This window comes from Simochromis diagramma, unplaced genomic scaffold (genome assembly GCF_900408965.1).
Source record: "Simochromis diagramma unplaced genomic scaffold, fSimDia1.1 OVJJ01000216.1, whole genome shotgun sequence".
Lineage (NCBI taxonomy): Eukaryota > Metazoa > Chordata > Actinopteri > Cichliformes > Cichlidae > Simochromis > Simochromis diagramma.
In genome coordinates, this window is record NW_024386883.1 from 15,741,300 (window position 1) to 15,955,289 (window position 213,990).

The 213,990-nt window shown below is 40.5% G+C and overlaps 6 protein-coding genes and 1 long non-coding RNA gene across 7 annotated transcripts in view; 3 read left to right on the forward strand and 4 right to left on the reverse strand.

Moving 5' to 3' along the window:
- Positions 1–16,037: 16,037 nt before the first annotated feature.
- On the reverse strand, positions 16,038–44,523 carry emsy (EMSY transcriptional repressor, BRCA2 interacting). The gene is given in 21 exon segments (XM_040032486.1): positions 16,038–17,747; positions 19,249–19,653; positions 21,042–21,620; positions 23,971–24,119; positions 24,352–24,507; positions 26,825–26,992; positions 27,131–27,341; positions 32,623–32,796; positions 34,741–34,877; positions 34,949–34,988; positions 34,990–35,123; positions 35,385–35,531; positions 35,806–36,024; positions 37,394–37,637; positions 37,712–37,971; positions 40,882–41,037; positions 41,128–41,303; positions 41,624–41,698; positions 41,795–41,894; positions 41,995–42,103; positions 44,278–44,523. Coding segments are annotated over 20 exon segments (3,819 nt in total). The 5' UTR covers positions 42,101–42,103; positions 44,278–44,523; the 3' UTR covers positions 16,038–17,564.
- A 1,571-nt stretch (positions 44,524–46,094) lies between these two features.
- LOC120733951 (rho guanine nucleotide exchange factor 12-like) lies at positions 46,095–93,453 on the forward strand. Its single transcript, XM_040032485.1, has 36 exons — positions 46,095–46,806; positions 59,833–59,924; positions 63,255–63,353; positions 63,506–63,555; positions 65,217–65,274; positions 65,722–65,936; positions 68,625–68,741; positions 69,357–69,482; positions 71,674–71,772; positions 71,848–71,958; positions 73,047–73,145; positions 73,286–73,328; positions 75,606–75,711; positions 75,839–75,976; positions 76,121–76,153; positions 77,140–77,254; positions 78,083–78,134; positions 78,281–78,490; positions 78,726–78,873; positions 79,559–79,710; positions 79,812–79,958; positions 81,140–81,225; positions 81,894–82,019; positions 83,165–83,279; positions 83,409–83,509; positions 83,619–83,696; positions 83,780–83,855; positions 84,014–84,181; positions 84,836–84,923; positions 85,013–85,093; positions 85,213–85,301; positions 85,910–86,215; positions 86,415–86,633; positions 86,722–86,918; positions 88,845–88,917; positions 89,012–93,453. The coding sequence occupies exons 1-36, from the start codon at positions 46,775–46,777 to the stop codon at positions 89,023–89,025; spliced, it is 4,059 nt and encodes a 1,352-aa protein (XP_039888419.1). The 5' UTR covers positions 46,095–46,774; the 3' UTR covers positions 89,026–93,453.
- A 1,804-nt stretch (positions 93,454–95,257) lies between these two features.
- tlcd5b (TLC domain containing 5b) lies at positions 95,258–98,968 on the reverse strand. Its single transcript, XM_040032632.1, has 3 exons — positions 98,579–98,968; positions 97,841–98,032; positions 95,258–96,344 (listed from the first exon to the last, which is right to left on the reverse strand). The coding sequence occupies exons 1-3, from the start codon at positions 98,637–98,639 to the stop codon at positions 95,797–95,799; spliced, it is 801 nt and encodes a 266-aa protein (XP_039888566.1). The 5' UTR covers positions 98,640–98,968; the 3' UTR covers positions 95,258–95,796.
- Positions 98,969–101,047: 2,079 nt separating this feature from the next.
- rcc1l (RCC1 like) lies at positions 101,048–114,811 on the forward strand. The gene is given in 13 exon segments (XM_040032487.1): positions 101,048–101,256; positions 101,935–102,220; positions 102,419–102,548; positions 104,073–104,116; positions 104,118–104,202; positions 105,626–105,692; positions 106,303–106,354; positions 106,681–106,765; positions 107,464–107,645; positions 109,680–109,767; positions 111,415–111,588; positions 112,883–112,968; positions 113,446–114,811. Coding segments are annotated over 12 exon segments (1,356 nt in total). The 5' UTR covers positions 101,048–101,256; position 101,935; the 3' UTR covers positions 113,524–114,811.
- Positions 114,812–115,229: 418 nt separating this feature from the next.
- On the forward strand, positions 115,230–122,449 carry LOC120733956. Its single transcript, XR_005695923.1, has 2 exons — positions 115,230–118,032; positions 121,396–122,449. It is a non-coding gene; the product is annotated as an uncharacterized LOC120733956 (long non-coding RNA).
- castor2 (cytosolic arginine sensor for mTORC1 subunit 2) lies at positions 122,434–145,008 on the reverse strand. Its single transcript, XM_040032488.1, has 10 exons — positions 144,929–145,008; positions 144,636–144,776; positions 135,121–135,191; positions 133,353–133,546; positions 130,316–130,448; positions 128,829–128,952; positions 126,977–127,087; positions 125,950–126,032; positions 124,808–124,902; positions 122,434–124,284 (listed from the first exon to the last, which is right to left on the reverse strand). Exons 2-10 carry the CDS (start codon positions 144,746–144,748, stop codon positions 124,222–124,224), a joined length of 987 nt encoding a protein of 328 aa, XP_039888422.1. The 5' UTR covers positions 144,749–144,776; positions 144,929–145,008; the 3' UTR covers positions 122,434–124,221.
- Positions 145,009–164,228: 19,220 nt separating this feature from the next.
- LOC120733957 (double C2-like domain-containing protein beta) overlaps positions 164,229–213,990 on the reverse strand; it is a 210,213-nt gene continuing 160,451 nt past the window's right edge. The window contains exons 4-9 of the mRNA XM_040032489.1: positions 211,085–211,194; positions 204,966–205,092; positions 185,804–185,958; positions 176,187–176,268; positions 173,401–173,497; positions 164,229–171,967 (exon numbers count right to left, since the gene is read on the reverse strand). Coding sequence (XP_039888423.1) covers positions 171,834–171,967; positions 173,401–173,497; positions 176,187–176,268; positions 185,804–185,958; positions 204,966–205,092; positions 211,085–211,194 — 705 coding nt within the window. The 3' untranslated portion in view covers positions 164,229–171,833. The remainder of the gene's footprint in view (positions 171,968–173,400; positions 173,498–176,186; positions 176,269–185,803; positions 185,959–204,965; positions 205,093–211,084; positions 211,195–213,990) is intronic.

Sequence of the window (213,990 nt, forward strand, 5' to 3'; positions counted from 1 at the left end):
ACAGCAGACAAGTTAACTTCACATGGGTAGCAGTCACGTGGTTAGTGGTCATGTTTCTGCAAAACCTTCATAAGGCTCTTGGAGATCAGAAGTCCCCCTCTGGCAGCCGTTAAAAAATACATATATATATCTAGCTTTAAGGCACTTTCCAGAGGCTCCATCCATCTTTTATACTGTCTGTGTTGACACCATGTAAACTTGTGACATGAGCTAAAAGAGCTCTGATTAGCAGAAACCATGAGCTTAGCGAGCTAATTCTGACTTTGTGGATATGAAACAGGATGATTACCCACCACAGAGACTAAGTAGTATATACTGCTCTCTATATATGATGAATTAATGTTTAATGTTAATGTTAGCAAAAGGCAGCCACCTTGAGCCAGAACATGAAATGAACAACTTATCAGGTTTTATATTTGATACATTGGTTAAATAAGTGTGAATTGTTGTCGATTACATAACAGATGTTGCTGCATGTATTTTGGTTTCAATTTGGAGTGGTGCATTCGGGTAGCTTATGTGGAGTGGGAAATTTCTAACCTTATCAAAGCAAAGGGGTGAATTCCAGTATGTGTTGTAATTAGCAGTGATATTTCTCTGTAGCATAAAAGGAACATGATTATTAATGATTAGGTCATTAAATCTTCCTCTTTGCTGTCACCATGTGTATAAATAAATCTGTCCTTCATGTTGAAGCATTGTAATATGGTTTTTTTTACCAGAGACTGTTGACCTTAAATGCATCTGGTGAAAGAGTCTTGGAATTTTTATGACCTGGTTAAAATGTTTTTGATTTGTCTCTAAATTTTAGATGAGATAATCGATTTTGCCTGTGGAGAATGTAGATAGTTTGTTAGCTTAGTTTAGCACAACGACTGGAAGCAGCTTGTCTCTGGTAACTTGAATGCTTGTTAATGCTTCTCTCAGAACACTTTATTAGCTACCTTGTGCAGTTTAATATATTCCAATACCTATAAAGTCTATTTAATACCATGCTTCTATATCAAAAATACGATAATATGGAAAAGCACTTCAATTTTAGTTGAGTCAGCGACCTAAGGATATCATCTTTCTATCAATCTACAGTCCTCCATGCTACCAACTGAGCTATTGTTCAGTTCTTTTTTTTGTTTTGTTTTTTTTTTTTGTTTTGTTTTGTTGTTGTTGTTTGTTTGTTTTTTGTTTTGCAATACTGAAAAGCCAACCAAAAATGTTCAGAAAGTACTTCAACGTGATTTTTACTCCTACAAAGACCCTCCTTTGAACCATAGATCCTACACCTAAAGTGCTCCACACCATCAAAGAGAAAGACTAAGTTTCTATCTCCAGGACTTAAAAATGAAAAGAATGGAAGTCTTACAGCTTTTCCACTGTGACAGGTTTCAAATAGCCAGGGTTCATCAAGTAAGCACCCACCTACAGTCCCCCCACCCGACCATGCTTATGTGTTGAAAACAAAATGAAATACTTAACTATTTTGGATGCAGAAACTGATGTTTAACAGCAAGTCTGCAATGAAAATAATCTGAATATTAAATCAAAACTTAAAAAAAATATAATGCTAGGTTCCTGCCACTCCCTGTGAGCCAAAGTTGAACCTGCAACCTAAGGATACCTGTGTAGCCCGACTACAGGCCTCCATTCTACCAACTGAACTGTCAAAGAGTTCATGTGGTGTTGAATTGTTCACCTCTTGAATGCAGAAGTTTGTTTTGCAAGCCTGAAAGGCAAACCACAAACTTTCTGTCTGAGTGAATGATGACAGTAAAAATTAATCATTTTTTCTACACATCAATCATTCCAGTCAGACAGCGACATCACCCTCCTTTAACACGAGTCCTCCACCCAGTCGAGCAGAAGTGTTGAAGACTATATGAAATGCTAAATTGGTTGAGTCTTGGATGCAGTCACTCATTTCCTTGTGATGGAGATATAGACCTAATTTCACCTTAGTTGTTCAGCTTTTGAATGTTGAGCATGATGCTTTAGCATCCTGATGCTTGTTTTGTAGGAATGCTGGCTCCAAATATTAAATCAAAACGAGTTTGTATACAAAGGTTATATCACTCTACCACTGCTTGGTGATTATAGAAAGGTGTGTGTCGCACTGGCTGCACATGTTATTTTCATGGCGATTTAGTTGAATTTGCAGGACAACCGTCATCCTCCTGTTAGCCATCTTTGTTACTCATTTAGTTCTATCTAAAGTGCTCCACTCTGTAATACAGTCGTGATATCATTCCAAGGCCACCTCCTTTCTTTATGTATCCTGTCTATCTGAAAGCTTACTGACTGCAACAGTCTTTTCTGCCTTCGCACCTTTCCAGTTTGTATAGACACAAAACGTGAACACAGACTGTTGTTTCTACCTACAGTGTTCCACTTTATCACCTACAGCAGCTCAGTAATAGCAATCTTTCTAGTATTCTGATAGATTTTTGTTCTACAGAAAACTCCAAAGAGTCTCTGCATTTTTTCATGTTGTGCAGACACACAAGATTTTAACCTAAAAATACCAGTTTCTCCCACCTGCAGTCCTCCCACTAAAGGGTGTGTGTGGAGTTGGACTGTTCACTCCTTGGATGCATAAATTTATTTTGCAAGACTGCAAAGCCAGCCTCAAACCTTCAGTCAGAGTAAATACTGATGACAGTTCACCTCTAGATTTTCTGTTCGTTCCAGTCAGATTGAGACATCGCCCTCCTTTAACCATCATGTCATACAGTTACACACAAAAGGCACCCCTTCAAGCCAGTATCGACCCAATGACCTAAGGATACTTGTTTCTCTCACCTAGTCCTCTGAAGGGTGCATAAGGTGTAGAATTACTCAAGATTTGGATGCAGAAACTCATGCTTAACCACAAGTATGTAAGACTGAACATCTGGCTCTGAATATTAAATAGAGAAAAACCACAAACTTTCTGTCATAGTGACGACAATTCCTCATGGTTTTTCTAGCCATTAATCATTCCAGTCAGTCAGAGGCATCGCCCTCCCGTAACGTCATCTCTCTTTGTACAAGCACATTTGTCCTTCGAGCCAGAGTTGAACCAGCAACCTAAGGATGCCTATTACAGGCCTCCACTCTACCAACTGAGCTATCAAAGGACACACATGCCTCAACTGTTCAAGTTTCAGATGCAGGAACTTTACCAAAGATTTGATTTGTTGAACCAAAGATTTACAGGACTCAATAATTACCTCTTAATGTTAATCAAAATAAAACAATGTGTGCTGCCAGTGGACTGCTGTACTGTGGCTAGAGGATTGCAGTTATCTGTATTTTTACTACAAGTCAGTTTATCTGCTCTGCCAAGAATCCCGACAGAAATCAACTGAATTGTTCAACTTAAGGTTGCAGAAACTGATGCCACAATTTGCTTTGTTGGACTGATCAACCGCCTTCAAATATTAATCAAACTATTAAATAATATATGTATATGTGCAGCCATTGTGCTATATCATATATTAGTGTACCTGAAGGTTTTTTTTTTAAATCTGCGTCTCAAAGGTAACTGTCATTGTGGAGTTACAGTTGTTCTTTCACATCTCTATACATCATATCATCTTTATGATAAGGCAGCTTCATCGTTCTAGTTAGTACAGATCTGCAGATCGTCGTTGTTCTTGAAAATCTGATCAAGATATTGTCCTTCTCTAACTTCTTATGTGCACACAAAAGCCTCTTCTTTCAACAGCAATCTAAAGATTCCTGTGTTAGCCACCCACAGTCGTACACTCTACCAGATCCACTATCAAAGGGCTCGTGAGTGGTGAAATTGTTCAACTTAAAAACAAATGGTTGTCCACAAAACATTTTGCAGGACAGCACCAAATATGAAATCCAAATGAAAAGAAATCTGTCTGCTATATAATAGCCTAGTGCATTAATGCTTGATGATTATGGACTTCTGGTCTGAAAAGAATATCTGCAGCTAAACTCAAAGAAATAAAGTCACTTCCTCTGCTTTCACATCTCTAAAAATCATAGACACCTACAAAAGCTACCAACCTTCAAATGGCTCCAGCAACCTATGGACAGGGGCGTAATTTCCAGGGGGGTTATATATATAACCCCCCCCAGTAAAATTATGAATTATCTTACATAAATAGGCTGTTGATTTTCTTTATTTCAGTTATTACCAGCAAAATAGTTGCATGTTTAATCATCTGGGAATTTACCCAGATTTATTTTTTTATTTAGACAGAGATCTTGACCCCCCCCCAATGTTCAGCACAAAGTTACGCTGATGCCTATGGAGCCCTTTGACCTGAGGTCCTCCATGCTAGCCAGTAAACTACTGAAGATAACATACGCTGCACATACACAGTTAGATTCACTCACATCTGATTTCACAAAGCTGGCACTCAGCTCAACATTTCAGAAACTGGACTTTTCTATTCTTTATACTGAATCTGTGCTAATCCCTGCATCCTAAAAGGCTAACTACAGGAAAACTCTCCAGAGTCCCAAAGATAACTGTCATTTCAGACTTAAAGTTATCCTCTCTGCCTTTATATTGTTCCAAACAGAAAAATATCCCCCCAAAACACATCCTTTCAGCTGGAGTTAAACCAGAAACCCGAGGGCTAAGCCTAACTTTATTATTTTGCCTTTAGTTTCCAGTTAAATTTACAGAGCCAAGGCCTTTAACTCGATAGTGCTGCTCTTTTCCCAGCCTCACTACCTCAGCTTTCTTCCTCAGTTTACTTTTGGGATTAAGTCTCTGGAACTGCGAAAATGCTGTTCAGCACGAGCAGCTTTATCTCAACTGTCCAAAGAAAGCTTTTACCCTCAGTGACTCAGACACTCCACCCCTTATTCCCACCAGGAGAGAGAAACGCAGTTACTCAACCTAATTTACTGTCCAGGGTGGTACAGGAAGTTGTCAACAGGGCCATCTTGTTTTATGTCAAAGGGGAAAAAGCCTCTTTATCTCTGTCAACGCAGAAATCACAGCTAGACGTTGGCTTTTGTGTTAATAATGAGGCATCGTGTTGGCACAGGCTTTGGTTATCCTTCTATTTAGTCTGTCAACTTTCTGGTGTTTGTGTTTGACTTAAACACTGTCCTGATTTACACCGTGAAGCTATTTAAAGTCTTTCAAGTGCTAAAGTAGAATATCCAGTCTAAGTTGAGTGTCTCGTGCTAAGCCATTGTTTTTATACTTTCATTAGGAGGTTGGGGAAGGCTGGGAGATGCAAAAGGACGAAGACATAAATATTTATATCCAAATAATAATTTGAAACATAAAGGTTATTTAAGCAGAAAATATATATTAAAGATCCAGTTTTGTGAATAAATCCACTGTGGCCCTCTTTGTTGTATTTGTGAGTAAGAGGTTGCTTATTTGCTGTGAGGAGTTTGGATTTACAGGAAACTCCAACTGTAATCTACATCTGTTTTATCTGGAATCTGGAACTGTCTAGACTGTGTTTACGTGGGGAAAATTACATCAGCTCATTGACTTAATAAACAAGTGCAGCCCTTCTGTTGTGTACCTGAATACTTGAACTGAATGGCTCCACAAGCTGAGGCAGTCCTTTTTCCTACTGATTCCAAGAAACAGGCACTTTTTTACATTTCTGGCACTTCATGATCAGGGGAACCCCATCAACACTCAGCCAATGCAAACAGCAAATTCGATGGTGATCTGCCTTTTACATTACAAGATGTTTTGTGAGAAAAGTTGTGATTTTGGCCCGAAAACTGAAAGAGGATCCAAAATGGAAAGTTAACATCCTCGAGGGATTTGAAAGTTCATGACACTATTCCCTGTAGATTTTAATATTTTTGTATGTTTTACGTAGAAATTGCGTCTCAATGGTTGTAAATATCCATGTTCAAAAGGTTAAAACAGCATTTTCCATGCATTTGATGTGTTCCCAAGAAAAAGGAGACCATGATTCGTGTCAGTAGCAACATATGGATAGGTTGATGATTGTTCTTGTTAAAAGCAAAGAACTTTTAAATGGTTTATAAGTCAAATCACACCAGGACAAATTATTGTGCCCTTTTTCACATCAGAAAACACTTCAATCAAGAAGCAATTGAAGTGCAGATATTAAAAGCTTTAATTAGAGGGGTTTAACAAACTTTTTGCATCAACTGTTTAAGAATTACCCCCATTTTTATAGACAGAGCCCCATTTTCACAGGCTCAAATCAAGTGACCAAAGGATTACAGAAGACAACTAATAAAAGGGAATATAGAATTATTTCTATGGTCAAAAAATGGTTAAGAAAAACACTTTTCAAGAAAATCTTGAGGAGATAAGTGTGTAATTATCAGGGTCTACAATCAAGAGACACCTTTATGAATGGAAACAAAGATGGTTTAGAGCAAGGTGCAAACCACTGGTTACAGGCAGATTAGATTTCACCAGAAAACATCTAAAGGAGCCTGCACAGTTACACAAAAAATATTCTTTGGACATAGGAAACCAAGATGAAGTTGTCTGAGAGTAAATATGTAGAAGGAGTCCAAATCATACCACATCATCTGTCCGAGACGTTTCTTCTAAGCCTTTTTAAAAATTGCAGCCCAGAGAGTAAACGACAAAGTCATAAAGAAAATGAGCTGGTAAAAAGTGATATTATTCAACCAACCGCAGCTCTGCCAAATCTGATGCGAGTGAAATGAGTGGACAAAGTTCATCAAGTACAGTCATCTCAATAATCTCTGAATATGCCACAGGGGAAAAACTTTCTATTTAAAACGAAACCAGCCTGGTCTCTCTGGAGCGAGATTATGGTGGAAAGGGTTAACGCTAGTACCTAAACAAACTATATGTCACAGTTCTTGTTATATTTATTGGTTTTGTACTCTTGTGTTTTCAGTTCTCCTTTCTCTGTCCTAATGTTTGCCAGTTTAAGCTGCTACTTTGAAGGATAGTTTTTTATGTGGCTCTTTGTATTTTTTACATCCTGGCTTTGTTTTTTCTTCCCTTTTCAACCTGGGTTTTGTTTCCCAATCATTGGCTGTGTCACTGTGTTGCTGTACTCTTTTCTTTTCTTTTGTCCTCTGTTCCTTTGGTTTTTCCCTCAGTTAGCTCTAGTGATAATATCCTACCTGCAGCACTTTTTTACTTTTTTCCCATTGATATTGCTTTTTTTTTTTTACCCTCAGCCTTTTCGCCTCTGCATAGTCCTGCATTTGTGCAAGTTTAAGAACCGTGGGTAAATCATAAAACCACTTCTGGGGCTTCGGATATCAAACTCCAACTCTACCAACTGTATGTAAAAGGCCTTGGAAACAGGTCAAAAGAAACACACTTTCCAGCTCCACAAACGAGACCCGATTACAGAAAGACTTTGTCTCACAGTTTATTTGTAATCAGTGAGCAATAGCAAGACTACTGAAGAGGCTACGAATGAAGTCAAAGTTGAAGTAATGGCTTAGAACGAGTGTACTTGCAGGGCTCCACATAAGTGAGCCACTGGGAAATCAAATGAGACTACCACACTGCAGCTCTGTTTATTTTTCCAGCACCGTATTGCCTCTCCTGGGCAAAGTAAAAAAAAAAAAAAAAAATAGACAACACTGGGAGCTTCTCTTCCTCGGGGAGATCATACACCCACCGGAGGGAAACTGTTTTCCTCCCAGCTTTGCCCCTTCACAACGGAAAGACAAAACAACGCGCTGGTGGGCTCCTGCCAACTCTTGCAGCTGTACCATCCTCCCAAAAGGCATAATTTCCTTCCAAAGGCCTTTCCTCTTCCTGTTTTGTGGAATTCCACCATGTTGTTTTCTATTTTTTTTTTTTTTTTACCTCTTGTTTATTAGATGAGCAGCGATGCAATCACAGGAGGCCTACGGAAAATATTTTTGGTTCCTAAATTGGAAGCAGACCTCAGTCACTTTTCCTCTCCTCTGTGACCGGGCATTGAGTCATAATTGACCCTGTGTTTATCATAGCGTATCACGCTGAGATCAGAACAACTCTGTTGCAAGGGGGCGGCTTCATCAAAGCAAGGGCAGCTCGCTTAGTCACTGATGAACAATCGCAAAGAAAGTGGAAAGAGAAAACAAGACTTGTTTGACCATCTGCTACAGATAAACAAAAAAGATCTTTGTGTTGCCTTCAAAGGAAATATGGAGGTTGGCCTGTAAATAATCTATACATTACTGTGAGATCACAGTTTCCAACTTTGCGTAGTTTGATAAACTCTGTGAAATGACCTGAATTTTCTGTTGGCTTAGACATAAAAATGTCATAGGAAATACATGAATTTACAGCATTAATTGAAAGTTTCATATCATTTATCAGGCTTTCTTGAACATTTTGCACATTTCCCATCAACCGCTCTACAAGACGTGTTTAAATTTACCCCAACTTTCCAAGGGAGGGTTCAGATGTCAGGTTGTCCCAGCTCTCAAATGCATTAGAAATTTTATGTCTCAGTAACACAGTCGCAACGACCTGACAACCACTTTTTGTTTTGGTATTCCTTGATTGGTTGTAGGAGATTGCTGATAATCATTGTGAAGTTAGTCTTTAAGCTCCAGCCTAGCAGGCCTAAAAGCCGGTCAGTGACTCCAGGTAATCATTAGTTACTAGAGAAAAATGTCTACTCCCTGATTGGCTAGTGAGTGGTTGCTCGCTATTGCCAGATGAAATTGGTTGCTAAGAGGGGCTGCCCCAAAAAAACTCCTTGTGGTCGCTTTGGTTGCTGGCAGATTTCTGTGGAAGATACCAACTTGTCTGCAAACACTTGGCAACTACTTCCTGAACAGTTGTGAAAATGTGAAGATTGTGCCGCGAACTGGGAATGGAGACCGTTTGCTTACAAAGCCAAAAGTTGCACCTTTTCAAAACATGTTGGTTTCCGTGGTAAGGCACAACTTCTGTTCTCTGTTTCCAGTTAGTGTCACACTTTTTCAAGTTTCACTGCTGCTTAGGGGTTAGTTAGCAAGCGTTTGCAAAATCGTCATAATCTTTCATGCGAACTCCAGATGACTGCGGCAATCTAGCTGCGACCGAAGCAATCATAACCACAATTTCTGTTGCAGCACCCTCTTTCTGACTTTCAGGAATCATACATATTTTTTCCCAGCGACCGGAGGCGTTACATTCGTCATGCTAACATTCATTTTTAACACATGGAAGTGTTAAAAACAGCAGTTTATTTAGTTCCTGAAAATGTTCACAGCCAGGTACAAAAAAGGTTTTGGGTAGTTTTTCCATTATAAAGACTGAACAATGGGTGATTTTAAAAGATAATTCATCTGTTTGGACATAGATAAGGTTTAAAGTTGGCGTTTTATTATAGTATTCTGTTACTCGGCACCAGTTAGCAGATGTGTGGCCTGCAGCTTGCAACCCAAACTTGCTAGTGTTAGCGGATGACTTTCCAGCAAAGGCCGACTTAAGCATCTATTCTATGTGGAAACATCCTCAGCATTCATCTGCCTGTGGCTCGGATTTTGTAGTCGTACCACCAGTTTTCAACTCAGAAATCAGGGTAGGTTCTCAACTTTTTGCTGGGTTAGCTCTCTGTCTTATTAAAATATGCTTACATCGCACCATGACTGGTCCAAACTAGCACTGAGGTGGCTGTGTTCCTATTTTTCTTTCTTATTGGTTCATCCTCAAGAGACTAACTCAGGAAATACTGTTTCAATCTGAAGTGTCTGCCAGTAATGATGATTCACTCCCATTTCCATCTGTTTCACATCATAAAAACATCCCTGGGAGTATCTTTTTTTTTTAAAAGGTGAATGCCTATGTTGCCCCTTTGCAGAGATTAGCTGTGCCTTGCTCCATGAGGTCGAGCCTCATCGACTGGTAAACTGAAAGAAGACAGCAACCTATTATTCATCCACAGTAATCGCACCCCTTGCTCCCTCGCACTGCTCACTGTCCTGATTTATCATCCCCAGCCATGGGAAAGGTCAAAGTTGACTGTCTACGTCCTGTAGCTACATGAATTGATGAGATGCTTAAATATGTCCTACATTACTTGTGCTGTGGTGTTGTAACGTTGAGAAGGGCAGGAGACAAAATGGGAGCAGGAAGCACACCCCAGGACAATGGTATCATGCATCCTGCATCTGCTGTTTGAGCACATTAACTTACTTTGAGGTCCCTCCAAGAAGATTGTTTTTGAGAGTTCAGGTGGACTCAGTTTGGGGTTTGGCTGTTTGTTTTACAAGCAGGACAAAAATTTGGGCTCTAGGCTGTGAGAGAAACAGGGAGTCGGGCCAGATTTCACATTTATTGTCCACATGCTGGCCTAAAGCTGGCTGGCACTACAATAGGATTGTTTTTTTTCCCCTTAGAACATAACCTGGATCTGTTACTAATGGTCATTATGAGTGTGGTGTTTGCCCAAAAACAGCTGCATCCAAAGTTGCCAAAAAAAGCTGAGTTATAGCACCAAAAGCAGAGGCAAAAAACAGGGAAACATCATTAATTCACGAGTGGCAACATTAAATATGATTTTCTAATATGAGGTGTAAATAACTGTGTAAAACCTTTCTATGTCGGCCCCGAGGAACGTAATCTGCAGCCATGGTGAATAAATGGCAAGAAGTGCAGTCAAATAAACTCAAGCCTGAGGAATGCTGCTTGGGCCCCAGTGATAAATCACAGGCATTTTCAAGGAAACTCCTACCCAACCCTTTACGCCCATAATCTTTCCTACTGAGGTCTCCAACAATGAAAACAACAACTATTGTTGAGAACAATGCAATCAGACCACCAAGCACACTGCTGCCTTTTGTGGTCTTAGTCATTTGCTCTGGGTCAGTGCTTGTAATAAGTTCAGCCGTAGGGATTGTTTAGTTTCGCAGATGTTTCATCATACTTCAGGTTTCTTCAGCACTTTAAGATTAATGGGATTAATAGGAAAAATGTGTTTGTAACAATTTGCTCATTATGTGGAACAATATCCAGGCCTTTCATGATATAATCAAGGCAAGTATACAAATGGAGGAACTGCAGGTTTCAACATTACTGATGGCTTTGTGACAGCTCACTTCTGTCTCCTAAAATGTATGTATGCGTGGTGAAAATACTGTGCACATGACATTTGTTGGACACTACAGAGGCGATGGACAGGCTGCCAGATAAGGTCAGGCAGTAGTCTCCAAGGACTGTGATGTTTACAGATGACGCTGGGATCTATGGTGAGAGAGTGCAGGGTGTATCAGGGCATCTGGGATGATTTGTGACAGAAGGATAGCAGTAAAAGTGAAAAGGAATGTTTAAAAGTTGGTGGTGAGACCTGTTATGGGTTGTGGTTTGTAGACTGTGGCGCTGGAAAAAAGCATCTGGAGGTGGCAGAGCTGAAGATGCTCTTAATACCTTGGGGATGAGCAGGATGGAGAAGATTAAAAATGAGTACAACAGGGGGACAGCTCAGGCTGAGCAGTTTGGAGAAAAGGTTAGAGATGCAAGACCGAGATGGTTTAGACATATGTAGAAGAGGAAGAGAGGATATGCTGGACAATGAGCAAAGAATGGCAGGCAGGAGGAAAAGAGGAAGATCACTAAAGGAGGTTCATGGATGTAGTAAAGGGGGACATGCAGAGGGTGGTTGTGGCAGAGGAGGATGCTAGGGACGGAGTGAGATGGAGGCAGATGATCTACTGTGGCTGAAAGAGCAACTGAAAGAAGAAGAAGGAAGAAAGACTCTGGAGGAGGATGCTGGGGTGGATGGTGGGTGTACAAAGTTTGACTGACTCTTGGTTCCGAGTCCCATTTGTGGTTAGAATTAGACAGCAAAAACATTACACATAAAAAATGGTTGTTCGAACACCACGTTAAGATGTCACGTTCACATCAATAAACTGTAATTACTCAATTTTGTAAGAATATTTTTCAAAAATTCTCATTTTGAATTTCATGTCGAGGATAACGGTTTATGTAGGCCTCGATTGTTGTTGTTCTCATTTCATAATGCAGGATTTTTTTTTTTTTAAGTGGCAGACAAGTCTGCACTGCAGGCTATCTGAGCAATCAGGCTCACAGATCTGCTGCTTGAAATAACCAATATTTAGATGACAAACTTCATAAATATCATCTAGGAAAACTTTGAGATCTTCCAGGTAATCAGCTCGAGGGACATATGGAGGATATGGACATCCAAGTTCAAAAAAGATGAATAAAAATGGATGTATTGAGGGATAGTTTATGAAAAAAAGGGCTGCTGTCATAAATAATAAGATACAAATCAATAAATTAGGATAACTAGTTTACCTATCAAACCTTTAGTCTAAGGAGCTTGGAAAGAAAAGCTTCAAACTTAAAGAAGAAGTGGCTCAGTGCTGTCTTTCTGAAATAAAAAGACCTTCCATGATTCACCTTCACAGATATCCGTACTTGGCCACGTGCACTAATCCTCCAACGTATGGTAGAGATGATGGCTTTTGAGCTGTGCACTCATATCAAGCTGGATGAGCTGCATGTATAATATTTATATTTATTTATTATTATTTTGAGGCAGCACAGTGATCAGCACTTTCGCCTCACAGTACATGAATGAAATGAGGCATTTCCCTCTGGGTATTCCAGCTTCCTCGAAGGTCCAAAGGCCTCAGGTGAACTGATGATGACATGATAAATAGACTGACTGTGTTAGCCCATCTCTGAAATAGATGCACTTTGCCTCTGTTATCATCAGTTCATCTTAAACAAACTCACACCCAAAGAAGGCGAGGACCTCACAGGACTGTCTGTTTTTGGGTTCTGGGGCACACAGACAGTCCACGCTGTGATTTCCACTACAAAGCCATGTCTGTTTTCAGTGTAATGTTGCCTCAGGGCCTGAAGATCACAACCTTTTCATACTGTTTTTCTGACCTTTTTCCTTGTGTACAGAGACTTCCCCGAATCTTTTAATAATATTATGTTCTGTTATCTGTGAAATCCCCGAATCCTTTCTAATTTTTCTAAAAAATAACATTGTTCATAATTTGTTAAACTACCTTCCCACTCAGGCTTTCACAGTATGATGAACCTCTCACGTCTCTAATCTTCGGAAAGACTAGTCCTCTCTCCCACTCATGCTACTGGTCTGATGCCAGTTAACCCAATCTGATGGGAGTTCCTGTGATGAGTGTAGCCAATGTAGCAACTTAAAAAAAAACGTGTTGCTGACATTAAGTTAACTCTTCCCAGTATTTCAGCATTTCAAGTCTTATTTATGAAACAATGCTCTAAAAACCAAGAAGCTTAAAACAACTTTATGCTCATGCTTCCTAAACACAGAGGCTGTTCCCTGAAGCGGTTTCTCAGTCAGGTGAGAAAGCAGAGCAGCGTAAACCGTGTTTTCCTGTGGGACTCTGGCACCGCTCGCCCAGCAGGGGGGCAGGATGGAGGGACGCTAAGTCAGCACGCTCCTAAACAGAGCCACATGTCTGCAGGTTGAGGCCAGCCAATCAGACTCTGCTGGGTGGACCTGAGCCCTTGAGAACCCACTGGATCATTTACAGCATGAGGAGGGAGAAAGCACCAGTGCATGGCTGGGCTCTACAAGGGAGTGTGCGGTTAGGCTTTTACAAGCCACAAACTTAAATAAACAGGAAACCTGGCTCACATGGACATCACGATGCAGTAAATAGGTTTTTATACTTGCCTGCAGGAGCAACTATAAATCCTGGAAACATTTTGGAGGCTGCCATAGCTGTTTACAGGCCAAAAGTGAGAGGATGCTTGATGGTTACGTACAGCCAAACAGGGCTCGTGTCACTCTATAAAAAACGGTTTGCAAATGTGTTGCAGTTCAAGAGGTGGAGAATGTGTAATGAAAAAAAGGACTCTTGTCAAACTGTCACTGTGTGCAAGAAATAAGATGCGAATGTTCCCAATTTTAAAGTCTGGCATTCACATTGGGAAGGACACAGCTGCCCCGTATAAAATGTGTACTGCTCAGTTTCCTGAAGCACCTGTAGAGGAAAAACTGGTTTTCGCTAAGCAACGGTCTGCAGCAGTCGCTCAGCACATTCAGGTTACAGGTCAAAGGTGAGAAAGAAAAGTATGTGGAGGATATTTCTCTTTGCTTTTCCAAGCAAAGCAGTTCAACATGACAGAAAGTGCTTGTGTAATTCTTTCGTTTTGTTTTGCCAGGCGGGGAAATCCCCAAATTACCGTTTCAATAAAGCCTTGTCACAAAAGCCGTCTGGTTCTGAAGAAGTGGTGAACTAATGTGTTTTTATTGCCCACCAATTCTTAGTCATTGCATGTGGAGGTCATCCAGCTGTCCTGATAACCTTCATTATACTTCCCTCAAAAGAGATCGGGTGGAGGCGGAGGGGTGGGCGTATTAGACTCCTCCAGCTTTAACTGAAGAAGTCTATTACAAAGTAGAATATTTAGACAGAAAACTGCATATAAAGGCACGTGCTTTGAAATTGTGAATAAAAAGCAGTAGAAATCCTGATCTGTTGGAGCAGGGGTGTCCAACTCCAGGCCTCGAGGGCCGGTGTCCTGCAGGTTTTAGATGTCCTTGATCCAACACAGCTGATTTAAATGGCTAGATTACCTCCTCGACATGTCTTGATGTTCTCCAGAGGCCTGGTAATGATCTAATCATGTGATTCAGGTGTGTTGACCCAGGGTGAGACCTAAAACCTGCAGGAAACTGGCCCTCGAGGCCTGGAGTTCGACACACCTGTGTTAGAGCATTAGACTGAGTGGTGCGGTTTTTCTATCCAGGTTTGGTTTTACTGCTGCAGTAGTGCGTTTGGGATCATTGTCAGGCTGAAAATGGAGCTGTTGCCAATCAGATACTTTTCACATAGATTTGCAGGGAAAATCAAAATCTTATGGTAATTTTCAGCAGCCCCAAACCATGACAGAGGCTCCACTGTGTCTCACAGACAGGTATTGTTGTAATAGGGTGCAGGTACCTCTCTTCTGAATCTCCTCTGTACATACTGACAATTTCAAATTTGGATTCATCGCTCCACAAGACCTGTTTGCAAATTAATATAATTTGACATACCTCAACCTTTTCTCCCCATTTCCCTTCTTTAAGAATGGCTTTTTAAGGACACGCTGCACATCATGCTTTTTGCCCTTTGGGAAACACCTTGTTGTTGCAAAAATACTTTAAAAATGTAAAACCCTGCCTGAAAAAAAATAAAAATGGGAAATTGTGTTTTTTTTAAGTTCCTTGTGTGCCCTCATGTGCTTAAATGACTCATAGATCAGTGATTAGTGGCGTAACAAACAAAAAACCTTCCTCTGAAAAAGGTCACGAACAAGGCCTGGACTAAAAATGAGTGAAAAGCAGCCAGTGTCCAAAAAAACCCCCAAACATTCAGGAAGTTTGGCTTGGACCCAAAATCTAAAGAAATAAGGTCTGTGAAGACTTTTGCACAGTACTGTATGGTAAAAAAAAATTAACAGTGTGTGAGTAGGTATGTAAAAAGCTCCCTTTTTAAGTTCTTTTTCAGCTTTTTACCTGCTCAGCTCTCTAAAGATTAACTTTATTGCTCTTAAATGTGTGAAATAAGAGAACAGATCTGTTCACCCCATCCTTGCAAGTTTGGGAAATTGTCTTCATTAAATACCAGTAAAAACAGGCTTTTCTAAAACACACGGAGGCCTCCAGCCAGACACAGACGTGCGTTTGCAGCCTAATCGCATCCTGATCGCTTTGGGTCGTCTTCTGTTTTGCTGTCAATCACCTATCTATGCCTCACAAGCAGCGACGTGAAGATTATAGGCGTTTAATGTAAAACGAAAGAAAGACAAACAAACAAACAAACAAAAGCAGCAAAAGCTCCCTCTGAACAGGAATTTTACAAGAAACAGGGCAGCTTTTCTCTCAAAGCTTCACATATTCCAGTGTAGTAAGAAAAGAAACCTGAATGTGCACGGTGCCGATGTGCTGGTGTTTTTGTGGCGTGAGGTCAAGTTCATCATCATCATGTTTTTCCAAAAGCCTGAAGGGAAAATGAAAATGGACAAACCTCATCAGACAAACATTATTCAAAGCAGAGGAATTTCTCCCTGTCAAGGATGGACGGGGTTTTTTGTTTGAAACTCTTTGTTTTCAAACAATTGGACCGAGACAAACACAACCGGCTGTACTCAGCTGATTTATTGTGCAGATTAATTTTTTTTTTTTCATCTAGTCAGACAGTTTGAAAAGGTAGAAAAGAAATGCGTACTTATTGAAATTCTCACTGCAACTTTTTGGACTCTGGAATACATCTTACAAAAAAAGTACATCGCTCAATTTGCTTCTTTTCCTTTTTTTTTTTTTTTTTTTTTTTTTTTAAGCACTCCAAAATTACACTGAGCAGCAACTCTTACGTTGGACGTTATTGGTCCTCCAGGACTCTTTTTGTGGTTCTGCGTCATGTTCCTCACAGAAGAAAAAAATAATATATATATATCAATCTGCTCCAGCTCCGTTCCCTCCTCTGAAAACCCTGTAAAGTGTTGGAGAGTTACAAAATGAGTCGAGAAAAAATACAATCCGTCTGACGCCAAAAGCTGTCCATTTACGAGTCGCCGCTCAGGAACGGCGTGAGCTGATTTTTCCAGGACGACGTCCCTCGGAGAAGCCCCGGTCTAAATTAAGTTCCAAGAATTATTTCTGAAAGCTTCCAAACTTCTGGGGTTGTTTGGGTCTGCAGACCTGATCGAGTTCCCTCTTTTGTGGGAATTATCAAAGCCCCTTTCAGACATCCTTTCCAATCATCCGATTTCATATCCAAAACAAAAAAAAAGCACCCGGGGCACTTTTCTATAAAACACCACGTGAGATTATGACTGCATATTGTTAGTGGTATGACAGATTTTTAGATTTTATATCGCCAACTATGCTCCTAACTTTAAATAAAACGAAGATGTTGTGATTTGTTTTCATGGGAGGCTCCGTCCTCTGAGCCTGTGTGTGACACTCTGTCTTTGGAGAATGGGCACAGGTTCATTGAGTCTGCAACATTATCAGCAAAGCTTTTGGGAATTTCTGCAGAAGGAAAATCACCTTTGATAGAATTTCTTGGGGGTGAAAACACGTCAAACCGGTTCTTGATGAGACATCAAACTAGTGGTAAAGTTGTAATAGGTGCAAAAGAGGCCGTGAGGAACATAACAATAAAGGTTTCATTTAAAAAGATGGCTGGAGGCAGTGATGTCATGCATAATGTCTAAAAAGGGCTTTTAAGTCTGGTGTTTAAGGCATTTTCAATATCTTTTCCGCTGCTACTCATCTCTATGACCCCCTCAGAAGTTGCAGGTCCTTTGGGTTGACTTTAAATGCAGTGTACTTGCTCAGCTGTATGTTTATGAAATGATATTTAAATGTCTTAGAAAGTAGAAAGTCCACCATACTGTAACATCGTATGCTGGGAGAAACTGCTTTCCAGCTCTCTGACGCCGGACTAGAACTAATCCTTTCACCTCGCTCCCACATCTGGTGATAAAAACCACATGTGCCGTTAGCTGCGGGGACGAAAAGAGCCTAACAAACTAATACTTTACACAAAATGAAACACTAACTAAAGTCCACTGTGTCCGAGGCCTCGAACAAATCGCCAGTCTGCTTTTCCCAAAGTGAAAATGTGCGCTGCACCCGTCAGGGTCTCTTAGCATGGAGTGACTACGGCTGGTCGGGGGGGCTGGCGGCGGCGGCCTCGTCGTTGCTGCTGTCCACCTCCTGCTCCATGGGGCTGTCCTCCTCCAGCTGCTGGCTGGTGTAGTTGGTGATCTCCAGGAAGCCGCTGGGCTCCACTACCACGTTAGACTGGCTGGAGTCTGGCAGGATGGAATACTGAGGAATCACCTGCATGTATGAGAAAGATCGGGCTCAGAGTAAGTGAAAATAGTCCCTCTCAGACTTTTTTTTTCCACTCTAGACTCTGTGTGACATCACAGAGAGGGGATATCCCTAATATGGTCCTCTCAGTCTGCAGTGGAGTATACGATAAATGAGTCACAGAATAAACAATAGAGCTAGAAATAAGTAACCAAATGTAAGTTATGTCAATACTGAGCATACAGGTTTGCATATACAGTGTTCGTTTTCCCTTTTCCTGTTCTGGGGGAATCACTCTATTTTCCGACATTTGAGACTGTGAGTGCCTTCTTCTGGGCTTTATCATCAGGTAGTGATGCTTTAAGATGGTATTTTCCATCCTTGTTGACATTTTTTTTCAGCTTTGACTTAAAGAAACAAAACAGGACTTTGTTCACCTTTGTTTCTGAGAATTAGACGAGAAGATCGATACAAGTCAGAGAAACTGTTTAGGCTTCAAAGACAAAAACCTTTTCTGTTTTACAGTTTCATACAAAGGATACTTAACATAGTAATAGTAAAGCTGGGGAACAGTGAATTACATATTCTTCAGTGGCCAGGTCAGTTACCTGATCGCAGCCTAACAGAGCTGAAGACAGCTGCAGTAAACACCTGGCAGAGCATTTCAAGATATAAAAAACAATCCTTGGAAGTTTTTCCATTTTTTGAGCCTCTGAAAATCAGGGACTGTGTCTTAAAATTGCAGTTAACGCAAAATCTTTTAAATTAAAGCTGAAAGTCTGCACTTCCGCTGCATATTTGTTTGTACACAACTCAGTTGATTTTAAAATTACAGGCAAAAGCACAAAACTGTCAGTCCAAATACTTATGGACCTAACTTCTTCACTCTTTCCCCCTTGGATGTCTCGGAAACCCTCGTTTCAGCCCTGCTTTTAGAACAAATTGACCGACTGAGCATGAGAGGTTAGTGAGGGTGTTCCACGTCTTCACCGACGTATACCGAGGTGTCAAAACCCGTCTTTGAGGGTACGGAGAGGTCGTCAAATGTTGCCCTTGTGGGGGAAAGTGTTAAGAAAAATGTTTGCTTAGCGTGAGATAAAAACACAGGACCAGCTGCTCCATTAGACGAGCATTTGCAAATAAAATCTGTTGGCATGAAAACCTGATTTAAAAAAGGCGTTTGGCATGGGTGTGTTTGTTTGTGACTGTGCCGAGTTCATTTAAAAAAATAATAAATAAAGCCCTGTCTTTGTTGAATCTCTTTAATAGTTGCACATGCTGCCTAATGAAGGATCAGAGGTTTATGGTTGTGGTGAAAAACGTTTCAGTTTTGGCTGAAAATCAGCTGCTTAGTTAACCGAGGACTTTTTAAAGTTTATAAGTATCTGATTATCATTATCCACCGTCCATTAAAAAAACACTTGTGTGCTTTCACTTTGATAACGTGGCCATATCATGTGCTCTTTGTGCAAAAACGTTTATCTGCTGTCTGATTTATCTTCTCAGTAACGTACAATACAAAACGTACCTCGATGACTTCCAGGTCTTCCTTGCTCCTCTGCGCCGCGAGGCCCTGCAGGCAGCTGAACTGCTGCGGCTTCGAGTGGGAGTGATGCATGGCGGCCCCGGAGCTGCTGATGAACTGGCCCGAGTCCAGCGTGCCGGACACGGCCTGGACCTCCAAAGCTTTCCCCAGAGGGCCGCAATCGCTGGAGGAATCCACCACCATGGGCTCCGTGCTTGGATCGATCTCCGCCTCCATCATGGAGATCTTTAGGATGTCCGACACTGAGGGCTTGTCTCCAGAAGGCCCGGAGCTGGACTCTGGGATCAGTTTGGCAGAAGCCTCCCCGCTGCTGAAGACGGGCGACGAGTGGTGGGAACTGCCAAAGGTAATCTTGGTGACGGTGGCACTCTGCGTGATGATTGGCTGCTGCAGTGACAAATTAGAAGAAGTACTTGTTATTACTGAATTACTACAGCTGACCTCTGGCAGGAGGAGAGACAGTAACCAAAGCAGGTCCTGATAAGAAGATCATAATGAACTGAAATGATAATCAAAGGCACGTATGCAGGCTCTGTACGTGCTGCAGCTCAGCCAAAGACAAGATAAGTGTTCATATTTAAAAGTCAGATAGTAGGAAAGCTTGCTGTATGGCTCACAAGCTCCAAATATACAGACACCGAGCTCTTGCTTCAGTCCAACTGTGACAAATGAGCTGATTTGTTATTTGTTCTGGCCACCAATCGGCCTTTGGTTGCAGTGACAGATAACAGAGAGAAGCAGCAGCTGCAGCCAGCATTAGCACAGACATAAATTAATTTCCCCTTGTTTATCAGTGTGTCACATGAGGGGAAAAAAACAAAAAAAAAACAAGAGGTTCATTCCATTTGGCTCAAACGTAGGGAAATCCCAGCACCGAAACATGCACTGCTTATTATTAGATGCTGAGAATTACTTGGGAATGCTGTGGATTCCCTTTTGTAGACTTAGGGAAGCTTTTAAGAACAATAATCCAAGTTGGAATTTTGAACATGTCTAGAGGAACGGTGTCAAACTCGTTTTAATTCACGGGCCAAAACCATGAGCCAAAAGTTAAATACACCCTTTACCACATTTAACTTCATAATGTGTCATTTTAATAACTACTTAGAAATGAACAGGAAGTTTACACATGATATAAAAAGCACATTCCCTTTCTTTACTAGATTCACACCTCCACATTAACATCTACAAAACCACACGTTGGGTTTTCATTAATAATGAAAGTATGTCACATTGTTTAGTGATGTTCAGCATTTAAATTACCTCAGTTTGAACTTTGAATTCACTTCCATTCTTGTATTGGATTACAACGACACCATGCAATTAAAATAGAGAAAGCGGGCTTTGAGGGCTTCATTCTGGGCCCTGACCCACATTTGCCATCGGTGCTCTACAGTGATGTTATTGAAATACTGCTCACCGTTTTTAATAGATGTACAGCAGTTATTTAATGCACTGAGCAGCAAAATGCAGCTGATCTCTTTTGATAAACATAAGGTGTCACTCAAATTGATATCGCCCCCTGGGAGAGTGGGAGATAAAAAGGGGAGGCTGGGTGTAGGCCTCTCCCTTTTATCTCCTAGTCATGGGACTGGATGTATGCGTTTGTGGTCGTGGATCGGGACAGAAGTGAAAATCCACTCACGTGTCACCCTCGACAGGTTTTATCAGGTGACTTAACAGGAAGTCATCATGACAAAATAAAAGAGAGAAGCTGTGGGCATCAGCTGCCTCTGGAAATTTACTCCTGGTGAGCAGGTGTAAAATCCACTCACCTGGCTGGAGGCGGTTTTGTCGGTGCTGACGGGGTGGTGTGCCTGCAGCGGAGGAGGGTGGGACATTGAGGTGTGCAGGGGCCGGTGGTGGGATGTGGGGGCCTGCTGGAGCTTCGGGAGCTGTGGCGTCAACATGGGCTTGGTTGGCGTGCTCGGAGTGGTGGCCTTGGCCCCGGCTGGGGTCGGTGCGCTCACAGGTCTGTCTTTAGGGCTCTGGGTTAATGTTTGGGGTTTGGGCTGACTCTGCTCTCGTAGCTTGGGGATTTTCTTAGTCAGAAGAGGAGTAGAAGGGAAGGTGGTGGAGGAAGAGGAAGGCTGGCTGATCTGAGGTTTGCTCTGCAGCTGCGGCGGCGGCGGCGTCTGCTGGGTGGACGTGGAGGTGGAAGGGTGCCGGCTCTGCTCGGCCTCGGCCTGGCTCAAAGGCGGCGGCTGAGCGCTTGCAGAGTGGGCGGGTTGCTTGGTGGGTTCTGAAGCTGGTTGGGTGGAGCGGTAGAACAAGCCTGTCTGGGGGTCCAAAGTGTCTCCTTCCAACTCTCCCGCCTCTAATACAGCCTCAGGTTTACCATGACTGTCAGAGTGCTGGAAAAAAGACACATACATGACGCTGTTAACGGTCAGCAGGACAAAAATACGACACAGAATTTTATGGAGAAAAGACTGTACAGAAAGATGGACGTAGCCATTGCTCATCCAATTGATTTGCGCTTTATTGTTTTTTCCATCTTGACTTTTTGAAACATGATGCACCATTGAAGTGTGGCTCTGACTGAGAAACGAGGAGCACTGTGCACTGATACATAGCGACCTGTCAATCAAAAGGTAGACCCGCCCTAAAGCGTTCCCTGCTGTATCATTCCTCTGGAGGCTAACGAGAACCTAACCCATTTACTAAATTCATTCATGTTGCATTCAAAAAGGCTTGAAAGTAGCAACTGAGCCCATAAACTAATCCGGAAAATGTTTTCCGAGGTCTTGGATGAAGTAGGGCTGTTATTTTCCACGCACAGCAGGACAGATGTGATTTTTTTTAAGATAAGAGCAATATTGGAATATGTCAATTAACTAACTGAGCATTTTATGGCTTACAGTGTTTTCTGAAAACCGTAAGTAATGACCAAAAGACGATACTAATATTAATGAGTGTTTTTAAGTTGATTTTAAAGATTAGGCACAAGAATATTGATAAATCATTCATTTGTAGAGGTGGGAATCACCATATATCCCACGATACGATATTATCACGATACTTAACGCACGATACGATATTATTGCAATTTTTAAAAATATTTTGCGATATTCAGATTCTGTACATAAAGGTAAACTTTATCAATATTCATTTTATCTAATATCAAAGTCTCACACTCAGTCTTTCTCTCATTTCAGTCAGTTTTATGGTTGACAAACTGAACGGTTTGTATTACAGTCTAGTCCAACTTAACTGAATGCAACCATCTGGTACAATTATAGCTATTCTGAACTATGCAATTTATGAAAACTATGCAGCCCCTTCAGCAACTGAAGAATTTGACAGTAAATTAAAACAAAATATAATTTTACATTAAATAAAAAAGTTTTAAACTTAATTTAAATGAAACATGTCTTAAATTAAAATAAGTAAACTGTCATGTTTATTGCTGCCAAAAAAAAAAAGTTAAACACATTTGGACAGTGAAGGAATGTCAGGATTCTTGCTCAGAAAAAAAGCTGATCAAAATGCTCTGAAGTCAGAGTTCCAGTCCACAAAAACTTTTTTTGTAACAAAATATCGATTTCTGCTGTCCCTGTATCGATACATTATTAGCAAACAAAATATCACGATACTACACAGTATCGATTTCCTCCCCCACCCCTATTAATTTGTGCGTGGAATGTTCATACACATTATGCATAGATGGGCCAATGTCCTGTGGAGAGACAAGACTGATGTGGAGATGTTTGGCCATAATCCATAGCAACGTGTTTGCGGAAAAACAGACGCTGCACATCAGCACAAACACTGCATACCAACTGTCAGCACGGCAGAGGATGGCTTATTGATTTGGGTTTGTTTCACAGCCACAGGACCTGGGCACCTTGCAGCCACTGAGTAAGGTATGCATGAAGCCATCTGTTTGACACTTCAAGCTTGGATCATGTAACAGGACCGTGATTCCAAGCACAGCAGGAAATCTACAAGACAAAGTCCAGACCTCAATCTGATGGTAAAGCTGTGGCAGAACCTTAAGAGAGCTGTGCACAACTGAATGACCAGTGAACCGAAGCAACTATGTAAAGAAGAGTGGGCCAAATTTCTCCACAACGATGTGAGACAAAGTAACGCACTGATAGAAGTCGTACAGAAAACAGCAACTCATGTTATTGCTGCTAAAGGTGGACCTACAAGCTCCTGAATCACGTGGATTAATTGGATTTTCACAGGAAGTCCATAAAGGGGATGTTTATTTAATTTAAAAGGTTCTCTGTGCAACATTAAAAAACCCATCAAACTCAACTGTTTGTTTTTATACTTTTTCAAAAGCTGAAGACGCTGCACTTTGTGGCAACTTGCTCTCGGTTTCTGTCCTCTGACACCAAACAATTGTTAAAAAAAACAAACAAACAAACATGGAAACCAAGACAATAACTGCAATATAAATAAGAAAAAAAACTGCACTGCCATGCTTTCACAAAGAACAAGAGAAAAATTCCCAGGAAGCATTTTGTCTCCGGTGGTAATCCACCAAACCAGATGAAAGGTTTGCATTGAAACTACTACTTTCACGCAGAGAAACTGTTCCCGTGAAAGCAGTTTACACCAGTTTTCTGTGGATCGGAGAGGAGCTCAGATATATTTGTAGAACACATGACACAAGGTTTGACCCGTTTCTCTGCAACACATTTATACATTGATATTTATTTTGTACCCTTAAGACCAAAGTCCAACCCTCACCACGTGTGACGCTGGAGCCGCAGAGGAGACAGCAGCAGGTTTGGTTACCACAGCAACTGTGCTTGTTTTATATGGCTTCCCCAGCTGCTGACTGGAGGACATAACCACCTCTTCATCCTGCGAGGGCACTCCCACTCTGGTGGCTTTTCCTGCAGTGAAATTAGTCATTCTGTCAGATGATGAGGTATTAAAAGTGGTAGTGGGTTTCACACACACACTTCAGCTTCCGTCACTAAATGACCTAAAAAGGAGAACCATGTTTCACAAGCTGCCCACTGCGAGGTTTTAGTTTGAACTGTATTTCATTCCACTGAAATCATGACTGGCACCAAAAACAGGAACTGCAAAGTGCTGAATATGAAGCATGATGGAGAGGACTACCTCCTGCGACGTATTCAGCGGTGGGTTCAGCCTCTGAGGTAGAGGGTTTGGGGGATTCAGGGCTGGGCTTCTTCTCCTGGGCCAACTGGATGGGCACAGCCATCTGGCTAAGGTCGATGGTGTGCTGCCTGGGTTTGGATTCTCCCTTTTCCTTCACTGTCAAGACGAACAACAGTGAAATTCAGCATCATTTACCAATTCAGTCATGTTTACAGCTCATATTCACTGTTAACTTCATCTGATTATTTCCAACTTGTGCTCGACTTTAGGCCCGAGCGAGGGCTAGCAGACAGAAACTGTTCCTATAAATGTGCATTTAAAGTTTCAGGCTTTTTTGGCACCATGCCTGTATACGCCGGGGTTAGAGCGCCAACTTTCTCTCTGAGCAATCACCTCAGTTTTAAATCCAGCTGATTTTTGTTTTTGACACTTGAACGGAAAGTTCTGTTTGCCTGCATAATCCAGATTTCAGTGGTGCAGACCAGCTGCTTGACTTATTTGGCTCGAGCGTCTCAGTAAATAGCATAGTTTAGTAACACTAAAGCAGATAAAGCAAGTGTTAGCTTGACTAACTGTAGGCTATATTTAGACTTGCTGAGAGAGCTGCTAAGCACCACAAAATACAGCCTACACTCAAACTGACACTTTTAAATTGGCTAAAACACATTTTGACGCATAACTTCATAACAGCAGTGTGTTTAACATCTGTGTCTGCGGCATGTAGTGATTCTCCCCTTCACTCTTAACCTGGAAGAAGTGAGCAGCGAGTGGGCGAAAGTTCCAGCGCACTGGTTACCTGTTTGCAAAGTCACAGGTGGAGAAACTTATAACTGCTAATAAAGCTGGGAGGCAGTCTTGTTTCCGTAGAAATGCAAAAAAACAAAAGAAAAACCCCTAAAAAAACCCAATGATAACATTGTAAATAGCACGTTCATGATACGATACACCTTTGAGGTCTGGTGTACCATTTGCCACGAGAAGCTCTTTGTTATCACAGATATAATTTGTGTTTTGATTGTTGAATCCAAGCTAACACGGAGGCGTGGACAGGAAACTACAGAAAGTCGCTGAACCGCAAACAGGCAGCTTGTAAAACAGGTTAAGTTGACTGTGTGGAAACCCTTTTTATAGAAACGTAATCAAAGCACAATAGTTTCTTTACTCGGTGGTGTGCAACTCTTTTTGCTGACTAGCTAAAAACCGTGGAGGCTCCATGAACGTGCATTTCACTTAAGCGTTTCAAAAGTAAGTAAAAGTTTACTGCCACATCGGTTTTGGAACAGCTGGAACAAATTAAAACCGTTTCTTATAATGAGGAAGATCTGCTTTCCTGGCAGAATCGGGGGAAAACGACCAACAAAATAATTACGATAAAAATCTGTGTTTTTTTTGGTGAATCACGTCTCAGGTTTTTTTTGTAACAGGGAAGTTATATTAGATCTCCAAAAAAAAAAAAAAAAAGGGGGGCAAATTGGGGGATTATACCCCTGAGCTGCTGGGCTTTTAATTTGAAACATATGTGCAGGAAGTGTTGAGTTACACTGTCTCCTCTTAAAAAAAAAATCCAAACAAACTGCAAAGTAAAACCAGAATTGGGATAAATGAATATGTGAGACCAATATTAACGATAAATTGAGCACCAGAGCGACGAGTACGGCAGTTTTTGGACCGCTGTGCTGCAGAAATATACTCTATAAACTCAAATATGATGCTATGACCTAAAACAGATGCCTTTAACCCTCCGAGGTCTAAAAAACACCCCACCCCCCCAAAAAAAACAAGACATCATCCAAACACAGGGTTAGGTTAGATTAAGGTTACTTCTTTGCCGATAATTTGGACCTCATTTCGTTAATGTGATCTCATTTTAAAAACATAAAAAAAGCTCGTTGTCTCCAGTTCATGACAGCTTTATAAAAATTTATGTATTTTGAGTATTAACGCTCTAAAGAGTTTTACAGACAACACTGGGTATTACCTTCATTATGGATCAGGTTTTGCGCACTAAACAGCAATTACCTCTTTGGGAATTTTCACTCACAGCCAGATAAATGCTATCGGCTGCTCCGCGGTGCCGCTAATGTGAGTATTTAAATATTTTAAAAAAATTCCCACCTTCAAATATTCCATGGGAAACCTTTACCTTTGCATTTGCTTACATCAGTCCTGTTCCACAGGTCTACCATCCAATGAGCTCAGTATCTAAGCAAAGCCTTGAGCACGAAATGCATAATTACTGTTGGCCAGCAGCTCTTCGTGCTTCGGCAGTTTCAGGAATGTGTTGAAAATTAGTTTGACACTTGAGGCGAACACCTCCTGTGTTTGTATTTCTGATGAAGCTGAAGCATTCGAGCTGTTTTTTTCGAGCTCCTCTGAACTCTGCTGAATCAGCATGTGCACTGGTGGTAAACCCCCACCTCTCCTCTCCTCTTCCTGTGACACCTGCAGCTTTTTCTGTGACGTGATGGCTCACCTGATGTCTGCTGAAGTTCAAGAAGAGCTTTTATGGTGGAAGTGGCCGACTGGGATTCCCCGCCAGATACCTCCTGGTAGATGATGGTGGGGCTGGACTCCACAGCTACTTCCTGCTCAGTCCAATCCTGCTCTCTGGAGGACACCACGTGCACTACAGGCTGCGCTTCTGAGGAGCGGACAGTTTTTGTTTTTTTAAACCAGCGGTTACACATCACATTTCAGTCAACAATCCTGAGGCAAACACCACAGAAGCAGTAGTTTATCTCCTATCTCTGCGTCATGGGAAAAGTAAAGGGAGGGATACCTTGAGCGCTGCCCTGGGAAGCCTCGCTGACTAAGCTGCTGGCCTCCGCGAGGCTGCCGGCATCATCCTTTGTGGCCCCGTCCTGGCCTGGGGTCTGACCCTGACTCAGTTCGGCGGAGCGGGTCACCTGCTGCAGCGTCTCAGTGACCAGCTGCCGGGTCTGCTCGCTCACCACCGCTGTCTGGAAGACCGGCTTCGGTTTGATGAGAACCTGCAGGAAACCAGAGGAGCATACAGTGTCCTGAAAGCTGTTGACTGGTGTGTGCTCCTCATTATACTTGAAAAGGAACTATAGTCCTAATGAGTGAAAACACAAGCCTGAAAGCAAGCGTTTGCCTCTGTAACCTCCTGTTGTGGCAGGCCAGATGTTTCAATATCCGTTCAGACTTCCACTACTTTCCATCTTTCTTTCCATCTCTCTCTCTTCCTCCACGCAGTCGGTCACAACGAGTCTTTCAATGTTAACATTTTACAATCTTTTCACTCACTTTTTTATATCAATAACACATCAAAGGTCAAACCAGAATGTCGACACACATTTTTATTGATCTGCACTAAACAGCCTCTTTATCACCTGGCTTGTTATCACTTCTTCTTTTTACTTTATTGTAACACAAGAGCACTTTTGATGCCATTTTTGCATCGTGACACCTGTGATTTCTTGGCTGCTGTTGTGTGGGATGTGTTCTGCTTTGCACTAAGCCTTACTGGGATGTAACTGCCTCCATCGCCCTAATCCAACGCTTTTACGCAGTTTTTCTGTTTTTTAATAATAATAATAATAATAATAATAGATTGCATTTATACAGCGCTTTTTGAGACCCTCAAAGCGCTTTACAATTCCATGATTCATTCACACACTGGTGAAGGCAGCTACAGTTGTAGCCACAGCTGCCCTGGGGCAGACTGACAGAAGCGGGGCTGCCATATGGCCAACACCAGTAGGCGGTAGGTGAAGTGTCTTGCCCACGGACACAACGACCGAGACTGTCCGAGCCGGGGCTCGAACCGGCAACCTTCCGATTACAAGACGAACTACCAACTCTTGAGCCACGATCGCCCTTTTTTATTTTGTTTTTTTTAAGTAAGACAACATTCGATCAGGGATGTTTTGCTTCCACGAGCGTCTCTAGCTTGCTTGCCACCATCCTCGCACACCATCAGTGAGCTTCACCTGACTGAACCCGTCAGGGCTCCTTTTCTTTATATGTTACACTGTAATAACTCCCACTGTCTGGCATCTGTTTGAACAGAGTCACCTTCGGCTGAACTTTTATAAATGATTTATTATGATATAGAATTTGCTTCTGTGGGAAATGGAAAATTAGGTTAAGTACACAGTGACTCTGGTTCCTCAGTAGCATTCAGGAACCATAGGCCCATGTTGCAAATCTGCTGCGTCACAAGATCTGACGTGTTAGGCGTTGTTCCTACGACGTCATTATTAATGCTTTTCATGGGTTCTTATTACAAAAGGCTCCCGTTATGTCATAGCTTTGCATGTTCCAGGAAGAATACTACTTCCCCTTAATATGGCCTCAAAATAATGCACAACTAATGTGATAACGTAGGCAAAGCAGTTGTGTCATGTAGTAGACCGCAGACGAGACAGCCTTGAGTTATTTTGGAAAAGGTAGATTTCTGAAAACTAAAACTAGACTAATTGAAATAAAATAAGTCAAAGCTGACTTTTCGGTGCTTTTTGACGGGACATAAATTGCAATCTCCCAGGTGAAAGGAACCCACAAATCCACCACAACCTGTTAAACTGATTCTAATCTTTGCATCGTGGTGTTTACGTTTTTCCCTTAAAGCTGGCCTTGGAACCACATCATCATACGTGAGCACCAGATGCAGCACACACGCACAACATCTAGCAGGGATAGCCCTCCTGGAAGGATCCTGTCATTTATATTCTCTCATTAAAAGGGAGACTCCTTTGCAGTTTTATTACAAAACTAAACACAGAGGACAGGATTACCTTGAACCGGTGCAGAGAAACGGAGACGGATTGGCATGAGAATAAAACTGGCCACCTTTAACTTAGTTTACTGTGTGCACAAATGGAGAAACACAACTGTGTGGGTGCAACTCTCACTGCTTATGTGCAGACACACTGTTGCTGCTGCCAGGAAGTGCTTCCTTCCCTCTTAATGGTAACAAGAGATGGCTACACCAGCGAGTGCACCATTGGTCAAGCCATCCTCATCTTTACAGTTCTTCTAAGGCTTCTCGGTTGTTGTTTCAAGTGTAACCCTGGTTAAGGATAATAATAATAATAATAATAACATGTATAAAGATATAGCAGATTCTTTTTTAATTTTTTTATACTTCAGATTTATTTGTGTTGTGTAGTCCAATGGCGAGTAAAATGTTCCAAAATATGTGCACCATCTAAAGAGTCTGTTCTGAATGACAATGAAGTGGCTATTTTATGTAGTGGGCTAATAACAGCCTCCACAGCCAGCTTAATGTTTGGGGGATTCCCCTCAAGAAAAGAGAAATTCTAAAAACTTTTTTTGCAAATAAACAATAACATAAAATATCTGATGGCGAGGCCTGATAAAAAAATTTTAACAAAAAACCCAGAGAGCGTGCAGCTCTTAAATGTCCCGTAAGGCTAATTTGTCGTTAGTGACACAATAAAGTTCACTTTATAAATAAAGCACAGCTTTGCCTCGAGTCAGACGGCTTATCGGAGGCAGCAAGTTGCTTCTTATCAAACATTTTACAGCGGAGTTAGTCGGAAGACGTTATTTAGACTACGAGTTTCTTACTCATGAACGCCGACATTAGCTGAGTCATTTTTCCGTCTGCTTCAGCGGCTGCTGAGTAACTAGGTCATAAACGTCGAAACTGACTGCTTGAGAAAAACAGTTTAAATATTACAGAAACTGGAAACAAACTTTGGTAAACAGGTGTCATGTTCGTCACTGGAAAAGAGAAAAGAGACGCTGGTATTTAAGCCAGTTAAGAAAATGTGGCAATTAGTGGTTTCACTCCAACTGCACAGCAGATTAGCACTGTGGGTGTTTAACTCGGTAACTACAGTACTCATTACTCACTGACCACAGTTTCCCCTCGATGACTAAAAACGAACCTTGAATTCTGAATTTAGACCTTTTTTTTGAGAAGTCTGATATTGAAACAATGACAAAGTATTTGTGAATCAATCTGAAAAAGACAAAGAAAAAAAAAAAATCTGCAGAACTTGTGATTTATGTTTTTGTTATTAGAGAGATATTTTTAACACTGTGTGGCTGACAGCTCGTGTTTTCATTAACCCTTCACTCTAACTTTGTGTGTTTGCAGCACAAAACGACCTGGAAACCAGCGTAGTGGGACTTACCCTCTCAGAATATTTCTGACAATTTTATCTTGAATTCAAATTCCCCCAAAAGGTCTTGAAATATCAGGCGGAGGCTGCAGGCTTTAGTCTGAACAACCTTTTTGTGGGTGTTTCTTCTTAAATTACTATATATGCTTTCGCTAGTCATTTAACATCTGTCAGAAATCTAAGAATTTCTCCAGAAGTTTTCAAAAATAGACAAAATAAAACCCCCCTAGGAACTGAAAGAGGTCAACGACAGTGGCTGATTTCAAAGCCGTGGACTTTGAACTGTAGCTTCTGCTAAAAGAGGGCACAAAAAACAAATTAGAGCTCAGGAGATACTAATAGCATACAAAATACAAAAAGTCCACTGGCCACAATACCTGTGTCACCTCACTCTGCAGTTCCCCTCTGGTGAGCTTTAGCCTCTTTCAGCTCACTGTTTTGGCTTTTACAACCTCCAGTTTGAATTCAGGCTCAGCTAAAGTCACGTTACACACAGATTCAACAGGTTGCTCCCTCGGAGATAATGGTCCATATTGGCATGACAGCATCACACAGTTGCTGCACATCCTGCTGCACCAGATCCCAAAGGTTGATCTGGTGACTGTGGAGGCCATTTGAGGACAGTGAACTCATTGTCATGTTCAAGAAACGAGATGATCTGAGCTTTGTGACATCCTGCTGGACGCAACAACGCTCAGGCTGTGGTGTTCAAAATGTTCAGCAGAAAGTCTGACCCCCCCACAGCATTACACCAGCATCAAGAGCAGCTCTGAGCCTTTGATAGAAAGTGGGACTGATCCATGCTTTAATGTTATTTGTGTACTGCCCAATAAATTCTGACCCTACAATCCAAATTGCAGCAGAAATTGAGACCAGGCAATGTTTTTCCAATTGTGTACTGTCCAATTTTGCTGAGTCTGTGCGAACTGTAACCTGAATTTTCTGTTTTCAGATGTCAGGTGATCTTCTGCTGCTGTAGCCCACCTGCTCTTCTGCATACCTTGTTTGTAACAACTGATTATTTGAGTAACTGTTGCCTTCCTATCAGCCTGAAGCAGTCTGGCCATTCTCCACAGACCTCTGACATCAACAAGGCACGGCCACTGACAAGATATGTTCTCTTTTTCCAAGAGAATCCAAGTAGATCAGCAGTTTTTGACTGCTCAGATGAGCCCATCTGGCACTGACAATGTCACTTAAATCACTTGTCTTCCTCAGTCTGATGCTCGATTTAAACCACATCCCTACATGCACTGAGTTGCTGCCGTCTGACTGGATGATTAGAGATGTCCATTAAAAAGCAGTAGAACAGTGTACCTATTAAAGTGGCCCGTAAGTATGTTCTTGGGGGAAAAAGTAATGAAACATCGAAAAGTTTTTAATTACTGTGGGGGGAATAAATAAATAAATAAAAAAAAAAAAAATCAGTGGACACAATTTGTGGGTCACATCTTTCAACTGACGCATCTGCCTCCCTGTTTCTCTGTGTGTGCTTGATGTCCAGACACGTATCCCTTTTGATAACACGATCAACTTAAGGGCGATAACATGTCAGTGTTGTGGTTACAGCTCGTTGCTGTGCTCAGACAATTGGCTAATGCAGGTATAATACAGCAGGCCAGAAACATGATCATGTCACAATGCAGTCTGCAGCTGTTTGACCAACAGCAGCAGATCAAATAACTACCACAGCATTCAGCTCTGTGTGATAAGGGGAAGTTGAGGGAGGAACAGGAAAGGTAAGTGTTAAAGCTCCTGCTATACATCTGCCTATAGAACAAGGGGATTTTTTCCCCTTCTGCTTAAGTAGCTGTACATTGATTTTAAATAACCACATCTCACTTCTCTGGAAACATCCAGCGCAGGTGACTGACCTACTGAGCTCCATGAAAAGCACTCTTCTCCTTCTTGAGCAGATCTGTTCCCATTTTCAGAGGAAGAAACCCATACCCATTACTCTTAAGATAAACATGGCTCTTCCTGCACTTATATCACATGACCCTTGCGGTTACTCGTCAGTCAAAAGGTCACATGATTATCCACCCGATGTTTGTCATGTGATAACCTCAGCGGGCTGCCGTCAACCAGTTTGTAATGATGATATTTACATTTTATTAAACAAATATGGTGAAAAAAAAAAAACAACACGTCTCACCTGCGTCTTGCCCTGCTGGCCGTAAACGATCTTGGTCGGGATGATTTTGGTGGCGGTGGCCTGGGACCCGGAGCTCATGCCTTTGGGCTGGGTGACGATCATTTTAGTGATGGGTCTGGAGGCGGTGATGATTGCAGGTTTGGTCCCCTGAACTGCCTGAAGGCCCTTTTCCCCCTGCAGCATACACGCAGCACGCTCATTAGGATTCTTTTTAGCCAAAAAAACGAATAAAACTGAATAAAAGAAAAAGAAGCACGAATTGCAAGAAACCTAATTTAAAACATAAATTTGTGGGAACCCATACTCACTGACCAAATCCGGTGGGAACTATAGACTTCCAACCTCCCCCCCCCCCCGTTTCCACTAATTTCACCACTGAGTCAATCCCCATAGACTCCCACATTACAATTCCCAACTTTAAAGATCAAACTGTTCACAGTCACGCACAAAAACATGTTTTTTGGTCTCTATAGATAGGGTCCCCCTTCACAATAACTGTACAGGGGTTGAAATTTCTTTTAGAACTCATGCACTTGGATAAGGTTTAACGTTAGCAGCGCAGCCATAGGCAGCTGTTCAAACACTGAACCTCCCGACTGTTCGTTGCCTGTTGATGTTTTTTTTTTTTGCAGTTTTCTGACAAATAACATGACCTGCTGTGAGCACAGCCCATACAAAAAGTTTGTACTTCTGACTTGGTGACTGAAATTCAAATTTTTCCCATGACAGATTTGTCCATCCAAGGATTGCAGCCATTCAACCATTGCTAGCGTTAGTTAACGTTACACATGGGTAACTTGAAAAGACCAACAAGGCAGCAGCCAAAAGGCCAGGAACCACTGTCTTTCATATGTGTCGCGGATAATTACAACAAAATAAAATGACACGACCAAGGCAAAAACTGTGGTATTTTGTAAATATAATAATAAACGCAAATTCACTGTGTAATTGTGTAACAGCGTCCTCCTGAAATGCCCCAATAACATTGAGAGTAACATCCTCCTCTCTGCCCCTTAATGGTCTCTGGTCGCTATGGTAACACGTAAATATTTCTTTCAAAATAAGACGCACAACTACAACACGGGAAAAGACCCAGAGAAACCGAGTTAATGATAAAAACCCTGAAAACCAAAAACTTCACACCCGAGCCTCAACTCTCGCGGCTGGTACCAAACAGCTCATGGTCCGGTACCGGCCCGTGGCCCAGGGTTGGGGACCGCTGATATAAAACATCTGAAATAATCACAATGGTCATTACATTTTCAGAAATATTGACCTCTAACCTTCACCTTGAGGTTGAGGTCACAGAAATTCAAACTCATCAGCCATTTTTAGATGACACACCTATGGTACTGTTTTGAAAATCCTACTTTGCCTTGTTCTCGAGTTATCCAGTACAATGACCAAAGTGGCTAAAGATGTCTAATAGAGGTTTAGTTTCTGAAGATCACCATTAGCTGCAGAAACGCAGCAGCTATTCTTCCTGTGGTCGCAGATCTTTGCATTTTGACAATGCATCATAAGACACACACTTAAACCATATAACTGACACGTCTACTCACATTCTTCATAAACTATTTAGGTAGAGCAAAAGCAAGCTAGCTTTGCTACAATATCTGAATCTGAAGCAGGACGCAGTGACTTAAAGTAAAGAACTGGGCTTGTAAATCTGAGTGGTGAAAGTGAAAGAAGCAGTGAACTGGTGGGCCCGGGGATCACACTGTGGTCAGCTGTCAGGTGTCAGGTGTAAATATGCGAACATGATGAGGGATTTCCTGAAAATTCCCCTGAATTAATAAAGTTAAATGTGTCAAAGACGTTATAAATAATGAGGTAAAAACACAGCAGGCTTAATATTTTGAAAGCAAACAAACTAATTACAGCCGGGAAGTCCGCATGATTTCCCCAATAACCAGTTCTGCACTACACCTCATATGTTGGTTACACAAGCATTTTATATTATTGATATTAAATATTACATAATGTTGAATTAAGCTCTAGACAGACAGACTAATCTTTCTCTCTTGTATAAAAAAAAAAAAAAAAAAAAAAAAAAAGGTTAACTGCTCCTATGAGTTTAGCGCACGTGTGAGAATGCTATCACGCTGATCAACTGACCCCAGCATTTAACAGCGTGGTGACCACATTCTTGCCGGGCAGTCCCTGGATGGTCGCTCCTTTGCCCGTGGTTTTCTGCACCACGATGACGTTGGGCTTGGAGGTCATGGGGATGGTGGTGATCTTAGTCGTCGTGCCTGCAGCGGACGAGAACTGATGAGAAACTTGCACTGAACGTAGAAGCGCTCTAGACCTCCCTCTGACTCACCGGACACGATGTTGCTGCTGATGATCTTTCCTCCCAGAGTAGGCCAGAGACTTGGGCACCACGGTGATGATGCTGCCGCTGGTGGTCTTGACGTAAGTGGTCCCGCCACTGGAGGCTGATATTCTGGCCCCGATGTTGGGACTAACAGTGGGTCTCGTGTAGGTGGTCTGGGTAGCTACACGAAGGAATACAGAATTACTGTTGTCCACCTTAAAGATATCGACAGGAGCGTCTCCATCGAGGATTAAATTAAGCTGCCACATTACCGGTGAGATAATTAACTCCGTTTAAATAGTCTATGATTAAATCTGAATGACAAAGAGTCACAGGTGTCATTACAGTTTTACTCTGGTCACAAAGACGACCTTTAAGTTACACGCGATCTCTCCTTTCCTGGATCAGATGTGGAGTTTTTGATCCCCTCGCCCCCACTCACCTGTGGGCTGAGTGACCAGCTTTGTGGTCATGATGGCTCCGTTGCTACTGACAACCATGATGGGAGAAGAGCTGCTGCTGGACAAAGCCGCCGAAGGCTTGGGCAGGATTTTGCTGGGCTGCACCTGCTGAGTGATGATCTTCACCCCTGCACACAAACCACACATTAACAAACAGTGCGGTCGTATCACGATATTCACTTTCTAAACAGATTCACTGTCGTGCTTCGTTTCTTTTCAAACAGCTGTGCGTCATATGAAAGAAAATGGTTAACCACCAGCAAAAAGCAAAAAAAAAAAAAAAGATATGAGCTTACTTTGTGAAATAGATATAAAACAGGTATTGCAAACAGCACGTGGTTAAAATGAAATAAAATGACAGAACTGAAACACAAACAAACAATAAAGGCTCGTCATGGTTACCGGACTCTTGTTTGATCTGAATGGTGGGCTTGGCTCCCGGTGAGGAGGTGGTGGTCTGGGTCTGACCGACGTTGGACGCTCCTAAAGGCGAGCTCTGCTGCAGCTGTTTGGGTGACTGTTGTTTGGGGAACTGGGCCAGGATCTGAGTGGGTGAGGCCACTAGTGTCTTAGGTGAAGGAAGTCTGGCTGTAGAGACCTTCACTCCAGCTGAAACTCCACCTGCAACCGACAACTTTGACGGTAAGATACAAAACCTAACAGGTGACGTCCCAGAGAAGGTTCCTCCCCCTCATGTCTAATGTTATGTTTGCAAAACTAGAAGATTGAACATTTAAGAGAGATTATCTGGTTAAAATCATATTAAAACCCACGAGCTTAAATCTTTTTACACTAATGACTCAAAATCCTTTTAATCAGCAAAGTATCATTAACATTATTTTGATGTGTTTTCACAAAAAACTATTTTAAAAAGGTTAACTTAATACTACTTTGTCATGTCTATCCACTAATACTAATACTGCCTTTTTCCCTCTCTTGAGCAACTAAGCTGTTGATAACATGACAGTTTTGAGTCTTCATGGCATGCTGACATTAAGCAATTAAGGCCAGATACACCATGAAAGGTGGAAGACACTCGAAGAATTCAATTGGATAATTTGCCAAAAGCAAGGATGGTGGTAAAAATAACTTTTGGTGCAAGGTGGAAACTTTTTAAGGATTTTTTAAATCAGATTTTGTAGATCTATATGTGCAGTTTGAAAGTCCTGGTGACCGCTTTTAAATAATGTTTCTGAATGGCAAGACTTGCTTCTAGAGGATGATGGATCGTATCAGTTTATATAACCCAGGCTTAGCCAGCTCCAGGCCTCGAGGGCCAGTGTCCTGCAGGTTTTAGATATTACCCTGGGTCAGCACACCCAAACCCAATGATTAGTTCATTGCCAGGCCTCTGGAGAACTTCAAGAGATGTTGAGGAGGTAATTTAACCATTTAAATCAGCTGCGATGGATCAAGGACACATGTAAAACCTGCAGGACACCGGCCGGCACTGGTTTGGACACCACTGATATAACCGATCCAGTGATTTCAGCTCGTACTGGAAAGATAAGGTACGTCCCTAACAAGTAATAGTAGTACTCTACTGCTAGAGTAGTAAATGAACAGAAATGAAATCAGCAGCTATATTAATAACTACATAAACTGAGTCATCAAGAAGTCGGAGTTTTACTGCTTTACCCTAATATTTGACATATTTATTCACTCAAATGTATTTTTATAAATTTAATTAGCTGAAATGTTAAGTTGTTATTCTCTGCTGCCCCCAAGTGGACAAAACAGTTAATAATACAGCTTTAAATTCATGTATCATGCAATCCAACCTACAAAGCACTGGAGTTTAAAGGCACAGAGCCATGGAACAGTACAACCAAACTGAATAATTATCATTGAGAATAATCTTTTTTGATTCACTAACTAACTAATTTATTTTGAGCCCTGCTGTTCTCTTGGCACCTTTGGGAGCACACATGTTTTTGTTTTGTCTGAAGATGGACCTGGCAGAAAAACTGAGCACAGAGGAGGAACCTACACGGTGTGACCGTCGACATGACCGCTGATGGTGTGGAGGAGACCACTGTGGTCACAGCGATGGTGTTGGGGTTCGTGGAAGTGCTGGAGCTGGCTGGAAAAACCACCGTCTGCTTTTGTGTGGGTGTGGTCAGCACAGAGGTGGACCCCAGCTTTGACACAGCGGTGGCGTTGTTGTGGGCGTGGGACTTGGACAGGATGTTGGGCACGAAATTGGAACTCGGGGAAGTCGTCACAATGATCACCTGTTGAAACACGAGACGTTTAAACTCAGAAGCAGCGTCTAGAGAGACGAGCCGAGGTAGGGTTCGACTGTCACCTTCTGCGTGGTGGTGCTGGTCGTCTGGATGGTGGGCTTGGTGAAGGTGATCTTGACGGGGGACAGGTGAGGCGGTAAGGAGTTGGCGATGCTCTGCATGATGCTGCTCATCTTGGGGCTGCCGCTCACGGGCACCGTGATGTTCTTGGATACCGGCGGGGACACCTTGGTAACTTCTTTCAGCATCACCGGAGACGAGCTGGACGAGTTCGTGCGCCTTCGCTTGCGAGGCTTCTCGTCCTCATCGGAACAACTAACACCTGAAAGGCGAAATCAGCGGGAAAAATTAAGGATGACTGAGACTGTATCACTGAGTAGGGATACACTTGAGGATTTTGCTTTTTAATTGCTGAGAATCAAGAAGTACTGACTGCGATCAAGACAAGATGACTGAGATTAAATAATAAATCAGTCAGCAGAATGGTATTCAGTCTATTTCACTGACTGTACTTGGCTTGTGACAGAAATGTAACATTAAACCCTAAAATAAAAGAAAGTTTATGGGGTAAAAATTATGAATTAACAACTACCAGTAAAAATCCTAATCTGCAAATTTCGACACAGTTCTATAACTTAACTCATTCATAAATCAAAACCTCTTAATTACATCTTTAGTTCTAATGATGTACAGATGCTCCGTCTTCCGGTGCCTCATTCCCGCGCTACATTCTCCTGTCACACATTGTTTCTACCAGCTGTTTAATCGGCAGCAGATGCTGGTGGGATTGTCAAACCTGAGCCAACATGTCCTAACAGACGCCATGTTTAGGAAACTAAGATCTCACATTCCCAGCCAGTTTAGTCTGGAGTGTGGGGAGAGTATGTGAATCACTGGTGCTAAGAGAGACAGCAGTTTAAAATCACCTTGTAACAAACAGACAAGCATCGCAGTGCCCCCTTTAGGCTGAGCAGTAGATTTTTCTTTTTTTAAATATACAAACCACAGTCTCTCCCTCCTCATCTTCAATTCCAAACTCTATTATAAAAACATAACATGAAAGCTAAAGAAGAGTACATCCCACTCCGAGGTTAAAGAACGCATCAATAAAATTACATTTACTTCAAAGTTATTTAGACATTTTACTCAAAGACTTCGGCACTCATTTAAATGAGAAACTGTTTCTGGAGGGCTGGAAATTTCTTTCAAGTCTGAACATGTTCACATGCAAAAGAAGTGATTTCAAGTGCAGCACCTCTCTGCCATCAGTTACAAGAAATAAAGCACTAAAGAACAGTGTTGGTCAAGTTACTTGAAAAAAGTAATCAGTAACTAATTACTGATTACTTCCCCAAAAAAGTAATCCCATTACTTTACTGATTGCTTATTTTCAAAAGTAATTAATTACTTAGTTACTTTTTAAAAACACGATTTACAACCTGAAGAGGTGATAAAGCGATAGATCTTTCAGCCCAATTCTACTTTTTCTACATAATCCATCATACAAAATTTAATCAAATGGAAAAGTCTCTTTTTTTAACTTGTTTTATCAGTTTTAATCTTTTAACTTTATGCATCAAGCAAAAATTTAATTATATGCAACATTCTCTGACTGGAAGAAATTAGTTTAACATTTAAACCTATTTTCTACACATTCCAGCACATAAAATAAAATATTTTTTGTGTTTACACTCACTCTTTCAAATAGATGCAAGTAAAACACAGCAGAAAATAAATACGGTCCTGTTGCTCTATTTTCACCTGTAAAGCAGGACTCCGGTAGGCGGAGGTTTACCCTGGTGCAGGTGTGCCGCGGTCAGTTGAAGAATCCGCGAGTTTCTCTGTGAATTTCCCATCACGTCGTAGCTACTCGGTGCTTGCTTGGAAGTTTAGGGGTTTTTTCGCTGTAAAAAGAAGTTTTCTTCCCACGCACAATGGACGCTAATGTTTTTGTCACTTTTTATGGAATCAAACTCAAAGTAAGGTCAGTACTTCCACGCTTTAAACGCTGCACGCTCATACTCTCTCCCACAATCGATATATGATCCATTGTTGATCTGCACACAGCTGTTGTCACTAACGGCGCACTCGCTTACGTCATTGTCGTGAGACATTCTCGCAAAAAAAAAATCACGGTTTTAGTAACGCAGTAACGCAGCGTTCCTACGGGAAAGTAACGGTAATCTAATTACCGTTTTTGCAATAGTAATCCCTTACTTTACTCGTTACTTGAAAAAAGTAATCAGATTACAGTAACGCGTTACTTGTAACTTCATCTTTACATAGCACTAGCTTACAACAACAGTTGTCGCATGGGGGTTTTATAGTGTAAGGTAAAGACTGTACAAAGGTAAAGAGACAACACCAGTGAGCCAGCACTTGGCGACAGTGGGGAGGAAGAACTTTCTTTTTAAAAAGTGACTTTTGGTAGAAAGAGACTCGGGGAAGTTACGGGGAAACTGAGGAGAAGAAAAAGAGGCCAGATCAGCAAATGGTGAGAAAAAAAAAATGTTCAGTGCATCATGGGAAATCCCCCAGCAGCCTGAGCCTACAGCAGCATAACTAAGGTTAACTAAGATTAAGCTCAATCTTAAAAGTAGAGAGACTGTCTGCCTCGTGAATCCAAACTGGGATCTGCTTCCATGAGGTCTGCTCTCAAATATGTCAAACTAATCTTTTAAGGGACTACGTTTGTGAGTGTGAGGTTTGAAAGTTAATACAGAGTTAAAATTAAGCACAAAATCAGCAAAAAATCTTCAGACTCGTGTTACGGTTCAGTCTTCCCAACATCTCACACCCATCATTTGCCTCTTCCACTGAGCTCTTATAAACCGTCTAACAGAGAAGAAAAATACAAACTGACACCCAGCAAGTCAGCATATGAAGACAAACACAGACAAACCAGAAGGTTTGGTGACAACTGTGACAGAGAAACTGAGGGATCGCTGGGATCCTGCTGATATGTTAGAAAGGCTTTCTCTAACTGACTATCTGCGCTGGTTTAAATAACACATATGTAAATAAAGGATGACAGTTTTGGTAACTTGTGTTATTTAATGACATGTTAATTAGCCATGCAGTTAGCCTCCTCCCTGAAAAGTATTTTTAATTTCATTTATATAGCAGCAAATCACAACAGTCGGCTCAAGTTATGTTGCTATTTATTATTTCCCTTTCATGTTGCTTCCGTCCAAAGCAAGAGAAAAGTTGATACGATGTTGCTGACACTCACTTTTCACATACACAGTGCTGCCGCTTGGCAGCACCACCACGTTGGATGAAGGGCTGGGTGGCCGTGGAGATTTCACTGTTGCTCCTATAGGGCCGCTGGTCGCCGTGGTGCTGGTGGAGGTGCAGGTGGTGCTCGTGTAGGAGTAGCACACCACGACTACAGGGAGGAAATGAAACACATCATTCAATGCCCAAAGTGTTTGAAAACAGCCAGAGTCCGATGCAAAGTGAATGTTTCTGGCTTTACCCTCTTTGTTCCCTGTTTCAGCTGGCAGCAGGAGGGAGGCGTTCTGATTGGCCGTGGCGCTGGCCACAGCGTTAGCTGTGACTGTAAAGGCCGTCTGGGGAACCAGCCTCGGCATCAAAGGAACAAGCCTCCGCCCTTCAATGGACCACTCAGAGGAGCTGTTTGGACCCGACATGCTGAAAAAGAACGGAAATCTGATTAGAGGACGGCACGAGAGGAAACGTTATAAGTCCTCAAAGTTACTCAGGCTCAGAGTCAGGGTACAACAAAGGCCTGTTTAAAACCTAAAGCTTTTATTTCCACATGCTTTCACTCCACACCTTACAGTTTGACAAGCACTGGAGCAGAGATTGGTTAAATAAATAGCCAAATAGCTCATTGTTGCTAAAGTGAATGAGGAAAAGACTAATGAAAACTTTGAGGAAAACCTGAATACGTCCCTTTTGCTCTCCTCCACAGACATTACAGAGCTGGACTTAAACAGTCTCATACTTACTGATAAGCGATGGTGGTGAGGCGCTCATCGTTGACAGCCCTGCGGACCTCTGCGCGATGACGCTCTGTAGAGATGCTGTGAGGGCAAGGGTAAAAAGGAAAGGCTGGTTTTAAATAAACCTAACTCTGCAAGCAAAAATGAAAGAAACAATTTAAAAACAACAAATATTACCCGAGGATTTTAGTGAGCTCGCCCAGCAGATCCTTCTTGTCCTTTGTCAGGTCTCCTTGGGCTCTCAGAGCGCTGATGACCCCAGCGTACGCCTCCAGCTCTGCGACACACAAACATCAGTCTGTAAATGTTGCAGGTCTTTTGCACATGAAAGAGATTCAGTCAGAGCCACTGATAACATTGCACTGCTTTGAGCTCACCCAGTTTCCGCAGAATTCTTTTGCACTCATCCCTGCCCAGGTCAAGGATGGTGGGCCACACCACCGGCATGGTACCAGCTAGCACTGGTTTCTCCAGCTGAATCATTGGCTAAGAAGACAGTGAGCAAGAAGGCAAGTTAGGACTCGATTTCCCATAAACCACAGTGCTTCATGGTTAAGCTCACCAGGCCCCGTGCACTCTTTTTTTCAAGAGCTTCAGCAAACTGTCATTCCATGGAGGTAAATTGGACTCATCACGATATAACAAGCAGACTTTTTCCTGAATATAAAACATGTCAGCACAAAGAGTTTTACGACCAGGACTAGCCAAAATAAAACCGTTAAAACTATTTTTATACAGAATTTAATTTACTCAAGCGCAAATATATTTATGTTTATCGAATGGCCAAAAATAACAGGGAAACGCTAAGACTTCTAATAATTAAGGTAACACAGATTCTGTTTTATATGAACCATATAAAAATAGGCCAAATCCTGATGAGGTCTCTGACGTAAACAAAGGGGACAGTCATTAAATGTGGAAATGAACCGCTTCTCCTTTGTTTCCCTTACATGTAGCGACATCTAAAAATCAATATGGGACAGATACCACAAATTTGAACAAAATAAATAACAATATTATAACAGTGACAACACAATGATTTGGAAATGGTCTCATATCTACATGGCACCTTTCTCTAGTCTTTCTCACTACTCCAAGCCACTGTAGCCGTACATCAATACAGTGCTTTATTCTTCAGTATTAAGCACTTTATCTACCTCACCAACTGCTCTAATATGCAAGTCTTTGGACAGTAGGATGAAGGTGCTGGACTATTAAAAAACACCAAATGTCAACACATGAAAAGGTGTGATAGTCCACCTTAGGTAACAGAAGAGAGTTAAGGGAAGCAAGTTCAACCTAGCCAGGCTTTCTTTGTGATAGCTGACTTGAAAAAGCGTCAAATCCAGATCAGAGATAACAACGAAGAGAAAATATAACACTTCTGGACCATTTTAAACTGAAACGCTGAACATAAGCTGCTCTTAATTAAGTTGTTCAGCACATTACCATGGTGATCCAAGTAAGAAAAGACCCACCTTTGTAAGAATGAAAGCCATTAACCCCTTAATCTCTCTTCATACTACACTGCTCTCCATTGTATTGTGTTCATTTGACCTGCTACCTCTGCTCTTTGCTTAAATTTAATATAGGACTTTCAATATCCGGTCACAGGAGTATGTATGAGTATGGAACTACATTTCTTTATTTCATTACATTTTAAGTTAAAGGTTATATTTTTTTAAATTGTTTCATGTATGTGCCTTTTATTATGTGTATGCCCACTTAAACTGGATATATATTACTATATATAAATATATATTAGATACATGGCCACCAATTAGACAACCTATTCATATTAATAACAAATGCTATAATCTTAACAAATGGATTGCTTTGCAAATAAAGTAGAAGAAAAACCATTATCTTGTAATTTGCATTTCTAAAACAAATACCTGCACAAGTCTGAACATGCAAAACAGTCTGCAGTTAAGCGGTCTGCAACCAGCGATTGCACTTGACTCATTTAAAGCATGCATTGCCACATCAACACAGCTGTCAGTGGAAACAGGGATGTTCAGCTATTAGACAGACGTAGTTTAGTATCACATCTTTGGTTGGTTCATTTTACTCTAGAGCAAAAAAGCTGAATGAAGAGGCTCCAAAAAGTGTGCTTTCTGTCGGGGACTGTGTACGCCTCTCCCGGCTAGATTGCCCCAGACCAGCCCGCACAGATGTCAGTAAGAGCTGAACAGTTAACAGTCGGTGTTCCGCCCATCACCGGGCCTCTCAACCAATAAACACTGCCAACAAAATACATAAAAATTCTTCTTTGGTTTAATCTAACTCAACCCTATTGCAGACTTTACATGCCGAAGAGCACTGAAGGTGCTAACACTTAGAAAAGGAAAGCGGTTTTCTCTCTGGGTCAGGCATTATGCTGTAAACAATGAAAAATGTTGCTGCTACATTTTCTGGGTCAATTTCTGTTAGTACGTCGCAAAACAACGGTGCATACCGCCTTCATCAAACTGCCCCGCGATGCTTCCAGTGCGGTGCAAATATGTCCAATAACCTCAAGATACATACTAGTATGCCCCAAGAATGAAGTACCAGTAGATGAGCATCATATTTAGTCATCTTGATGACAAAAACCTTTGCAGTGGATGCTGTTAGCTTAGCTTAGCAACCTAGCTGTTTCTATGAGCCAAACGTCTCACCGTCCGGTAGCAGTGCCACTTCAAGGCCTTCGGAAAGCCGCCATCCCAATAAACATGGCCGACCGCAAGACATTTAGATAGTTTACCACATCGTGAAGGAGATCTCTAGTGAAAGTGCCAAAGAAAACGGGAGCTAAGGTGCTAAAACAGCTGATCTGCCTAAATATGTGACAATGTTTATGTTGTCTGTTAAGTATCTGTGGTTGGCCTGTGGACGGATGCCCTTCTTCTTCGTGTAACAATCCTTGTTGCCTGCTTCTTCTGTACCAGTGCACTGGTGCCCCCTACAGGCGTTTGATTGTAAGTCCGCCAAAGACAGTTGATCAGCCAGTTTACAATGAACCACACTGTCAAATAAAGATCTATAGCCTCCGGGTTGACTTAAAAAACAAAACGAAAGCATAATATATAGTGCAATATCGTCAACTAAGACAAAAAAAAAAAAAAAAATCAAAGCAGGGTCAGGGCCAAAACCATTGTAAAAGACTGATATCACCTTGGCACCACATGTTCAAACCTGCACATTCAGATTAACAGTAACACATATAGTAATATATTAATATTCTATTTATATGAAGTACGCTCATGTCAGAAAACTTTACTGCAGAATAGCTCCAGACCTGCAGACATCAACTGACCCCTGCACTTTATGGTCCAGTTGCCTCTTTTGTATTGTGTGCATGTGCTACTTTGTGATTTGCCTAATGTTTATTTCTTTTTTTGTAAATTAAGTAACAGTCTTAAGGGATGCTTGTGTAACATTTATTTAATCATACATGAATGTATGCATGTAGTTTCAACCTTGTTGCACCACACAGGAGTGGCTCAGTGACTCATCCCAATCTCAAACTGCTTTATTTCTAATGACAACAAAGATTTCTATTCTATACTATATTTTTACATGTCACTTGTTGTCACGTGTTGCTTTGTCAATTAATAGCGAAATATTGTAATATAATAATACTTTATGCACGGATCAGTAATTGTTCTGGAAACTAAATAAATCTGAATTGAAGTGGCAGCAAAAACTCGAGAACAAATAAAAATAGAAACCATTTAGATAATGCAAAACTATTAACTCTGGTATTAAGGATAACAGAATTTGATCCATTTACATTTGTCCAACCCATTTTACATTGTGGGTCACACAGCCCAGTTTTGTCTTAAGTAGTGTGGACCAGTGGCCCTTCTCTGTCAGTGTAAAGAAGTTTATACATATTTATATAAATATAGTTTATAGATTTAAATATGCAGAACGTTTTGAGTGTATGGATTATTAAAGCCGGGAGGTTCATAAAATAAAATGATTCATCAGCTAACAGATTAAAGCAGCTTAAGTATCAGACAGACCTGTTAGTTATTTAAAGGGATAATATTAAATGAGAAAACTCTCAGTGCGCTATATTCCAGTATATGCTGAGGAAATTAAGAAAAGAGGAAATTAAGTCTGCACCCCCAGAGCGCCTTCTTAATGTGCTCCAAGCCACGCTGAAATAAAACCGACATCCATGTATGGCATAAAATAGAAGTTAAACAAAGCAGCAGTTTAAATAGATGAAAACACGTAAAGACTTTTCTACATAATATCTGCAAAACCCGATCCTTTACTGCACAGATTGTGCTTGGGTAAAGTGTATCTGTGTGTAATCAGATTAACTTAAGAGTGTGTTGCACAGAAAGTGATTCACTGTTAGATAAGGTAAAAACAAACAAACAAACAAACCCCACCATATTCGTTATAAAGCGTATAGTTTAGAGAACTCCGATGGGCTCCTAAACGCATCGTGATGGAAGGTGTGTTTTTCCTCCTCTTTTCACTTCTTTTTTGGGGAGGGGGCACAAAGCATTTCCTCTTTCCCAAATGCATCACATAGCAGAGCAACGACCGCGACTCTTCGCACAAATTAGCGATAAGATCGGCAGCGGGATGCCCCAGAAAGCACGAACCGTCCACATCCGCGCAGTGAACAACACCGGGACGTCGCGCAAATAAGAGGGGGGAAAAAAAGTTCATTTTGGATCCAGCAGCCAAAGTTTGACGTAATTCTCCCCCGGACACCAGGAATAGTCTGGAGTGTCATCATGGAAGTATTTCCTAAGGAAAAACAAGAGATTCTCTCTCTCTCTCTCTGAACTTGAAGGTAATCTGAGAATGTGAAAGCTGGGGAGAAAAACCAGTTTTTTTCCAGATGTCCATCTCCTGATGCAGGCAGCGGCTGCTTTCTGAAAGAAGCGAATTTCATTTCATCACTTCTGCTGGCGTTTAAACAGCTGGATCGTCCCATAGATACATAAAAACACACATCCTGTGTCTCCGAGGAGCTTTACTTTTGATTTTTAAACCTTCATGCTGGGTGTAAAGACTCGGCAGCGTTTCGGGGACGTGCATGGACGCGTAGGAGACGAAATGAAGAAGCAGTTTTAGTACAGAAGAGTCGGGAGTTATGATGGTAATGTTGTTTGGGTGAAGCCGTCGGAAACTCACAAGGGAAGCCCAATGAGTGGCACACAGTCAACACTCGCTGACAAGTAAGTTCGCCACTCTCTCTCACACTCTCATTCTCTGCGTGTCTCTATTTGTTGCTTAATTTTGGCTTACGTGCTGACGAATGGGTTTTCGGGTCAGTTTTGTGAATGGAAAGACACCTTAGTGCATCACACCAGATTCCATTAAAAAACACCTGATTTTAAAATATATTCCCGGCTGGAAAACATAAACAACATATAATCGGATTGGATTATTTGTATTTTAGTTTCGTATTTTTTTTGTTAATTCGGCGATTTAATGATTCAATTCATCTATGTATTTTAATGCTTAGACTTTTTTATTTTAATGCTTATTTTAAATGTAAAATAAAAGCTGGATTTTAATACACTTAAAGTTGTTTCATCTACTACTTGGACTGCCGAACAAAGCACACGGCTTTGATAAACCCTTAAGCAACTTTAATAATCTCACAGCAACGTTATCCAGGTAATAACGACAGGGAAAATCAAAATTTACAGTTTTCTCAGTGGAGTTCATGAACATGTCCATTGTAAAACTAATTGGCCACAGAACTGGGCAGGGTTTTCCCCTGTTTGACTCCAGAATATGACTGTCAGAGTTGAACCAGAAGAGGGATATTTCGTGGTGCTGCTATGTTTTCAATTAGTTGTCTCTAATATATTGCTTAATTTGAGAGTTTCCTGAGTATTTTTGTTGTATACTCTTGAAAGGCATCCATTAGTACTTCTTCAGTGAGTCAGCATGTTTTCTAGGATACACACAGGAATCACCACCAGTCACTGGACCTTGGACATCTCCAAATCCTTGACTAAAGTCACATGACTTCAATACAGGCAGGGAGTTTCACTGACAGGCTGTAGCAAAGGGAAGCAGGTATAATGTATTAACCCCCACCCTTATTAATCACTGATAACAACCTCAAATAAAGAATCAATCATTATTTTATGTTTTCATGTTGTTCGGTGTCTTCCTTCTCTGAGGTAGAAACATTACAGGCTGACTTTGACTCACATTCAATCCCATATAAGCTATTTCTGTATTTGTTTTTCTTACACTTTGCAGTCAGGAGTTTTCTTTGAGGGAACTATTGAATAAAAGCACACATGACTGCCTTGGAGAGTCAAACAAAGTCATTTGATTTCTCGACCTTCAGCCTGCAGGAAGGACCCAGTCAGTCGACTGCTTTAGTGGTTTTTAAGACAACGAGTCTCTTCTGTGTTCATATCTGCTTAATGATCATACAATCTTAATGATTCTTAATAGGCCTTAGAAGAGAAAGCCTGCCAAAATATGACTCATAAATCATACAGACTGAGTCATGTAACTCAGTCTGTATTTGAAACTAGGACTCTCCTGTGTAACTATGTTAACACACCACAGCCCTGTCAGCTGTAGGTGTCCAAATATTACAACAATTTTAAAGGATTTTTGAAAAATGAGGAGATTAACATTGACACAGGTGTTCTTTTTTTTAATTAAACTAAGGCGCTGGTTAGCCTAGTTTAGCACAGTAGCTAAAAGTATCAGGAAATTGCTTATTCTGGTCTCGCTCCGGCACAAAGGTACCAAATGTGCTAATGTCACTGTTAAAATAATGTAGAGAAATGGTTTGTAATGCATTTTTAGTTGTGTGTAAATTTATTTAGAGAGATGCAAGATGTTTATTTGTTGGAGATCTTGATGAATGAGCGATATTTGGAGGTCTCTGTAGGCCAGGGGTGGGGGAACTCCAGGCCTCAAGGGTCTTGCAGGTTTTAGACGTGTCCTTGATCCAACACAGCTGATTTTAATGGCTAATTTACCTCCTCAACATGTCCTGAAGTTCTCCAGAGGCCTGGAGTTTCCCCACCCCTGCTGGAGGCCTTTTTGATTTGGAGGAACCCTGGCTAGCTTGTTGACATCACCGAATCGTTGGTGAGCGGTCGCTGGAGTTTGCAGGCTGTCGTCAGGTGAAATCAGTCAGGAAGAGGGTGTTGAACCAAAAACCTTCAAGTGATTGGTTTGGTTAGTGGCTCACTGGTCCAGCTGCCTCTAGTTTGTATCAAAGGCTTTCTCCAGATATTTGCTATTTACTCTCAGGGCTGTAGTGAAACTTCAGAAAGTGCCACACAAACTGGATGACGTTGATGGTTGCCACGGGAACACGGATGAGCCCAGAGGCCTGCATGACTGGGGCCCTACACACAGCTATAGAAGAAGTGATTATCAATCTTCTTAGTTCACTCTGGATGAAGCTACTTAAGAACATGTCGAGAAATGTTGTCTAAAACCACCACAATGATGTTTATCCATTAAAAAAAAACAATAAAGTCCAAGATTGCTGGAACTATAACCACAAAAAGCAGTTTGGTTTTAATAAATTCTGATCTTCGCTGAGATCCTTTAGATATAAGCCGCTTAGTTCATGATGAATATGAGGTCATTGTTTATTACATTTTTAAACTAGTTAGCAGCTTATAATAATAATAATAATAATAATAATAATAATAATAATAATAAACTTTATTTATAAAGCACACTAAAAAACCAAGGGTATACCAAAATGCTTGACAAAATAAGATAGGAAAAAAAATTTGGGAGAGGGAAAAGAGAGAGAGAGAAAGGACCCGGCACGTATTAAATATAAAACCATGAGATTCATAATACATAAAAGTTGCAGAGATAATGATGATGTGCTGCAGAGATTTGCAAATGATGCAGTTGCTATTATTTGCATCAGCTTTATGATGATAGCAGTTTCAACTAACATGTGTGTGTGTTTGTTTGTTTGTTTGTTTGTTTGTTTGTTTGTTTGTTTGTTTGTTTGTTTTTCTTGGATAACGTTTTGGCACACATTGAGCACCATATAGGCCAATAATGATAAATCTAAATATGAGCCAGTGTTGCTTTATTAAATTGGTTGACCAAAATACTGATTGGGTCTAATATGGAAATATCCATGCACCATATTTTAAATAACTGTTATGTGAAGGGAAAAAAAAACTCATCAACTTTAACAACAATAAAATAATAGTAATTATAAATTTTGATTAAGGACACGTGGAAAAAGTGCAGACCTCGATCAAGAATGAAAATTCCCTCCACAGGGAATAAATTATAAAAAGCAATAAATTCTCTGGATCCAGAAGAATATCTCATTTGTTGAAAACATAAAAATGATGTTTCCTTGTTTTCTTATTCAAATTTAATATGTTACAACTTTTATTTCTCCTCGGCTGTCATGTTTGATAGTGATCTCAGGACTCACTAGACCATCGAATTGGGAGTAGTGATGGGTGGTGTCTATGAAAGGTGGGGGACGTGATCAATTCAAACTTGTGGTCAACACTTACAGGGATTTCCTCATTTAAGGGAAAGGGTTACCCATGCTTGTCTTTGATGGACACATGCTCATCTGCTCAGTACTCCACTCATCACAGACCTGTTGTTGCTCAGGCTCGTGTGGCTGAATGTCACATGACCCTCTAAGAATTTAGACCTGGACGCCACCATCTCGAGTAACTAGTTAGCATGTTGTTCATTATAACCAGACAAATCGCTCTACCACTGACTAGCTGTCCTCCACCACCACCACCACCCAGTGCAGTGACTAGTAACAGCATTCCTGGTTTGAACCTGCGGGGCAGCTTCAGTGTGGAGTTCACATGTTCTCCCTGTGCCTGCATGGATTCTCTCCTCCCACAGCCCTGTTAGGCTAATTTGTGTATCTAAATTGGGCAAAGCTGTGAATGTTTGCCTGTCTCTACGAGACCTGCCCAGATTGCATCACTCTTCCCGCCTCATGACAACTGAGATAGACTTGGATAAGCGGTAAAGAAAATTGAGGGGTAGCCTAACAAACAAAGAAACCCAACCAATTACATAACCTTCTTGGCAGAGGTAATGGATGAAAAATATTGTATTGATTAACGAATAAGCCCTGACAGTATCATTTCCTCTGGACAGCTTCATCTAATGATCTCACGTTCACTCTCTGCCTCATCTTTATGGAAGAGCTACAACTGGAAACATGACACTGATCATGTCTTTGTCTAGATTAATTATTTACCAGCCTCTAACTGTAGAAATGGTAGTGTGCTGTGTATTTGAGGTCTTTGTTATCTGTGTTTTCATGAAACTCTTGCAGATTAGACGGCTTTGAATGGGACTGCTGCCGTCAGATGTTTGCTCGATGTCGTGCGATGACAAAGTGTCCGTCTGTCCCTCGCATACTCACCTCTTTGTTGATCTAATTTGTTTTACTATCTTAACAATACATGCACATTACTACATTACTGAAATGGCTCGTCATTGCCTGGTAACAAATGTGCCAACTCCAGCAGTGGTTGGGTCACGGCCTGGGGGCTGTCCAAGTGTTTCTCAGCGAGAAGAATTCAGCCCCCCCCTTTGCAAGGTTTCTGGTAACATTTGCGATATTTTACGGTCTTGATGGGACACGTTCTCCCATCTGCCTCGCCTTGCAGAAGAAACCAAAACCATCCTCTTTCCTGAGGTTAATGAGTCTTGCTGGGCTTCAGGCGCAGGCACAGCTTCCTGCAGGTTGGACAGAAGCGGTAAGCTTTTAGACCTACAAAGGAATTGTTTATTACAGCTGGGATGGATCGGAAATATGGCTAAAAATAAGTCGGCAAAGGAAATAAACTCAGACAAACAGGTTAGACAGATTAATTAAAAAAAGAAAAGAAAAGAAAAACAGTGAAATAATGTCTTTTGTAAACAGTGTTCACAGTTTGTAGATGTGCTTCCTTGTTCAAATTTGATCCATCCTGCTTGTCATACGTGTGCATGTGCAATGAGGCGTCATCACTTTTAGTTTTATCTCCACATGGTTTAAACAGTTTGGATAATCTGGTGGTTTGTTTATCAGACTGCTGCTGGATATACTGAGGTCAGTCGGTTTTGTGGAGAATGATATTGATAGAATTTAGAGGACTGTTTGACATGTTTTTTTACTTTAACAAAAAACTGAATGTTGAGGAGAAAAATGCTGCAGGTAGGAACAGTGTTCTTCATGGCGTAAGCATGCACGATTGTCTCCATTTACCTGGATAATAAGGTCGATCTCATACCACTACCTGGGCTCTGACGCTAGTGAACGTTAGTTGCTGGTACAAACCTGATGAAAAGGACATCAAAAGCTAAGAACATGCAAAGGCATGTAAATCTGTCCCACTGACTTCCTGTAGAGCAATGGTTTCCACTGGTTTATCTTGGGATTCAGTCATTAGTCAAATATACACCTGCACATAGGTTTATGAGTTCTTGGTTAGCAGTTTATAAAAATCCTTTAGGAAAAAAAACTTCTATTAAAGATAATCCCCGTCTGTTGGCGCACGGCGATTGTGGGATTATGAGGGCGAGACGCATTAAAAGCCCCTGTTGACAGCGATGAGGTTAATAAGGGAGAAACGTATTAGTTTCACGATAGGGACAAGTCACAACTAACCACCGGTGTGGATGACACACCGCCTAATGAAGAGCATACAAAAAACCTTAGACAGCATTGTGAAAGCTACTCGTCTCATGGCTTCAGTTGTCAACAGCTCTCAGCCCAGGAACGTCATCTGCTGCGAGAAGTTGGTGTCGAGATCTAACATCTCGTCTCACACAAATGTGCTCTGCTAAATAAATAAATAAATAAATAAATAAAGCACTGTGTCTGAGTCTGCTCGCTGAACTGCACAAAAGTGCTTGGTAGGTATGTGCTGGTGGAGTTCCTGACACTCAGATAATTGTCACAGAATTTCCTTAAGGATTAATAAAGTATTCTGATTCTGATTCTGATGATGAGCTTGAGCTGTAAAATTTGCCTCCAAAGAAGTGATGACATTTCAGATGACATACAGTCTATTTTCCACAGATATGATTACAGATACTCCTCAAAACTTTTAAGTGCATCAAAGATAATGCACTTAAAAGTTGGAAAAAGGCTGCAGAGGCGAGATCAGGGAAGCAGTAGGATGCAGGAAGGAGGAGGTCAGACTGCATATTGTCTTTGTTGGAAGCTCATTTCAGTGCAGTTTCTAAATGCTCCCCGCCCCGTACTGTAAACCTGTCAGAGATTTTTTTTGCTTTTTGCTTTTTTGTGAGTTTAAGTGATGCTGGTGTGGAGAATGAGTTATAAACCCAAAAGCTTTGTTGCTCTGAACAGCTGTGTTGCTCTTTGTCAAACCGTTTTGCTGATCTATGGGTCCCCCCCCCCTCGCCTCACTGCCCTTTACCACCAGAGCCCAGACAGGAAGTGGTGACATCATTGCTAAACAATGTCCATCAGGCCCTTCCTGACTAAAACTCTGCTGGCGACACATCAGTGCAGGCTGACTACCAGCCGGACAGAGATCACTACATTTACAGTGCAAGAGCTTGCTAATAGAAACTGGAAAACCGCTGGGTTTCCCTGACTGTAAGTTGACCTGAGATAGGATACTATATTAATGCAAGTTAAACAAACATAATATCCACAGGGAAGGTAAAAAGAGGCTATTTTAAAAAATATATTTATAGGATCTTGTTGGATAAATAAGCCAACATTAAAAGGGTTTGAAAGGAACTTTATTAGTTACACCATGAGGTTATCAGGTTGAACCCCTTCATGCCTTCAGAACAGCTTAATTCTTCATGGCATAGATTCAGCAAGGTGATGGAAACATTCCTCCGAGATTGTGATCCATATGATATCCACATGATAGCATCACACGGTTGCTGCACATCCGTGATGCTAATCTCCTGCTCCACCAGATCCCAACGATGCCGTTTGAGTCCCGTGAACTCATTGTCATGTTTAAGAGAGCAGTTTGAGATTATTTGTGCTATCCTGCTGGAAAAAGTCATCAGAAGAAACTCACTGGAGATGGCAAAATTATCCTAGTCTTCTATTGTCCAATTTTTGGTAGCCCTGGTGAATTATAGCCCTGTTTTTTTTGTTTTTTTTGTTTTTTTTTACTTGGCTGACAGGAGCAGTACCCAGTGTGGTCTTCTGCTGCTGCAGCTCATCTACTTTAAGATTGTGCATTCAGTGACGCATACTTTGGTTTTAATGAGCTGCCTTCCTAACAGGCAGAGTGGTCTGGCCATTACCCTCTGACCTCTGACATCATCAAGGCATTTTCACCAGGGGACGTGCTGCTCACTGGTCATTTTCTCTTTTTTAGACCATTAGAGATGGCATTGTGGGAACCATCCCAGTAGATGAGCAGTTTCTGAAATACTCGGACAGTGCAGCAGTTAACTTCATGTCGTTCTTAATGCATGCAAGCATCAAAATTGGCACGCATACCGCGTCCGAACAGGAATAAACACACATTTTAGCACGTGTAGCCATGTAAATACATTTATTTGACCTTTTATAGTAAATGTGGCTGAAACACACAGCTTATTTCTCACTGCTGAGTTCATTATGAAGTTAGTCCACATGATCAGTTTCTTAATATACCCTGGGATTATGCAATAATTTGTCTTGTCACCTGAGGACAAACAGCTAAAAATTATATGTGCCTTTACCTTTACACGTATAATTAATGTGTTAATGTGTTTTATTTTATCCAGCTAGGGTCTGGAAGAAGGAACAAAAAGTCACCTTTCTGAAGCTCTGTTTGAAATTCAGCAGGTCATCCTGACCAAGTCCACACGCCCAGATACACTGAGTCGCTGCCACGTGATTGGCTGATTAAATATTTGCTTTGCTGAGCAATTCAACAGGTGTACCTAATCAGTAATCAGTGAGTGTACTCTCCCTGTTTTTTTTTTTTTTAATGCAATCATGATTTGTGAGGCCAAAATGTACCTTTTGTGGTACCTGAAAATAATAAATTAAGTCTTTATTATTTAAATTATACATACACTACAGATTTAGTCCTTATAGCTGAATCTCATTGTGAAGTCTAACCTTGTAAAAGCAGTTAGTGCTGGGTGAGTCAGTTTAATATTAAAACATTCATTTGAGGATGACTGGATAATGTTTAACAGCCCTTGTCGAGCGTTTTGATTGGATCACTGCTGGAAGTTCACAAGCTTCTATTGAATTTGGATGTTTGTGGAGGGAGCCAATAATGTCACATGGAAATGCAGAGTGATTTATTAATGGAGCAGGCATGATAATATTCATTTTGGAAAGAGTTGTTGTTGTTTTACTTATGGAGAATTGATCTTACTAATGATCTTTGTCTGTGCATTTGTCCTTTTCCCCCCCAAGGCAGCATTCATGTGAAGGTGGTCCTTTCTGTTTAGTCCAGGATCCTTGAAATAGAGGGATTGGGGGGAATCAAATGAAGGATGGAGAAAAATAAAATTATAAAGGCCATAACATATCAGGGATTCCACCCTGAGTTAGTGACACTGATGTGATAGAAATAGGGCCATCTATGAGCTTTGCAGAGGGTGCATAGGTCCTTCAATGTGTTAGACACTTTATTTTATTTTGTCATCATCTCTCCTGTTGCTAAATATCAACTTTTTCACTGAGAAGTAGTGGGTTTGGAGCTAGTTTTGGTCTTTTTATAGGCTTTGTTGAAATAAATAAAATATTAATAAGTATTGCTAACTTTATCCTTCAACAAAAAACAGTGACAGCCCAAACCAACTTAAATATCTCACTTTATATGAGACAGAGAAGCTCAGAGGGATATCAGCTGTGCCATCAGCAGATGTGGGCTGGCACTGATGAGCTGACGTGACAATGCTTGACTTTGTATTCTGCATGAATGCTACGCTCAATATTTTGGGGGTTGGGGGCTCTATGCACATTTCAGATTCCACAGACCTCAGTTAGCATGTTAAATGTTTGAGTTCATGACAGTACGGTTAGAAAAAGACTGAACTAGTATGATTTGTTTGGAGGTGTTTCCAGGAGAAAGCCTCTTCTCTCTAAAAAAGAACATACCAACATAACAGGTTTAGGTTTGCAAAGATCCATCTCAAGCACAGGACTTGTGGAACGATATCCTTTGGAAGATAAGACCAAAGTGAAGATGTTTGTGCTGATAAGCTGTGCTTGATGTTGGCCAGACATGGCCCTCTTCGTTATGCATTATGTCTCAACACCTCACACCAGCTGTGAACCACGGTGGTGGAGGAGGCATGATTTGGGTACCTTGCAGTTACTGGGCTGAGTATGAACTCCTCTGAATGCCAAAGTTTTGTAGAGTGAAGTGTGAGCACTGTTTGCTGAAATTGAGTCGTGCAACAGCGTGTAAACATGTTTACAACAGAATGACTGAAAAAGAAAAGAATCAATTTGTTGCAGTGGCGCAAAGTCCAGACTTCAGCCTGACTGAAATGCTTTACTGAGCTGTGGATAAATAAATGCCCCAAAACGTCAAGAGATATCAAGAAGAGTCACGATGAAGTCCTATAAAAAACAATTACATCAAGTTATTGCTGCTGAAGGTGTTTCTAGAAGCTACTGAATCCTGGGAGGCATAAAGTCCTGTGCAAACTTTCTTCTCCAAAGCCTCAGAGCTGGTGCAGCTTTGATACTTGCACATCTCTGTATTCCAGCAAACAAACTACAGTACCAGAAATTTCCAGTCAGTCCCACAATAAGACCGCGGCTTTGGTTATTCACCTTTAAAATCAACTTTTTAACCTATTCCTGCATTCTTTTTTATATTCTTTTAGGACATTTAATTTGGGTTACAGAGAGCAAAATGAAAGCATAAATGATTTTGCATTTTAGTGTAGCCTGCTGCTTTCATAATAAACAGTGAGCGCTACTATATTTGGAGTTTTAGCTTCGTACTCATTGGCGTTCCAGTTTTCCAGCTCTCTGGAGCTAAGTCCTTTGCTGCTGTTATCATCCCACAGAGGAATTGTCTGGTATTTTTGGCATCTGAGGCCCGAGTAGATTGTTACATGTTTTGTTTTTTGGGTTTTTTTTTTTTTTTTTTTTGTCCTCTTTTGATAACTTTGCAGTAAGCAAGCAAAGAAAGTCTGAGCTGTGACCATGTATTCCAGCCCAATGAGACTAAAACAGTTGATTTTAATGATCCCTTTTTTTCTAAGGTTCCAGGAAACGTTTCACATGGACATGAACTCTTTTCCTCCTTGTAGGACAACAAAAGGAGGTACATCGATTGTTAGGACTGAAACATGTCCCATCACTTGGTTTCAAAGACTGTCCAGCATTGTCAGATTCATCGAAGAGGTCGTCTAGTGTGATTTAGATTACATGGATCATTTTTTCAGGACAAACGGTCCTATCAGGATATACATGCTGCACTGTAAAAATATTACATCTCTGAACGGGAAAGGGAAAAAAGTAATCCCCGAGCATTTAGTTTAGCTGATATTTAATGACTTGGATATCACGTTGATGGCTTAGGCGTCACAGTTTAAAGTGGGTGTGTGATTTTTGTGCTGAACATTCGGTAGAGGTGCAGTTAAAGGCATTTTAAAACTGGTTTAATAACATCTGTGGCTACGAAAAAGACACCATTAACTCTTTAAAGTTTTTAATAGGCCCACATAAAACACGTCGAGGTTCCCCATCTGTCTCTTAACAGCTTTTTTTCACTGAATTTAGGAATGTTTTTTCTGGTGACAATTTCTGCAAATGGCCCTGGCATTCAGAGTTTAATTAACTCTCCAGAGGGAAGCCATATTATTGCTGGCAACTCGGGGAGCTGTCATGGCACTTAGCGGCTTTCCTGCTGGATTCTGAGTAGAGCCCGGCTGATTTCTACTTCTGACATTGTTGACTAACTGGGGTTTAAGTAGGCGAGTAGCAGCAGGGTGCTGCTAATCAAAGCCACTTTATTATCAGTGATCATCAGCAAGTATGAGCAGATAAGTTTACCTGTCTGGACCATAGTAGTTGAGGGGTGATTATTTGAAGGACCTGAGCACCTTGCAGTCACTGAGCCAACCTTAAACTCCTCTGTTTACCAGAATATTCTACAGTCAAATAAACTGGCTGATGCAGCACTATAGTGATCCCAAGCACATCCTAAAATCTACAGCAGAACGTGTTGCAATGACAGGGTCAAAGTCCCGATTGAGATGTTGTGAGATGTGAGGAGATGTTAAGAGAGCTGTGCATAAGTGAATTCCCTCAAACCTCAGTGAACTGATGCAACGTTACAAAGAAGAGTCAGCTGAAATTCCCCTAGATCCATGTGAAAGGTCGATAAACTCAAACAGAAACTGATTAATTTAAGTTATTGCTGCTAAAGGTGGTGTGTGCTTTCTTTTTCACTCGACTGTATGTCAGCGACTTGCAGTTTTGAGTTTTTATGCACACTCATAAACCTTTTATTTTATTGTCAGAGTGTCATAACTCTGCGTGTTGTTGTGGAAGAACAGTGAAGCGTGTTTTCAGGCGTCACAAATGTTTTCGGCCCAAACTGCACGAATGTGTCGTACACATCACGAGCTGAGAGCTGAATTCCTCCCTCTTCTCATACACTTACTTACTGCCACCCCATGAGCAGGACTTAGTCTGCCCTTTTCTCACCATGTCCTATCAGCTGCTAATCTCTTCCAACCACGGCAAGGAGGAGGTTCAGATCTCAAGGTTAAAACCATAATAGTCTGCTGTTCAGCATAACCCACAGTTATCTCTTTTTGTCTGTAATTGTGAGGATCCACTGCATGTTTAGTCTGGTTCGTTTTCCAGGAGCCCGGCATACCGGAAAATATTCCTACGTCTTTGTCATGTGGTATCCCAGCATTTAATTACTTTCTTTCCTTTTCTTTGCCATAAGGAGAGTTTACACTGGATTGTTCACTTTGGGAGGTTTAGTTGAAATTTCCTAAGCCCAGTCTTCTGTCTTTCCTCAAAGACACCTCCTTCCTCCTCCTCCTTCCCGCCTCCCTCCTCTGCTTCTTTCTCAGCCCTCTCCCACATTCAGGAAACTCAGGCCAAGCCAAAAACCCTGGTCCCTGTTTCCGGGAATGTGTCCCACAAAGCCACAGTATAGTAAGTTGGCTCTGACGTGGGAGCCATTGTTAAGAGCCCAGGGCCCCCATTGTCCGAGGGAGGAACAGCAGCACAAACAAAACCCCCTCTTCTGGAACGAGTAGGGAGGGACGAGCTGAGGGAGCCTCAGCTATTAATAAATGAACTGCCACCTTCACGTCCAGCTCCAGTGGGGGATATGCTTATAAAATCCAAGAAAGTGGGAGTACATGGAGCTTAGTGAGTTGTTTTATTGGCAAATTATTCTAAATTAGACATCAGCAAGCCTGTAGTTCCACTTAGGGATGGACTAAGTGGAACTACAGACTCATCGACAGTTTTATCAAGTCAGAATTTTTAACCTACTTTAGAGACAGATCCCTGATAATCGGTACCAAGGTACCTCAAAAAGTCAACTCAGTAACGTATTAGTATAATTATCCCCTCAGGATAATCAGATAATTGCTTTAAAAATGCAAATAACTGGAGGTAAAATAAATAAATAAATAAAAAAAAATAAAATAAAAATAAAAATAAAAAAAAGCAGGTAGCTAAAATGCAAATGAGCGCCTTCATGTTGTTGAAATGTAAAGTTAAAGTAATTATAACTACAGACAATAGTAAAAAATGTGATTCAGGCTTTAAACATGTTTATTTCTGCTCTGGTTGGGCTTTTTAACATTGGAGTCTATGGGGCATTGACTCACTTTTGAGCCAGCCTCATGTGGCCACTAGAGGAATTACAGATTTTGGCACGCTACTAGGATGAAGGGAAATAACTCAAGATGGTTTTATTTTACCAAGATAATGAAACGCTGCACGTTTATTAAAACAGATACCTGTTAGAAGGATCTTTACAAGGTGGACAGAAACATTTAAACATCAATCAAAACATCTGCCCGGCTCTGCTGCTCCCACACTGCTTCCTGTGAAATAATTTAATGCATATTTTGAATATGCAGATACCCATAAAAGCTAAATGAATGGATGCCATGATGAGCAGCCAAACATTTTGTATATATTTATGTATTTCATATAAGAATGAAAAGAGCAACATCAGGATTTATTTTGGAAGGAAATTCGGAAAACAACTTCAGCTTTACTAACTGCAGCTAAACTTTGACTTTTAAGGTTTGATGTTTTGTCTCTTTAGGACTCCGAGCATTCTCAACAGGGAGCCCACAGACTGGAAGCCGAAGAATGAGAAACCCTCTCCTTCCCTCAAACATGAGTTCGACCCTACAGGTAACAGACACAGATTTCTTTATTTTCTTGGATTTGTTGATCACTTTTGTTTTCTCATTTGCTTCATTCAATTTCTGCAGAATTTTCACTTTGTGAATTCAATGTGAAGGTTTATCTGTAAATATCCGTCATAAAGGCTCGATGAATGACGACGGATCGATTCTTAGCTCGTAACGCAACTTTCTAATCTCAGCTTGTACCGATGTGCGGGTGCAGAAATGAATTGTTTTGCGTCACTTGAACGTTCTGTGGTGTTAACTTCAAATTAAGTTTAAATATCTTTCTGCTTTCAATAATTGGACAGACAAAAAAAATCAGTCTTTGCTCAGGGAAATAGCACAATAGTACGTAGACAAAGAGTTCCAGCTTCATCAGTGATGCAGCTTTCTTTTCTACACTTGTACTATTGAAGTGTTATTTTTCTAAGCCTGAACTTTTGCATCCAATTTGCTTAAAACTTTAAAACAGATATTGTCCACTAGAGTATTTATCACAGAGGCTGGCGGGGGGAGCGAATAGAGATGGTGTGGGTGTAGGCTGCGCTCAGAAAGAAGTTGTGAAGGTGGTTGCCTGGGTTGCCGGGTTGACATTAATCCTTTCTGCCCTTTTGTTCACCCTGGAGTCTTGAGGCTCCTCATGGAGTCCAAAAGACAACCAATTATCCACTCAACTCTCTCTGATGGTTCTTTGAAGTGGGAGTAACCAGACAGGCAGATTGCACTAAACTTCCTCAGTGGCTGCAGGAAGAACATCAAGTTTTCCTGATCTAGCAGATGTTCTTTGCAGATTTCATGTTGCTGGTGAGGTTGATTTGTAGGATTTTATTATAGACGCAGCTCGGTTTGCAAAATGAGTCCCTGACCTCAGAGGACTGCAAAGATTGGTCAGATTAAAATGAGTACTACTAGCTGTGCTCCTGGCGTGAGCTGATGGGCATTTCTGTGCCATTTATGCGACATTTAGTTCAATGTCTAATCAGGGCGCCGCTTTCTTACCACTTAAAAAAACAAAACGTGGGTAAGACCAATGGATGAGATTAAATCAGAGTAATATAAATTCTACTCTTTGTAGCAGTTGTCATTTAAATATATTTTTGATGCATATTTGGGACGATACAAGTTAGGTTTTATATAACTTATATCTTTTTTTTTTTCAAACATAACACAGATCTCATTGTGAAATTACATCAGTGTCTTTATATATTTAATTCATTCCCACTGGATAATAAAATCATGGTTGGTCTAGCACTGTACCATTTTACCTGATCATTTTTATAAATATAGTGTATATAGTTAACAAAGAAGTCTGTGCATCTTTCATGTTAACAGGAATGAGGAACGAGGGGGATCATAGAGGATAACCACACTGCAAGTGCAGCATTTTAGTTACAGGCATTAGGTTGTTGCATTCAACCTTTAGATCAGGGCTGTCAAACAGTAGAAGTCCATCATAAACTCCAATCCGTTCACCTGAATGGCTTTGAAAAATGTGAAGGAGGATCAATTTCGGACTGTTAAATGTATTTTTATAAGTTTTACAGCTTTTCCTGCTGATAGAGACCGCTCTTGTGGCCATTCATACTACACCAAAGTAAATAAGTACTGGCTCTACAGTATAAAAAAGAAACTATTTCCTTTTAAGGTTACAGTACAGTCTGGGCAATGAAACCAAAACATTTTCTGTAATTTTATACATTTTGTTCTTGGAGTTTAATTCCAGAGAGTCGTGCTCACAGATTTGTTTATTTACTACAACAACATTTCTTTATCATAGAGAAACACTGTACTGGTAGTGTTGAAATCGCACTTCCTCTTCTTATATTAGGAAGTGTCAGTGATTAAATGTGTAGTTAAACTCCTTTTTAGTGACAGAACGTACAGTTTCACTTCTTCTGCCCACTTAAGATCGAAATGGAGGTACGTGTGACCAACGTCTCTGCTTTAGATAGGCAGTGAGTTTAACCCTTTCATGCATGAATTATGCCAACCACGATCAGGGTTTTTTTTTTTCTTAATTATTTTTATTCATCTTTAGGCATGAAAAAAGACTTTTGAACTTCATTTTTTAAACATGTACTTTTCAAAGGGTTTTTACATGTGAATGCACTTACTTACATATGAATTTGACAAATGAATAAATAATATACACTGTGTGTTGTGTTTATGTGCAAGTATACCATCAACGCTGACACAAATACAATAAAACAGCCTTTGAATAGCTGTCCACTGTAGTGACCACTATGCGTGAAAAGGTTAAAAAGATTATTATTGTTTATTATTTCTATCTGTGTGATTCCTCCTGTCAGGTTTAAGCACTGTGCTGGTGTGCCTTTGGCCCAGAATCGTGTGCTACTGTAGTTTTAAGCTTTAGAATTGGGTTTGAGGCCTATTTGCCTATACATATCTACACAGATATTGTTCTCTGCAAAAAGCAAACAAAAAAATTCATCCTAAGTGCTGAGGTTTGGTATATGTTTATATAAAGTTGAGTGACATCTGCAGAATAAAGATAACTTCTGAGGTAAGTGAAGGAAGATTTGATAGAGGACCTAAAACTGACCCTTGTGGAACACCATACTTTTTTTAAAGTATAGTTGTCATACAACTTCAGATCTAAATGTGTTCCAGGTTATTATTTTAGATTATGTCTTCATGCAGAGCAGAGAACAATCAATACCATCACTATCACAGCTTTAAAACAAAGATGTGGTCATGTATTTAAAATCTGTGTTAAAAAATCAGCTTTTTCCAGACACAACAACAAATTCCCTCCAACAAGTTTTACTTTAGTAATATAAAGTTATAAGTACAGATGTTTTCTCTAATAATAAAACCAGGCTGTGATGTTAAAACAACAAATAGGCAACCAATGACTAAGCCAGTGTCAACCTTTAGTTCTGCTGCTCTGTGGTATCTATTTTGATTTTCTCGACTATTTTAAACATTATTCCAGTGAACTCTTTCCAAGAGATGAGAGGAAAAATGAAGATCTTTTAGCAGTGAGTCTCAGCAAAGACAGCAGGAGACTGTAAACTATTTTCATTTCAGTCTTGTAATTTGTCACTTCCTGTGTGAATGCTTTTTTTTTTTTTCTCCCCCGCAGTACCGGATCGAGGTTTATAGTGCAAAAGAATGAGATTAAACTTCATATATTACTGCTCTCAGTAATTTTGTAATGTTGATATCAACCACATCCAACAACAACAGCAGTGTGACGCTTTCATCTTTGTAACGCAAACAAAATGCCACAAAACAAAGTCGTCCACAGTTTCTTTTTGTTTTTTTACCGCTTTGGGTACCGTGTGTGTGTGTGTGTGTGTGTGTGAGACAGGTCTGGTCCAGCGCTGTGTGATAATCCAGAGAGATGAAAATGGCTTTGGGCTGACAGTAAGTGGAGACAACCCTGTGTTTGTGCAGCTGGTCAAAGATGGTAAGACTCTCTCTCTTTCTTACTTCTTATACACACACACACACACACACACACACACACACACACACACACACACACACACACACACACACACACACACACACACACACACACACACTACATCTGACTCTCTCCTGTCTTTTGCATTATAGATGGAGCTGCAATGCGAGCTGGTGTGCAGACAGGAGATAGGATCATTAAGGTTAGCTTCCTCATTTATTTTCTTCTTGCCTCTGGGATCAGCAAATGAACCTTAATGAGTCTAAAATACAAGAGCACATTAGCACCAATTGTTCCTTTGTTTTAAAACTTTTTTTTTTTATTTAGTTCCCCAAAATAAAGATTCAAATCCAGTTCTTATTTCTTAGGAAATCTGTATTTATTGTACACAATGGGATGGGTATCAGGCATGTTTTCAGAGTGGTACTTCTGCTCCAATGTAGTATCTGTACAGTAAACCTCACAGATAATGACAAAGGGATTAGCATTGTGTAGTAAGTTGAATGCAGGATGTTTTTGTCCTACTGTTTCTCGACTTTGGCACAAACATTTTCAATGTTTTCTCAAGGAGACATTGATAGTGTGCAATTTAAAACGCACCGCAAGTAGTTTAGTTAGGACTAAAAAAGGAGATGGATAGTTCCGTAAGCGGTGATGTGCATTTATTGGAATGATGGAGGCAGTAAGAGCAGCCGCAAGATGACCCAAAAGGAAAGAAAAATCAGGAACAGCATCAGAAGGGAAGCTGCGATGGAGGTGGGTTGCACAAAGGCTTGCAGATGTGCAGCAATTGTTGGACAGGCTGCTGCCTTGTTCACTGAGGGTTGCCACAGTTTCTAGCTCCACATGCTTGATTTGGCGGATTTTTACACCAGATGCCCTTCATGATGCAACCCCAAAGGGATTTTTGTGTTCTCCAGGGGTTATTAGGAAAGATAAAGTAGCTTAAATGGCGCTCCCTACATGATTTGCTAATTTGATGCGTATAAGGGTGTCAGTTGAGCCATTAGGTGAGGTGGGCTGGCATTTAGATCAGCTGAGCTGCTGTGTTTGTGGCTGAATTTCACTTTGTACCTTCCTGAACTGATGTTGTGCTCGATTTTCAAATAATAGACAAATGAGAGCTACACAGAACAGTTTCATGCTTCATCACTCTTTCGCCTCTGCACAGCTGGGCAGTCACAATGAGACGTGGTAATGACTGGACTGATGACTTTAGAAAGTTAAAAAGAATCTATAGATTATTTGCACTGTAATAAAATATCAGAAAACCAACATGCAGTTCACAGTGTGACCTGTTCATGTTGTAAGTCCTGTTTTATCTCTATCCATTTTCTTCCATCCCAGCTGTTTGTGTTTTTACTTTTCTTAGAAATATTATAAAAACAGGGTCTCACAACAGCTCACATGCTTTCTCCATACTTTCCCATCTGATTTTTACTGGTCTATCAAAATAAAGGCTATAAAATGCCTGAAAAAGTACTATAAAAGCAACAGAATTAATAATAAAGTGATCAGCTAACCAAATGTTTTTCAGCCACTTCAGCTTTGTGTCACAAAGCTTCTTCCCTGTTATGAATGCATGCATACATTTCTTGTGGCTCTTTTTAAACATGTTCAGAAATAACAAATGAGCCACTAAAAGCACAGTGAAGTCAGTGAGATGGACTGATGTCCACGGATACTTTTGATGTTGTCATGGGGTTTGTTTAGAATAACAGAAAAACAGAATGATGCCACATAGAAACAGTGACTACCACGAATGAAATAAACAAAACAGTATAATTGTGGGTTTTAGGCTTTAAGGAACATATGTTGGTCAGTTGTAGAAATTCTTTGCTAATGCTTTTTGTCTTTGGACAGGTCAACGGGACCTTAGTTACACATTCAAACCACCTAGAGGTTGTAAAGTTGATAAGATGTGAGTATGCTCTAATTATTTACATCCTTAGTTTGCTGTATCACATCTGTTGTGTTGTTTGTGATTTACAAGGCTCATTAAGAAGATATTATTAAGTCAACATAAACATTAGTTGAGTTGTTTTAATCCTAAACTACATTTGAGCAAAAAGATCTTAAGTGACTTATCAGAAAAGATGAGACGTGTCAGCTAACATTGTATTATTATATATAGACTCGAAGCCAAAACACTGCCTTTATAAGTTATTGCAGCATAAGTGCTACAGTTAGCAGTTCAAACAGCACATTATCTCATGACATAACATATAAGCATACTTGCTCTGCAGATTGCTTATTGTTCCTCTAACGGTCTGACACATTGGGTTGTCTAAGCTGGTTCTGATGGCTTTTATATTCTCCCCTCCCTTCACCCTCCCTTCATTCCTTTCCCATGACTCCTCTCTGGCAGCGGGCTCCTATGTAGCCCTGACAGTGCTGGGGAGGCCTCCAGGGCTTCCTCAGATCCCCCTGGAAGAGGAGAAGGAAGGGAACAAGGAAGGAGGAGACACTCTCTCAGCACCCCACTCACCTGCACTGTCAGGTGGGGAGCAAGGCAGCTTCTTGACCAGCAGCACACCCTGTAGCCCTCAGGACAACACCACATCCTCCTCTCTGTCTGATGGGGTAAGAAAGAGGAGAATCCTGTTGTAAGCTGTGTAAGCAGCGTCACATTTAAAGTGTGGATGAATGCAAAAGCGAGGATTTCTGCAAGTATGTCTAAGAGGGTGTATAAACTTCCATTAGCACAATAAGTGAACAACACTGTATATATTTTTGAGACATAAACACACACAGCAAAAAAACTCAGCTGCTATTTTACTAATGAAATCACCGTTAACCTGTTATTGCAGGTCTCGTTGAAGGCGGGCGGGACTTTAGTAAACTGTATCAGATGATGGAAAAACCACAGTACCGCTAGAGGAAAATTAGCTTTGTTCTGCAATAAAGTATCACCCAATATGGTCACTGTAAACATTTTATGGGCCTTGACAAGTGAACGTAATGTTCCAGCCGCTAGATCGATCCATCAGGCTTTAAAGTTGTTTTTAAGTGCACTTACTTACATTCTGAATGAGTAACTTGGCACAAATGATCCTCCAGAGGTTGTTCAGTTTAAATTATTACCAGAACAAAAATATGTAATGAAATAACACACGTACTCAAAAAGATAATAAGAGTAATGTAATTTGTTATTATTTAAAGTAATTATAATACACGGTGAATTAAAAAAATAAAAAAAAATTTGAATGAAGGAGCTTTATACTCAGATTAATGCCTCCTTCTGCTACAGCGGTGAAGTGAAACCTCAGTCCTCTGACACAATGTTATTTTTAACTGTGACAGGGTTCATGATAAGCTTATCTGGCTGGTACAACCCATGCAGCTCATTATTTTTAATTAGCCTCATCGTTCCGGTCCATTTCAACCAACTTTTTACTGAAACTGCTGCAGGATGTCAGCAGTGTGTCCACCGTGTAACATCGAACGAGTCAAACTTTTTCTGCAATGTGCATACGATTTAGGGATTGTTGAAGCTCTGGACTTTCGGCTTTCAATTTGGAAGTTATTTACTCCAATGCTCAAACTTCAACAGGATTATGTGCCCAATTATTATGTTTAAGTCACATTTTCCCCTGTCAGATTTTGTGTCTAGTTCAATTTAAATATAAGTAATCTCATTTTAGTCATACTTCTGGTTAATAAAACCAAATGAAATGGTTCAATTTTCCTTATAAAAGACCAGTGTGTAACCAACCATTGCACTTAAGATTTCCAAGCATCAACTTCCCATCATCCTACTGTCAGAAGGTTGTGGTCGTAAAATCCATCCACATCTAAAAAACTCTGGAAAAATTATAAAATAATTTTGCAACCATGATATTCCGTGACTAGTTGGAGGTCCAGGGTCACTAGATGATCTTTAGTCTGTATGATCTTAATCATTTGTAACTGATAACAGTCTGAATGAATTCATGCATACAGTTACATATGTATGTGGACAATGACATGTTTCCTGCAGTTTTGCCCTTGTATACCACCAAAGTGACTTTTCAATCAAATGATCAAAATGTGATTGAAGTGCAAATTTCCAGCTTTAACCCATGGACATGAATGCTGTGTGTCCTCCTCAGTGCTACTCTGGTAGGTCTTTATTGCAGCCACCTTCAGTTTCTGCTTGTTTGTGGGTCTCTGTGCCTTCAGTTTTCTGCATGGTCTGTTGGGTTGAGGGCATGTGACTAACTTGGCCTTTGAAGAATATCCCTTTCTTTGCTTGAGAAACTCTTGGATTGCATTAGCAGTTTGCGTTGGCTCATTATCCATTTAAAATGTGAAGTTCTGTCCAATCAGTTTTGTAGCATTTGGCTGAATTTGAGCAGAGAGTACAGCCACATACACAGCAGAATTCATCCTGCTGCTTCTGTCAGAAGTCACATCATCAAGAAACACTAGCAGTCTGGTTTCAATGGCAGCCATACGAGCCCATGCCATAACGCCTCCTCCGCCGTGTTTCACTGTTAATGTGATATACTTTAGATCTCTTTCTCCATGCTCTTCTCTTCCCATCGTTCTGGGTTATCTTGCTTTCATTTGTCCCAATATTTTTTCCCCAGATCTGTGCAGGCTATTTGAAATGTTCCCTGAAAAAGTCTAATCTGGCCTTCCTGTTCTTGAGTATAAACAGCGGATTGCACTTTGTTATAAGCCCTGCGTGTTTACACTCATGAAGCCATCTCTTGATTGTAGACTTTAACAATGATATGTCTGCCTCCTCCTCGAGAGTGTTCTGGACTTGGTTAGATGTGAGGGGATTTTTTTTTTTTTTTCTGTTGCTGCTGCCAGTACATTCCTTCTTTTTAAGAATGTACCAGAATGCTGATCTGGCAGGTTTTCTGTCTCTTTGATAGGTTTATTTTGGGTTTTCAGCCTCCTTTGCTTGCATCGGCATCTTCCACCAAGCAGCTGTAAAATGCAAGTTCAGCTTAATTTGTCACTGAATAAAAGAACATGAAACTGCTTGTCAATCAGTTGTCCAATTGCTTCTGAGCCTCTGAAAATGGGGGACTGTGTATAAAAATGGCTGTAATTTCTAAACAGTTAATGCAATACATTTGTCAAAACCCCTCGAATTTATCAGTGAATGTTTGTACTTTAATCATGTCTTGATTGTTTGATTTTTTTTTATTTTTTTTTTTTAAATCTCCTGAGGTGGTGTGGAGAGGCAAAATTAAACAAAACAAAAAACAAAAGGTGGTGTCATGATCCAATAAAGGAATATATATACATGTATGTATATGTTTGTGTGAATTTCAGGAAGCAGCCACGGCTTCCTGGAATGGTGAGAATGAGGATGGAGACGGTGGGTCTCCTCCGAAGGAACAGACCTCACCCACACCGTGTGACAATGGCCCCCTGATCAATAACAACTCAGTGAGTACACCGACACATCAGAGCATTTAATATGGTGCCATTTGGTAATGACGATGTAGGCTGGTCATGTATGAGTCGATAAACAGATGTCAGAGGTGTTCTCGGTTCGGCTTTTGAACAGTTTTTTCAGTTTTATTCTGTCATTACTTTAAATGTTAAAGCTGATAAAATATGATAAAAGTTAGTTGATAAACTTGACTGAACATTAAGATTTTATATATTATAAGAGCCCTCTTTTCTCGGCTGTAAAGTTAAATCAACACTTCAGGTATTTTCTGACCATTTATAGATTTAAAAAAATAATAATTTAAAGTCACACTTTTCATTTTTACCTCTGAGTTTTTGAGCTGCTGCTGCTGAGCAAGGATTTTTGTTAATAATCTATTGTAGCAGTAACCACCATCTAATGTTAAACACATCACAAAGCCTTGCTGCTTACACAGACTGCTTTGTAATAACAGTCTTTTTATCACAGCTTCTAAAAATAGGAATTAAGTAGTGCTTTCCACTCTCAGGAATTTCCCAGTATTCAGCACCAGACTAAACAATCAATTTGGTTTAAGTGTTTTGTGTGTCATGTGTGTGTTAATGTGCATGCATCTGTGTCTGCATTAGGTTCACAGCCGCCCCCTCTTTGACACTGTGGGCTACAGAGGGACTCCCTGTCAGAGCCCAGACATTAGTCGGCAGGATGGCCTCAACATCTGCACATCGCCAGAGGCTGAGGATGCCGCTGACACAGTAAGATGCACACGCAAATTTGATTTGGTGTAAATTTGACATTAAACATGTTTAATTTCACATGAATAAAACTAGACAAGCAATGACAATAGGGTCAACCAACCTGTGGGTTCAGCACTTTTAGTAATGGCTGAATAACTATTAGTGATATTGGCAGACACAGAGTTAAACCTTTCTTTGTTGGTTTAATCCCTTACTTAAAACTATCTCTTAGTATCACATTATTGTCACAAACCCAGAGAATGTACATAAAAAATAGACCCCACCCACTCATTTTGGAATCCCCATTTTGAAATGTGAGCGTTAGCTTTTAAGCCCCTCCCATAAATTAGCCAGAAGAGCCAGAAGTTATTATTTCTCCATCATCACAATATTCTATCAGTGTTATTAGCAATGCCTTGCATGTTTGGTTAGCGAACTGCATGAGTAGAAAGTGTAGGAGTATAATGCAGAGACTCGCATCTCCTTTTTTCTCAGCTGCCATGTTGGAACCTTGGCAGGTGTATGGTCATTTACAACCACAAATGGCCATATTTACGATAAGTCTGGAGTGCTTGTAAGCTTGGTTAGCAAGTTGCACAGACAAAGGGTACACTCATAGTAACTGAAGCACAAACTTCTTGGATGCTTTGCATCACAGAGAAAGCCCAAATATAATATAGTGGTTAGCACTGTTGCCGCACAGCAAGAAGGTCCTGAGTTCAATTCAATTCCCGGGTCTTTCTGTGTGGAGTTTCCATGTTCTCCCCGTGTTTGCGTGGGTTCCCTCCGGGTACTCCGGCTTCCTCCCACCATCCAAAGACATGCAGTTAGTGGGGATGGGTTAATTGGTTAATCCAAATTGCCCATAGGTGTGAATGCAGGAGTGAATGGATGTCTGTCCCTGTGTGTTAGCCCTGCGACAGACTGGCGACCTGTCCAGGGTGTACCCCACCTCTCGCCCTATGACAGCTAGGATAGGCTCCAGCGCCCCCCGCGACCCTGAAAAGGATAAGCGGAAGCGAATGGATGGATGGATCTAACATATTATATTATATTATATGTTAGATGATTCCAATAATGTGTTAAAAAAGGCACCAAGAGCACAAACATGGCTGTGAGTTTCAGTTCATTGCTAGCAGGTGCTAGCAGAAAGCTAGCTAAAGTAGCTTTCTGCTAAAGTAGCTTTCTGCTACCAGCATCTTTGTTAGCATACCTTTCAATCAAAGCAGCCATGCCCAAACTTGAAGCAAAATCTAAACCACTGATTTAAAGGAGTCACCCAGCATATGGTTGATACACAAGGGACAGCTCTTCATTGTGACCAAATTGCTTTTCCACCCATCTATAGTCATGTTTTTAATGCTATTAAGTTTGCCCTATTAACACTTGACTGACTTGCTTTAGGAGGCAACCACAAATGCAGGTTATTTCTACATGAGCTTTATTTCAGCCTCAGGGGTTGTTGCTTCCAGAGACCCAGTGAAATGACTCTACTGAAGTGGATTTACCCTAGGAAGCGCTACTTTGATCTCTGTCTCCACCAGCTGAAGTTCTAGATGTGCATGCTCTTTGTCAGTTCAACTGAGAGGGTTGCTAATGTGCTTGCTCTTTGGGCTCGAAACTGCAAAAGTGCCATGCAATTTGGGTAACTTAATGGAGGACGTTTGCAGTACTTAAAAAAAAATAATTATCCTTGAACACATTTTATTTTCAATTTTACAACGTAAAGTTGGTTCAGAGAGAAATGGGGGAAGGGAAAAACAGAAAGAAGGTTAAATAGAATTTTAGGGTGAGCTAAGGGCAAAACAGTGAATCAAAGAATATTAGGAAAAAATTGAATCACTAATTGCTTAAAAACAAGTCTCAACCCTAACTCCTTATCAGCAGGAAAAAAATAAAAAAACAATAGATAACTAAATGCTCTGGTAAATGGATTCCTGGCAAGAGGTCAAGAGCAACAGTAAGGACATAGAACAGGAGGGAGGAAAAGCCAGTCATTTGGTTTTGGAAGCATGCCTGAAATAAAAACCAGTCAGTTGAGAAAAGAGAGACAAAGGTTACCCCTATAAGTTGTCCAAGGGGAAAGTGTTAAAAATATTTCTTGGGTTAAACTTAAGGTTAGGGTTCCTACATATGAAGAAGAAATTATTCCTTTGTCATGTGAACCTCTTTGTTTGACCCTGCATTTTACCTCAATTATATCACACAGCACCCCAATACCCAGTGCAGTGCGGGTAGCCCTCCTTACCTCGTAAACCCTCAGATTATTGGAGCAGAAGACGACTACTTTGAATCCTCACAAGAACAGGTATCTGGCAAAATGTCTCTGATTTTTGGGTCACATGATCATCATCCGATCTAATAAATGGATACTTTTCCTCAGATCAATGGCGAGTGTACCTGTTTCCAGAGTATTGAGTCGCTGAAGTCTCGGCCGGCACACCTCGCAGTTTTCCTCCACCATGTGGTCTCACAGTTTGACCCTGCTCCTCTGGTATAGCCACAAACACAGTACAAATCAGTGTGTGGTAATGCCTTTGCTGCCAATATCGTCTGAATCCATTGGTATCATCGTTTGATACCAATATGAGGCCACTGCAGGCTGAAAATTAAAAGCATACATAAGTATATAGCAAGCATATGCGTATGCTGTTTCCTAAAGTAGTAGCAAGGAATTTTAATTGTATTTAAACTTCATTTTACCAAACTTTCCGTGGACTTGTTCTTAGTCATTTTCTATTTTCACACTGCGTTCATGATTCACAACCACATACTCTATATATATAAACTATATATAAAATGGGCCTAGCATCTGTGACAAAACATTGGTGATCACAACCCCAGCCGCTCCTACTGAAGATGTAAATCTTAAAAACAACTGTAACCATGGACTGTTGGTATGATAAATACACATTCAGTCCTATCGTGAGTCTTTACAGAAGCAGGAAAGTGAACTGACTAAAAATAAACTACAAAGAGCCTTTTTCATCATAACAAAGGAACATGTCAGACAGTCCAACAGTGTGGCTCATTAATGTGTTTTTCAAAGTTTATCGACAACAATGGAGCTGGCTATTTAGCAGTATAAAGAGGCAACACTTGGTAGAAGAATGCTTTTGTTGTTTTATGCCTTAAAAGCATAAAACATGTGAATGCAGCTTACACAGACATTATAGAAAAGTAATAAACCTTGCAGAAATGTGTTAACTATTAAGCTGTGAAACTATTGGCAAGAAGGAAAATCTTGCAGACTGATGTAATATAAGATGAACCATTTCTTTGATTATACGAGTTCAATGTGAGCATAATTTAGTGTGTAAAGCAGTCTCAGTATCATGTATGAATATAAAACTCAGGGACCTAAAAAAGGGTTGCCAAGTTCTACTTTGTCATAAATGAAAGTGGGCCAAGGATTGAGCCCTGTGGAACACCGCTGTTGACCTAAAGAGACAGTTTTCTCACGATGTTGTATTTTGTTCATGGTTTGAATAAGTAATGCAATTCATGAAATAAGAAGCTATGCAAACATGGACTAATAGAACCTAATAGAAAGGACTAACTGTATTTTCCCCCTATGGTTAGCTGTGTTACCTCTACGCTGATATGTACAAGCAAACCAACTCCAAAGAAAGTCGACGCTTCTTTATTGAATTACACACGCTATTCATGGATCGAACTGCAGTAAGTTGGTCTATTAGATTCTTTCTCAGTCAGTGTCTGTTCTTTGTGACAATTTTCCTGTTTTTGTTTTTAAAAAATAAAATAAAATAGTGTTCCTGTGTTGATGGGATTCTTAACTCTCCTTCTGTTGTCTTATCTAGAATCTTAAAGTGCCGGTGCCAGAGACCGTTTCGGCTGAGCTAGGTAAGGCATTAGAGGAATCCTCTAAAACAGAGGCTCCCAAAGTGTGGGGCCCCATTGCAGGGGGGGGAGCGTGGTATGAAAAGAAAAAAAAAAAAAAGAAGGCTTGGACACTGCTAGCATAATTGACAGGTTTTTGACGAGGCTCTCACACAAACGCAAAGCAGGAGCTGAAGCATCGCCAATTATGTTTCCAAACCAACTTCATTCTAAGCCAAAGACTAGAAAATATGGTGAAGCATGTCTTCCCTTTGGCTTCACCTGCACAAGTGCCGAGGTAGGTGTCTGTAACAGAATTAGTTTCCATTGCGTCGGGAGCATGCGCTGGACAAACACGGACAAACAGTATCCCACATTCTTGATTTTTAGTTCACAAACACTTCTTGTAATGACTAACTACTCCTGACATTTTGGAGATGTTAGCCCTTTATACAGTAAAGTTACAGTGGGATCCAAATAATATCAGGCTGATCCTGCCACGATTTGTTTCCCCAGTTCAAACCACGCGCAAACAGTATCCCACAGTTGTTTATGTTTTTTTTGCACAGAGAGGCATTTTTTTGAGAAATGTATTGATAGCAATGTTGAATATTATTACACAGGAAACTAACTACACATAAAATAATCACACCGTGACGCCTCTGCCTTTCTAAATGGAGGGACAGTAACTGCGTGTGTATGTAAGCGTGGAAAACCTGAAGATAGTCAGATTAACAGTATTTTGTCTCTATCTGCCATTCTGCAATTCATCTCACGTAAACAATAACGTGGCGCACAGCGTGACGTGAAAAAAGACGCATACCTTTGACGTTGCGTTATAAACTCTGTATTCCTCGTCCACACGGAAACGCAAAAAATGGCGTTTTTAAAAAAAAAAAATCTCAGTTTTCGGTGATTCGAAACGTCGTTTACGTGTGGACGAAAGGTCCGAACGCATAGAAACAGCTGCGTTTTCAAAAATACCCGTTTAAGTGTGGAGACAGCGTAAAAGAGTTTGGAGATTATTTTATTACTACCTGTAATTTATTGCAGTTTACTTGTATTTGCTTATTTGTTTACTAATTGATTGAGGTGTGAAATAAACCTCAATGGAGTTTGGTAACAAAATATGGGTGTGTGTGGCTGGAGGATGTGTTTGTGCGGGCGGAGGGTGTTTAGGTGGTGGTGGGGGCGAACATTTTTCTTGTAAAACAAAGATTTTACTTCACACATACTGTGCATGTCGCTTTGAAAAGTTAAAATCTGAACTCTGCTTTTTTTTGTGTCGGAGTTTGGAGGTAGAAGATGTAGTCAGAAGACAACAAGCTTAATGAATTACACTGTCCACCTCTGCTGCTTGGGGCCTAATAAGCAAACTGATGCTTGAAGCAGTTTAACAAAGAGTTTATTATACACAAAAACTAAGACCACAAAATTATTATTATTATTTTCAGGAAAGTGTTTGTGTGTGAGTGAGAGAGATTAAGAAACTCCAATTTCATGCAAATTCATGAAACCTTGAGAAATGAAAAAGGTAAACTGAGCATGAGCATGATTGACTGGTAAATATGGATAAATATCATGCAATTTATTACTGTTATTTCTTATGTACTGTGTAAGATATTCGTTGTATCTGGGTGTTAGTCGCAGGGGTAGCAGTCTAAGCAGAGACGTCCAGACTGGCTTTTCCCCATCCACTTCCTCCAGCTTTGTCAGAGTGGTACAGAGGTGTTCCCATGACAGCTGAGACATGTAATCTTTCCAGCGTGTCTTGGGCCAGATAACCTTACCTAGGAGGCATCCAGGATGCAGATGCCCAACCCACCTGAAATAGCTCATTTATTCACTGTCCCCACAGTTTGTGGCTGTAGGTGAGGGTAGGAATGTAGATCGACCGCTCAGCTCACTCTTCACAACAAGAAACTGGTACAACATCCTCATCACTACTGACATCGCACCAATCTGTGTCTCAATCTCACACTCCCACTCGTAAATGAAATATGTTTGAAAGCTTCAGAGAAAATAAATCAATTCTAATAACTTGGGGTATTTGACAGTATTGGCTACCGTTCTGATATCATCGATTGCAGTGGCTGAAAACAGGCTCTACGACAGCAGAAACAAAGAACATGTGTATCACATACGCGACTAGTCATATTAGGGTTTAAACCTGATTCCTTTAATAAATTATAAATGTTTTTTTTTTTTCCATTTAATTTGTGAATTGGATGCTTTGGGTTTGAATATTTTCTCTCTGTGTGTGTGTGTGTGTGTGTGTGTGTGTGTGTGTGTGTGTGACAGAGAAGCGAAGGCTGGACTTGATCCCAGACAGCCTGTGTAAACAGTACATTCAGACGTTACAGGACGCGCTGTTACCAGACCTGCACAAGAACCTGGAAGACTTCAGGTAGCTGTCACTCAGCTGTTAAATTTATTCTTATAATAAATGTTTAACCTGAATATTTTCCTGGCAGATATCTGATACATGTCTGTGTAAAGTAATATTTCTCTATGTACATGCGCTCGGTGTGCAGACAGAAGCGCAGCATGGGTCTGACGCTGGCCGAAGACGAGCTCTGTAAGTTGGACTCTGAGCCAGGAAGAGACCAGCAGGCCTTGGAGAAAGAATGCTCCTGTGCTGAACACATCCTCTTCAAGATAGAGGATATCCTGTAAGTCTCTGAGCCACAAAGACACCTAGATGTGTATTTTTAACCCCTATGCTCCTTTCTGATTGTATTTTTTTTTAAAAAACAAACAAAAAAAACCACCCACACAGACGTGCATCATGTGATTGTGTGTGTGTGATTTTGCAGGTTGACATCACAGAGCTCAGAAGAGGAGAAGTGGTAAGAGGAGGGAGTTTTATATTTTATTTCATCAGGCAGCTGACAAATCATTCACACAGGATACTCAGTGTGAATGATTTTGGGGAAGTTTTATAGTTTCTGTTCTGTTATGATATTTATAAATCATTGTCCCATCTGTGACTAAATGTTAAGACAGAATATCTCAAACAAAGTCTGTGTGAGCACAGTTTTATATCTTTGAACAAATAAATAAGTCTGTCACATGTAAGATAAAATTAATCATAGAGGTGCTTTACTCACAAATATTTTGACACCAGGGCAAATTTCATTGCTCGAAAATGAAAGTTGTACTGATGCCTCTGATGCCACGTCTCCATCGGCTCAACATCATTCATTAACTTCCCCTGAATGATCTTGTTGGACGTTCTTAAAAAATAAAGGGTGGGTGGGGAAAATAAATCTTGCACATGGGAAAGAATAAGACAGTCATAAAGCTCTGATACACCATGCAAGAGACCCAAATGCGGAATCTCTTGCCCCCAGTGGTGACATCTTGTACTGCACCCATCACACCACAGCTTTACATTGCAACACACTATAAAACCGTTGTTTGTTGTTTTATGTAGGCCCCCCCCTTCCCCCAACACTGATGACTGGTAAATGGTTTTCCAGTCATCAGTGTTGGGAGAAAAAGACGTGTGTTTTTACTGCTCAGCTGTAAAAGACTGACGAGATACTGTCGTCCGCCCTGCAGACATGCAAACAGGTGGCGTAGACACATAAGCTTGTGAACGAGGCAACGTAGGAGTTTAAAATTGATACTATAGATCCACTGGTCCACCGGTATTTCTTTTGTTTATTGCAATAATATGATGGATATTTCTTTCTTTGTAAGAGATGGTCTGTCTGAAAGAACGTCCGTCTGTTATTAATACTGTGATCATTAAGAGCTGCTGCATAGATGAGAAAATCAGCAGCACGTGTTCTGTGTTACACTGCTACACATTGTGTGTCTCTTATTGCAGGCAAACAATGCAGTATGTGATTCTCACCTACATGAAGCACCTCGGAGTGAAAGTGAAGGAGCATCGAGGCCTCGAACACAAACGTATTCGCATCACTTTCCTCCCCAGGATTAAGGTGCGCGCACACACACACACATACACACACACACACACACACATACACACACACACACAGTAACCTATACAGAATAATGCAATCATTATACAATTCCACTAATGAGTAAGTAGTTAAGTGCATGGTTCAATGGATGGATGGATCTATGGGAAGTCACTGACTTATCAATTATCATCGATGTTCTTTATTAGCCTTAAAAACCTTTTTTGAGATTTACTTTGTTGTCTTTAAAAAAATAGTTCCTAGATAAACATGTTTTGTTTTGTTTTTTCATGAGAAAAATATGAAGTCTGAGAAGTGGGTGAGAGGAAGGTGAAAATAATAAACAATATAATAAACAATAATAATAAACTTTGTCTGGCTGGTCACTTTTGGATTCAGCGTTTTAGATTCAATTAAAAGTTAAAAAACACTCGAACGTCCTCTGAAGTAGATCGTTTTTTGAGTTTACTGTAGTGCAGTTTATTGATCTTCCACAACTAAGAGCAGAGTCAAATAAACAAAGGCAACGTCAGGGTGTGAGACCTTAAGCACATGCAGCACAGAGACAAAGAGAAAGCTAGGAGCCACTTACTCCTCCTGTCTGTGCTAATTAGCCTTTCCAGTGCGTTTAGCATGGAAACACCTCTCATCTGGGTTACTCCCAGTATGTTCAGCTTGCTTCCCTGTGTATTCTGGCCACTGAATGTATGAGAACCTCCCTTCAAGGCTGTGCTGGGACAGGCAACAGTAGTTTTTCCACACAGGTGACATGTGACTGACATTTAAGTGAACTTCAGAACTGAGAATCATTTACTCCAATGTGTAACTTATAACTATTTCCATCAGTTTCCCAACATCCGCCCCCCTCGGCGTCCGAGCAGAGTGGACCCCACCCCAGGTGAGAAGAAGAAATATATATTTTAACCATGAGGTATTTGGTGGCTTATTGCATAAAGAGTTGCATCTGTGTATAATTGAGGGTGTACATACAATAACGTTATCGATTTAGTGTGTGATACTTCATGCTCATGGGTTTCTGCACAGTCGTGAAAGCTGTGGACCAGATCAAGCAGCGTCCGCCAAAGCTTCCTCAGTCGCCTCTTGGCATCTCTGAACCATCAGACCAGTCCACCACAAGTCCTGGACGGATCCGCGATGGATCAGATACCCAATTATTGCCTGCCACCACCCTCCCTACACACAGCTCCCCCACCACTCAGGTCTCAGAGGCAGGCGGACATGAGTCAGAATCCAGTAAGATATTCCAGTTTTTGTTCGTTAGTAAATTTTGATAATTTTCTTTTATTTAATTGCCTCAATCTTCCATTACATGTGGGATGAACACAGAGTCACTCAGACACTATCTCTAGTTTCAGTAACATCTACTAAATATCCCTGCAGAATACTGTTGAATTTGTTCAAATTAAAGCTCCATTCGAGTCTTAATTGTCTCATGTATTTTACTCCTCTTCTCTCTTTTATTCTACAGATGTCTCTCCGTTCTGCATGCAGCCCAGACCAGGCGACAGTGTGCAGTCTGCTGACAACCACGACGGCGTCTCCGGTCCAACCGGCACTCAGTTTGACTTCAGCCCCTCCACGGTGGAGCAGCGGGATGAAGATCAGGAGGCCTTCAGGTAGTTGAAGTTGGGGATTCAGCTTTAAGTCTGTTTTTAAAAACATTTTTGGGCTGTGTGCCACTGTAAAGGAAATTTCTGGATTTAAAGGAAGTAACAGCATACTAATGTACAATTTGAAAGCAAAGAAAGAAAACCAAATTCAATTCAATTTTATTTATACAGCGCCAAATCACAACATCAGTCGCCTCAAGATGCTTTATATTGTAAGGTAGACCCTACAATTATACATACAGAGAAAAATCCAACAATCATATGACCCCATATGAGCAAGCACTTTGGCGACAGTGGGAAGGAAAAACTCCCTTTTAACAGGAAGAAACCTCCGACAGAACCAGGCTCAGGGAGGGCGACCCTCTGCCGCAACCAAATAAAAGTTGTATCCATTTTCAAAGAGTTTTTTGCATATATTGGATATAAATAACCAAAGAGTTGTTATTATTTTTTAAAAATTTAACCTATGAATCAACATATTGGGGTCTTGTTCGTTTTCACTTTATGGTCATGGTTGTCACGGGACAAACCATCTATCAGAAAGGTGGGTTGGGAATTTTGTCAAAATATCCTAATGATACTGATACTTTTTAAATAGTTTGTGTTAAATAAAAATTTAAATGCAGTAACTGTTTCCCTTTCCAATGCCACATTTATCTTTATGATAGCCAGTCTCTCTCTGTCTCTTTAGGATGGAGGTACCGGGTGACATCCAGAGTGAAGATGACCAAGGCGGAGAGGCTGAGTGTGAAGAAGATCCTCTGATCTGGCAGGGACTGGTCCCTCGAGGCGTCCTGATGAGCTTAACGCAACAAGAGATCAACCGGCAGGAAGTCATCAATGGTAAATCGCCAATATTACACATTTTTCCAAAATGATTTAAAAAAAAATGAAATCTGTGCTAATTTTATCCACATGCATGCGTTTGTCCGTTCGCTCTTTAGAGCTGTTCTACACTGAGCGTGCACACTTGAGGATGCTGAAGGTGCTGGACTGTGTTTTCTGCCAGAGGCTGAACAGGGACGGCATCCTTCCACCAGAAGACATAAAACACATCTTTATCAACCTGGAGGAAATCCTTCATCTTCATGGTAACAATCAATTAGCTGCACGGTAACACATTTCACACATGACTGAGTAGGGGCGTGGCTGTAATTGTGTTAATGAGACACATACTGTTTCCTTCATCCACGGCAGATTTTCATATATTTTAATTGATTGATTTTTGGATTTTGGTCATTTCATGGTCCAATGAAAAATCATTACAGGGAAGTGACTGGAAGTGACTGGATGTTACAATAAAGTAAAAGTTTATAATGTTATAAAAACACTTACAGCACACACTTTGTCCTTGTCACGCTGCCAATGGGCCAGATCATGTAAAAAAAAAACTCGGAAATTTCACAGTGACACACACAAATATAAAGCTGGCGTCATAGTAAATGACTGTCCATGGTCCCTTGTAGGTTAAACAGGTGTGCTGACATAGTCATGACACATCATTAGTGTTCACAGCAAAGCATTTTCCCTTTTAAGCCCTTAACATGAACTGATTCAGGAAAACAGTCACAGGGAGAGGAGATGGTCCAGAGTGGGAGCTATAACAAGAGGGCGTGGTTTTAAATTTCAATCCCAATCCCAAAAAATAAAAACTGAATGGAACAATTACAGATTTTGTTTCTTCATTTTGAGACGTTTGACTACTTTATGAAAAATATTAGCTCGTTTTTATTTGATGGTAGCAATAAGTCTCAAAAAAGTCAGGACAGGGCCGTGTTTACTGCCGCGTCGCATCCCCTCTTCTTTTAACAGCTGAGGAGACCTGCTGCTGGACTTTTTGTTTGGCCTTTGGTGAGTTTGCACTGAGGAACTGAAACTTCTTTTCACTACTTACTTACTTTTCGAGCCGTTTGTTGCCCCTGTCCCTGGTTTGTGTTGCTGCCATCAAATTCAAAATGAGCTTTTTTTAAAAATTATTTTTTATAAAATACTAAAAAGTCTCAGTTTTAAGATTTTATATGTTCTCTGTGTTCTAGTGTGAATAAAAGATGAGTTTATGAGATTTGCAAATCGCTGCATTGTGTTTTTATTTACTTTTTATGCAGCGTTCCAACTTTTTTTGGAAATGGGGTAAAAACTTTAATTTTGTAAATGTTATGTTGCTAATCAATTAATGATTGAGAAATATGTGAGTCATCACCAAACTGAGCTAGCTGGTGAGTATTTTTGGATGTTTAAAAAAATAAAATAAAATCTTCTCGCTGTGCTCCAGTTTCTATAACAGAACAAATGACTGCAATCAGGAAGAGGAACGAGACGTCTGTGATCGGTCAGATCGGAGATGATCTCCTGGGATGGGTAAGGCTGGCTTCAAGGCTTCTGCCCAGACTAGATAAATGGTAAAGAGGTCTTCACAATCCCCACATTACATTATCTTAAAGACTTTTGAGGTCCATGTGTCTTTTCCCACAGCATCGCCATCAGGTCAAAATCAAAATTTGGGCAACAATTTGGGTTTAGTAAATAAATACCAGCAAACCTAAAACATTCCTATCAGCCTCAGCCTTTGTGTTTAGTCTTGATAGTGAAATATTATCCTGCTAACATGATAAAGGTACGTGTTCCAGTACCAGTGGTTGAGGCAGAAGAACGCTGCTAGTTTAGTGTCTACCTCATCACTCCCCTCTAATATGTTATGTGTAGATATCTAGAAATGGTCAGTTAATGTCCGAGCGGACTTACGGGTGGATGCTGTGATGGTGGAGGTGTCATAAGGTAGAGGAAATGAGTGCAAGTTCTTTGCCTGAATTATCTGGCAGGCTTTGCTTCTTTATTTATATCTAAAAGCATCAATGTGTAAGTAGATAACTTCTGCTGGCATGGCTGCAGGTTCTCTGTGTTGTTGTTTTTTTTTAAATATTTTTCAGAGTTGTTTCAGTAGAAATCATCAAGTACATCATGCACTCTTAGCACGTAAGCTGGTAATATTTAAGCATTTTATGCTTTCTCTGTGCACTCGCATCCAGTTCAGTGGGGAGGAAGAGCAAAAGTTAAAGAGAGCAGTGGCAACCTTCTGCAGTAACCAGCCGTCTGCACTGGAGCTCATCAAGACGAGGCAGAAGAAGGACCAGAAATTCAACCTGTTCATGCAGGTGGGTGCAAGACTCCCACTGCAGTCTACCACCAGGAGGAAAGTGACTTTGGATGAGACAGATATTGGCAGGCAGAAGAACATTCGATTAAGTTTTAGTTAGTGTGCCAGTTCACAACAATTGTAAGCTGGAGACCTTGCATCATTATAGAAAAATATCCAATGAGCCGACATTCTCCAATGAGCTCGCTTTATAGCAGGAAGAGACCCGAACAAGGCTAGGGGAGTGCTGGTACTCCCCCTCACGACTGGCTGTGGGTGTAGGGACAGTGTAGGAGCTAAGGCTCTAGATCAGTCACACGAGGCTTCTAGAGAGGGGAAGAACAAGAACTTGCCTAATTTGACCCAAATTGTATCGGTCTATTCAAAAATCTAAGGAGTTTGGAAAGAAAAGCAACTGGATTTTTAAAGTTTCTTGAAGACATTTCTCTCATCCAAGAAGTTTCTTCAGTTCTAAGACCAAACGGTGGAGAGTCCACTACTGATCATGTGCCCCAGCTCAAGGTGTGAAAAAGGGTGTGGGACAGCAAAATTAAAGATGTCCAGTGGTTTTCTTTCTGAACTCCTTAGGTAACTTTGCCCTGGATGACTGAGAACCTACACAGAGACACAGGATGAGTAAGTATCCATCTCCGTATGGAGAATGGATAAGAACGGTGGCACAGTTGGCTCCATATGAGTGACTTACATTCAGTTTATTGGAGATGCTTCATGAGTACATGCTTACTTAGGACCCTTGTACCAGGTGGCTTTTTGCAGCTTAAAGAACTTTTAAGTTACCCAGTAAATGTAACATAAGGATAGAAGTGACAATACACACTTCATAATTAGAGGAATGTTGGTGCAATGCCCCCCCCCCCTTTTTCTTTTCTTTTTTTATCTAAATTTTAGGACTTTGATTGAATCTGTTGTATTATTATTCGTTAAAGATTTCATCTATCTTTTGTCTGAACCATGTTTTCTTTTGTTTCTATTTTGTATAACAAATGTCTGCATTTTGGGGCTTAAAGTAGAACATTGCAGTATCCCATAAGCTCGAATATTTCAGATTTTGTTTTATTGTCTCATATAATATCTGTTACAGAGGTTTTTTGTTGTTGACCTTCCTCATTCCTTGCTCTTCTCTTCCTTGTTGTCATTCTTCAGGAAGCTCAGAGCAACCGTTTGTGTCGCAGGCTGCAGCTCAAAGACATCATCCCTGTAGAAATGCAGAGAGTGACCAAATACCCGCTCCTGCTGGATAACATTGCCAAGTACACAGGTATAAATAAGATTTTATACATTTTAGTACAGATTCTGGAAACCGATTACCTTTTTCATTGAGGGGGACCAATTAATTTTAGTTTAATCATCAAGAACTGTTGGCTATGTTGGTTTTTTGTTCTTGTAGAGGACATTGAGGAAAGGAAAAAGGTGAAGAGAGCTGGAGACTGTTGTAAAAAGATCCTCAACCATGTCAACCAAGCTGTGAAAGAGGCTGAAAACAAACAGGTACACACATTAGAATCATTTATTTAATCATTTTATTTAAAGAAATGTGCAGATTCATACAGGCTGAGATTTGGAAGGGTATTTTATGAGTTGTGTTGTGTCTTAACAGCGGCTCGAGGAGTATCAGAGAAGGTTAGACTTCTCGTCTCTGAAACAGAGTGAAAACCCTGTGATCCTGGAGCTGAAGGTAACAAACTTGTTTTAATCTCTGTTTACCTTGATATTTACTCTGGATTGTTTATGAAGTTCTGCCATGTGTTGTGTTTGCAGAATCTGGACCTCACTAAGAGGAAGATGGTTCATGAGGGTCCTCTCTCCTGGAAAGTCAATAAGGAAAAGACAATTGGTGTGTACACATCAGTATATGACAATAAGATTAAAAAGACTATAATATCAGACATTTTTGTAGATTAAATACTTCTTCAGGTTTATTTTTGCATCCAAAATGAGACAGAACTTGTCAGATACACATACAGTTTTATACCACTAGTGTTTTCCTTTCAGAGCTGTACACACTCCTCCTGGAGGACATCATGGTCTTGCTGCAGAAACAGGATGAGCGCCTGGTCCTAAAGTTTCATGGCAAAAACATGGCCAGTGTCGTCGACACCAAGCACACCTTCAGCCCCATCATCAAACTCAACACGGTCTTGGTTCGACCTGTCGCAACTGGTAAGAACCGCAGACAAGTGGAAATGCTTTCAGGTTCGACCACACTGAGCATCTCCATAGTGCAGTGGTTTACTCCTAACAAGCAACGCATCCCTGGTTGAAGGAGTCACAGATCCCATTAGGGGTTGTATCAGGAAGGGTGTCAGGAGACAGGAAAGCTTTGGGAGAAAAAAGACCAGGGGAAGACGTGCAGTAAATCCCTCAGTGTGGATTCAAACAATACAATAGGTCGCCTGGTCTCCCCTGTGAGCTAAACCATCATTTAGCTCAACATTTAGCTTAGCTTAGATTAGCATTTAGCTAAACCAGTATTTAGCTCACTGAAATAAGTTTAGAACCTTTTTTTTTACCCCCATAAACACACAGAGGTAGTGTTATGTTCTCAGTTGTTTGTCGAAGATGCAGAAGATTTTGGTTGGCATGCCAAATTTCCTCAGCCATTGTAGGAATGACAGTTTTACTGTGAGATCCTAACTGAGGACTTAGCATGCTAACCTTAGCTTTTGACTTAACTTCACAAGTTTCTTTGTTTTTTTTTTCATGTCAGTGACATTAGTTTCTGTATATTTTTCTATGTACACACTCTATTTTGAATGTAAATGTAGCTTTTGTGTCATGTGGACCAATCCTTGTTTGAAATTTTCTCTTCGTCAGACAACAAGTCTTTCTTTGTTCTGTCCATGTCCGAAAACGGGGCTCAGATCTACGAGCTGACGGCTCAGACGGTGTTCGATCAGAGAACGTGAGTGTCGCACCAAAACAATGCTCATGCACCTTCATCTGGTCACTTTTAGTCTGTTTCATCCAGCTGTGTCACCTCTGTTGCTCCAGGTGGCAACATCTAATCACACAGTGTGCCGAAGCCATGAAGGCCAAACCCCACAGGAGGGACACGCCTCCACCTCAGTCTGAGTGAGTCTGCTAATGCTGCAGACATTGTCACTGGTATTGTTGTTTGAGTGTGCGTGTTGTTGTTGTTTTTTTGTTGTTTTTTTTAAAAATTCACTGTTTACAATGTAAATGTGTTTCAGTGCGGAGCAGGATGCTATTAATATCATCAACAACGGGATGCCTAAACTGAGCAAAGATGAGACGCCGAGTGAAAGTATCCATTCTGCAGGTATCTATATGTGTTTGTCAGTACCAAAAGTACTGATGGATAGATTAATTTATGGCTTTTTCAAATGATATATTAAATCAGAGATGTCAAAATAATTTTACATCATGGGTCACATGCAGCCCACTTTGATCTTAAGTGGGCCGAACCAACGTAACTCCACTGATGTTTAACTACACACACAAGTTCAATTTCAACAAAACAGCTCAGTCTTTGTATGTAATAAAAAAGTGCTGCTGTAGTAAATTAATGAAATCTGTCAGCACAAATAAATAAATGTGCAAAATTATAGAAAAAAGCTCCGGTAGCTCATTGTTCATAAATCTTTCCCCCCCTGTGGACCCATTGTAAAAAAAATAACACTTTCTATGGTAGATGATGAACTAAACGGGGAATTTGGTGTGTTTTAATTGTTAGTGTTCATCTTATATTTAATTGCTTTGGTGTAATATGGTGGAGGTAGTAGGAAAAGCTTTAAAACCTATGAAAATATAGTTAAAATCTCCAAATCTATGCCCTCCAGCCGATTTGGAGTCTTTGCAAGTCTGATTCTGTTGTCGTTCATGGTTTTCTCTCTAACGCTTCATCACATTTTTTAATTTAAATCCCAGATATGAGCATCTCCGATAAAGTGACCGCCTCTACTTCAGACATTCAAGATCCACCGGAGAGTCTCAACCCCTTCGATGGATTGAGATCAGAAGATGAAGAAGAGGAGCTGCCGATGACAGACAGGCAGGAGGAAGAGGAGCAGAATGGAGAGGTGGATGAAGTGGAGCTAGAGGCCTTCCTGGACGGGCAGCTGGCGGAGAGACTGCTGCAGGAAGGATCGCGGCTTGGCATTGCCCTTGAAAATGAAGAAGAGCACAATGCTTTTGTCATGCCTTGCTCCAAAGCTGAAGACGCTCTAAGGACACGTAAGTCCTGATTACCTGTCAGTAGCAGTGTGGATAGTTTTGACCCTGAGATGTTTGTTTTATCATTAAGCTCAGTTTAATTCAAATAAATTCGGTTTTATTCATATAGCCTGGATACATCCAGGAGAACCAATGTTTAATGGTAAAGAGAATATGCTGACATTCGCATGAGGAAAATGACCGCTGATGTCTGTTTCAGTGGCAATGCTGAAGCAGGCAGTCTTCACACACATGTTAAGCAGAGAAGCAGAGGAGGAAACGGAGGAGAGCAAGCCGAGTGGAGCCCGTGGGAGTCAGTCGAGTCCTTCTTTGCCTGAGAGCCCAGAGGGGCCCTCTGCTACCTGTGATGAGAGCCAGACGTCTGAAAGTTTACAGAAAGAACACCTGCAGCCTCCACCTGAGGCTGCTGAACGTAATGGTACTGCTGTACTCTAGTATTAAGAATTAATGACCAAAATATACTTGCATAACTATCTCACCATCTCCTGATCTGCATCTCCACCCAGGTGGCTTTGTGGTCCTGGATTTCCCCGGCTCTGAGGAAAGCAGCACTGATGATGATGTCGGAGTTGGAAGTGATGTTGGGATCGACATGAGGAAACTGCTGTCTTCCTCCTCGCAGATGGGAGGCGGAGGCCCCAACCTCAGTCGGCAGCTCATGACCCACCTGCGCCTCCTACAGGCCGATCTGCAGTATCTTAAGGTACCTTAGTATCTGAGGTCTGCTTTCTATATTCGCAAAACCTAAACATGGTGGGATGTCTCGCCTCTAGTGAGTCATTTTTGTGATGTTAAATTTACTGGAGTGTTGCCCTAACACACCTGATCTCTATTTTCTCTACCAGCTGTTTGTAGCCAGTGGATGATTTTCATATATCTGCACTAAAAAGCACAAAATTACCATCTGATAGCAATGCTGGGGTGTTTTTAATGTCTCTTTTTACTTGAGCAGCAATATTAGGGCCAAATGTTTAATGCAGTAAGTAATATATTACTCATTAGATGTTCAGCAGCTGCCTAACAAGCAGACACAAAAGTTATAAGGTTAAACAAACTACTGATCCAAGCCCAGATGCAGGTTTGTTTTTTAAAGATTTTAAATTTGGTACATAACCGTGGAAAAACCTGCTTACTCTTAAACTAAACCAGACTTTATTCTTTCATAAATTCAAGCCTGAAAAAATGATCTGGAGGATGGTTTGCATTTGGATGTGCTCTTCTAAGCAAATGAAGTCATGTTCTCTGTTTGTATTAAGATTATGCAAAAATGTATTTGCCTCCTCACATCTTTAGTTATATTTTCTTTTGTTTTTCTACCCTCTAACATAGTGTACTTTTTTTGTATTTATATTTTTCTTCCAGACATTTTTGTAGTTTTTTTTAAAGTGGTCCTTCCTTCAGTCCTTAGGCACTTTGTTATCTCGTATTAACTCAGACTGTGTGTGTTAGCTAGTAACACAGTCTGACAGTAATAAAATAGCATTTTTAGCATCAATAAGGTCATTCCCACACAGCCATCAGTCAAACTTGACATTTTAGCATGGTGGGGAGTGTCAGGCCTAAAAATAACAACAAAAAACTATCTACAGTAAATGAAGAGTATCTGAAATTCAAATCATTAACTGGCATCTGAGTCTTTTCTACATAACACAAGAAAAACATCTGGATTTTTCCCCAGGTAATGTAATTTAAATGTATTTTTAATTTGTAATTAACATATGTATCTTCTCCTAAATTCTTAAAAACTTGGACACGAAATGTAACTGAATGAACAATATAATCATCATATTATTATAAGTGTCTCAGATAACCTTTGGTATGAACTGGACCATACCACTGGTCTGTTAATAAGAGATGAGGACCAAGGAATATAGTTACAGAAAAATATATATACAGAAAAACCTAAATAAGTTGCACAATATTAATGAATTGATTTAATTTTTAGCAATACATTTAAAAATGCAGAATATAGCAAATATCATCCAAATTAAATCTCATATGTGCAAATTAATATTACATAATTTTTTATTGCCAGGTGATTCAATAAACTGATGATTTTAAATAAAAATGTAGTTTTCTGGTAATTATTGAATGGTTAGTGCTTTAAAGGCTTACTCTAACACCAGTGTGTGTTTACAGCTGCTTTAATATTTACAGGTAAAATGTCTCATTGCAATCACCATCTCTGCATTAACCTCCTAGGACCTGGCGTCCACATATGTGGACATCACATTTTGGGACGTCTAGACCAAAATACTTAATTTTTCTCTACAAGGGCCTGATATCCACATACGAGGACATTATACTGCCACTGTTCTATCAAAATTTGATACAAATGTCCTCATATGTGGATCTAATTTTTCTCAAAAACAAAAATTAGGTAAAAAAAAAAAAAATCTGGTAATTCTTTGTTTTTACATTCTTTAGGTCCCAATCAACCCAAATAGCAAAGAAAAATAACAAATGCATGCCATGAAAGAGTTTGGGTCTTAGGAGGTTAAGAGAACTTTTTTTTTTTCTAAATTCCTGTTTTGACTCCTGCATTTAAGCCCATTTTGTCAGTTTGACTGTATCTGTGTCTGATCTGTGGGCCACAGTCAGTTGTGCTGTAACGATGATCTGCTTCCAGGACATAGAGATGAAGTACAACGAACTGCAACAAACGCACGGCGATGCAGCCACAGACTCGGATGACAACAACGGTGTGTTTGAATTCTCTCGGTCATCTCACTTTCATCAGCTTTGCGCTCAATTTAATGTTTTGTATTTCAAACTCTCTTTCTGGTATTTTTTCAGATGGGATTCAGTGACGAAAGGCTTCCTGCTCTCTCGGCTGTCAGAGCCAAGTTTCATGTTGCTGCGTGCTCACCTTCCTCCACCTTTTACCACTGAAGGATTAATGTCTGATCTCCTACTTCAAAGGACGGTGTCATCGTCGCAGTCTGAATTACTCCACTATAAACTCTTTCACAAAGCAGGAGCAGAAGAGACATATCACTGCGTTTTTCATGGACACTTTTTAGTATAATAATAATCACTGACTGCATAAATTATCTGACACACTGGATATAATGAATGGAAAAAGGCTAAGCGACCATCTGACGACACAGACGTTCAGCAGACAAGAAGTGAGACATTATGACTGTGACCAGTACTGAAGGAAGATTTTCCTCTTCAAAAAACTCAGTGTAAAAACCTGCAATAGAAAATAACCTCTACATTATAGATAGAGTCAATATACAAGTGCCCAATAAAATGCCAAAATGGAAGGTTAAAACACTCCCACCATAAAATTTACCCAGAAGGGATTTAATGCTGTTTTTAGCCAAGCTTTGCATTAAACGTTAAGCAGGTGATTGTCTGCTTTGGATCAGATATCTAGCAAAAACTCTGAATCTCACAAATCTACACCCTGAATCACTTTTTCAATTACAAGCACAAATATAATAAGGAGGTTTAATGCTGTGATTTCTATACAAAGACTCATAGACTTACTTGCTCAGCAGTAAAAACCAGATACTTTGAAGATGAATTTCACTTGAAACAGCCTCTTTCGTGGAAACTACAGGCAGCTGTGGCAGTCTGCTATTGGCCAAAGCAATCACACCGGTCACATTGTTCCCTAGTGACGAGTGGTTGTCTGGATATTTTCTATTTTAATTTTAAATTCTAAGATATTAAAAAATCAGTGGGCTTTACAGTTGGCGATAGGTGTGTTTTCCTCCCTGCTTTTCAGTCTTAGCTAAGCTAAGCTAGCACACTTGACAGGTCTGGACTTTACGCTCAGTATATCACGCTTGTATTTGCTGCATTAACATAATTTCAGGAAAACCAAGACGATTCTCATTATTCTGATTTTGGAGCATCAGAAAAGCTAAATATGAATTTGTTGTAAATTTCCTTTTATCGTGTTAGATACTATATGTGTAGGTTGTTAACAAGTGACACCAGATGCAAACAAAACAGTGTGACTTCCTTTTAGCTCAGTTGATAAAATAAGTGCTAATATTGAACTTTATGTGGGTTTAACTTTGACTTTGCAGCTGCGATGCTCTCGGATTTAGAAGTTTTAATTTCTCACTGACTGTGGGATACATTCTATAGTTACGATTTGATTCATTAACATGAACGTCTCATCTTAAGTAAGAAAAAAGGTGAAAATCCCCGTTTCTTATGATGGCAGGTTGATTTAGCTTTTTGTCTCAAGAAAACTAAAGGGTAATTTCTTGAGATAATAAGATGGTTTATCTCACAAGCATTTTGTTTTCCTGTTATTATGTGAAGATTATAGGAATACCCAATAGCCCTTGCCTATCTTGACCACTTATGAAGTTAAAAATGGGCAGAATTACTAAAGTGGCATGTGCTGCTTCAGCTGGGCTAATCGTAATAATAAGAGGACAACAGGGACCTTTTAAATTATTTTTTTAACGGGCTGGCACAGAGTGACCAACAACATGGCTTGGTGAGTCCAGCTGGAATCTAAAAATTCAATTAAAATTAATACAGTGAGAAGAAGTGGCATAGAAAGCAGTAGGTACACTTTTCAAGCATATTCACAGTCCTGTGCCCTAATACAGTATTACTAACATTATAGTAGAATTATATGCATGTGTGCAAGAGTTAAAAATATTTTTTGTATTACAGCCGTTTTCACAGAAAAACAAGCATCCAGACTTTAGTGTAAAATAAATCCTACAAAAGAAGTTGGCAATTAGACAAGAAATAAAAGTTTCTGCATAATAGTATGACTCCTTGTGTAGTATGACCTTTGAGTCTAATAAATGATTCTGTGTTGCTGGATCATAATTCATTATATTTATATACAGTGGTGTGAAAAAGTGTTTCCCTTCTTCCTGATTTCTGAGTGTTTTGCATATTTCTGACAGTTAAATGTTTCAGATCATCAAAGAAAGTTTTATATTAGACAAAGATAACCTGAGTAAATACAAAATGCTGTTTTTTAAAAGATGGTTTCATTGATTAAGGGAGAAAGATTTTCCAAACCTACCTGGTCGTGTGTGAAAAAGTGGCTAAGTTCAGTTTCACCAAACAGTCAGGCCTTATTACTGACAGACCTGTTGAATCACTTAAATAAAAACCTGTCTGACAAAGTGACGCAGGCTAAAAGATCCCAAAAAGCAACATATCATGCTACAATCTAAAGAAACTGCTAAGTAGCAAAGTCACTGACATCTATCAGTCTGGAGAGGGATAAGAAAGCCATTTCTAAGGCTTTGGGACTCCAGTGAAACACAGTGGGAACCATTATACCACAAAACAGTGGTGAACAACATTAAAGAACCGCAGGCTTCACATATCTAAGTTAATGTCAGAGGTCATGATTCAACAATAAGAAAGAAACTGGGCAAAAATGGCATCCATTCAAAGTCCTGACCCGAATCCAATTGAGATGCTGGGGAATGACCTTAAGTGGATTCATGCTGGAAAGGCTTCTCAATAAGTGGGTGAAAAACAAGAATTCTGCAAAGATTAGTGGACTAAAATTCCTCTACAGCTCTGTAAAAGACTCATTGCCAGTTACTGCAAACGCTTGATTGCAGTTGTTGCTGCTAAGGGTGGCCCAACCAGTTATTAGGTTTAGGGTATTCACTTTTGATTTGGTTTTCTCTCTTAATAATAAACAACTTTGTTTAGAAACTGAATTTTGTGTTTAGTTGTTATCTTTGTCTTATATTTCGATTTGTTCGATGATCTGAAATATTTAAGTGTGGCAAACATACAAAAAAAAACAAACAAACAAACAGGAAATCGGGAAGTGTGTATGTTTAATTTTGCAACTGGTATAATTTAATTATTTACTGCTGTGTAACAGTATAGGAATTGAATTGAACCACTCCTATCCATGCTCTCATCCAGTAACGCTGAACATTGTAAGGTTTCCAGTGTGACTGAATTGTGCGATGACACCAGGAAGTAACAATAACTTCTTTGAAGTGGGGAAGGGCAGTGACACCCCGTACCAATCTGGATACGCCCATGTAGGAAGTTGAACAGAAAGCTGCAAAGCTAGGCTCATTTTCTCGCAATAACTAAATATATAACTTGTTCATCTCACTAGAAAACAAGTTTAATTGCCTCAAGATAAATTACTAGATAATTTGATTTGTTCTCACAAAATGAAAAAATTGCATTAAAAAACCTTTTTAATTATGTGCATGTCCAATATCATCTTCTGTATTCCTTTAATTACTATACGCTTGCCAGTTACCATTGTCTCTGTATGATTTTTCATAGCAATGCAGTGCTGTATAGCAGCTGACTTAAACAGTCACAGATTTTAAACAACCGGAAGCACTTAAATGTAGCAAAAAACAAACAAAACAAAAAAATAATGTCTCCAGTCTGCAGTCCATCAGTTTTATCCTTCTATCAAATAAACAGTAAATCAAAAAAACAAACAAAAATCATTCAAAAATAAAATGCAGATGGACAAAAAACTCTTCAGATGGTTGGTTGATGCTTGGTTGACTAGCCGAAGTGTACGTAGTAAACCAGTTTTGTCCAACCTGTGTTTTTAACTATAAAAATACATTCACGCAGACATCTGCGCTTCACTTTTAAGGTTGGGCTGAAAATAGATTCACCGGCCACAAGACGGCGCCGTGGCTCCGGTTTGTGGATAAATATGTTCAGGCAAAAACGATGACTGCTTTGGACTGCGTTCAGGGTAAAGGCGTATATTGTACAATGACTGCATGTCAGTAATTTTGTTCGTGTTTTTACTCGCACCTTTTTGTTTTACACCATGCTATCATGTAATGCTTTAACACAAACTGCTCAAAAAGAGGAGAATTAATCCATTTTATAAATGTTATTGTAAATGTTATATTTTTTGTTACATTGTTATTAACTCTGTTAACATGTTTATGACACAAGAAGCTCATTGTTTGTGAAAATTAAGGAAAAGATGAATGGAAATTTTTGTTTAATTTTATTTGATCTTGATGGGGAAGTGAGATAACAGACTGTGCTTAAAAAATAGAGCTAAACTTTGCCCTGAAAAGTGAAGCGAATACTTAAGTGCCTTAAACTTGTTTTTGTTCAAATGGCCAGCAGGGGGCAGTACATCTGGTTACAAAGAGAAGTCCTGTTGTACAGAAGTCTATGTGAAAATGACCCCACTGCTGATTGAGTAAACAGTTTTCATGTGCATCAATGGAACATGATGTTTAGTTTGTATTCCCTGTTAGGATAATAAATCAGGGTTTAGGACGCACCAGTCTTGTGATTGACAGGTTGCTATGGTATCGGGATACCATTTGACTGGTTTCTCAATCAGATCCACTCTATAGAGGATACAAGAGGAGTATAACATGAGTTTGTAAGGACCCATTATGAAACCTCTGATTTTAAATTATGGGTCTAATCATCGGGTGTTTTTAGAGCTAGAAGGAAGGAATAGTAACCTGTCAGTTAATGCTAGGTGACTTAACGTGGGACAGAAATAAAAAAAATAAAATAAAATAAAATACAAAAAACACACACACAACAGACATTAAATAAAACCCAATGGAGATGGAAAAAAAAGACAAAATGCGCACAAAAAACAAAAAGGAAAACACTAACATGATGGAACAGCAGTGGAAACGACAAGCTAACAGAACAGAAAACATATAATAGCAAACATGTATCTACAGTGTTGAATGAAACTAGATTAAAACACACATTATATTGCATGTTTTTCTTCCCAAAAAACAATGTCCCAAGGAACAAAGCTCAAACAAAAAGATGTTTCAAACTCATTCAGACTAAATTAAAGGGAAAAAATGTGAATGTGCCGCCTTATGATATCAAACCTGGTTTCAGTGCAGTTGTCCCCTTAGAAGAGATTCTGAGAGATCCAAAGGGAAGAGCGTCAAAGAACTGTTTGATGATTATAAAACTGAGCTGTGAATTATATATGCTCTTTGCAGCCATCAGATCTCAACCTAACTGAACACCTTAAATCACTTATTAAAACTTTATTAAAACACTTTATCATTCTTTATACAGGTGCAGTCCCTGAAAAGTCCTTGGGATGTGTGAAAGATGTCAGAATTACCAATTAAATTAGTATTTTATTATTAAATAATTCAAAAAATGAAAAATAAAAACACAACACAACTTAGATTTTGGTCACTAAGCAGTAATTCATGATCCAGTGCTCTCCTTTAGCTGAACTCTACATCCAGGAACATTTCCAAAGCACGCATGGTAGTTAAAAAACAAACTGTTTGACACATTTTGTAAAAATGGAAAATAGCTGAGATGTCCTACAAAGCACTCGTATATTCACGCAGCGGGATAATTTGCTACTTTTCCCCAAAAAGCAAGTAACAATAACTCCATTATGAAACGGTGTAAAAATCTCTGAGCAAACAATCAGAAACAGACTTGGTGAGGGTGGACCGAGGGCCCAACATGCTTGAGTGGGCCCTGTGCTCACTCACTGGCACTGTGGACCCCGACTGGCATTTGCCGTAGAATACCAGAATTGGCAGGTCCATCACTGGCGCTCTGTGCATATAAACATTACACTGCCTGTAACATCAGTCTGCACAGCCAGTTTGTTGGTAGGTCAGTGAAGGTCTGTGGTGGTATAGCCGTGCATCCATCCATGGATATATCTCCAAACAACAATGCCCTGCCTCATGTGGCCATGGTTTGCAGGCAGTTCCTGAAGGATAAAGGAATTGATATCACTGAAAAGCCCCCTACGCTCGCCTGACATAAATCCAACTGGGAGATCTCCCAGCACACCATCCGTCGTCTCATTAGGAGCATGGCCCGAAGCTGTCGACATGCATACAAGCAAAAAGGACTAGCCTACTGTATAGGCAATCGTGGCTCAAGAGTTGGGAGTTTGCCTTGTAATCGGAAGGTTGCCGGTTCGAGCCCCGGCTTGGACAGTCTCGGTCGTTGTGTCCTTGGGCAAGACACTTCACCCGTTGCTTACTGGTGGTGGTCAGAGGGCCCGGTGGCGCCAGTGTCCGGCAGCCTCGCTTCTGTCAATGCGCCCCAGGGTGGCTGTGGCTACAATGTAGCTGCCATCACCAGTGTGTGAATGGGTGGATGACTGGATGTGTAAAGCGCGTTGGGGTCCTTAGGGACTAGTAAAGCGCTACACAAATACAGGCCAGGCCATAATTTCTTCACTTTGATTTCAGGAGTGTCTTTGAATTCAGTCCTTTATAGGTTGATACTTTTTGATTTCCACCAAGCAGATCACAGATCACTGGTGCATCTCAGGGCCAACACAGAGACAGACAACAGCTTCACTATGAATGTTTTGTTCCATCGCAATAAATTTGCTGGTACTTTTTGGATAAGCGTGCAAAAACATGAGACATTTAGGCTACTAAAGCTCACTGTTGCTAACTTAAACTTTTTGCTATGAAGCAACCCATGGCATTTTAAAACAAGGTTAGAGCGCGCTCATGATAAGCAATAACTTTTCTCTTTTATTTGGGGACTCATACTATACAGCATATTAAAAATATTTAGTAATCTTTTATTATTCTCATGCTGTACATAGCACCTTTAGAGCTCTTGAAGCCCTTAGACAGAACGTTAGCTTTTCATTCACTCTTGTCTGAATGTCCACCCACCTTTTGTCTGTCCATGTCTTTGAGTTTGTGGTTCTCTATCCACCTTTTATACTTAGCCTTGCTTTTCTTGTAGCCAAATCTGGCTATGTCAACCATGAACACCCATGCCAGCCCGTACATAACCACTCCACCGAACTTCATTATCATTGAAGTCCTAGGAGAGGTGAGCTCGCAGTAGAACATCACCGTGCCGACTCCCACGCGAACAGTGGCAAACAGTAAAATAAAAAGCAGGTCCACCGCGTCGCCCAGCAGGCTGTCGTACAGGCCCACCTGGCGGAGGAACCAGCGGGTCTGCAGCAGGGGATTGGTGAGCTCGCTGCCAAAGATGACCCCGCAGGTTTCACAGCCTGACACTCCCATCAGCAAAGCCAGCAGGATGCCTGCGATACTGGCAGCATGATGTGCAAGCATGACGGGGCCCTCTGTGTGGTAGCATACACACCAACCCATGTCGAAGAAGAAGTAGCCGAGGCACACAGCCAGGGCGAAGCTCTGGAGCTCTGTGTTTTCTGTACCTGGGTGATGGATAAGAAGAAGGTCATCTGTATTTAATATTTTCTTTATTGGTCAGAGAAAAAACCTCAACTAGCTAAATACCAATATGTTAACAAACACTTGGAGCTGCACACATCCAAGAGACAAAAAGTAGCATTAGCATTCATTAAAATCACGAATGTGTCCACCTAAAAGAAAAAAATGTTCAATATTCACTGAAATGTAATTTTTTTAGCTTTGTTTTCATTTCCACCAACTCTCAAGAAACACATGTGATTGTTTAGCTGCTAAATGATCCACTATGTTCACAAGACAGTTGCTAACTTTGTCTACTTGCTTGCAAAACCAACACAATTAACCAAAAAGACCCCTCCAGAAATGCTGCATCTTTATTTCCTTAATTTATTGCTTGTTTCCTTGCATGCTCAGCTCCACCTAGGAAGGTGAAGTGGTTGGAACTTCTGTCTTAGCCTCCTTATGAGAGAGTAAATGCTGTATGATAAATCTCCAAAAAGTTGATTCTGTTCTGTTTTGGAGATTTACTTTCCTGGATGATTGAGAAGACGATGTATGATGAAGATATTTGCATGCAATGCTGTGTGATGCATGCACATGAAAAAATTCTTAATGCAAATTTAGTGCTTGGAGAAATAACGTGAAGGTGTTTAAAGCATACCGTGCACCTCTGTATGCTGCACATTTAAAGGCAAACTGTAAAAAGCTGGTTTATAATGAAGTCGCCTATAAAACTGAGAGTCCTTATATTTAAAGCTGTATCAAGAGATCTCAGGTTTGGAGGCTTAATACTTATGAGAATGAAATCATAGTTTGACTTGTGCTCATTTGGATAAGTCAGGCCACCACAGAGAATCATCTCCCTCCATGTTACCCAATCCCTAGCTTCTGTTGCACCAACCCTCACTAATACATCCATGAATCTTCTCTGTGCTTTTCCTCTTAACCTCCTGCCTGGTACCTCCATCTTTAGCATCCTTTGCCCTATATAGACCACATGTACCATCCTGGTACAGCTATTTTTATGTACTTTTATTTAAATGTATTATACTGACCTAAATTCAATCATAATCATTTGTACATTTTTTTTTTAAATCACTGTCTTTAATTCACAAACTAATTAAAACTGTGCTTATATTGATTCATTCATGGACTGATTACATTAATCCTTTCACTCTGTGATTAATTACCTGACTTATTGGTTCATTTAATGCAGACTGTGGATGTGTTTCACCTCCATTACCCACCAAACTGATTTATACTTTACTTTTCATTAAATTTTAAAATATGCTGAACATCAGCACCATGCTGCTGATCCTGTTAACTCTCAGTGAGGACAGTAGACTGCTATAATTAGCACCAGTCTGAATTTACATCACCACATGACCAGAAAGAGAGCATAATTAAATTAAATTAAATTAAATTAAATTAAATTAAATTAAATTAAATTACTAACTATACTTTGTAACTGCATTGGTAACATGTCTATTGATCCACTGACCTGCATGCGTGAAGGGCCAGGGTCCGTCTACGAAAACAACGTAGGCTGTGAGCAGCACTATGAGGACGCCGTGGGACAACGTGACCAGGCGACAGTTCCACTCGGGTCCCCGCTGGGTGAAGGTGCAGACGAACAAGAAGTAGAGACACAGCCAGCCAATCAGGCTGCAGATGACCTCCAGCATCGGCATGGCTGTGTGTTTGGGAAGAACAGACACATCTGAGGTCTTTTACATGAGACTGCATCTAAGAAGAAGTCACTGAAAGTGTAATGCATCGATTTTAGATTTGAACATATTTACATACAATATTAGGTTAACCATGTAGATGGATACTGAGTCCATGTAGGGTTAATGGGTTATTTACTCCAATGAAAACAAGCTTATTTGAAACAGTGATGACATAATAAGGTAAAATTTGACTTTAAACCGTGACTTGCTTATTGTCAAAAACAAATGTCAATTTCTTTAAAACGTCGCTTTTTAAAAACACTTGTGGGCACCAAGCAGCAAAGGCATACCTGCTGCTAACTAATGACAACACAGCTAAACATGCCTGGCATTATATAAAATGTCAGTTTGTGCATTAATAAAAATGCTGAAATTTCTTCATATCTGCGGGTACATTACAGTGTGCTGTAAACTCTGTGTTAACCAATCAGTAACAAGCAGGTTTTAAAGAAGCTAGATTTGGAAACAAAACCAACCATAATTTAAAATGATTTTATGCAATAATGCACCTGTGGCTGCTGGGTATTGCTGACCAAAGTACGTGTCCATATTCTGAAATAGAACAGTCATGCCGTGGTTTGCCTTAACTCCTCCTCCTCTCAGTCGTCCTCACGTTCAGGATGCTTGTAGATATGGACTCCATCACTGAGGTAGCCTCAGCCTCCATCACTGTTTACGCTCCATAAAGCCTCCATCAAAATTCTGTCAGCTCAGCATTTTTTTTAATGGACACACTCGGCCAAGATGACAGATATGCCATGTGCCGGCTACTATGGACAGTTAGTGGATCCTGTTTCCCTTCCCCCTGGAAGTCAGACTTGATCCTCTTAAAGGATTACAGCCTCCTCTTCTCTGCACATACCTGCTTTTGGACAGGGCGGGTGATACCAGGCTGCAGAGCAGCACATGCATAATAGTAAAGTGAAGACGGGATAAGTGACTGAACTGTATAGTGGATGCTCGGATGGGTGGATGATAGAATTGTACAATTATGTGAACAGCAGTATTTCAGATACAGCTCCACCTGCATAAAGCAAAAGTACTGTCACAGCCTCTCCTTACTTTACAGCTCCTCCTATGACACCTGGACTATTTTTAATCGAAATGAACTGCACATAGTAATGTTTTACTTTGAAATTAAGTGAGCCTATCCAATTTCTTCTTCTTCGTCCGCCTAAAATCTCGTCTCGCAGCTTTGAGAAAGCTCCCACATATTTTACATCATTTCTTGGGCCCATTTGGGAATACTGTGATGTGACTTTTGGTAGTGATTTGTCAGAGTTGTTGTGAAATTCCCAAAATACTTCAGAATTTTTCCCCATTCATTCGAATAAGAAAGTGTCTAAAAAGATCACCAACCCAGGCCACTTTCCAGCCCACTTTTCAGATCTTTGTGCTTTCGTTTTTTTCCCCAGTTGTTTTGAGCAAGAGGTTTTTTTTAGCATTTGCTTGCTACTTCCTGTAAAGCAGTCTCTCTATATGTAACTTGATGTGCACTGGTCTGTTTTTATTAATTTTTGCCGTCCTGTGCATTTCATCAGCACTTTAAACTGCCTTCCACATAAATAGGACACTGATTGAAAATAGAGACTTAAAAACAGAATGGGGATCATTTAGAGGAGGCAGACTGATATGTGTGATACTGCAGGATTAGAGGCCAAAATCTGTGATGTATTGAGCAGATGACACACCAGACCTGGATATTGCAGACTCTGTCCATATTGTGTTGACATAACAGCAGATGCCACACTATGTTCTTCTGTAAAATGGTTAATTTCACTGACATAATGACGATCAAGTCAGTAATGCTTGTATTTTAAAATTAGATAAATAAATAAATAAATAAAACTGCACTCAGGGTAGTTAGAAAACCCTCTAAACATTTCAGAAGAGGGGGAGTGTGCGCTCTGAGGGCAGGTGGTTGATGCAGGTGGGTGAGTTACATATAGAAAATACTCACAGCAGCACCGAGGCCAGAAGTTTTCACATGTGACCCTCCAGGCATTTCATTCACCTCTGCTACGGCAGGTTAATACCCTGTGAGGCGAAGGTCGGGTGCTCACCTGACAGCTCTGCAGCATTAACCCACTTCCAGATCAGCTCTAATCTGACACCCGAGTAGATTATCGGCTAGGAAGGTAAAGCTATAACAGATATTATTACTCTATCAGATTATTATGCTACTTTCATAACAGTGAACACATATACAGGTGCTGAATTAGCCAGGAAACTGTAGACAGCCTGGACACAATTATAATACTATGTTGATGTAATTTGATTGGCACAAGTGATATTGAACAACATAATATAAATGTGATCCAGAGAAGCTAAGTATAGAATAGTACCATCTTAATTCAAAGGAATATGTTTTACATCCTCCAGCAGTCATTTTTTTAACCACTCTGTGGTCATTTTGCATCTCATAGTTGTTCTTCTCACCTTTGATTGCATCATTTTCTCTCTTTGCAGTGATTTTGCTTGTATTTGCTTTAACTTCAGTCACATCTGTGTGATTTTTATCATATTGTAATCTTGGTCTTTTGCATGTCTTTGGCCATTTTGCCTCTCTTTTGAATCTTTTCCTCCACTGCTCAAGTCTTATTGAAGTTGTTTTGTGTCTTTCCAGGCTGTTTGATATTACTTACTTCCATTTGTGGAAACTTGATTGGCTTTCAAAGCACTTCTGACCTATACAAATCTATTTACTCCATTGTTAGGTTATACAGCTTTAGTTATGTGTTATTTTATAGTCAAAACAATAAATCTTCTAATAAATTATGATTTTTTTTATTGTAGACATAGCTAGGCAGAGTTATATAAGTCATTCAGGTCATCTCCAGCTACAGCATTAAAATGATTTACACATATTTCCAGCCATTCTTTAATCTGTTCACCTTGGCTGTACCTGTAGAGCGCTTTTGGAGCTCCAGGGCAGCAGGCGGCGCTGTTGTTTTATTCTTAAAGGCGAACAGACGTGACGGAAGAGGGTCCTTCTGCATCCTGGGTTGGAGAAAGTTGACCTAAACAAACATGGAATAACGGCCCTGAAACATTTTCCTATAATTTCACCTGGGTCATCATTTCTGTAGATACCGAGTGAGTTTCTCAGCATTACAAAATGCGGCTCTAACTGGAAGAGAAGAGAAATTTACCCCGGCTCAGTGGCTGCTGTTGGAACGAACACGAGGTGAAAGTCCCTTCAAATTTAACCTAATTTTAACTACCTTTCCGCAGCGTCAGATGTACAATCTGATAAGATTAATCATAAATGCCTTATTCAAATCCTTATAATCCGTTTTTAAAATCGGGGTTGTTTACGAAGACTTAGTATTAGCTATTTTTAGTGTAATTTAACCCAAAATGGATGCTCACGAGTCCCTTAGTACGCCTGTTTTAATGTGGGACAGCTAACGTTAAATTGTTAACCAAGGCATAAATTGCATTTAATCAAAGCTACTGTGGATCAGGTGCATGCCGAAGTTACTGTTAGGCTTTAGGCTTTTATATAAAAATGTAAAAGTCTCCTAGTATTGTGTGTGTAGTTTTGTAAAACTACAGAACGCCTAATTTGATAGAAAATGTAAATGAAATGTGGCAGTGTGTTTTTTTCCCCTACACATTAATATTACATTTTAAAAATAATAATAACACAATTTGATAAAACAAAAATATATTTTTATTGTTCTGTAAAGGCAATTAAAAAATTCTGATATATTTAAATGGAAAAATAAAGAATATTTTTATTTTGAATTAAAGAACAGTTAATGTGGCTTATCATTGCAATATTAAATGTCAGTATAGTTGGGTTAAACAACCACATCAACTTCATCTCTATTGTTTTCCCTATCCCTGCCTTTTTCTACAGGATGGCTTTTCCCTATTTGCGACTGTGTCCCCGGCACATGAGAGCAGGCCTTCAAGTCTGTTGGTATGCAACACTCAGCAAAGCATCCAGACCCCAGGAGAAGAGTGGCAGTGATCCGGTCTTCCAGTATGTCGGCCAGCACAAAAAGCCAACCCATAAAGTGTTTGTCTGGGGCTTCAGCTTCACTGGTGCACTTGGCATCCCTACCTTTGTAGTCCCAGACAGCGGCAGGAAGAAGCCCCGCAAATACCAGCTTACTCCTTACCGCCTGGAGACTGCAGAACAGGTAAAATCGGCCGGCAGTATGAGTCTTATGGGTTGAGCTTCTAAAGATTTAGTAATTGTTATTTAGGTGTAACTTCATAAAATATCAGTCAAATCAGGTAAACTGCTGCTGCCAGTCATACCCATGTCAACAAACCATTTTATATGTCTTAAGAGAGCTTTGTAAAGCTGAACTTGCTTTCTGCTGCTGCTGTTGCAGATCTCCTCTGCTGCCTGTGGTTACGGTTTCACTCTCATCGCGTCTCCATCCAAAGATGTGACCAAATTGTGGGGCATGGGCCTGAACAAAGATTCTCAGTTGGGCTTTCAGCGCACTCAGCACGACCGCCGTAAGACAGAAACTATTTATTTCTTTAAAGATAGTTTGAAGAACATTGGATGTGAAAGAAGAATGGCTATTGGACCCATCAGGTGATGGCGATGCTATACATTGTCTGTATAAATAAGATGACCATCTGTAGCTGGTACGTTACTGTGTGAAGTCTTGTTTGAAGTTTCTTTTTTGGTAAGGATATATGTACAAGACAATACATGTGAACTGCATAGCAAGGAGGGACATAGCTTCTGGGCCTGTAAACTAGAGCCAATGCCAGAGTGCCTTAAACCTGCATTCTTTCTAATGGCCAGCAGGGGGCAACTGCTGTCTGCAAAAAGAAGCGGAGAGACAAGTAAAGAAGTACCCCAGAAATTAGGATAACTTTTACACAACTAAGGTCTGCAGTTAAGACAAATGCTGGAGGTTAAATGTTGGGGTTGTACTGGGTCACATGATCCATGTGCTTAGTAGAAACTCTTCTAATGAGTTTGTGGTCTCAATCACTAGTTCCAAGACTTACTGAATAAAGCATGGTGTTCATTTTGTAAATTATGTTTCCCATGAGAGCCACCAAAGACTTTCTGGCTTCAACAGTTTTGCTTCTCATTCACTGAAAGCTGGCAGAAATCAATTGAATGCTCCCACTGATTTCCAAAGAGAGGCTGTCTTGAGCAAGGGAGTTCTGGTATCTAGGGATCTCATGCATAATTGTGACAGGTGGAGCTTGCGTTGGTATCGGATTGTTGTGGTAAAGGGATAGCTCTACTTGAAGGGGAGGCGTTCGATGTACCCATCCATCTACGTCCCAACCTTCACCCATGAATGTAAGCAGCCAAAATGAGTTTCCTCCATAGGCTGGCTGGGCTCTTTAGTCATAGTTTGAGGAGCTCTGATGTTTGGAGGGATCCCTGAATAGAGCCGCTACTCCTGCGTGTTCATTAGGAAGCCTCATGGAGGAAAAGTTGATCATTGCAGTGAATTGCAACAAAGTTATTAACAGGAAAGTAACGGGTAATAAAAGCTATCCTACCATGCCTGTGATAAGAGCGTCAGCAAAGAGGAGGCTTTTTAAAGATGTCTTTGCTTCTGTTTTCAATATCTTCTACTCCTGCTAATATATCGGGTCGATCTGAATGGCGAATACTGCAGTAAGTACCCACGCCCTCTTTAACAGTGACGTCACTGTTTTTACGTTATAAGACCATTGCAGCGACCATAATCGGCTCTCTAGGGTTACATTTGTGAGTCAAAGCTGCCAAGTGGCTGTAATGTGTAATTTGGAAAACTAAAGTGGTAACCTGCCATAAACTATATCCATCCTTTATATATCTAGAAGGGTATATATCTATCCCATATAGTCTATGGGATAGAGCTGAGGAGTGGTCTTGTTGTGTTAGCACGGGGATATGTTGTGAGTGTGTGTTTCTTCCATGTGTCACATTCCATTTCACAGTGTTTCTCTAACAAGTTTATATTAATATTATTTAAGGAGCATCGCTGCTATTTGTTCATGTGTCGTCTCGCCCTGTTCGTGTAGATAAGAGCTACGACTACGTGTTGGAGCCGTCCCCGGTGGCCCTGCCCTCTCGTCGAGCCTCTGCAGACCAGAGTGGTTCAGGTTGCATGTGGCCGGGCTCACTCTCTGGTCCTCACTGACCGAGAGGGAGGTAAGAGACGCACACCTTCCGCACCAGCCTAAATCCAAACCCACAAAAAGCTGCGGAGCATGTCGTCCCCCCCTGTAGAAACCTTTCAGCCACCTGTCACACCATGTGTCCTTTTACATCATCCACCCACCGCCAACCAAAAATGAATCATTATCAGGCAGCTGTTACAGCTCATGCAGAAAGCTCATTAAGGTCTTCTGGTACATTCAGTAAATTAGCAGACCGATGTTCCAACAAGCGTTTTACTTCATTCAAATCCTAATTTGTGAAAAGGCTTTTTGCCACTTTTGGTTGCCAGCCAGAATCTTTTCTGTTTTTTAATTTAAATGGGCTTTTATTGTGTTTTGCTAAATTGCAGAGTGCTTTGTTGTGATGTTGTTTTAACTGGTGGTAATTTGCTGGTAAACATTTACTCCCAAGATTTGTGAGGCTAGTTTCTGACAAAAGAAAGATGTGTCGCGGCTAACACACGGTGCGATCTACTGCGGTGCGTTGTTTTAAAGGGTACTGCAGCTGATATTTTAGATTTTTCTGACATGAGTATTTATGCAGTTATCTAAATTACTTGTATTTTAAGTGGCCACCGAGTCATAAAAACAGCATGTATAAAATCATCTTGCAGGTTATGTGTCCTTGATATCGCCTGTGTGACCAAAGCCTGGTGCACCTGTTTGCAGAGCATACAGAGCCTTTAATTCTGCAGCTGAAGTTAAACTCAAGCTATCTCTTTTTTAAACCTTAGTTTAAACAACATAGCAGATTGTTGTTGCTACTAAATGTAATCAAAGTATTAAAGTCACTAATCTTACAGCTTTTCATGACATGTACTGCAGAGTCCATTAAAGCTTTTAAAAACAACTTTATCTAAAACACTTTGAGCTTCTCAGGTGTTTCTTATTTATTTGAGAATCAGTTTTTATTGAGGTAGAGTGGGACACATGCAATATATTGTTATGTAATATCATGTCTAAAATTAAAAAATGAGTAATTCATTTACACAAAAGTGACAAAAATTGGATAATTGTTTTATAAATGTTAATAAATTAAACAATTAAATTCAAAACAATTTTATTTGTATAGTGCCGAATCACATGTTGGTTTATGTTGTATATAAAGACACTACAATAATACAGAGAAAATCCCAACATTCAGTGTCCCTGTTTGAGCAAGCACTTGGTAACAGTGGGAAGGAAAAACTCCCGTTTAACAGGAAGATGCTTCCGGTAGAACCAGGCTCAGGGAGGGGCGGCCGTCTGCAGTGACTGGTTAGGGGTGAGGGGAGGGAACAAAAGATACACTGTGGAAGAGAGCCAGAGATGAATAATAACTGATTAAATTAAACTACTCTTAATCATTAATATGACTTTACGCGATGCGTTCTCGCACCCTCACACTCCTCTCTCTGTTCTGTCCTTTTCTCTAGTTTTCAGTATGGGCAACAACGCCTATGGCCAGTGTGGAAGGCGGATAGTTGAAGATGAAGTCTACAGGTTTGTCTTTCTGCTTTCTGCTGTTGGTGAAATACACCAGCAATTTTCTGATGTCACAGAGAAACCAGCAGGTTTCGGCGATTTCATCTGGAGGCGTCTTTGGTCTCTATTGAAGCTTTTATTTTGGAAATCATATGAGACCGCCTTTTCGATTGAAGCCTATCCCAGGTGTCACAGGGCGAGAGGCTGTTTATCCTGCACAGGTCTCCAGTCTATAGCAGGGCTAACACAGGAAGACAGACAATCATTCAGACTCACATTCACACCTATGGCTAATTTAGAATCAGTCGGTAACAGTATATGCATGGAGGAGCCACACAGGCCCGGGGAGGGCATGTAGGCTCCCCACATGAACCTGATAGCTTTTTCTGCTATAGCTGTAACTTATAGTTATAGTTTTCAAATGTATGTAGAAAACTGAAAATGTCACCTTGGGCTGTGACCCTCGCTTTGGAAATCACTGCTCTATCGAAAACTCCCTTGGCTCTTTGCCTTGGTTACACATGCTGGCGGGAGGTTAAAGGAAGGCTGGGATGCTGCTGCGATCTCCTGGAGGCACTGCTATGCTTGGGTGATGAATCTGTCATTTCTCTTTCTTGCGTTTCAACAGTGGCAGTCACATCATTCACAAGATGGAGGGCTTCAGCAGCAGGGTCATCCAGGTGAGTGCAGGCTGTGTCTGAGCAGTGATGACAGACGGTTTTTCTATGTCTCATTTCCCTCCCTTTCCAAACATTTGGTTGCTTCACATCCTGTCCAGATCCAGATTATTTTAAGCATGCTAACACCTGCCCAGTACGCGTATTAAAATGTCATTTGGTGCTGTTGCTACACTAATCACCTCATCTCAGAAGTCCATTCATTAAATTAGTCTTTTTTTTCATGAGGTCGTTACTTGAATCTTATCTTTCCTGATGGATTAATTGAGCATTTGGCTTGATGTGACACCAACCACTGAAGTTAATGTGTGTTTTATTACTTTTTCCAGGTGGCATGTGGGCAGGACCACAGCCTTTTCCTCACAGAGACAGGAAAGGTGTTCGCCTGTGGATGGGGTGCAGATGGACAGACGGGTCAGTGCGCGTCGCATGTCATGAAACTCGGCATCCACTAATCTTGAACACCAAAAAATATAAAGAGAAAAAAGTGATCTTTACTACAGTGGACATTTCTGTTTCAGTAGAGTGGCTTTTAACATATAACATTAACAGCGATGTGTTCATACAGTTTAGTATATCAAAACAAAATTATTGCCAAGTTTCTCTTTGTCTTGGGGGGGGGGGGTATACCACTGATAATGATACCAATGCTAGCAGTTATCTGCTTTTTAGGCACTTCAGGTAAAACCTGCTGGAGCCAACTTCAATCTTTGATTGTTTTTGAAGGTTTAGAGTTATAATTGGCCCCTGCCGTTTTGTTTCTAGGGAGCCAGAAAAGCCCTCATGTGGTTGAAAGGGTGGAACGTCAAGTTACCTGCTAATGATAGCCAGCTTATGACATTGGCTGATTAACAAGCTGCATCCATAAAAGTACAAGTGGCTACTTAAAGCTAAATAACAGGCTAACAAAGCAGAATTAAGTTCACCAAAACTGAAGCACAGACTTACTGGATGATTTGTACCACCTAGCCAGCCTCTAGTAGCCATCAGATGAACTCCACGTTGGCATTGATTTTAAGCCCTGGTTGCTGCTAAATAACTTTTATTTGTAAGATTTTCACTTTTAATAATTTTCTGGAGACATTTGCTGACTGCAGCATCTCATATTCCAGGGCTGGGGCACCACAACATCAGTTCCAGTCCGGTGGAGGTGGGAGGAGATCTAGCTGGGGTGGAAGTGCAGCAGATCAGTACATATGGGGACTGCAGCCTGGCTGTTTCCAAAGATGGGCAGCTGTATGGATGGGGCAACTCTGAATACAGGCAGCTGGCCTTTGTCACACAGGCTACACAGGTGAGGGGAACTGATGGTGCCTGAACAGGGCCCGCTCATGTGGCTGGTTGAAGCCTCTGCCTGGTTCCATTTCCACCTGTCACTCATCTGTCCACACCGTGGAGCGAAGCAGCTCACTTTACTGTAGCCACTATTTTTTTCTTTCTTTTTTTTACATTTTTTTTAAACTGATTTCTTAGAACTGAACTGAAGAACAAATTTCAGAGAAATTTGTTGTTAAAGGTTCATAAGATTGTGCCGACAAATAGTCCTAATATAAGGCCGTCCTGTTGAGCACTGCGGGTGATCAGGATTCATAGAGTCCAGTAAAAAGGAAAAAGTTCACAGTGTCATGAATTATATCCTGTAGACTTCAAATCAAACAATCATCAGATGAAAGCCTAAAAAGTTCAACAGTGCCAGAAATGACGTTATTAGATCCCCTAAACTATGAAAACATTGGCATAGAGGAGTCTGACTACACGAGACGGGCAGAGATTGACGTGACTTTAATGCACAAACTGGTCTGTGATTTGTCTGTGGGTCTGTCCCCACACATGCTCTTTCTGGCTGTTCCAAGTTGAGCTTAAATCCAAAGATGATCATGCTTTTGCCCTTAGATGATGGTTGTCTTACAAAAAAACTTGCAGAATTAAGCTTTATCTCCTTTTATCGCTACTAAAGACACATGTTTATAGATTTGTGTTCAGTTTTCTTGTGTGTGTTTTTTCTCTGATAAATTGCTTCATAGCTTCTTTTTTTTTTACTATTCACTCGCTGGGCCCACGTCCTCATTTGAGGTTTGACAGTGTTTTAGTAGATAAAGGTGAATGACTTGGACATGAATTTAGCTGCGGTTTGGTGGAAGGCCTTGAATGGGACTGGCAGCGACTCCCTGGCCTTGCAGATCCCCATTTACTAAAAATAAGCGAAGAAGTTAAAGAATTAAAAAGAGGAGGGAGGGTGAGGCATGTAAACAAGAACAAACACCTTGTAGGACTGGGGGAATATATATAGATGAGAACCAGACGGAGCTTGTTTGGAGGTCTGGTCCCGCTCCTGAAATTCAGATACTTTTTCTCCATTAACTATGCTGACTATTAACTTTTACCTTTCATTTACTGAGTGTCTCTTCTGCATGTCTTATCCTGACCTAATGTCTGGCTTTCTGTTTTGAATTTAGTAATCTGCTTTTGTTTGCTGTTAAAACACTTTGTAAACCTGCATTTTTAAAGCTGGACAAATAACTTTAAAACTTTGGTGTGTCACAAAGACTGAATTAATGTGCATTAATGTGAAGCTAAGCAGTTAACTCATTGCATTACATTACATTGCACTATGAAGCTGTTTTTCCATCAGCTGTTGAGCCCATCAGCTCTGAACTTTCCTAGAGCCTCGAGTGAGAACGCAACTTTCCACCGCAGTTAAATTGGACATTAAACGTCCTTTAACTTGCCATCTTCTTAGCACACAGTCTGAGAGATGTCAGATTAAGCCCATGTGAGAATACAGCAGGTTGTCTATTACCGGCTGGAGAACGATTCTGAGTCCTCCCTCCTGCACATTTTACACATGAAGCACTCTTTTCTAAATCGCAGGAAGTAATTTCAGTAGAGAGAGGACTCTGACGCAGGCTGTCTTGTCTTCTGCCTGTAAGAAATGTCAGCCTTACGCACAGTCTCCACTTGATTCTCAAAGCGTCGTCCAAAGTTGAGTATTTATGTGTAAATGCTACCTTTACTGCATGCTGCAGTTTGAATGCAGAACTTTTGCCTCTAACTGAAAATGTTTTTAGTCCTTAGATGTCCTCAGATGTCTAATCTCTTAGTAAATGATTTCAGGAACATATTTTCAATCAGATGTATAAAATTAGGACCAAAAGGAACTTGTAGAAGTTGACTTATTGCCTTTGATGATTTTTTCATAATTCTTGGATGAGGCCAAGGCTTTGGAGGAAAAGACAGAAAGCACGTTGCAGAGAGGCCAAACTCAACGTTTACTCGATTATTCATATAGATATATCTTTTATTCATTTTTCTTTTCTTTATTTTTCAGATGAACTCTCCTCGTCATCTCCCTCTGAAAGGCTGCGGAAAGGTGGTTCAGGCAGCGTGTGGAGGCACCCAGGTGGCCATACTCAACGGTCAGTTCACACAATCAAACAGAAAAAATAACAAAAGCGGACGATTTGTGTCGGAAAAGTTTCCTTTACACTGTCTGGCTTGTAGGATTAAAAATGCATTTTCTAGTTTGAGTCTAGAGCAGTCGCTCCACACGTGGCCTCTCGGTGACATCGCTCAGCACAGTTTTGGATGTCTGGCTTCCAGTTTGTTCCTATCATGTCTGGCTTGTTTGTTCATTTACCTTTTTGACGTGGTGGCAGACTGTGACTAACTGTTTCAGGTAAACATCAGTGTACCGTGCTAAAACTGAGCTTTTACTCATCCTTGGAGCGGTGGGTGGTTTGTTTCCGTCAATGTTGAGTCAACCGGCAGGCTGATTTCCAATAAATTCATCCTGACTGAGTGACACATTTCTGGTCCTATTTTTAGACATTTTTGGGGAAAAGTAGCTTCCTTCCACTTTTACTCGATCAGACTTGCACATTACATGTTAGATATAACACTCTTCATTACTGGTGATTATGAATGCAGAATGAAAGCTATATAAAACCTTCAGCTGTACATAAGTGATGATACTTTAACACGGGATCAGTATTACCCTAGGACCTCTAATCATGTGTAATAATTGTGGAGGTTGTTTGTGCTGCCATTTTTTGCCTTACATATTACTCCCAGTAAAGAGGTCCTGTGATCGTATTAGCTGTTTAGTCCATTTTCCCATCTTCTATGCTCTACTCCTGAATAAAAAATAACGAGGCTATGTTGAATATTAGGTTATAAAACTATAAAGTCTTGAAGCATTTTGGGTGAACATTCAGGGGGGTCAAAAGCTAAGATTCCTCTAGCCCGAGGGGACAGATGACATGTACGTTTCATTTAGTCTTTGGTGACTTTTAACATTTATCATGTGGCAGCTTCATAAAATGATGGTTAGGGTTTATGTGAATAAAGGCAGCTCTTATTTAAAAATGTTTAGTATCTGTGTTCACTGCTGCAATACTACTGATAATAACCAGCTTGCTGTCTTCATCAGTCATGTTTTTGGTTCGTTGCTGTTGAGAAGAATCTGTTGCTATCTGTATCATTTCAGCCCTGCACACAGGACAGTAATCCTAACAGTGACCCGCTGACGGTGGGATGTCAGTAAATTCAAATAAAGTGGATACGTTTATAATAAATTACAAAAAACAGACATTAGGTGGTTGGGTGTGAACTTCCTGGACTTTCTAGTCAAATAATATTTTTGCTGTATAGAAGAGAGTACTGGGTCAGCTACACATTACGTCTGCAGGAGCGCCTCGATCATGGAGACCTATGCCATGAAGCTCGGTGACAGTTTTTGTGCTGATGTTAATGCCAGAGGTGGTTTGGACCTCTGCAGCAAAGCGTTGGAGACTTTTACGCACTCTGCGCTTCAGCACTCAGTGACCTCGCTCTGTAACTATGTTGCTAATTTGTGATAATGCCGCTTATGGACTGAGGACCAGGAGGGAAGAAACTCCAAAGACTGAACTGTAACAGTTGCAGGACTACGCTTGACTTCAGAGAGCTCTTTAGAACGAGCCGTTCTGTCAGATAGTTGGAAAAGAACGGCTCGTAGTTTTGTGATATGTGTAGCCTTTTCTTCTTGTCGAGCTCTAAAGTCCGGTATTTGTGTGTCTTTCCAGACAAAGGAGAGGTGTTTGTGTGGGGCTATGGCATCCTTGGAAAAGGCCCCAAACTGTCAGAGTCTTCGACCCCAGAGATGATTCCCCCGACACTGTTTGGACGGTCTGAGTTTAACCCCTCAGGTGTTGTCTCCAGGATCAGGTGTGGCCTCAGCCATTTTGCTGCAGTGACAGGTATGCGCACAGAAAAGACACAAACTCTCCACGTCAAATCAGCATCACATCCTGACCTGCACAGTGATGCTTCTTTACAATATTCCTGCTTTATTGCTCAGATTTCTGCTTTTTTTTTTTTGAGCCCGGATAAGAAATGGAAGAATAAAACTCGCAGTGCAGTCGTTGCAGTCTCAGGTGCTTAAAAAGAGGCAGACGTGCCCTGCTGGGGGAACAGTTTATCACTGAGTCAGGGTGATGTAGTGTGTTTATGGCGCTGAAATGAAAAAGTCTGTCTCGTCTTGTTTTTTGTCGCTGAAACACTGGACTGGAAACATCTCTTTTGTCAGGTTTTATTAGTCCGAGGCTGAGGCTGTAACCAGCCAACGGCACTAAAACTTCAGACTGAGTTGTTCTCGTTTCCTAAAAGCATTCATTGTTTTTTGGAGTTTAGTGAGTAAAAGGGTAACTTGAAGTTATTGTAGGGAGGACCAACTGCATTTGTGAAAAGAGACATTAAGACTCAATGTGTTACTGACTTGCTTTGGTGTATTAGAGGCTACAGGTGACGTCTTCCTCTTCTGGAGTTTTCACAAACCATCCAGAGGTCTGAATGGTTTGGTTAAATTCTCCAAAACTGACCGAAGCGCTCGCTAAGAACTAGTAACTGCCTTTTAATTAATTCAGGGCCCGTTACGCTCTGATTTCAGCTCCACCTTTGGTGTTTCAGTTCATCTTCTGGTTCAAACGTTCTGATCGGATGCGTTTGAAGAGTAGGTGGAAAGGGCCTGAACTGTGTAGCTGAGACGAGCACATTCAGGGTGTCCACGGTTCATTAGCTGAAGTTGAATATCAAGGATATGTTTGGGAGTTGTGTTATTTTAAGTGACAAACCTCTTTCTCATCTGTGGATATTGTATCATCGGTGGCTTGTGTGTAACCTTTTGATGTAGTTTTTCTATCTTGAAGCATTGGCAGTGCAGATATCGTTGGTGTTCGTGTTTATGTCTTCGTTGCATTTGCTGCTATGTTGCTGGGTTTTTGTTTGTTTTTGTTTTGTTTTTTTTTACCGGGAAGCAATGCAGGAATCTGCATCATCAACCATGTGCACAAAGTCTATTTTTTCTTAATCTATATTCTATTTTATTTGGTATGTCTTTATTATTGTATATAGTGCATTATAAGTGCTATATAAATGAATAAACTTGAAACTTGTTGTTAGTACATTACTGCTCCATGCTTCATCCTTCTAATCTGTGGTCACAGCTTACTGATATTTATTTTATTATTATTTATTTAAATGTCTGCTTCTCAGATCGGGGTGAGCTCTTCGTGTGGGGGAAGAATGTGAGGGGTTGTTTGGGCATCGGGAAGAAAGACGACCAGTACTTCCCGTGGCGGGTAAGACACTGATTCAGTATTAGTCATCCAAACAAAGAGAAAACCATGCAGCTGAGTGTCTATTTTTGACCCACTTCTTCTTCCTTTGGATCAAAATAAATGCTTTTTCCATATACTTGTGTCATCTGTATTCTGGGGAAAATTTTGTGTGCTTTAAGTAGAAAAAAAGTACGGTTGTCTGTGTGTGAAGGTGTTATAAAATATTCGCTACCTGTATGTGCCCTGTTGAGATTTTCAATTTAAGTCTGCAGACTTCTATCAGCACGTCCTCTCAAGACATTTTAACAGGATTGTGTAGAGCTCACACTTCTTGTCAGTGTTGCACATTGTGAAATCCTGGGTCACGTACAAAAGAAAGAACATAAATAAACCCTCTGCCCTCGCTGTACGTGCAGTAAAAGCACAGAAACTGCACGTCTTCCTTCCATTTTCTGTTGTTGTTGACTTCCTTCTTGTGGGTTCTTTTTTTCACCTCAGGTGACTGTACCAGGCCAAGTGGTGGATGTAGCGTGTGGCGTTGACCACATGGTGGCGCTGGCGAAGTCCCTCCTGTGAGCCTCCTGTCCTCACCAGCGGTGGATTAAGCCTGGATGTTTGGGCCGAGGCCTCCCGCTGACCCCCGGCTGCCCCGGAGAGCCGACCGGAGGATCGGTGTGGAGCCGCGAAGCCAGCTGCTCTCCACAGGCGGTGGACCCGGTCACGCGCTGACGTCAGCGGAGGGCAGAGCGGATGATTGCGCAGCAAACTTCCACTGACACTGCTCACTTTATTCTTTATTCTTAAGGTCATGTGGGAAAGACATCCAAGCCTCATTTTATCACAACTAGAGCTCAAACGAGTCGTCAGTTAATTGATTTTTTCATTGACGCTGTGGTGGGAAAAACGGTGAATCTTTCTGTGAAAATTTGCTGTTTTTAAGAATACACTGAAAATATTTGGCTTCTGGACAAAATGAGACATTGGATGTGGTCACTGTGGACTAAAAACTGAACTTTTATCGACTAAACAGCTCTTCTGCACACAGTGGTTATAAAAATAAACTTTAGCTGCAGCAGTATTCCTATTATTTAGTCCCTGTCACTCGTGTTCTCACCAGCTTCGATGTGGTTCTAACTTTAATTTTCTCTCACGTGTGACTCATTTGCTGCCACACTGGAGAAACAACAGGAAAATGTGGCCGGTGAAGCGCGCCATCGACAGACTCGTACGGTTTGGGTTTATTTCAAACATTATGCAGCAGCGCTTTAAATCTCTGCGGCACGATAAAATATTTGTAAAACACTGCAGCTGTTGAAAAACCAACGACAGCAAAACAATCCACAGAAATGATTATCTCCCTACCAACTGCAAATAGAGGTGAAGGCACTCAGCCCGAGGGAGAAAACAGGTTTCGAGGAATCAATTTTACAACCCGAGCTCCCGTGTCATCGGTCGCGCCCGCACGTTCTGCATACGCAAGCAGCGAAAATCTACAGCAACTACAATCGTGTCGCGCTGACAGGGTGAGAGGATGCTGATTGTAGGAGTGTTGGGGCTGAAAAGTGGCTGCTGATGGCTGTAAAATGAAATAAGAGGAACAATTTGCTTAGTTGTGTCTGCTTTTCCCGTGAAAATCACTGAATGGCAAAGAAGCGATTGGCTTTTTATATCCTAAATCAAAATAAATTCACTTTTAAATAAACTTACACATCAGTTTTTTTGTTGATGTATTAGACTTAAAAAAAACCTTTTCATTTCTGATAACTTCTATGCAAATTTCTTCACAAAAACTCTTCATATTTTTCTCATGTATGAAATGTTACAGTGGTGGTTGCTCATAATAAAAGGCCAGAGTTTTAAATGATGCAGTCTGCATATGTGTAGAGCTTTCCTGGGAGCTTTTTTCCTATTCTTAGAGGTCGTGGAGAGGCAGCGTTGTCATGTGGTTTATGGTTTGACCCTTCTTGACCACTGGGGCCTTTCTATGTAGAGTTTGCGTGTTCTTCCTGTCCCTGTGTGGGTTTCCTCTTGCAGACCGAACGCATGCTTCTTAGGACAATTGGCGATTCTAAAATTGACCAAAGTGTGGACGTGAGAGTAAGCGGTTGTCTTTTTGTTAGCCCTGTCTTTGTAAAAGGCTGGCAACCTGTTCAGGAAGCACCCCACCTCGTGTGTGACAGTTTTATTTGTATTTATATTGCGCCAAATCACAAGTAACAGTCACCTTAAGGCGGTTTATATTGTAAGGTAAAGACCCTACAATAATACAGTGGAAACTCCAACAATCATATGACCCCTCCCTATGAGCAAGCGCTTTGACGACAGTGGGAAGGGAAAAACTCCCTTTTAATACGAAGAAACCTCCAGCAGAACCAGCCCTGGGGAACGGCAGCAGTCCGCCACGACCAGTTGGGGACAATGGGAGGAAGACATACAGCTGCTGCTGGGTAAATAATTCTGCATTAAAACCTATCTTGAGCCTACAGAGTGGCTGATGCTGCGTTTATACTTTGGCTTGGTCTGGCTACATTGCTCTGCAATTTTGCTGCCTAAAGTTGGCAGACGAGTTCCTGTTTTTGAGTTTATCCATCCTTTTTTGGACTGTACTGAATGGATGCAACGTGTGGTTACATTTTTAGGAAGGTGCACGTCAGATGAAGTATCAGTTACGATAAGCTTAAATTTCCTCCTGCCTGGAAGTTTCATCATCACGGTACGAGTCACAAATTGGATGCACTCACAACCTGCTCCTGAAACACACTTTTCAACATGTATGCAGTCTCCCCCATTTAACAATTCATCTATCATATAAACATGTAAGAGTCAGGATAATATTGAAGCTGAAACAGGTCCTTGTTTACTTATAAATGATAAATGCTGCCTTCCTTCCTACCTCACCCCCAGCTGATTGCTCCCCCCCCCCCCTCTCTGAGCCTGTTTCTCTTTGAGGTTTCTTCCTGTTTTAAGGGAGTTCTTCCTTCACACAGTCGCCAAGTCCTTGCTCACAGGGGATCGTCTCATTGTTTGGGGTTCTTTCTAATATTGAAGGGTTTAAAAAGTATTATAATATAAAGGGCACTGTTGTAGTTATTTGGGACTATATAAATAAAATTGAATTGAACACATTTTAAAGGACTGTAATTCCAGCTAAAGGAGGTGGAGATTAATTGGTCCACCTCCAGTTTACATTGTAACATTTGTATCAAGTTTGAATCTGCAGAGCTAATAGTTAAAAGGTTTAATTGCTGGAATGTTGACTAATTTAAAAATAAATCTATTACTTAAAACATGACGGCAATAAAACCCCAGACTCATAAAGAATAACTATGACTGTGGCTGTATTTCAAACACATGTTCTATACTAAAATTTGTGTGTTAAAAATGTAATCAAAACAACTGGCAAACTGTGACTAATTTTAATCGTTGTGCAATCTTATCCGTTCACCTGACTATTAAATGGCACATCTTTGTTTTCTATACAGTGAAACAAACTTCGGTTTAGAAAACGGATGAATTGGTAGGAAAGAAAGACTTGTAAGAAATGAACCCATAAAATTAATTGTTACCTGATTTGATCCGACGCCTCACACGTGCTCTTTAAGCTGATTTTTAACCTCGACTCTAACTCGGGTTTCCTGATATCAACATGATGGACACGTTAATTCTCACAGAACACGGAGTATTGCTGAAGTCAGCCCGATGTGCACTGCTTTGCTTTGTTCTCTTTGCTGAGCTCTTGTATTCTGGGCCATTCATCATTATGACAACTTGACGGCCCTCTGAAGAGCCCGGAAATGTATTTACGCAAAATTACAGAGTGAGCATAAAACGTACGACCTGCGACCGTCTGCAGAGCAGGATTTGAGAACGTGCAGGAGAAGCTTTGGTTTGCGTGGCTGAGAGGAAAACTTCATTCACCACTTTTAATATCCCATTCGAATTATGAGATGAGTTGACCCATATCTGGCGTTTAGGAGGAGGCATTATTTCACAGATGCACCTGTGGAACAGTGAGAAGGGTCCGCATGATTATAGTCACAGTTGGTGACAGCATAATGCAGATTAACTTGGTCAATCCCAAACAAGTTTGCTTAGTCGTGAACAATTTACCAGGTGCAGCACTAACGTCTGTGATGATGCTGAACCAAAACTATGTTTTTGTGTCTGGTTCTTTACCTTCTGAAAGCTGCACTGTGTTCTGCATATGCCCTTCAAGTCTAACCTCACCCTAACCAAATTTGAGGCTTCAAAAAACACATGACACTGTATATAATGAACCACATCCAGTCTTATGCATGATAACTAGATGCCACAAACATCTCTGCAATTGAAAAAAGTACAGTGTGTGATTTGTTGGTCAATATTGCAGGGAAATGTAAAAGAAATGTTGGGTTTTATTACCCAGAAGCCCTGTAAGGTGACACCCGTGTGTGTGTTGTGATTCAAGTGCCCCGTAGGAAAATGTGTGGTGGTTGTTGCCATTACAGCCTGGTCTAGATGAAGCGCTGACTCACTGCTGTTAATGTGTCGCCCGTAAAGTTTAGATTTGTCATTTCTGTGGGTGGAGATTTCCCACCGTGCGACCTTGCAGCTCTGCACAATGAAAGTGATGCATTTCAATTAGCGGCACTGAGATGCCTCTCTGTTTGACTTATAGCTTGCAATTTTAATCTTTGTGAGTGGGAGCTGAGAGCAAGCGTCTCCACCGCATGTCAGTGAACTGCCGTGCCGAGCAGCGTGAGATTATGTAAGGTGTAAAATGATCATGATAAGTGGAAACACTAACACACTGTGTCTGCTCCTATAACCCCGCTCTGCAGAGAGGGTCTCTGCAGCTGGATGAGCTCTCCTCCCCTTCTGTGTGCTGAAGTAGAGGAGAGGAGGTGGTGGTGTGGGGCCCACCCATGCAGAGCAACAAGGGCCTGGCTGTTCTCTGCTTTGTTTACTCAGGTCAGATAATACAGACAACTGATATACCTGCAGTCTTCCCTGCTGTCAATTGCTGTCCATTTTCTGCAGGCTGGAGTGGAGCGTGGGCATTGTGGAAGAAAAAGCCCAGCAAGGAAGACAGAGACCAAGGGAAAGGTAGGGTGTGCACTAATGTGTTTTCTGTGTTTAAGTTCTAATTTAAATCAGATCATTCATCTATAGATCATTCATTATAGCACCTGTGTGGGCTAGCATCAAGTTCAAAGAATGGAAGAGTGGGGTGAGAGGAGAGGAGAGCAAAGCACTTTAAAAAATAAATAAATAAATAAAAATAAAAAATAGATTTTAGCCACAGACTGTATATATAAGATGGATGTAGGTTTCCAGGTCTGAAAAGTAAAGCCAGTGAGGAAGTGCATTCTTTGAAATGGCCAGTAGGAGGCTCCCGTTGCAAAAAGAAGTATAGAAATCAGTGAGAAAACTGCCTTTGTTTTATAACTTTATAAACACTTATTAGTGTCAGTAATGTTGATCCACCTAAATAGCAGCTCATGATGAGGTTTTCCCTACACTGGCTCAGATTAGGCGGGAACACTTGAGCCTTGGGCTTATATCTTTGTTTTGTGTAGCTTAAGTCTCTCATGTGACCAGCAGCTAATGGCTCGTGATGAGCTGATAACAAACATTAGATGTAACCTGAAGACTGTACATAAAAGATGGAGATATTTGGCTTTGAACGGAATGCGTGCACCCTTCTGATGTCACAGCGGATGTTAGCTTTGTGCGCTACGTCATGTGTACAGCCTACGACACTGTGACCATTTGACAACCTGTAGGCTTTGGCACCTTTGAGCTGCCTACACGTGTAAGCCTGTAAAATCTTGCCATTTTTCCCTTCTCCGTATATTCTCCACAAAAGTGGGAATTTTCAGAGGAAATCTTCCAGTACTGCTACTCAAAATGGCACGTTTTGGTGTTTTGTTGTGGTCTGTAACCTTTTACTCTCTACATAGACATTTAGGTGTTGGGCTATCTATACTAGACTGACTTTCCTGACATCAGAAATTAGTTATAGAAATGTGAAGCTAGAAGTAAGAATCCAAAGTGACTACATTTCATGCTCTGGGGGGCATAAATGTACAGGCATATTTCACAGAATCTGTCCTAACTTTCCTTCTTACAAAGGAAGTAAAGAAAGAAAGTTTTACTTTTGAGAAAAGGGCCGAAACATTGCCAAAAACATTAAAAAAACATCCCAAATTGTCTTCTCTGAAGACATTTTCTGAGATAGCAGATCATAAAGGATCATGGAGTTACAAAAACCATTATGACTCATAGTCTAGGATTATAATGATCTTCAGAGTTGCTGGAATAAATGTTCATTTTCAAATGCAAACTAACACCGATCTTTATTTTTTTAAATATATATTTATTAACCCTCAGAGTGTGTCACACCCCAGAGAGGGTTTGAAAATCGTCTTTTCACCAGTGGAAAACAAACCCCTGCTGGAGCGCTGTCGTAATGATGCAACAAAGACTGTTGATGAAAATCTCGATAGCATCACTGCTGCTGTTTGCGCTTGGCGGGTCATTGCAGGCACACGACTGACGTCTTTCACTTCTGGTCTGCACGATGTTTGTTTTTCAGATTACACTCAGCAGTGCCGCACGTCGTAAATGCAAAAATAAAAGCTAGTGATTCTAGAAGCTACTGAATCATAGGAAGTACTTAGTTTTTCACACATAAGAAGTTATAGTCATAACACATTGTTCCCTTTCAGTCTGGTCATTCTGTACAGCTCCTGCAGTAAGGGACATTTACACGCTCCCCATAGAGCAGCGTGGCAGACCCAGGAGAAAGGATCGAATTAACCACTGAAGGAGCCGTCGTGTCCAGCAGACTGAACCAAACAAAAGCATGCAGTGATGACCAACTACATGCATCATGAATATCCCTCACAGGAACCCCTTTATAAGGGGTACATGAGATTACCATTCCCCTCGAGGAATATGCTCTGAAACCCTGAAGCAAAGAAAAACTGTTGGTGCTCTATGCTAACTGGTGACCTGCAGCAATGATTCTCGCCACTCCCAGAAAGAGGGCACAAGCGTGTCACCGAGGTGAGCAGGCAGTCAGCTAACTTGTAGCACTGTAGGTGAGGCACCGTTAACCTCCCATGTGTCTGTGGAGAAAGACATCGCCTGCCTGACCTGGTTTATGTGACCTGCAGACTGATGATTTGCAATTGTTTGAATGTAGATATTTTGTATTGATTTGCACAAGGAAATATGTACAGTCACACAGCTTGTTGGAAGCACTCTTATTGGAGCAGAACAATGACAAATGGCATGAAAGTCTCAGTTTGTCGTCAGAGCCTTTAATGCACCCAGACTTAACAGTTGCAATGAAGGAGCATTTGTGTATGCAGGGGGCTTGTGCTTGGGAAATTGTGTGGGAAAGTTCAGAAACTGCTGAACAAAACGTAGGTGGATTAAGGCTTCTTCTTTCTAGGCATCTGGTCTCTGTGAAGGCCTGTAGCTGGACTCTGGTCCTGGTCAGCTAGTGTAGAACTTGACTTGGAGGCTCTCATCTCAATGACTGGAGCACACACCGCCAGAGATGGCACTGCTAGGTCCAGTTGGCTGCCTGGGGGAACCAACCAGTGACTAATTCTCTGCCAGGCACATCATCTGGTTCATCTGCAGCCCAGTGACCGAGCTCATTGCATCTGCAGTTATCTGCCTGAGCCCTTTGTCTCCAGCTAAGTTGCTTAAAATGTGCGGTGCTTGTCGGAAGTGCTGAGTGGCCATCTACTCCATGGTTGTGGAATGGCTCCACAGGCGGTGGGTTGTCTAAGCCAGCCTCCACTGTACTGTCTATGTGCTGTACAGTGACATGGATAGACAGTGGTTTTGCTACATGAAGCCGTTAGCTCAAAGACCAAATCGGGGAAGATGGGCAGGTGGTTTTTGACCATTCTTCAACCTTTGTCGAAACTGGGATGCTAAACTTGGAGAGGAGTGTGTAATGCTGTGCAAAAGCCATCTTTGCCAGCATGGGGACATGTTGCATGTGCTTTGGGCTTAGTCAGCGCTCTCCTAGTGTGGATAATCCCATAGATGTGGCAGCCCTCATGCTGGTCCTTATCATGCAAAGAGAAACTGCACCCCTGAGAGTTGAACACGCAATTTTATCTTCATTTTAGTACTCATTAAAATGCAAATAAACAAATATTGCAATGAAGACAAAATTTGTCCCCTCTTGGCATTAGCTACCACCACTCAGTGACTAATGCTAACAGGGCAGTTAAGTTGGCAGATAAAAGAGTCAACTGCCACCAGCCAGCCTGACTCAGAGGTGAAGAGTGCAAGACCTGGGGGATGACTCAGCATGTCATCACGGATCTTTAGCATCGTCAAGTGGGGATGTGATATCCACTAATTTAATTCATCCATGGCTGCTACACTTCATACATTTTTGTGTTAATAAAATGTGAAAAAAATGTGTCTCATTCACAGCCAAACTGGAGCTCTGAAGGCAAGATTGGGAGGCGACATCACTAGTTTATTGCTTCGAGTACACAGCCCCTCTGTCGGTAAGTAAATACAGTAAAATGACACATGGGTGAAAAGTGAACACGCAAGCAGCTCAAAAAACAGCTAGTTTATTTTTTTTCATTTATTCCCCCCCCCCCACAAAAGAAGCTTCAAAATGAAAGGCTTTCTCTTTGAAATGCAATCAGAAGAAATAACACCTTCCTCATGTTTTAACACTGATAAATACAGATTATCTACTAATCAAATGTGATCAGAGGAGAGGCTGCAGATAGGTGGAAGGTGGTGTGAAGAGAAGAAAACAAAAAGGAAGAAAAACATCATCACCAACGGTTAATACCAACAGAAATCGTTCCATGTGGACAAGATCTAGCTAAAGAAAAGAGCCCTCTCTGGGTTCACATCAGTACAGCAGGTCTGTGGGGGTGGGACCTGCATTAAAGTGCAGACTGGAGTAGGAGAGGGGCAGCTTCAAGACCAAAATGGACACCAGGGCTCGGAGTGTAACCTTCCTTCCCCTGTGTGAACCGTAGCTTATGTTAGCACACTTGCACTGACATTATTCTAGCTCATGGAAGTGGCTCAGTAATTTATTACTAGTGTCGATGCAAATCTTCTCAGCGTTTCTCACTCCAATGCACACTGTGAGCAACACGGTCACTGGAAAGTGTCGGCGTAATTGCTCTCAAACATGAGAGTTTTTGGCAGTTGGAAAACGGGTCATGCTGTTGGTACGATTGCCATCAAAAGCAACTATTTAGTAGTGAACGGTTTCTTTAAATGAGACAGATGCTCGTGGAGGAACTTCTGTTATTTTTACCGTGTTCAGTGTTGTTGGTACGCGCTTATTTGAAGTATTGACAGGGTGGAGCTAGCCGCTCCCTCCTTTTCTCCCGCAGCCTCTACTTTCATACTTTTGAACACAGACCTGCATTGTAAAGTTAATGCATGGCGATGTGCTGGGATCACGAATCCACCTCAAAAGATTATCTTCTGGGTTTTTTTTTTTTTAAATCCATCAATCAAATCAATATCAGTTGGAGTTTCAGATATATTTCTGGGTACGAGGAAGATTGTAAAGGTAATTTGGAATTTTATGTGCCTGGTATAGATCTGCACTGAGTATTTTACTAAAGCTGGGCATACACTGTGCGATTTCTTTCAGTCGCGTTATTCAGCTTGCGCTCAAACTGTGCGACTGAATCGCAGAGGTTAGAAATTCATAGGTCAGGATGCTCTGACGTGACCTTTAGCTTGGTAACATGAAGATGTTAATCGCTTCTCAGGTATACTACACAATGTATGACACACGATTAAGGCTAAACTCAGGCCGATCCCCAAGACGGTCGCACGAGTGAAAAATAGTCTCAAAATGGGCCAAAAATCACACAGTGTATGCCCAGCTTTACACTTTTTAATGGCTATTTTTTGCATTTTTAAATTTGTATTCTTATTTTTTTTTTAATACAAACTAAACCAATTAAAATCAGTTTCTTCACGTCCACTGATTAATACTCACTCAGTTTGAAAGATGAGGATGATAAGTGGAAGAGAATGGCTGGATGGAGTTTTTAATCAACACTTTTTGACCCTCACTCCATTAAGAAAAAAAAAAGAAAAACCCACATTGATTCCAGCGTCCAATTTTTATGTTTTAAATTAGAACTGACACAATATGAACAAAGAGAAATAACAATTTAGAGCTAATTTAAAACCCTCACAAGACGGTACAGACTTAAATTTAATTTTGTGGCAAACGGAACCTAAATTTGGCACATAGTGGTTAGTGTGGGAGTGGTTGTAATGCTCACGTGATAGTGTTTCAGAGGTCTAATGAGGACCATGTTGACCATTTCAGGTAACAAATAGTGTGCAGAAGAGGCTGATGGGAATGTCTCAAAATAAGAGACGTTTTGAACTGATTGTGACGCTGTGGGAGAAGTTATTAAGAATACGTCAACTGGGAACTTTCTATATCCTATCCAAAATCAAATAAGAAATCAACAACCTCTCACAAAAATGACGCCTATCAGCCAAATCGCTGAAAATAATCAAATCTACAGATCCTGATTGGCCCGTCGATCATCTTGCTCACAGTGTGCATGGATGTAACTTATTAAATGCACACAAAAAAAAAGATTCACTTCACGTTTCGCCAGACTGATTTTAAGTCTGGGGGACTTCAATAGTCAGATCGATGATTAAAACACGTTCAACGACGACTAAAAAGCAAAAACAAGCGCCAACGCTGGCTGTCTCCTTCAATTGCACATGTGCAGTATTTTAGACAAAGGCATCGGTTTAGGCATTCATACATGTTGGCACTGAGAAAAATGACCTGTGGAAAAACAAAGCAAACAAAAAAGGAGAATTTGATAACTATATATAATAATTATTTTGCTTTGAGAGTACATTCGTCATCTTTCCATGAGAGGAATTATGTAACTAATACAGTAGGGTGCTCAGGAGGGTCAGGGAGTGGGAAGAAGCAGCTTTAGAGAAGAAAAGAGACAGTTTGGTAAACTAACGCAAAAACTACCAGAGCTTGGAGGTGGAGGGGACTTGGGCACGAAGGAAGGCAAAGAGTAGTTGGGGGGGTAAAGAAAATGGTTGAGTAACAAAGGCTTCCCTAACACACTGTCACCCTCCTCTCTCCCTCCGTCCTTCCTTCCTTTCAGAGTTGACCCACAGTAGTCCGCTAGCAAGCTCTTGGCACTTTTTGGACATGATAAACTTTTTAAACAAAATGACTTTGGAGATGGTAGTCGTCATCGCTTTCTCCAGCTTCCTTCACTGTGCAGCACTCTCAGGCCGCAGTGCGCCAATGACACTTTGGATGTTTTCTTCAGGAACCTGAAGAAGACGCAAAGTAACTGATTAGAACTTTCTGATTGTGTTTTCATTTGTTTTTGATGGCCCCAAAAACATCTGAAAAAGCTGAAACAGTTTCTCTCCAGCTGCTTAGAGCCGATGCTGATGCCATAAACTGTATATAAAAGATGGACGTAGTTGCTACGATCAGTGCCTTAAAGCCTCAAGTTGAAGGTTTTCTGGAAGTGAAAAGCAAGAACTAAAAATCTTGACTTGAAACTAGTGAATTAAGTCAATAAGAAAGAGTTTACTGGAGTCACAAAGCCATTTTCTCAAAGACTTCTATACAAATCAGACAAGCGACCCCCTGCTGGCCACTGGAAAGAATGCAAGTTTAAAAACACCTTTGCACTGGCTTCACGCTTCAGACCCAGATGCTATGCATGTCCATCTTTTATATACAGTCTTTCATGGTGTCATGAACTGGTTAGACTGACCAAACAGCCCAACAATTACAAACAAATTGATTACAAACCAAACATATGCAGTAGAAACTGTTTCTTACCAGGGCGTGGTCAAACTTGAAGGTGCTAATGTAGTAAGCTGGAATGTCAGCCGTCGCCAGCGGTTCTGATATCTGAGCCACGATGCCGCACTCATCTGCAGACCATTAAAGACACGCTCTTTAACCTCTCAACAGGCCCCACAACCACTCTACAACTCATTAAAGCATGTTGATAAATACAATACACATTAATCATGATAACACTTATTATCCTGATTAGAGCAGCCAGGTCTGAGGTCTTCTTGTGAAATTCTGGCTTTTTAACTATTGCGTTTTTTTGTCTGCTAAGGCTTCACTTAGCCTGATTATTGATGCTCAGGTAAGCTGTTATATGAAGGTAGGTTATCAACTAACATAAGCCTCTAACCAAACAGAAAAATGAGAATGTCTACTGACTTTACAAAGGAAAACTATAAAACAACACAGCTGCTGCAGATGTGTCTCAGCAGTCTGAGTGTGTCTGGGGGGAAAACTATGGGATTACACCCACATATTTGGTCAGCAATAATAAAATTTCATTTATTTGAAGCCAGGAAGGAAAGGCTGACAAAAATACAAATAAATGTAAGTTCACAGACTTCTCAGTATCGCAGCTTTATGCACGGGGGGAATCTGACAGATTATTACTACTCCATGAAATTTCAGGTGTGTATAAGGCAGGTGCAGTTTTGTACTTTCACCTGCTGCCCTGGTGTTTAATGGTCTCACAGCAAAAAAGAAATGAATACGAAAAATATAATTTAAACATAGGTTTAACCTACAAGTACAAATAGGTGTCTTGTTTTAGGATCATACATTAAAGGCAACAGGAAAAAGTTCCTGGAAATAGTCTTTTTTTTATTGTCTGTTTAGGGTTACATAAAGACTTTAGATCTTCCAGGAACAGTGACACAGTTTTCAGTGGTGGTTTCATACCTGTTCATCTTTTATCTCAGGTATAACCTGCAGTTAGTATGGCAATCTACCCTGGTAAAAAGTGAACCACCTTTTTAATGCTAAAGACTGTTAACTACACACTGGGATGGTTGTCAAACCAGTTCTGACAACGCTGATCTTGATACTTGAACATGTGCTTTGTTGGCATCAATCTGTAGTAGCATGTGGCCTGCTTCTATCCATTACTACAGCAACAAAAAACTCACCAAATCCTAAAGGTTGCCCTCCAATTCGAACCATTTTCCAAAGCTCACCAGAGGCACTGGTGAAAAGTACATTGTTTGGAAACCTGGAAGAAAAAAAAAAACAGAACAATTATATTAGCTTCAGTATTTATTAAAATACAATTGTACCACATTAAGGCTGGTTAAGTTACTCACTTATGCAACACAAGTGTGGTCATACAATTTCTATATTTCTGAATTGTTACCAATAATAAGACATCATAAACACAGTATTAAATCATTCAGTTCCAGTATTTCATTAACTCTGTCATCTTTAAAAGTTTTCCACGAGTGGCTTTATTTGACCTTTTTTTGCTTTACTTAAATTATGGCACCAGGCATGGTTAGCAGATAAAGGTGCATCAGAAGAAGCCACTAGCCACTCAGCACAGTGCAAAAACAGCTAAAGTCTGTTTCTGCTGTGCACCCTGCTGCACTGAAGAAAAGAGCCATTGTAAGGCAGAGTAATTTGGGTGACCCATCCCTTTAAGGCAACACATTCGGTCTTACATAAAACGTAGGGACATTGCTGACCTACATGCTGCAGAAACAAAATCTAAACTTAACAATTCAAGTTCACTCCAGTTGTTATTTTGCTTCCACATGGATTGAAGAGGTTACTAACCAATATAATGCGGACCTTTTTTTATTCATTGCCAGCCTTTGATCAGATGCTAACACAGGAGAAACCATGTGGGACCTGCAGCTGCTCAAGTTCCTTAATGGCCCTCCTGCTTAATTAGTGTACACTGCTAGAAACTAAGGGAGTAGATGAGTCAGACTGAAACCCACTGTGACTTATGTGCAATACACCCGATAGCCCTGCTTATTGCCTAGCAACAAACTAATCACCACCTCAAACAACAATCAGAAACGCACTCCCCTGCATGAATACAAGCTGTCCTTTTAGTGGGGATTAACAGACAACAAAACCTTAAAAGAACAAGTGTAGTTAATTACACAACAGCAGTGCACATGAAATGTTGAGTGGTGTGTGTTTTTCTTCTACCTTTGTGTGGTCTGTTCATCCATGACCAGAGAGATGTAGCCCTCGATCAGGGAGAAGGAGAAGAAGCGGATGTGGTTTGAGTCTTCACTGGATGCTCCAGACTCTTTTTGCCTGGCAAAGACAAAAACAATACAGTTTCTGATTGGACCTGTGACACTTTGATTAATTTCCAGTTAACTTTTAGACCTTTCTTTTGGCTGCAACAAGCACGCACCGCTTTGCGGACTGTCAAGTGTGTGTCCTCTTACACAGGAGGGAAATAAAAAGGGTCTTAAAGGCCAGAGTGTGAATGGATGGCAAGGGAACTCAAAACGGTCCTCAACTCTCTGTGTTGCCTAACAGCTTGAGTAGGTAGACTGGTTTCTGTTTGAAGAACTCAGGGTTCTCCATTTAAAAAAAAAAAAAGAGGAAGATTTTGAAGTCCGTGCCTGTGTGCAATGTTGTCCTTGGGTTCCCTAACAATGCTAACAGTGAGAGTTGATGAGGTCATAGAACTGCTATCTGTTAAACAATGTACACACTAGAAGCGATTCGCTCGAATGTGTCCATCAGAGACCATAGAAAGTGGAAGACATTTGACATCTTCAAGCAACTACAGCTAGAGACATTAAGTGGGCGGGGCCTGTGATAAAGGCCCTTCAGTCGAGCGGCGAAAAATCACTAAATGTCCAAAGTGTGGAATATCCAATCTGGGTCAGTGAGGAGTTGCTGCCCCAAGTATGGGAATCTGAGTACCTCTCGATCTTGTTTCTAAGGAGGAAAACAAATCCTATATTTTCTTGCTTTTTTAAAAAAAACTTTATGGCATATTCCATTTGAAATCGGAAGCTAGAATTTCAACTTGATTGCCCTGTCAAGCTGGACTTTCAACTCAGAGAAGCCACACCAACACTGATTTAATAATCAGAGATGGTGGCAGTGCAACAATGTGGACCGGGACTTCCTTTTTTTTCCCCCCCTTTAGTTTATAGAGCTATTTCACAGCAGGTGTTTTGACTGTCAAAAGCCAGAAAATAAGAAAATGCCCATTGAAAGTGCTGTAATTTACATTTCTAAAGTATCCTAGTGAGCCATTTCAGTGAACGAACACAAAACACCTTGGAAGGCCTTAAAATTGCCTCATTTAAGTGGAATAAAGCAGTCATTGTTAATGCCTGCTTTGACAGGACCAAAAAGGTCTCTAATTAAAGTATCACTGCACACAACATATATGTATAAAAAACAACCCTCAAATTATGCAGACTAACACACAATGGATGGAATCATTTTACACTATTCTCTCATTATTGTGTGGGGTCAGTCTTACGCTCTGGTGCTGCACTTACATGAAGATGATTAATGTGTGAAAAAGATAAAAGATGAAAGAAGGGTTCAAATTGATGCATCACAGGTCAACACATTCTGACACTGAGCCTCATGTGTGGGCTGAGCTCCAGAACATTTTCCCAAAATTAGCATCTCCTAATTTTTCCTTCCTTGTCTAGGAAATGAAAGTGAAAATAGTCTTCTATTCTCGAGAAAATAAGCTTTCCTGAATTTTATACCCATATAATTCAAGGCAGTAAAGATAATTTTTCAGACTTGACAAGGCTCCAGCAGAAGACATCAGATAACTTTAGATTAACTTAGATAATTAGATAACAAAAAAACTGAATACTACTTTCCACTGTGGCCAAACTTCTCTTAATGAGCTAAATTTCTGTTTTATCCCTTTTAAGTAACATCCTACATTTGATTAATAGACTATAAAGAGATGCTGTCCTAATGTTCTCAGTGATTGAGTGGAATCCTGGCAACATGCAAAACATGCAAAAGGCCTTCAGGGCCTTAATGAAGTAATAAAATGTTTTACCCTCCAGAGTAAAACATGACGTCCATGAGCAGAGTGGCCACAGAGGGCAGTGTGTCTGGGTCCAGGCTGGTCACACAGAACATGTTGCTGGGACTGGATAAGGGGTGAATGATAGGACGGGGCACTGAAAAAGATAATACATGAGGGCTTAGGAGGCTTCTTAATAAAAGACTACATGGCAATACATTTTCTGATCATCCTTTTTCCAATTCATCTGAGCTTAGACTTCCCTTGTCTGTGCTGGGTGAAAAAGTGAGCTTGAAAACTGCATTTGCCAACATTAAGAAGGAGCTTTCAAGCTCAGCTTGTACACCAACAGGAACAAAACACTTACAAATTGTATGAACAGCAATAAAGACTGTGTGCTGTGTAATTGAAAGTGCCACAGTGCACTTAAGTGGAGCTTTAGTGGAGATTATCCAACATCCGTTTCTACAATCATAAATAAACCTTTAAACATTAAGGTTAATTAGACACAATTTGATGTATATGTTTGCACATTTTATATTTAAACAATGCTGAAAAAGTTTACGCATTTATTTATTTATAAACTTAAAATGTAAGCATCTCACCCGTAATAAAAACAAATCCACAACAAATGTATTATTATTTCAGGGCTGAGAAACAAGCATAATTACATTTTAATCCCATTTTATAGATTTTATATCCCATTTCCTGTAGTGGAAACATTTAAATTTTCTTTTAATCCAGGACTAGTCTTAAAGGGGGCCAGATTATATTATATTACATACATGCTGTTCCAGTCGTTGATGCTCATATTAAATACTGTAAATGTGGGCCACAAGGACAGGCTTCAGCGTGCAGTAAACACTTAACCACTGAGCCACTGAGAGCGGATGTTAATATGGTGATCTGTGGGTGTGAGCACAGAAGCCCCACCCACCTGCTGTTTTAACATTCTGTGCACGAGGGGCAGCCAATCGAAAGAAAGTGGTCTCAAAGGGAGAAAGAACGGAGTCATAATGGCTTGAATGAACCGAGGTTGTACTATACAAGGTTTGTTTTAAAGAGATACTTTAATAAATTCCAAGAAAAAAAAAAACGGAGCTGGAAATTAACATAATGGGTCCACTTTAATGTCTGTGAAACAGCACTAATTAATATGCAGAGATTATTACGTTGAAGAAACAAGTCTGAAAACATTTTGTAAGTGCTTTGCAAAACCCATTTCCGATTACAGAGATCTCAGTATCGATATACTATCGTCCAATCGCATTGTGGATTGCATTTGTGCAGATGTAATCTCAAAACCACACAGTGGCGACAATTTGGCTTTTTAAAAATGGATCCGTGTTAATAAACAATGACCAGTAACCTGGACGTCTTGGCCCAAGTATTGGCCATGGATCCCCTCAAGTTGGCAGAAATATTGAAATGTCAGTCCACATTAAAGGCTGTTAAAGGCAGGGTGGACGCATTAAGCTTTTCTCTAGACAGAAATGTTGAATTATTTTGTTAACTCTTACCTAGTTTTGGTTTCACAAAGCCATTGGTCACCCCCAGATTGTGAGCAGCAACAGTCTCCCCGTTGACCACTCGAAACAAAGTGAATTCGGAAGACAGAGTGTGCATGACCATCGGGAGGTCTCGCTCTCGAACCTGGGGACGGCAACATGAACGAGTTCAGAGGTCAAGAGTAAATGCCGAATATGTAACAGGGAAGAAATGTCGATGAATTTTCAGAGAAATCGTTTGATGGGAAATCCCACTCTTATTCTCCTAGCCCGAGCTTTTTTCTAATGAAATGCTTTCATTTATTTTCAGTGTGCCCACTCTCTTGCTCTGCCTAATCTACATTTGCTTTTAATGGCTTCCTACAAAATGGCTTTTGATAATGAGCAGAAAATGGGATTGGGCTGTTCATATTCAGCCAGATTTATATGTTCTGAGGAGGAGCAGAGAAGACAGTAAAGCTGCATTCTTTGCTTTAAACACAGCCTTTAGTTCTGAGTGTTAGCATGGGCGGACAAAATGGAACATGGATCTTTGCCTCTTATGCCAACCATGCCGTCATTGTTGAAGGTTTGTTTACAGCCGCATGCAGCTAATCGACAGCTTCACCCTTAGGCCACCAGCGTACTGAGAGTACAATCCTGCATCATTAGGGCTGAGCAATATGTCAAAGCAGGTTTATTTGTTGAGCTCTTTTCATACACCAAGGTAAACATGTGCAACATAAAGCAAAGGAGCATACAACGGTTAGAATTGGAAAACAAAGCAAATTGAAACGCAAACAGACCAAGAAAGACATGAAAAGCGAGAACTGGCCATGAGCCAATGCATTTAAGATGATTATTGTTACAGTCTAATCAGATCATCATGATATGACTCACTCAAATGCATTTTGCATTTTTTGGTCCTTGTGTAATTGCATTAAGAGCGGGGTTCACGAGCATGTGGCTTTGATATGTATCGTGGAGAATTAGAAGATTAAGTTGAAAGGGTCAAGAAGACCTCGGGGAGCCAGAACTTTTCACAGCAAATTTCAAGGAAATTAGTTTTCCAGATTTCTTAGAAACTAATTGCTGACAGCAGGGGTAGAGAAAAAGCCACCAAAATTATTATGGTAATGAAGCAATTAATATTTATATTTCTTTAACTTTGCTGTCTCTAATTAAAACTAAGCTGATCTCTGTTTAAGGTGGGAAGGGTGGCGGCACGAATTTAATTGGCGTATTAGCTGTCGCTCTTGTAATTGTTGCTCCTGAGAAGCTGGTGTGTGTGGCAGATCTGAGCAGACTGACTCAGTCAGGATGCTTGTTGCTCTGTTGAAATGGGTGTATTCAACATTTGGGTCAGGCTTTACCGCTTTATGTAACACAAAAGATCATAGCAGTGAAAAAAAGAAAACATCTTAAGCTGGTTTGTCTTTTGGCCTGCTGAGGGATTCAGTAATGCAATGAAACACAGAGTGAAATGAAGGTAGGAGATGGCTTGTGGGTGTGGATAACAAGGTCAGTGTTGGACGTTTTCTTTACCTCTTTTCATCTCATATACCAACAATTAGGACAGTGGGAAGGAGCCTGTGTCGAGACAGGAAGCATGCCCCGAGTATGATACCTTAAATTCCAGCAAGAGGCTGATCTGCTGATCCCCTTTATGTAACAGATTATCAACATCAGCACAGGTTTTTTTTTTTTTTCCATTTTCATGAACATGCTGAAGCTGGTCAGCAGGCCTTGTTTTTCCATTAATGCAAGGCAATAAAAAAAGAAAGGAAAAAAGACTCCCTGTAGCCAAAAAGGCATGAGAAAGGATTTCATCCTAAATCAAAAGAAGTGGGGCCGTGCAAGGTACACTATATCCAAGGTTATTGCTTTTTCATATCAGGCACTGTAGATGTAAACAACTGTGCTGCCAGGAGTTGCATAAAAGACAAATAATGCAACACACCGAGCATGCTAAGAAGCAGATCAACTGTTGGCTCATAACACACAATCATCTTTACTAAACAGAACTGAAAAAGAAACTGCACTTTCAGTTCACTCTGACAGACGGGGGGGGCTGTGTGAGGTCAAGTGCTGTCATGATACCTGAAGCACAGTCTGGATTCATATCAATTAAAATGCATCCCAGTGGTTCCCACTGAGCATGCAAATAAGCAGCGGAGAGGCGGCTCTCACTGCAGCAGTTGCTAGTGCTGTTTTTCTACTTTTCGCCATTAAAACGCCACGCCATTACCTGTGAGATCAGAGGATGGTACTACAAACAGTTTACTTCTGATTTAGCTCAGCATGTGATGGAGTGATGGCCTGTTCAGTGTATACAGCTGTGTATTGCCTCTCATCCAACAACTATATACAAAAGATGGGCTACCATGATGTCATGGGTTTGTAAAGTCCCACTTTAAAGTCTCAACTTGGACTTGGCATCACCATCTTGGTTCTTGATTTCTGTTCAATTTTATTTATTAGGCGCCAAGTCACAGCAAAACTCTGCTCAAGGCGCTTTAAAATGTAAGGTAAACCTCTACACTACTGCAGAGAGAACCAAAACAATCAGACCACCCTCTATTAACAGTCACTTGTTGACAGTGGGAAGGAAAAACTCCCTTTTAACAGGAAGAAACCTCCGGAAGAATCAGGCTCAGGAAGGGGAGGCTGCTGCGACCAGTGGGGAGTGAGGGGGAGGGAGACAGGACAAAAGATAGTGTGGAAGAATGAAGGGAAGATCTAATTGTGAAACTGACAGAAGCCTCACCCCAAAAACATATTGTCTATTGTACTCTACATGAAACCATAGTGCAAAACTAGTTTCGAGGTCATAAATTGTTGTGCAAAACGCCCCTGCTGGTTATTAGAAAGGATATTTAAGGGGCTTCTGTGCCAACCTTTCTCAGAGACTACACCCATTTTTTAATCCTATGGTATTGGTTGATGTCAATTGGGATGGCTCCAGCCCCTCGAGCCGTGTGTCGAGTCATTTTTTTGAGAGCATCACGTGGCTGTCGAGACCCACACCATTCACACACAGAACCTTGACATGAACAATATTCACACTCACCAGGATGAAGTCCGTCTGATACGTCGACAGCATGAAAACAGAAATGTTGTGGTCGGCCAGTGGTGCGATGACTGATTTAGCGATTTTGGTGACTCCTATGGGTTGTGAAGTGGATGTGTTGCTACCTCCTGACACCACGTTAAGGGCCACCCACGTGGCGTCGGCAACGCTGATGTGCTCCGACTGGGGCAGCTCTGGAAATGAAATCAGAAACAATTGGGAGTGGAGCTGGTACAGTTGTTTGGCTGTCACAAAATTTAATGGTTAAGATTTGAGACAGATTGTTTCATAGAGGCAGCAACACAGATGGATGGATTTAATCTTTACCAACAACCTCTTTGGAATAAAAAGAAAACAAGCTGGGTATCAGTAGTTTTCATCTGCACTCATTTCTTTCTTTTTTTGATCTGTAATGTACTCACTTTTGCATAATAAATACAGTTTTATTTCTGACTGATTAGGAATATGATACTTTTAACAGCTTTGAGGTAAGGTCACAGAGCAAAAGCATTAAATATTAGACCAGCTTTTCCCTTTCTGAGTCATTCGTGAGTCAGATTTGTGCCTTGATGACTCTCTTTGTCTTCTTGAGCCATTATAACTCTGAGCTTTAACGTTTATCATTATCCTGTCACTGGTGCCTTTAGCTGTCTAATGACTTCAACACAGAGAAGCCACGGTTGTGTTTACACCAGTGACTGGGATAAAATAATGAACCCCGCAGGTAAGAACCACAGACTGTGTAAATAAGACGTCAATGCACTAAAGCATCCTCTATTTAACTCTGAATCTGCTCATAGTTGTTAAAGAAAACGTAAGACTACCACTATCTCGACACAAACTGTTTAATGCAGTCATAGCACAAGTGAGAAGTAGGGTCATTTTCTCATGGAGAAAGAAGAGCTGGACTTCTTTCTAATGGCCATTAGGGGGCAACACATCTGGTAAAAAGAAGAGCTGGCTTTATTTTTTTAAACCCAGAATCAATATAAACCTTTTAGAAATACTTTATTAATCCCAAAGGAAATAAGGCTAATAAAGCATAACTTTTAGTTGCTAGGTGAGTTCCGATTCAAGTAAAAAAAGAGAACAGGGCTCACCTGGCAATGATACTCCCATGAGTGAAATGTCCAATTACTGTGAGGGACTGTGTATAAAAATGGCTGCAATTTTTAAACTGTTATGTAATACTTTTGTTGAACCCCTCAAATAAAAGCTGAAAGTCTAGACTTAAACCAGTTACCAAAACTGCATCCATGTCCAAATATAATTTACAACATACAAAGCATAATCTACCCAAGACATGTGGACTGAACTGGGTTGTGCACTCATGGGCTAATTATGGACTAATTGTCCATAATCAACATGCATAAGGATATATAGTATGCATCTTCTTGGGGGTTTCCAGTATGATTTAATTTCACAATGTAGTTCAGTTCAATATAAGAAAGACAATAACCCACAGAGCCAGCCACCAGTAGAAAATACCTGCACCAGTTACGCAACAAATAGCCTGTAGTCTCCAGGGTAACTAAGGAGGGTCACCCTGGAGAAGGGTGTGTAATGACACGGATTCACTCACTCAGCCAACACAGCGAGCAGCAGCTTGGCCTCACATCTATAATGACAAAGTGTGCTCAAACAGTGTCAGCTGAAGCCGCGCGGTGCTGGTGAGAATCATAGATTACACAATGCGACCTTCTCCTGCCGCCTGGTCTCTGGTTGCCACAGTGACTTCAAAGATTAGTATCCACAAAGCGAGGCTCACCTTTAAATCCTTCCTCGTCGACGATGATGGTATAGTCCTCTGGAGTCTCTGTCAAACTGAAAAACTTGCATCTAAATTGGAGGGAAAAGAAAAGGGAGAGCAGATCAAACAGTGGAGAATATATGTAGAAAGTTTAAAAATAATCTTAATAATGTTTCACTGTTTCTCCTTCCTCACACTATAAACACACACATCATGTGGAATTAACCTATAGACTGTACAAAGATGATGGTAGTGCTTCTGGGTATAAAATAAGTGCAGGAGGGTATTAAAGTCAGTAAACACAGAAAAATCTGTCTCAAACTGAGTGTTTGGCACAATCTAATCACAAATGGTTATGTGATTATTTGAAACTTTGACCATGTTTAATTTCACCATCCACCATCATTACAAAAAAAAATAAGGAAAAAATTATATTAGGTCCCCTTTAAATAAACACCCACAAGGACCAATGCATGTCTTTATCATCTTCTATTGAATATGAGGCTCACAAACCCAGTGATTAATAAAGTGCTGGGCAGCTTTACCCCTCTCCAACAGACAAAGGCAAATTTTGCTTTGACAGGAATCTCCGTGATCCAGAGATGTTTTTAAATGCACAAAATATACTGAGGCTATGAGCTCAAAACATCTATATCTGACAGAAATCCCATTTAGCTTAAAAACCTTATCTGTAAGTACGTTTTGGGCCATACATATACATATACAACTTTGGTATAAGTGTTTGGAATTAAAATCATTTCATTTTAGCTTTGGTTTATCTGTCTAAGAGTTTGGTTTCTTTAACAGTGAGAATTAAAGTCTCGTAAAGGCCAGTGTAGCTGTAGATTCACACAAACATTTACTGGAAATTATATAAAGAATCTTTGGTCACTATGCGATTAAAAGAAGTGAATTTGCTGACTGACCACCTCTACACAGACCACAAGCCAGCTGACGTTTGTGTCTTGGACTTATAATTTACCTGACTTACTGCAACTTGCAATGACCTCATGAAAAACTTGCACAAGCATAATTTCAGCACAACAACAGTGGAGACAAAGTCTTAAAAGCAAGTTGTGCCACTGAGCTGAGTCTTGATAATGATCTGAGTAGCTATTTTCCAAGAAATCCTCAGTCATATCTGATTTAAACACTTAAAATGTTTGGCTACTGCCTAAAAACAGATTTGGAAAAGCTTTTTTCTCCCCCACACACGCAGAGCTCAGCGCCTCAGGGTCAACGTGTCTGACTCATCCCACCAGAGCACTGGGCAAATGCCATGCTAATTCATATTATGGATGCAGCATGAAATGGAGCAGCTTTTATTGTTTAGCACTTTTCTAATCTTGTTTGACCACTCCGAGTGCTCTTCACTATAAGCCACATTTACCTTTTTCACACATAATCATACATCACGGTACTGCACTTAAGCACTTTGCAGCCTCACCTACGGCAAAATTCCAATCATCAGTTAACCAAACATACATGTGTTTGGACAGTAGGAGGACGTCAAAGAACCTGGAGAGACCTCACACAGCCTGGAACATGCACACTCCACACAGGAAGGCTCCAGCCAACCAGGAGGTTTGATCTTGCCGTGAAGAAACAGTACTAACTGCTGCTCTACCAATCTCCGAGGAGATATGCACATAGTCAAACTGTTGTGAACTTGAGATTTGCACTTGTTTGAGCGCTCATATATTTCAGATTTGTCTGTTGATAAGCCCATCTGGGCAGGGGCGTTACAGAAAAATCCCACCTACATTTCTATTTGTATTTTGATTCTTTTTGACTGCCTCGTTTCTGCATCATCATGTGCCTTGTTGAGGTAAATGGCATATAGAAGTGACAGATTATTAACAACTCAGTGTTCCTCATCAAATTTTGTTAAGAGGACACTTTTGAAAACCATTAGTCAGATCTGACCACATCTGCCTCTTGACATTCAGATCATCGCATTTAAACTGTTCTCAGATGGTAAAAGATGTTAGAGAGAAAAGTGTGCCCCAAAGATTTTACAACAAATGGAAAACGGTGCAGTAGGAAAAACAACACACACAACGCTCCTCTGATAATCACATTCTTTACACACCAGCTACTGAAAGCTCACACTTCATATTGGCTGAAAGGTGTGAATAATGACAAGAGAATAACAGAAAGGCTCTCAGAGGGAACAGCAGGATTTCCTCCTGGCATTAAATGAGCTGTCAACTGTCACTTTGACTTGCAGGGTGTTTTGCAGAGCGAGAACATTAGAATGATGTGCACTGAAGGCTTTTCTTGTGCCCGGGCTGGCAACACACCTAATCAATGACTTACTTCAGTCTTTGACATTGTTCCATCTAGATCAGCTGCACAGATTTACTGTGCTACTCCCGACTGTGGGGGTGATCTCTGAATATTCAGCCTTCATTACTCACATTCTGTGTGCCTGCAAGGAACTTCACAGGGAGCCTTTAAATGAGTTTATGCTGTCAACCACTGCACTGCAAATGTGTTTGTAAAAACTCAGGGCACATATTAATGGAATTACGCTGATATATGATCTGCATAAAGTCATACATCATTTTATTTAGGAGTTGGAGAGGAATTGAAAGAATGTACAGAATAAGAGTTTAAATAAGGAGAATATCTCCATATCTTTACATCACCAATGTTCATATTTAGGGCTGGTTATTGACCGAATCGATGTCAGTGGCACTAGAAGTCAGAATCAAACATCTAATCTGGATCTAAGGTTTGTTTAGTCTTTGACAAGATATTTCCTTTTTTCTTAACTTAAGACAGTGGCTTCACTTACATTACAGAGTATATATAAAAGGTGGATGTAGCTACAGAGATGTCAAACCAGACGTGTATTTCCTACACAATTAGTCTGTATCTGTGGTGAAAACTGACACACGGGACTGGGGTGCATGAAACAAGACATGCCGATAAATTTAATATTTTCCACTCTAATAATAATAATAATAATGAACTCTCTACATAGTGGAGGAACTATCAGTTAGTGAGCTCAAACTTCAAGGTCTTGAAGTCCAGTGAGAGACAGCAGTCCTGTTCCGCAGCCTTGATGAGCTCATCGTATTGACACATGAACCACTTCTCCATCTGCTGCAGGTTCTGGTTAGAATGACCCTCCAGCACTCGCAGCCATCGTCACACCAGAACAAACATGCAAGCTGGAGTCCAAGACTGTGGAGTTGGAGTCAGCCCAGGCACAAGATTAGGGTCTCTGGGGATTGACTCAACAGTGATCTGAATAGCCCACCCAGAGGAAACAGGAGTCAGAACAGGCCAGAGATGGCTAATTAGCAGTGACTGAACTTTGAAAATCTGAACGAGGGGATTGTTTCATGTAAAAACAGATAGCTTCTGTGATGAAAATAAAAAAAATACATGGCTTGGGTGGCTGGAAATATATCCGGGTGTCGGCGTGTATCTGGAATACAGTTCACTTTGTCTCAGTATCTTTTGAAGTGCTTACAAAGCACAATGAGGTCAACAATTTCATGTATTTTGTGGCTTAAATAGAGAGAGATGCCGGAGTCCTTAAAATGCAGGGATCAAACATGCTTGTTCACGGTATGAATCGCCCACTGTTAAGCCACCCTATGTGTGAGAAACACTGGACTCTGCAAAAGGTAAGTCCGCCCTCCTTTATCATCCCAATTTGACTATCTCCATCCAATCTGAACCAGGGCCATAATATACAGCATAAGCATCATGCTGTATTCAGTAAGAGTGGGAAGTAGTTATTGAGACCATAAACTCATCAGGAAAGAGTTTACTGAGGTCATGAATCAAGGGAAAGTGTTGTCTTCTAGTAGACTTCTATACAGGTGGAGTTCTTTCTGCAATCGATCTGCTGACCAGAAGAAAGAATGAATAATTAATGCACTTCTGCATTGGTTCTACTCTTCCATCTTTTATATACAGTCTGTGGTTTATAGATATTTTAAAAAAATTTATTGAACTCCTACCAATTGAAGACTTCAGGTGAAACATTTGCCAGGGATGTGAACGGTGTGATAAGCATTCGTCCTTTTCACCAGCTATCTATTTTTTTTTTTTATTATGTTTGTTTAGCTCAGTGTTTGCAATCATTATATTGCTCTTCATTCAAAGGCAGGCTGTCAAATTTAGAAAGAGAAGCCGCCAATATCCCTACACATTTACATTCAGCTGGAACGCGAGCCCAGAAAGAATTATTTAACATGGTAAAATTATTCTTCCGGCTGCTTCATGAAGGGGTTGCATCTCCTTATACCATCTCCTTATTCTGTCAGTGTCGTCTGATTGGAGTGTTCATAAGAAGCATTTTTAATCCTGCCTAAAACTAGAAAGACAGTATTGGCTCCATATAAACACAGAGACACTATATCCAAAGACATGGCAGTCTATGAATCCTGCATAGAAATCTGTTGTAGAATAATGAAATGCTAAAGATGACAGCTGCCTTCCTCCTGCCTTTAAGAGCCAATCAACAGCTGAACCAAGAAACATATTAAGCAATCAAGTTGAGTACACAGTAATGGTTCACAACTGTCTCACCTGTGTGGTGGCAGGTGTTTCACTCTGCTTGTTACCCCACCACCTTAAGAAAATGTACTTTTTTTGTCCTACTGTATCCTTTACATGACTCTGCGTTTGTTCTTGTGGGATGAGCAGTTGATTGTGTTGGCACCCACTACATTGATTTTAAACTGTGTGCACGCAAGAACGACTATAACTTGATACTATTTTGGCATATGCCAATATTCCTCCAGTGATACGCGGAAGAATACTTTCATATGATTACATCTGAAGATACTTTGCATTTCATTCTACTTACTTCATCTCAAATATAGAAGCATCAAATTTCACTCTAAAGGAGAACCACGGGGCATTTCCATCAGCTGGCTGCACTGAGAGGTATGTTATGTAATCACCACATGCTGGCATCGAGTTTCTTTCTTAGGACTGCTAGGAGCATGCTTGAACGTTTCCAGGACTGCTAGTTTTTCCAGCTTCGGTCAAGTCATAAAATTTGATTAATTTCTAAATAGAGTCAATTTTGTAAATGTGAGCAAAAATAGACAAGGCAAAGAAGATGCGATGGTCTATGAAAAAAACTACAGGAAAAGATTGGATTAAAACTTTTTAGTTCTCAAATCTGGAAATCATTTACGCATGCATGCATATTATGTTCAGTGGAAGAAGGAGGCACAGCAGAGAACTATGATAGGGATGAAAGAACACTGTTGTAGGGGCTTATCAAAGAGGAGGCACGAAGGGGTGCCGAGGTTGCTGCTTCAACAACATTAGGTGGAGGATGGGAGAGTACAGAGAGGATTCATGGGGAAAGCAAAAGAAACAACTACAAAAAGAAACAAATTGCAAAACCAGTGTCCTCTAACGGACACTCGTGTCCTACAGTCAAACAATGAATTTATGTAATCATTAATAGATGGCAACCACATAAACCTCCAGCTTGAAACACAGTGCATGACTTAGGGATGTGCACAAATCACCAAGTACTGTGTACAAGTAAGGCTGAAAAGAGTAAAAGTCCTTTAAGCTATGATTACTCAATCAAATAAAATGAAACTTTAATATGTTCCTCTGTTTCTCTGCCTTCCAGCAGCATTCATGTAGGTTTCCCTCATACACTGGGGAGGAAGTACAGCATCTGGGGGCCTTTGTGAAGGAGATTTTGAGCACCCAGTGCATTTTCTTTTCTGCATTAACTTAAAGTTAAAAATGTCTTTATTTAAATACGGGAAAAAACCCCAAAGACAACAGAAAAATCCAGCACCCTACTGGAAAAACATGTATTATGTGTCAAATTCAAATAAGTATAGTCAGCTTTTCTTACTCAAAAATTTCACCGCTATGTCAACACACATACAAGCACAGTTTGAGCTTGTTGTTGTATGTGAGTGTGAGTCCTCAGTCACATGGGCTTCGAGACTGGTTGTTGACCACTTGGCAACCACCGGTTGTTAGGGAAAAGATGTATTCCCCAACTTGTTGCGCATTGTTGCTGTGAAATCAATTGCTAAAACCTTAATTAAACACTCCAGTTGGCGACAGCGTAATTGTGATCGAGATAGAGATTGTTACCTTTCCCACGAAATATTCAGTGTTTGTATGAACTTTCAATGTTGTTGACTGAATTTAAAGTCACATTTTGGGAGTAAATAAGACCTTTTGCTGAAGAAAAGCACTCACGCGTCAGTGGCGTTCCTCTGGGTAATGTGATTATTTTTCTAAATAAGCCGTCTGCTTTTTACACGATTTTACTGCGAGAGATAAATGCATGTGTTCTAAATATTCGTTTGTAAGTACTCCCTGCATCGTCTCTGAAATCTACACCCATGTTTGCAAGAGCAGATCTGTAATCTGAACTCATGCTTGTATTCACAATCCTTAACTGGCTCTCCAACAGGAGGCGGTGGCGGGGGGGATTTCACAACAGACAAGTGCAAAACGCCAAGTTAAGACTGAATGGAAAAAAACAAACAAAACAAAGTTAAGTGAAGCTTCTTTCTTTGCACCCAAACCAGCTGTTTCTGCTGTACCACCAGAGAAAATGGACGAAGTGCATTATCACACCCACAGGCAGCACGCACACAGGAAATGCATGTAACACTCTGCACTTGTGAATACAGAGAGAGAACAGCTCTTTTACATATATCCATTTAGGTGGCTGGAAAATTTGATGAAAATGGAAGTGGACTAGCATTGCTTTTCTTTTTTTCTACTCTTACTGACCTCTCAAAGTCAAAGACATTCATGCAGCACTTCACACTATGATTTTAACTACCTCACATCCACGGCCAATTCAGAATCACATGCATGCCTTTGGATTGTGGGAAAAAGCCTGAGATAACCATGCAGGCAACCTCCAACCAGAAAGCTGACTAGGAGATCAAAACCTAGGACTTTGTTGCTGAAAGGAGACAGTCCCAACCACTGCACCACAGTGCACCATTAACTGGACTGGGCCGAATGAGAATGTCTGATGAGCTTGTCTTACTTCAGATTCTGATTTGGAGCTTGTATAACTTGTGTAGCTCTTTTTAAAATTAGATTATTTTTGTCCCTTTCTAAATCAAATCAAAGTAAAATGAGATAAGTGACAATAAAGTGCAAAATCACATGGATAATAACTCCTCTGGCTGTTGCTTTAACTGAAAATATCAAGACAACCTGACAAACAACAGTTAGTTTAAAGAAAACAAACAAAAAGACAAAACCACAGGTGTCATGTTTCCTGACACTGACACATAAGTTCTGCATTTCCTATTTTACCACACCAGTGTGTGGTGGAAACAATGATTACTAAACTAAAAGCTCAAAACTATGACACTGCACTTGAAACAGCTGATTTTTAAGGTAACTAACACTCAAACTGGGGCTTTTGGGGAGTATCACATGGCTGTAATCATAATCAGTCCACACACAGAAAAGGCAGCGAGTCTCTGTTAGTTTATTTGGTAGGAATCTAGGCATTTCTGACCACATGACTAAGTAAAATCTGTGTCCAAAATCCTATAGGGATTTTTGTTTGTACAATTCTAACACTTTAAAGTCAACTTTTGCTATGACCACCTTTATTTTTCTACACAGACTGAACTCTCTTAGATAAGTTTTCTTGTCATTTCTTTAGGTAGTCTTCAGGAATAGTTGTCCAGGTTTCCTGAAAGACAATCAAAGCTCTTCTTTTGATGTTGGCTGTCTTTATACCCATTTTTCTGTAAAGATGATCTCACACTGCTTTAGTAATGTTGAGATCTGGGCTCTGGGCAGGCTAATCCATGACTGATAGTGTCCATATGTATTTTTCTATGTGTTTACTGCTCTGACAATGTGTTTGGGATCATTGTCATGCTGAAAAATGAAGCCGTTGCCAATCAGACACTTTTCAGAAGGTATTACATGTTGGATCAAAATCCGATGTTATTTTTCTTCGTTCACAATTTTATCAGCTTTGAGAAAATCTCCAACACCACTGGCTGAAATACAGCCCAAAACCATGACTCCACCATGTCTTAAAAATGGCCTTTGGCACTCACTGTTGTCTCTCTCTGCTGACCTGCATACATATTGATGAAGATTTAAACCAGCATTTTCAAATTTGGTTTGAAAATAGTCACTCCATGAGACCTCCTATGTCAGGTCTTTGCAACTTGTTTTTCATATTTCTTAAGGACATGACCTTCAGATCATCATCATCAGTTCCTCTGCTATAGATGAACAAAGCCGATGTCCAAAGAACAACTTTGAAAGACCTTTCAGAAAGCCTGCAGAACTACTGCACTGGACCACTTAAAAAAATATAAGGAAGTCTGGCTTTATGGAAGCAAAACACAAAGAAAGGGGTGGCCGAGACTTTTGCACAGTACTGTAAGTAGATGTAATCAAAAATGAGACAAGTCCAACAGAGAAGGGCAGCTGGTGATGACATTATGTTATTGAGTCAAAGAGTTGTAACTATTTGACTGAACTGAGTGGTTGATTAGATTAAGCCACTCTTTGACGCAACTGTTCCAGCGAAAGTAGCAAACATTTTACAGTCTCAGCTTCCAAAAACACGAGGATTCAATTCCCCCTCTGTTTTACATGTGAATGTAGTATTTGCTGAATTTTGGCTGATGGTTGGTGCATTCCTCCCTGTTCGTACAGACCAATCAACTATTAGATTAAACAAAAGCCTAATCTTCTGATAATGAGAACAACAGCCGCTGCCATGCTCCTTGAGCTAATCTTAATTACATCAGGTAATAATCAGTAATCTGACTGTTATTTTTGTTGTTGTTGTTGTTTTTAATCAGTAACTTCTCAGTAAATAGGGAGACATGATTGCCAGCTCACTGCCACACTAGGTCTGTCTTTCCCTCTTGTAAAATAGCCAGGAAGAAAACACACACACACACACACACACACACACACACACACACACACACACACACACACACACAGCCAAGAGTGTGAACTACTTTGCTTAGGCTTATTTTAACAGAGTGTTAAAAACTGCACAACAGAGCTATGGTAAGTGTACAGGCCTGCTATCCTGTCACTGCCAGGGCTATTTAAATGAAAGTTTCGCCAGGCTGACTGGCTGTTAACATCCACTCAGCTGGACAGGATTCAGCATATATAGAGTGTAAATGTCCTCTGCTGCTTGTTTAAGTTTTCCCTGATGTTGTTATAATAGTCCTGACAGAGGTAAAACACCCCCCCACACACAAACACACACTTCTGCTGGCTACAACCCAGCTACAGATGGCACGGAGCTACAAAATGACACTACAGAACAAGGATAGGCCTGGAAACTGGAAGCAGAGACTATTAAACATACAGCCGCATTTGTGAAGGACCTGGCTGGAGCACCAGCGAATACCGCTACCTTCTGTAACACAAGCATACAAGTCCATGCAGCCCCGGGCATTACTTTGCTCTAATGTTAACAGTAAACAGCACTTAGGACAATGGAAAAACATTCAAAGGTTGTGTTTTTACGTGGACGTCACGAATGGGAAGTTACCTACCTTGTTTTGGAGGCCAGGAAGGCGAGTTTTATTAATCCGTGAGTGCAAATCTGGATCCCCTCTTTCTCTATACTCGCCACTTTCAAGCTGTGCTCTAAAATATGAAGCTCCATCTTTTACGTCTTCTCATTTGAGGAAGGACTAAAATGTAAAAAAGAAAAAAAAAGCTAAATATTTTCAAATTAGATGCATGAATAAATAAATACACTCAGAGGGCAGGCCGAGACGTATTTAACAGAGAAAGAAGCAGGGCGACAGGGTGGAATAAAGAAAGCAAAGCGGTAAAAACGGACCTGCTGTCAAACCTCCAACGGAAACGTTGACACTTCCTGTCTGGTGTTTTTCAAAATAAAAGCGCCCGGCAGCTGTTTTTTTGTTTGTTTTTTTTGCCAGGGAGAGGAGGCTCCCAAATGTTTTATCTGCCTTAAAAAATATCCGTTCCAAGTCTCTGCTAAGTCTTATATTATCTGCTGTTTATATCTGCTGTCTTAAACTATTATTATTATTGTTATTATTATTAGTAGTAGTAGTATAAACATTTGCATAAGTTTCCCATTAAAAATAACTACTACCTAGTTTGTGTCTCTTAGATTTGAGGATTATTATTTTTAATAATCTTGGGAATTGGCTCCAAGGTTTATTACCTCAGTATTCCCAAATATATCGACTCTACCACCTTGAAGACTCATTGATTTGAATGGATAAAGGCAGTTTTAATGTGGTTTTCTTTTCTATGCCCTTACTTTGAAGAAAAATGTTCAAACGGAAGGGGCTTTCTAGCCAGCTTCCCTCAGCTTGTCGGCCTTCTTAAATGGAGAGCAGAGGACCGCTGCTCCCCGTGTTTGCTCTCCGACTGGAATAGTTAGCAGCTGGTTGGAGTGAAACAAACAACTTGCCATTCAAACGCAGGGGGCGGGGCTGCAGTGTAGCGCGGCAGTATGGGATTTGTAGTTTTTGTCCGCAAGGTACAATAAAGGGTGCCGCTACAAAGCAGAATAAACTACAATGATTAGTGGGGGGTTTTTTTGTCCGTGTGAGACTGACCAGGAGAACCACCGCTGCCACCAGTATGTGCTTCCAGCAGCAAAGCCTCCAAATGCAAAATAACTTCTGTATGTTCTAATGCAAAGATATGTTGTATATTTTATATGTATGTAATATAGGAGCATATATAATAAAAAATACCTTTGTTTTGGAATTTTCCCATAGATTGTTTGATTGCCATGTTGCTCTTGTAATCTGTAATTCTGTGCACACATTAAGTCAGTACTAATGCATGGAATTAAACAGCACCAACATAATAAAATCTGAATAGAAATAGTCCTTTAAATATGTACAACTAAGAAGCTGCATTTTCAAAATGTGTTCAAATAACTGTGGAAAAAGTACCGATTAAGAAAATTCATGATATCAGAGTTTTATAATCTGCTTATATCCTGTTCATCAGAGTTCACGTTATGAGTTAAATGCTTGGAACAAAGTAAGGAAGCTTAAATCTCAGCAGAGGGTTAACTCTTACTCAGATTATAAATACACAGCCCAGAATAACACACTAGAAAGTGTTAATGCAATCAACTGTAACTTCTTTATATTTTTAAATATACCAGATGTACATGCACAGATGACATAAATGTAAAAAGGAATCAGTACTTTTTAAATGTCAAAAAGCTCATAGAAAAATAAGACAAATAAGTTAATGCGACCTTTGGGTTTTGGACCCTGAGTTTTGAGTTTTTGCGAGTTGACATTTTTGGATTGTGAGAACATTTTATGATTAGGTTTTTTCCTTGTCTATTTGAAATATGGGGTTGTCAGCTTTTTTGTTATTTATTATTACCTTTCTTGTAGCCTATTTAAATTTTGCTTATTTATTAAAATCCTGCATTTTAGGTTTTCCTTGGGGTCGAGGTTTCTGTTCTTTGGTTAGCCAGTATTTCGTTTCCAGGCTTTCTTTCTATGTTCCTTTGTGTAGTACTTCTGTCCTCCCTTGGGTCAAGTTAGCCCCTCGTTCCCTGTTCAGTTGCGTCTTCCTATTTTATTTTGATAACTATTGTTCTATGGCAATTGTGTGGTGTTTACGTCTATCCTTTATATCTGTTGTTTCCAGCTGTGTGTCCCACCTGTTGTCTCCCCTCTTGTATACATTGTCTCTGACTCGCTCTGTTCATGGTTGCGTCATCCCTCTTTGGTCATGCCTGTGTAAACCTCAGCTCTGCAGCTCTCATCTCTGATTTCTATAGTGTGTTTGAATCTCCTGGTGGGTTTGTATTCCCTGGTGATGTGTAGTGTTTTGAGTCACGTGATTCCTTCCCTGATTGAAGTGAACAATCACCTTTAAATGCTTGCTCTAAGTTACTCCACCCTCCTGTGTTCTAGACTTGGACTGTCAACAAATATCTCACACAGCCATACTTGACGTAATCACGGCCTCATTCACTTGTTCTGACATCTCTTTCGAGCTCCTATTAAGAATTCCAGTGAAAGTCTGCAAAATCCAAATCCAATCCATCCCAGAGGTTTAAATGATTCGATCCTATAATGTGATTAAAAAGTGTTCCTTTCATTTATTTATTTTTGGGCAGTGTACTAAGGTGTGTTTTTCCACATTTTCAAAACAATAATCTAACCTCTTTATTCTTGAGGTGTATCAGAGGCAGTTATGTTTGCATGGAGCATTTTATGTCTTACATTTATTGCTCCAGTTAATTCATTCAGTTTTATTTTCCCATATAAAATGTAAAGTGAACACATTGCTATTTGTTGCCATGTATTTCTTTGTCTTAAGTAACCTTTCTCAGCTTCCTCATTTCGTAACACTAGGTATCTTTTGAGTAGCAGTAAGGGGCGCTCAGAAGCTTCCCGTTAGTTAGATTCACAGTAATTGTTGAATTTCCAGCGCTTGAGTTCATAAGCGTGAATGGTTACCCCTTCCTGGGAGGCTGCAGTGGAAACTTGTATTCACAGCTATGCAGGCTGCAATTAAATTGGACTGCACTGCGCTTTTTGAGGAAAAACAACTTTTGATGTCGCATCGCCTGCTTCAACAAGTTTTTTACATATATGGGTCATCCACATACAGCCTGGTTTTTGTTCACTGTCGGCGTGCAGGATTGTGTATTTCAGCAGATGCTATTATACCTGTATCACACCGATTCACTCCGATTTATCAGCTTGGTACATGCCTGCTTTGCTGCCACTGATTCTTCTTTGATCCACACCAACCCTTTGGATTACCTACTAGATAAAAGCAGCCGATTGCTCTGGACCCCTTGTGGCCTTTGAAACCCCACGTTCGTGTTGTCTCATTAGGTTTTCGGGGCTTTAATTAACAGCGCATTTGGGTGTTTGCAGTACTAAAATACAATAATCTGGGTCCCACATTGTGAGCTCTGTGTCTACACTAATCTTAATCATTTTAGTACGCCTAGAGCACTGCCAGGTAAAAAGAATAACACTGATCATGACAAAAACTTTGAGTCATGGAATTTATGTTGATGTTCAACATCTTCATCCTACGATGTGAAACAAGCCCAGATGTCGACAGACGCGGCTCCTCCCTCAGCATGGTTTTGTTGGAGGTTTCTTCCTATAAAAAGTGAGTTTTTTCTTCCCACTGTCGCAAAGTTCTTACTCATAGCGGGTCACCTGATCATTGAGGGTTTCCTCTGTAATATTGTAGGGTCTTTACCTTACAATGTAAAGTGTGTTGAGGTGACTATTGTTATTCAGCACTATATATATATATATATATAAAAACAATTGGATTTAAAAAACTAAATAATGTGTTACATTTTAAGACACGTGCCTCAGCCTCATTGGGTCAGGGATAACACATCTTGTATCAGTTTTGTTATTACATAACACACTTGGATTCGCTTTTACTCACAGGGCATTTTTGTTTATGAAAATTTGTTTAAACATAGGAAAAGATTTGGGGTGTTTTAGGTTAATCCTGCATGTTAAAAAAAGAGAACCCAGTGCCTTTAAATGTGATGCCAAAGGGTCCTTTATGAGCCTCATGCAAGACAGAGACCCTCCTCACTTTTGCCCAAACACGGGAGGACTATGGTAGATGGCCAAGGAACCTTCTGTGTGAATTTAAGATGTTGGTAACTGGATAAAATTGCAGTATTTCCGTGGGAATGAAAACTCACCTGGATTACTTGTTGCAGTCTCACCATGGCCAGCAGCCCAAGACGATAACCGAGCCTCAAAAGCCCCAGATCCCCATCCAGCAGAGCAGGAGTTTAGCTCAGCTTGTAACAGGATTTTTTTTGCCTCAGAGCAAAATAGTTTAATTTGACAATAATCAAGTCCAAGGTCTTTTGTGCATGAAAGTCAATGAATCAAATGAAACTAATTATGCTCACTCCCAATACTTTTATTCTTAGACTCTATTGCAGTAGCTTTTCATGACTCAGAGTTCAAATAATCCTTATTTATCATACTCTGGTGTTTCTCCAGAGTCTAAAATAAGGTATCTCCCCCCTCTTGTACACTAACCTTTTTCTGATTGGCTACCCTTTGTAAACAAAAGATTTGAACCGCAGGTGGGTGGTGCTTCTGTGCTCACAGTCTTTAACAATCTCTTATCTCTTGTGACTGAAGAGAGGAATCTGATCTCTGAGTGTTTGGCTCTCAAACTCACACTCAAGTCATTATTTGAAACGTTGACTTTATTTAAAATGAACAACCACGATTGTAACAGTATGACATAAAATGCAGCATGATAAGTCCAGACATTCTTCTGCAGAGCAGGGGTCTGTTAGCATCACAGTGAAGGTGTTCTACAAGTGTTGCTGGAGATTCATGCATTCCCAATCCAAAACTGTGGGACTATCTAAAATTGTTATAATCATTAAAATTCAGGTTAAGGACTTGAACAAGTGTCTTCCTGTCGATCATATTTTGAGTATTTTTCCCAGGGGAAGAACCTGTGTGCTAACTTTAAATCCCTGCTTCTAAATCTCAAGCCTCAAGCAAGCAATCTTGAAGAGCTTTTTAATCCTAATTTGAATTTTGACTGTGACATCCCCCCAAAATCCCCCAGATTCCTTAGCATTTGGAAATACCCCAGCATATTCTCACTGATATACCCTTTAAATGTAGTTTTTCTTGTTTTTTTTATTACATAAATAAGTACAAGGACCTATCTTCTAGAACTGTATCCATCCCTTTGCCTCAAAAGCAGCACGTTCTGATTTTAATTGGAAGTTTTAGAACCACTTCCCTGACGACTATTCTTGTCTGATAAATCTTGGAAGCGCTCTGGTGTTAATTGCCTTTAGCTGAGGGCCTCTGACGCTACAGTATTTCCAGCCAAGGCTCTAATTGTAACAACAATTAGCTGTAACATCCCACAACAAAGTATTAATTAAGCAAACAAGGACAGGAGCTCTGTTGCTACAGCAGAGAGATAACAGACACTACAGTGTCAACATATTTGAACTGGGAATAAAAAGTATCCCCTCTGGGACAAGGAGCTATTGTACAGCTAATCCTCTTTGAAAGAAAACACGTGTCCATACAAATAAATGCACAATTATGTGGTCAACTGAAAGGCTAGATACTCAGGTCTTTGGATTTTTTCCTATTCAGATCATGTTTATCTTAATAGCAAATAATTTCGGTTTTTTAGGAACGTCAAAAAGTGTCTCTTGTCCTCCAGTTTCCTCGGGTCTTTTAAGGACACACAGTGTTGAGATATACCAGCTTTTTGGTTAGATGGACTGAACGGGGTTCTCGACTGGCATCCATGGATAGCCCCTGCAGAGACTGTCTATTATCAGATAAAGGTACCGTCCACAGTGTGTGGAACAGCCGGTCTGAGAACTACTCTTAGTTGTCCTCTATGACTGAACCAGGATCTTTCACTGATAGGTAAATGTGTAAAGCATAGAGCCACTAAGAAACTGGGTAAAAATGAGTGAAAAAGCAGCCAATGTCCGAAAAACAAAAACAAATTATTGCTCAAGACCACTTTAAGACATTAAAGTCTAGCTCTTTGGAAGTAAAAGACAAATAGACATCTGTTGGCAGCCATGGCACAGGTGGTAGAGCTGTTACTCCACTAATTGTTCATGATCTGCTGCCACTGGTGTGTATAAATAGATACATTATATCATTTATCAGAACCCTTAAGGTTTAAAAGACTCTTTTATTCATTTACCAGATTACATCACAAGATTTATGCAACTGAAGTCTGTTTATTTTGCATTTTCATACTTTTATCATATACACTTTATTACATAGTTTGAAGTGGGCTAATGATGGCTCTTCTCTGTCAGTCTGCTTCTTGATAGACTCAAGAGCACATCAAGTGTTTACCATTACCCGATGGTAAACGTCGAGAGTGGAAGAGTGGAAAGAAGAGATCCACAAGTATTAAGTCTCGCAGCTAAAGGCAAAAATGTTATTACCTGTTCAATGACTGCATTGAGTGTTGTGGTGAAATGCCTGCCGTGACACACAAGGAGGGGGCTCTGAGGAGAGCTGGGTGTGCAGAACAGCCAGAATTTCCCCCTGCAGCTACTCAGCTTCACCTACCCTTTCACTTCCTATCATTTAGGCTCCTGCAATCTCATCGTAAAGTTTGTCCCATTATATTTTGGCTTCCTCCTGGCTGCACCCCAGTGCCTCTCCAGGAACCCAGTGATTCTTGTGGTCGTAAAGTGATGAATCATGTAAATGGCCCCAGGCATAACGGCAGACTTTACACTTTTGTACAGCCATAAAGTAAGGAAAGGTACAGTCTGAGCACTCTTTCTACAGTAAGACTATAATTTGGAAGATTTCACCCAAAGTAATAACCAGCAATACTTAATCGTTAATTTCACACATCACCCAACAGACGTGCATGTGTGATACATTCTGTGTCAGACATTAACCCGGCATCTCCCTACTGTCATCAGGTTTTGCCAGTCTGCAAATTTTCAGTGCATTCACTGCATGCGCGCTGCTTCCTGCACGCTCTATTCAGTAAGCTAACTCACCTAAATCACAATATTCCCAGTAATGTAAGGTGGTCCATTTTCTGCTGTTTCCTACATCCGAGAAAGAAAAACTGTTGAAAATGTCCTGACCTCATTCTCCTGAAATTGTGTGAAAAGCTCATGGTGATTATATTTCAGTATATGTTGATGACCGTAGTCACCATTTTAACTCCTACCATTAGCTATGATAGACCATTTGCTAAGCTATGGTCTATCATAGCTTAGCAAATGTGCATGTAGGTATTGGCCCTGGTGGAGTGGTAGTACTGCACAAAGGGAGAACCTTGTATAACATATATATAATTTAAGTCATGTATTCTGGGTGTTTGGCCCAGAGCTTGTGTTTGGAATCTAAATTCTGATTGATCTTTATTATCCTCTGTTTTTGTTATAATCTGAGCTTTGATGGTTTTGTTTAAAGCTTCTGGTCTTCTTCTTTTCTTAGTCTGCCTTTGAGCTTCGTTTTTGTTCTTACACTTTTGTATTCTAGGTTGTAGTGATTGCTTATCTTGATTCCCGGAGTTTCAGTTCCCCGTGTCTCCTGTTAAGTCTCTGTGTCTGTGTTTGTTTACCTTTCTGTGTCTGTCTGGTCTCTCTGTGTCCTGTCTCTGTGGAAGACATTGCAGTCTATGGTAACACTGTTTCAGCAAGAAAACCATGCACCAAAGCATACCCTGCTTTTTGCATCTGTTTTACAGGTGCAAAAATGTGCAAAATGAATCTCATGTGCTTAATAAGACTGGAAAGTACTGATTGAGACCATAACCTATGTGATTTATATTTAGGTCAGTGAGCAGTAAAGTAATTTTCTAATATGCTTCTAAAGGATTGAGATTTGTGTCCATGTGGAAAAGCTCAGGTTTAAGTCAGGTGAATTGCATGTGTCCCGTGTCCTGCACCCTCCATCCAGGACACAGGACACATGACAGATAGCATCCTGACCTAAACTAGGCAGTGTTTCCAGAAGCGAGAACGTGTCTGAAACTGACCAGCTCTTCTTGTGCGTTACATGTGAGGGAGGGTAACTTCAGACAATGTCCTTGCCTGATTCTCAGACATGGCTTGGAGATGATGTGTGAACACAGATGACACCAGTTCTGTTCTGTGAATGTTACCCCTAAGGGTCAGGCGGGCTGTGAAAGTGACTTGATATTGTATCTAACTGTCAAGACACGCAGACACAACAAAAGAATCACTGAAGGGAGGGTGAAGAAAAATCCAGCTTGTTTACTTCTCAGCTGAGCTTGCATCATATGAGATGTGACAGTCAAGTAGAAAAGGCCTCAAGACTCAGAATTTTATGCATCAAATCTGAGCAGCTCTGCAGTCTCCAAAGGACAGATGTGTGATGTCAAACACAGAGACTGTCTGAAAGCGAGTCAAAGGGAGAACTCGGGAAGAAATTCCTCCACAAGGTCAAGATATCAACCCGGCATTGTCAATCATCTGCTGTTTATGTTTCCAAGATAAAACACACACAGCATCCACGAGTTCACCGAGGAAATAACAGACAAGCAGCAACTCATTGGAGCCCTTTGCATTATCTAGCTGTGCCAATTGAAGATGTAGACAGAACCCCCACCCAAATGATTAACACACAGAAGAATATGAATTTCTCTGGATTAATGTACTGACATACTTTAAAAGATGAATAAAGTCCTGCACAAGTATGAGAGCGAGCAATGTGCATTGATATATGCATCCTCATGCAAATGCACGATTCATATGTAAAGTTTCATTCAGATTCGGTTAATCAGATGTAGGTAAACTGAATTAGCACAAAGCATTACGTAAGGTACCCAATAGCTTGTAGCTTACAGTAATACTCCTGTATCTTTTGCCTGATGGAAAAAGTGAGGTGCAGGGTGGGACTGGTCTTTAGTGATGCTTCTAGCCTTCCTGGTGAGTCTGGTGGTGGTGACATAGTTGAAGCTATGAAAGTCAGTCTGAAACCAGCGATCCTGGAAGCTGTATGTTTAAGCTGTTGTTTGTCCTGATTGGTTAGGTTATCGTACCAAGACAGGTTTGAGAAAGTTGTACGTCTCTATAACAGCTGTACTGAAAATGGATCACACCTTCTCAACTGAGCCCACATTTCGTAGCTGCCAGAGAAAGTAGTCTCTGGTGGTTTTTGCCAGTGATTGGACTGGTGTAAATAAGACTGCTTTATAGCTGTGGCAAGGAAAAGGAGGGAGGAGACCCTCTTAACCCAATCAGCTCTTTAGTTTTAGATGTGTTGAGGCTCAGATAGTTGCCTTTACATCAACTCAACCACTATTTCACCTCACTCCGGTATGCAGAATTGTTGCTGTCAGACAAAAAACCTACCACAGCGATATCATCAGCAAAGTTTTGCAGTTTAACTGAAGTTTGACACTTATTTGTGTACCACACAACCTTGTGGAGCTCCAACATTAAAACCCTGGGCACTGAGACATGATTGTGAATTCTAACAACTTGTTTCCTACAATTCAATTCAATTGTATTCATTTAGTGCCAAATCACAGCAACAGTTGCCCCAAGGTGCTTTAAATTGTAAGGTAAAGACCCTACAGTAATATGATGACTCAATTTGTACCTTGCTTCCCACGGGCCTCCTTTGCATTCACAGAACAATAGCCTAAGACTATGCATAGTAAGGAAAGAAAACATATGGTCTCCTTATTCAATTCAATTTGAACAGAAAGTTCAAGCTCCATCCCATCTGTCACAGACTAAGTCGAGATAGCATCAGTGTAGGCTTCCTTTGAGCATGGAGGGGACACAGTAAGCAATTTTTATTTATTTATTTATTTATTTTCATGTCTATTTAAGCGTAATTTATGACAGTATGTTTGCACTGAAGCACCGCAGCAATTTCCTAATGTTGTAAACCTGCTCAACATTTGGCAATAAAACCCTTTCTGATTCTGATTCTGATTCTGATAGATTTGGAGGTTGGACCCTTAATTTCCTGCATTGTGTTGACCCTTTTATGCCCTTATGCGTGTTCTTAAGGTTAAGGTTAGGGTAGATTCAATCAGCAGTAGATAAGTCATCCATCCTCACATGCACAATTTTAAAAAACAAACCCAGACAACAGATAGATAACACAAAACGAATTTACAAAGCGTCGTGTTTATCTCAGTGACGGCTGCTGTAACAAAGCTGTTTTGAAACTGTGTTGTTCGGCATTTTGGGATCAGAAGGAATAAACTGAAACTCACTATGCAACGTGTGCGACTTGTCAAATCCAATCAAACCGCTGTAAATGTCTGGTGTGAGGGGACCCTGGGTTCACCCTGTTAGACCATTTAGCAAGAGCGAGTGTACGTTCTCTACAGATAAATATCCAAACCATGACACCAAGAAAAGGACAAAACAGGCTCGGTATAAGCGCACAGGCTTTACAGTCAGGGATCGTTCCAACATATTCAGACTGAACACATTCCACCTATAATGGACGGGACCTCATGGGTATGAGTACATTTTTAAAAATCAGTGACCGTATCTTCTGATATGTTTAACTGCAGATAGGACTCATCACACCATTTAGCCAGACCATCACTGTGACATCTAGCACAAAATATGTGAATCAATCTGATACAGTGAAAAAATGGAGCAGCTATCTGGTTACTATACCTGCTGAGTCAACACGACCAGGTATGATTTACTCTTACTCTTTACATCTCTTTTCTCTGTTAGAGGAACCTGCAAAAACATGCACGTGTGCACCGATCACGTCACTTATGTAATCAGAATCCGAAACATCTCAGTTATGTTTTTGAACCACGATGGAAACCAGAAGAGCAGGAAGTGTTCCTTTAAGGTTAGTCAGCAAACTAGTTACAATACTTCTATTGTAAACTCAAAGGAAAAACAAAACATGGCTTGTGACTCAGTTTTTGAAAAAAAACTTGATGCTTGTGGTTGTTTTACTTTTATAACTATAAACCTGGCTTTGTGTGCACAGCATCAGAAGCTGATTTATATAGGGGTTTTCACAGACGTAAGTCACAAAGCACTGCACAACTATCAAAACACAATATTAATAGAGAAACATGTTAAAAGAGAATAAAAATAAAAGCATAAATAACAAAGAAATGGCAGCAGAATGCCAGATTCAACAGAAAAGTTATTAACTGTTTTCAAAGAGTCCCCAGCGTCAGCTAAACTGTGCTCGAGGGGCAAACTGATCCAGAGCCAGATTGAAGGGCTCGGTCCCCTCTAGTCTTCAGTCTTTTACACCTACTTGGAGAACTAATAGATTTAACAATGAGTTGAGATAAATAAGTTGTGTATGTATGTATGTGTGTGTGAGGGGTTCTCCTGGAAAACATTTAGTGCTTCTATGAACTCACCATTCACATTTTGAGCGTAAACACAACCCCCACTGCTGAAGAACAAAGCCCCGTCTCCTCACCGTTTTTTTGGTCTAATGAATACATGTATGTAGCTCATGTGAATGTTCCCTTAAATAAACAGACATTTCAGGTATTGTGGCTGTTTGCTGCTTTTCCTGATCTGAACTTGTTTACAGAGTTGATAAAGCATAGATACAGTTAAGCAGCTGAACATAGTTACATGAGTCGTCTGACATTTTCCAGAAATATTTGCTGCTTTAGAGACTTGACCTTTGTTCAAGGATTTGGAGCCATGCCTTTAAGTCACGGACTGAATGGAATGAATATGTGGGTGTTTTGTTTGCACCGCTCTTTCTCTACTGACGATCGCTGTCATTTAAGAAACAGAGCTTCAAACAGAGGCCTGGGGTAAGTTTTAATCTCTTCCCCGTGACCCAGATGAAATCCTGAGAACAGCCAGGTTTTTGGCAGAGTTCAGCTCACCTCCGTCCACGAGTGCGCACAGCTGATCTGTGCAAACACCATTCTCCATGGATGAATGGACTTTGTGCACCTTTAAGATCTTGAAATACCAAAGCCTCTTACCTAAACCGACAGATTATGTAAGTTTCAAGTATTAAGAAGTGATAAGAAGATTCACAGTGTAGTCAGCTGCTCACAGCTAGCAAACACACTGCTGTTGTCTAAAATGAGAAATACAAGTATGTATTAGTTGTACTTAAAGCACTATAGATCGAAACATTTACATGTGGGGGATTAAAATATGGAGGATTGATTAGAATCCTTCAGATTCTCTCATGGATTAAGTCTGTTAACTTATACATTCAGCATTTTTTGCTGGTTTTCTTTCAAGGCTCAAATAAAAGGGTTTTTCCTGTCACACACTCACACTCTGCTGATTTATCTTCAGCAGCTGTGTTACTTTCAGTCTGTATTGTGTGTTTAACCTCTTTGCAGTTTTCCCATATTATAATTAATTTCATCTTCCTTTGTGAAATCAGTTGCTGTGATGCCAGGACACTTGTCCATAATTGTGATTGGTTAGACGCTGATGATTGGGGTAAGTGAATCGAGATGACTGGGTGTGTTGGACTCGCTTCATACTACAAAGCTCGGGTCTCTTAGAAACCTGTTAGGATCGTAACTCAGAAAAACCCTGAAATTTGACCTTTAAAACAAAGAAAGAAAGAAAGAAAGAAAGAAAGAAAGAAAGAAAGAAAGAAAGAAAAGAACTCGTGGCTTTGTGTGTTGTTAAATCATTTGTTATTTTATGGAGGTTGTTGCCTGCCCATATCTTTATGATAATCACTAAAGACAAATAACTCCAAGTGTCAAATCTTGCCGACTCTGTAAAATGCAGAGATGAGAGGACCCAAATCAGACTGAACAAACACAAGCCGGCCATTTATTGGGGCTGGTGCAGAGTCCAAAATACAAAGTCTATAAACTGAGTAACAAAAAGCTGAAGCTGCACCACAGACCATGAAGGGAAAAGTACAGGGAGAGTTACAGACACTGCAACAAAAGGACAAAGGGAAACTGAGGCCATTCGCACTGATACACTCATTACTGATGGGTACCAGGAGGGAGAGGGACACAGGTGAGCAAACCTTCAAAGTAAAACAGGAAACAGCCAAAGAGGACTGATACTGAATATTAACATCTGGCAAGATGAACAGAACAAGAAAACACAAAAGGACCGAGACATAAACACTGAATGAGACAGAGGCAGGACGATGAACCAACTGATAGTAGAACCACCAAGTCCCATATTTCCACTGTACCTGAAGCATGCTCAATTCGCCTCTATGATCTTGAGTATATATAAGGAGAATGTATTGTGTTATGAATAAATAAACAGCACAGGTAACACTGAAACACAAAGTCCTTATAATCAAAAATAGTTCAGCAGGGCATCAAGCTACACTCACATTTGACTTCATTCATATTAAGGAATTATTGAGTTCTCTGTTTAAGCTCATTTAAGCTTTCTTAATGCTGCTCCTAACAGTGCTTTATAATGTCTTCTTTTCTCACTGCTTGTTTTTGAGTGTCTGATATTTTAGTGTCTCCTGTCAGTGTAAACTCTTTAAAAACTCTATATTTTTAATCTTGGACTCTACTCCGGGAGCTTTGCATAATTAAAAATGAAATCCTTATTTATCTTATTTTGAGCCATGATGCAGAACATGAGTCCACCTGTAAGCCAAAAGCTTTGGCTTCAATCTGCTCTTTTCATACATCGTTCTCCCCCCTACTTTTGTCTCACATCTTAGCGCCTTAGGTCTGGCTGTGAGCACAGATGCTCCAGTCACCTGCTGCTCAAATCTTCTGTTTCATAGGGAACTAAAGGAAGGTCTTCCATCCAATTTCTTGACCACAACTCAGGGTCCAGTTGAGGAAAAGGCAGGATACCTTGGACAGGCCTTAGACAGTTAGGCCTTTTATCCTGTCTTCCTTCTCTCACCCCAACCATTCGCGGGAGATCCAGTCCAACTTCTTTTATAAAGAGCTTTAAAATAGCCAGCACAAGACCAACAAAGTGTGTACAGTAAATAAGTTAAGAGCAATAGATCAAACAAAACAGCAACAAAATACATAATAAAACACATAATACATAAAATTAAAACAGTCCTACATTAAAAACAACAACATACAATCGACTAAAAAACAACTGAAATGAAAATGAATTAAAAACCAACATCTCACTAAAATCAACATCATCATCTCACTACAATCACCTAAAAAACAAAACAAAAAACTAACATCTAGCAGGGTGTGAAATGCCAGGGTGAAGACGTGGGTTTCCAGAAGTGATTTAAAAACAGGCAGAGAAGAGGCCTGCCTGGAGCTGCTACAGCAAAAGCACGGTCTCCTCTAAGTTTACACTCAGTCCTGGGTACATTCAGGAACAGCTGATCAGATGGCCACGCCCCTCCCTGAGCCTGGTTCTGCCGGAGGTTTCTTCCTGTTAAAAGGGAGTTTTTCCTTCCCACTGTCGCCAAAGTGCTTGCTCATAGGGGGTCATATGATTGTTGGGTTTTTGTCTGTATGTATTATTGTAGGGTCTACCTTACAATATAAAGACTCTTGAGGTGACTGATGCTGTGATTTGACGCTGTATAAATAAAACCGAATTGAAGCTGAATATCACATTTATGGCAAATATCAGAGTCATGCCTTTTGACTGTGGAAGAAAATTGGACGATGCATAGGAAAGCCATACAGGCAGGGAAGCTGCAGGACTGTTCTGCTTCTCCACCGAGGCCCAGTATAAGATAAATGCTAATTATTTTGAATTTTGAAGCATGCAGCAGAGTCCATGAATAACAAATATGGAGCTGGCAATGAGAATACCAGTTTCTCTTTAATGGGAAGCCCTGACACTATGGAGAGTACCTGTGCTCAGTTTCCGTGTGGACACCTTCCAGCTGACTTAAAAATGAATTTCATGGCCTGATTGCTCCGAGCGTGCGATGTCTGTGGTTGCCATGGTCACGCTTGGCTCCGTGAAATGAGCAGATCAGGTGGAAATACTGTCATTTACTAACACTCAGGAACAATGCTGATATTTATCATCAAATCGGGAAATTGCACTTAGAACCTGAAAGGGTACTGTCAGGAAAATGAGTTTGTTAACCTCAGTTTCACATTTCATTTGGACTGCCTTGTTTATGCTGTTGTGTCTCTGTTGGCTGTAATGTTCTCTTTTTCCTCATTACCTGCAGAGGCGGAGTCCTCAGAGTTCAGCTGCAAGACTCAACGAGCCACCAGAGCCACTCGTTCATCATTTCATGTTTTTTTTCCTCCATTTGTTAGATAGATGGCTGAAAGCTCAAATTTCCTCATTTTCTGTTGTGCTCAAAGACATAAATCACAAATTCAGAATGTCCTAAAAATGTGGTTCTTGACAGCAAAGTAAATGGCTATCCTCCAAGGTTGTGTATATCTGCCTAAAAAAATATACCTCTAATGTAGGCTGTCAGACAAAATGCCACTTCCTGTCTCCTCACAGCATACGGAAGAATTATTATGCCGCTACTTTTTTTGCTTAACAGATGTGTTGTCACGCAGTAATTGCAGAGATGTTGTTAACAGGTAGAAATATGCACTTTGTAAAAGGATGGGGTTTGAACATGTGCTAGGCAATCAGATAAATGAGGCAGTGTGCAATGAGCCTTCTTTCTGCGTAAAGATAAAAAGTGAGAAAAAGAACAAAAATAGAAAACCTTCTTGTTTGTAACTTTTTGTCCATTGTCCTACGTGAAGCCTATCTATTATTAGACATATTACTTGTGTGGTACTATATAGGTGTTAAGCTGTTCATTATTTACTGATGTGCCAGACACTCTGGGGAAGAAATTCATTGCACAATATTATATAAAACTTTTTTGGAGTCCTTTTTTGCCTCTACTTTCATCCTCACCAACTCATGAGAACATACACCGGTCAGGCATAATATTATGACCTATTATGAAGTGTTTAACACTGATCATTTCTTCATCATGGCACATGTTAGTGGGTGGACTATACAGTATTGTATTTTTCAGACCATAAGGTGCACCGGATTATAAGGTGCATTAGGTGAAACAAAATCAGATCAAACTTTACTCAACTTATTCTTCTTGCTACCTCCATTTCCGTACCATTGATTCATTAATGTTGAATTCTCTCGCAGCTGCTCCTTTCCCATGTTGTTGCAGTATATTAACGACTAACCTCATATTATGGATGGATTATCTCAGTTGTTCTCCTGACTGAAGTTCGGTCCGTTTACACCATCGGGAACCCTCACGTTAACCTTTATCGAGTGGAAAAAAGTTAGCGTTCATCCTCCAGCTTCACTGTGTTTATGCTATGCTAACATAGCTATGTTGCTAGCGATCGCATAGCACATCATTATGTACCAGCTAGCCCAACTTCAGTAACCCTACAAAACTCCGTGCTGTTTAGTTTTCTGTCTTCATTTATGTTGGAAGTGATAGCAGAGCTGTGCACTTTAATTTTTTCAGAAATCTAGAACATGCTATATCATGTTTAGGTGGAAACTAGCGAGCTAACTTACTGCTAACTCCATTACATTTAATACATTCTGTTTTCATGGATGCCTGGATGTTAAACTTAATTGTTACACCTGGTAAGGCAGCAACACTGATCATTACGCTGATCACTATCTCAGATTGCTGAAAAATCTAATGCTGGTTTTGATAGAAAGGTGTCAGAGTGCACAGTGCATCACACTTTGTTGGGTATGTAACTACATAGCTGTAGACCACTCAGTGTCCAACAATGGGCATTTGAGAATAAGAGCTTTGGGTCCTGTCATCCATGTGGATGTTACTTTGCCACGTACCACCTACCCAAGCATTGTTGCAGACCATCTACACCCTTTAACGGTATACCCTGATAGCTGTGGACTCTTTCAGCAGATTAATGCTCTCTGCCAAAAAGTAGAAATAGTTTGAGGGGCACAACAATGACTTTAAAGGTATTGAATTGGCCCCCAAATTTACAGGGTCTCAATCAAATCAAGCATTTGTGCCATGTGCTGGACAAACAAGTCTGATCCATGGAGGCCCCATCTCCCAACTTAGCAACAAAGGATCTGTTGCTAGCGTCTTGGTGCCAGATACCACAGCACACATTCAGGGGTCCAATAGCTTAATTGGTCAGGACTGTTTTGGCAGCAAAAGGGGAACCAACACAATATTAACTGGTGTAAATTTCAATTTCATTTCTCTAGCAAGGGCGCAACCTCAAGAGGTAAAAAATGAAGTCAGCACCAAAATTTCAGAACCTGGAGGTCCTGTATTGCCCTTTAAACCAAGTGAATCCAATAGATAGCATAAAAAGTGAATTCTTTTCTTTGTTAGTTTGAGTCACTGAACTGGATCCTCTCAACCTAATAACCATGTTTGTGGTGTTGTTGTCCTATGCCAAAATTTCAATAAAGCTGAGTGGACTCAGAGTTCAAAAGGTTTCTTGCGTAATGACAAATACTGAAGGAGATATCAGTCAGAGGAATTCCTGGGGATGGTTTACAGAGAGAGGGGTAGGTAGGTTAGCCCAGGTTAAACCACAGAGCTGTCCCAGAGAGTTTTGCTCAGATTGTGTGAGATGGCTTACTTGGTTGGTCCCGGGAGGATACTTGGAGGGGGGACACTGGTCTGTTTTGTGCCAGGAAACAGAGTTCTTTTTTTTCTAGATGATTTCTAGATAAAGTTGGCATGAAGGTGGAATTCAGTCAATGGATGTCAGCATCTATTAACTCTGCCCATGAAACCACAGTCACCGTCACACATCGTTCTTAAATCCATCACAGTACAGCAAACAAACCTGTTTATCCTGCACTAACCTGCAGAGGATTAACCTGCAACATTTAAATAACACAGTTAGTCTATCTCAGTTTGATTTGCAGATGTATCACAATATGAAAAAAGCCTAATGCCACATGTAGTGACCTGATATTTAATTAAAAAACATGAAGACTTCCATTTAAGCTTAAGATGTCCAGTTTATCAGATACAATTGAGCAGTCCTTACCCTTAAATCTAACCCCTCTTCTTCCTTTCCTGTCTTGTCTTTCTTATCTTTCTTTCTCCATCTCTTAGTGAAGTTAGCTCGCTTTCTTTTCTCTGCCTGTGAAATACAGCAGCACGGCCTATAGCTAGCAACACACTGTGCAACAAAAGGGGTAGTGACATCGTGGCTATGCACATCTTTTAACTCCAGTCCACAATCTGTTACTTCTAAATGTGATGTTATTTTTGTAGTTGCTAACGTTGCTAACTGCTTGATAGCCAGAGATAGAGGCTGCACTGGATTAGAAAATTAAAGTCCATTTTCTAAATCTTGGTCATAATCTGATTCAGAAAGGAGGATTACTCTCAGTATGTTCATTGCCTCATGATTTGTGATTGATCAGTGACAATGAGCGGATAATTTCACAGTCAAACTTGCCCTCGCTCACCACATCCAGTTTCAGAACACTAAGAAAGTGTTGGCAAAACACTCATCTTGAGATTTTAAGACAGGACTTCAAAAACCAATAGACAAATTCATAATAGCTACTTCTACGTGTTAAAGTTCAAAGCAACTTCTCAACACTTTCCCCAGAACCTGTAAGCAAATGAACTGGGTTACTGGGTTTCTGCAGAGCATACCCTTGTGCATGCTGTTGCACAAAGCTGAATTTTGAGCACTCTTTGTATGTTTTTGTTTTTTAAAATGCATCTTGGGAAATGTAGTTAAGCCCCTGTGTGTGTACTGTCCATACTATTGAAGAAACTGGCTTTTTCTAACACATTCACCAGACATATAATCATCTGTTCATGCAGCAAAAATATACATTAATTAAACTAGTTCATCTAATTATAGCACTCGAGGTTCTTCCTCTTGATAAACACAATGGTAATCTGAGGTGGTTACATAAAAACAGTTGCAGAGAACTTTTGTTATCCATCCAGCAGTATCACTGATCATCTGGGACACCATATTTACACCTGAATGAAGGTGGCAGACAGTTCAGACTGCTTCACTGTTGCCTATAATGGGTTGTATTAGAGGAAGAAAGGACACAGAAATAGGCAGTCACACAGCTAATTGATTTTTCTTTGTTCCCAGCTTCTGAATCTGTGCAGCCATATGGTTTTCTGCAAGACCAACGCAGCTAAAGGCACGAAAGAAAAGATCTGTATCTTTCTGAATTGTCTTATAATGTCTCAGAGGAAAACTGCTTGAAAAATTGCCTCGTCTTTTCTATAGCCATATACAATGCAGCTGTGCTCTGAATAAAAACAGCTCCCACTGCAAGATAGATCACCTACAACATTAAAGCCACGGCACAGTGGAGTGAATAATACGAATCATCTCGTTGCAAATGAGTGTTCTGCTTATGTGCTGACTTATGTGTGCGCTATTTTGACATGTAGCACCCACCTAAGCATTGCAGACCCATCAGTGTAACAACACGCCCTGCTGCATTGCAAGAAAACACTCAGCAACAGTTTGATGAACACTACAAGGTGAAAACTCTTCAAATCCCAATTCAATTAAGCATTTGAAGGGTATTCATGTCAAACTTTGGCCACAAAGAAAACCTACAAGACCCAAAAGACACTACAGGGTACTTCCAGAAGTCCCACATTTATTTTCTCCAACACACCCTGAACTTTCTTAGGCAAGTAGCCTTCAGGAATAGTTCTAAGGCTTCCTGATGGATATTCAAAGATCTTCTTTGGATGTTTGCTGCCTTTCGTTCAAGATAATCCCACACTGCCTCAATAATTGTTGACATCTAGGCTCTGGGGAGGCCAATCCATGATTGGTAGTGTTTCATTGTGTGTTTTTTCTATCCATGTTTGCTTGTTCTTTATTGGCAGTGTGTTTGAGATTATTTACCGTTTTGGTTGCGCACCACACGGCAGCTTTCAGTCTCATGATAGCAGATAGAATTCCAAAGGAGTGACCTCCGTGCAACACACTTTTGGTGAAGAGCTGATAAATATTTTCCCCTCTGGCATCTGTATTCTTTAAATTATATTCCTTTATTACATGTTTTAATGGCGGGTAGTGGAAAGCTTTGTCTGCAATATCTATCTGTGCAGGCAACAGCATCTAAGTTACAAGTTTTCACAAACCATTCGGTGACACGTGGGGAGTAGAAACCACCAGCATATGTTTGACAATTCTAGGATAAAGATTAGTCTGAACAAATTCATAATAATTGCAAATGGGAAGTGCATTGAACCTGGATTCTTTTTAACGACCACCAGGGGGCGATAGCTGCAGTTGCAAAAAAGGCTCATTCACATATTTTTTTTTTTACCAAGCTGAATAAAATATAAAGTCCATTTACTAAAGTTTGGCCATTTTGACTTGCAGAAAGGAGGATATCCAGAATATCAACTAACAACTTGTGACTGAGTGACATCAAAATGGCTACATCTATCATTTATACAGTCTTTGAAGGTGCAAAGTGGACTTCTGCTTTTTATAGAGGTGCTGGATTCCGTGAGACAAAAAGCCTCAAGGGTTTATTTTTTCTTTAATTTGTCACCTGCCTTTATGCAGTTTGCAGACAAAACCTTGCGTGATCATACTGGCCTTTAATTAGCAGGAAGTATCGCTGTAACGGAGTTCCTGTTGCTTTCCCGTCAAAATACAGAACACTAGTATCGGTGATCTGGCAGGAAGCGCCTGCTGCTGCTGCTGCTTGGAAGCATCATTTGCATGGACTCTGACCGGAGCTAAAGAAATTATGCCACATTTCAGACTTTCACCTGCACCTTGCAATGAGTGAAATGACCCATGTTATTAGAAATAAGGCACAACAACCTTTCCATTTGGCATAGGACTAAAATATAATTTGAGACAAGCATTTATAGTCATACATTCAACAAATTCAGAAAAATGAAAACAAGTGCCTGAGTGTTCAAAAGGAAACGAAAAACAACAAAGGAGAGAATTTAATTCACATCAAATCACGCTTCCAGATAGTCAATACAGCAGCCAAACAGGCAATGCGATAGTGTTCAAAGGTACAAAATGTAGTCTAGAAGAAAGACTGACTTGTAGCATAATCTTAGAGCATCCACAGTCATATTTTTTTTCATACAGAAAACAGTATCAAACATTAGGCAAAGTCATCTCATGACAAAACCAAGAACATATGCATGCATTTATGTTTTGTTTTTTTTATATAATATTGAGCTTGCATACAAAGGCAGACAGATTACAAAATCAAAATCACATGTCAGTTTTATTCATTACATATTAATCAGAGAGAAGAGGAGAGGGACCACTGCTGTGTTAAGGAGTATATTGAGATGCCAGCAAAGTTTCACAGCCGCCTTGTGTCTCCCGTATCGATGCGGCTGAAGAGACTGTTAACACTTAAAGGAAACGGAGACGTGAGGCCTGCTGAAATGCGTTAAAGATTTCATTCCCCAGCTTTGAAGGTGCGATATCACTTATCAAAATCAAATTTTTCCTCAAAATGAACGGAAGCAAGCGCGAAAAGGAATCTAATTATTCAAACAGCACTGTGTCAGTAATGAAACTGGGTGAAGAAGGTCAAATAGTATAACAAATGGACATTAGAGCTGTTCTTCACAATCCAACAGCTGCAACTAGTGAGTTAAAATGATACGACTGCAAAAGCAGCCAGCCACACGGACAGAGTCGACATGCTCCTGAAAGAAAAAGCCCAAACATGCCTGCTCGATCGCTTACAGTGACGTGAGGTAATGACAAAAAGCTGTTAGCTAAATTGCAAGCCTGACAGGAATCCCGATCGCTACGTGAGGAGTATTTGTGCGCTGCTTCTGGGTCACCAGCCTGTGCACGGTGGATGAAAGCCAGGTGTGGTGGAGGACATGCATAAAAAGGGTCGTACTGGGGAATCGAACTATATATGGCATGCATCCCAACCTGGTGATCTGAGGTTTGAGTCCTGGGATTCAGGACTGCACAGGGACTCGGGGTAAACTTTAAAGTGGACCTGCTATGCTCATTTCCAGCTCAGTATTTTTATTTCTGGACTAGAGAAGCTCTGAATGAATCGTGATTCAAATCAATGCTTTTTTATAGGTCGCACGTTGAATACTGATTGGTTTAAAAGTGGGCCTGAATAGGAACGGGAGTGAAAGTGGTGTTCATCACAAATGCAAAAAAACCACATCAAAGATTAAAAAATGTTGCAAGATAGTGCCTGTAGTGGCCAGTTTTTAACATTTCAGCCCCTCTTTGTGTATCCAGTGGTGAAAGTTTGTTGCAGCCTTAGGCATGAAATACAAAGGCGCCCCTTTAGCTGTAATTATAATTATCATTATGCTCTAAAGAATCTGACACCACCAACGACAGTGGGGTCACGTGGATGGGCTCTCCATCTGTCATTACAGTCTTTAAACATCGGCACTGCTGTAGTTTAAAGTTTGTGTTGTTGTATATCGCAACAACAACACAAGCAAGACCAGCCAACAGACTGTGCTGTGTCACTTATTTCTGACACTGCCCCCTAGTGGCAGTGCACAACTACAACATGTCATCAGTAATCGTAAAAGCGGTGCGTAGGCTCCGTATGGCAGCGGTCCCCAACCTTTTTTGCGCCACGGACTGGTTTATGTCCGACAATATTTTCAGGAACCGGCCATTAAGGTGTTGCGGATAAATGCAACAAAACAAAACCAGTACCGGTAACAAAAAAAACAAGATTTATTCATAACACACGGAAAAAGACCCAGGGAAACCGAGTTAACAAAAAAAAACCGATCAAAAAATAACGCTTAAAAAAACCAATAAAAACCCTGAAAACCATAAATTTCACGGTCCGAGTCCCGAGGGTTGCTGTATGGGACCCAGGCACAAACATACCAGTCTGTTGAGCCAGTGGTTCTCAAAATGAGGGGCAGGGCTCGCTTGTAGGGCACAGAGCCACTGACCACAAGACAAAATGACGTGCATCTAACTTGAATGAAAATTTGCAGGTCAACCAAATAAGCAAGACTTAGCTAACATACTAACACTTAAAATATAACTTAGATCTGTTTTTATTTATAATGACTGATAAAAAAAAAAAAGTGAGAATATAGTTCTCCTGGAGTTTGGAATATCAGAAACCAGCTCACGTAGGATTAGCTTCCCCTTCAATCACACAACCAGAGCTGCGCCCAGTGACCAAATTCGGGACTTACTCTCTTTATCCTGAAATACCCCAGAATGATGTCACATCATACTTTCCTGAAAAACAGGAATGAAATTGGCTCACAGGAATTACCTGCACGCATGCTGGGCTCAGTATTTGAACCTTTGACCGTAATTAATACGAGCAGAGATCATTGGAACAGTATGTATGTGACAGAAAGCAAGGATAAGCATAGTAGGTCCACTTCGACAAAATATATTAAAATTAAAACAATCATAAGTCATTCAAAGTAAAATGTTAACTCACTTAGAATTTTTTGAGTGAGATAAGCCCTGGTAGTCCGCTGCAGGGGAGTGAGTTCAACCATCTCTATTCCCAGATACGTGTGCTCAAATACAGAGCTTCAGATCCGACGTATGAACAATATGAACACTACAGAGCACTAAGGTGCAGGACTTGCTGTGGAATAGAAGGGGTTAAACATGTACATTCTGTTTGATACATTTCTAGTGGAGGTGCTCACATAAAAAAACAACAATATAGTAACAATACACATACACTGCTAGTATATTAAAAATGCTGCCCTTCTCATCCGTGCCCGTCTTAGCGAAGGTCGCATTGCACGACTGAACGACCGCAGTGACTTCAGCCAAAGAGGGCGCATTTGCCCGTTTAGCAGCAAACTTGAACTTCAGCAGGAATAGGCTGTTGTAAACAATACATGCTTTTCGTGTTTTAATTTCTATTTTTTCTCTTTTTAAACATTTGATGTAAACTTCCTGTTTTTGAAAATTCGGCCCTTTTGACAAACAGCAGGTACATTTTCATCCAGCTGAAAATGCCATCAGCGAAACTCATTTTCAGTAGTGTAAACAATAAGCTGCACACACACACACACGCGCGCGCACACACACACAATAGAGCTTCCCAATCAGGTGGCATTGTGGCTCAACAAGTGATTTTCACCAGACGGGTCACCCACTGAACTTCATTCTGTTGTTGATTACAGCTGCACTCAGCTTTCCAACACTGAAGCACGCTGTGTGGCGTGACGGCTGCACATAGCGACTGTGGATGTTTCTTATTTTCTGCATGAAATATGACCACAGAGCATCAGAACAATGAGATTTTTCTGCCTATATTCATATCCATGCAGCTCCTGGATAATCACAAAACCCCACAGTATCGTTACTATTCTGTGTTTTTTGCACTTGTCTAAGTGACCATCTGCCTCAGATTGACTCAGGGGCACTTTGCTGTTTGCAGTTTGAAAGAAATGTAATCATGCCCTTGACGTTTGAACCCATTTTCTTTCACTCTTAAGAAGTCTCAAACTTAAGAAGTTATTTTTGACCACAAAGAAAATCCAGCTGATTGAAAACAGCGCTGCGGCCTTGTACCCATGATTCACCTCTCAATTATATTATAACGCTCACTGGTTTCAGTTTTTCTGATTTTTTTGAAGTCTGGATGGGATGACTGAATGGAGCAAACACTTGCAGAGCCTCGATCCTCGACCACAAAAGTCAGCAGATGACGGGTGGAACGTAATCGGTGGTTGGTTCACATAGTTGGTGACATTTTGTCATGTCTCATACAGAAACATGCAGGGATGCCATGAATAACTGCTGTAAAGAAGCCTTAAGAAGGAATTTACATTCAACGTTTGCGTATTAGTTCTTTAACCTCTTGTTTTAACCTTAAAGGAGAGCATCAGTTTTTACATGGCTTTAAAGCCAGGCTTTGTTACCTTAGTAACCCAGTGTGCCTTAGATTTCAGGGACGGGTTAGGGTGGTTGCTCCAGTTGTGATACTGCCTATCGAGGCCTCAACATGCTTCAAACAACGATCCCATCTTTATATAATTATATGTAGCAGCCATATTAACCTTGTTGTTTACACGTGCGTCTTCAACAATGTAGCTAAAAAGTCTAAAGAGCTTTAAAAAAAGAGGTAACTGGACTTCTTCAATTCTAAAAACAAAAGGTCATGTGATTTATCATGAGTCACAAGAGGGTCGGTACCATCATACTTTGCCCCAACCCATCATGTGACCATCATGTGACCTATTGAAGTCAAACATCTTCACAAATTTAAAGAAGGCTAGTTGTCTCTTTTTTCAGGCTTTCTACACTAACGTGACCTGGATGACTAAGAAGCTACACAGACACATTGTGCATGCCTGGTTTAAACACATCTGTGCCCTCTAAGTTTGTCTCCTTTTGAATCCCTGCACTGCTTCCAGGACTTTTTGTAGACACTGTATTTGATATGCTCCACTCCCTCAAAATGACGACCATTGCCTTGAATTTCACTATAGTGAATTTGGCAAGAAGTACGATTCTGTTGTTGTGGCTAAAAAACATTAGCGTGTGAAGAAAAACACTAGAGGTGAGGCTGTGTCTGCTAAATGTTCTTCCTCAGACTCTTTGGGAGGTAAAAGGTAACTCTGTTTTAACTGAATTTTACAGTGCAAAACCCTATGAATGTGAAAAAAGCTCAATTCAGACCTGATGCACCACCTTTGGGCCTTTTCTTCTGTTATACTACTTAGATTCTTTGTTGTAACCAGAGATAGGCACAGTTACTGTATATCGAGCCCATGATGTGCTACACTGGGATCTGGATCTTTCTCAAGTTTCTCACCCACATCTTCCACAGCCGAACCTTTCATATGATCATTGCTCTCTGTCACGGTGAAAGTGAATGATACACTCTCAAATGACAACTGCATGGCAGGAGTCTCGCATTCAGCTATCCATCGTTGCTGATATTAATTGGGGAGCGTGTGACTGTCTCTTCACGTTAGGCCTATGATGGACTCACACGAAGGGTCCAGGGTGTACCCAGCGCAGCTCCAATATGACTCGTAGTTGGATAAGCATGAAAAAACAAATGGATGGATGACTAGCCATCTGGTGCTGTGATGAAATCTGACTCCCACATACTATACATCAGTCTACAGCTGAATCCAAATAGATGGTGGAGGCTGTGAAAGTATACTTTTTTGTTGTAATTTAGACATATTGAAATCAAATGTAACTATATTCTTTAAACTGGCCACAGATGGATTAATATGATGCCAGCAGGTTGATATTGTTTGCAATATCTTTCTTAACAAGTAAAACCCACAATTAAAAAAAGGTTTTCTGCTTTAGAACTGCAAAAAGCAAAAATTATTTTATTAACTTATGGTTTAAAATAACTGAAACTATCTTTACAGAATAAAGTTAGTGAGTATTGGAGGGCATTGTAACTCCTTTCTACTTAAGACTCACTCTCGATGTGTTTGCAGACCACTTTGCATTTACTCATTAATCTCTGGTTTCTTCCTGTTTAAAGGGAGTTCTTCCTTCCCACTCTCGCTAGTGTCACTCTACTTGCACATTGGGGGCCTTCTAATTGTTGGAGGTTGCTGTTTATTATTGTAGATTATTTGGCTTACAATATAAAGTAGCTTTAGGCAACTCTTGCCACAACCCAGCTCTCTTTCTCTGTGGAGTTTTTGCCTTTACACAAGCTTCACTATTAACTCTATCAAACAAACAAAACAGCAGTTTTTTAGTTAGAGTTATGGTTCAGACATGGTTTGAAGCATAATGAGACCTCAACCTTTAAAGACTGTTCTCCATAAACTACACGAAGTCTCTATGGCATTGCTCTCATCTGCCCAAATGGAAAATACATGCTCCAAATCTAGAACTTGTATTAGTAATACGAAATATTTGCTACATCCTTTGTTAGTGTATCCACTACTTTAAATCCTAAGACTGCTCATAGCCATGAAATTGAAATCATGAGGTTTTTCCTGTGCAGCTTTATGGATTAGTGGAAATTCTTTAACTGCTGTAAAAGATCTCATCAAATAGATTTTGCTTCTTTTATCTTCCACCGTTCATACAAGAATCCTTTAAAGTCAACACTACAATCCCTGTCAGTCATCTTGTGGATTGAATTTCTCTTAAAAACATGAAATGAGCAGCGGTGCAACCTCCTTTCTGTATGTGTGAAAGTGTTGTTGAACACAAACATGAGATGTGTATGTTTTAAGCTCAGCCCTGTGGAGAGGAAATACTGTGTATTCCCAAAGAGAGGCGTCTCAGGTCGATGCGGGCAACACGAGGGCGACCCAGAGAAGACGACCTGGGTGGAGAGGACGGGGAGGATGCGGGAGTCCTGGTGCAGCTGGCGAACAGGTTGGACGAAGGATTGTGTGCGTTCAGTCATTTAATGAACCGGGTAATTCATTGGTCAACGTGTGCCAGCGTTCAATTTTTTTGTCCTTGTTTTTGAGGCAGTCAAACCAGTGCTTGAGCCTTTCTCCATTTGCATTGATACCCAGAGATACACCACCTAAAAGGAGGCACAAACACAGAATGAGTTCTTATTAGAAAGACAGGAGACTTATAATGCATCACATTATAATATCAGTTTATATTCTTAGCATCATAAAACAGCTGAAAAACAATATTAAAGATGAAAAACCTTTTACAAATTATTTATAAGTTGGTTTACTAAAGAGAATCAGTTATGTTCATTTCCAGCTCTGTGTGTTGCATCACTGGACTTTGCACGGCTCACATTAAAATAAAAATCCTTATATGTTTATCCTATATTAAAAGTTACAGCACCCTCCAGAAATTTATGCCAAATGTAGTGCTGTCCATTACGTTTGAACATTTAGTCTCATATGGCCAAAGAACGTTGTTACAATAGTCTTTTGGTTTATTTGGATGCAACTTTGCAAACCTGAGCCGTGCTGCCATATTATTTTTCAAGAGAAGAGGCTTTGTCCTGCAAACCCTACTTGTTCAGTCTTTTTCTAATGCTACAGTCATGCACTTCAGCAGTGAACATGTTAACTGAGGCCTGTTGAGTCTGAGATTTTTTGCAGCTTCTCTGTGCGCTGCACAATCCGACCTTGGGGTGAATTTGCTGGGACGTCCTCTCTTTGGAAGATTGTGTTATTGTGTTAACATACATCTGAATGCTGCAGACCAGCAAAATTGCCAAAGCTTTAACCGTGGTGCTCACACGAACTGATGATCGGTTGATTTAGTGCATTTGATTAGCACTTAGCTGCTATTTACGCTTTATATTCCTCTGGAAGCAGTGAGGACGTACTTAGCTTTTCACATGACTGCACAGAGTGCTGTGAAAACTTTGTCACAGTACTGCAGATACATCTGAGGTCTTGTGTTTCCCCTGAGCTCCAAAGATCTGATTGGCTTTTTATACAGACAAACAGGAAATAGAAGATTCCAGCTGTGATTTGAAAGCACAGGACATAGCACATTTTTCAAAATGTGATCATATATATTGTGATAATGTGTAAGTTCATTATGATTTATCATATTATGTGTTGACTTGTTATATTACATTGTTTTGGGGGGGGTTTATTCATTATGTTATTATATTAACCTCAGTTGTGACATCTTTTTGAGTTGGGCCTCGTTTAATAGCTACTTCTTTAGATTTCTTTACCCTTTTTTGGAATTTATGGATAATGTTACAATTACTCTTAAGATTAAAAACTGACTGTGAAATATCCACGCCACACAATCACAGCCGGCTTTTCCATCGCCCTTAAAAGTCTCATTACACAACAAACACACAATCCCACCTGTGTTGATCTCCATCTTTTTGTTGTAGCAGCAGTTAGTTTGTGTTTGCATTCCTTTTCATGTTGGAAATGCAAACCGAAACAAGTCCTTAAAAACATGCAGACCCCAGTAACCCTCAGGGAGTCTCAAAGTGTCAGCACAGTGAAGCCCAGCACTGCTTACCTATGAAGTCATTCGACTTTCCAATGTCGTAGTCCCATACGGTCACCTCCAAGGTCTTTTTGGTGAGGTCTGCATATTTTATGTCATAACAGAACTCCTGCAGAAAATAAAAGAGGGCAAAATAAGAGCTCCATAATTTTCTCTCTCAAAACACATGATTAATAATACCTCATCTTTTCAGATCACCACGTTGGGGCTTTAAGAGTTTATTTATTCTGATGGACCATCGTCACACACACACAAAAACACTCTAATGTGCAGTTTTTCGGTTTGCATAATTATCAAAACAATTCTGAAAGCTTTTGTTTCATTTCCTGCTGAAATTCATTCAGAACGCCTCATTAGGTTTTAATATTTTGTTAGTGCCTTAAACAAGACGCTGTTTAATCTAGCTCTTCTCGCTCTAATGTTTTTTTCAGTCACTACATAACCAGACTCATTTTCGTTAGTTAAGGAAACTCACAGCACAGCAAAGGTGTCAACGTATCTTAAACTCAGAGCGGAGGAAATTAAATGCGGAATACACACACGGCTTCTGTAACAGCATGACAGTGTAATCGATACAGTCCACTGTCCACTAAATGAAACAAGCATTTTCTTCTGAAATCAATTTGCAGTTTGCGAAGCAACAATCTGCGGTTCAATCACCTTAATGAAACCAGAGCCTCGATATGGAGGAGGACCTCATTGCTTGTCTCCAACGGAAAGGCCAGGAGGTGATGGAAGAGTATGGGCGCAAAAAATGTCAGAGGAAATGTCAAGTCGCTGGCCTGTGTGAGCGTTCGGCTGGGGTACGTCCACTCGTATACAAGCAGAAACGTCCGAGCCGAGCTGCCCTGTGGCCCGTTCAGCCTCAAAAACATGTTTGGCATTCTTGTTCAAAACGTGGCCGAAGCAGCACCTGTCTGATTTCAATACAATTTAAAATAAGCCATGAAGGGAGGTGTTTGGCTGTGAGACTGAGGAGCTCCGGCTCAGCTAAGAAGAACATAAAGGTTGATTACTTAAATTGCTTCCTTCATGGTCAAAGCAGCGGTATACAGCATGGTAAAGGTCTGGAGGCAATGCAATAGCGTTCAAAAATATATTAAGCTCCCTGTTTTAACAAACATTATTTACATTTTTGGACAACTGGGCCAGAAATACTGACTTGCTTTTATAAACTAAAACGCATTGTCCTCTTAACTCTGGCTTTTCAGCTGCTAAATGTTTGCAAAGTACTCACAGTTGCAAACTACGGTTAAAAGTTAAAAAAGTTAATTGGACTTTGCAACTGTCAGTACAGTGCCAGTTTTTACATACATATTATAATCTTACAGCCATCGTTTATGATGTTTATGTCCATCATAAACGATGGATATGAGTACCAATAACAGACAAACTAGGCAAAACCCTGGCAACTGCTGTCACTAGGTGAGACTAGTTGAAAGAGGGTGATGCATAAAAACCTTCTTGGACACTAGAAGATTGCTGTGGTTGTCTGCAGTTTGCATGGAAGACGGTGACGTGTCTGGAAACACTGATCAGCTACTTGCTGAGTGGCAGTGAAACTTGAACTTTCAGAGTAAAGGTTGTGCCTTAACATTTCTAAAGGTGCAACTTTTACTGTCGCTTGGTGAGTAGTTGGCAAGTGTTTGCAGACAGCTTGGTGTCTTCCATACAAATTAAATGTGACAATGCTGATCTGCAAGTGACCACAAACACCACAGGGAGGCTTTTGGTGCAGTACCATACTGTATGTCTCTTTGGAACCAGTTTCACCTATCAGCTACCAGCAGGTAGCTGACTGGTCTCTAGACCTGTGGGACTAAAGCACACGGTGTCTCATGATGAAACCGCCATCGCCGTCTTGATGTTTTGAAGCCTCACATTTTCTGATACACTTCTATACAACTTGAAGCCTTTTTACAACCCCATGGGGGTTAAAACAATGTAGATGTAATGTAAAACAATGTAACAACAATGTAACAATGTAAAACAGACCCCTTCATGTTGGTTTTACTTTTTAGGTTAACCAAGCTTGTTAGTGTTAGCTGTCAGCTTAGCGCTCTCACATCAAAATATGCCCACTTATAGATTCAATAATCCAAAGGAGTGTTTATAGTTCTAAAACCAACCAATGATTGGGTTATATCATTGTTTAATGTTTTTACCATTAAATGTATCAGGTTAGAAACAATATTTCTTATATGTAATATTTGCAATAAAATATCAGAATCCTGAAGGCATACACTATGAAAAGGGAAAAGGAGAAGACAAACTACAGGTTTTATAAAATCTGAAGGTTTGCCACTATAAAGAAAACTTTTACATTAAATATGAATTTTTCTCTCTTATTATTACCACTGCAAAAAGTATTTATTGGTGCAGATAGAGCCATTAAAACTTTATTTTCAAAGCTTCAGAGCTTCAGGCATTGATAGGACTAAACAGTCACTTAATAAGTTAACCAGTCAGTAACTTAGCTCATCGGTTTTATAAGGGAAGATCAATAGAAGTTCAGTCCTGATAAAATACACCTGAGTTTTAGCCCGTCTTCAGTGGTAAACACTTGGCTAAACAGGACTTTAATTATTTAAGTTATTTTTTGGTTCTGCAGCTTTTTTAAAAAGCCATCTTGTTATGAATTAAGAAAAATTCCAACAGTGTCGCCCTGTCAAAGTGGTTTTTGTTGGTCCCAGGGTTATGAAGGTCGCTCAGCACATAAAGCACCAGATAAAGCTCAGGCAACAATAAACAGGAATAAAATAGAAAGAAATGCTGCAAGGTTTAGCTGTGGTTTATACCTCATTGAACTCAGGATTGAGCGTCTTCTTTTTCACAGCAGTCTTGTGCTTTGACTTTTTGTTCTCGTCTGGCTTCAGATACCTGCAGGACAGAGAGGGGAGGAAAGAAAAGAAGATTTAATACAATTTTCTGATGCTTATATTTATGAGTGAAACAGCAAAAATGAAAATATTACATATCCCTGCAGAGCACACGGTGCTCATGTGTTATTTGAAACCACCATCAGTAATGTGAAGCCTCACACAGTGGTCAGACAGCACACTGTACATTTCTCAGCTGTTATATTGTTCTGTCCTCCAGGGGGTGCTGTGGGACTGCCCTACATTCAACCACACAGCTGCATTACATTACACACACACTAAATCACTACATCATCTGATTTTTAGAAACTCCAGATTTTATTAAGGCTTTTCTTTTTTCAGCTTGCAATACAAAGACCTTGTGGTGCTTTCCCCTGCAGCTGCAGTCCCACTCTATCAAGACTGATGTCCCACACGTGGTTAGTTAAACAATAACATTTCACTCTAGTGTCTGCTTGATGAGATTACTGTGGAGAAGACATCTCACCTCATAACAAAAAGACATTTCCAAAATCAGTCGATACTCCTGCGCATTACTGCAGAGAAGGTCTCCAGTCTCTAGTTTATTTAAACCCTTCATCTCAGATTCTCTGTGTGAGGTTTCTGGATGTTGGTCATTTGTTCCTATTATTGGCTTTCCAACCTTTTTTTGGTGGAGCTTCTGGGAGTCATACCACACTTCACTTTGCTAGACCTTAGACAAAACTAATTCATGTTTATTTCTTTAGGTTTTTAGAGAGATTAACATTTTAGAGCCTGTGATATGTACTGCTGTTACTGTGACTCAGGCATGCAGCAGTAACCTATAAACTATTCTCTGCTGACTGCCAAAATCTGGGGGCTTCCAGTGTAGCCGGTGGATATGGCAGGGTAAAGCTTGCTGTGCTGTGTGTCGGTGACACATTTTGAAAAGTTAATAAACTCCTTTTTTGGCAAATGCAGTGCTTCATTTGGCCATCACAGGGACTGTTTACCTGCAAGCATCCAAAGCCAGCTCAAATGTGATTTGTCAATAAAGCTTGAGGACTGCAGAGGGAAAACTAATTTTCCAGTTTCAAAAACCCTCTCGTTTTATAGCTGATAAACACAGTATAAATGGCCAGTGACACTTTATAATGTGGCCTCAACTCAGGGGTAATTCCCCTGTAATGTAATGGAATATCAAGGTATTTTATTTAAATTACATTGTAATATATTGACCCACAAATATACTAAGCCAGGTTTTTGCAGGACAAAAAAAGAATTATTTTGAAGTGTTACCAAATTAACTTTTTTATTTAAACAGATAATTTTCATACACATTATTCTGCCGATGAAGGGAGGGAGCATGCAATCGTTCTGTTTGTTTGTGTGTCTCTTTATTAGCACTTCAGGGTCCACAGTTTCAACATATCATGTTCAGATTTAACTTTACAAAAATAAGCTTTCAAGAGGGGCAGAGATGTAATCTGATTACCTTTTTCAAGTAACGAGTAATGTAAGGGATTACTATTGCAAAAAAAGTAATTAGATTACTGTTACATTCACCGTAAGCATGCTACGTTACTAAACCGTGGTTTTGTTTGTGAGAGTGTCTCATGACAATGACGTACAAGCGTGCGACGTGCGTGGCAGCAACAGACGTGTGTAGATCAACAATGGATAATATGGAGTGCGGGAGAGAGTACTAGCATACAGCAATTAAAGCTCGGAAGTACTGACATTACTTTTAGCATATATGATTATTTTTTTAATATACTGAAATATGCAGAAAATAGGTTTAAATGTTAAACAGATTTCTTCCAATGGTAAATGGCCTGTATTTGTATAGCGCTTTACTAGTCCCTAAGGACCCCAAAGCGCTTTACACATCCAGTCACCCACCCATTTACACACACTGGTGATGGCAGCTACATATAACCACAGCCACCCTGGGGCGCACTGACAGAGGCGAGGCTGCCGGACACTGGCGCCACCAGGATCTCTGACCACCACCAGTAGGACATGGGTGAAGTGTCTTGCCCAAGGACACAACGACCGAGACTGTCCAAGCCGCGGCTCGAACCGGCAACCTTCCGATTACAAGGCGACCTCCCAACTTTTGAGCCACGATCGCCAATCAAAGACAGTTGCATATAATTTAATTTTTGCTTGATGCAATGTGCATAAAGTAACATAAAACATAAAATCAGTAACATAATGGATTACTTTTTTGGAGAAGTAATCAGTAATTAGTAACTAATTACTATTTTCAAGTAACTTGACCAACACTACTTGGGGGACATGAGCATCTTGGCTGGCTAAGCGTTCGACCTTGACCTTAATTGTTATGGCCAAAGGTCATTATGAGTAATATATCATAAGAAGTGTCATGGAGAGAGCTGCACAACACCCTATGATGTTACAATGAAGCCATGACAGGCTGATGTCATCAAACTGTAATAAAATCATCAATAAAGATCAAAGTTTTGACTCTCGCCCTTCAGTGATACTGCTCTTGTTTACACTATGTGTTCTTTGTTTTCAGTATTCCAATGACATTTACCTGATTGGTATACATTCAGTTCATACCAAGCACACAATGTTTAATAACTGGAATAAATAAACTCATTGTTGATTTGTGTTTATTGAGGGTGAAGAATCATTTATGAGTGTAGATTTTAAGGAATAGTATCATAAAAGAGTGTGTAATGTGGCAATTGGATACGTAGATAACAAGATAAAGAGCAGATATATAAGATAAAACAGTAACTGCTCTGATACTTTGTTTCTTTTAAGTAAATTAAAAACAATTTAATACATTGTGTTTAGTTTCAGTTGATAGTTTTGAGTTATATACAAATGCCAATCCATCTCCAAATGTATCAGTGTACAATAATAAAGTTAATATGTGCACAATTTTGCACCTTTTTTCTCTCCACCCTTTAAAAAGGTAGATTTTTGTAACTTTTAGATTAAAGAGCAAAACTGGCAACTAAGACTGGTTTTGAAAATGAAGGCTACAAATATCAATATCAATTACAAGAGCTCCTGTCAGGGGTGAAAAGGCTGTATCTTAGAGGGAAGTGCTCCAGTAACAAGCTTTTTCACCCTAAAAGTTACAGTCAGGCAGTATTTTCTTAGATGTCTTGTTTTCTTAGTATATGAAATGGGTGAACGCATTATTTAAAGACTCTCAGCATAATGCATAACAGTTTAACAACTAGCTCTAAAACTGCTCAGAACATCATCATAAACATAAAGAGTATGTTGTGGAATATGCAAAAGAAATTAAACTTCATATTTATTTAAATTAGCCGAGGCGTTCCTGGCGTGCTCACAAAATGTAACAATGTGCTTATCATTTTCAGTTTGCATTCGCTGCAGTTTGTGAGTCAGAGGAGAAAACAGGGCCTTAGTGCTGCTGTTTCTCTGGAAGAAGGCGTGTGTGTGTGTGTGTGTGTGTGTGTGTGTGTGTGTGTGTGTGTGTGTGTGTGTGTGTGTGTGTGTGTGTGTGTGTGTGCGCGAGTGAAGGTTAGACCTTTGTTCCTGTTCTGTTTTCATAAATGATGCACAAGGCAACTTGTACTTATCTCAAAACCAGCATAGTGCATGTTGTTTAGCACCTCTGTGCTTTTGGCCAAGAACAGTTTTTGGGTGGTATTGCTCATTCTGATGTGGTATATTTCATTGCAATTACAGTACCTCATCACATCCCTCTCTTCTGTTATGTGCCCATTGGACCCTCACAGACTTCAATTTCCCAAGGTAACAAAGAGACTTAAAGGGAGGCTAAGTGGGTTATTCCTCACAAGTGTACCCCAGAGGGAGTGGAAGCTGAAATTGTTGATGAGGACACTGCGGCGAACCTAATCGTTATCACGTAATGGGATTACTGACCCCCTGGCAAAAAAAAAATATCTAAGGGTGAAAGTTATGATGCAAACAAAGCAATTCTGCAATATGATGACTTTAAATATTTCCCTGTGTGCGTATGCCATGATTGTAGAGTACAACTATGCCTATGAGTTTTAAAATATACTACTCTTTACTTCAAAGCCGATGAAATGTACTTGTCATTGACTGAATGGCCATTAAAGAGTGTAAAGTACTCCACTACCTTGTTGACTAATGCGTGTCTGAATTCTACTTTCGCGCAATTTCCGAATATCCCCGACATTACCAGCACATTAGAGCAAATGGCTTAACGTTCGTTGACAGCTGTGACTTGATCCTTCAGATAGACACTTAGAAGAAATCCTGTGGCGCCGTTTATGTGTCAGATTATACATTTTCTTTATTCTCCTTCACGTGAATCAGTCAGTAAATCTATTATCAGCCTCGGTGTCCTTCAAGCTTGGGGAAGATTTTTTTCCGTCCTCTGACGGTTGGAAAATTGTTGCCGGTCCCTCTCCACTGAAACGAGTCGCGCTTTTGTTCTCGAGGTGTGCACAGCAGAGTCGGAAATTAATTGCACTTTCATTGCTCAGCCAGATGAAAGACTTGGGAAATGTTTGTGTGATAAACAGGATTGTCCTTCGAATTATAGCCTGTGGATGGCACAGGTAGTGTAACATCAGCACTGCCAGCCAGCTAATCCATTTCAGCACCTTAAAAATGTGCCACATAACAATGGAGAACAGCATTAATGTGAGCATCAGGAGTTTGAAAGAGAACTGCTCGCTCCTCAGGTTGCCATTGTTTGGAATTTTGGCCATGCTTAATATGAGCATCCACCATTGCAACATCATATACACTCACCAGCTAATGCATTAGTCAGTAAACCTATTACTGGCTATTGTTCAACTTACTCATTAGTGCAAATAATAATGAGCCAATCACATGGCATCAACTCAGTGCATTTAGGCGTGTAGGCATGTACAAGAGAACCTGCTGGAGTTTGAACTGAATGGGGAAGGAAGATGATTTAAGTGGCTCTGAACGTGTGTAGGGTTCACAAAAAGTGCTCAGAAACAGAAAATAGCCAGTTTGTAGCAGTTTTCTGGAGATAAATGCCTTGATGATGTCATAGGAGAGTGAACAGACTGATACAGATCGGACTACAGAATACCAGGTTCCATTCCTATGAGCAAAGAACAGGAAACTGAGGCTACAATTCACACGAGCTCAGGAAACAGAAGATTGGACAAACACTGCCTGGCCTGATGAAACTTCAGACGGTGGGTCAGGCAGTTCAGGCTGCTGGTGGTGGTGTAATTGTTTTCTTGGCACACTTTGTTTAACACCACAGCCTACCTGAATATTGTTGCTTACTATGTCCATCCCCTTATAACCCATGGTATCTAGTTTACATTATAAAAGCCAACTGCAGCGACTAAAGTCATTTTGTACCATATAAATAAAATAAAATTGAATTGAATAGAAAACGAGTTCGGTGCACTCAAAAGGACTTAACAGTAACTAGATGTCAATCCAATAGAGCAACATTGGGATATGGTGGAATGGGAGATTCACATCATGGATGTGCAGTCGACAAATATGCAGCAACTGCTCAATGATGTAATGTCAACATGCTGCTGAATCTGTGCCATGAATAATTAATGCAGTTCTGAAAGCAAAGAGGGTCCAACCTGTTACTAGTAAGGTGTAACTTTAAAAATGTGGCAGAGTGAGTGTACATGAAAAAAATTAATTATAGTATTTTTGGCGCCTACATCATATTTTGTCTTATTTTAAGGCCTTTAAAAGTGACACAGATCGGTCGATGTAATTTAAAGTGTAAACCTCGTGATTGTCAGTGAATGGTTTAATTTTCTCTTTCCTGCAATTTCATGTGCAGACGTATGATTCAAAATTCAATTACTCAATAACAGATTGTAAAATAAATTACTGCATGAGTCAATGAAAGCACAATACATTACTATGAAATTGTGAGGTAATTCAGGAAAATGGTTCAAATGTGACTCATAGTTGTTCCTGCTTTAACAATAAAATAGTTGCATGGGTTATTATCGTGCCATTCCAGCAGTGTTTATTTTCCTATGTTGTCTTAAATTTTTTCATAAAAATGACTTTGCCCAAACATTTAATGAATCCACTTTTATAACAAAGCCTGGGTGTTTGATTTCCTGTTGCACTGGTCTAAATCGAGGAGGAGATAAATGGCGTGAGCGGGTTCCCTGCTGGGTTTTTGTTACGAAAGCGGTACAAAATAAGCAAATCACTGTGAACATGGCATTTCAACCTGCAACAGCAAGAGCAGTCTGCTAATGTAACAAGAAAAAGGATGGAAATATATTTTCTGATAAGAAACAGAAGTGCTTTGATGACCATTTATAACACGAGGATTACATTTACAAAAACACAGAAATGTCCTGAGGTCAAGTTTAAAGCGTTTGGTCAGCTATGGAGACAAAATAAAACCTTCTTCAGTTGATTTATCGGAACTATAGTTATGATTTGGATTGATTGGCATTGTGTGATTTTTCACTTACTATTACTACTTTTACTACTATTACTACTACTAATATTTTAGTTTTAATATCCAATTTGTGTCTCCCTACAGAATATATGTGACTGAGCTTCTTCTTTTGATATAAATTTGATCACATACAGTAATGTTCAGGTTAGATCTCTATTTATCACATTAAAAGCATTATTGTTATGGACGCTCATCATCAAGAGTCAGGTGCATAAACTTCATAAACAAGAAAGCGTGGAAGTTATGGTTTGATGACCCAAAAGCCTGAAAGTCAAAATCATGAAATCAGTTCATATAAATTATACATAAAGGCAAAACTTTTACGATAAGGCATTTCCACTAATGCAGAATTGGTTCTGTTCTGGTTCAAAATCTAAATTTGAACTCTTCCACTTACGTAATAATTAAGGATTTAAGGAAGAGATTAATTTGCGAGCTTTAAGGATTCTAGCCAATCAACTTTTGTTTACCCCATTGGCAGATGTTGTTCTCAAAACAAGAACGTTTTGTCAGTTTTCAGAGTATCTGGCTTATTTCAAGTAGAGCTCTTTTGCAGTGTACCCTGTAACTGGTAAATAAAGCTCAAGATGAGCTGAAATATCTTATTAAGAAAAAGTTATTTTCCTAGAATGAGCTTAATTTTCTTGTTAAGAATATGTTTTGTTTTTAGACAAAAAAGAGAAAACACGTCCATAAACAAGGTTTTTTTTACTTTCTTGAAAATCATTTTTGCAGTGTAGGGTTAATGACACTCTTCTTCATGCTGAATGAATTCAAATTATATCGTCATATATTTAGATTTTAAAAAAAATGACACTAATAATGGGGGAAATGCTAAAATTCATCCTCGCTTAAGCTAACTTTGTTTTCTTTTGCTGTGATTGCTCACCTTGTTGTATTTTCTGTGTGATAACCTTCAAAATCATCTATTAGCACTTATTTCTGCATTATAACATCATTACTGATATCATATTTACATATTTTCAACCTGTTATTAACAGGTAATCATATTGTTACTAAATTATTACAATTCTCTTTTGCCTTTGTCTGCATTTTTAATGTTTTTACTTTATATGTACTTTGTTGTGGGCATTTGAATTATCTGGCTATGAGCTCCAGCAGTAAAGTTTGATAATTACATGGTACTGGCTTTATACTGCCACATTATTAGCAAGCAGTAATATAAAGTGCTAGTAAAAGAAGTTTGCAGCCAAAAGGTTGGTTCATGCTGCAAACCACTTTGTCTTTGATGTAAATATGTAATTGTGTATGTTTCTGTTCTGTGTCTTGTGTACTGTTTGTTGTATATGTGTCTTTCTTGCTGCTGTTACACCCAGATTTCCCCTTGTGGGACAATTAAAGGATTATTCTCACTAAATCACAGGTCCTCAGCCACGATGACTTACTCGATCTGTTGTGCTTAACTGGGAGAAAAACATGGAAAAGTCGTGTCTCACCTGGTTATTATATATGTCTGCACAACAACCATATCCTGCTGATGTTTCTGTGCTGTACTACAAAAAATGCTTTCAATCTTTTGCTAAAACCTTGCAGCGAAGCAATAGAAGGTCACCCATTGTGCCTGTTTTCTGACTCAGTCCTACAAAACTTTTCTTGAAAGGCAACACAGAGCCACCAAAAATCCACATAGAAATGTTATCAAGTCGTCTAAGATGCTCATGCTCCCAAAAATGAAAGGAGTATTTTGAGAACACAATCTGATCTTAATGGGAAAATAAATCATGCTGGATTTCTATACTAATATGGACTGGATAATAGTATCCATTCATTCTTCCTCCAGCAACTGCCTGCAAAATCTTGGACATGAGGGATATTGTTGTCCTCTAAGAGGAACCCAGGAACCACTGCACTAGCATGATGTCTGAGAACACGCCTAAAGAGGTCATACTGAACAACATTACAGCATAACCTTCTCCAGATCGCTTCACATCTGTCACACGTGCTCATGGTGATACTCCTCTTATCTGTTAAAAGCACAGGGTACCAGTGATGGACCTGCCAGTTCTAGTGTTCTATGCCAATCAGGCCGGGGGTGAGCAGAGGGCTCACTACAGGACGCTGGGCCCTCATACCACTCTCATGAAGTCTGTTTCTGATTGTCTGGTCTGAGACATTCGCATCACTGGCCTGCTGGAGGTTATTTGGTAGGACTCCGACAGCGCTCATCCTGTTCCTCGTAACCCGGTCCTCCTGATGGGATAAGGGCCTTCTACAGCCCTGTACATCTATCCCAGAGTAACTGCCTGTTTCCTGGTATCTCCTCCATGCTTGTGTTAGTCAGTCAGAAAGAATCAGGAGGATAAAATTGTCAGCGGCCCCCACCTGTAAAGCCATTCCTGTTTTAGGGGTTGTCTCATTGTTGCCCCTCCAGTGCACCTGTTGTTTATTTCATTAACATCAAAGCAGCCGAAACTGATTAACAACCTCCTCTGCTACTTTGACCAGATCAATATCCCACAGGTTTAATTGACTTGATTGATGCTATACTCTGACTAAAAAGTGAGAGTAGTGTATGTTCTTTTCTATTTCCTCTGCTCTGATTAAACTGATTATCAAGCTTAGACAGTTTTACTTCCTCAAACTTCTGTACATGACTGTATAAATTCTTGTTCCTCACAACAGTGCCCACTGCAGTCACCAGAGATACACTGAAGTCTGGCAAGTCGAAAAACAGAAGATCATCTGACAGGTTGTAGCAAACACTTCTGTCCTTGTTACCTAAGCACGTAGAGGTAGACCTGAAAGCGAGTGCTTTCAAAGGTGTGTAAACATGGCTGTGTATGAAGTTATATTAAGTACAGTACAACAAACTGCAGCATGACGCTCGTGGTAAAAACACGTTTGCTTTTCTTCCCTTTTCCAAATAAGTTAATCTGGAGCACCTGTCTGGTTCTATGATTGCTCCCTCGTCAGAGGTTGGCGCAGATCTCAGGGGTGAATAAAATGAAAATAAAATTACTACTGATAGATAATGACTGCCAAAACTATCAAAGTAAATCCCTTATTATCCTTTTTGCTTAATTGGGGTTTTTAACCTTATTAAATCTGCTCCCTGGAGATGGTAAAACAGCCCCAGTTTCTTTTTGTATGTGCCTGCCAGTGTTTGCATACTGACGTTTTGACGTAGGGGTCGGAGAAGCCGTTGGCATCCATGGCGGCAAGGTGAGCACAGCGTATGATGCCCACTACCAGGCAAGATTTCTGGGTGTTGTACTTCAGAGAAATCATGATTCGTCCACGTTCCTCCAGAGACTTGTCTTCCGTCTTGACCTGCAGGGTGGAAATGAGAAGATTTAGGATTCAAAACCAGCTGAGCTTTCAGAAGACCGACAGTTATGCCAACAAGCGTCTTGGCCAAAAATCAAACGCAATTATTGAAGAAAGTCAAGCGACTCACAACAAAAGGATGATGACGGTGTGACCACAAACATCTTTAACATACAGTCTTTTATTTTTATCAGGCTTGGAGGAACTTTTTCTGTCACCTCTAGGTCAGAAGTTTAACTACACATGTAATCTCTGCGATATCGTAATGTAGAAAAAGTGCAGTTTCAACAATATGTCTCACTTTTTCTACATTAAAAGAGATGCAGCGATAGCAAATGAAAGAAACCTCTTGGGTTTAAATAGTAAGAAATGAATGAATTAAAGTTCTAGTAGCTCATTGTTCAGACCAGCGGTCCCCAATTCCCAGGCCACGGGCCGGTACCAGTCCGTGAGTCGTTTGGTACCAGGCCACGGGAGTTGAGGCTTCGGTGTGAAATTTATAGTTTTCAGGGTTTTTATCATTATTTTTTTAGCGTTCTTATCATTAACTCGTTTTCCCTGGGTCTTTTTTTGTGTGTTATGAGTAAATCTTCTTTTTTTTGGTACCGGTACTGGTTTTATTTTGTTGTATTTATCCGCGACACCTTAAAGGCCTGTCCGTGAAAATATTGTAACCAGTCCATGGCGCAAAAAAGGTCGGGGACCGCTGGTTTAGACTGTCCTGTAGTTATAAAACTGAGAGTTTTTGATAATTTGTACAAAACTTTTTCCTGTTTAGATCCACTGTGTAAAAGCTACATTTCTATAGTTGTTTCTGTCATTTATTTGTTTATCTATTACTTATTAGGTGTGGTATGAATGGTAGTGGGCGATGTCTTTATCAGTAGGAAAAGCAGTAAAACTTATGAAAATACAGTTAGAAGTCTAAAATTTATGCCCTCATTTACATTTTCCAAAGCCATTCACTGAGCTGGATTTAAGTCTTTGCTAGGCGGATTCCCGGATCTAAACAATATAACTTAATCCTTAAAATTCTCCTTACTCCATGACTTAAATCAAACTGGGAATGCAGTTTGATATAAGTTGATTTAAGGTCTTCTGCTGGAAAAAAGGGAAATCACAGGCTAACCATCTCTCTTCTTGTGTCCGCCTCCGCTTTCTAAAATTGAAACATTTTCACTTACATAAGCCGAAATGCAGTGAAAGATGTGATTAAACCCCATCTCATCTGACCCATACCTTTTGCTTAAGCTAGAAACTTCCAGGGTTTTGGAGGAACATCTTTGTAACCATGCCATGTCCTTGGCACAGAGACTGCATATTGCTCGTTTGTTATTTTGAAGGGTCCCTGAATTACCCAGAATTTATTAAAAAGAAATTAGATGTCTTGGCCTTTGCCTCTCTCATTGCCACTACAATCATCCACCTACACTCAAGTCTTCAAAATGTGTCCGAGTCCTACTAAGAAATGTCACATGGGTGTCTTTCCTTTTATGTTTTGGTAAAATACTTGCAGCCCCCCATTGATTACACGCGTACTGCTTTCCCATGTTATGTACTTGAATTCTCAGGGATGTTGAACCTTTGCTGCACAGCTGCTTATATAAAAGCAGTAAAACATTACCTCATCAGGATCCAGTGAAGGAGTGGGAGGACAGGTCTTTCTTTTTTTTACCTTCTTTTAATTTTACCTTAGTCTATTCTTGGTTTGCTCTGGCTCTTTGTAGCTCGGCTTCTGTCTTTGCCAGGACATTTCTGTTCACCATGTAACCTGTAAAGTTTCCAGCACCTACAGTCCTAGCTGTCTAGACAAGTACGTGCCTTAAAAATCAGCCAATCACTGATTGGCTGATTGATCCCATCTCCGTTGTAGATGATGAGTTAATGGCCTCATCAAAATTAATTTACCATGTTCCTCGAGACAAGAAAAACATCGGAACTGACACATGATGTTAAAAGTGTGTCTGCAAACGCGGCACCTCACTCCCCCCCCCCCACCACAGATTTCTATATAAACAAATTCTCTCTTTAAACAGGAAGTCTCATTCTTAGGCTGCTGGATAGCATCAGTCATACTGACACCATTGCAACTGCATCAATCATAATCATGCACAGTACACAACTTGATAGCTTGTTAAATGATCATAAGGTGCAGTCAAAATGTGATGACATGCCTCAGGAACAGTAGCAAAATAGGACAGAGAAACTAAAGAGACCACATCCTAGCCACTGAAACGTTCTCACCGCGTAGCTGGCTACCAAGTGAAGGCAGGAGGCTCACGATGGGTTCTGCAAGCTGCTGATACACAGCTCCACTTTCTCATTGTGCAAATCAAGTATTTTGAAATAGGAAACAAGCTTCTCCACAATTTCTTCCCACTGTGCTTAAAAGTCCAGGAATTTTCCAATTCTCCCTCCATCCTGGGAGAAAGCAACACAATATGTAGCTTTCTTGGCACAAAAATAACATTACAGCATTAAAAAAAACAGGCTTCTTGAATGGTTTTGGATGGATTTGTGTATGTGCGTATATACATTTGTTTTAAATAAAACATTTTTTATAAACAAAAGAAAAAAAAATGTTGTCTGAACAACCTTATCTCTATACTTCTAATTTTCTAGATCTACCCACATTGTTAGCACATTGTGCACAAAATTAAACACAAGAAAACGCCAGCAAATTAAAAAAAAATGTTGCAAAAGCACACAAAACACCACATAAGTTAAATAAAACACAACGGAAATCAAAACAAAAGTGTTTCTGGGGACACAATAAGGTGACGGACCAGCATCAGTGAGCAAATGTTCTTATGTTCTATTTCTATTGTATTTTATTCAACTTCAGTTGTATTTTCGGTGCTTTTTGCAGCATTTTTCTTTTTTTCTGTGTTTTTTTTAAGTTTCAGTGTGATCCAATAATCCAATGAAAATAACTTCACAAATTTTCCTAGAAGGGAGATTGGATTTATTATACTCTTTGCTAGTTCCATATTGTATTCTTGGACTCTCCTGCAGTAGCTTTGCATGCTTCACTGTTCAAAAATAATCCTTATTTACAGAAACAGCCCCTCACTTCATCCTCTGACTGAAACACTTGATTTTAGCTTTTTTTTAAGCCAGTTTTCTTCTGATTGGTTGCCCCTCATAAATACAAGATTTGAACCAAAGACCTGTTAAAATCTATCCCCTGTGACATCATACAGATCCAATGACAGAAAACATTCCATGAAACTGATCATTTAGAGTGGTATGACATGGCTCAGAGTGAAACTCTAGGCCAATATAATATGAGCATCCTACAGCAGTACATTTGTCTACAAGTCTCATCTAGGAGCTCGGTTTCAAGAGATTCTTGATCTCCCTGGTTTTACGTGATCAAATAAATAAGTAGGGAACACAAGTTCACTTTAACAGCAAAAGGGAAGCCTTACAGATACCAAAATGTCATCACAAATCCTCGTCTTATAAAACATCCTTGCCGTTTCGTGTTCTTTTTGCACAACTTCAGTCCAACTGAGTTTTATTTATATAGCACAAAATCACAACTGCAGTTGCTTCAAGGTGCTTACAGTTGCTCTGCCATTTAGAGGCCTCAATGGCAGCCTGAAAGCGGGTTAATCGTAAAGAACCAAACAAATAAAACAAACAAATAAACAAAAAAACTCTGTTGAAGTATAAACTTTGGAATATCAGTGATCACATCAGCTGTAATGATCTGTTTTGTCCTTGATAAAATATTCTCATAATGATTTTTAAAAAAAATATTTTAAAAAATATCTGCAGCTTCTGAAGATTAAAGATAAATTCTGCATGATTAAAATATGGCCTTAACATTATTCTTGCAACAGTGCAAATAGATGAACTTATGCAATGCATATTTTCCATATAATGTAAACATTGCTCTCATACAATGTTTACTTTTACCTGCTATCTTGTAAACAAACTCCACCAACCTCTACTTCTTACCGACCTCAAAGATTACATCCTGATTTCGGTAAATTCCACACTGAATTAATCTACTTGCCTATCTCACCATGATTGCAGTTTCTTTCACTCAGTTCTTCATCCTTAGATGGATGCTGAGAATACAGTACTTTGATGTGGTGCTTTGTTGCAAAAGACAAAACAAAACAAAGAGCAGCTATGTGTTGTCTGTTTTTAAAAAGCAGCAATTTTGAGTTGATTGTATTTAACATTAACTTGGTTTAAATGGGACTGAACAACTTCAAAGGTAGGAATGTAAAGGTGTCTACAATTAAAAGGGAACTAATTTGGAACCCTGTGGAACTCCATGGAATATGGGGAGTAAAAGAGGAAAAAGACCCAGTAAAGTAGACACACTTTGTCCTGAGACTACAATGGAAAAGAAACCCCCCCCCCAGAAAAAACAGCCTGATTTACTACAGTATGAGTCAACCTATTACATCAGTGCTTGTTAGTTAAGTTATTGGTAAAACAGACCTGTACAACTACCAGTTATTCACGACAATCTTATGAATGTACTTTTCTTCTACTATACAAGTTTGTGTTGGCCCACAGAGCACTTCTTGTTATCTAGAAAGAAAAAAATACTTGAGTGTATGAAAATGACAGAAAGGCAGTTCAGAAGCCGAAAGAGCTTTTTTTCCATGTCCAGTGACTTAGAAATGCAATTTACCAGCAACTCCTCCACAGCTGCTGATTATGTGAGTAATTCATCATTTTTTCCCTTTACCTCAGCACTTATTTTTAACCACACACACAGGATAAAGCCACTCATATCAACATAGCAAAGGCAAATGAGTCTAAAGAACTTTAAGCTAATCGAGAGCTACTTGAAAGTGCCTGGACCACTGAAAACTGTTTGTGCCATTTCAAATTAATATTCATTAGATTTTCTGTCTCAGTTCCTTCTCTCATCTCTGATAGACTGGATGCTACAGTGAAGTCAAAGTGAAAAACCTTGATTTTACTGCAATAACATAGTACAGTACATTGACTCATTTACTTTTCAGGTGCTAAGTTTTATATGTTGTAGAAAATAACTGATAACGCTGATATAGCTGTGTGGTTTGATTGTGTCCCCCGGATAAGCTGGAGGAGGTGGCTGGGGAGAGGGAGGTCTGGGCCTCTTTGCTTAGGCTGCTGCCCCCGCGACCCGGCCTCGGATAAAGCGGATGAAGATGGATGGATGGATGGATGGATGGTTTGATTGTGTCTGGATCTGCCGTCACTGCCTTGGAGCGCCAGTGGGGGAACGATTTACTGTGAGCAAGGAAGGAAGTCCCACTGAGATCAAATCTCTTACACAAGGGCAACAAACTCAAAACATCTCAGAAATGCAACAAATACAAGGTAAAACGCAAGCTATGCAATAAACAAATAGTAAAAAAAAACACCCGTCAAAACATCCACATCTCAGTTTACGTTAGACGGGGAGGAAAGTTGCCGGAATTTGGATTGTGTGTCGACCACCCCCAGCAGGAGATAAAAAGCATCAGCTTTTAGATGTAAGCTAGTTCAGTGATTCTCTTGTTGAAGTCACAGTGAATTTCATAATTAATCACTTGTGGGCCTGACTTGGTCAGGAACATAATTTAAATCACAGACATTTTAAGATGATTCGGAAAAGATATTATCTCCCCTAAATCACTTCAGCTGTGTTATGTGAGCTATATTTATTTTATATTTTGTGAGCTTTTGGGAGATTTTTCCAACTTCTGTTGGTTTTCAGCAATTTGTTTTAATTTTTTTGTGTGTGACCTTAATTTGCAGTGCGTTTGACCTCTCAGGGCCACCGTATAAAACCCATAATATTTAAGAACCAGGCAAACCACTTTAATGTATGTGCAGTAGCAAAATGTCCTTTAATTTTGGTCATAGCATTTTTTGGACTAGTTTTTATGCTCATTTAAATTCTTGTTTGCTCTGTACCTGTTGCTTTCCTATGTATCAGTGACAGCTACCTGCTTGCATACTTAGTACTTGCTTTGGTCCTATTTCTATTATCCTCCTCCTATTCTCTATCTTACTTGTTAAGCACCTTGGCATACCCTTGGTTTATAAGTGTGCTTTATAAATAAAGTTTATTACTATTATTAGTTATTTCTCACATACTTGTAAATGGAGTAATAGAGACAGAGTGTACATGGTGCATTCATAGATATATTATGAAAACTATGTACAAGACAACAACTACAGTCCCTGTTACTTTGACTGAAAGTTGCTGTCAGTATGTCAAAAGAAAACTTTTTTTTTTTCTTTCTAACTCGATTTGCCAAATAATAAAAAAAAAGTTTGCATATGTTCTGAAAATTTTCACAACTTTTAAATATTACTGGTTTCAGTTGAATGGACATTTTTCTGCATTTTTCAGATACATCAACAAGCAGGTGAATAAAATGCATGTTTATCAGATAACCAGCCATAAATGTCCTTCAGGAGTTCACAGGTGGCCAGAACCATGACTGTAAATGAATGACAATGAGCTCTGAAGCAGCTGGATGTATAAATAAGCACCTGTTTGCCAACAAGTCAAGATATCAGCTTAAAATATGATCACATGTCCCTATTGTGTGCATTTTCAATGCTGCTGGTGTCTCACAGAAAATGGTATAATTTGGCACCAGTGCCTGGATGCATCGCGTTTAAGCAGCAGTGAGCCAGGTCTGTCACTCCCAACAAACAAACAAAGCAAAAGACAAAGCTCCAAACGGGATGCAGTCCACTTTCTTGTGGCTAATAAACAACCCACCCATCCGTCACCTAGCCAACTCACTAATGGAGATTTTGTAGCTCGGGGCTGTGATCTCTCAGCGCCCAGCGTTGCTGCAGCTGGTGCATCAAAGACCCCTTGCACACCATAGTGAGTTGCAAGCACTATCTGGCAGAACAGCATTATTTGATGCCACAGAGTAGAAATGCATTATCACAACTTCTTTTTTCTGCCTCCAAGTGGCAAGAACCCCCCCAAAAATCTTAGAGACAATGACCAGTACCACTGGCAAGTTGTTGATGTAAAAACACAAAAATATACCTAAAAACATTGCAACATTGTCAACATTGACAGTAACAAGCTCTGAACACAAGATGAATAAAAACTGGGGTCTACCACACCAGGCAAAATCCTAAGAGCTAAAATCCCGTGGGACTTCTAGACAGACAGACAAACTGGTCATGGCTAACCAACCGGACATAGTAGTGGTGGACAAGCAGAAGGAGACAGGTGCAGTGATATACCAAGTGATAGCAACATGAGAAAGAAGAGATGAAAAGCTGGAGAAATACCAAGGGCTGAGAGAAGAGCTCGAGAAGATGTGGAAGGTGAAGGAAACAGGAAACAGTGGCTTCTGCAGATCCCAGGAACATCATCCAAGATCTGTGTCCAGAAGAGAGAAGTCCAAGGAACAGCAAAGACACTGCAGAGGACCCTCAAGCTCCCAGGCCTTGGGTAGAGGACTTGAGCCTGAAGGATACATGTATATAGATACGTATCCACATAGCTGCCCACTTGGAGACAGCAGCCCAGATTTGAGTCTGACACGTGGCACTCTTTTGTTTCTCACCACTTTCCTGTCTATTTTCACTGTTTCACCATCAAATAATGGCAGAAATGCCCAAAAAATAATCCAAAAGAAAGTGCCCTCACAAGCTGTGCAATCTATGATCTTTGCTGCCTACACCCCCAAAACTCCCACAATAATCAGAAAACAATATTTAAATGAAGAGCAAAACTGGCATAAAGAAACAGCTCTGCAGACGCAGACTGCTGCCTCCACCACACACTCTTGTACTGTGTGTAGGAGACAGGGCTCAACAATCTGTCTAGCAGTATCCACAGCAGGATACTAATCAGATATCTCCAAGGAGCTGACTCTCCCCACATGAATCACACATGACTTTTACAAGACGTCTCACTGGACTGGTGACGACATTCAACTCATCTAGCGTGCCAACATGTTTCAGTTGCCACTTCAGCTTACTCTCAAATCCATTTTGTCCAGTTGTGATTTTGTAGTTTCTGTCTGCCTGTATCCTTTAGCAGAGCGCACTTTAGGAATCCACGACAAACCAAGAGTGTCGAGACACATACAGTAGCGAGGTAGGAAGCAAAAACCTCAGGCTGCCTGGATAGTAACAAGCCCAGCATGCCTGACAAGCACTGACATTTTTACAGCACTCACTGTCTTCTTTTCAGTTTCACACTCACAGATCAGTCATTTAGCCTGAACACCAGCCCTTTGCTAACAGCTCTTTTTTATGCCAGCATATAAATAATCCATACCAAGAAAGTAGCAAGTAAACTGCATTCACTGCGAGGGTGACCACAATGGATAAAATGACAGTATTTTTCGGTCCATAAGGTGCACCAGATTATAAGGCACATTAAGTGAAACCAAACAGTCAGATAAACAAACTTTACTCAACTCATTCTTGCGTCCTCCACTTCCTATTCCCATGTTGTTGCAGTATATTAATGACTAGTGTTGGTCAAGTTACTTGAAAGTAACTATCAGTAACTAATTACTGATTACTTCACCAAAAAAAGTAATCCCGTTACTTTACTAATTAGTTATTTTCAAAAGTAATTAATTACTTAGTTACTTTTTAAAAACACGATTTACAACCTGAGTAGGTGATAAAGCGATAGATCTTTCAGCCCAATTCTACTTTTTCTACATAATCCATCATACAAAATGTAATCAAATGGAAAAGTCTGTTTTTAAAACTTGTTTTATCAGTTTTAATCTTTTAACTTTATGCATCAAGCAAAAACTTAATTATATGCAACATTCTCTGACTGGAAGAAATTTGTTTAACATTTAAACCTATTTTCTGCACATTCCAGCACATAAAATAAATTTTTTTTTTGTGTTTACACTCAATCTTTCAAATAAGTGCAAGTAAAACACAGCAGAAAATAAATAAAGTCAAAGACTAGCGGTCCTGTTGCTCTATTTTCACCTGTATAGCAGGCGGAGGTGTACGCTGGTGCAGGTGTGCCGCAGCGGTCAGTGGAAGAATCTGCGAGTTTGTCTGTGAATTCCCCAATACGTCGTAGCGCACTCGGTGCTTGCCCGGAAGTTAAGGGGTTTTTTCGCTGTAAAAAGAAGTTTTCTTCCCACGCAGTGAACAGTGGACGCTAATATTTTTGTCACTTTTTATGGAATCAAACTCAAAGTAAGGTCAATACTTCCACGCTTTAAACGCTGCACGCTCATACTCTCTCCGGCACTCGATATATTATCCATTGTTGATCTGCACACAGCTGTTGCCACAAACGTCGCACTTGCTTACGTCACTGTCATGAGACACTCTCGCAAAAAAAATCATGGTTTTAGTAACGCAGTAACGCAGCGTGCTTACGGGAAAGTAACAGTAATCTAATTACCTTTTTTGCAATAGTAATCCCTTACTTTACTCGTTACTTGAAAAAAGTAATCGGATTACAGTAACGCCCATCTCTGTTAATGACTAACCTCGTATTGTGGATGGATTATCTCAGTTGTTCTCTCGACTGAAGTTTGGTCCGTTTGCAGCATCCTACCGTGCCATTGCATTTGTCCGTAACCATCGGGAACCCTCACATTAACTTTTATTAAGTGGAAAAAAGTTAGCGTTCATCCTCCAGCTTCACTGTGTTTATGTTATCCTAACATAGCTGTGTCACTAGCGATCACGTAAGTACATCGTTATATCCCAACTAGCCCAACTTCAGTAACCCTACAAATGTCACTGCTGTTTAGTTTTCTGTCTTCATTTATGTTGGAAGTGATAGCAGAGCTGTACGTTTAATTTTTTCAGAAATCTCTCAGTCAGAACATGCAATATCATGTTTAGGTAGAAACTAGCGAGCTAACTTCCTGCTAACTTCTAACTCCTTAGCCGTAATGCTCCGACAATCCACCAAGCTGTGCAGCTTCATAGCTTACCAAAGTTGTACTAAAACATTTTGACAGATTTTTGAGCGCCGTGTACAATCGGTTCAAGGTCAATAAGCACAACCAGAATTCATACATAAGGTGCACTGTCTATTTTATTTTAAGTGTGCCTTATAGTCTGAAAAATACGGTAGATAAGAGTGTTTCAGAGGGACCGCTTAGGTAAGACTGCAATAGTTTGTACATGTGCACAGGAGGGATAGTGGATACATTGGACAAAGGATGTTGTAGATGGGTCTTCCAGGCAGGAAGAAAAGAGAAAGCCCACAGGGAATATTCATAGATGTAGTGAGGAGGATTTGCAGAGGGTTGGTGTGACAGAGGAGGATGCTGGCACTATTTTCTTTCCTTTTCATCTCACACACCCCAAAAATCACTATATGATGAATAAATCTGTTACTTGATTTTCAAAATGTCAAACAATCCCTTAAACAGGACTTTATAAGCCAACTGATGGCATCACAACAACAATATCCATCTTTTATATACCATCTTTGTATGAAATACTAGAGAAGAAAAACAATGGCAAAATGGTTTGAGTATCTTTGCTTGGATCAACCGTGGGGTGAAAATTCTTTCTGATAGTAACACGCATGTGTAAGGTGCTCATGCAGGTGTGAAACAGATTAGAAGCAAATAAGGGAACAGCAGCAGGAAAGGAGCACCCACAGGAGAAGAAGGAAATCACAAAGGATGTGCAAATCCTAACTGCAACATTTTGGCTCAATTTTCATTTTTCAAACTAAAAGCAGCATATGGTTTTAGTGGTTTTAGGGTTCCTAATACACCGGAGTGGTTTGAATGCAAAGCCTAAATGTAGTAAAAGCTTTTCAAACTAAAATTTATGGATGTCTCCTAAGATGTGACTCCTCGTGCAGCTTTTATGAATCCCCGTTTCCTTTTTCTATTAATCTGTTCAAACATAAAATCAATTAACATAACCAAACACACCGCCGTGCAGTGGTGTTTACTTTACATTTTCCAGCTACATGTACCATTGCCTCAGGGAAAACTCAATTATGATTGGCTAGAGGATGTCCATTAATTGAATTTAATGCACAGCATTACCGGATACCTCCGATGAGACCATCTCCACATCACTCTGAATGAAAGCAGGCGCGGTGCTAAATAATACAGTGAAATATGTCTCACTCTGTGCTCGCTTCATTATTTTCTCCAAAGACTGACAACAAAGCAGCGCATACAGTAGGTAGCAACCCAGCACAATAATATTCCAAGTGTATTGACTGGGTCCCAGGTATTACACAGCCCCTCAGGGGTTACCAGGGAAACAGAGGTATTACCAAGAAAAATGTCTGATCATATGCCAGGATAAAGGGGAGGGTGTCTTTGACTGGTTCACACTATTCTCCCAGTAATCAATTCAAAAATTTAGCCATGCACTTTAAAGTGAAACCCCTTCCCACAAGCCTCCATCTTTTCGTATTATTTATGGTAACAATACAACAAAGAAATTCTGACACGCTAAGAGGAACACCAGTGTTTGTCTGTGACACAGGTCACGTCTGAATCTCTTTGAGAGAATGCGTGGGTAGTTCAGGATTTGAGGCTTTAAATGTGTGCAACAGGAAGCTGGGTTGAAATACATCTCCTGCCAATGTCCTGGTAGGATCTCTTAGATCAACACCTCTCTGAAAACAGTGGGGCGCTAACTATTGTGCTGATGCAAGAGAAGCGGCTGAGGCATACAGAGCACTGGCATTCACACACATATTCCACGCAGAGAGGATAAATAAAGCTGTGCCCGTAACAGCAGAGGTAAAAACAGGTGAGAGAAATTGTTGCTCAGAGGCTTAAGAGGAATATTTAGGCTTCTCAGTCTCTGGTTCTCTCGCCTTTAAGGAAAAAAAAAACACGAAGCGCCTCGTTTGTACTTGTACTAATGTGATTATCTCCTCATTCAAACTTCAGTTCCCATGTCTGGCTGGAAATGCTGAAAAATGTCCATGTCTGCAGTAGATTTCAATGAGGTAAAAGCAGCAGCCTCGAACAAATGAAGCCAAAGCTCAAGGGAGAAAAAATGCAGCTCTCTGAACTGTCACAAGAGGCTGCCCCCAAAAACAAGACAATGCCACAGACATCAGATCAAAACAGTGAAGCCAGCATAGGAGCATCTTAAACCTGTTTTTCTTGAAATGGCCACCGGGGGCAGACTGCTGAGGTTGCAAAAAGACTTATTATTGTACAAGTATATGGGAAGAGGCTCCTCCCTTCCCTTGGTTTAGGTTTCACTTTTTCCAAACTCGACTGATATCTAGCAAGTGTTTGCGGACAAGTCAGACTCCATCTTCTATGCAAACTATCTTGACTGGTTTTCTTGTTCAGCATCCAGTTTGCAAATGATTTCATCCAATGACAGCCAGCAGTTTTCAGGAACTACTCAGAAATTGGTGAATACACGTATTTTCCTGCGGTTGCCAGATAGTTGGAGCCTTGTGTAAGTGAATGATTAGCTGTTTGGAGTTTTTAAATATTAAACAGCTAACATTGTGGTTCATGCATTTTAACAACAAACTGGCAGGCTAGCCTCTGACTTATCATTCCCAAAAAATTGAAGATAACAAATTGATAAAATTCACTGAAGTTTCCAACCAACTGTAAAGATGTCTCCTTGAATGAAAAACTATATAGTTTGCGTAAAATATAGCATTAAGAACACTAACATATCGGTGTGGAAGTGAAGTGTTAGAACCCCTGGATGTCAGAAATGTGAGAAAACCTTGTCGGAGAGAACAGAAAGATAAAGGTCTGTAAGGTATTTCATGTTCTGAGTTGTACAGGCCATCACATCCATCATTATTAACACTGTCACCCTTTAGCCACATGTGCCATACTCTTTTGTGGCTGAATGCTTTCAGCAAGCATTTGGCGTGATGCCGTAGTAACTGTTTCCAGGAAAGACAGATCAACGGCTTTTAAACACGGGCTTACATAATGAAACAAAATACAATTTGAAATTGCATAAAATGTGGCAACAGGGTGAGCTACAAATTTGAGGCCTTCTATTACAGCTAAGCCTTTCATTGTCCAACTGAGTTGAGGGAATACAGAAATGTATTGTACAGAGACAGATCCAAGATTCATTGCCAGATTAGGCTGCTGGCTTCTACTGTTCAGGGCCTCTTGCCGTCTCCTGGTGCCAGTGCTCATTGCAGATCCAGAGTCCAGGCTTGGAGACTCATCCATTAAATTGAAAATGGGCAATTGGTCAAACTCACAATGTTGGCAGGCACAGCAGTCCAGCCTCATTGAAATTACCAAAACATACAAAGTGTTCCTCAGTCTTTATGTCAGCATGTACAAAATATTCATTGGTTCTATATTCTAATAGATGAAGTGCCTTAGCTTAGCTTAATGTTTTCATGTCTGAGTGTCATTTGTAAATGTGTATACAAATGGTTTGCAAACCTCCAGCAAACACTCACTAAACTGATTGGGGGAAAAACTTATATATTCTTTGTGACTAAGGTCACCCACTGATCTCTAACACTGTGCAATTAAATTCTAAGGGGAAGATGTCTGAAATTTAAAAAACACTACAAAATCATAGTATTTACAAAGATTTTAGTAGTTTTCTGTTGAAGAAGGTAAAACAGTAACAACTTTATTTAGCCGCTGTTAGTGAAACTATATTTGTAGTAAGGGTGTAAGATTTCTCCAAGCGTTTATTCACGCTTGGTGAATAAACTCTCATATGTTGTCAGACTGTAACTGACTACACGAGACTTGAGGAGGAAGTCGACACATTTTATTAAGATCATGATCGCGTTGTCTCTTTCCTTTGCATTTTAATTTCTTTGTTGTCCCTCCACTGCACTCGAATGTCTACACCTTTTTTTTTCTTCTCTTTTCTGCCTTTGGTGTACTACATTATATATTTGGCCAGTCTCTAGCCAGACACGTAAAACGTGACTAGTCAGAAGGGAGGTGTCCTTTCCGACCACTGTATTCAAATATGGTGAAGTAACATGGCTGGGAATTTCATCTTCCCAGTTTGTTGGAAGATGAAATTACACACTAATCTATGTATATTCATGAATACAATATACATTTTCATATGACCCAGAATGACCCTGAAAAATGACCTTTAAGACTTTAAGGTTACATCAAAGCTTTTCTGTGTTTTCTACCCAATCTACTGACTTTTATATAAGCCGAAGAAGCCAGTTAAAAGGCTCCACTGTCAAGACCATCAATAAGACAGGCAGTGTGAGCTGCTGGATGAGATGATTAAATGGTTGCTCTATTCTCCCCGGCACACAAAACAACTTCCTGTTTTCAGACAGAGCTCCTCATCCAAGCGCAAACAGAGCCGAAAGCTACCTGCCAGAACACCCTTTTCTCTTTTTAACCAGCAACAGTCATAGCTTCACTTCACTTTGCCTTGAAGCAATCTGTGTGAAAAAGGCCTATGAGGCCCTGTTACATGACATATGACAGGGTGGTCCAAAATAGCATGAATCTTATCTGAAGAAGAAATGAAACATTTGTCACCTTTGACGCAAATATCTGCTCTGCTTAAAAACCTATACAGCGATGATCTGAGCTACCCATCTTCTAAAATCAACTCTAGTTTTACTAAACGAATAGTAACGTGGAAATGAAAGAGCATGTCTGCTGTGCGTGGATAGGTATTCTTTGCTGTAGATAGCTGTTGTAAAGCTGCAGGCAGCAGTGTCATGCAGATATACCTGTGAGTCACGTTGTTTCATGTCAGCACTGACAGTATCTACTGATCACACTTTGCAATCCCTCATCTGGTTGTTATCTCTTAGACATGCAGATTTTTGCCACAAACATTTAGATGCAACGTTGCAAATTGTAAACTTACCTGCTTTATCTACTAACCTACTACTAAACTACTAACTAAACACAAATAATAGCATTTTTAACACTAATACTGCTTTCTGCTCCCGAAAATGCTCAAATCTTTGAATGGCAAATGACTACAAAACACTTTAAATGTGGTCATTTTTGGAAGCACTTACATAAACAAACCTCGGTACAAAATCAAAGCCCAGATTGTTCAATGAATAGTAGCTGTTTGGTCCCAGTTTATGCACAAGCATATTTTTGTATTTTTGGATGCTATTTCTCACTCCCACATAGACAACAAAGCATATGAGTGAAGCAACAGGAAGTTGTCTCTCCAAACACAAGACTGTGCTCCACACTCCAAATATGGATGGTCCAGAATTACACTGCATCCACTTTTTTTTTTAAAACCATAAACTGTGTAGGCATTTTCAAAAGGATATTCAATCACAGTTCAATGATACTTCACTCCACTCCCATGCTCTCATAACGCATAATCCACTCCCGCACCCCACTTATGGGCTCAAAACCCAAGGCTCTAATCTGTCATGTGCTTTAAGCTAAATCCTCCCGGGTCCTGTTGTTTCTTGCAATTACCAACATCTATTATATGGAGCACCATGCCATGCCCTGTTGGGAGCTTTTGTTATACTATTATAATGCACCACTTATTATCTGGATTTAGTATTACCAGATATTTAAATTTGTTCGCACACACCTTCTGTCCCAGTGAAACTAATTAGAGTTACATGTTATCAATAAAACAGACCGCATGCCTTCCTTAATTACTCTCCGTGCAGAACTGTAGCTCAGGCTTTGACATGCAGCTGTGTATCTGAACAGAAACAGTGAAATGATTGCTAAACATCAGAAAATATCTGCTAAGTCTTCAGCTTTTGCTTCTTTAGACTGCCTATTGTGGATTTTAAGGTTTGTTTTGGATGAATAAGCCAGATTGCAGGACTGATTTTATCCCGAGTTTAAGAGTTGGAAAATTCTGTTTATTTTTAAATGAAATCTGCACCTCTTCCCCTCCCACCCACCCACCCAAACGTCTGCTAGTGATCCAAGAGTTTGGTTCAACTGATCAGCATTTAAAGATGTGTTTGCTCATTTGTTCTGGCTCTGAACTTTGACATGAGCAAATAATCGTATGCTTCCATGATGAGTTTTCCTAGGGTGCCAAATTGCGGCAGGTGTTAATTAGGGATGGGTACCGGTATCTGGTGCCTTTATGGCACCGGTTCTGACATAAACTGTAGTAACCAGACCGAAAAGCAGCGCACATTTCGGTGCTTTTTTTCCTGAGATGTCATACACTTTGGATTCTAGCCGATCATTTTACCTTTCCGAGGATAGTAGGCGGGCCCAGGTACGTACGTTCTTTTAGAGCAGAGCTACAGATTAAAAATGCCCAAGGCGAAGCGGTCAAAAGTCTGGCTGTACTTCACAGCAAAAGATGCAAACTCAGCAGCCTGCAACAAGTGCTTTAAGCTGATACTGTGCAAAGGAGGTAACTCCTCGAATCTGATGAAACACCTGGTGACGCATAGCGTTTTTTAAAAGCCGAGAAATGCACCGTATTTGATAGCTTGCTGCGAGACCTCACACCGTGCACATCTACTGCCGGTGTGGTGCCTGTTATCGGACCCGGAGTTAGCAACATCCCCCAAGAACCCGAAGAGGAGAGTCCTGGCCCCTAGCCCTGCCAGTGTAGCAGAAATGATGACGGATGATGATGGCAGCAGCAGCAGCCGTTCTTCTCTGAGTGAGTAGCTTAATGTTGTTCGTGTGTAATTTACGTTGAGTAGGCTAACCACGTTATTAAACTAATGCATGTAAGGTGAACTAGCAAACACCGTCGTAGTTACATGCGGCTGTCTTCTTGTTTGATGGCAGATACTCCCTTCACTCTGGCCAAAAAGGCTAAAATGACCAAAGAAAAAGTGGAAAACAGCTAAACATGAGAGGTTTTTGGACAAAGTTTGTGTTTTTTTCCATTGTTTAAGCACTGCTTCCAGCCAAGAGTGATACCATATATGTCCTATAGCTGCAGAAAAGACTAACATTGTTATCTTTTTACATAAAAAGAGATAAAAGATAAGATAAGATACCTTTATTAGTCCCACGAGTGGGAAATTTTCAAAACAGCTAAACATGAGAGGTTTTTGGACCAATTTTGTGTTCTCCATTCTTTAAGCACCGGTTCGAGCACCGTTTAAGCACCGGCACCCTTTCAAAAGTACCTGGTTTGGCACCGGTATCGGATAAAACCTAAACGATACCCATCCCTAGTGTTAATGAACGGTAGGACAGTGCACCACTATTTTGATAAATCTTCCTGAAAGACTTTTACATTCAAAACAAGGGTTTATGACCCTCTCTGAAATGGTTTTAGTGGTTCAGACTTTACCTTCAGGTGCATTGTTCCTGTCAACTGCTGTTTCTTAGTTGACATTACAAACTGATGAAATAGATACCTGAAAACACTTTACTAGCTGCTTCGTCTGGTTAGTGGGTATCAATTATTTCAGTTTTGAGAGTGCTAGGCCAGAAGAGCCAAGGTTTGAAGAGTCAGTGTGCTTATAAAGCTTTGAAAGTTACATAACCTGAACTTTATTGTGAACAAACCAAAGTCTTAACAAGCTCATTAAGGTCTGAGACCTCAAGAAATGTTATCTGAGACCTCCGATCTCTTGGGGATACCTAAACAGTTTCTTTCCCTTTTTAAAAAACCCCCACCAAAATTAAACAACATAATGCACTAGCTGTGATTAAAATGTGGATAATAACGGGTCACCTTTTACTTAATGCAAACTAAAGTTTGGTGCAGTTTAAAATTGCACAGGTTCTCCCACTTTTCCTAGGCATCAATGTCAAACGTAGGTGAAGGATAAAGATGTTTTGAAAGTTCACCGGCACGGACTGCGAAACCTGGGAGGTAAAAGCAGAGATCAAATCGGCACAGCATTATGAAATCAATTATTCATGCATGTTGAAGAGAGACGTCGTCAAAATTACACCGCCTTGACGGCCCATCACTCCCGGTCAGATGGTCATACAGTGCAACAGATGTGGAAAATCAAGCTGTTCCCGTGCTGGTCTTTGTGAACATGAGCAAGCTTGCCAAGTCTAACCCACACTTGAGTCACTTAATACACTGAAAATGATGGACTGCTGCTGATGATTATGGTCTCGGCCTACACGTAACATATTGCACTGAGCAGAGTATAATGTTGAGTATTACATGCTATGCAGTTACACTGTTACACACAAATAAATAATGAAAAAACACAATGACTTCAAGCTTACTGTTTCTCAAGGCAGTTTTCATACCTGGCAACATTAGTTATAATTAAGCAGGTCATGTCAGCTCTGCTCTGCTGACATGAGCTGTTTATCAGAAGTGTTAGCTTCTTTCTTATGATCAATTTATTTATTCACAGATTTGTATTTGAAGTGTTTTTCTTAGCAGAATAAAGTGACTCCACTGGAAATATACTGGAACAACCTTATGCTTTGTAATGATGACTAAATTACTCTTTAATCTTAAGCTAGGCAGATGTATACCGGACACAGTAAGGTTTACAATTTGGTCTAAGGATCCAAGAAGTAAGAAGTAATATGAAAGTAGGGTGAAACAGCAGTCTGGTCAAAACTGGTTGAGATACGTTGGCAAAAACTGCACCTGGGACAGAAATATGTTGCTTCTATGTGCAAAAAGGGGAAAAGTGAGCTTTACAAAGCAAGAAATATCTATCAGATTATTGCAGTAAAGATGTGAAATGTATGTCGTTGTTTTTCAAATCGAATTACATTAAACTGCCCACTAATTTGATAACTAAAGGGCTGTCACACCTATATTTGCATCTAAATTCAGTGTCACTTGTTGCATGGTGATTTGCACATTTGGAAAAAACAAACATGGATTAGAATGTCATCAATGTAATGCAAATCATGTGTTTGGTTTTCTCTTCATCTAGAAGATTTTATTTATTTATTTTTGTTATAATCGATAAAATGATACGATATGACAATTCATACAGAACTTCTTCTTTGGTGGAAATTTTGACTTAAACTTCCACATGGCATTTAATAACATGTCTATCAGACAGCAAAGCCATGTCTGTAATATTGGCACAATCTTTAGGATCTAAAATGTTGTTGTGAGTACAGCCCCTCAAGAAACAACGACACGATCACGTTTAAACAACATAAAAATGCAGCTGTGTGTGTGGGATGGAGTGAACTTACAGGTAACTGTTTCTCCAGGCAGTTGTTGAAATTCTTGGTTTGATTGGGCTTCAGCTTCTTGAGAGGGATTCGCGTTTCCCCGATGAACTCGTTGTGGCGGAATTTGTCCTCATCACACACTGAAATCCTGAGATGACAAGAACAGAGAAGTGTAGGAGGACATGAGTAGAGCGAGGTTTAGGTTAGGGTTTGTTGCTGAGAGGAGGCTTAAAGCCATAAAACCAGTCATTTTCCACCATCCACCTTCACAGGGCTTCAATTTGTACTTTGTAGTCACAGCTGCTAAATCTGTAGGACCACAGCACTCAGAGCACTGAAGCTACAACCAAGTAGTTCTGCAGGGATCATTGTCAGACTCTATCAGCATGACAGGAAATGATGAGATAATTATACACGAGGACGCGTTCAACCGTGCACGGATCAAAAGATTCAAACATACTAAGATGGAAGGGGAAACTCTACGTGAGAAGACGTCGAGAAAAATTTGACATCATGTCAAAGTCATTTAAGACCCCGTCACGAATTCATCTTGAACACATCTCCATTTGCTCGTCTTATTTACTCAATTAGTGCAGCACGAATCGAACTGTGCTGTGGCGCATTGTCCTTTCCGCCTGTTTACTGATTTCTATTATGTGCCCACTTTGCATTTGTTTCCACTGAACACACAAACAAAACAAATCCTCTTTTCAGTGCAAGACGGCGTCCTTTCTTAACAACAATAAAGACGTGGATTTATAATATAACACAGTAGGCTACAGTCACAAAAGCTAATGATTGATGGGGAACCGAAAGGTCTCTTGCAGTCAAAAGGTGCACGGGGCCACAAAATGAGCTTTGTGTTTCACTGGAGATCTATATTCTTCGCCAGCATTTCATTAAATTTATAATGAAAGCCAATTATTGGTGCTCCCTGCAGACCTATGCTTTCAATAAATGCAGAGAGCGCCCACCGCCCTAACATGACATGATTCACACTCACGGCTCCAGCACGCCTGTGTTGGGGAATACTGTTTGTTTCAAGTGCTTTTCCGCTGCATAATCAGCTGCAATACTGAGGAAAACATGCAGCCTTTAGGAACCGCACAGCGTTAGGATGTTGTATGTACGTTAATATGCATCACTAATACAGTAGACTGTATGGGACGTGATGCAATCAGACTCTCAGTGAAAATAACTGGACAGGTGCTGAATTCAAATTTCAATTTCCAAGAAGAAATAGGTTGCGCTGTTTTGGAAGCATGGATGCTTTTCTCACAGTCTATTGTTTCTGGAAAATGGTTAATAAAGGTGTTTTCTGTGTGTGAATAGATCTTTTGGCTTGTGTGCACAGTGTCTGTCACATCTCATCTCTGCTACATTTGCTTCAGGCCTTCATTGTTGTTGTGGCATTCAGTCCAGTAACAATACAGTATTTTTTTTTTCTGCTCCGCAACACAAAATAATCAGCAAAATACAGTCACGTATTTGCAGCGTGTCGATAAGGTTGACAGTCGGTCACTGCAGTCCAGCAATTACTCCAGCTGTCCCAGAAGTACAGTGAGCGCTTTGCAGCTTATATTGTGTAGTAGGAAAGCATGTTTTCACAAAATACATTCAAGCTATTAGAAGTAATGCAATAAAACTTTTGCAAACATTCTGTGATGATTTGGTAGTCACTTGTGTAAACTTAGGGAGGTGATAAAAAATGTTTTGTGTCCCTTGTTTCTGTCTTGTTTGCTGGACAAATGGAGGACAAAGTGACAGGCCTAAAAAAACAGTATCTGAAAGTCACGTCCTGAGGAAATGCGAAAAAAATACAGCAAACACCTGACATAGAACCGGAGAGATGCATCGGGCTCTTCAGCTGATCCACCTACTGTTTGTTTACGCCTCATCAGAAATGGCCTCAGTGGAAGGGGAGCAGTGAAGAAGCCATTCTTGAGGAAGGGAAACAGGAAGAAAAGAGGTGAAGTTTGCCAAATTAAACAAGAACCAGACTGATCATCAGGTCTTACAGAGGAGGTCCAGAGAAGGTCAGGAGAGCGATATGACTGTGAGGGTCCAGAGCCACCTGAAAAACATGGCGTCTGTCGTGGTTTGGGGCTGATTTCAGCCATTGGTGCAAAATTCAATAGAATTATAAACGCAAAAAGGAACCATCTGATTTTAATCCATCACACAATACCATCGTGAAAGACTAAAAACCTACTTGGATAGAAGAAGACACAGAGGAACACTATCAGTCACGGACTGGTCTCCTCAGAGCCCAGATTTCAACGATACTGAAGCAGTGTGGGATCGTGACAGACAACAGAAGAACAACCAGCTAAAATTCAAAGAAGAGCTTTGAATGTCCTTTAAGAAGGCTGGAGACCCAGTCCTGAAGACTACTTAAAGAAATTGTAAGAAAGTTCGACTGTGTTGAAGAACAAAGGTCATCATACCAAATACTGAAAAGCTCATTAGAACTGTAAAAACGCTGCTTTTGCCTCTTATACTGTAGCTTCATGCATGCTTGCATGTTTCAATAAATCATTGCACCCATTTCTAATCTTCCTAGATAAATATGAAGAAGTTTTTGCACAGTACTGTATCTAGATAAACATTGTATTTAATGGCAAAATGTCACCAGCATAAAACATTCCCATTAGTGTTAACTGATTGTAAGAAGAGAGACTTTCAGAGAAACCTCCCCTCTTAGCACGGGCTTGCTTCTTAGTAAGCACTTGCTTCTCAGAATGGGCTGGAAATCTTTGAAGACATTTTGAGCTCTGCTTTGTCGTTTGGCATCTGTGCCCTGACATATTGGGTTATGGCATTTGTGAGATCTGTCTGTCACCACCAGTTTCTCATGTTTTAAATAAGATTACAGCTGTGAAGAGGAGTATTTTACCCCAAACAACAGTCGAGGTTTTAGTGAAATTAGAAAAAGCAGGCAAAAAAAAAAAAAAAAAAAAGAAGTTACAGTTTAACTAAGTTCAACAACCTCAACAATTACAATATCTCCCTATGAGGAGCACTTGGCAACTGTGGTGAAGGCGAACTCCCTTTTGACAGGAAGAGACCTCCAGCAGAGCCCAAAAGGACATAAATAGGGATCTTTAATAAATTAAGTCCCAAAGGTAACTTGAGGTGTGAATACCAGACCTTCAAAGAGAAAACAGTTAAGTGGAGATTATGTGATTATGTGCAAAATATCCACTTCCACATGGAAACACAAAAGATGATTTCAGCACTGTCAAGGGCAAGAAAACCCTATTACTCTAAAAAAATATAGAAATGATGGCCAATCAGAAGTCTGGAAATAATGGTTATTATTATCAAAGTTGAACAAAGAGCGAGAAGTCTTACGTTTGGAGAAAATCGTCTCATGCAAACAGTAACATGGTGCAAGTCTGTTGTCGAAAAACAAGATAAACATGCACATGCACAGTAAACAGTATTTACATGTGGACAATGCTCTAAAAACTGGGCGCCCTCTAGTGGTCATTTCAATGAGTGCATGTCAAATGTCGGCTCAAGGGGCCAGTTTAGATTCGTGGGTGGACCTCGGCATGCTGCAAACGGAAAAACAACTTTTGCAATGCTTTATTTTACAAGGGTGTATTTTAATATAAAACATGTAAAACATCACTAACCACCCAGACTAGTGGGGGCTTTTTGAAGTAGAAACACACCTGTGTGTTATTTCAGGAACAACACTATTTTTCAGAGAGGAGGAACAAACAAACCAAAAGGATCATTAAGCTGAGGACTTGTTCCACCCACATTTATCTTGAGGAAGTGAACTGGAGGACAAATCGATGGAGCCGGTAAATGAAATGCTGTGAAAGTCCCTGAAATGTTTTCACGGCATTCCAGCACATAACATTAACTCTAGAAACACATTTGCGACTGGGGTGCTTGGGGGTAAGTGAAGACAAAAGCAAACTGAAATCCTCCACTGCATACGGCCCACCTGGGATGTACGAAATGATTATGCATATGATTGCATAACCTACCTCCGCCACTTGATTGTACAGTGTTAACACTTTGGTAAAAATACAGGAGCAAAGAATGGTGAAGTAATAAAAACAAAGTGCTTTTCATTGCATAAGGGCACCGCATTCATCTCAGGAAGATGGAGTTTTAGTGTGTTCTCAGGTGTTGTAGTGAAACACAAATAACCAAACAAACAGGAAGTCCTCTCACCCAAACAGAAGTGCTATTTGGAAATCTGACAAATAAAGGATTTCCCAACTGTTATTACGATCTGAAGCTATTCCAGACTCGGCATGCAAACTCGCAGTGAAAAGGAAGAAAGAGGAAAAGCAACATCATCATTCATTTCTGCTTGAGAGGCTGTGGTTAAACACAGGCTGTAATGCAGTTAGTCTAAAACAGAAACCAAGAAGAAGAGAAACTGTCAAACATCACTGCTCCCTGAAAATGATCTTCTGAAGCCTTTAAAAACAGATCCACGGCAGCTAAGCACACCAAAACAACAAAAGACAGATTTATTCTATCCCTCTCTGCCTTTCAACTCTCCCTTCTATTTTTCTTCTTGTTCACTACACACACCCTTTTCCCCTTATATCCTTCCTTATAAGATGTGTTTGTTATTTTCTTACTTTGTCTTCTATTTCCCCTTCACTTCCTTTCCTTTTGTTCTTTGGTTAAGTTTTATTTTCTTCCATTTTCTTCCTCTTGCCTATTATTCCTCTATTTTCATTTTTCTCTTCCTTCCTTCTATCCCTTGCTACTTCCTTTCTTCCTTGTTCCATTCCTTGCTTACTCTGTTCCTTCCTTCTTTTGGCTCCTTCCCTTTAAACCTTCTTCCACCCTTCCCCATTTTTTCCTGCCTCTTCCTTTCTTCCTTTATTCCTTCTCTTCTTCCTTGCCTCCTTGGTTCCTTTCTTGCTTTCCCTGCTGCTTCTTTCCTTACATTGCTTTTTCCATCCATCCATCCCTCCATTCATCTTTCCTACCTGTATTCCTTCCTTACTTACCTCACTATGTAATGCTCCCTTCTTTTCTTGCTTCCTTACTCGTTTACCCTTCTCCTTCTTTTTTGGGGTTTCTTCCTTACTTCCCTTTAACTTCTTTCATCCCACACCCCCCTTCCTTCCTTCCTTCCTTCCTCCCACGCCCCCTTCCTTCCTTCTTTCCTCCCTCCCACACCCAGTTCCTTCCTTCCTTCCTCCCTTCCTCCCAAGCCTCCTTCCTTCTTTCCTTCCTTCCTCCCACACCCCCTTCCTTCCTTCCTTCATTCCTTCCTCCCACGCCCCCTTCCTTCCTTCCTTTCCTTCCTTCCTTCCTCCGCCCACACTTCCTTCCTTCCTTCTTTCCTTCCTTCCTCCTCCCACACGTCCTTCCTTCCTTCCTTCTTTCCTTCCTTCCCTCCCACACCCATCCTTCCTTCCTTCCTCCCACACCCCCTTCCTTCCTTCCTTCCTTCCTTCCTCCCACGCCCCCTTCCTTCTTTCCTCCCACGCCCTCTTCCTTCCTTCCTTCCCTCCTCCCACACGTCCTTCCTTTCTTCTTTCCTTTCTTCCTTCCTTCCCTCCTCCCCACACGTCCTTCCTTCCCCTTCTTTCCTTCCTTCCTTCCTCCCATGCCTCCTTCATTCCTATCCCCATGCCTCCTTCCTTCTTTCCTTCCTTCCTCCCACGCCCTCCTCCTCCTCTACCCCCCTTCCTTCCTTCCTTCCCTCCTCCCACACGTCCTTCCTTCCTTCCTTCCTTCTTTCCTTCCTTCCTTCCCTCCTCCCACACATCCTTCCTTCCTTCTTTCCTTCCTTTCTTCCTGCCCCCACGCCTCCTTCCTTCCTTCCTTCCTTCTTCCCACACCCCCTTCCTTCCTTCCTTCCCTCCTCCCACACGTCCTTCCTTCCTTCCCTCCTCCCATACGTTCCTTCCTTCCTTCCTTCCTCACCTCCTTCCTTCCTACCCCCACGCCTCCTTCCTTCTTTCCTTCCTTCCTTCCCTCCCATGCCCCTTCCTTCCTTCCTTCCGCCCTCCCATGCCTCCTTCCTTCGTTTTATTTCTTCATTTGTATCCAGATGTCCAACCACTCCTTTCTTCTTTTTTCCACATCTTTCATCCCTTCCTTCTCTTTCCATTCATTAAGTGGACACACGTGTGTAGCACTGACAGTACCTGAGTGTTTTGCGGACCATATCCTCATCAGTGATGCCGTAGTAGGTCAGGGTCTCATTCCAGACTGGGTTGAGTGTATTGTGCAGGGTCTTGGTTCTGAGTTTATTGGCCTGAAAGACAAACAAGGAAGACTGTGATTAAAAAGAGCTGAACATCATTCATGAGTGAAAAACACTGAGCTCCTCCTACAGCTCAGGAGAGCTCATCCCTCAGGTGTCATTTTCATTGAAGAACTGACAGAATTATATAAACATCCTTGAAAACGTACAAAGCCTCTCTGCCAGGGTGAAAATTTGTCAACGCGTTGACGTCTGGTGCCACGCATGCAAACACGAGCTCGGTGCTGCTGCATACTGAACGCTGTCAGGAATGAAATATCAGCAGCAGACTGCATTTACATGAAGTGACAGGCATAATCAAAGCATGGCAGGAAGTGGGTAAAAACACTGAGAACAATGTGATGAATGCTCTGAAGTTAAAAGATAGACACCATGGTTGTTCTGGCTCAGTGTGATTCTGTTTCTGTCAACAGCACATTTTTTGAGAAAACAATTTTCCAGTCACTGACCTTTCACTGGGATTAAATCTTTATACTTGAAAAACAGTCTGAAACAAAAACAAATGCACCACCTAACCAGCTAATACCATACACAACCTTAAATTAATATTTTCATAACTGATGCCTGCTGTGAGTGTATGGCACTGAAGTCAGGAGGTGAAGAGCTAAGATTAGGTCAGTACAAAGACACGGTGGTCGAAAACATACACTGTATATAAAAGATGGATCCAGGCACAGTGACAACTCCTACTACTGTTTTGAATCCTGGACTTAAACATATTTGCCATATTTTTTCAAACCAGATATCACAATTGACTCACACTCCACACCCACATGACAGGACAGGGCTTGTTAGTCACAAAGAACCCACAATGCAAACAGCACATACTGCTTTCTTGTCCTTTTTGACTGCAATGGTGAGCATAATCTACAAAATATGTTTTAAACTGACATCTGAAACCTCAAACACAAGTTCATAAACATGTCAAGTGTTTTTGAACTTTTCAGTTTACAGATTTAAAGTCATGAAAGAGAAGCCCCTTCACATTTATAGCTCAGGTGCTTGGACCGGTTCTTCTATAGCGCCTTTTTTGACATTCAAAGAGCTTTGCACAGCTCGCCTCATTCACACAGGCACTGCTTTCTATCTATCATTAACACTGCATCAGAGAGCAACTTGACGTTAGTATTTTGCCCGAGGATATTTGGCACTGGAGCAGACAGGGATCAAACCACCAACCTTCCAATTAGTAGATGACCTGCTCTACCACCTGAGCTACAGCCACCCCATCAAAGATTCTTTGCTGCAAGCTGAAATTGATGAAGCATTAACACATATTATGCTACTCCTGATAGTCTTTTAGTGAGGTGGCCTGAGTGCTTCCTTTGTTGGGGTGGGGGGGAAGTGCTTTGCGCAGGCGGGACATTTTTAGGGGGGGACGCGTGGGTGAGAGCCTGGGGGACCTAGGGAGTTGGGGGGGGGCCAGGGAGGATGTGCGAGGGTACAGGAGGATTAGGGCGGCTGGGTGGGCACGCTGCTGGGGAATGTGGGTGGTTGACAGGGTGCAGAGTGGTCAGTGGGGGGGGGGGGGGGCGTGTGTGGTTGTGGGTTTGGTGGTGGGGGGTGTGTGTGTTGGTGGGTGTGGGTTGTTTGGGTTTGGTGTTTTTTGGTGATAGGGAAGAGTGGGCGCGGGGGGTCGGTATGGGAAGAACCAGGGGCCGTGGTAGCGACATGGTGACGGTGACGGGGGGGTGAGAGGGGCAGGAGCGGTGGGGGGTCAGGTCATTGTCAATTGACACAGGGGGGGGAGGGGGGGGGGGGGGGGGGGTGGGGGAGGGGGGACCTTTGGTCAAGAATTAATATGGTTTTATTTTTATTTTTTTGTGTTGTGTGGTTTTGTGTGTTTTGGGTTTGGGGGGGGGGAGGTGGGTTGTTTGTTTGTTAGGGAGTGTTGTTTGTAGGGTGAGGGGGGGTGGGGGGGGGCGAGTGGGGGGAGAGAAGTGAGGAATGAGCGGGGGAGGCGGAAAGAGGGCGTGGTGGTGGAGGGAGGAGGAGAGAAAAATCCGGTGGAGAAGAATTGTAACCTAACAATGGTGAGAAAGAGATTTCGGTGAGATAGGGGGGGGAGAAAGGAAAAAAAAAAAAAAAAAAAAAAAAAAAAAAAAGAACAAACTCCTGGGTCACCGTATGGAGAAAAAAACCAGAAAGGAAAGGCAACAACAAAGAGGCACATAATAAATAAAAAAAAAACGGCACCATCACAAATAAACTCGTTAGCAGGAGATATCAGTAGATACTAAATAATAAACGAATATTGATGCAGGCACTGCAAATAGACAGCGCACAATGTGCTTTGAGGCAGCAGCCAAAGAAAAGCTGTAGTCCGCGTACGTTGAATACCCATGTGTTACCCCTGTGTGACATACCTGTGTGGATCAGCATGCTTGCACATTTCCAAAGGTACACTCGCCAGGTTAAAGATCTGCTAGGAGTGGGGGAGCACAGCCCCGTCGCACATGCCAGGGCATGAAGCAGGTATGGAGGAGAATCGAAGACTCCAGACATCCAGAGGCCCAACCAGAACACAAGAGACCAAGGAAGTACCACAAGGGGCAGGGAAAAAGAGCCCAGCGCGCACTGTCCCAGTAAGATCTGAAGGAGAGTCGCGCCAGATGAGGGCTCAACCGTCAGACAAGCCGCGGAGCAGAATGCAGGGGGGAGTTGCAGGTGACGCGCGGCCGGTGAGCTGCCGCCGGCGAGCCAGCTGTGCCTGAGTGACCGATCCCCAGCCGAGAGGAGCCGGTTGGCACCCCACTCCGGAGTGGCCCGAGCGAGCCCCAGGCTTCG

Bases quoted from the DNA above. Each gene is read 5' to 3' on its own strand.
- LOC120733951 (XM_040032485.1), top strand. From the start codon at position 46,775: ATGAGTGGCACACAGTCAACACTCGCTGACAA. The intron at 78,874-79,558 runs GTAGTTGAAGTT...CTGTCTCTTTAG, and splicing joins GAAGATCAGGAGGCCTTCAG to GATGGAGGTACCGGGTGACA. The intron at 86,634-86,721 runs GTACTGCTGTAC...ATCTCCACCCAG, and splicing joins TGAGGCTGCTGAACGTAATG to GTGGCTTTGTGGTCCTGGAT.
- tlcd5b (XM_040032632.1), bottom strand. From the start codon at position 98,639: ATGACTGTTCTATTTCAGAATATGGACACGTACTTTGGTCAGCAATAC. The intron at 98,033-98,578 runs GTGCATTATTGC...CCAAACACACAG, and splicing joins GCAATACCCAGCAGCCACAG to CCATGCCGATGCTGGAGGTC. The intron at 96,345-97,840 runs GTCAGTGGATCA...TCCATCACCCAG, and splicing joins CTGGCCCTTCACGCATGCAG to GTACAGAAAACACAGAGCTC.
- castor2 (XM_040032488.1), bottom strand. From the start codon at position 144,748: ATGGAGCTTCATATTTTAGAGCACAGCTTGAAAGTGGCGAGTATAGAG. The intron at 133,547-135,120 runs GTGAGCCTCGCT...TTTCATTTCCAG, and splicing joins CGACGAGGAAGGATTTAAAG to AGCTGCCCCAGTCGGAGCAC. The intron at 124,285-124,807 runs GTAAGAAACAGT...CGTCTTCTTCAG, and splicing joins TCAAGTTTGACCACGCCCTG to GTTCCTGAAGAAAACATCCA.